The sequence below is a fragment of the Hypanus sabinus genome, chromosome 2 (genome assembly GCF_030144855.1).
Source record: "Hypanus sabinus isolate sHypSab1 chromosome 2, sHypSab1.hap1, whole genome shotgun sequence".
In the NCBI taxonomy this organism is placed as follows: domain Eukaryota; kingdom Metazoa; phylum Chordata; class Chondrichthyes; order Myliobatiformes; family Dasyatidae; genus Hypanus; species Hypanus sabinus.
In genome coordinates this window covers 67,450,081-67,738,438 of record NC_082707.1, presented here as the reverse complement: position 1 = coordinate 67,738,438, position 288,358 = coordinate 67,450,081, and the positions used below count along the sequence as shown (strand labels likewise).

The following is a 288,358-nucleotide window of genomic DNA, read 5'->3' as shown; positions in this document are numbered from 1 at the left end:
AAATTTATGCAATGCTAGCTTAGTGTTGAACATTATGCTGTAAAATATTATAAATAATGTATTCAGTACACTGTATGAGACATCTTTCATGCTTGTCAAAAAAGTTCTGTTCAAACAGAATTATCCTGGTGTAATAGCAGTTTCTTTTGTTACCACCAAATAATGGTTATTATTAACAAGCCAGTTATTAAAGCATTTGAAAGAATGCAACTGTTAATGTGTAAAGTTGCGTATCTTTGAATATGTTCCATTAAAATGCAAAAACGTTGAAATTTCCAGAGATCTTTCCTTCTAATTCACCATATTTAATTAAGACAGTATTTAAAATAAACCGTAAAGACCAATTCTAATTACAGTCGTACCTGCTCCAGGAAACCAGGCTTCCATCCACACTCTGGGTGTTGGGTGTTCAGATTAGTTCCACACCTCAAAGACATGCAGCTTGGTAGAGTGATTGGCTGGTGTAAATGACTGCTCAGTGGAGGTTCGTGGCAAAAAAGAATCAAATGAGAATTGATGGGCATGTGTGAGAGAGGGAAATAATGAGAGGGCAAAGGCACTAATGGGATTGCTTACCTAAGATGACCATTTTAAGTATAAGATAAAGAGATGTTACTTTACCTTGTCACTACACTCACACTGCTGGTACACTAATTCCAAAGAAACCCTCACCAACTGATGTAGTATCAGTCTCACAGTCTGTTAATCCTCACTAGAAACATTTGGACAGATTGGAAGCCAAGAGAACATAGGCTTCACTGGTTGGTATGACCAGAGAGAAGCCATCCAATCTGTCTGAGGGGGTTTAAGTAGCGACAAGAACAGCAAAGAGAAAGGAAAGGAAACAATAATGGAGATGTGAAATACAGAATATAGCCATTGTAAGCTGCATTGTTATTATTCTAATGAAATTTCATTGGTCTGAACTACTAGCTCTGTTTCTCTTAGAATAAATGCTGTCTGACCTACTGAGCTTTTTCAACATTTCCTGTGTTTATTATTTCCTGCAGGCAATAGAACAAAGAATTCCCGTCACAACTGCATAAGGAAACATTGATACTTTCCTGGTTCAACAACCTTGCACAGTAACCAAATCTGATACATCTGAGGGAATTTTCCTAAAGATCCCTGTTGTCAACTAATTTCTGAGTATATTCTACTCTCAGCCATGGCCTTTATGTTATTGTAAAAGAGGTATCCTTTGGCTCAGGTGACACACAGAAAAAAACTTACTGGCAGCAAACAAAACCACTAACTACTTTATTAATTACACTTTTTCTGAAAAATGACCACTGCCTGTCACATCCCTTTTGGAGATGAGCTTTTGAGTCGCCTGTATGACTCGAAATTTTTGTAGTGTGAACTGAAGTCTCAAAGGTACAGGATGGTTGCAGTTTGGTGTATACAGATCAAGTCAATGTGCCGGGACCCAGGTCCGAGAGTAAGGAACAAGCAAGTTAACGGCCATTGCTGGAGCAAACGTAGTTGTTTCAAAGTGGTGGATCCAAGGTGAGGCAAGGCAGCAGAGCCCATGCCTGAGAGTGAGAAACAAGCTGGTGTTTGATTGATTTAAGTGTTGAGTATGGGTGGAATTGAGTCAATGGTGCCTAGGCCTGAAAGTGTATCGAAGCAGCAAGACCTGGGTCTGAAGTGAGCAATGAACCGAGGTCTGGCTGCTTTAAGCACCAGGCCACAGTGGAAAGGTTAGGGTGTCAGGGTCAGTGGCAAGGGATGGGCCAGTGTTCAGCTCGCTGCTCGGCAAGTTTTACTCACCTCTATGCTGAACCGAGGCCTGCAACTAATGAGCTCCTGGAATGGGTGTGACTGGCTTCATGGCTTTTCTGAACGATATTTACTTACTTTTTAGTATTTGCAGGATTAGTGTTTTTTTGCACATTGGGTGCTTAACAGTGTTCTTTTGGGTTTCTTTGTTTTTGTGACTGCCTGTAAGGAGATCGATCTCAAGGTTGTATAAAGTATACATATTTGATCATAAATGCACTTTGAACATTGTACTTTGAATAATGATTCACCTGGTTAATGTGGCAGAAGTTTCACCCTGCGATTTAAGTTAGGTCTGCCTCTGATTCCATTAATCTTATCTTGTGGAAATATTGCTTCTACACTTCTCCTGCTTTGACGATAAGTGAATATTATATCCATTGTACGTCTGGATTTCACACTGCATATCTGGGAGCATCTTTGCAATCACATGGGGTGGGTGGTTGAGCAAGCTTCGATCTATGAAGGTCTGTAAGAAGCAACTGTGAATTTGTGACAAGCTCTTCATCATCAAGTACCAGAACGCCAAAAGGATCTTTTTCTGAGGCATTGTTGTTTTTTGTTTACGACGGAAACTTTTCTAATTCTCATTGACGAGGGGTGGTAAAGTGAACAAAATACTTTGTTGTGGGATTAGATGGAAGGAGACACTCAAAATAGAATTGCAGTTGTTGAGTTCCTCAAAGTGTACCTTCCTTGTGGAAGCCAACCGCCTCTCTGCTGTTAATAAATTCTCCGCTCAGTCGAGTAGGCCCTTGGAAGTTCAGGCAGTGCTAAAGAGTTCATGCATATCGTGGTTATCAATAAACTGCTGTATTTATTCCAGCCACTATTCATTCATTAGATCCCAGATGCTCTTCTGGACTTTGACCTTCAGGTGGCTCTTGGGTTGTTTCTTTTCCCTTGAGCCACGATGCAGTTTCCAAACTATGCACACTCTGTAGATTAACTCCTAGATCTTTTGATCACTCTCCTTCTGTCCCGGAATTTTCCTGTGTAAAGTCTCATCACAGGTGCTAATTATGGTAAACATCTGGGCAGTCCAGATACTGTGGATGATCTGCGGTTATTAACTAGGAGTTGGACAATGGTTTGCGAGTTATCCTTGTGGAGTCATTTAAGAATTTGAACATTGATTTTCTTGAGGCAATGGTTTCATCTCTACTATTGTCGGCGCTAGGCTGATGGAGGAGATGGTACGAAGATCTCTCACGTGGACCATGTCCTAATCTAACAGTTTGCAGTGAACAAATTGGGGTTGTTACAATGAGGCTATGAGGCCCTGTGCTGACCTCTTTGAGGAGACAGGATGATTGTTGCAACAAGACTGTAACGTAAGCATATGATCAGAAAGAAGTTTCCAATAAATTTAACCCTCCTTGTTAGAGTGAAGTAGAGGGCCTAGAGGAAGACATGTATCAAAGGGAAAGTCTGAGTTGTTAGAGCAATTAATGGATAGCAGTGAAGGCTAGTACAAAAGATGAACGTCCTCTTCCGTTTTATCTCTGGAAGACTGTGTGCCAAACATCTTTCTCTTTAATGCTTAAATATCTTACCCAGAAAGGCGATGTCATTCCCAAAATATCCAAGTCATAGGGCTATGACAGCTCAAGTTCAATTTTAATGTCATTTCACTGTGTGTGTGTGGAACCAAATGAAACCACGTTCCTCCGAAATATTGTGCACCCACACAACATATATCGAACACAGCATATAAACCAAAATATTATATTGTAAGTCAGTTAACAAAATATAATTCAAATGCATGTAGTAAAGTACAGCACAGGTAAACAGTAAAACAGCTTGCTGTCCTAGTGACGAGATCTCGGTGGTGGCTGGATAGTCATTAGTCTAACAGTCTGACAGAAGAAGCTGATAACCAGCCTGGCAGTCCTAGTCCTGATGCTTCTGTACCACCTTCCTGATAGTAGTGGGTCAGAGAGATTGTGGATGGGTGACAGGGATTGTCAGCAATGCATTGGGCCGTTCATCTGCAATTCTGGTAAATGTCACAAATAGGACGGAGGAAGACCCTAGTGAAACTCTTGGTTGTTTTTACTGTCATTCTGTAGGCTCTTCAGTCCAGTACCTTGCAGCTTCTATGCCACACAATGATGCAGCTAGACCGGATGTGCTCAATGGTTTTGCTGTAGGAAATTGTTAGAATGGGGCAGAGAGCCTTTGTACACCTCAATCTCTTCAGGAAGTGTAGATGCAGCTGTGCCTTCTTGACTAGTGAGGAGGTGTTGTGGAGCCAGCTTAGATCATCTGAAATGTGCACACCAAGGAACTGTGTGGTCTTCACTCTCTCCATGGCAGAGCTACTGATGTACAATAGAGAGTGGTCGACCTGGTCCTTTCTGAAGCCACAATTGTCTGTTCTGTCTTGTTCACAATAAGACTTGGGTTGTTATTCTCACACTACTTTACATGCCTCAATACACCCTCTCTGTATTCTGACTCCTCATCGTTGCTGATGAGGCCAGAGTGATTTTCAGGTTGTCCACTGTTGAAAATGTTCTTGAAGTTCTGATAGTCCAGGTCCCAAACCACACTAAGGACTTGATTTTGTCTATGGATACACAAGAGACTGCAGATACTGGAATGTGGAGCACCCCCGTCACCATTTTCATTCCTCTCTGCATTCCTTCCAACTGTCCACTGCACACACACAAAACGCAAGATTCATCACCTCACCATTTGGTTCTGGTTCCTACTGGCATTTTATCTCTCCCCTGACAAGGTGCCACACACGAGGCTGCTTAGCAAAATAAGAGCCCATGGAATTACAGAGGAGTTACTAGCATGGATGGAGCATTGGCTGGTCGGCAGAAAACAGAATGGGAATAAGGGCATCCTATTCTGGCTGGCTGCCAGTAACCAGTGGGGTTTCACAGGGGTCGGTGTTGGGACCGCTGCTTTTTTCGATGTATGTCAATGATTTGGACTACGGTATTAATAGATTTGTGGCTAAATTTGCCAATGATAGGTGGAGGAGTGAGTAGTGTTGAGGAAACAGAAAGGCTGCAAAGAAACTAGGGGACAAGATAGTTTAGAGGAATGGGCAAAGAAGTGGCAAATTAAATACAATGTTGGGAAGTGAATGGTCATGTACTTCGGTGGAAGAAATAAATGGGCAGACTATTATTTAGATGGGGAGAGAATTCAAAATGCAGAGATGCAAATAGACTTGGGAGTCCTTGTGCAGGATAATCTAAAGATTTACCTCCAGGTTGAGTCGTTGGTGCAGAAGGCAAATGCAATGTTGGCATTCATTTCTAGATGTATAGAATATAAGAACAGGGGTGGGATGTTGAGGCTTCATAAGACATCCGTGAGACCACACTTGGAGTATTGTGTGCAGTTTTGGGCTCCTTATTTTAGAAAGGATATATTGACATTGAAGAGGGTTCAGAGAAGATTCATGAGAATGATTCTAGGAATGAAAGGGTTACCGTATGAGGAACGTCTGGCAGCTCCAGGTCTGTATTCCCTGGAGTTCAGGAGAATGGGGTGGGGGATCTCATAGAAACATTCTGAATGTTAAAAGGCCTGAACAGATTAGATATAGCAAAGTTATTTCCCATGGTGGGGGAGACTAGGACAAGAGGGCACGACTTCAGGATTGAAGAATGTCCATTTAGAAGAGAGATGCAGAGAAATTACTTTAGTCAGAGGGTAGTAAATCTGTAGAACTTGTTTTCACGAGCAGCTGTGGAGGCCAAGTCATTAGGTGCATTTACAGCAGAGATAAATAGGTTCTTGCCTAGCTAGGGCATCAAAGGATATGGGGAGAAGGTAGGGGAGTGGGGATGACTGGAAGAATTGGATCAGCCATGATTGAATAGCAGAGCAGACTCAATGGGCCAAATGGCCTACTACTGCTCCTATATCTTATGGTATTTTGGTCTAATGATTCCCAATCTCACCTCCTTTACTTATCAAAGTTCAGCTCTGGTAACCCTTTTGTGTTACTGCATTTCTCTGATGTCTCTAGCCTTCACACTCCCTCTCACCACTTTCCTCCATCTGCCTCTCCATACATATACATCTTTTCCCTATCTTTGTTAGCCTCAATATATCATTCGCTTTCCACAATTTACCAACTCCATCCCCTCCCCTTCCCTACCTGCTACAATGTGTTACCTTACACCCATCCTCAGTCCACCAATCACCTTGAACTCCTTTCCCACCACTCCCTTCCCCTTATACCCACCAGCTTGCCTCTCCTCTGGTTGAGGCAGGTACAATAACAACATTTAAAAGACATTTGAACAATTACATGGATAGGAAATGTTTAGACGGATGTAGGCCAGTTATGAAGAAATGGTACTAGCTCAGGAGGCTGCAATGGATAAGTTGAGCTAAAAGGCCACGTTCCATCCTAACAGATTTTCAAATCCATGTCAAAGTGAGGTAATGATCCAGTGGCGTGAAGCTCCAACATGAGGAGAGAACAGGCTTTCAATATCGACAAGTAGATGCCTTTGCCAATAGCCTGCTCCTAACATCATCTCCACTAACCTTGACATTTTTCCTTTTGCTCTTGGTCCTTCCTATCTCTGCTTTAGTGTCCACTACTCTGTAATCCCACCTCAGATTGACCTCCTCACTCCCCCACAAGCTTTATTGAACCCAGCCACTTTTGCCCTCCTTCCTTGCTTGCACCAAGCACCATCACCCTCCCACCTGCCATCAGGTTTTCTCCTGTCCCCTGCTCTCCCGATCACTCCCCCTATCACAAGACTTCTCTTTAACCTACTGCTCTCTCTGGGCACAGAGTGATGTTCTCCTGGCAGGGGGTTGGACCTGTGCAAGGTGACTAATGTTGATGGTCTCAAATCAATTGGCAGACACTATGGCGAGCCCCAAAAATGTGGCTATGAAAAGAGGGGGAAAGAGAAGGCGTCTTGAAATTGGAATCCTCTCCCTCTCAGTGCCCTGCTCCTTCAATCACTCCCCTCCCTCTTTGACTCTTCCTCTATTTTTTTCCTTTCAGCACCCTAGGTCTTTCAATCATCCCAGCCTCTTCAGATGACAGTGGCCACATCCGGGCTCCTTGCCCCTTGCTCTGTAAGACCTCAAGGGAAAGCTTCCCACCCGGTGTTAGCAAATCATTGTTGCCCTGATCTCAGATCATCAACATACCGGTTGTCAGTTCAAAGACCACAATAGTTACCCCTAAACACATATGTGCCTGGTCCCTTTAAACCCACAGGGCCTCTGTTTCCCACACTCCCTTTAAATTCTCAGGCCTCTGGCTCCCATGTTCACAAAATCCCTAAACTCCACTCGTGGCTGTGGCATTTTTGTTTTGTTTTCCATCTCAAGTGCAGTGGTAACACTGAGGAATTTGAGGTCAACAAGGCAACAGCTGGTTAAGTGTTGACCTGTATCTAACTGTGCCTCACCCCAGTCTCAGAATAGAGCAGTTTCCTGCTGCAGCATTTAGCTGTTTCTACAACTCACGGTCTATACCTTCCTGAGTATGGACTGTTGAATCAATGCCAATCTGAGGCAGTTCCATGATCTCCATTACTAACAGCATGACTGAGGCCCTGATTTTCAGAGTGTTTGATCTTCTAAGTGCCTGGTTTTCTGCACCTTCTAATATTCCTACAGAGTGGCATGAGGGTTTGTAGATCTCCAAGAGATTTGTAGATAGCAAGAGCTTTTTCACTGATGTTCAGTTGTTTTCTTCCTAAGGGGAAAGTGATAAACTCACTGCTGGAGATTTGCAACTAACAATCACTCCATTTACACAACATCCTGCAGTGCAGATGGTGAAGTGGGTGATGCACATGACAGTGAAAGCGAGACTGTACTGACAAATTGGTAATTCTGCTTTAGCCAGTGAACACAATAACGTCTTGTGCTTCCCCCAATTGTTCTGCAAATTGAAAGGCCAAAAGATTTTTAAAGGGAATGTTCCTATCCTCATAAGTGTACTGTCGACCACAACTAATTCTCTCCATTAGTTGACACCTGCTCTTCAAGCAATAAATGCTGACCTCAGGTTCAGGCCGTGTAGGAAAGTATCAGTTCTCGGACTCCCAATTTTCTGACCAGCTAGAAGGAATCACTGGGAGGTCTGGTAAGTGTCTTCTAATGACTCCTATCCTAATAATGGTGGAGGTGGTCTCCATGGCATTTTGATTGAAACACCAGAAACATTGCTGAATTCTGTCAATTCCAATCATAAGTTATAAATTGCCACCCATGTCCATTTTATTTTGGTAACTGAATTAAAATGTCGGTAGATCAGGGGAGATTATTGCCTCTCTGTCCACCTACTAAGCATTCTCTTCTTCCTTGCCCAAGGACCTGCCTTTTGCTGAATCCATGCTGGATCTGCTTGATGGATCCATTTCTTTCCAGATGCCTTACTATTTCTTAATTAATGATAGCTCCAAGCATTTTCCAAACTACAGATGCTAAACTAACAGGCCTATAGTTACCTGCTTTTTATCTATATCCTTTTTTGAACAATGCTCCATATGGATGTGCTCAAAGGTGAGGAAGTCTGGTGACTATGATGGTCTGGACCATCTCCAGCACGTTTTGTAAGATTTTCCATTCAAGGGTAATGGTGTTTCCATACCAAGCCATGATGTAACCAGTCAATATGGTCTCCACCATCTATATATATGTATATATGGTCTCCATCTATAGAAGTTTGTCAAAATTTTTGATGCCATACTAAATCATCACAAACATATAAGGAAATAGATGTGCTGCGTACTTTCATCATAATTTCACTTACATGCCAGACCCAAGGCAGGTCCTCTGAAATGATAACACTGAGGAATTTAAAGTTGTTGACCCTCTCCACCACCAATCCCTCAATGAAGACTGGCTGATGGACCTACTGTTTTCTCCTCTTGAAGTCAATTATCTATGATGGGTTGCACCAATATACAGGAGGCCACACCGGAAGCACTGGATGCAGTAGATGAACCCAATAGACTAGCAGGTGAAGTGTCTGTCACCTAGAAGGACTGTTTTGGGCCCTGAATGGTAGTGAGGTTGGAGGCGTTGGGGCATGTGTGGCCCTTGTTACGCTTGCAAGGAGACCTGGCATAGACTGGGAGACTGCTTCGCCGAGCACCTTCACAACATATGCCACAAAAAGCAGGGTCTCCTGGTAGCCACCCATTTCGATTCTACTTCCCATTCCCATTCCAGCATGTCAGTCAATGTCCTCCTCTACCACCGCAATGAGGCCACACTCAGAATGGAGGAGATAAACCACCTGGGTAGCCTCCAATAACTGCCCCCTCCCCACCTCCTCTCCTTACTTATTCCCCATTCCTCTTATCTCCTTACCAGCCTATCACCTCCCTACAGTGTTCCTCCCCCTTCCCTTTTTTCAATGGTTCTTCTGTCCTCTCCTACCAGATTCTCCCTTCCCCCACCCTAACCTTTTTTCAGCAATCAACTTCACAGCTCTTTACTTCTCCTCCCCCTTCCCAGTTCCCTTGTACTCCTTCCTCCCCTCATCCCATCTTCTCTTTTTGACTTTTTTCCTTCATTTTCAGTCCCGAAGAAGAGTCTAATCCCGAAACAGCGACTGTTTACACTTTTCCGTAGATGCTGCCTGGCCTGCTGAGTTCCATGGGCATTCTATGTGTGTTTCTTTGGATTTCCGGCACCTGCAGATTTTCTTGTGTTTGTGTTACCTATGTCACTTGGTTTCACTTTGTAAGAGGTATCTAGATTCAAGTCCTGCCATAGCTGTCAAGCATCCTTCAGTGATTCAATTTTGGACCAGAATTGCCACTTTGCACGACAGATGGCTTTCCAGGTTGTCTTGTATTTTACTTTGTCACCAAACCTAAATGCTCTGATCTGACCCGCTGCAGATTGTGCATCTCATAGTTCATCAAGGCTTCTGATTGGGGAAGACTCTGAAAGATTTTGTGGGGACACACTCGTCCATGACTGTTGTTTATGAAGTCCATGACAACCGTGTTGCATTCATTCAGATCCTTTGATGAATCCTTGAACACAGCCCAATCCTCTGACTCAAAGCAATCCCATAGCTCCTACTGTGCCTCCAACAACCACCTCTTTGTTGTCCTTTTCTCTAGGGCCTTGCTCATTACCCTTGCCTGTGTTAACCCCCTTTACACCTGTATGCAGGTAGGAGAAGGACAGCCAAGTGATCAGATTTCACAAAATGTTTTCTGGGTATGTATTCAGTAGGCATTCCTTATTGTAATATAGTAGTGGACTAGTGTGTTGCAACCCCCTGGTTCTGTAGGTTATATGCTGATGGGATCTCTTTAAGCAAGCCTGATTGACTATGATTGGGATGCATTGTTTATTGTTTGATTTTGGCAATTCAGCGTCTTGAGTGCCTGATTGACATTTGATTTTGGCAGTATGTAAACTGCGATCAGGATCATGAAAGAGAGCTCACTTGGTAAGTAGAATGGTCAGCACTTAATCATCAGATATTCCACATTGGGAGGACAAGTATGCAACAAACTGCCTGATCACTGCAAGCGGTTTATCATGAAACACAGACTCCACCTTTTTCCTTCTCCAGATCCTGGGTATCAAAAAGCCTTTGGGTCTTACCTATGTATCCAGTATGTCTGGAGTGAGCCATGCCTCCATTAAACACAGAACGTAGCAACTCCTCATTTCCCTCCGACACACCAATCTTGCCCTTAAGTCTTCAATCTTGTACTCCAGCAACTGTACATTCATTAACAAGATGCTGGATAGAAGAACTTTCATTGCTTGGCATTTCAGTCTGGCTTGGAGACCTCCCCTCCTCTCGCTCTTCCAGCCATGGCAAAATACTTTTATTCTCTTAAAGGTGCCATACCTGTATGCTTGAGAGTTAAATCCACTGACTCCTATAGAAGATCATAGAATCATTAGTTCATTGAGACGGTTCAAAATTCTGATAAAGTTAACATTAGTCATTGAAATTTACTTTCTATCTATTTTGTGCAAATCATAAGTACTGGTCAACTTGCCAAGCAAATGAGAATTACACTATAAAAACTACATGTCAGTATATAAATTCTAACCAAGCGTACTGAAAACTTTTTATAATATGACTGAGCTCCCTGAATAATCTTGTTTTGATAAACAACACCATGCTCACTGTGCCATTTAATAACACTAGACCACCATTTCTATCCTCTGATATTATTGAATGTTCTCCATTCCAAAAGGCTGGCATTACCAGAACCCTAACAAATCAACATCAATATGTGGGTGGCAGAGAGGCATTGATCCATGTTGAATCCTGACTTCTGGTGCTGTCCTTGTGGAGCTTACGAGTTATCCCTTTAATTCCAGGAGCTCTGATTTCCTCTAACATCCCGAAAGCATGCATGCAATTCCAAGTACTGTAAGTACTCTGGTCTCGACTTCCATTACTTATTTCTGTAAAAGTGACACAGTACAGATATATGCCCTTTAGCCTACCAGGTTCACATCAACAACCAATTTATGTTAATCTTTCACTGATCCAATTTAAAAAAAATTTCTCACATTCTTATCAAGCCCCCCATCCCAAGTTGCTACCGTTCCCTTCACACAAAAGGCAAACAACATGTCTTTGGAGCGTGTGAGGAAACCCATACTGTCACATGAAGAATAAGCAAGTTCCACACAGATTGAAAACCCACAGTCAAGTTTGAACCCAGGTATCTGTGTCGCAGGCAGTTGAACCCTGACCCAAAGATGTCAACCAGTCCTTTGTCTTCACTGCTACTGTTTGATTCTGTGAGTTCCTCCAGCAGTTTTGTTCTTGCTCCAGTCTCCATGTTCTGCAGTCTCCTGTGCCTCACTTCTGCTAGTGGTGTCACTGTACCACCCATTTGTTTAAGGATGTGTCTTTCAATCTTTTCATTTCCATTTGTAAACTTTTAAGTTCTTGATTTGTTTATGCCAACATTCAATCTAATTGCCCTGTGCATCAGCAAAGCCATTAACTAATTCTTGTATATTCATCCACTCTGAGGTAATATTATTGAATTCATATTTGTGTATGAGACAGCATAGTGTGAATAATTCTCCCTAATAGTCAAATATTAATCTCACTTCCACACAACTGATGAATGATTTAACTCCCTCATGAAAGACCAGATGTATAGTTAAATATTCACCTTCCTCTCAGACTCAGTGGCAGATTATTACTGCAGAAATTTCTCATAAATGATCCTCAGCATCACCTTAATGAGTAAATTTCTACCATTTTTTTTGCTAATGTGTAATACATGTGTAGAAGATAGTAAATCCACTGAGAGAATCAGAAACGGTAAATTTCTTATATTTTATCAATGTTGAGCCAAGTTTTACTGAAAACTAATTTGGTAAAAGGAATTGAAGCAAGTATGGTCTGGGAATCATGGGAAGGCTCGATAAAATTTATCACTGTACTAATACTCTTTTTTTTGAAATTGATATGTGAGGTTACTCGCGGCATAGAGATGTGGCTGTCTGTGCCATTCGGATTTGCTGGAAGAGCAGACGTCAGCTTTATTTACAGAATCTTTTAATTCTTTTCCCTAAAGCCTGCTATTAATGTTGGCAAGCACCCTCTGCAATATTATAAGGTATGAAAGCTGCATAGAATTGAGCTGAGACATGTAAATTAATCTAACTATATTGCTTTCTGAAAACAAAATATTAGCCCCAGCTAGATTCAGAGTGTGAAAAGAAAAAAAAACGCTGTTGATCTCTTGTAATACAACATCAAGTAAAGATTCAATTAAATATATATATATATACTTTATTTCTTAATTCAGGTGCACTCATGTTTGACATAATTGCAAATTGCATGCTGAATCTTAACTTTACCCCTTGATATCAATCATAATTCTGTAAAATGCTGCTAATCCAAGGCAATTCTGGATAAAGCCTACCTAATAAAATTCTAGATGTGCTTAGAAGAAATTAGTCTTGGTGTAGTACGATAAACTTTATAAGTATTCCAAGGGTGAATGCTGGGACCACTTTCTCTCTTTGCATGTTTAATGGTTTGAACTTGCTTGTAGGAAAACAATCCCTAAAGTTGCCACAGGTGCAATAGTGGGAGAATTGACAGACAGCAAAAAGGTGATTTGAAAAAGATAGAAGGTGGAGATAGTTTAATGGAATGGGCAACAAGTGGTAGAGGTAATTTGATACAGATAAATGTGAAGCTAAAGAAAGAATGTCACTGTGCTCAAGGAAAGGGCACAGAAGGATATGAATAGGCAGCTAGCACCTTGGGATTTTAGTCCAGATTATTTTCTTTGTAGAGAAATTGGTGATTCAAAGAACTTCAAAAGGAGCTATTATTTCCATAGTATTTTTTTCAGAAGACTGTATTCAGGAAAACTGCATGCAATAGGTAAGGTAGCTAGTTGAGATTCCAGTTTAGCTATATATATTCATTTATATGAGGCTGTATTTTTTAATCATCTGAATTGCAAAATATTAATGTTTTTATCAGTGATAATGCACTTTTGTGTTCTCTGTAGCTCTAAGATTCTCCAGATGCCCTTCCAGCTATTTCACTTCCCACATTAAACACATCTACTCCGAGGGGAATTGGGCAGCGACCAGTCGACAAGAAGGTTTAGATAAAAAGAGCTAACCCTTAAATCAGGTACACAATCAAGATTTCAATGGCAGAGCTTCGGGGCAGTTTCTCTGAGTTGAGCTGTGACCAATCAACGAGAGGGATTTATTAGAATGGGCAAATAAAAATAACACATGTGCAAGCGGAGTGGCAATTCTTTTGAGTGTGCAGATTCAGAGTGGCTTTGGCTCACCAAGCTTGGGCCAGATAAATAATCTGGTAAGTGTCTTTCTTTTTGTTCTTATTTGTTCATTCCAAGTCCTTTAAGGTATAGTAGTACTGTACTGTGAGAATGGCTCCAGGGCAGTGTTTTTTACTGTGTGTGGGATGTTGCAAGTCTGGGAAACCTCCAGTCTCCCAGATAAACACATCTGCACCAGCTGCACCAAACTGCAGCTCCTGGGAGAATGTATTAAGGAACTAAGCTGCAGTTTGATGACCTATGACTTATATGGGAGACTGAGGAGATAATAGACAGGAGCAACAGGGAGATAGTCATCCCTAGCTTGCAGAATATAGGTAACTTGGTGACTGTCAAGACAAGGAGGGGACATGCACATTCCATTGTCTCTGTAGCCATCCTATCAATAGTAAGTATGCATCTTTAGATACTGTTGAGAGGGACAACCTACCGGGTGGGGGGGGGGGGGTAGAATCCACAGTGACCGGGTCTCTGGGACTGAGTCTGGTACTGTGGCTCAGAAGAGCAGAGAGGTGAAGAGAAAAGCAATGCTGATAGGGGATTTCATAGTCAGAGGAAAAGAATCAAGATTCTGTTGGCTCGATAGGGATACCCGGAAGGTGTGTTGCCTCCCTGGTGCTAGGGTCAGGGATGACTTGGATCAGGTCCATGGCATTCTCAGAGTCAAGGGTAAGCAGCCAGAAGACTCGTGTTTATTGACAACAGTGACATAGGTAGACAAGGTGAGGAGGTCCTGAAGAGAGATTTTAGGGATCTAGGTAGAAAGCTGAAAAACAGGACGTCGAAGGTAGTAATCTCTGGATTGCTGACAGTGCCAGGTGCCAGTGAGGGTAAGAACAGGAAGATTTGGCAGGTGAATGCATGGCTGAAAAATTGGTGTACAGGGCAAGGTTCAGATTTATCAATCATGGGGATCTCATCTGGGGGCGGTACACCCTCTACAGAAGGGATGGGTAACTCCTGAACCTGAGGAGGTCCATAATCTTCATGGGCAGGTTTGCTAGAGTTGTTCAAGAGGGATTATTCTAATTTGGCAGGGGTATGGGAATGGGAGTGATAGTGCTGAGTATGACATAGTTGCTTTACAAACTAAGTTAATGTGTAGTGAGACTCCTAGCAAGGAGAGGCTGATGATAGGGCAAAATTGCAGTCAACAGGATGAGTTGCAACGTAAAAGGTGGATAAAATTGAAAAAGGTGAATACAGGACTGAAGGTGTTATACTTGATTGCGCACATTATACAGAATAAGGTAGATGAACGTAGTACAGTTACAAATTGGCAGATATGATTTTGTATGCATCACTGAATCATGGCTGAAAGAAGATTATCACTGGGAGCTTAACTTCCAAGGATACATATTATATCAAAAGTACAGGGAGGTAGGCAGAGGGGGTGGCATGGCTCTACTGCAAAAAAAATGAAATCAAATCATTAGAAAGAAGTGAGATAGAGTCAGAAGTGTTAAATCATTGTGGGTAAAGCTCAGCAACTGTGAGGATGAAAATGACCCTGAAAGGAGTTACATACAGACCCCCAAACAGTTGTAAGGATGTGATCTCCAAATTGCAATGGAAGGTAGGAAATGCATGCCAAAAGGGCAATGCTACAATAGTAATGGGGGATTTCAATGTGCATGTAGATTTGGGAAATCAAGTTGGTGTTGGATTCCAAGAGAGGTAATTTCTAGAATGCCTACAAGATAGCTTTTTAGAACAGTCTGTGGTTGAGCCCACTAAGGGATCAGCTACTTTGGATTGGGTGTTGTGCGATGAACCAGAATTGAATTGAGAGCTTAAGGTAAAAGAACCATAAGGGGCAAATGAATTCACCCTGAAATTTGAGAAGAAGAAGATAAAATCAGAAGTATCAGTATTACAGTGGAGTAAAGGGAATTATAGAGGCCTGAGAGAGGAGTTGGCCAGAATTGATTGGAAAAGAACATTGGTAAAGATGATGGCAGAGCAACAATGACTGGAATTTCTGGAAGCAACTTGGAAAGGACAGCATATGTACATCCCAAAGAGGAATAAGTATTTTAAAGGCAAGATGACACAACAATGACTATCGAGGGAAGTCAAAGCCAAGATAAGAGCCAAAGAGAGGGCATACACTAGAGCAAAAATTACTGGGAAGTTGGAGGATTGGGAGCTTTTAAAAACCAACAGAAGGCTACTAAAAAAAAAAGACATTAAGAAGGAAAAGATTAAAAAGAATACTAAAAGTTTCTTCAGATAATTAAAGTGTAAAGGAGATGTGAGAATGGATATCGGACCACAGGAAAACAATGTTGGAGAGATAGAAGTGGGGGACAGACTAATAAAGTATTTTGCATAAGTCTTCACTGCTGAAGAGACTAGCAGTATGGTGAAAATTCCAATGAGTCAGGGGTCAGAAGCATGAGAAATTGTCATTAAATGGAAGTTTTTTGGAAAACCAAAAGGTCTGAAGGTAGATAATTCACCTGGACAGGATGGTGTACATCCTAGGGTTCCAAAAGAGATTGTGGAGGCATTAGTAATGATCTTTAAAGAACCACTAGATTCTGCAATGATTACAGTAGCCTGGAAAATTGAAAATGTCACTCCAAGAAGGGAGATCAGCAGAAGATAGGCAATTATAGACCAATCAGCCTGAACTCAATGGTTGAGAAGGTATTGGAGTTGATTGTTAAGGAAGTGGTTTTGGAGTACTTGGAGGCACATGATAATATAAGCCATAGTCAGGATAGTTTGCTCAAGGGAAAGTCTTGCCTGACAAATCTGTTGGAATTCCTGAAGAAATAACAAGCAGGATAGACAAAGGAAAGTTTGTTGATGTTGTATACTTGAATTTTTCAGAAGGCCTTTGACAAGGCACCACATATGAGGCTGCTTAACAAGTTACAAGGTGATAGTGTTACAGGAAAGATTCTAGCATGGATAAATCAGTAGCTGATTGACAGGAGGCAAAGAGTGGTAATAAAGGGAGCCTTTTCTGGTTGGCTGCCAGTGACTAGTGGTGTTCCACAGTGGTCTGTATTGGGACAGCTTGTTTTTACGTTATATGTCAATGACTTGGATGACAAAATTAATGGCTTTATTGCAAATTTTGCAGACAATATTAATATAGGTGCAGGTTGTTTTGAGGAAGTAGAGAGACTACAGAAAGAAAGATTAGGAGAATGGGCAAATAAGTGGCAGATGGAGTACAGTGTCAGGAAGTATATACATCATGCACTTTGGTAAAGGAAATGAAAGGGCAGACTATTTTCTAAATGGAGAGAAAATAGGAAAAAAAATTGAATTGAAAAGTGACTTGGGAGTCCTTGTGCAAGATTCCCTAAAGGTTAATTTGCAGCTTGAAGAAGACAAATTCAATGCTAGAATTCATTTCAAGAGGACTAGAATATAAAAGCAAAGATTAATGTTGAGACTTTATAAAGCACTGGTGAGGCCTCACTTGGAGTATTGTGAGCAGTTTTGGGTCCCTTATCTGAGAAAGGATATGCTGACACTGAGAGAGTTCAAAGGAGGTTCACAAAAAAAGATTCCATGGTTGAATGACTTGTCATATGAAGTTTGATAGCTCTGGGCCTGTTTTCACTCAGAATTCGGAAGGTGACCTCATTGAAACCTATCAAATGGTGAAAGGCCTTGATAGAGTGAATGTGGAGAGGATGTTTCCTATGGTGGGAGAGTCTAGGACCAGAGGGCACAGACACAGAATAGAGGCTTTTAGAATGGAAATGAACGGAAACCAGAGAGTGATGAATCTGTGTAATTTAATGCCTCAGGCAGCTGTGGAGGCCAAGCCTTTACAAATATTTAAGGCAGAAGTGGATAGATTTTTGATTGGTCAGGACATGAAGGGATATCGGGAGAAGGCAAGAGACTGGGGTTGAGAGAAAAAGTGGATCAGCCAAGATGAAATGGCGGAACAGACTCAATGGGCCAAATGGCCTAATTCTGTTCCTATACCCTGTGGTATTACGGTTTTATGTGACTCAATATGGGCCTACAACCCAGAGATGAACCAAACAAAACTGGCTGACATGTGGGAAAGGGAAGGGGGAGAAAATAAGCAAATAATATTTCAAAGCCTTTTCAGATAGATGTGCCTTTGGCCCCCTCCAATTACTGGCAAGGTGCCGGTCTGATGATCTAAGTATATCAAGTGGCTACCTCTAAAATGCTTGTATGGAATGGGCAGCAGTCCCAGTACTTAAAAGACCCTTTTCTCTAAAATCTGGAACAGGGCCATGTGGCAAAGAATTGTAGCATGCTTTTACTTCAGGTAATCAGACACCCAAGCATACAATTTTTTTTTTGTCAGCTTGTCTGCAGATGTGGCATTATATCCGAGGAGAGCAGAAGACTTCTTACTGGTATCGTGGCCAACAACTGTCTCTCAAAAAGTGCCCAGAATATCTGATCATTATCAATTTAGTGCTTATGAAATATTGCTGCATACAAATTGGGCATTGAGTTTCTGTCAATACAATGGTGCAATGCTCTTTATTTCAACATCGTTCAACAGGAAATATGTATGTATGTATTCAGAAAAACAATATGATTAATAACTGTTTCCAGGTCAGTTTTCATCCAGAAATCAAGCCTAGTACTTCTTGTGAGAAAATGTGCTTGTCATCTGATCTGATTCCTATGTCAGAATCTCTTAACTTTGCATTGTTACTAATGAAATACTCCTTTTGGAGCAAAACTGGAGCAATTAATCCATGCTGTCCTGTAAGTGACCATTGTTGCACTGGTCTTCACAGTTTGCCATCATGTCTCACTTCTAATTTTCATTGTTCCAGCATCTCTCCACTGTACTGACAAGGCCTCATCCAATATTCTATCCTTGAACAAAGACAGTGTTGTGCTTGTAGAGGCAGTACTTCGTAACACCATAGACAGGTTTCAGTCCTGACCTCGAGTGCTGACAGTGTGGAGTTTGCATGTTCTCCCTGTAAGACCATAAAATATAGGAGCAGAATTAGGCCACTGGGCCCATTGATTCTTCTCCACTATTTCATCACGGTTGATCCATTTTACCTTTCAACCCTAATCTCCTACCTTCTCCCTGCATCCTTTCATGCCCTAACTAATCAAGAATCTATCAATCTCTGTCTTAAATTAACCCAATGACTTGGCCTCCACAGCCACCTGTGGCATTGAATTCCACAGATTCACCACTCTCTGGCTAAAGAAAATCCTCTTCATCCCCATTCTAAAAGAACACCCCTCTATGCGAAGGCTGTGTCCTCTGGTTTTAGAGTCCCCCATCCTAGCAAACATGCCCTCCATATCCACTCTATCAAGATATTTCAACATTCGATAGGTTTCAATGAGGTCACCCCTCATTCTTCTGAAGTCCAGAGAGTGGAAGATTAGAACCATCAAACACACCTCAAATGACAAGCCTTTCAATCCTGGAATCATTTTTGTGAACCTCTTTTGAACCCTCTCCAATGTCAGCACATCTTTTCATAGATAAGGGGCTCACCAACACTTTATAAAGCTTCAACATTACATCCTTGCTTTTATACTCTAGTCTGCTAGGGTTATGTCCAGTTGGTAAAATATCCTCCACATCCCAAAGTTCCATGGGTTGATGAATTAATTTGCCACTGTAAATTGCCCCTGGTGCAAGAGAATGAAAGAGCTGAGGGAAACTGATGAGGATAGAGAAAGGGATTAATGTAGGGATAGTGCAGGCTCATTGAACCAAACATCTTCTTTCCATGCTGAGGCTCTGTATAAGTATCTGTGACTGCACAGCTCCTCCAGTCCAATTAGAGGGTCTTTTCTCCCAGCTCCCCTAAATCTCCAGCAGCCAAACTGTCTGCTGATCTCAATACCTGTCCTAGTTTCCACCCTTATTGCCAGATCATTCACACTGCTGGAGATAGCAAACCCCAGCCTGATTGGGGACTGCTGGTCCTCAGTCACTGCAGAATGATTTCAACTGCTTATAGGAGCCATAGAAGTCTTGGCTAAAATGATTGTGCTCTGCCTTCGGGGTGCCCCAGAATTTCTAAGCCTGTAGCTACATTGAGATATACTTCATGCTTATAACATGCTTGAAGATATCCATGTTGTTATGTGGGAATTTTTTATTTCTGATATTCAAGCTCCCAAATATGGATATTTTTGTCTACCTCCGTACAGTATGCAATAAGAATTTTTTTTTGTTAAAATTTTCAAAACTGGTGTACTGGAAAAATCAATGCATGGTCAATATCGTTTTTTACCTAAAGCAAATGATTTGAGGTTTTGATTATCAATTATCCAAGTTGATTATCAGTTGTCCATGTGCATGGGTATCAATGTTGCTAAAGTTTTGAGGAAAAGACTTTCGGTACATTCATACCAACTAATCAAAACTTCAATCTAAGACAAATAGCATGCAATGCTGTAATCTCTGAAGCATATTTGTTGCTGTAATGAGCAGAGAAAGCATCTTATGCACAACAGGGCTCTGTAAACAACAAACAATGACCAAACTTTATTTCTAAGTGTTTATTAAGAAGTACATTATGCCACAACTCAATTAAGAAATCCTCTGTTCTTCTTAAGCATATTGCTATGAGCTCTTTTATGCCCTTGTTTTTAAATAAGCTAAAGCCATGTAGTTTACCAAAACACAGAACAAGATACCTACCTTTCCTCCCCACTTCCCTCTTCTTCAGTTCCCACACTGTCCTCTTAACTCTTCTTCTCACCTGTCTATCACCTTTGTGGTGCCCCTCCTCCCACCCCTTTCTCCCATAGTCCATTCTCCTCTCCTATCAGATTCCTTCTCCTCTAGCCCTTTAACTATTCTACCTATCACCTCCCAGCTTCTTACTTCATCCCCCATTACGAACCCTGTAACTGGGTCACTTACCAGCAAAGATAGAGAGGTCCGTTGAAGTCTGATGATACAATTTTTAACAGTATTTATTAGTAAAAATACACAAAAATAATATCAATGCAAACATACAGATAATATACATCATCAATACTAAATCTAAAAATGTGGGTATAATAATAATCAATAAGAAATAAGCTCTATCGTTGTCTAGGGGATAATGTATTATCTGATGGAAATATAAAAGCCACTCAGTTCATGCAGGCTGCAGCCTTTGGGGACCGCTGGGTTTGCAATGGTTGGAGAGAGAGAGAGAGAGAGAGAGAGAGGGAGAGAGAGAGAGAGAGAGAGTTTTGGGAGAAAAACTTGCTGGCTTTCCTTTTATGATTTCGATCCGTCGGAGTCTCGTTGGTGTGGCCGTTCACTTGTGGCCTCTCCTTTAGCTAAAGCCATTCTTCCGTGGTGAGCCCGCGAATACCAGGCAAGGGAAGGACACACACGAGCCCCCCACCAGCTGTCGCTATTAAACGCTGTCACAGGATTTCTAGCGTTTCTCCTGGTGCGTCTAAAGAGGTTGATCCCCATACCCTCTTTTATCCTTACTCACGGGGTCTCAGATGTCAATCAGGTTGAGATGATACAAATCCTCAACCAGACCACTCTGGTTGTCCCCTGAGGGGCTTCAATGAATAGTACACTACTCAATACACAATTCTGTCTCCAAGAGACAATAGCCGTTATTAGGGGTTTTTGTTTCGCTGAGGCCAGGACACATTCCAAAACTTGTGGATTCTGCATGTCTCTCTCTCATTTCCTGGGTCCCAGACCCGAATTAATAGTGATCTTGCGATTCTAAAAAAGGAGGGGGCGACTTTGTACCCCTCAGAGTTGTGGCACATTCGTAACACCCCCTTCCTTCTAAGATTTTTACCATCGGTAAAAATGAATTAGTACAGAGTCTTACACGATTTCAGAATCTAACACACTATAAAAGAGTTTTTTTTTCACTACAGAGTAATACAGTTATACATTCAATTCAGCATCTAGATAGTTAGCGATTGCATTGTCAGTTCCTTTAATATCTTAACAGCTTGTACCTTAATAAATTCTTGTAGTATCAGACTCCAATTTACTAACCACCTATTTTTATTCCTTTTCTTCAGCAAAACAAAAACTAAAGAGTTGTGATCTTAGCTTATGTCTATATTACAAAAGTTCATGCAAATACTAATCTTTATGTTACTTTCAAACTTAACAGTAAATCTTCCATGGGGTTGTCTTTATATTCACATGCTTTGTCGAAATCCCTTAAAACCTGATCCTGTTATTTAAAATCGCATCCCGTCAACCCTCGCCCCTTTTCCAGTTAGCTCCCATGTGGTTAACTTGTATACCAGTGTGGAATAAGCTTTTGCATGCTCCTTTCATAGGAGTTATTTTATCAACAATGTGTTCCAAACTTAGACCATTTTCCGAATTTCTACACAATTCTTTAATTTTAAGCAAGTTGTTAGTTTTATCTTCGGGACCCTTCATTCTATTAGTTTTCAGTTTAAACTCTGCAAGCGATCCCTCTTTATCCAAACAGCATTTCAAATTCTGCCTCTTCACAGCACACTCTTGAATAACAATAGTGCGTGGGGCACCTTTACATTCCAAATCAACCTGTAATTGATTCGCAGGCACCGTGTTACCAAGCCATTGTCTCTGCAGCCTGGTAGCTGCTTCTGACATCAATCCAGACTTTAAATTTTCTTCATTCAATTTAAGAACTACACTTTTCCCTTTTCCTTCAATAATAATATTCACCTCACCACCTTTTATCTCCTCACTAACTTTTAACACACCTTCGAACACAAACAACTGGGAATTCTCACTTCCCACTATTACCAAGGTTAATCCTTTCTTCACTGAACCAAGTCCATCTGACCCACAAGGACTGCATTCCTTTTCAACAGAATCAAATACCTCAGACTTTTTCTGAGCTCCATTACTAGGTTCAGTACCACGTGCATCCACATCTTGAACACACTCAAACGGGACATCTGCCTCTTCCAGGCTTTCAATACCCATATCCTTTTCAAATTTTAAGTTCCCCTGATCCTCCCAGTTCCTCTCTGGGCAACTCGGAGTAAACTCAACCCAGCGGGCTGAAACAAGTTAATGGCATCCTTTTCATCTAGGACTGCCCTCATTTCATTATTGGGAACACATTTAAAATTTTCAACTTCTTCAAACAGTTCTGCCAAACCAGACAGATCATCCATGTCCAACCCTGGACCTTTTAACAGCCGAATCTGTTTCTCATCTTTACTCCGTGCCTCTATAAATTTCCTCCTGGCTAAGGGCAGGTCTACCTCCTCTCCCTTAATCTCTTTCACTTTCCTATCCTCCGTTTTACCACCCTCTAACTCCTCTTGGTACAGGGTCGGTAAAAACGTCTCGGCCAAATCAATACTGGCCTGATTTAAACTGGTCTCGTTCTCAGTTGCCTTTCTCGACATGCTGCGAGTGGTCGCGCATGCGGGATAGATCTTGGAATCTAGGGGCGGGTCCTCAACACTTACAGGCTGGCTCGTCAGCTCCATGGCCGACCAAACGTCACCACCAGCTAAATCATTGCTCAGAAGGATGTCTACATCAGTTCTCGGAAATTCTGATCGCACCCCTATTTCAACTGGTCCATATACCAGCTCACAATTTATAACAATCCTTTGCAAAGGCACCGCATCTGTCCCTTTTCCTATGCCTCTCAAAGCTACCTCTCCAGTCTGAGGACCAAAATCTAGTACCGTACTGCGAATCAATGACAGTTCAGCTCCCGTGTCTCTCCAGATTCGCATTGGAACTGGTGTGTCTCCCCCTCTCACAGACATAGTTCCTTCTGAAATACATTTCTCAGACCCTTCTCGTACACTGTCTACCTGGGGCTCTCTCGTCGATTTACTGATCACCACAACACATCCTGTAGGGACTGCTGGTTTCCATTTTCCTGTCTCCTTCCTCAAAGCAAGGCACTTAGATGTAATATGACCCACCTTTCCACAATTAAAACAGGTCAAGCCAGGACCTCTCCTGCCGTCTTGCCTTTCCTCCTCCTTAATTTTACCACTAGCTCCCGGCGGGACCTCTGCCTCAGCCGGCGGGCTTTCTCTACCGTTCCCATGGTCTCTCTGGTAACTTTTATTCGAGGAAAACTTTGTCTTGTGGGTTAGGGCATAGTCATCTGCAAACCTAGCAAATTCGGAGATGGACTTATTCGGCTTCTCATTCAAATACATCCGGATATCATCCGAAACACAATCTTTAAATTCCTCAATCAGAATTAATTCTCTGAGATGCCAACAATCTTCTTCCACTAATTCTGCTACACACCAATGATCCAAGAGTACACCCTTCTCATAGGCAAACTCTGCATACGTCTGATTCCACCCTTTCTTTAAATTTCTGAACTTTTGTCTATACACTTCAGGTACCAGTTCACAGGTCTGAAGAATCGCCTCCTTTACTTTCTCATAATTCTCAGAATCCTCCTCCTCCGTGGACAACGCCGCATATGCCCGTTGAGCCTTCCCTTTTAACACACTTTGTAACAACGCCACCCACTGTTCTTTGGGCCACTTCTGACTCACTGCCACCTTTTCAAAATGCAAGAAATAACTATCAACATCTGTCTCCTCGAACAGAGGTACTAACCTAAACTCCCAACTAACATTAAACTGCTCCTCTTGGTCTGACCCTTGAGCACTTTGCTCTTGCCTTAACTTCTCTATGTCCAAGTCATGTTGCCTCTGTTTCTCTTTCTCCTCATACTCCCTCTCCTTTTCGGCTCTCTCCTTCTCTTTCTCGGCCCTTTCCTTCTCCTTTTCAGCTGCTTCCAGCTGTTTTAGCTGAATTTCATGCTCCCTCTGCTTCTCAGCTCTTTCCTGCTCCCTCTGCTTCTTGGCTCTTTCTTTTTCCTTTTTGGCTGCTTCCAGCTGTTTTAACTTAATTTCATGCTCCAACCTTAATTTCTCCAACTCTAACTGAGCCATCCCACTAGCTGGTACCTTTTCAGGGATATTTTCCAATACCTCAGCTGAAAACACATTCTTCACAATATAATACTGAGTTATGGCCCACTGCACCTCCTGCTTTTTCATCGACAACCTCAACTCTGCGAGATTTAGTCCTTTAGCAATATTTATCAAGTCCGACTTTGTGGCAGACTCTAGCGCCTCCAGAGTCGGGTTTTCTCTAAATTAGTCAACGTCCATCTTTACTGGTTTCCCATCTGGTTACCCGCGCAACCAGATCCACGTTTGGATTTAAAAGCCCGATTCACTGGCCCTCCATTTTGGTATCAAATCTCGAGACAAGACCCCCACTTTGTTACGAACCCCGTAACTGGGTCACTTACCAGCAAAGATAGAGAGGTCCGTTGAAGTCTGATGATACGATTTTTAACCATATTTATTAGTAAAAATACACAAAAATAATATCAATGCAAACATACAGATAATATACGTCATCAATACTAAATCTAAAAGTGCGGGTATAATAATAATCAATAAGAAATAAGCTCTATCGTTGTCTAGGGGATAATGTATTGTCCGATGGAAATATAAAAGTCACTCAGTTCATGCAGGCTGCAGTCTTTGGGGACCGTTGGGTTTGCAATGGTTGGAGAGAGACAGAGCATTTTGGGAGAAAAACTTGCCGGCTTTCCTTTTATGATTTCGATCCGTCGGAGTCTCGTTGGTGTGGCCATTCACTTGTGGCCTCTCCTTTAGCTAAAGCCATTCTTCCGTGGTGAGCCCGCCAATCCCAGGAAAGGGAAGGACGCACAGGAGCCCCCCACCGGCTGTCGCTATTAAACGCTGTCACGGGATTTCTAGCATTTCTCCTGGTGCATCTAAACGTGTTGTTTCCCAGACCCTCTTTTATCCTTACTCACGGGGTCTCAGATGTCAATCAGGTTGAGATGATGCAATCCCTCAACCAGCCCACTCTGGTCGTCCCCTGAGGGGCTTCAATGAATAGTACACTACTCAATACACAATTCTGTCTCCAAGAGACAATAGCCGTTATCAGGGGGTTTTGTTTCGCTGAGGCCAGGACACATTCCAAACCTTGTGGATTCTGCATGTCTCTCTCTCATTTCTTGGGTCCCAGACCCAAATTAATAGCGATCTTACGATTCTCAAAAAGGAGGGGGCTACTTTGTACCCTTCGGCCCCTCAGAATTGTGGCACATTCGTAACACCCCTCCTCCACTCATCGTTCACCTAGCACCTTTAGGTCACACTCCTTTCTCTCCCTCCTTCTTCTTAATCTGGATTCTTCACCCTTCCTTTCCAGTGCTGACGAATGGTCTTGGCCTGAAATGTTGACTGCTTATTCCTGACCTGCTCAGTTCCTCCAGTTTTTATGTGTTGCTCTGGATTTGCAGCATCTGCAGAATCTCCTGTGTTTATGACACCTATTGTTTGTTCAGACAGGACCATTCTATTTATTAGTCGTCAAGAATAAGTAGTTCTACTTTGGAATATTCCCAGCACCAGCAGCGAATTCCTTAACCCCCATCAGGTCTCAATAATGAATCAATTGAGTAAACTATCATCAGTAAAGATCTGAGATTCAACAGAATTGGTTGGATCAAGTGTTGGTTTTAATACACTTGTCAAAGGGAGTTAATTGGCTTTTTGAATCTTATGTCACCAATTTGTCAATGTACAGACAAAAACTGCTCAGACAGCACTATCATTCCATAAGAGTTGGCTGTGTTTGTAATTCCACCCTAACACTAGGGAAAATTATAGGTTGCTCTGTTGAAAAGCACCCCAACCTGGCCTTCACCTGTCTCTGCAGAGGGCTTGAATTGCAGAAAAGAAGAGATGGAGCTTGTTGTTTGTTTAGTTGTTGAAGGGTGGGGTGGGTGATGGTTGTGAAGGGTCAGAGGGGAAAAACAATCGCACATCTTTTCCTGCATTAGATATACCTGGAAATGAGCTATCTCTGTACACAATTCAAACCGTTGTCTCTTAAATTAAATTAACAACCTCTTTCTCAATGTCAACAAGACAAAGGAGATGGTTATCGGCTTCAGTGGTTCTCACATCACTCACTCTTAACGTCAGTGCCAGCAGTGGAAACTTCAAACAGTTTGAACCTCCTGGCAGTACACATCTCACTCAATATCTTATGGTCACAGAATTCCTTGCTCATAGTCATAGAAAGCTCACCAAGGCCTTGACTTTCTGAGGAAGCTGAAGCAAGCCAGGTTATGCTCCTCAGTACCCATGACCTTCTACAGGTGTGTGGTAGAGAGCATTCCAACATCTAGAATCACTGCACAGTACAGAAGTTCTACTGCAGCGGACAGGAAGGCTCTACAATGGGTAGCCAAGATTGTCCAATGCATCACCTGCACCAGCCTACCTGCTATCAAGGCCATATACATTATACAAAAAGGTGCCTGAAAAAGGTCAGCAGTATTATACAGGATCCTACCCCCACCCCACAGCAACCTAACTATTTAACACTAGCCTAATCACAGAATGATTTACAATGACCAATTAACCTACTAAACAGTACATCATGGACTATGGGCGGAGACTTAGAGCATCTGGAAGAGATCCATGTGGCTCACAGGAAGAATTAACAGACCCCTTACAGGCAGTGTCGGAATTGAACTCTGAACTCCGACACCTGGAGCTGTAGTAGCATTGTGTTAACTTCCACACTGCTGCAGCGCCCTCAATAATAATAAATAATCATCTAATCCCCTACATGATTGTTCCATCATTGTCAGGTCTTGTTGACCTTTCAGTATATGAAAAGAGAATGTGCTCTAACAGAGGTGGAATGCATGAATACTTCCATAAAGTATCTCAGATAACAAGCAGCTGCTGAGGATAAGTGGATATTCAAGTCTTCAAAAGAATATTGTTTTTTTTAATTTAGAGATAGAGCACGGTTAACAGGCCCTTCCAGTCCAATGAGCCTGCGATGAATTATTTCCATCCATGTGCCCAGTTCACTTATCAACCCCATACGGCATTTGCAACATGGGAGAAAAACTTAGCAGTCATGGGGAGAGGAACTTCAATCTTACAAACAATAAATTTCCCTCATTCAGTTTGGATGGTCTGTTGAATAACGTCATTATTATTTAGCTCATCTTGAGGATATAGGAGAGGATTAGTTACTGTTTTACTGCTAGTTAAATTCATTAAGGAAAATAGGACTCCCTTAAACTGTTGCTTATAGGTATAGCTGTAATGCTGTTGCAGAATGCTAATTGTATCCATTGACAGTTTTCAGGTGGAGGTTGATGGGAAAAAGATCATGAATTGGTATCAATATGCCAATCAGTGTATAATTTAAAGGTAGATAAGCCATTCAAATGTTGAATTGTATGGGAATAATGTCACGGGAGAGTTTCTGCCGATACTTAAGATCTATAAATCCTCTCATGTAGCAGGGGAATAAATTTGTTTTCTCTTGCATTCAGTAAGATTGGAGCTGAAGATATAGCCCCCATCATACCATGAACCAATTACATTTTTCTAGACTGGAATTAATACCACAAATATCCTGGTGAGATTACCCCAATCAGGTGAACTTGTGAGCGGCTTTAAGGAAATTTAAGTTGTGTTCAGTACACTGTTGGTGAACAAATGGAAGACAACAATAAAAGGACATTTAACTTTGAACCCCATAACTGTTAGAGGGCAGTTGAAGCTACCACTATGCCCTTTTCTTATAATGATTAGGGTCATCATTGTTCTTTCCCTTCACCTGAACTTTTTGTCTTTCAGTCTTGTGATGAAGGATAATAAGGGACAGATGGGAAACAGTAAATTGGCCCTCACAATATTTCCATTGCAGATTGAAAAGGTGAGGAAGAGGTGAGCTGTAGAAGATATGAAATTATGATTGAGGAGGGAAAGTACACCGCAAAACCTGATCTCCATTTATTCCAAGTCAAGCCACCTTCCAGAATTGTCTAATTTTTAGAAGAAACTCCAGACCATATTTTCCCAATACATCTTGCTGCTAGGAGTCATGATAAAGTTATGTTCTTTTAAAATCATGATGAAGTAAAACATAGAAACTAAATCCTGAAGACTGAATTTGAATACCAGTCATTGTAATTGAATAAATTATGCAAATTAAAACATTAAATAACAAAATGTGAGTTGCTCATTGTTTGGAGGAGTATAAAGTCACCAAACCGTTATTATTTTCTGGTGTCACAATTTTAGTTTCAATATCATGTTTGATCAGTTTAATTGTAAGAATCCAGAGAAATAATGAAGCAGTTGAATACATCAATATAGAACAATACCTTAACCAGCCATTAGTTAGAGCATTTAATCACTAGTCACACCTTATTGAATTAAAAATACAGATGCTTACAGGCATTTTCATAATAAAACCAAATGAACTGTACACTGAGCTGTAGAATGAAGGCATCAAAAACCAATTATCCTTGCAAATTAACAATAGCATATATTTCTTTTGCATTTATTGCAATGAGGGAGATAAGTCAAAGTGTTCTTTGCACACAGAGAAGTCTCAAGGTACTCATTACATACAGATGTTTTCCAGAGCTCATTCTGTAGAAACACCTCACCACCCAGTGCATTAAAAGAGATGCCTCAAGTGCTTTTTTTTTGTGTATAGAAACATATCTCCAGATACTCATTACATAAAAGAGATATCTGAGTACTCATTGCATACAGAATGGTTGTTATATAAAATCTCAGCTCTCCCAGTATCTACAGAGTATTCAGAACATTTTGAGAAATATCTCCTGATATTCCATTCATGCAAAAATCTGTTTTGAATTACATGTTATACATAGAAGGAACACAGGGTTCTGCATATGCTGGAACTCCCAAAGTGCTGGAGGAACTCAGCAGGTCAGACAGCTAAGGAGGGAAAAATGGTCAATGGGGTATCTCAGAGCACAATATACAGAAAAAGATTTCTTCAAGAACTTGTTACAGGTAGCGACATCTCTAAGCACTTAATGCATGCAAAAAGTTCATGATCTCACGGCATTATTTGAAAATGAACAAGGAGATCCCCTGTTTCCTGACCGATATTCATGTCTTCTGAACCCTCAAGACAAAAGCAGCTAAATTGGACCATTTAATTACATTTGCTGTCATGGGACAGCGCTGTGTGTGAAGTGATTGTCAGCCTACTTTAGATAACACATTTCATAGCTAATTAATTGACCAGAGAAGGAGGTTAGGAAAACCAAATTTTTTTTTGCCTGCTCTATTTCACGACTTTGTCTTTTATAAGATTCCTCCAGGTTCTTTTATGCATTACCTGATTTTCAGATAACATTGCATAATTTGAGTACGAAAAACAAATTGGCAATGTGTCAAATGACAGGACTAGCTACAGAACAATATCTACCTAAAGCACTGCATTTTGTGAACTGAGATCATAATTCTTGCTTTTCGGATACCTAGAGTCAGGTAAAATCAAAGTGTATGTTTAATATCCTGGAGCCTGTGTACAGAATGCAGCAGTGTAAAAGCTTGTAGAATTATATACCATTACTTATCAACATCTAACTTCACAAATTAAATATTTCATTAAAGCTAATATTTATCTCAATGATATTATGTGAAGTGCATTGTGGCCACTTCTCTAAGAAGTACCAGCATTATACCCACATTCCTGCATCTGTAGACAAATACAAAAACACTTTATGTTGGCTGACATTTCGTTCCACCTACTTCCCAAAGCAAGTTGTAAAAATAGATCCAATAACATCACTGATACGAGCAAATGCCTGACTGCTACTTCAAAAATATTTACATTTCTTTACGCTATACATTCAATGCCATTGCATGGAAGGCATGTACAGTTAGGAATGGGTTCTAACTGATCAGATCTAAGAATTCCAGCAATAGTGTGTTAGCTTTAGGTCTTGGTTAGCAAAGGAGCAGATTCAAAGTCATGTCGTCTCCTCCAAGGACACTTGCTGTTCCCAGGCAACATAACACTTGGCATATTCAATTTCAGTAACAGTCAGCCAAATCCTTAAATCTGCTTTCATACCCTGCAGATTATGATCCAAAACTCATCTGTAAAAATGGCTCCATGCAACATTGCATAAAGAAATATTCTCACCATTCTTTCATACAATATTGCTCGTGTTTCATTAGCTGTTAAAATGGCATTTGTTTAGTTTCTCTATTGCAACTTGACTGACCCTGAAAATGTTTTCCTTCAATTATTCTCATCACCATAAAGTTACTCAATTAAATTTTCATCTTCCATTATTTGGAAGTTTTTTTTTATCTATCTGGCTTTCCATTTACAGTAATACTAATGAGCTGATCTTAGAAGGTTAGCTGTAAACAGCCTATTTTTGAACATTTTCCAATATCCAGTCTGGCAAATGTTAGTATACTTGGATTCTTCCAGTCATCGTGAGCATCACAAAGGTTAACTGCCTTGTTTTGAAGATTTATAGAAAACCTAGAAGGTGCAAGAACTAGATTGCAATTTCATTCTGGATTCCATAAGATATTGCAAGAAACCAAGTGATGAGATGAATATTTGGTAATCACCATCCCAACCATTGTTCTGGAAGTAGATTGCAGCTTCAGCGATAACTACCTGTATACACTAAAAGTTTTAACCACATTTTTAAGAAAATGTTCTTATCTTTTGTAACTCCAAAACAGAAAACAGATTGAAAGAAGACGCTGTGCTGGGAGATACACGTGCTTAGTTTTGTTTTTACTTTTAGTGAGGTGTGCACTTATGAGATGGTGACTGTTCACATACAACCCGTAATGCATTAAGTAAACAACAAAGAATGCATAATCAAACAATGTACTTACAATGTCACTCAAAAATTACAGAAAAATTAAATACATGAAACTCTTCCCTGCTTAGTTATAAAATCCAACTCAATATAGAATGCATACAGCATACTATACAATATAACTACTATACAGACATCCATAGCATAGTAATTTTTAAATTGTCCCATTCAGGAGTAAAGATTTAATCACTGTGGGGAATTTCTTACTCTTGTGGGACTATGTCTTTCCTGATAAGGAGGGTCAGTCGCTCTGCTTGGCAGGTGAGACATGTGGCTGTGGAACAATCTCAGGTTCCAGGGCCTTCCATGGTGGTTGTAGGAACTGATTCTGGCACTGCAGGATCTGACTCTGATAGCTCTGGTCACCTTTCTTCTGTCCGTGTTGGCATTCTGAATAGTTCATGGCAAGCTGCTCGATAAGCTGTTGACTTATCCCAAGCCACCAGTCATTGCTTCAAGCCAATGCTTTCATCGTGATCCTGCCTAGATGACTACCATATAGTTCCTCCAACTTTAGTACTCAGCTTGGATGTAGAGCAACTCTTAATTTCCACTTAAGGCAACCTCCATCAAGGGCAGATTCATCCTAGTGCTGGTAAAAATGTGGAACAGGAGTTTCTGCTGCACATTTCAGCAATTTTGAGCAGCCACATAGACTTAAGACAGTGTGATGTCTTTTCTGGTTTCCCTTTGGATCATTTCTGCCATAACGGGACACAATTACAAGATTGAATTCAAGATGATAACTAGTAATGGAAATGCTGACGGATTGTCCCATTCACACCTGGAAAAGGAAATGCCCAAAAAATTACAAAGGAACTCACTCCTCTTGACACATTCTCCCTAATGCAAGTCAAAAGTCTCCCGGTCCATCTCTGCACTTGTGCTGCTACTGTCAGTAGAACACCATCTGTGGATTCACCTATGCCAGAAAGCAAGGAATCCTGGACAATGTGGTTGAAAATGTAGGAGTTCTGTGTCTGTCATTACCCTTTCCTTTACCTTTTTGAAAGCCACTTCACATTGCTTTGTCCATTGCCATTTCTTCCCAATCTGTAGGAATGAGTTCAAGGGGTGGAGCACAGAGGCCTGGTTTGGCTGGAGCCTATTGACAAATCCTAAGTAGGACCACAGTTGTGACACATCCCTTAGCCTTGGGACATCCACCACTGTTTGAATTCTCTCAGCACATTAATGGAATTCTTGCGCATCAACAGTGTGACCACAGTAAGTGATGCTTGGTTTAAATAACTCAGTTTTGGTTTAGAAGTTGCAGTTTTGTTCACACTCCCTTTTGTTCCTGACTGCAACTCAATTGCATCTCTGACTGCCATTTCCATTGATACAGCGAATTCAACTCTTCTTTTAAATGTGAGTTGAGCTTCAGTTAGAAGCTGATTTTGAATGCCTTGTTGTAAGATTCCACAAACTAAATAATCTCTCGCTGCGTCAATAAGCCTGTCACTAAATGGAGCATTGCCCCCTGGACAGAAATATGGAAAAAGTTCACAGAATAATTCTTCAAGTCTCTCAGTCCCTTTGCTCAATCTACAGGAGTGCTTAAGGTGGTCTCCATTTGAATGCCAACAAGGACCTCAAATCATTGGCACAACCCCCAAATTATCATTTTGTTCTCTGGCCCAACTGCTGAAATGACCTAGCTCATTTGTGTTCTCTCTTATCCAGGCCTTCAGATGCTCTGTGCAATTTCTTCTCTCTTTCTCAGTCTGCCTTGGCATCAAACTTGTGGCACTTGATGTCTTTGCCATAACTTGGATCCCTTCCCATCTATTTTCTCAATGTATTTCAATTCTGTTCTATGTAGCTAATCAACTACCTCCCAGAACTAGCTTTCATTACGAAGTATAATTACCATTATACTTTAACACTTAATTCACAGCTTGCTGACATGCTCCCTTTCTCTCTCTCACTCTGTCATCTGCATTTGCAGTCACATTCCTTTTCTTTTGCAGACCTGCTTCCTTCAGGAGAGATCAGATTTGAAGCAGTCGGCTGGTGCTCATCACTTAGATACTCTGTAATTACGTTGTTACTGGGCGTACCTGGTCCCCTGATCTGCCTGTGAGGGCGATAAGAATCATGCTGCCTGAATTATGCGCCCCCTGTTGGCCCTGATGTCGGGTAAGGGCAAGGACATTACCTGGGAGTCCGCTGCCACTTTCATTAAAACCAAAGAAGCCTTGGCAAATGCCACGATGCTAGTGTACCCCAGAACGGACGTCCCTACCACCCTCACAATGGACGCATCCAACACGGCAGTCGGTGGAGTGCTGGAACAACTCATTGCGGGCCGCTGGCAACCCCTGGCGTTTTTCAGCAAACACCTGCGGCCACCCGAGCTCAAATACAGTGCTTTCGACCGGGAACTGTTGGCGCTATACCTGGCAATCCGGCATTTCAGGTACTTCTTAGAAAGTAGGCCCTTCACTGCGTTCACGGATCACAAACCGCTTACCTTTGCATTCACGAAAGCATCCGACCCCTGGTCATCCCGCCAGCAGTGACATCTGTCCTACATTTCCGAATACACGACGGATGTCCGGCATGTCTCGGGAAAGGACAATGTCGTGGCGGACGCCCTCTCCCGCCCTAATATCTAAGCCCTGTCCCAGGGGGTAGAATATGAAGCACTGGCGGAGGCGCAGCAGGCAGACGAGGAGATCCCTAGTTACAGGATTGCAGTCTCCGGTTTGCAACTCCAGGACCTCCCCGTAGGCCCAGGTGAGAGGACCCTACTCTGACGTCACCACCGGCCAACCTGCCCCATCATTCCGGCAGCCTGGCGGCGGCGCGTTTTCGACTCCATTCACAACTTAGCGCACCCCTCCATCAGGACAACCGTTTGGATGGTAGCCAACAGGTTCGTTTGGCACAGACTCTGCAAGCAGGTCAGTGAATGGGCCAAAACGTGCATGCACTGCCAAACAGCCAAGGTGCAGCGGCACACCAAAGCTCTGCCGCAGCAGTTCCACCTCACCCACCGGCGTTTCGACCACATTCATGTGGATATCGTGGGCCCCCTGCCAGTGTTGCGAGGAGTGCAGCACCTCCTGACTATCATGGACCGGTTCACAAGATGGCCAGAGGTAGTCTCGCTCGCCGACACCACCTCTGAATCTTGCACCCGGGCACGGATTGCAACATGGGTATCTCGCTTTGGTGTACCGGCCCACATTACCTCTGACAGAGGCGCCCAGTTCACCTCCAGCCTGTGGTCAGCTATGGCCAGCCTTTTGGGGACACAGCTACACCACACAACTGCCTACCACCCACAATCGAACGGACTAGTGGAGCGTTTCCACCGTCACCTGAAGTCGACTCTCATGGCCTGCCTCAAAGGGCCTAACTGGGTGGATGAGCTTCCCTGGGTCCTGCTCGGAATCCGCACGGCACCCAAAGAGGATCTACACACCTCGTCGGCCGAGTTGGTGTACGGCGCACCCCTGGTCGTCCCAGGAGAGTTCATACCAAACCCAAGGGGGCAAGAGGAAGAACCCGCAGCAGTCCTGGGCAGACTACACGAGAGGCTCGGTAACCTAGCCCCTATACCCACTTCAAAGCATGGGCAGAACCTGACCCGCGTACCCATAGACCTGCAAAACTGTAAGTTCGTTTTTGTATGACAGGGTGGACATCAAGCACCGCTACAGTGGCCCTACGAGGGGCCGTTTATGGTGATCAGAATCAACGGGTCCACATTTGTGCTGGACATTGGGAGGAAAGAGGAGGTTTTCACGGTGGACCGAATCAAACTGGCCCATGTGGATTTGGTGCAGCCGGTCGAGATTCAGGCACCGCAGTGCAGAGGCAGACCTCCCAAACAGAGTCCGACCCAGACTGTGGACATTGGGTGGGGGGGGTGTATTGCCGGTTCTGGGGAGGGGGGTTTATGTGACGACCCACTTCCCAGTGCACTCGAACTGGCTCACAACGCGGCGTGCGCCAGCATTGAGGCAGGTCCCAAAGAGGGCGCCAAGCCTGCTTCACCAGCAAGAGGAAAAGCCCGCGCGCGGGATGGGACTGTGAATACGCGCCCCCTACAGCATTCCCGCCAGGGGAGGACGGGATCAGGAAGGCTTTAAAGCGAGGCTGCGAAGTTTGAATAAACCTCTTTTGCAACTGCAGCTCACCGACTCCGTGTCATTAATGCAGCGCTGCGTGTAGCATACCGCTACATTAAGATGGTTACAATGGTCCTTCACATCTCCATATGTTTGTACTAAGTTGTCACATGATTTATTTCTCATCACTTTCAACTTCTGTAGTATCACACTTTGTTGTGGCTTTCTCTGCCCTGTGATTTGCATATTAATTCCCTTTCTGCTCCTTCTTCACCCCCTTCAAGTTTGCCTTTACTTTAATTTCTTCCACCTCGGCAGCCAGATCAACAGTCCTTGATGGTGTTTGGTCTCTACTCTTGCATCCAGAGCACTTACATCCACAGTGATGAAGTGGTTTGGTGTGAAACATATCGCTCCTGAGAAGCAACTTGGCTCAGCTCCAATTTGTCTACTGTCTCAACAGGTCTACAGTAGATGATATTTCATTGGCTCTACACTCAACTCTGGAACATCTGGACAGCAAAGATGCATACATCAGGATGTTCTTCATCAACTACTGCCTGGCATACGATATTGTCATCCTTCCAAAACCAATCAATAAGCTTCAAAATCTTGGCCTCAATACCACCTCGTGCAAATGGATTCTTGATTTCCTCACTTGCAGATTCTAGTCAGTTCAGTTTGGCAACAACATCTCTTCCACGATCTCCATCAACACACGTGCACCACAAGGCTGCGTGCATAACCCCCTGCTTTACTCGTTTTATACTTAGGACTGTGAGGCTAAGCACAGCTCCAGTGCCATATTTTAGTGTGCTGATGACACCCACTGTCATAGGCTGAATTAAATTTGGTGACTCATCAGCATATAGGAGGAAGATTGAAAATCCGGCTGAGTGCTGCCACAACAGCAACCTCTCACTCAATGTCAGCAAGAACAAGGAGCTGATTATTGACTTCGGGGGTGGGGAGGGTGGAAACCAGAGCTTTGTAAGCCAGTCCTCATCAGGGAATCAGAGGTGGAGAGGGTCTGCAACATTAAATTCCTTGGTGTTATGATTTAAGAGGATCTGTCCTGGATCCAGTGTGTAAATGCAATTATAAAGAAAGCATGGCAGCACTTCTATTTCCTTTAAAGTTTGCAAAAATTCAGCATGACACCTAAAACATTGATAAACTTCTATAGATATGTGGTAAGGAGTATACTGACTGGTTGCATCATGGACTGTTACAGAGACACCAATCTCTTTGAATGGAAAATCTGGCAGAGTAGTGGATATAGCCCAGTCCATCACAGCTAAACGCCCTTCCCACCACTGAGCGTATCTACACAGAGCGCTACCACAGGGAGACATCATCCATCTGCAAGAACCCTCACCATCTAGGCCATGGTCTCATCCCATTGCTGCCATCAGGAAATAGATATAAGAACCTTAGGACCCACACCACCAGGTTCAGGAACAGTTATTACCCCCAGTCATCAGGCTTTAGAACCTGGGGTTAACTTCACTCACCCTATCACTGAACTGCTCCCACAATCTATGGCTTCACTTTCGAGGACTATTCATCTTGTTTTCTCAACTTCTATTTGATTCTATTATGTTTCTTAGATTTAGCTGATTTACTTCAATAAAATGAATCTCAGGGTTGCACTGTATATGGTGACATACCATTTATAAACTTTGATAATAAACTTACTTTGAATTTTGCATCCTCCTGACATGGTTAAAAGATTATAAGGCAGAGTTAGGCCATTCAGCCCATTGAGTCTGCTCTGTCATTCCATTGTTATACGTCTCTGACGTATTTTCCTGCCTCTCTTCATAACTTTAGAAGTCCTGACTAATCAAGAATCTATCAACCTCAGCTTTAAGTATACTCAATAACGTGGTCTCCACAGCCATCCACGGCAATGAATTTTACTCTGCCTAACGAAATTCCACTTCATCACTGTTCTAAATCCTTGAATTCTGAAACTGTGCCTCTGGTCCTAGACTCCCCCACTATAGGACATACCCTCTCCACATCCACTCAGGATATACCCTCTCCACATCCACTCCATGTTTGATAGGTTTCAATTAGATCACACCTTCGAAACTCCTGCAAGTGCAGGCTCAGAGCCGTCAAATTTTCGCCAAATATTAGCCGTTTTCTTCCCAGAATCATTCTCATGAACACCTGCAGTGGCCTCCCCAATGCCAACACATCCTTTCTTAGGAAAGCAGCCCAAAACTGCTCACAATACTCCAAGTGCGGTCTTGACCAGTGCCTTACAAAGCCTCAGCATTACATCCTTGCTTTTATATTCGATGCTTTTTGAAATTAATTCCAACATTACATTTGTCTTCCTTACCACTGACTCGACCTACAAGTTAACCTTTCAGGAAGTCCAGCATGAGGACCCTCAAGTCCCTTTGCACCTCTGATTTCTGAATTTGCTCCCCATTTAGGAATTAGTCTACTCCTTAATTTCTTCTCCCAAAGTGCACGGCCATATACTGTATTCCACCTGCCACCTCTTTCCCCATTCTCCAATCTATCTAAATCCTTCTGCAGTCTCTCTAATTCTTCAACTCTACCTGACCCTCCTCAGACAGAGAGAGCACTACTGTGGTTTCTGCATGTTTCAGTGGATGACTCTCACATATTCCTCCCTTTGTAGGACACTGCCTCCAACCCTGGCCTGAGAGGCCACCATCATAACGGTAGACATAGACATTCCCCTCTATGTCTACTCCAATAGATCTTTGTTAGATGCCCCAGGTGCTGGTACACTAGGCAAATCTTCAGTATCTTTGATGCAGTTACATTCACTATGGACACCTTGCAACCTTTCTTCCCCCTCCTCTGGTCTATCTCCTAAGCCCACGATACCATTGGAGGATAGGTTGATTCCACTGCTATCCGCAAATCTGTACTGTGCCTTAAGTGGGAGGGTTATATATTTAACAATCTATTGTCTTTTCCAAGGAAACACACACAAAATGCTAGAGGAGCTCTGCGGGTTAGGCAGCATCTATGGAAATGAATAGATAGTCAACGTTTCGGGCCAAGGCCTTTCTTCAGGGCTCTTTCCCATTGTAGTTTCAGTGACACAGTATCAGAATGCCCCACATTCACTCATTACAAAGTTTTAATTGGAAGTCAAGTTGGATACAGGTTTTATTTCCTGGTTTTCATTTTAAATAATCCATAATTATGCTATCCGTAATTTCATAACTCCAGAATGATCCATAACACCCACAATCCTATAACAGTACACAACATTCACATCTAACGTTATCTTTACATAAGAAACCTTCAGCAGAATTATCAATTATCTCTTGGAAAAGGAGATTTTGTATTGGAGACCAAAATGTTAAGAGACACTGACAAAGCAGAGCTCTAGGGTCTCTTCAAATGAACTGACTGCTGTGCACAATATTGCAAAAATTGTTAATGTAAGTTCACTCCTCATATCTTGCCACTGTGAATAGTACTTTATTACAGTCATGCAATTGAGCAATTGTCTTTTAATTGTTTTTCCTAAAGATATTGATTAAATTTTCCTGAAGATATGACCATTGGAGTACAGTTCGAACAATGTGAGGTTTGACAAAGCGTATTTGTGCTATATTCAACCACAAGAGCCATTACATCAAAAAAGGATGGTGAAGCTAATTAAATAGAACGGGAGTTGTAACTGCTTTGTGTACAAAAGTTTATGAAGTTGCAAATAAAGAGGTTTCAGCATCACTTCAGTGGATCATATCGTTGCCTGGTAGAGTTCCCATGTGCCTATTTTCATCCATTTGCTTCATGTTCGTCTCAAAGATTTTAGCAGTTACCATAGCTTTCTGTGCTGTGAACTCTACAAAATCCATGGTAACTTCATAATGAGGAGAGCAGAACCTGCAGTAGTTAGGCATATGCAGAGAGAGCGGGTGAGAGGAAGCTGTTCAAAATGCAACACAAGATGCTGGAGGGACTCAACGTCTGCAGTCCCTTGTATCTCGATGAAAAACTACAATCTCACTTTAGGAAGCTTGTGTATCACATTGGAAATTGCAGCTTACAATTGGGCAAGCTGCCCAAATCTCTATTTGATCAGGAGGGCACATCTTTAATTATGCCCTGGAGGGAAAATGTTCTGTTCCTCAAGCTGGGGCCTTCCCATCCCCCACCCGTCTGCTTCAGGCCTGTGTTAAGATTAGATCTTTGGCAAGTCTTTTGATAATTATTTCATTTTGGCAGGACACTGTAAAATTAGATAGTTAGCAGTAAAGAGGTATATATGCATTGTGGATATTGTATGCCAGAATCTCCTTGTATGCGCTGTGAAACCAATTATTTCGATCTAGACAAACATTTCAAAGATTTGGAATTTTGATTATTGGATAACAATTTAAATATTTTTTGCAAATAAGAAGCATTTATAGTGATGCTAAAATAAAGTGGTTTGCTTTTGGTTGGATTTTATGTCTACCAGGTCACTCAGTAAACCTCAGACTGTTAAAACATTTTCTGTTTGAAGGTGTGGGTAGGAAAAATTGATTTATTTGTTTAATATATTTCAGTCCCTGAAGAGCACTCTAACAAGCTGGTAAGAAACAAGATTGAAAGTAGACAGATTTGAAGGCATTAAATCATATCCAAACCTCTTTGATTTAAATACATAAAAAGTAAAAGTTCTGCTACTCTGTGCCAATTATTTATCTCAATCCAATTTCAGGACCTCCCTCTCTCTCTTCCACCAATCTGATAGTTTTGTCTTTTAACAGCAGGTGTCCTTTAGTTTCTGGCCGAGATGGCTAATTTAATGCTAATTACTATTTTCCAATTGCTTGTCAACCATCAGATTCTGAATGAGTAAAAGTTTGCTTTCTCACAATCCTGGTAACCCCAGAACCATCATTTGTGGACCTGTGAGGATTTACATAGTTATGGCCCTGATTTAATCTACCTGCCCAACTGCCCCCATTGAGAAAAGTCCCATGATTTACTGCCTTGACATGGTTGTATTTTCTAACTTGTATTCAGTCAGCTGCTATTATCGTGCTTTTCCACCACTGGAACATTGCTTGTTTTTGCTTCTACACTTACTCCATCATCCAGCCACCTCTCCTCTCCCAAGCATTGATGAAATTCTACTCTAAACACAAACACTCATGATTACATCACCCTCCTCCTGGGCCACCATGTTACACCCTGCATAAATACCAGCTAAACTCTAGTCTGCCAGTCAGCATTCTCACAGGCCCATTTGCTTGCTTAACTTAAAATTCAACTTTGCCTTTTTGGAGTGCTGAAATGTCATTGTGTGTGGCTCTAGCTCCAATTCAGATCCCCCTCTTTTACTACCAGCCCCAACAAGGAAGACATCAAATTGGCTCTAAATGAATTTTGAACAACATTGGCATTGTTTCCTGCTGGAATGATGCAGTAAACCATGAATTGTGTGTGTGGATCCGTTCTTTCACAGTGGCAGACATTTAACTACATAATAGTTAGGAAGGATGTAATTTCTTAACATCCCATGGCTGCCAGACATTAACAGGCCACATTATGGCCAACGGGGAAAAGGGAGAAAAGGAGAGAGATTTGCAGAGGGAAATCTTATTCTCTCCCCTGCCATCCATCAGGATCTTTAAGAAAGAAGCTGAATGAAAGAGACGCCAGGCAGCAGAAATTAAGAATAATTAAGCAATCTATTTAAAAAATCATGCCCTCTTTATGGATGTCGTGGGGATCACTACTTAACTCCAAAATCAGCCCTTTAATGTACGTAAATGCACACCTTTGTGAATCTACCCCATCCCCATGATCCTTGACACTATGAGTGTCTCAAGTGATTTTATAACTAGACAGGCTAATTTTTTATGGAGTGCCAAATGATAGTCATTTTTATTTTCCACCAGGAACTCCAATTCTTTTGGGAAGGATTCAGACTCATGTTGCTCAACCATTGTTGTCATTAGGTGCTTAACTGGTGCTGGGAAAACCAGAGAAACAATACCTCAGATTCTGATGGCAATTGAATCATGCATTTTCCAATGGATGTGACTTCATCCAACACAATTTATTACAGATTGTTGTGCAATTGATTTTCTGGGAAACCTTTTCTACCTCTTGGCACCTCAAGGAATCCATTGGTAGATTTGTGTCTCAAAAAATCTCAAGTTACTCCTTAGTCTGTCTGAAAAGCTTGCTGAAATTTGGGCAGTACTTCCCACTGACTGTAAAAATTAACTTATATCTCCTCTCTCTCCTTCACCAGAAGAGCAATCATCAATCATCAACAATTAGAAATTTGTCACCCCAAATTCACAGTCCCAATGTTCCACGTCATCACCTTCCTTGCCTTAAATCTTCCTGAAACTCTCCTCTTATGATGTGTAATGGTGTCTTCTCCATCAGAAAAGTAAAAATAGTTGTTAAACTGGAGGCAGTTCCATTTTGTGAACTGAAACCTGCAAGAAAATGGATTACATAGAAGCAAAATTATTTCACTGAAACACTTTGCAAGCAGCATGTGAAATGAGAGAAGTAAAACCACATGTTTAACTATTGCAACACCCAGACTTCATGCTTAACTATATTTTCTGTTTCAGGGAGGCTTTCATTTTTATTGCTCTACAGACTGGTGAAAGGTTTTAAAGCTAAGTGAAGTGTAGCATTAATCATTGCTGCTTTAATGCTTTGCCTGGCAGCAACAGTGAATTACTTTTGTTGTTGGCAGTGATCAGTTACTGCTGAACTGCCAGAATTATGTGTGAAGATTGGCAGTAATACCTACCCAGCGACTAAACCAGACATCTGCTACATTTTGACAAAAGCAGCATCAGTAAAGCCTAAGTGAATTCTATCTTGGAATGAAGAAATACTGATTAAAGCCAAATTCATTTTTTAAGTTATCAACAATCACTCAACTAAGAATGAAACTTAAGTAACATAGAATGAATATTATGATTGCCTTCTTGTTGAATGTGGGTGAAAGTTTTTTTTCTGTTCATTAACTACAGTGAAACTCTAAACCTGTTTTTAAAACACATTTCTTGTGTTTTTATGTATAGTTGGGAGGAAATCTCTCCTATAATATTTCATCCTCTCATTCATTTGATTGTTTCAACAATTAATATAAAGCCAATTCCCCCAAGTAATAAAATTGGTAATACATTTCAATCCTTCCACATTTATGTAAATTGTTTACTATTAAGTTTGAATATATTTTCAAGAAATACAGATTATCTAACAAAATCAACAATGAAAGAAAAATGGTGCAAAATAATTAAAGAATTCAGATGGTGGAAGTAACATTAACCTTGTCATCTGACAAAAGAAAATGACAAGATTGAATAAATTGATAGTGTTAGATCTTGCACAAATTTGTTTCCACTGCAAAAGGCAGTTGCTTAAAACATAAACAATCAGCTAGATCGCATATAATTAAAGTCTAAAATTAAGTTTAACTTTTTCTCATGTTCTGTATGTCAATGCAATTTCAATTAGTTTGCTGTAAATCAAACAGGTAAAAGACATTTTACTCACACGTAGTCTTTCTGGTACTCTGGGATGTCTAAAACACTTTACAGCCAATAAAATATCTCTTAAAATGTGTTCATTTTGGTAAGGAGAAAATATGACAGCTGATTGGTACACAGCAAAATCCCTCTAACAACAATGCCTAAGTCTTGCTCCTCATGAACTAATCAAACAATATGGATCTCATAAGACCCCTGGCTTGATATATAAATACTCTCTTGAAGCACCAGATAATTTCAGGCAGGCCAGTGGTAGAATTGATTACTATAATTGACTTCAGTACCTTTAGACGAAATCTAAATTGATGATTTCTAATTATTTCTGGCAAACAGAATCCGGTGAAGTTGTGAGGCTGCCTGCTGGCACAGTCAAGAATAATGATTACCTGCAGTGTACTGGGACAAGCTTTGTGCTCTTTGAGCATCTTTCCAATAAATGAATGTTACCTCAGGAGAGGTGGAAGAGTGCAGGAAACTAATGGAAATATGACAACTCTTTGAAAAATTGTTTGGAATGAGTAAAAATGGAATTTGTTCTGAAGAAGCTGGTGGAACTTATTGCATGACCGGCCAAATCCCTATGGAAATCACATCGTATATGTTGGTGAAAGGAGAAGATGCTCTGACCATTGTTTCAATCACCTTTAGATGCACATTGTCAAAAGGGATTGGAAGTTAACTAATGTATTACTTGTAAGCAAAATAAAAATCAACTGACACTTCACAAATTGGTCTAATATCACATCTGAACAAACATTTGAGATCACACTAGTAAGTACATAGAAATTATGAAATCATGACATTGGTATAAATTTGTTAAAGACAGGATATGTTTGACTAAGTAAATGAAGTATAAAAGTTGTTATACAGTGAATAGCCATTCATAAATTATCTATTTAAATAATTCAAAACAGGCTTGTAATTAATAAAAAAAAAACCCAGACATTTGAGTTAAAAGGAAACCAAGTTACAGCAAAATGGTGAAGGGAAACAAATTGAGAACTGGCTATCAGCTCGAAGTGGTGCAACCCAGAAATCACCTTGGACGATTGTCAAGTACTTCCACTCCATCCAACACAAGGGGACTTCCAGATGGTCAAATATTTTAATTCTGATTCTCATTCCTGTACTGATGTCTATGGAGGAGGTCCATGGCCTCCTCTTGTTCCAAAATGATCCATTGAATGCCTTTTGAACATTTTACAATAAGAGATTCAGTCCTGCTTCTGTACTCATATGAAAAGCATGTCGGTCCATGTGCTTCCTCTTGTGTCAGGGTGGAACAGCAATTCCTTTATACTCCATCTAGGCAGCCTCCAACCAGATGGCATGAATATCGATATCTCCTTTCGGTAAACAAATTCTAACCCGATCTATTCCCCACTCTGAGCTTTTACCACTTCTCACCTGCCTATTACTTCCCCTGGGTTCCCTCCTCCCTTCTCTTTCTCCTATGGTCCACTTTCCTCCCTAATCTGATTCCTTCTTCTCCAGCCCTTGACCTTTCCCACCCACCTGGCTTCACCAATATCCTTCCATCTTCCATCCTTCCTTCTCAGTACTGAAGAATGGTCTTGGCCCAAAATGTTGACTATCTCGTCATTTCCATCGATGCTGCCTAACCTTCTGAGTTCCTCCAGCACCTTGTGTGATTAAAATTTCCTAATAATGAAAATGAGTCACTTAAGAATCAGCAGTATTGACTATAAAATACTTCAGAAAAACCTTCAAGGAGTTCAAGCAAAGTGGTACTTAATATCCAAAGTGTGAGTTAATCCACTTTGGTAGAAAAAACTGAAAAACAGGAGCATAAACTCCAGACAAATTTGCTGAAGAATGTGAGTGAACAGCTTTTGAGGTGGAGACTGATTACTTGTAACAAGAAATTGCATTCAAGTGGATACAATTGTGCTGCTTTATTTATTTCAGGCCTGAAAATGCAGTCACAGACACCATTTTTTAGGTGGCATGAAATTGTATCACAGGATAGAATTGATTGTGCATTCTGATTGATTGCTTATTGAGCATTTTGCAATGAGAGATTCAATCTTGCTTCTATGCTCATACGAAAAGCACGAAGCAGCAAACAGGAACGATGTCAGTCATCATTCAAGACATAATTGATGTTTCCCCCGCAATTAACTCAAAATATGGGCCACAGTCAGAAAATTGGTTCAGAACAGTAGGAACAAGCACTGCATCTGTGCTGTTTAAGGGAATACTCAGTTACTTCTAGTTTTGTTGGGGATTTTCTTGGAGTAACGCTCTCTGGTGTCACATTCCTACTTCAGATTTCTGACAACTTTGAATGCAGAGTGTTTTGTTTTAATTGTTTTAATGGTTTTACTGGGTCTCCAGAATGATAGGAGAGGGGTCAAAGGTGAAGTTTTGTAGAGGCCTGTAATGAAGCAAGAGAATCCGCGTCAGGTTTAATATCACCGGCATATGTTATGAAATTTGTTAACTTAGCAATGGCAGTACAATGCAATACATGATAATACAGGGGGAAAAAAGCAAATCAATTACAGTAAGTATATACAGTATCCTTATTAAATAGTTAAATTAAAAATAGTGCAAAACACAAATAATAAAAGTGAGGTGGCGTTTTTGGGTTAAATGTCCATTTAGGAATCAAATGGCAGAAGGGAAGAAGTTGTTTCTGAATCACTGAGTGTGTACATTTAGGCTTCTGTGCCTCCTTCCTGATTGTAACAAAGAGAACAGGGCATGTCCTGAGTGATGGAGGTCCTTAATGGTGGACGCAGCCTTTCTGTGACACTGCTCCTTGAAGATGTCTTGAATACAATGGAGGGTAGTATCCAAAGTGAGCTGATTATTTTGCAACTTTCTTTAGCTTCTTCTGATCCTGTGCAGTAGCAACTCCCACACCCCCCCCCCCCAAATACCAGACAGTGATGCAGCCTGACAGAATCCTCTCCACAGTACATCTGTAGAAGATTTCAAGAGTCATAGGTGACAAACCAAATCTCCTCCAATTTCTAATGAAATATAGCTGCTGTTTTTGCCTTCTTGATAGCTACATTAATATGTTGGGACCAGGTTAGATCCTCAGAGATCTTGACACTGTGGAGCTCAAAATTGCTCACTCTCTCCACTTCTGATCTTTCTATGAGGATTTGTTTGTGATTCCTCATCCTTCCCTTTCTAAAGTCTACAATCAGCTCTTTCATCTTACTGACGTTGAGTGCAAGGTTGTTGCTGCAACACCACTCAACTAGCCGGTATATCTCACTCTTGTACCGATTTTCATCTCCATCTGAGATTCTGTGAACAATGGTTGTATCATCAGCAAATTTATAGATTGCATTTGAGTTACGTCTAGCCTCACAGTCATAGGTATAGGGAGAGTAGAGCAGTGGGCTAAGCACACATTCCTGAGATGCGCCATTGTTGATTGTCAGTGAGGAGGAGTTATTAATACCAATCCATACAGAGGGGGGCTACAGAGACCCAAGTTCAACAACTTATTGATCAAGACTGTGGGAATAATGGTGTTAAATGTCAACAAACAGCATCCTGATATAGGTGTTTGTATTGTCCAGGTGATCTAGGGCCACATGAAGAGCCATTGAGATTGCATCTGCCATAGACCTATTGAGGGGATAGGCAAATTGCAGTGGGTCCAGGTCCTTGCTGAGGCAGGAGTTGATTCTGGCCATAACCAACCTCACAAAGCATTTCATCACGGTAGATGTGAGAACTACTGGATGATAGTCATTAAGGCAGCTCACATTACTCTTCTGGGAACTGTTATAATTGTTGCCCATTAAGTGGGAACTTCTAACCATCGCAATGAGACATTGAAAATGTCCTTTTCTGAGCCTTACCAGGTACTCCATCAGGGCCTGCCACTTTAGGAGGGTTCACCTTCCTGAAAGACAGCCTGACATCTGCCTCCAAGACAGAAACCAGGTGTGGAAAGGTTCTTCACAGCTGTAGTTATATTCTCCCTTTCAATGTGGGCATAAAAGGTGTTGAGCTTATCTGGTAGTGACGCATCGCTGCTGTTCACGCTATTGGGTTTCGCCTTATTGGAAGTCAATTCCTGCAAACCCTGCCACAGTTGTCGTGCATCCAATATTGCCTCCAACCTCACTCAGAATTGCTTCTTCGCTCTTGAAATAGCTCTTGAAACAAGTCATACCTGGTTTTCTTGTACAGGCTGCAGTTGTCAGATGTAAATGCCACAGATCTAGCCCACAGTAGACAACTAGCCTCCTGGTTCATCCATGGATATTGGTTTGGGAATGCACAGCAAGTTTTCAAGGCACACTCTCATCTACACAGGTTTTAATGAAGTTGGTAATAACTGCGGCATATTCGTCCAGAATCAAAGATGAATCCCTGAATACAGACTAGTCCACCGATTCAAAGCAGTCCTGCAAGCACTCTTGTGCTTCCCTTGTCTATACCTTCTTGGTCCTCATTTGGTGCTGAAGTCTTCAGTCTCTCCCTATACTCAGGGAGTACAAGTGCAGCCAGGTGGTCAGATGTCCCGAAGTGTGGGCGTGGAATAGCATGGTAAGCACTCTTTATGGTGGTGTAACAGTGGCCCAGTGCATTGTTTCCTGTGGTACTACAAGTGATTTGTTGATGCTAATTATTTAGTGATGTTCTCAAGCTGGCCTGATTAAAATCTGTTAAAATGATGGTGAAGACATCAGGGTATGCTTGCACTGATGCTGTTTCATGCATGTTGATCACAGTGCTCAGATCACCTAAAGCCTGTTTGTTATTGGTCTGAGGTGGGATGTACACTGCTACCAAAGAGATCACTGGAATCTCCTGCAGCAGGCAAAATGGACAAAACTTATTTGCGAGATATTCCAGGTCTGGTGAGCTGAACTGGGATGTCACTGGTACATTTGTGCATCAAGAGGAGTTGATCATAAGATCTGATCATGAGTAGATCAAGTCTTTGGGTATGACAGAGGCCCATTACAGTTTTCTGTTGTAGGCATTGCCTGTCTGTCCCACCTCCTGCAAGAGCATTTGAAGAGTTAATCGTTGTGTTGCAAAATGCTTTTCTGGCTAAACAGTGAAAAGTGTGGAAGTTTGAGATATGTATTTGTGTGATTGTAGCACTAATTGTGTGATTGTTAGGATTAAGATTATTGCTCTTTAAGTGATAGGTATTCAGCTGGTACTTGATACATGATTTTTGTTTTGCTGCGTCAACTGGTTTTGATCATTCATAAATTCCTTCAAGCACTGTGACCAAGTCCTCTAAATTACTGTTGACACTGACCTCCTGACCAATGCTTTCTTCTTTTGCCTCATCCTTGATGGGTTTCCTGTGTCCTTGTACCAATCTCCAGGTGTTCACCCTGATGTCATTGCTGAGAGTGTAGCCTGCTCTCAGGTCGATTTTACATTATTCTCCACAATCCTCCACCAATTGCAGCTGGATTTGGTAATCAATCCTCTGAGAAGTGCAGGTTTGGCATGAGTTCATTCTTACTACTTTCAGCTGGGGATCTGGATTCCTAACATCGCTTGTGGTTAACGTGTGTAAATCAAGAAAGCGTCACCAATAGCAGCTGATTGCAGAAATATCAAGTCAGACGGCATGTTGTGCCATTTTTAATGAATGAAATCAAGAGCTTAAATCTCTGCTAATATTTATTTTGAAGTTTCTGCATCTTCTCTAAACTAGTGCATTCAGACACTGAAATGAAACATTTTTTGTTCCATAATAAAATTTGATTTAATGAGGAACATTCAGTCTTTTAAACAGTTAAAAATAGGATAGATTTATAATTAAGTCATTTAATGCTTTCTGTAGAGTTCACTTTAGTGAGCTTGTACATTATCCATAACATTATTAATATGTACAATATTTTAGAACAGTTCTAACAGGCATGACTTAAGTTAATCTAAATTTTAAGTGATAACTTTTTTGGGTTTGAGTGATGTTAATCTTGAACTGACATAAGAAACTGTACATTTATTTGAATAAACATTAAGTATTATTAAATCTATGTTTGTTCTCTCCTTTTCAGTGATTGCATTTGTTTTTTTAAAATCAACCAATAAAAATGAGAGGAAGCAACATCTGTGTTGGTGGCCTAGTAATGCCACTGCCTCACATCTCCAGCAACCAGGCCTGACCTAGAAATGAGAGTAGAGGTTAGCGTAAATGCGTCCAAGACAATAATTAGACCAATTATAACACATGAATACTCAGTTATAGAAATGACACTGAAGCCTTGGAGAACAGAAGCACATTTGCAAATATTGCAGATTCACCAGGATGATGCTAGTACTACCAGCCTGCTATGAAAAGCAAGCTCAGAGGAAAATTAATGGAGGCTTTCAAAATTATGAAGGGTTTTGACAGTGATTAAGGAAAAGCCATTTCCTCTCATTGGGGAGCCAGTGACAAGAGGTCATCAATTTACAATTCTCATTGAGTAGAAAGAGAAGTTAGAAGAAACTTCTTCATTCAGAACACTGTGGAAATAAGTGTATAGTGCCACAACTTGAATAAGCTGTTCTATCTCTTCAGAGAAAAAAAACATAAACATTTAATTTGAATAAGTTTTGTAAGCTGCCTGCAAAGTATTGTCGAGTTTCACTAGCACCATCTTGGATCAAGGTTTCATTCCCAGATGAGCTCAATGCCTTTTATCCTCTCTTTGCCTGTCAAAACATCTTCACAAACTCAGACAATCCCTGATGACCCTGTGATTTCAGTTTCTGAGGCCAGTGTGAGACCTTCAGGAGGGAGAACCCATGGAAAGCATCTGGCCCAGATGGGGTATTTGGCCAAGTACTGAAGACCTGTGCTGAACAACTGGCTGGAGTGTTCACTGATATCTTTAACCTCTCTCTTTGGCAGACTACAATACACACCTGCTTCAAGCAGGTTTCAGTTATAGTGGTGTCTAAAGAGAGTGTGGTAACCTGCCTCAATGACTATCGTCCAGTAGCACTTACATCCACTGTGACAAAGTGTTTTGAGAGATTGGCGATGAAACATATCAATCCCAGCCTGAGACTCAACTTGCATCCATTCCAATTTGCCTACTGGCACAACAGGTCCGCAGAAGCTGCCATTTCACCAGCTCTTCACTCTACCCTGGAATATCCGGACAGTAAAGATGCAATCATCAGGAGTCTCTTCATTGACTATAGGTTGCCATTCAATACTATCATCCCCTCAAATCTCCAAGACACAGGCCTCATTACCTTCTTGTGCAACTGGATCCTTGATTTCCTCACTTGCTAACACCTGCTGTTTGGACTGGCAGCAACATCTCCACAATCACTGGGTATACCGTAAGGTTGTGTGCTTGGCCCCCTACTCTATACTTATGACTGTGAGGTTGTGCACAGCTCCAATGCCATATTTGAGTTTGCTGATGACATCACTGTCATTGGCCAAATCAAAGATGATGATGAATCAGCATACAGTATAGGAGGGAGATTGAAAATTTGACTGAGTGGTGTCACAACAACCTCTCACTTAATGACAACAAAGGCAGTTGATTATTGACTCCAGGAGGAGGAATTTGGAGGTCCATGAGTCAGTGCTCAGCGGGGGAGCAGAGATGAACAGGGTCAGCAATTTAAGTTCCTTGTTATCATGTCAGAGGATCTGTCTTGGGCCCAGCACATGAATGCCATTACAAAAAAAAAAGCACTGCAGCACATTTACTTCCTTGTAAGTTTGAAAATATTTGTCACCTAAAACTTTGACAAACTTCTATAGATGTGCGGTGGAGAGAGCATAGTGACTGGTTGCAACACGGTTTGATATGGAAACACCAAAGCCCCTGAACAGGAAAGCCTTCAAAAAGTAGTGGATACAGCCCAGCCCTTCATGGGTAAGGCACTCTCCATTGTTGAGCACATCTATGTGGAGCGCTGTCGCAGGAAAGCAGCATCTAACACCAGAGATCCTCACAATCCAGGCCATGTTCTCTTCTCACTGCTGACATCAGGGAGGTACAGGAGCCACCAGGTTCAGGAACAGTTATTACCCCTCAACCATCAAGCTGTTGAACCAGAGGGGATAATTTCATTCAACTTCACTCACCTCAACACTAAACTATGACCTGTGGACTCATTTTAAAAGACTCTTCATCTCATGTTCTTGATATTTATTGCTTATTTACTTATTATTGGTTGTATATGACAACACATATGTACTTCGATAATAAATATATTTTGAATTTTGATTTGAAGTGATATTTGGCTTAATGGAATGTCTACTTGTTTCATTAAAATACCAGCAGCTACAGTAAATTATGAGATTTTCAGTATTTTATGTTGTAGGTTTTAATGGCTCATTTGCTCTCATTTTATGTTTCTCTTTGCATTGTTCATCGATTAAGAAACAAGGCAGAAAGTTAGAAATAACTTTCAGTCCTTCTAATCAGATCTAGGTCAGTGGAAATCACGATTCCTCTGTGATTGGCTCCTCTGTGTTACATCAGCCAAAGGATGTGGAGGCAATAATATTTTTAATTCACTCTGCTTTACTTGTTTAACTTTCTATAGTCAAATGAAACTATTCAGAAGCCTTTGAAACAGGAAGCTGTTAGTAGGTCATAAATGTGGTCCGTGGATGAACCCAGGATATACTGCCTGCTTCTTGTCACTTCCTCAGTCACCGATTCTTAATCTGATTATGTGAGTTCTGACAGACACCTCAGGTAGCAGACTGCATCTGTTGTGACCAGACCAATGCGATTCCAATTTCAATTTGAATTAGCTTTTAATCATTGAAAATGATTGCTGTATGTGTATCTGACTATTCTCTAATAATCTCTGCTAATATACATGTTCCTCATTGTCTATCTAACTAATCCATCAATTGTTTTTTCTATAATCACTTTCTTGAGTTCAGCTAATCTCTTGTACTGATGTGTCCTCTCTCTCATTTTAATGAACAACATCCAGGCCTTTCTCATCCATTTGTGGCCCAGGTTAGAATAAGCACTCATATTGCAAGGTTTCAAAGAACCTTGAATAATAATTGAATAATTAATTGAACAATAACTGAAAACTAAAAACAATAACTGAGTATTAATCATTCTCCCAAACAAAGACTGTGCTATAACTACTTTATTTTGTATGCACTTTCTGTGCAGTTTTTGTTACTATTATTTTACAATGTACAAACGAGGTACAAAAGATTCTCAAGACCATAAATAAATGACATAAGTTACATGTACCTAAAATTCAAATAAAAAAAAATACAAAATAAAACAACAAAAAAATCTATGCCTAACTCATCAAAGGTATAAAGTAAAGTATTGGACTGTTAGAAGAATTCCAGTTTGAACTAAATTAAAATATGCTGTACACTTTTATTCAGAAGACCACACACAGTCTTGTATTTATCCAATCAGGTCCAAGCAGGAATACAAAAAATAGATCTGTGTCATTTGTTTAAAATTAGCATTTAAGAGAATTACGGCTTAAGACAGAAGAATGTGAAATGTAAATGAAAATATCAGTTACAGTTTACGATAACTTTGAAAGAATTATGTCATAATTGTCACACACTATAACAGAAATGTGCACCAAGCTGTTAAAATTTCTACCAAAATGTTCTGAAAGAAAAATGACCAGGTGTTGAATGAGAAATTTTTGACATGATCAAATGTATACCAAACAACAGTGGCACGATTTGAAAAAACTACTTCAATAAAACACACATGTACAGCTCAGTGAGAGGTCTGGGGATCTGGTCCTATATAACAAATTCCATACATTTTTAATAGCTAATAATAGTATTTTGAACAGGTTGTCACATTAGGCGTAGCAGTGACATGCAGAAGTCCACAATGTTTAGTTATCTTACACACTACATTCCACTTGTGATTTTCCAGAACAGATGCTGAACTTTGTACACTTGAGAGTTTTCTTTTTTTTGCTTTGAATTTGGGCTTGTCTGAAGCTGGTGTTTTTGAAGCTGAGTTCCTTCTTTGGATCTGATCTTCGTGGGAATAGCTACTGTGGGATTTTCCATGTTCATTGTTGTTCCTAGTTCCGAGTTCCCAGTGCTTACATGAGGTTATTAGGCAGTTCATTCAGTTCTAAAGCAAAGCAAGGGATAATTAATGCATTTTTTGCATAATGCAATAATGACGATTATACATTATATTTAAAGATTAAATCAATTTTGTTTGGCTAATCGTTGTTTCAAATCAATCTTTATAGAATATTGTTCATAAGAAACAATTTTATCAGCTACATTTAATCCCCAGTTTGTCATCAATCAATGTCACTACATTTAATCACAATGGGTTCATACCATGTGATGTACTTTTCCATTAAAAAATCTTAGCACTATTGTAATCAACTTTTAAAGGGAACTTATTTTACATAGTAACTCCTAGTTGTAGCCGCTAATACACCAGGTTTATGTATTTTGTTAAGGGCCCTGGTGGTGAAATAAGTCATCTCATTTGTTAAACATGATGTAGTCTATTTAGATCAGATGCATTAAGACTTTGAGAATGCTTAGTATCCAGCCTGGCATGGACAAATACATGGAGGATATAACTAGAGTCCTGGAACTTGAGGTAGGCTTCCCTTCTTCCTGGAAAAGATCTCCGTCCAATAAGCCTTGATTTAATTGGGGTTTGAGGATTGGCTGCGCCATGTGGAATTACAAATATTTAACCTAATAGTACCTATATTACACTTCCTGTGATAACTTGCTTTTAATTGAAATTCAACTCTTGCAACCAATTAAGCATGAATTAATCTGTTGTAAATAAGCCAAAATACTTGCTCCAATATTTTTGTCCTTAAACATAAGTAGTTGGCTTCAACAAAACCAAACAAACTAAACCAAATAAATGGGGGGGGGGGGGGCATGTGATTTACTTCAGCCCAAGGAGGCAATTAATTTATGCTTGCTTTAGTTGGAAAGCAGAAAATCCACCCATCTCTGATCATCATTTATTTGAAAAACACCCTCCTCCAGTGCCACCCCAAACTCTTATCAACCAACTGAAGAGCCTGTTGTTACTCAGTTAAGGAAAGGCTTATTAAATGTGATACTAGATGCCAAAGGAATATTCCAATGGGAGAAAAGCCCTGAAAGCAGGATTTGTTTGAACTACTTTACTTATTCAATGAATATGCACCAGTTTGCCTTGGCTTGAGTATGGACTGAATGTAGACAGCCAGACAGTAATATCCATGGTCAACCCTGACCAATGGAGGGGGCCTCTACGTGCCAGTTGTTTTGGATGATCTAATTTCTCTATTTTTTTGGTGGAGGGAAGGAGAGAAATTTTATAAATAGACAAAATTTCAAATGGAATGTCAAAATTCATTATCTAACAGTTACATAAAAGAACAAAAGGGAATTGATATGATTATTGCACAAAAAATTGTGTTCCATTCTGACCCATTTAATTTGCAAAAATATAATGGACTAAGTGCTCCAATGATTTTCATTAAATTAAGAATGACTGACTGTTTTCAGATGCTCTAGTGGTTTCTGAGAAGCTATTTACAAAGAACTTAGTTCAAGCTGGCCACCTTCACCTGCCAGCCTGGCCTGCTTTTCTTGATGAAGTTGAGCACCTCCTGCTGTAGGCAGCATATGGCTGGTGGGCCGCACATGTAATAACTTCATCAGAGGGAAGTTGGATGCGTTTCAAACTTCACACTAGATAGATAAATGGATCCAGAAAGATGTCACAGCAATAAGCTCACCTAGGAATTTTTATTTTATTATCTTATTTATTGAGATACAGCGTGGAATAGGCCCTTAGGACCTTCGAGCTGTGCAGCCCAACAATCCCCCAATTTAATCCTCCCTAAGCATGGATAATCATCAATTAACCTACCAGCCAGTATGTCTTTGGACAATGGGAGGGAACCTGAACACCTAGAGAAAACCCACATGGTCATGGGCAGAAGGTACAAACTCCTCACAGGCAGTGGCAGGAAATGCACATAAAAAGGGTGGTGTGTTTTATTTTCATAAGGACGTGCAACTGAAAATTCTACCCTGCATAAGACAAAAGGTGCTTTATATACAAGAATAGGTCTTGCATGATTATTAACCTCATAACTGTTCCCTCCATAGTGATTGTCACTGAGAAATAAGCAGAGGTTCTGGTTCTCATATAACTAAGGCATGAACAAGGGAGAGTGAGAGAATTTAAGTTGTTGGTACTAATTGGTTCCTTGAGGATCAGGCTTGAGCACTGAGGTCAACGATAGGATCAGTAAAAGTAGTAGTTGGAGCAGCTATGGAAGATACTTCTAAATGATAAACTACTTGAACTGGCTCCTAGCACATGACTTTGAGGGGTAGCACCTAATTGTACATATCCCTCAAGTCAGACCAAACACACCTAGTCTGCTCTGCAACAGCATGTATCATCAGATTGATATGTATGCACAAATGCAATGCATGGAAAAGGCACAACGTTGAAAGGAAAGGATGCCTAATGCGATTGGATGTTACTGTGCATGTTCAGGCACCTTCATGTGTTACCCTGTCCTTTAAGAATCCATGTAAGAATCAATGTTTAGAAATAAATTCACCAACAAGATTATGTTTGTGATGACTCAGTTGTCAAGGTAATTTTTACCTCATTATCTTTTGTAATTGGTTGCAATAAATTCACTTCATTGCTAATTGGTATTTCCTTAGTCAACATTTGATGGTCCTCCATTCCAAAAAGCTATTTAGACACTTCCTGATGGAAGAAAATGCCACTGTATTTCTGTTAGGCTCATTCTAAATTACATGACAGTTTAAATCACTATATTTCACAACTGTAATCCTCAGGTCTGCCTGCTCAATTCAGCAAAGTTTTGGAAGAACATAGTGGCAGCTTACAGAAATTTCCACATATGATGCAGTCATTGAAAGGGCATTGTTATTCATAATGCACTGCAAGTCAAGATTGTATCTGCAGGAATGTCTTGGAGAGCTTCAAATCAGCTTTTAAAATCCTTCATTAGCAAGCCACGTGGGAAAAGTAATCTTCAATCCAGTGATTATTCAAAAACCACTGAAATGTGGTATGAGTAATGGTATTAATAGATTTGCTCCTTTGTGATTGTTCATCCAAGAGAAACAGGAATTTAAAAACAAATATACTGTACATCTAATCCAGTTTCCTCTTATCAGGGCGAAGGTCTCTGTAAGTCATACGATGGTCATGAAGTTCAGCATTCTGTCCTCAAATCAGGCAAAATCACTGACAAAATATCCGTATATCAAAGGGCAACAATGAAGTAAAAAGTGCAGTTCTTTTCCTGTTAAAGTGCATGAATGAGGTAAACTAATTTCATTGAGTTTTTCAAATGGCTCAGACAGGAACCATTCTTCCCTGCATCTGTTGCACCTGGGCCCTCATTCCCTGGACGCTGCTCAGGATCTTGTTCTGGTGCACCATTGTTGTGATTCCAATGCGGACCAGGTCACTATAGAAACAAACAGTAAATGACAAGAGTCAATGTATTGTTCTTTGAAAAGCATTTTATATATTCCTTAATATAACAGAAGGTGCATGGAGATGGCAATTTTCTACAGGTCTGCCATTTATTTTCATTTAGATTTTCAGTAAAATTGTCCTCATGAAGGATTCTACCTTTAGGCAGTTTTTGCCATTTGCAGCAAACTTACAAGGCATTTTGCTAACAAGAGAAAATCTGCAGTTGCTGGAAATCCAAGCAATACACTTTTGTTTTTTAATCCCATAGTAATGAATTCCAGTCTTTTGGTTGGAAGTACTAAGTAAGTAGAAACTACAATCCATGTACTTGGATTCAACATGCTAAATGCCATTAACAACTGAAGACAGAATCTGTATTCCTTTTACCTTGGAAATGTAAGCACATGGCTCACAGGCTGAGCGAAAGGGGACTGGACAATACTCCAGCCATGATAATAGTAATGTAGTGAATAAGCTATGGAGTTTGAATTCCACTGTGGCAGATAGGGGATTTAAATTCAAATACTGAATTAAAGCCAGACTCAAATAGGTAACAATAAAACCACCAGATTGTCATTTAATACCAAAACATCTTTCTTTTAATCACTGCTTTTTATGGCAGGAAATCTCTCACTTTTACCTGCTATTGACCATAATACGAGTCTTAACCCTTGAATGTGGTTGACATTTAACTTGCTCCAGTTCAGGAGTCATCAAGCAAGGACAATCAATGCCTTCAATGTTGCTCCTTTCCCATGAAGGGGGTGGGGTCAGTGGCAAGGAGAAATTTGAGTCAGGGTGCTACAATTATCTTAGTAATAGTGCTAAGTCCTGATGAAGTGTCTAGGCCTGAAACGTTGACTGTTTATTTCTTTCCATTGATGCCGCCTGACCTGCTGAGCTCCTTCAGCATTTTGTATGTTACTCTGGATTTCCAGCAGCTGTAGAATACCGTGTTTACAATTAGCAGTAGTGCTTTGTCTTCTGAAGCCATCTGTGTACAGGGGGCCCCCGTTTTTCGAATGTTCGCTATACGATAGCTCGCTGTTATGAAAGACTTACATTAGTACCTGTTTTCACTAACCAAAGAGAATTTTCACGTTTACGAAAAAAGATCCCCGCTTTTTATGTGTGTTTACCCCGAGAAAGACTACCATGACTGTGAAGCCTTGTGTGAGCAGTTGTGTGCACATGCCTATATGTGCGTAAGCATGTATGTGCAAATGCATGTACTTGCCGATTTTTTTTCTCCACATCGATTTTAGCTCACTGTCTTCCCAATTTTGATAAATGAAACTACACCGTACATACAATATTTCTACTTTATATAGGTTGTATATTTATCAGATCATTTCTGCTTTTACTATATGTTAGTGTTATTTTAGGTTTTATGTGTAATTTGGTTTGATTTGGTAGGTTATTTTTTTGGGTCTGAGAAAGCTCAAAAATTTTTCCTATATAAACTAATGGTAATTGCTTCTTCGCTTTATGACATTTCGGCTTACAAAGAGTTTCATAGGAACGCTCTACCTTCGGATAGCAGGGGAATCCTATATTTGAACACTAATTTGAGCTGATACTTTGTGTTGTAATGGAGATGTACAACTGATAAATCATGTCTTTCAGATTTGATATTGAACAAAGCTCAACCTATCCTTCCAGGTAACAGATACCGTGAAAATAACCGAATACCATACTAGGTTTACAGTGGATGCAATCTTACTGGCTCTCCAATCGACCTTCAATCACCTGGACAATAGTAATACTTCTGTAATAGCTTCCCCAGCGCTGAGGACACCTTCAAAATGCGATGCCTCAAGATGTTGGCATCCATCACCCAGAACGTGCCCTCTTCTCATTGCTCCATCAATGAGGTACAGGAGCCTGAACACTTACACTTAATGTTTCAGGAATATCTTCCCCTCCACCATCAGATTTCTGAATGGACAATGAGCCCATGAACATTACCTCAGTAATATTTTTCCTCTCTTTTGCACCACTTACCCTCGGCCATTAGGCTCTATAATGAGTCAACCTGTTGCCAGGGAAGTGATGACCCCTCCTGTTAGATTGTTTGAGGTAACTTACTTTTTACTCTTTCTTACTTCTCTTCATATATTTGTATACTTGTCATCCTACTGTGACAATGTAATTTCCTTTGTGATCAATAACTATCTATTTATTTAATTTATATTTTATGTATACTTATTGTAATTTATAACTATCATTACATATTGCAATTTACTCCTGCTGCAAGACAACACATTTCATGACATATGCCAGTAAAATTAAACTTGATTCTGATAAGAGCCAAAGAAATCCTTTTGTTTCTTGGGCAAATATTTAACATTCAAGCTGCACCACATGAAGCAGACAAATTGGTCATGTATCTCACTGATGCTTGTGGAACCATGTATGTAAATTAGATGCCACATTTGCCTAGATTACAAGACTGTCAACAATTCAAAGAGTGTTTTTGGATGACTTAAGTTCATTTAAGATGTTATCCAAGTCCCTGTACTTTCTGATTAAGTTCAAGCAAATTACTGTTGAGGAATATGACTTCCCTTTCTATTATCAAGTTCAACTATAAACAGTTACATAGAGATCCTCCTGTGTATATTTTACTCCAGCAGAAACTCAGCAGCTTACTATATCAGTAACGATGCCCACCCACTATGAGAGCTACTCAAAAGTAGTTAGTGTGTGACTTCCTTTACAGCCATCCATCAGGTGGTGTAGTTCTTCTGTCTTCAAATATTTGGTGCAGCATTTAAAATGTATTGAAACTCTCATGGCAAATACACATTTCATTCCAATCACCATACAAGTGTTGGTACTTACTCTTGGTTCATGTGTACTACAGACTCTAGAGAGGTGTAGCCTGCTGCTGTAAAGTTATCTTTGTATCTATCCATCTTAATAACTTGAAGCCAGTCATCAACAGAATCCAAAGCAGAGAAGTCAGGTGTGCCTGGGTCTAACAAAGCAGTGGAGGGTCTATGGGGAAAGAAAATTAATATATTTTTAAAATAAATCATGATATATAATGGTTTGAGAAAGGACTTTACTACCCAATACGTCTACGTTATATACTATTGAGTGGAGAAGTTGTATTAATATGTAGGATTTGTTAAATTCTGAAGTAATTTGCCAATTTATGCAGACAGCGCTGATATGCTCTTTTATTTCCCAAAAAGCTGGCAAAGTGCTTGGTTCTGATAGCAATCATAGAATATAAAATTTATTTGGAATATTCAGTGAGCTCCATGTCACACTCACAGCCTGAGTCAAGCACCGGGAGCATACAGATCTCCTGCTTAACTAGCGAAGGAGTCCACCACCTTCCACGGAAGAGTCTACAGTTCCTCCATGAACCTCATCATTCACCTCAACCCACAAACCAAATCAACCTCAACCTCAACAAATAACCTGAAAAAGTGCAGACAGATTCCACAGGTTTGCTTTTTATAGATGGCAGTGCTAGGAATTCCAAAAACAGTCTCTAAAATTAACATCTATTTAGCTTCTCTGTTAAACATAATTCCCCTTTTTGTTACATTATGTCTTAAAACTTTAGTAACAGTAATCATCAGTATTATATTCTTTGATGTACTCTTGATTACAAAGAACTGGAAGTCAGGGCTTTCAACTAATAATACTGGAAAATAAATTATAGAAATCTTATTAAACTGAGCATTACAAGTTAATTTTATAATCTGCTAGCCCAACAGGCACCTTCCTTCCCATAACCTCTTTCAGAATGGCTTAATAATGATTAATGAGGAAAGAAAGCATAAAATTTGTGTTTATATTGATAACATCCTGCTCATTTATTGTTACGCAGAGTGTAGGGCCTCTGAGGCAAACAGTAATTTAGCTGAATACAGTACAGCAATTGTCTTAATGTTCACCTGAAGACCTCCTTCAGCCCTTTTGAATGATTAACCTGCATTGTATGGGTACATTGTGAGCCCCTAGTCTGACACATTTAAATCAATATGAAAAAAGATGTGCCAACTAATAGCCCCAAAGTAACCCACACAAAATGCTGAAAGAACTCAGCAAGTCAGGAAGCATCTATGAAAATGAATAAACCGTCGATGTTCTGGGCCAAGACCATTCATTGGGACGAGACAGCAAGGGGGAAGATGCCAGAATAGCCCCAAGGTAGTTATTACCAATTGAACTCATGCAAAGGTCAATCATATCTAGAAGTATCTGTAATAGCATCAGCAAAGAACCCTGTGGTATTTCTCTCAGTGAATTTATGATTTGTAAAGACATCCATTATGTTGGTAATCACCGCAATCATTTCATTGCGTATAAAATAATTAAATAATACTAAAACATTTGATATAGGACAACTGCCCCATACTACCGGTAATTAAATGTTGAATCTCATTTTTAATTGTTATATTCTTTAATTAAGGACTATTTTAAAGAATTAAATATTTAATCTGACAGATTTTGAAGGACTGAAATGTATTAAGCAGGGTGTTTCAATGTCCTTCATAATCAACGTACTTAAGTATTTTTCTCTGAAAATTGGAGAGAAATTCAGTCAATCTGCACATAGTAAGTTCACATGAACAGTAATGTCATTATGAAGACGACCTGTTTTAACAACATTGCCTAAGGTGTAACAATTGAATAATTTCCCTGGCCTTTTCCAAAGAATATCCTGGAATCCTTACATCTATTTCAGGGAGCAAACTGAATTTTCTGGGACTTAGGCCTCTGAAAAAGGACTAAATCCCACACGCTTCATTCAGAGTCAAGAGAAGAAGGCTAAACCAAAATGAGGTTTGAGGAGTTTGAGAGTGAAAACAAAGTTTGCATTCATTTTAATTTTGTGGCAGAAACAGTAAGAACTACCATCTTGGTTACCTTGATCAGAATCATCAGCTGAATATTTTAATTCATTAGATGTAGTATAATTAGAAATAAGCAATTGAAAGTGAAAATTACCAAATTGAAATTCAGTAAGTGATTTGCAGAGAAAAATCTTAAGATCTATCTTTACATGTAACACTTTATAACACTGACCTTGTATTCTCATTCACTGCTGTTCTTTTTAAGCTGCTTGGATTTCGAATCAGCTTGTCCAATATGTTGACAATCTGCACAAATTTGGGCCTGTCATTGCGTTCCTTTTGCCAGCAGTCCAGCATTAACTGATGAAGGGAGACTGGGCAATCCATGGGAGGTGGCAATCGGTAACCTTCCTCTATCGCTTTAATCACCTGCAATAGTAACAAATTTTTAATGAGTGGTTCAGACGTTCTGGCCCTTCAAGTCTGCTCCAAGATTCTGGCTGACCACCTGCCTTAGTTCTGATTTCCTGCAAAATCTCCATATCTTGATATCCAGAAAGTTTATTGATCTCTGTTTTGAATGAACCCAGCGACAAAACTTTGGGTATAACATTACAAAGCAGCACCACCTGCTGTATGAAGAAATCGCTCCCTGCCTCAATCTTAAAATACCTGTCCCTCATTCTGAGAGTGTAATCGCTGGTTCAAGACATTACAGCTAAGGAAGAATTGTTTCTGTATCTAGCCTGTCGGGTCCTGTAACAATTTTGTAACTCCCAGTGAGATCGTCTTTAATTCTTCGGAGTTCTCCAAAGAATACAGACAGGCCTGTCTATTCGGTGCTCCCTCAGATGGTAAACCCTCCGTCCCTTGAAACAGTCTGAGGAATATTTATTGCTCTCTATGGCAAACAAATTCATTTGGTTTAAATCATTTTTTCTGACCTTGTACTGACATTCTAACTTGCTTCCACACAAACTGGTTCATTTCAGATGTAAAGAAGTTATCAGTGTTAAATTGTCCACTCTAGGATGTGTTTGCTCTTCTTGTACCTATTTTTCTGAAGACTATACACGTGCAAAATGAGCACCAACAGATTAGTGCGGTATCTCACCTAATCACATGTAGCCACAGACCAGGACCCTTTCCCCACCATCGCCCACCGCCATGGTAACTAAAGGTAGCCGGATTTATGGAGGGCAATGAAGAAAGAGCAGGTTGACAGCCAAAAAGCTGAAGGAAACAATTCCAGAGGACTGATCCTTGCCGGCTTACATCAATTCACAAGCACAGCACACACCAGTGGATAACACGAAGCCTTTCCTGCTCTTGTGACTGAATCCCACACACTTACTGTTTTTGTCCATTCCGTGACTGAAATAAGAAGCATTTCCATTGAATAATTAACCAGAGAGCATAAATCTAACAATTTAGGAGAAAAAAAAGTTGTGAAACATGCTATTAGCATCTGACACACTCTACTAGTAACAGTAAAGAAAATCCATAATACCTTTTCAAATGATAACGAATACCTAGAAGTAACAAACAATCTGCTGGAGGAACTTAACGAGGTGAGCAATATTTTATTTGAGATGCAGCACAGTAACAGGCCCTTCCGGCCCAATGCACCCATGTTGCCTAGTTACATTCATGTGACCAATTAAGCTACTAACCCATCTTTGGAACATGGGAGCACCCGAGGTAATTCATACAGTCACAAGGAGAACTTATGGACAGCAGTGGGAATTGAACCTGACTTGTTGGTGCTGTAATAGTGTTACCCTTAGAACTATGCTACCTACTGTACTTTGGTGGGAGATTTTAAATTGTTGAGGTTTTGGGTTGAGTACATTATTTCAACCAAAAACATTGACAACTTGTTTTATTCCATAAATGCTACTTGACCTAACGAGTTCCTCTAGCCCAGGGGTTGGCAACCTGTGGCTCCGGAGCCGCATGCGCCTCTTTCATCTCTGTGCTGCGGCTCCCTGTGGCTTTGGAAAATAAATGATGAGTATTTAATTAAAATGTATTTTATGTTAGTTTGTTAGTTTATGAAATGTAATTCTAAATTTGAAGATTATGGTGAACTTGTACAATCTAAATAAAACGTGTTTTTTGTCGCTATTAATATACATCACCACTGCCAATGCCTGACACCCGCCAGTGCGCGATTTCTTTAATTTTTCGATCCAATGTAGGCTGAACATAGCTCTTCAGGGGAAAGGATGCACAGCCCTGCACATGTTGGAGGATGTTTTGGCATTCGAGCGAAAGTTGACAGTGCTTGCCAGAGATTTACAGAAAGGCACATTGTCTCACTTCCCCAATTTGAGAGAGTTCAAACAAGCTCACGACATGATAAATTCGGAGTGTTTACATTCTGCAATCATCGCAATGCAAACATTGTTTGGGAAACGCTTCTGTGAGTTCAGAGAGGGAAAAAACACATTATCCTTCCCGGTCACTCCCCTAAGCATCGATCCATCCCTACTGAATACGACTGCATTGGCAGGTGTGAGTCAATCTGATCTTGAGATGGAACTGGCCGACATAGCCGACAAAGACATATGAGTGTCCAAGTTTAGATGCTTGACAGCAGACCTTGAAGATGTTGCCCGTCAGAAGGCCGTTCTTGCTCAGAATCACAAATGGAGTGATATTGAAAACCTCCCCAAACCGGACAAACTTGTGTTCGAAACATGGAATGCTATCCCCGACATTTATATAAACATTAAAAAGTATGCGCTTGGAGTCCTGTCGATCTTTGGATCCACATATGTATGTGAGCAGGTGTTCTCCAACATGAACTTTATTAAAAACAAACATCGCGCTCGCCTCACAGATGACAGCTTGCGATCCTGTGTAAAGATGAAGGTGACATCATACAGCCCTGATGTGCAGATGCTGTGCGCTGAGGTCCAGGAGCAGAAATCCCATTAACCAAGTATGATAAATATTTTAATTGCCTATTATTTTACGTATATTCATATTTTTTCATTGTTCAGTGAAATAGTCCTTTTATTTTTCAGGTTGACAGTTGGCTGATGTTACTTTTGGTTTGCTGCTGGTGGACAATTCGGCGTTTTTCATAAGGACTCAAATAGACATTGAGTATTTTACTTAAAAGTTGCACGCAGAAATGTAATTTCGTTTTCTCTGCAGGAGTTCGTCGATTTCATAAATGCAACACATTATAGTTTGTTTATACATAGCATAAAGGCAAAAAAAACGTTGTATGCAGTGTTATTTCATTTTAAATGTCAAACGGGTTTTGTGACTCCCAGTGTTTTCTTTTCTGTGGCAAACGGGTCCAAATGGCTCTTTCAGTGGTAAAGGTTGCCGACTCCTGCTCTTGCCGATTGTTAGTGCCTCAGGTTTACGGCATCTGCGGTGTCTTATGTCTTGGAAGTAAATACCTGTTTGATTTAGGAAACTATTACATTAAACATTTTGAGGCACAGGTTAAGGAAACTGGCTGAAGTGAAAAGCTACCTCAGCCACACACACACACAAAATGCTGCAGGAACTCAACAGGCCAGGCAGCATCTATGGTAAAGAGTAAAGAGTTGACGTTGGGGGCTGAGGCCCTTCATCAGGACATTTTGCGTGCCTTGCTTGGATTTACTGCATCTACAGGTTTTCTCGTCGTTGAGCTACCTCAGCCAATGGGTGCATATCACCAGAATGTCTGCTTTTCCTTGCTGTTTAGTTGTCATGGAAAGGGTGTAGCTCCTTTAAAAAAAACACATCCAAAGGAACCAAATGATCACATTTTATTGGAGTGATTTCCTATGATGTTTTGTTGAAGAGTAGCAGGGGTAGAACAGATCAGGTATCACAACAAAATGCTGATTTTTTTTTGCTTATGTTTAGCATAAGTTACCAATTTAGTAAAGGAGTTGCAGCTTAAACACAAAGACGCCAGCTAAAGCATTGTTAGAGAGTTGTTTCTCATCACATTTTCTGGAAGCGCTTAAGGAAACGATTTTCATTTAGTGACCAGACTAGACCTGAGATGTGGAGAACATCCAACTGGTTGGTAGGAATATCTGTTTTAATGCCTCAATATGTTCAAGTTTTGAGGACCAACAGGCCATTAGAAAATGCTGAGTGTTACTTAAAAGCGTATAAGTCTTTTGCTATGGTGAGGGCTTTTGGAACAGACCCCAGGAGTTTCTGAGACACTTCGTTAGGACTTCAGTTATATACATTTAAGATTTGGTTGAACATTTTTTGATGGTTTGCCTAAAAAAGTGTGGTCTATGGTTTGGATCTTGTTTTAGGAGTCACCAGAAGAGTGGGAATGTTTGCTGGGGGCTAATCTTGCAAGGGGAAAGGGGAGAAAGCTCCTTGGACAGCACAGTAGCATAATGGTTAGCACAATGCTTTACAGAACAGGTGACTTGGGTTCAATTCCCACCACTGCCTGTAAGGAGCTTGTATGTTCTCCCCGTGACCGCGAGGGTTTCCTCCCACAGTCCAGAGATTGGTAGGTTAATTGGTCATTGTAAATTGTCCTGTGATTAGGCTAGGATTAAATCAGGGGATTGCTGGGCGACGCAGCTTGAATGGCCAGAAGGGCCTATTCCATGCTCTATTTCAATAAATAAATAAACACGAGGCATCTGCTATAGGAGAGAGGGATGGAAGGACAAAGTAAATTCCTACCCCCACAAGAACAGGACTTCCATTCTTTTCAGAAAGTCCTCCACCTGCTGCTTCTGAGTCATCCTGAAACTGCTGCTTTAGACGAGACATCAGTGAGGTGTGTTTGTGGAGATGGATATGCCACTCCACAATACTGCCTGGTCATCTGTATGTTATATTTGCAGGAATATCTGTTTTACTGTCTCAATATGTTCAACTTATGATGACCAACTGTTTGGAACAAAACAAATTTTCAAATCAGTATGTCTTATTAGTGCAGCACCAATGGGAGACAGCTTCCAACCTTTCATCCTAAAAAAAATAGTAGACTCAAATTAAGCAAACTTACATCTTGATTGGACATATCCCAATAAGGCCGCTCTCCATAGGACATAACTTCCCACATCACAATCCCATAACTCCAAACATCACTTGCTGAGGTAAACTTGCGATAAGCAATTGCTTCAGGTGCTGTCCACCTGATTGGGATCTTTCCGCCCTGTAAACAAGAATTTGATCATCAGTTAGAAGGCAAAAGTTTGTTGTGTTGCCTCTGGTTATTTGATCATCTTACCCTGGCTTCCAGCACAAAGATCCAATTGTTGAGTTAGGTGAGTGTGGCCTTACCCGTGTGGTGTACGCTGCCTCTGGATCATCTTCGAGAACTCGGGACATGCCAAAGTCAGAAACTTTGCAGACTAAATTACTGTTCACAAGAATATTCCGAGCAGCCAAATCTCGGTGCACATAGCTCATATCAGAGAGGTACTTCATTCCTGAGCCAATTCCTCGCAGCATTCCCACAAGCTGAATAACGGTGAACTGGCCGTCATTCTTCTGTAAACAACACAAATCATGTTCACTTCTACAATAGAGCAGGACTACATCTTAGAAAGAGTCTCTTTCCCAAAAAAAAATGCATTTTCTTCAGAGCCTGACAATGACTTACCCTGAGGAATGCATCCAAGGATCCATTTTCCATGTATTCAGTTATGATCATTACTGGTTTACCTAGAGTTTCAAACAAAACAGAATTATTTGCCAAACATTTCCATTAATGAGATGAAAATGAGATACAGAGAATTACATTGGCTGTACCTTCATTTATCATGATAGATCTAATTTAATTAAAAATGCCACAATCTATGCCCTAGATGCATAGAAGTCTGGATGATTTATTGAATAACATGTTGGACACCATCTGTCAGATTAACCCTTACTAGTTATATATTTGCAAGGTCTTGTGTAATTTAGAGAATGTCTCTAGAGTTTAGCTGCTTGAAAGAAGTTCGTCTTTCCTGACTCTCGGGATCATAATTGCACCTTTTTAGGACGTGACATGTTGCCACAAATTGAATTCACAGGTCCGTCTCCAAGCAGTATCTGTTCACAGGCTATTTTCCACTCTGGCACTCATAATAAAACATGGAAGAGAATCAGGTAAGAATGTACCGGGTTGCTGATCTCTGACTGTCAATTTAACAAGTGTACAAACAGTAAAAACTGTGCTACTACAATAGGGAATAAGGCATTAAAAATTTAGATGCCAGTGGTTGTTCACTGAAGTCACTAAGCAAAACCTGCTACATTCCAAATCAAATGGAGTTTAATTTTATACATGCAGTTCCTGATATATTACTGAAGTTAATTATTTTAAGATTCTATTTAATTGCACTGTAAGCTATCTCAACTCTAAATTGTTCACTTGGAATTTAGTTAGACGGACACCAGTAACCCCAAGCATAAACATCTATTCTTCATGTGCAGAAGTGGCCGGTGTCTGCTCGCTGACTATTTGACAATGAGAGGCATCACAATAAATGTAACCCTGTCTGTGGTGATATCACGTGTCACATGTAAGAACATGACTGGACGGAGTTCTGAGCATGCACAAAAATAACAGAATGTTCTAGAAACTTGTATGGTTAAAACATGGTTGCTGTTAAATAAAAGTTCTAGTCATGTTCTTCCAGAATATGGTTTGTTCTTAGTAACCCACAGTACGTATAAAGAACACAACATGGTGTCAGCAGTTGGTCTGGAAGAATAATACATTACATAAACATGGGCGAATCAAAGATAACCGAAAAAAAGTGCGAACTTTTTCATTGTTTGCTAACAGCTTTAAAAATGGAGGTGTTGCAACCCCCATCGATGCTTCAGCTGACTGGAAACATTGCTGAAAACTGGAAAAAATTTAAACTGCGTTTTGAAATATACGTAACGGCAATCAGAGCAGATAATAAAACGGAGAAAATTAAAGCTGCAATTCTACTCCACGTGATCGGGGACAACACGATTGAGGTACATAACCACTTTACTTTTGAAAATGGTGAGAATTTATATTTCAAAGCAATAATGGACAAATTTGACGCATTTTGTATACCAAAGTGCAATGTGATGTATGACAGATATAAATTCTTTACATGTCAGCAGAAAGCTGGTCAAATGATTAATTGATTTGTTACAGAATTGGGATACCACAGTAAAAGATGCGAGTTTTCAGAGCTTACAGACTCTCTCATTAAAGACAGAATTGTTTGCAGCATTCTGGATAATGGTCTGAGAGAAAGACTGTTGGAACAAGATTTGAATTTGGATAAAAGCTGTGGCACTGTAAAGCTTCTGAGACCGTGATGTCGCAGGCTAAAGAGCTTTTTATCGAGAACGGCAGTGAATACGCTGTAAAGTGTAAACATATTCAAAAAAATAATGAAGCGACAACAAACTGATGGAGAGCAAGACGTCATCTGAAAGAAAAAGAACTCTGTGATGGCTGTGGGCGGCAGCACCGACCTGAAATGTGTCCAGTGTACGGGAAAGTGTGCAACAACTATGGTAAGAGTAATCATTTTTCATGCTATTGCAGAAGTAGAAAGAAAATAAAATAAGTAAATGCAGTGCTGGAAAATGAATGTGAGAAGTTTTATATAGATGAGCTTTGTGAAAATAGACAAAATAAGAATGGCTGGACTATTCCATTGTGAGTGAACCAAAACAATATTCTGTTTAAACTGGATACTGGAGCACAAATAAATGTCCTTGCGGAATCTGAGTTTAATGCATTAAAGCCAAGACCAAAGTCACATCAGACAAATATAAAAGTGACTGGGTACTCAGGTGCAGACATTCCAGTTAAAGGAACACGTGTGGCAAAAGTATCACACAAAAATACTGTACACACGCTTTCGTTTGTGGTCGTGCCAAAAAATGTACAGTCAATACTGGGTCTATTTGCCTGTGAGAGACTGAATTTGGTGAAAAGAGTATTAGTCCTGGACAGTGACAGAGAGTCAGAATACAGTGACGATGAAAGAGCAAGAGAGAACAGAATTTGATTCCAACGCGGCAAAAGTAAAAGAAGTTATGAAGAAAGCTCCCAGACCCATCCCTTTGTTAACAGCATCTGACAATGCATTGCCACCAAAACCAGACTTGTCAGTACAGTACAATATTGATCTGAAGCCAAAGACTGACAAGAATCAGGATCCAATTGAAGAAGTGAAAGCACAAGTGAACGAATTGAGAAATTTTATTGAAATGATGAAGACTCAGCATAAAAAAGAGATCATACGATTAATGAATGAACTGCGATTTCTTCTCAAAGACCTCAAGAAAGAGCTAACTTCAGAGTTTCCAGTCTGATGCAGGCCAGACAAAACATGAAAATAACAATGAAAAACAAGAACAGTGTGAACCACTTAGAAGGTCTACTTGTGTACGTAAACCCCCAGAGAAACTGACAGAGGCATGTTAAATTATGCATTTGTTTTGATTAATGTTGCTAATTGTTTTCTTTCTGAGGAAAGTAAGATGCGGTGATACCACGTGTCATGTGTAAGAATGTGATTGGACATAGTTCTGAGCATGCACAGAAATGACAGAATATTCTAGAAACTTGTAGGGTTAAAACGTGGTTGTTGTTTACTGTTAAATAAAAATTCTAGTTATGTTCTTCCGGAATATAGTTTGTTCTTAGTAACCCACAGTACGTATAAAGAAAACAATATTGTCCGCACCTTATATTTACAAACTCAGTCACCGGATAGCAAGCGGATCCAGGAATGTGACTAATCTGGCTCTCCTTCTCTCCTCCCCCACATTCTCACTACCTCAGTTCTGGAGTGCCAAACTCCTGCTGGGTTACGCAGGTCTACCCAGCTCAATACCACAGCAGACTCTTATTCCCAATTACTAACTTTATCACAGTAAGTCTCAAGAGAAAATTTAACTTATTCATGCAATTAATCTGCTAATAGCAGCTTTTTTTCTTTCAGGACAGTGAGTAGAAAGATGGCTGTATGTTACAACATGGCACTGTCTCAGCTCTGCAGACCAGGTTCATATTCAAGTCAGAACATGAAGTGCTGAAGTGACAACTTAGAATCAATTCTGGAAATAAGGTTGGAGACTTGATTTGCATTTTTTATTTTTTGTTTACTAAATACTGTCATTTATCATACCTATCAAAATCTAGTTGAGATTAATGTTTTATTCAGGGACAGCCATTAGAGAAGCAGGAACAAGGGGAAATGTGCTCATTATGGTTCTGTACAGTCTGCTGGGCATCAAGCAATAGGATACAATAGGTCAGGTTACACATTCTCTAAATTTAAATAGCAATTTCTAAGAACTGCTTTTACAAAGAAATATTCTTCTGTTACTGCTATGCTTGCAGATGAATTGCAATGCTTAATTGTTGCACATTTATCTAGAGAAGCTCGGCTTATTAGTCACAAGGGAAGAAAGGAATTCTTGTGCACAAACATTTATAACATCTCATCCTTTCACAGGCAGGTAGCCTTAGATATGGTTTACGACAAAAAGGAATTGTTTTGCTGCTTAATATCGAATTCCTTGCCATCTGTTTTCACCTATCCCATGACACCCTGCCAAGTCTGTCACAGTTTCAGAAAATATCCTGGCCTAAATAGACCTAGATATTAATTTCACTGCAAATCTTAGTACAAGCTGTCTAAGGATAGAATGTCAATTTGCACCGTAAACTCATTTGAATCTGCCACAAAGATTAATGACTTGTGTTCCAGGGCTTCTCCCTTGTTATTTTTCAGAAAGTGTCCCATCTGTCATTTCTAGATGAACGTATACAGCATTTATGCACAGTCCGTTCACTGCACCTACATTTTGTAACAACTCCCTCCAAGTGGATGATGTTCGGGTGATCAAACTGGCCCATGATGCTTGCTTCACTCAGGAAATCTCGTCTCTGTTTATCAGTATAGCCAGCTTTTAGGGTCTTGATGGCAACACAGATCTCTCTCTTGCCTGGCATTTTCAATCGTCCACTACATACTTCACCAAATTCACCTGTGGAAAAGAATGAGGCATATGATCAAAAATGACATACTTAGTCCCTTGGGCCAATCCCACCATTCAACAAAGTCATTTCCCTTTGATCTAATGGCATATGCAAGCTTCCTTCCATAGTAACTCCTAATTCTAGTTGAAATCATAGAACCATACACAACAAAAACAATCCTTTGGCCCAACTCATCTATACCAACTGTCATTCTAACTGAGCTACTTCCACTGTCTGTGTTTACCCATATGCCTCTGAGCCTTTCCTATCTACATAACTGCTAAATTCCTTCTGAACCTTGGAACTGTACCCCCATTTGCCACTTCGCCAAGCAGCTTGTTCCACATACCTGCCACTTTTTTCCATGTAGAAAATGATGCCTGTCAGGACCTCCTTTCTCCCCACTCAGCTTAAATCTATGTCCTCTAGTTTTAAACTCCCCTAACCTGGAAAAGACTGACTATTCACTTTATCTACAGCCCACACTATTTTATAAACTACAATAAAGTTACCCCTCAGCCTCCTACACCCTAGAAAGTGCCCCAGCCTTTTCTTAGATCTCAAGCCCTCCAGTCCTGATAACATCCTTGTAAATATTTGATGCACCCCATTCAGATAATTGACATCCTTCCAACAGTTCAGTAATCAGAACAGAACACAATTCTCCAAGTGTGGTCTCGCGAACCATTGTTCAGTAAATCTTTCTCCCAAGATCACGCCATGATTTTGCTTGACAGTAAATTTATCAATGTAAGAATTGAATTAACAAAGTGTTTTGCATAGTTCTACTACTCCTTTGCTTGGAAGTATTTTCTAGCTTCAATGCTGACTGCTTTGGCCATAAATTTCAGATACACATTCTCCAGTCCTAGATTCTCAAACCAGCAAGAATATATGTTCTTAATTTACCCTATCTATTCTCCTTCTTATCTCAAACTTCAAACAGAACAACCCTTGCATAGAAACATAGAAAATAGGTGCAGGAGTAGGCCACTTGGCCCTTCGAGCCTGCACCGCCATTCAGTATGATCATGGCTGATCATCCAACTCAGAATCCTGTACCTGCTTTCTCTCCATACCCCCTGATCCCTTTAGCCACAAGGGCCATATCTAACTTCCTCTTAAATATAGCCAATGAGCCGGCCTCAACTGTTTCCTGTGGCAGAGAATTCCACAGAGTCACCACTCTCTGTTTGAAGAAGTTTTTCCTCATCTCGGTCCTAAAAGGCTTCCCCTTTATCGTTAAACTGTGACCCCTCATTCTGGACTTCCCCAACATCAGAAACAATCTTCCTGCATCTAGCCTGTCCAATCCCTTTAGAATTTTATACATTTCAATAAGATCCCCCCTCAATCTTCTAAATTCCAGTGAGTATAAGGTCGATCCAGTCTTTCTTCATATGAACGTGCTGCCATCCCAGGAATTAATCTGGTGAACCTTCTTTGTACTCCTTCTATGGCAAGAATGTCTTTCCTCAGAATAGGGGACCAAAACTGCACACAATACTCTAGGTGCAGTCTCACCAAGGCCTTGTACAACTGCAGTAGAACCTCCCTGCTCCTGTACTCAAATCCTTTTGCCTTTTGAAACACTAGGGAATTCCACCCTCCTGCATCTCTCCATGTAATTTAACCTGGGAATATAGGTGTTATTTTCATCCATCTGCACTGCCCCTCCTCCAAGGCCAAAATATTCTTCCGATGTTGTAGGTACTTCAAACCAAGAACTCCAGATGTAGTCTAGTTAATGTTTTGCAATGCTTATGCAATTACGTTTTTCTATTCAGTTGTAGAAAGCACTTATGCTAATAGCCTTAATTTCATCCCAATTAAAGATACGTGGATGAACATAGAATATAGAACAATACAGCACAGAAATAGGCCATCTGACCCACAATGTTGTGTCGAACCAGCTAAAAAGCAAATCAAAAACAATCCAGACACTAATTCCTCCTACCTACACCATGTCCATATTCCTCCATCTTCCTCATATCCATGTGCCTATCCAAGCATCTCTTAAAATTTTAAATGGTTTTCGTCATATACTAGATGGGCCAACAGGCCTGTGACCCTAAAACTCATGGTCACAATTCCCAACTATGGAACTACTTTTTACCATAATCTATTAGTTTTATTTTTGCCTGGAATAGTTTACAAAGCAGTGGTGGTTATCCTAATTAAATGCAGTATGCTGTTAAAGATGGACTGCTAAAGTGGCAAAGCTAAACTACCAACAACCTTTCCATTCCCTAAAGACTGAGCTAATCAATATTACACCCAATGGATCAGATCACAAAATCTCTTTTACCAGACAGTCACGAAAGTTGGAAGACAATTAAGCAAACAACAAGAGGAAGTTCCCTGACCATCTCTAACCTCTGGAGTTCAAAGGATATGACCAGAGAGAACCTAGCATAAATGTTAATGATTATATAATCTTCTGAGATTAGCCTTGATTTGCAGAAGAGCAAGCATCTAAATCCTTCTTAATCATGGTATGCAAAATAGTTTTTATTCCTTTGCATGGGCTGCCTCACTTCTATCACGCAATTTTCCAATAAGGAAGTTTAAAATATATTGTCCAACCAGAAAGCTGATCATAAATATACTCTGGTTCAATTTATAAATATATTGTCTCAATAACTTACCTACACCAATCACTCTTTCAATCTTAATACAAGAAGCATCAATTTCTTTGGCAAATTCGTGAACAGCTTGATTGGGATCCTCATATGTGAAGGGATCGACATATGTCCTCACCCCTTTAAAATGCACAAAATGTTTAAAAAATAGTTTTCAGTGTTTATGCAAATTGAAGGCAAATTGTAAAGGGAATATACTGTATCTTTATGTTCCTATTATAAACCAACAAAACATTGTTAATTCTGTACCATTATAATGTAGCAATATTTACATTTTACAGGGTGGAATCTCATCACCAATCTTTCTCTCCTGATCTCCAAGACACCAATGTTTGGCTTCAGAACAAACTTGTATATCTAATACTTGATTCCTGATGCATGTTTTTGGATGGCAATTGACTGACTGTCAGCCAGCCTTTCATCCACTGAAGGACTGTAAAAATTCGACATCTGACTTTACGTAACAGCTTGTAACATGAGTAACTGGATAAAGATCTGGAGATGGAATCTTAGTTCCTTCACGCTCCAAAGCCTGAGGCAAATTGTGCTTCCTAAAGTTGCTCAGCTAAATTACCACAGATCAAAATCCAGCTGAGATTCTAGAATGGTTAGTTTTTGTTTTAACTACATGCCAACATACTGTGAGGTATGAGTATAAGTTTTGTTATCCTTTTATCAACAACAACATTTGTGAATTCTTTGAAGTTTGTTGAACTGATGTTTAAAGGCACAAAGCAGATTTCTGTATTTGCCAAATCATGAGGGAAGGCTCTGAAGGAGATTTCCCTGATTTGAAATGGATATTAATAACAACATAAATTTGGCACCAACAATATTACAAAATGGAAACCACTTGTATTTGAAGTAACTTATGTACAGTCTTCTGTACAGTATTAGTTTGGTGTTAGTCTTGAAATAAGATAGCAGGACCTCCTGGCTCAAAACTTAAGACACTACCCGATCTCACAAACCCACTCACTCCAACTTTATCCTAATGTGAGAATGTCATTGAATAGAGATGAATATAGTATGGTGATGCAAATAGGGTGTCCGCATTTTTAACACTTCAAAAAAATGAATGCTCAAAAAACAGCCTTGAGAGTTTACAGAGCTGAGCCTGGATATCCACCCAAAGCTCTAAAAATAAATAACCACCAGGATAAAAGACTATTGTTAGCTAGTAGAGCCGAATTAGTACAAAGGGCTTGATAGGCAATCTTGAGCCCTGTAAATTCTTTAACACATTCTGTTTAGGTACAAAAGTGCAAATACCTTTCCGGCATAAATTGTTGCTTATTATCACATACCTTGCCCATTATGTAAATTTTTCTCCTCATCTGCATCCTGCTTGGCTTTACTGTATTTTCTGCGTCTGCATGAACAGAAAATAAAGCATTAAGATTAATGATAATAAGGTGGGGAGGTAGGGGGGAATTAAGAATTCAAGACCACCTGCTTAGCTGGGAATGTACCTCACCGGTCAAACATTCAATTGTACTCTTTTTGCTTTGTAATTACAGGTCTTGGTCTCCTCCCCCAGTCCCTACTTGCATGATTGTCACCTGCTGAACTTTGCCTGGGGTAAGACACTCATTAACCACTGAGAAAGCTGGAGAACTCATTAGCCACTCATTGAACAAGGGAAATGAATGTTAATAGCCAGTTGCAGACCTGGAAAATAAAATGACATTTGGAGATGGCTTACCTGACTAAGCCTAAATAGAATAAGGAAGCCTTTGTAACGGTTTGATTTATGTAATTAGAAAGGTTTAAGTGGAATCACAGGGCACAGGTAGAGAGTGCTTTGATAAGCAGCAGGGGTCAGAAGGGCCAGCAGGTTGTAGGTGAGACAGAGAGGACATTCTCTGCAGGCTGCCAAAGCACAACACAATACAGTATTAACATGGAATTTATGGACTCACTCAAAGTAGCAAAACAGTTGGGAGTCTCAAATGCCAATGCTTTGTTCTTGCTGCCAGTATTATTCAAAGATAGATAAAGAATAAAAGATATTGGCAATGGGTAAACATTTCACTGATAACATTGTCAAACCTCTGACTTCAATCTGCCATGCTAGTACAAGAGAAAAGGAGGTAAACCTTGATGACTTTTTCTTTGAATATGTAGAATGCTGATGACGGATTAATTACTGGGGTCTCTTTATATCATTGACCAGGATTCAGCGAAAGGTTTATGCAGGTAAAGAAGATACCAGAGAATGAAACCTTTGCTGTTAATTTTGTCAATTAAGAGTTTTTGTTCATTTGGAAAAATAAAAAAGTCATCAATGTTTTAAAATCCAAATACAAGATTAACTTAACATCTTTGTTTGTGATCTCAATTTAGTTTAACAAATACATGGGAAGGGGCGTTTGCTCTAACCTGTAGCAAGTTACTTACAGCTATCAGATGCTCCGTGTGCATCATTTAAAAATAACTTTGTTTCAGTGTAGATTAGCATTCTGTCAGTAGGTGGATAAACACAATGCTAGCAAAGAGGACATCCAAGCCCATAATCTTTTGATCAGAATTAATTCTCAGTGTGTACTCTCCCACTGTGATGGAGCAACATCGTTATTAGCTGTGATACAAATAAGTAGGCTTTGATAATTCGCTCAAATTGGGGTAAAGCCTTTTACAAAGAGACTTTCAATAGGAAACTGCATTGGACAACAATGTCGGCCATTCAGTCTTTATTATCTTATTTACTATTCAAAAAAGTCATGGCTGATCTTTTATCTCATCATCAGTTTCCCATACTAATCAAAACTCCATCTTTGTCTTGAATATAACTGATCATCCTCAGATCTCCTGGATAGAGAATTCCAAAGATTCACTACTCTTTGGAATTATAAAAAAAATTGTGTATGGCTAAACATTCCCTTGTTGTTAGATACTCCCTTCTGGTAGATAACTCCAGTCAGGGTAAACATCACTCCTATCCCATTTCTGCCAGGTCATGTAAAAAAGTTAGCAACAGACACAAAATGCTGGAGGAACTCAGCTGGCCAGGCAGCATCTATGGAACAGTAAACACGAGGGAATCTACAAATGCTGGAAGTTCAAGCAACACACACAAAATGCTGACTGAATGCAGCAGGCCAGGTAGCATCTATAGGAAGAAGTAAAGTCAACCTTTCAGGCCAAGACCCTTCGTCAGGACTAACTGAAAGAAGAGATAGGAAGAGATTTGAAAGTGGAAGGTGGAGGGGGAAATCCGAAATGATAGAAGACAGAGGGGGAGGGATGAAGCTAAGAGCTGGAAAGTTGATTGGCAAAAGGGACACACAGCTGGAGAAGGGAGAGAATCATGGGATGGGAGGCCTAGGGAGAAAAAAGGGGGGAGGGGAGCACCAGAGGGAGATGGAGAGCAGGCAAGGAATGATTGTGAGAGGAACAGAGAGAGGAAAAAAAGGGGAAAATAAATAAATAAATAAATAGATAGCTAGACAAGATAGATAAATAAGGAGGGAAGGAAGGAAGGAAGGTATGGGGTAAGAAGGGGAGGTGGAGTATTAATGGAAGTTAGAGAAATCAATGTTCATGCCATCAGATGGAATATAAGGTGTTGTTCCTCCAGCCTGTGTGTGGCTTCATCTTGACAGTAGAGGAGGCCATGGACAGACATATCAGAATGGGAATGGCCACAGACAGTCCTTCCAGGTGAGGCGACACTTCACCTGTGAGTCAGCTGGTGTGATATACTGTGTCCGGTGCTCACGGTGCGGCCTTCTATATATTGGTGAGACCCGACGCAGACTAGGAAATCATTTCGCTGAATACGTACACTCTGTCCACCAGAGAAAGCAGGCTCTCCCACTGGCCACACATTTTAATTCCACGTCCCATTCCCATTCTGATATGTCTGTCCATGGCCTCCTCTACTGTCAAGATGAAGCCACACTCAGGTTGGAGGAAGAACACCTTATATTCCGTCTAGGTAGCCTCCAACCTGATGGCATGAACATTGATTTCTCTAACTTCTGTTAATTCCCCGCACCCCTTCTTACTCCATCATTTATTTATTTATTTACCTACTTACTTACTTACTAGTTTTCACTTTTTTCCTTCTTTTCTCTTGCTTTTTTCTCTCTCCGTCTCTCTCACAATCACTTCTTGCTTGCTCTCCATCTCCCTCTGGTGCTCCCCTCCCCCTTTCTTTCTCTCTAGGCCTCCCATCCCATGATTCTCTCCATTCTCCAGTTGTGTATCCCTTTTGCCGATCACCTTTCCAGCTCTTAGCTTCATCCCTCCCCTTTCTGTCTTCTCCTATCATTTAGGATCTCCCCTCCCACTTTCAAATCTCTTACTATCACTTCTTTCAGTTAGTCCTGCCGAAGGGTCTCAGCCCGAAACGTCAACTGTACTTCTCCCTATAGATGCTGCCTGGCCTGCTGCATTCCACCGGCATTTTGTGTGTCGATGGAACAGTGTAAACTATCAACGCTTCAGCCTGAGCCCATTCATCAGGATGTGATGAAAATTTCAATAAAATCCTTACACATTCTTCTAAATTCAAAAGAGTACAGAGCCAGATTTTAATTTTTCCTGATAAAACAAACCTAGCTTCCTACAAATTAACTTTATGAACCACACTTTTGCAAATTTAAACTTTCTTTGGTAGGGAGACCAGACTTGCCTACAATATATTTGGAGCAATGGTATTAGAATCCATATAATTGGAACAAGACATTTCTACTCTTGTATTCAATATTCCTTCAATCAAAGGTCGACATACTGTTTGCTTTTCTAATTGCTTGCTATCTCTGTGTGTTATCATTGACTGATGCATTTACAAGCTCTGAGCTCTTCAATTCCTGAGGTAACAGATAATTTTAAAAATACTTTTATTTTTTTCATTACCAGAATGGATGATCTCACATATTTCCACACTGGATTTCATTTGCTTAGCTGATTGAGGTTATACTCCCACCTATCTTTGCTGCAAATTTGGATATATTACACTCTATCCTCTCACTCATAACATGGGTCGCTCCTCAGGATCCAGCAACATCCCACTGGTCTGAACTTCCTAGCCTGTAAATGACTGACTGCATTATTGTCTGGTATGGCATTTCAAATGTAAAGGGACATAAGAAACTGCAGAGTTGGGGACCCAGCCCAATGCATCACAGGCACATTCCTCCCCACCACTGGCAGTATCTACAAGAGGAACTGCCACCTTCTCAGAGCTGCCATCAAGAAGAAAGCACAGAAGCCTGAAGTTGCACCAAGTTGCAGAAAAGTTACTTTCCTTCAATCATTCGGTTCTTGAATCAACTGACACAACCCCAATTATTGCAGTTTAGCAATACCACAATCACTTTGCACTTGAGAAGAACTTTCGTTCTAATTTGTGTTCTTTCATGTAAAAATTCTGAATCAGTTATTTTTAATTTATGTTTTTTTCTTCAGAATGCTGTTCATACATTGCTATGTATCTTTGATATTACTGCATGTACATTTTTAATTGTACCTGTGCATACAGATGTAGATGACAATAAACTCGAATTTAACTTCAAATAACCATTTCGATACACACCAGTATACTATCTCTACTCTTGTTTAATATACTTTTGTGTGGCAGCTTATTCAAAGCTTTTTGAAATTGTTGCTGTATTACATCAGCTGGATTTGGATGTCACAGCAGTATTGAATCATTGAATGTTTAAGCAGAGGAAGAACCATTGTTCCCACTCAGTTATATAATTCCAAATGCCTGAAAATACTTCACCTTCAGGTATTTAAACAGCTTGCTTCTTAAAGTTGCTTATTAAATCTGCTTCTACCAATATTTCACATATTGCATTCTAAATTATTATAAGATGAAGGTGAAGTAATTTTAATCCCTACCTTTGCTCCCTTTCTCAAATACCTCCAAATCCTTAATTCATTAATATCCTTCTTAATTTCAGTACCTAATCGATACTTAACCTTTTCTGTATAAAGAAAAGACAATTAATTATTTCTGTTCTCTGTCAAAAGAAGCGGAACCAAACATAGTTCAACCTCAACTAAATCATCTACCCTGGAATAATAAGGTCATTTGAGTATTCAATGCTATGCTTGACTATCTAACATAAATCATGAAATAAGCTGGAATCTATATGGTCTATGTTGTCTACTATAACACCTCATAAATTTGTAGAAATTATTGGGCATTTCTGAAAGAGCATGAGATCATCCAAGACAGAAGGATAAATATTTTGTCAGGAGCACTGCGATAAGAAATTCTGTAACATACATGACTCAAGCTAATAAGTGTAACAACATGTGATCCAATTTCCAATACTGTGTAGTTTGCATACTGATTTAGCTAACAGAATCGAAAATTCACAAGCAAATTAAAATCATAGCTACATACTTAAGCATTCATACCTGATGTCTTTAGTTAATCATTTTATCTGCGTCCTTTCAGTAAACATCAGGAATTCACATTTTGCTTCAATTGCTTTCAAGTAAATATAAATCCTATATAATTATTCATACATCAAAAAAACCTGCTTACCTACTACATTCTCCTGAAATCCAAATACCAAATTAATTATGTACATAAACCAGAATTCCTAATTTTCAGTGATGCACGTACATTAGAACTGACATAAAGAATTGGAATAAGCTGAAACAATGTTGTTCCTGTTCCTCTTCCACGTTATCAACATCTACACAATGCCCGTCCACAGGACACCTGGCTGTAATTGTTTTTATATAAAAAGAATGTAGTTCCATAACATTCCTGTCCAAATCTATTACTTATTCCACTATTGACTTGTTCCATAGCCCAGCAAACATTCCCTATTTGCTGTTCCCCCAGTTTATTACAGATTAGTGCAGCTGTCAATTTTTGGGCTTTGACAGATTAGTTGGCTCACCCATAAGTAAACAGCGCTGAAGTACTCTAAATAAAAAGCAATCTTTAAAAGGCAAGGAGCAGAATTCAATTGATTTCTATCTGTGATTTATTGCGATCCACAAGCATGGCTGTTATCACCAGATTTACGGCTCCTTTGTAGTAATATAAACAGTAGTTCACCTTTGAACAGCAAATGCACAAGATTGCTCCCGACATGGCAAAACTGGTTACCCCACCAGTTTCCTTCTGACAATTTTCTGTCTGATACAAAAAAAATCAATGAGGCCAAAGGTGGACATTTTCATTTTCTAAGAGTGATCCGTGGACAGCCAATCACCAAATCCCTGTTTATCAAAGCCTGAGAATAACAGTATTTATAACACAGAATTCATCAGCTTCTACATTCAATGAATGTCAATGCTCTTAGGTGGCAAGTCATAATTAGAATTCCAATGAATAGTGCCATCAATCCTGTCTTAAGTAATAAAGCCATCAAAATAAATGGATGTGATATTAAACTATCATGCTTGTCATTACTACGTCCTATTACAGTGGCTTTTAATAAAGATTTCTCACCAAATTATGCTGTCTGTTACTTTTTGCTTTGTTTCCTAGAAACAGCTTCAGGTTAGAATATCTCTGTACAATTATTCATGATGCATTACTCAGAATAATATAACCTGACAGATGTTTCAAGGTTACCAGAGTTGGAGTTTGGCAAGAAATACAAGCGACCTGCAGAGTATTTTGGAAATTTTAATAGATCTGTGTAAAGTTATATTTTGCTATGGTATGCTTTCCCAGGTTAATGCAAACAAGAATATTTTTATTGTATCATAAGATGCCAAGCCAATATCATGATATTTAATGAGTACTGAAGATTTATAAAAATTGCTTTCAGTTATATTTTGAAATTTCTTTTAAAAATATTAGATAGATCAATCCACTGGAGGCATTTTGTTTTGCTTTTCAACTTCCTCCTTCTCAGTGGAAGTGTAATTTTATGGTACCATATCTAGTCTAATCAGTAGCAACATTGATCCTCACTGCAAAAGAAATCAAGTGCAGTTTTAAACTTGTGATCTGCCAGTTCCCATTTTTTCGGCTATTCAGGCTAAGAGCAATTTCAGCCCCTTGTAATCTAGACAAAGCTATGATCAATCTTAAGTAAAGATTGAAGCCAGGTTTGCTGAAGTGATCCCAATTTTAGTGGGATCGTTTTGTTAATAGTTAAGTGAGTTGAGGAGTGAGAGAGCAGAAACAAGATAAGGGACATGTGAAAGCTGTAAAATGCTGGTCAGAGCTGTTCTGGAAAATTGAACAAGAAAACTAGAAATGGCCAGCAAATCAGGTAGCATCCATGGAGAGAGTAAAGGTGAATTCATGCTATAGATGAATAACCTAGAGTAGAATGGGTCAGCACTGAGAAAAACTAGTCAGAGCAAGATATCTAAAATGTACCAAAGAGAAGATGAGGTGTCTTTCCTTAAAGGGCTTTGGTGGAACAATGTAGAAAGCCAGTTAGGAGTGGAAAGAACAACTAAAGTGACAGGCAACTGGAAGTGCTGAGTTGCCTATGCAGACTGAATAGTACTACCCAAACAATTGCCTAATTGGCATTTAGCTTCCCCAATATAGAGGACACCACATAGTGAGCACCAAGTGTGGTACATTTATTTGGAAGAATGCAAGTCAATTATTGAAACACCTGCGAAGGCTATTTGGATTCTGGATGGTGGAAGGGAAAAGGCAAAATGACAAGTGCTGCATCCCCTCCAGTTGTGCAGGAAAGGACCGTGAGAAAGGTTGGTGGAGATAGAAGAAAATACCAGGAAGTTATAAACAGAATGACTTATTAGGAATGCTGGTAATAGAAGGGAAAAATGCCTAGCAATGAAATTATCATTGAAGGTGGCAAAAATTGTGAAGAATGGAGGCCGGTGGGAGCAGAAGGGTCAGGGTTTCTCTATTCTTGGTCTATTTAGAATGAGATTAGATGAGAACAAAGAAGCAAGAAATTAGATGAGAAAAGTTCAAGGACTCTATCAAGATAACTCTGGGGCAATAATATGCAAACTTAATGTCCAAAAAGCAAAATTTAATTGGGAATACAAAGGGGAAATATCTGTACAGTGTATAATCATACCACGCACAAAGAAAGACGATTGTGGTTGTTCTAAGTTAGTTATCTCTGTTCTAGGATATTGGTGTAGGATTTCCTCGGGGTGTGTTCCTACAGCTGCTTCATCAATGACTTCCCTCAGCTATGCCAGATGTCAGCATAATCACAGCTGGTTTGATAGTATTCAGTTTTATTCGTAAGTCCTCGGATTTTGAACAGTCTTTTCTTGCCTGCACATTTGGGCTCGGGTGGATAAATGTCACGCAATGTTCTTGCAACATTATTGACAAGCAGTAACCCTATTCAACAAACAGTAGTCTAACTACCTGGCCACTGTTGCTGAACCTTTGACCATCTATAACCTAGAAACCAACATCACCATGAATCATAAATACATCAGTACTGATTACAACACCAGGATGTTTCGTGGCAAGTGTCACAGCTTTTTACACCCCCCCCCCCATTATCTCTCTTTTCATCATCTAAAATGAGCAATCAGAAATGCTATGGAATATTGTGTGCCTAAGTGAGTGTGGTTCCAAATCTTTCCAGCATCGGACACTGTCTAGGACAGAGGTCGGCAACCTGTGGCTCCGGAGCCGCATTCGGCTCTTTGATCTCTGTGCTGCGGCTCCCCGTGGTTTGTTAGCTTTTGAAATGTAATTCGAAATTTGAAGATTATGGTGATCTTGTACAATCTAAAAACTTTGTGGAGACCCCATTTCCTGGCACATCCGAACCGGCTCACAATTAGCCACCATTCCGGCTAAGGGAGAGAGCCTACGGGGGTTTGTGAGTACGTGTCTTTTTGAGCATCCGCGCCCACGGGGACGGGTTGAGGGAGGCTTTAAAGCAAGGCTGTTTAGTTCAAATAAAGTTACCTTTGACTGCAGTCTTTATTTTAGCGCTGCGTGTAACACACCGCTACAACGTGTTTTTTATCGCTATTAATATACATCACCACTGCCAATGCCTGACACCCGCCAGTGCACGCTTTCTTTTAATTCTTCGATCCAAGGTAGGCTAACTATGGAGTAACCTTCAACCCAACGTCTTTTTTTCGGAGTTCAAAATGTTTTTGTTGCATGCAGAAATGTAATTTCGTTTTCTCTGCAGGAGTTCATCAATTTCATAAATGCAACACATTATAGTTTGTTTATACATAGCATAAAGGCAAAAAAACCCGTTGTATGCAGTGTTATTTCATTTTAAATGTCAAATGGGTTTTGTGGCTCCCAGTGTTTTCTTTTCTGTGGGAAATGGGTCCATATTGGCTCTTTCAGTGGTAAAGGTTGCCGACCCCTGGTCTAGGACAAAACAGTCTACTCCCATCCTCCAGCTTAGATGCTCCTGCTCTTCACCACTCATGCATTCTGGCTGCAACGTGTAACAAGAAGAACTGCATCAGATCATCAACAACAGCACAACAGCATCACTTTAGTCCCTCACTTCTACAACCAAGCCGGCCGCCATACAAATAAAACAGCATCACTAGCAAAATGCACTTAATCTGAAGCAGCATCCCATCTTGGAAATAGATCACCCCATTGATTATCAATGAGTCCAAATTCTGTCGCTTCCTACTCAACCAACCAGGAAGCAGTTTATCCCAAAAATGTGTGGGGATTCATGAAGTCAATAAGTCAATTCACTAATAGTTACTCAAGTGAAATTACAGATGGACAGTAAGTACTCGCCTTGCTGAAAAAATATTCACAGCACATGCATGCAAAGAAATAAAAATGTCAAGTCAGTAGGGTGTCTTTCAGTTGTCAAGCAGCTGATGCATTGATTGAAAGAATCAGATCTTACCTCCTACTTATAACAAAGGCTGAGATGAGTATCACAAGTAGAACTGCACTTCCAGCCACGGATACGAGCAAAACTGTGGGGTTGGCACCGTCACCAATGATAGCTGAAGGAGCTAGAGATGAGCAGAATATTTGCATTGATCAATAGATTCAAATTTATTACCAGACACTTTGCTTTTATAGATGGAGATAGGGTTGGATTTAATGAAACATTAAAATTGGCTCAGTCAAGAAGAACATGATCACATCTTCTCGAGTTAATTATGGATCTTTACTGAATTCAGCTAGACTCAGCCAGAGTTCACCTACTGACAGTTACCCAGCCTGGAAATTGTAAGCTACCCCACTGGCTGAAGGGCAGTTGGAGCTTTAGCTGAAAAGCTGTTACATTTGAATAGCTTGTTGGCAGTCTCTGCCACACGAGGGTCACATACAAGGGACGCAAAGATGTTTCTGGGTGGATACTGCTTACAGATGCAGCTCAAAATAATATGATGTAAAGTGAGAAAATCAATGGGAACAGCATTGACTGAAACAATATCTGAATTCCTTAATACCTGAGTTGGTTATAAACTGAAATGGGGCACTGAACTCGCCATATCCTGCAGCTGTTCGTGCACGAACATGAAACATATAGGCTGTTAAGGGGTTCAAGCCTTTGATTTCTGTATTTCTGGAGAGAGTTTTAACAATCCTGTAACTGCGTTCATTTTGATCCTGTGAAAAAATAAATCATATGTTAGTAAGGAAATAGTTACATAATGAATTAGTGCATAGACTAAAAAAATGTTTGTTCTGTGTTTAGTATGTGCTCTACCCCAGAGAAGAAAGGAGGTTCTAAAAAGAGCTTACTGACATAACTTTTCAGTTCACTGTGGTAGAGAGATTAGATTTACTGTTGCAAGCTGCACACTTACGACCCTACGATCTGTCCATGTCTTAAGAAGAAACCAAAAGAAAAAATATGAGCAAATGAACAAGTGTGACCACTGTTTGAAAGAGCTGGTGAAGGCTCAATGCACCATGGTACTGTATATTTTGTAAATATTGTACATTTGGGTGCTACGGTAGCATAGCAGTTACTGTAATGCTACTACAGCACCTACGACCGGGGTTCAATTCTGCCAGTATCTGTAAGGAATTTGTACATTTTACCCATGACCACATGGGTTTCCTCCAAGAGTTCTGGTTTCCTCCCACGTTCTAAAGATATACTGGTTAGTACGTTAATTGGTTGCAAGGGTGTAACTGGGCAGTGTGGGCTTGTTGAGCAGAAAGGGCTTCTTACCGTGTTGTATCTCTAAATAACATAATAATAATAATTTATGTAACTTGACAGCTACAGATAACTAACCTTTTCATAGTACTTGATCTCATATTCCAAAATAACGCCGTTTGGTCTCTCAGGTTCTGGCCAGACCAAAGTGACACCATGTCTTGTTATCTCCTTAGCTTGAATTATGCCAACAGATGATGGAGCTGAATGGAATAAATACAGCAGATTACTTTTAGAAATTAATCCACTCACTAAATACAAGACTTCAATCAGAAATAATCTTTTGCAGGCATTGCAGGGACATTCTTTTTAATGATCTTCAGTGAAATTCAATATATTTCCCCATTAACCAAGACAATTTCCAACTTAACTGCTTTCTTGAAAAATTTATGCAATAAGTACAAATGTTGATTCTTTTCCCAATATTCCAGATGTGTAATCCATGAACCTTAGCACATTTTGCACCTGAAGTTTCTGGCATCAGATGTCAAAGAGTGAATGTGCCTTAAGAAGGAACAAATAAGCAAAATGTGCTATGTTTACGTTTTTAAGGATGTTGAGTCTTAAGGAAATCCATTTTCAGGTCAATTGAGAACATGGCCTTCTGTAGCCTGTGCAAATGATTTCACATTGATTGAAGATTGATCCCTGCTGTCACTAAAATCCATGCCCCTGCTGTTATTTGCCAATATCACTGGATGCAATGATGTACTCAAATTAAATTTGTCTCAGAGAGCCAGTCTTTTTTTTATCAAAAGTGTGCTGTCATTGATTCCAACTACTTTGACTAAAAAGTCCATCACTCCCAGACTGAACTAAACAAGACATCGCTAGTCACAGCTTTATGCCATAACTCAACTGACAGCACTGGAATCTCTGAGTTGGAAAGTTGTGAACTCAAGTCTCACTGTTAAATCTTAAGCTCAAAAATTAAGGTTGACACTCCAGTGCGATGCAGAAGGAGCGTTGTGCTGCACTGTCTTTATAATGAGCTGTCAAATTTAGGTCCTCGCTGCATCTCTCAGATTGACAGAAAATATTCCATTGCACTACTTTAAAAAAACAGCTGGGGGATTATCCACAATGCCTTGATCAGTATTCATCCCCCAATCAACATCATTTCAAAAGATTAACATTATGACAAATCCATTTCTGGAATCTTGCTCTGCACAAACTGATTGCTTCATTACATTTTGACAAATAGTTAATTGGGTGTATATTGTATGTATATGTCACAATATACCATCCTGAGATTCATTTTTTTCATTCAGGCATTCACAGTAGAACAAAGAAGTACAACAGAATCAATGAAGAACCACACAAAACAACCAGTGTGCAAATCGCTGGTTCAGAGGGAATACCATATTGCCTTCCAAATGCAGGCTTTCCTTTCTTTCAAATATACAGAGGGGACATTGACTATGGAGAATATTAAGCAAAAATAGTGACCTGAGGAAAGAAATGATAGAAACCAGCAGCTTTTGTGTTATTTTCTGCTATGATACGCAGACAGTATTTGTGCTTACTCTCTTCTACTTCCAAATACTTATAATCACCATCTGAACAGAATGTCAATTATTGCTTATGGTTGTGTAGATTATCTTTAAGCAAATTTTAAAACAAGACAAATGTCATGGTTTAGAAAAAGGAAAGCTCTATTTGGGTTTGTAATCCTGCTTGCCAGCTGCAGTTTTGCAGAAGTGTTGAGCTTGGCAGCAGAACCTCCATGTTTGAACAGTATCCTGAGGCTCACTGTCAAAAAATGGTCCTTGCTCAAGAAAATAAAATGCTTCATTCCAGATAAGAGCCACTGCCCAAACAAGGTTCAGAAAGAGAAACTAGCACTGATATTCCATATTTTACCTCTGCATACGGCAGATAGCCTAATTATTTCCCCTGCCTAGTTTTCCCCTGATGGCTGGCATCAATATTGCTCTTAAATTAGCTTGTGAGTTCTTGCTGGCAAATTCATGGGAAACACTGCTTTCACAGAACAGAAAATCTTGTAACTGCACATACCCAGGAATTCTGAACAAAATAAAAAATTCCAGAGTGAAACGGGACATTGACCACTTCAGCCTCATTTGAAAATTCAGCCACGTTCTTCTCAACATGAATCAATTTTTGATTTGTAGATTTTAAAATAATACAAATTAAGTATAAAGTAAAAAATGGACAGTTATCACAAAGTATCCAAAGATTGTTCAAAATGAGAGAAAGTCAACATGATTTGAGAGGAACAAGTATATTTCAAAAACAAAGGATAAGAACAAATGTAAAAAATCATTGTATTTCAGTCAGAGGGGTGAATTTAAGGAACAGTTGTAGTGAGAATTTAAAAACATGCATAACATTTAACAAGTTTTAAAAATTATTTTAAAATAATTTAATGAACAAATATAAAATACATGATTTAAAATGAATGGTCATAATATAAATAAATGAGACTTGTAAATGGATTTTGTGTTAAAAGATTATGAATTTTTTTTTGTTTTGATGTGATGATTGATGCCAAATATATTTTTGTATAAGAGGGGTAGGGATAATAAGCAGTAACTTCAGCCTACACCCTTTTGGTCTGTTTTAAAGATTTTTATTATTTAATTTTATTTTATGAAATGATAGTTGAAAATGATGCTTTTTGTTGTTTGTACTGACCAAAATAAAAGTTCATTCATTCAATTTTGTTCCTCTGATGTCATGTCTATGATAAGCAAACAGGATATAATTTCCTGTGCAACTTATATTTTACAGGGGACTTTGGGCTAAGGTGCAATCAGTTACTTCCAAGATGACCAGCACTGGGCTGGGACCCCTTCAGCTCACCCTGTCTTACTCTGTGTAAATATGACCACCACACAGTGCTCAGCCATCTTGATCTCAATTACTTGGGGCACAGCTTCAACCAACATAACCTCGTGAGGTCCAGGCTCTAGTGCCCTGTTCTTCCCATCCCATCACCCGCCTAGTTTTCCGGTGCAGCTATCAATTTGCAACTTCATTACCACCTTTTTCACTGACTGCCCTATCCTTAGCCTGATCCCTCTTCAAGAACCTGACTGAAGATCCAGACCTCCAATGCTTTTCCTACTCACTGACTGCAGAACATGTCCCTACCTTCCAACAACACAGTAACACCACAAGAGTCAATGCTCCATCTCCCACCACCACCGTAGAATGAGCAATGGAACCCCACACACAAAGGTAACACATTATAGGCTCTAATGCCCCATATCAGTTACAAAGCCAAAGTGAGAGTAGAAGGTCCTTAAACTTTACCTCAACTCTATGCACTGTATGGATCTAAGAATACCTATAATCAATGGCGTCCAGTTTGGTGAGTGAGGCACCTTCAATGGAAATGAGTCATTTCTTTCAACTCATTGAAGAATAGTAAGGGAAACCGATTCTAGAAAATTTCAAACTATTATTGAATGACATAAGATATGGAGAGTACCAAGCATTTCCCTTCAAGTAATTTATTTAAATAATATTTTGTGGTAAAGTATGACTGGTACACCTTGAAACAGCATTTGTGGAACTAACATTAAATATATGAGACATTGCAATCTGTATCCCTCTGTACTTAACTGGAAATAAAGAAGTGCTAAAAGTCAATTTTACTGTGACATTGGCTTTATAGTATGTATAGCAGCAATGTGCAAGGCAGAAAACGTACATTTGACACTATTCATTTCAGATATGAATCCGGGGGATTTTCATATTCATACATTAAAATATACTTCGACTTAACAAAACACAGTTGGGTTGTCTCCGCCAATTCAATCCATCAAATGTGTGTGTTTTCTTAAAATCTGGTAATGAAGACTTATGACCTGCCAAGAAAAACATAGCATGCTACTGCATATATTTCCTACAGAGTTGGCCTCAAATCTAAATATCAAAACAAAGCATTCAGCTTGAAAGCAATTTGTGAGTGATGTTTTAAAGAAAAATTAAATTCTCCCTATTAATTTTAAATATTTCATGAGTGCCTAATTTTTGCGAATTGATCAAAGGGCAAAGAAGGACAATTTTTTGCTGCTTAAAATCAAATCGAAAAATTGTTCGTGTTTCTAGATCTTTCATATAAGAAGTTACATTACTGAACAGAGTCCTTATATAAGCAAAAAGGTAAGTATTTAACCTATTACTGAACCCTTCCATCAAAAACACAACTCATTGATCATTTTGCTGGAACTGCTGTTCTATTCCAGTAAATAGATTTGGTCGAAATATGTCATCTGTACTTCTAATGTGTTATGGCTATCTTTTAACAATTAAGCATGTCCATTTGTGTTCTCAGATCAATCATGTCAAAACAAATCAACAAAAAATGAATTTGAGAACCTCCAGAGATTTGGAAAGTATGGACTAATTTAGACTTTTAGTATGAGTGATCAGCACAAGGCTAGTTTTAGCAATTTTCATGTTTCTTGACCATTGATCCTGTATGATGCCTTCCCCTGTATCTCACGTAATTCTAGTAATTCCGTGCACCACACATAATGCAGTGTCCACTTACAGCACTTTGTCAATACAGAGTTGCTGCTGTTGATTAAAGCGCACAGAATAATGGACAGATTCAGCGGGGCTTTAAATGGATGAAGCTTGGCCAAGACATTCAGAATTGTAACATATTATGTGAATTCAGAAGTTGTATCCAAACAGTTACTGAACCACTCATATTTTTCTCCTGCCTTCAACTCTGACTTGATTCATTAATTCATAAATGGCTAAGAATTTAATCGTTATTTATAAGGATTCACATCTTGAGGAAGGTGTCTCATTGAATGTATATCACAGATCCTTTTGACACAATTAAATAAGGAACTCAGCAAGTAAGCAGCATCTATAGATGGGAATACGCAGTTGACTTTTTGGGCCAAGACCCTTCATCAGGACTGAAACGTCAGCTGTTTATCCTCTCCGTACATGCTACCTGCCTTGCTGAGTTCTTGCAGCATTTTTACATTAAAGGAGTTCAACAGATGTCAATGTAGCCTAATCCATACGGTGCAACTGTTCAGTTCCACCTAGGCAGCTCATGAACACTAAAAGTATGGATGCTATCCATGCCAATATCACAAGAGTGTGGTGGAAATTTCCAAATGATTATAGCAGGGAAGGATAAACAACCCATGGGAAACAATTCCCATTTTCGAGAACAGTAAAAACTACTGTCAATATTATTGATGCAGGTGCACTGTTCCAGTATTTCATGAAGTGCTTGGTTATCTGTTGCTAGTTAAGATATTGAGTTTCCCTGTTAGTAACTTAGATAATGAATGCTGATTGATTATTCATTTTGCTATGGCACTACTTACATAAAGTCGGAAACTGAAGTCTGACAAATTTTGACAGGGAATTGACTCATTATTTTCCAGCAGCAGTTACTCCAACTCTGATGCTGTCCTTGCCTCCACTGTACTTAAAAACTTCCAAGTCAGTATCGATACAATGTGATCAAGAAGAGGAAAATTCGCCAGGCTGCTCAGTCCATGTAGGTTGAATACAGTGCTTCTAACACTACTCCTCTAAAATAAAGGACAGTACTTACCCACATTGGATTTGTCCTGCTTTTCGTAAGCAAAATTGTTAAGTTCAAGCTGTAACTAGAGATACAACGAGTTCTGGAGCATAAATTTCAGTACTATAGCCCAGATTATCATCTGGTCCCATAGTCTTTGCTGTATCCAGTTCTCTCAATTGCCTGTCAATATTACATGGGAGTGGGTTACAAATTGGAAGGAGCAGGCCATTCAGCCCCTCAAACTGACACCCATATTTAATAAAATCATGGGCGATTTGATTTGATTTGGCTGAAGAGAGGATTATGTCTTAGTGGGTGAAGCTGAGAGGGATCACTCATTTAGCATCTTTGGGGGAAATTATTGAGAATATTTTCACTCTGATTTTTGCACCCTCATGCTGGGCCACACCATGGCTGAGGACTGGGATTGTCTCAGAGCCTCTTCCTTCCATTCACTCTAATTGTCCACCCATTGTGCAAAAAAGGACAAACTGCACCTCAGAACAACCGGAAGTGTTTTCCACTGGGTGAAGTTTGCTCACGGTTGTAAAAGCGCAGATGCAGGAGCCAAAGTGTGTTCACCAATAAAACAAATGGCCACATCAATTGTCACCAAGAGCAACCCCCCCCCCCCCGCCTTCTGACCAAATCAAATGCTCGAAGCTCTGGTAGAAGCAAAAACAAAACTAATGGCAATTTTACTGGGAGAATATCCTGCTCTTTGAATATTATCAAAGTGCCTTTTACAACCATCTGAGACAGCTGACAAAACTTTGCTTTGCATTACATCTGAAAGCCCTCCAGCCACCAAGCATTCTTTCAGCTGTGTAGTGAGGCATCTGCCTGGAATATGCGCACAACTCTCAGGAGGGGACAAGACCCCCATCTTTCAAGACAGAGGTAAACCAGCAACAAATTACTTAGCAACTGAGCTGTATGGAGCACAATGGAATGTTTTGAAGGAAATGTTCCTGCTTCTTATCCCAAGTGCATCTGTAAATACTGAACTGCCTCAAGTGCCTTTATGCAAGTTGCTGTACTGCACATTGCAGAGCAAGAATTAGTTTTGAACGTGTCATTTATTCAAGTTAAAATGTCATGAAAATATCTCCAAAGATTCAAAGTACATTTATTGTTGAAAAAATGTATGCAGTACACAATCCTGAGATAAATTTTTCCACAGATAGTCACGAAACAAAGAAAACCATGGACCCCTTCAAGGAATAGACATTAAACCCCCATGTGCAAAAACAAATCACACAAACGGCAACAAAAAAAGAGCTAAAAACACAGAATTGAAAGAGTTCAGACACATTCAGTTCATTTCAGTGCTTGTTATCTGTGTGCTGCCCCGATTCAAAAATGCACAAAATAGCAACAACAGAAGGGCAACTGCATACTCTGATTCAAAATGAGAGATCATTTTAATCATATATGAAAACAAAACATAGTGCCTATTTTTTTAATTCACTGAAGAACAGTTGTTCTGACATTTATGGAAGTGAATGCTGCACAATGATTTTCCAATTAAATATCACATAATTATTGTTCTTCTACTGTATCATGAACAGTAACAGGGGGCTACAGTCATCAAGTAATTCTTTCAATGGTATGAGTTAAAAGTTCTCCATATATTTTGATAGAAATTACTTGGATCTTAAGGATGGACATTTCTTCCATGATTTGGTTAGACATTTTCCTTTCCTTGTTGCATTATCAGTTGTGTGGTTGTGAAAGACTACAAGATGAGAAGTTAGTTTAAAAGAAATAGACAAAACAAGTTATCGTCTAAAGGTGTATTGTTATCTGGATTTCTACTGATGTGTCTCATATTTACGAACTTATCCAAGCAAGACTTAATTGCCATTTTATTTTCACCAGCTAATAATTATCTGGAAGCCTAAGAAATTCAGCTGCTACAAATACATTTTTTGCTTGCAAGAGAAATGTTTTTTTCATTGAGAAAAATAAATTCTAAATATTATTAATTCTTACATTATGATATAACTTTAAAAATTCTGATTGACAGAGTTTTTAGAATACAGAGATTATCATTGATTTTTCTTCACTCTCAACCTTTCATAGGATATCGGAAATATCTTTACTGTTCTTCAGTCTCAGGAAATGAGTAAGGCAGTTGTATAGTCCCTCTCTTATATCAGGGGCAGTTGCTCAGTAGGATAGCAATCATAAAATTAAAATGTTTCCCTGTGGAATACTAATTCAAAGCTGGATCTGTTTTATAACTTAGTCAATCAACTGACAACGTCCAAAATTCTGACTGGCAGTTAATTAGTATTGGTTGCCTAAAAGAACATAACTCAAGGACCGAAAGCTAGAAAATAAATCATCTAATCATAGATTTTCTAAAATATACCAAAAAAGAAACACCTAGTTCACTTGCAAATCCATTACTTACAAGTCCATTGTTATCGTTCCTGGTCTTGCTAACAGCAGCTTTTTACTACTTCAATATATGTCTTAAAATGTAGGTTTTTATGAAAAGGAAGGATAGTCAAAGCAGTGTTAGAATAAAAGAATTTTTATCAATATATCTTCTGAGTAAAACATCAATTGGCATTGCAATTCAATGCGTGGTTTTTAATTCCTAAAATGAAAGAGTTCCTACATGTTATGCTGTCAGGGACATTCTGCTGCAATTAAACCACACAAAGGTAAAGTGGTTGTAATCTGATGCCCAGAGCCTGCTACATTTCTGAAGAAATGTATGATAGGAAGGGAAAGATAAAAGAATTTGGTCTATAACCTCCTCTTTAATGATGGCCTATGCACTTTGAGGAATGTGGTTACATTTTGCCTGAAACTATCTTACCATCTGTTCTGTTTATAGTTAAATGACACAAAGCTTTTTATGAGCAATAAAACTTCCATTACACACCAGGAAAATGAAGATATTTGGGACGACCGTGTATTGAGATAAACTTGACAGTGAACTAATGGACTGGCTCCAGCCGAACTTGATGTATTCATAGAAGAAATTGTTGGGGAAACTCTAAAGACATTAATGATATTGAACAGGACAAACAAGAGGCTTTTAGCTAAAATACTTTTTGAACCTCCAGTACAGCCAGTCAACCACAATAAAATGGGAGCAGAATTTGCTCATGATATTTCCTGGTTTAAAATTCACTGAATTCCCAGCTGAGCTCGTATTGAGGCAGGAAGAATATTTTCTGTGTGCTTGGTGCTCCCATATAGTCAAATATCCAGATAATTCTTGGAGGTGTAATAATAAAAAATGTGGGTTTTGGGCAAGATGGCATGGGAGGAGGGGAGACTGATAATTTAGCTGAAGTGCACTTTTATAAGGCAGGCTGAAGGAGGAGATGTCAATAAAGAAACTGGTGAAGTATTAGAAAGCATCGACTCCAGAATACAGGGTGGATATAAAGGTTAACAATGAATGCAGGGTGGTACCTGTTGTTAGCTGTAACAATTAACAATGTTCCAAGCTGTTCAGCAGCAGTAAGTAGAAGCAGTAAACTCTGCTTTAGCAATTGCTGTCAGTGCACTTTATTTTATGAAGTCATGTTGGATCTCACTAAGTTACTGTGGGTAACTATTCTACTTTGTGCAATACAAAAGATAATAATTTCAGGACTGAGCAGAGTTATGTGCTTATTGATTGTGAGGCTTACTGCAGTTGGTTTCAGTTTTCCTCTACTTGGAAGGAAGTGAGTAAAATTTCTGCTGTGATACCTATCCCATAACATCTGCTGAAAAATAGCCTATGAGGGTAGTGAATAAGGATAGGACTGTGCTCGGCTTTGATCTCCTACCACCATCAATTTGTTTCCTGACACTCACTGCCTGGCTTCTCACAGATGAAACCGACAGTTGAGCAAGGTCCTTGAGGGATTTTAGCACCTAACATCTGCATCTCAGCGTGAGTAACAGATTCCAAAGCTGGTTCAGTGCCTAAAGTACGAATGACTTTATCAGCACATCCACTGCTATTGTAGAAAACCACAGGACTGCCATCAAATGTTCATTTATTTTCATATTTTACAGGCTCAGGGTGGAGTTTGCAGGCACTTCTGGAGAGAGCTACTAGCTAAGAGGACTGCATGGGTCAGCGTCTTCCTAAGTTCTACATCTTAGAATTCCAGCATGAAACTATACAACATGCTGGTAGACCTGAGCTCTAGCTGTGACACTGGACTTGGTACTGAGTCATGCGTGGAGTTCATTTAACCCGTGCTGAAAGATCAGATGTGCTTTGTATTAGGATCCTCAGCCTAACATGAGTTAGCGCTGGAATTTCTAGCACAATCCCAACCATCAAAATGTGGTTGGCAATCTAGGGGGAAAACAGTATCTGGGGAGAGTATTAGTTTAATTTCAATAAATTAACACTTTTGATTGTTTTTTTGACAATTAAAAATTATTTTATTGTTTGAAATATTTAAAATGTTTTGAATTACATAAATCTATTTCAAATTGATTTTAAATGTATCTGATCAACAGATCTCCTTTTCAACCCCCTCTGCTCCAAGTTGAACATCCCCAGATTCAATAGTTCTATCTTCTTAACTGAAACATCTCATTCCAGCAATCCTTCGCTGCATCCTCTTGTGCCGTACATTCACATATTCCGAGGTTAAGATCCGATACACAAGAGGTGAAATAGTTGCTTTTATGAGTTTTACTATCCCAGAGCTTATAAAACTGATCGATTAAAACAGACTGATTTTTGCAGTCTGAATCATTAATGGCTTCATGCCAATTGTGTCTTTTGCTAATAAGAGTAGCATGGAAATAATTGGCCTGTCATGATACCAAGTACGTAGCACTTACATGTGTTGATACTAATGGAAAATAATATAGGGTAAGATGTGACCATAGCAACTTTGGCTACCTTTCAATCAATTCTCAGGCAGGCTGATAATGTTTAAGGAGGTGATGGGTGTCTTGATGTAATATTAAGGTAGATAAGCCTCCAGGGTCTGATGTGATCTATCCCAGAATACTAAGGAAAGCATGGGAAGTGATTGATCTTTTTTAGCCATGCTGATGTGCCAGAAGACAAGTGAATTGCCAGGTTCATTCCTTTGTTTAAGAGAGGCAACAGGATAGTACAGGCTGATGAGACTTGTAGCAGTGCAAGGGAAATTACTGATGACATTTCTTAGGGACAGGATTTATTTGCAATGGAAAACATGGACTTCTTAGGCTTGGGTGCATGGCTTTTGTGGGGAAGGTCTTGACTCACATGTTTGATTCTTTTAAGGAATTGACAAAGATGATCAATGAAGATGGGTAAATGTGCGCTGGCTGCATGAAGAAGAGCACTTAACCAATTCCTTCATGGCATGCTGGTCCAGTACATTAAGTCCAGTTGGCTGGTTAGTTGGATCCAGAACCGGTTTGATTATAGAAGGCAGAGGCGTGTTTTTCTGACTGCTTCTGATGCAAGTACAATCTTGCACTCAACGTCAGAAAGACAAAAAATAGGAAGAATATACACCAAATCTCTTCAAGGGTTCAGCTGTGGAAAAGGTGAGCAGTTTCACATTCCTGGGAGTCAACATCTCAGGCGATCAACCATGGGCTCAACATATTGATGCAATCATAATACTGAAGCTATACTTCATTAGGAATTTGAGGAGATTTGGTATGCCACCAAAGATTCTAACAAAATTCTACACATGTACAGAAGAGAGCATTCAACAGGTTGCATGTCACCTGGTTAGGAGGCTCCAATGCACATGGATCAACAATAAGATGACAAAGGACTGTAAACTCAGGCAGGACCATCATGGCACTTCCTAAACACGATTGAGAATATCTTTAAAAGGCACTGCCTCCAGAAAAGGCATCCATCACCAAGGACCTTCACCATTCAGGACAAGCACTCTTCTAACTTCTACAATCTGAGGTGAAAGAGGTGCTGTTGTGCTTTTTTCACCACACAGCCAGTACGTACAGACCAAGTGAGATCCTTGGTGATCTTTGTTGCAGAGGAGTTAAAGCTGTTTGCCCTCTCAACCCTAGATTCACTGATGTCAATAGGGGTTAGCCTGTCTCCATTCCTCCTGTACTTCACAACCAGCTCCTTTGTTTTTGCGTCACCTCAGATGGTTGAGGAAGTTTGGCATGAGTCCCCAAATCCTAAGGACTTTCTACAGGGGCAGAATTGAGAGCATCCTGACTGGCTGCATCACTGCCTGGTATGGGAACTGTACTTCCCTCAGTCGTAGGAGAGGGGTGCGGACATCTGTAGAAAGTGCCTGTGTGAATTGAATTTACCACATCAAGCTCAAATAGGTCACCAAGAAGGTAAGGCAGATAATGAGTATACATCACAGAGAGCAGTACACAAAGTTTGTAATGGTGGCAGCATTACCTCTAAAGGCACATTAAATACTTCCTTTCTGTGTTTGAGCTCTTTTGCTTTTTGCCATTGTATTTTATTTGCAAACATTTGTTGCTATATGTCATAATGCACAAAAGGCCAGTACTATTGTGTCAGGAATATTTCTGACAGTAAACAATTAACACAAAACAGCCCTCAGCAAATTCAATATACATAAAATAAAAACGTATAGTGTGTTAAAACAGGTATGTAAATGTTCTGACAGTGACAATGAATGATATCCTACTAAAAGGTAATTCACTTGTTCTTTCCATGACACTGACTAACTTTTCCTATATGTTTGTGGTCAACAATAGGTTTGCTTTGATATGATACTTATTAGCTTTTTAGCAATGATGTAGTGTATGCAAATGAACTCTTACTTCCTGTGTGTTCCTTAAATGGCTGAACTTTTGAAAGTTAATGAGACAATTATGGTAAACTTATGGAGCTAATTCAGTGGCTGTTGTAAATGATTGATGTTGCATTGCCTTCTTAAGCTATTACTCACAATGATGAAAAACTGGTGTGTTCATATTACAGACAACCAATCTACTTTGCATGTGTGTAGTTAACCCCAACCACATTTACTTCTGTTGCATTTAGTCACAGAATCAAACCACACAAAAGAAGGCCATTCAACTCATTTAGCCCATGAGGACTATTAAGAATTATCCAACAAGACTTGTTTCTTTGACCCTTTTCCCAGACACTAAAACATCAAGCAAATCTCCTATTGATAGTAAACTTGCTTTCACCAACACACAATTTGGAAAGCACCACTACTTTGATCAACATTGCCCCAGCTGTCTACCCACAAGTTTCAAGCTCCTGCATGTCAACATCCCTGAAGATCTATCCTGGGCCTAATATATTGATGCAATTATAAAGAAGGCATAACAGCGACTACAATTTCATTAGGTGTTTAAGGAGAATTGGTACATCACCAAAGGTACTTGCAAATTTCTACATATATACCGTGGAGATGATTCTAACTGGTTGCATCACCATCTGATATGGAGAGGCCATTGCACATGATCAGAAAAAGCTACAGAAAGTTGTAAACTCAACCAGCTTCATCATGGGCACTAGCCTCCGCACCATCGAGGACACCTTTCAAAAAATGATAGCTCAAAAAGGTGGCATCCATCATTAAGGACGCCCATTATCCAAGACATGCCCTCTTTTCATTGCGGAGGTAAAGGAGCCTGAAGACACACACTCCACATTTCAGGAACAGCTTGCACCCTTCCACCATCAGATTTCTGAATGGACAATGGATCCATGAACAATACCTCACAATTTTTTCCCTCTTTTTTTTGCCTACTAACTTAATTGATTGGTCCTATTCTCTGACATCTTATCCTTTTGCTCTTCACATACTTGTAGAATGCCCTGGGGTTTTCCTTAATCCTGTCCACCAAGGCCTTTTCATGGCCCCTTCTGGCTCCCCTAATTTCATTTTAAGCTCCTTCCTGCTAGCCTTATAATCTTCTAGATCTCTTTCATTGCCTAGTTTTTTTTAACCTTTTGTAAGTTTTTCTTTTCTTCTTGGCTAGATTTACAACAGCCTTTGTAAACCATGGTTCCTGTACTCTGCCACCCTTTCCTTGTCTCATTGGAATGTACCTATGCAGAACTCCATGCAAACATCCCCTGAACATTTGCTACATTTCTGCCATATGTTTCCCTGAGAACATCTGTTCCTAATTTATGCCTCCAAGTTCCTGCCTGATAGCCTCATATTTCCTCTTACTCAATGAAATGCTTTCCTAACTTGTCTGTTTCTATCCCTCTTCCAATGCTATGGTAAAGGAGATAGAATTGTATATACACATTTTATTGTAATTTATGGTTTTTTATTATTATATATTGTAATGTACTGCTGACACAAAACAGGAATTTTCATGACATATGCCAGTGATATTAAACTTCAGTCTGATTTAAGTTCAAGTTTAAATATTACTGAACCATACATGATTGCCCATCAATCAGCCAGATGAAAGAGAATTCTTCCAGGTTCAAGGTGCCTAACGCAGCACCAACAATAAGCATATGGCACATATAAGATAGCAGGAAACATACAGTCACATACAGTTAAGGTATCATACTATAGCCCAAATCCCTGCGTCCATGACCAAGCCCATAGCCGTCTGCAGTCGAAAGCAATCCAGCTCGTCTCCCAGTGAGTGAACACTGGAAAGCAGCACTGACACCAACATGAACATTGCATCACACTACCTCTGGAACCGACTCCAACGCCTAGTTCTCACTACAACCGAGGCCACGCAGTTCCCCTACCATCGGTCCCACCAATAAACCAATGAACCAGACTTGCAGCATTCCACATTACCAATGTCCAACAGTATCTTGTGATCACAAGAAAAGCGTCCAAAGCGGTCAGTCGCTGTCAGACTTCATACTGCCTCTGTGCACCAACTCCAGATCCTCCATCTCATCTGCCAATGAGCAACTCACTGATGGGGTAGACCTGCAGTACTTGAAGTTCCCAATATCCTGCAATACCTTGTGATCGTAAAAAGACATTTAGAAAAGACACTAACACCCTTGAGGCCACTGCATACGAGCACACCACTATCTTATTGGATAATGCCACATCAAATCTTAAATAAATGTACCTGTGTATGTATACATTTAGCATCTTTAGCACTTCTGAATCTGACTTCTGACTTTGACTTCCCTACTGGTTATAAAATGTTCATACAGAGCAGCCACAGGCCTGCAAAATGTTGGTACCAGTATTCAGATGACACAATTTATCACAGGAACATTTGTTTAAGATTTCTGTTTTCATTATCCAGTAAGGTGGCTACACATTTGGACACAGGCCTCTACAGGGTCAACCAAAGGTGTCTTTGTCTTTTCTAAACGTCATTTTTACGACTGCATGATACCACCGGACATTAAGAACATCAAGTACTACAGGTCTGCCCCATCATTGTGTATCCAGAAATTCATTTTCATTCATGATACTGTTAGAAATTCTGACAACCATCTGCAATTCATTGATTAATTACATGGCTAATTTGGTACTTAGAGCAATTCTGGGGTCTCTACAATAAGTAAGGTCTAGAAACACTGCAGCCAGATTTACCAGGTTCATGCCTGGACTCCAAAGGTTAAATTAGAAGGTAAACCCACACAAGCTAAGCCATGGTCCCTTAAATTTAGGAGATTGATTACTCTTTTAATCTAGTTTTCAAAATCATGAGGAAGCTATAAGGGTAAAGAGAGTAACTATTTCCTCTGGCCATGCAGTCTATTGAGGGGAACAAATTGTATCATAAGTATTTCTATCACAAAAACTAAATTTGTTCCTTTTTTTCACAATTTCTACAAAATGTTTGAGTAATATAAACTTTGAACAAAATCACTGAAAAACACAGTCTAGACTACAGTAGCATTTCTGGATTTATAATGACCTGAAATACAAGAAGAATAGGTTTGTATAAGCAAATAGATAGCAGCAGCTATTAGCATCAGTTGCAAGTACAAAAGTTTCTAGTTTAGTAACTCCAAAGGTAACAGCAAACCTTACTTTTGCAGAGATTTGTGACCAGCTGTCAGATAGTGATCTCACTACCACTGTGTTGGGAATTAAACCTGTGAAATAATTCCACTTTTGGTTTTCAATAGAATGCCACATGGACTTTGATTCTCACAAAATTAATTCTCTGCTAAAGTAGAATAGTGCGGAGAATTTTAGGTGTAAAATGTTCTCTCTGCATATCAACTACACGTCAACAATTTCAAATGGGAGAATTCACTATTATTCTGTCCTGTTGCAATTAACGTATGAGCAAAATCAATTTGGCAAAAAAACACTAAATATTCTCTTTGAATACCTGGATATAGGAATGGAAGACCCCTGTATTTATGATGGCTGGCACAAGGAACTATAAAGATAGCTCAGATAACAGTTCTGCTTCATTATAAACAAGTTAACACCAAAAGACAGAGGAGCAGAAATAGGCTATTTGGTCCATCAATTCTGCTCAGCCAGTCAATCACAGCTGATTTAATATCCCTCTTAACCCCATTCTCCTACCTTCTCCCGGTAACCTCTGATGCCCTTATTAAACAAAAACCCATCAAGCTCCACTTCCAGACCCAAGGACATGATGCTCACAAACACCCGTGGCAATGAATTCCATAGATTCACCACCTTCTGGCTAAATAAATTCCTCCTCATCTCTGTTCTATTCTGAGCTGTGCCCTTTGGTCCTAGACTCACCCACTATAGGAAACATCCTCTCCAAGGCTCTATCGGTGCCTTTCAGTATTTGATAGGTTTCAATGAGATCCTCCCTCATTCTTCTAAACTCCAGTTAGTACAAGCCCAGAGCTATCAAACACTCCTCATATGTTAACACTTTCACTCCCAGGATCATTCTCGTGAAAATCCTCTGGTCCCTCAGGAATGACAGCACAACCTTTCTTAGATAAGGGGCTTCAAAATTGCCGATGATACTCCACGTGTGGTCTGAACAATATCTTATAAAGTCTCAGCATTACATTCTTACTTTTATAATTTAGTCCTCTCAAAATGAATATTGTCATTGCATTTGCCTTCCTTACCACCGGCTCATCTTGCATGAGAAATTGTATGAGAGCTGCCAATCCTTCTAAGTTTACTCCTAGCTTTGAAAATAGTATATGCCTTTATTCTTTCTACCAAAGTACATGACTATACACTTCTGTATGCTATACTGTATTTCCACTCATTTGCCCATTCTCCTAACCTGTGCAAGTACTTCTGCAGACTCTCTGCTTCCTCTACACTATCTGCCCTTCCACTTATCTTTGTATCATCCAAAAACTTGACTACAAAGCCATCAGCTTCTTCATCCAAATTATTGACATACAACGTGAAAAGAAGCATTTCTGACTTTTACGGAATACCACTAGTCACCAGCAGCCAACCAGAAAAGGCCCCTTCTATTCTCACTTTTTTGCCTCCTACCAGTCAGCCAATCTTGTATCCGCGCTAGTATCTTTCCTGTAATGCCATGGGCTCTTATCTTGTTTAGCAGCCTCATATGTGGTACCTGTCAAAGGCCTTCTGAAATCCATGTAAGCAATATCCACTGACTCTCCCTTGTTTATCCTGTCTGTTATGTCCTCAAGGAATTCCAAAAAGATTTTTCAGGTAAGATTTCCCCTTAAGCAAACCACGTTAATCTCAACCTATTTTATCATGTGCCTCAAAGTACCCTGAAACTTCATCCTTAATAATAGATCCAACATCTTGCAAGATGGTGAAGTCAGGCCAACTGGCCTATAATTTGTTGTCTTTTGCCTCTCTTCCTTCTTAAAGGGTGGAGTGGCATTTGTGATCTTGCATTCTTCCGGAACTATTCCAAAATTAGTGATTCTTGAAAAATCACTTCTCATGCTTCTACAATCATTTCAGCCACTGCAACTCTTTCAGAACTCTAGGGTGTAGTCCATCTGGTCCAGGTGACTTAATCTTCAGACCTTTCAACTTCTCAAGCACCTTCTCTTTAGGGATAGCAACTACACTGGCATATTGCTGGAGTAATCCACAGTGAAATCTGACACAAAATACTTACTGAATTCATCCATCCTTTCTTCGTCCATCATTACTACCCCTCCAACTTCATTTTCAAATGGTCCAATATCCACTCTCACCTCTCTTTTTATTGTTTGTAAATTAGCCATGACTGAATTGTAGACCAGATCACTGTGTTGAATGACCTAATTCTGCTCCTATGTCTTAAGGTATTTGTATATCTGAAAAAAGTTTGTTATACTATTGGCTAATCTGTTAGTGATATCAAGTTTGGAATAAAAACAGGAAATGTGATTTGATTTCAAATATTTATGGCATTAGCATTATTTAAATTTTATGTTATTCCATATAATTTCTATCAACTTTGTTACAATACTTCAAATTCTGAAGTAAATCCTATGGTATGTGTGGATGGCCAACAGGTCTCACTCATGCAACTAAGCATATCTTTTGTACAAGACAAACTGTAAATGATCAACAGGAAACTGTAATGTGAATGGAACAATTGGGTCCCTTGGGCCTCAATCAATGATGTGAAATTGTCTCGCATGTGAATGAAAGTAATGGATGAGTCTGAGGCAAATCCAAATGTATTGTTAACTGCTGTGCACAACGTGACATTCAGCAAATCTTTATACACGGATTCTCCACAAGACCCTGTCAGGAGCCAGTTAACACTTCACACCCCATTTGCTGTGTAAATGGATGTCAACTGTGCTTCTGAAAAAAAACAGGAAAACTGCAATTTATACTAACAGAACCAGTGCTAGTGTGGAGCTTATAAAATCAAGATAGAAAACAATTACATGCTGTACAGATATTTTTGTTTCAGTATTATTTGGTGTAAACAATAATGTGTAGGGAATGGTATTGAGTTATAATTCCTGCTCCAATTTTGGGGCAAATGTATGCACTCACAGAACAACAAATTTGCAGTTGAAGAGTTCGAATTGCACTTATGCCATTGGGAAGGACAAGAGGTGTGAAACTGCTTCCTCCGGTACACAATGTTTTTATCTTGTATTACTTCACACTCAATTAAACGACAAATTCCAACACATTTGACAATTTCACATCTCACATAGAATGAACGGATCACAATTTAAAATATCCACCTAAATTGTAGTGAGAAAATAAGATTGTTGCATTTCATTGTATTCACAATTCAACAACTGATGGAAGGTATTGTTCCTGTCCATGTTATAGAATTACTCATTTAATTAAAGTGAGTTATTGATGATTATTGGAGTTACATAATATATGAACAACTTGTGATGCAGATGCTGGAATCTGGTGCAATTCAGTAGATCAGGTGGCATCAGAGGAGGCAAAGGGATAGTTGATGTTTCAGGTTATGACTCTGTAACAGGATGAAGAATATAATGGGAAGACAGCCAGTACATAGGGATGTGAGGGAAGGGTCAAACACGGGCTAGAGGGTGATAGGTGCTAAGTCAGGTAAGGGAATGATATAGACATATGGAGCCAGGTGGGGGAGAGCTAGGGTGGCATTCGGATACTGAAGTTGGTCAGTGATAGCTGGGAAATGAATGACAATGAAATAAAGTTGGCATATGGGGTCAGGTGGGAGAGGGGAGACGAGGGGAGAAGAAACCCAAGTGGATGATGAGCAGATGGAAATGGGGAAGATGAACAGCAGGAAACCTAAATGGGAAAAACACAGAAAGGGATGGAAAACTTGAAAGTGGAAAATTCTATGTTCTTACCATAGCGCTGTAAGCTGCCAATAAAGGAGACCATATCAACAGTACCAAATGTAATAGATAAGGTTGGAGAAGGTGCACATGAATCTCTGCTTCCCCAGAAGTGCTGTTTAGGTCCCTCAGATGTGGAGAGGAAGGTGGTATAGGGATAAGTATTGCACTTTCTATGGTTACGGGGAGAAAACATCAGGGAATGGAGAAGGGTAGGTAAGGAAGGATGAGGACCAGGGAGCAAACTACTGTCAACCTGAAGTAAACAGAGATTGATAGAAATACTCAACAGGTCAGACAGCACCTGGGGAGATAAAATAGAGATAATATTTCTGTTTTCCAACCTGGAATAACTTGGTTTTAAAGGAAGTACCAAGGCAGGGAGAGTGAGGAGGAAGGGAAAGTACAAAAGGGAAGGTGTATGAAGGATCGTGCATGATGATAAGAGTTAACTAAATGACAATGGCGATGGAAATACTTGTGGAAAGCAAACAGAGATAGCTGGAGCAGATGTGTATCAGGGCCAGCAGCAGCTGTCCAAAATATGGGATGTAATTTTGGTCTGTAGCACTGAATGCTTCTGAAGCATATTTCATTGAAACTGTGGAAAGTCAAGGACAAAGAGGTTAACTTGGGAGAGGGTGCAAAATTCAAATGGCAAGAGATCTGGACAACTAGTCAAGTTTATAGACTGAGAATAATTAAATTATACAATGGAACTTGTGTTATGTTTTCATATATATCCAAATAATTTGCACATTCAAATATACACTACTTTCAAATTGCTTGTGAAGCAAACTACAGTTGGCCCTCCTTATCCACGGGTTCTGCATGCGCGGATTCAACCAACAACAGATCGGGAAAACCCGGAAGTTCTCTCTCCAGCACTCATTGTTCGAGCATGTACAGATTATTTTTTTTCTTGTATTTATTCCCTAAACAATACAGTACACCAACTATTTACATAGCATTTACATTGTATTAGGTATTATAAGTAATCTAGACATGATTTAAAAGTACAGGCTGTCCCCGGGTTATGAATGAGTTCTGTTCCTGAGCCCGTCTTTAAAACGGATTTTAAGTCGGAACAGGTACATCTGGTATTATTTAGCATCAGTTAGTCAAACATCTGCCTTAGTATATAGTACATATTTTACCTTTCTATGCATATAAAACACTCAAGAAATGTAAGTATTTCAATAATCAAACCACTACGTTGCTTAGTAATATTGTAGCTTTCATCAGGGCAGGGCCTTTCACATTATCCATTAAAATTGTTCCGATCATTGACCGACGTAGCCTAACACTTTTCCAATGACCAATGGCGTTTCACCTCTTTCTGATCACTTTATTATTTCCACTTTATTTTCAATTGTGAGCGTGATTATTTTCGTGAACAGAAACACTGCAGATTGAGCTCACCGCTGGGTCCTAAAGACCACCGCACTGACACAGGTTAAATAAGGTCTGAGGTTCAGCTGGGTCCTAAGGTCCACCGCACAGAGACAGGTTAAATAAGGGAATTGAGCATCCACAATTTTTGGTATCCGTGGGGGGGTCCCGGAACCAATCCCCTGCGGATAAGGAGGGCCGACTGTATGAGGTATCAGCCTGGCTCAGGTGGTAGCACACACAGAATGTTATGCATTTAGGTACCTCTAAGACTTGAACACAGAATCTCAGTTGACCCTTTTTTTCAGTATTGAAAGGCTGCTAACTTTCCTGGAGGCATCATATTTTGAATCAGAGTAACACGCACAAAATGCTGAAGTAAAACAGATGAAACCAGGTGGTTGGGGAGGGCAGATGGTGAAGTGAGAAGCTGGGTATTGATCGGTGGTAAAGGTAAAGGGCTGAAGAAGAGAGAATCCATTAGGAGAGGAGATGGACCATGGGAGAAAGGGGAGGTGACAGGTGAGAAAGGAAGAGGTTAGAGGCTTCACCTATCACATTCTAGCTTGTACTCATACTCATCTCCCTCCACCGTTTTATTCTGGCATCTTCCTCCTTCCTTTCCCGTCTTCATGAAGGGTCTTGATCCAAAATGGCGATGTTTACTTATTTTCATAGACGCTTGCTGATCTGCTGAGTTCCTCCAGCATTTTGTGTGTGTTCCTCTGGATTTCCAGCATCTGAAGTATCTCTCGTGTTTCTCAATAAGATATTAAACTGATGCCCCAACTCCCTTCTCATGAACATAGATCCTGTGACATTTGTGTTAGCAATGGTGACCTGCCAAGATTTACCCCTCAGTCAACTCCTCACTAAAAAGCAAATTGACTGACCATGCTTCAAAGGTAAATATACAGTTTAAGGCAGTAAAATCCTTTGTAACAAACTTGAGATCATAAAGGACACTTTATAAACATAGCCTCATTTTTGTCTTAAATTCTGCAACTTAGTACATTAAGATAACCAACACCAAGAACATTTAAATCGGAGCTTTGTAATACAGAAATGCGCTCAACTGCCTGTTTCCATTATATAGATGCCTCACATTTTCTCTCTCCTAAGCTCTTCTTAAAAATATCCTAGTATGAATTCAGTTATCTATCCTTTTCTATTCATTATTCTTCTGGTTTGGTTAGATTTTAGAACCCAACCCCAGCCCATTAGCAAGTTTAAAGTTGTTCCTCTTAAAGACTACTGTAAGACGGAAGAAACGACTTCCTGTAGATGTAGTTATTAATCTGTTATGAAAGGTTAACAAAGTAATTCCCGTTATTTTGCAGAGTCCTTGTAACAGTATACAAGGGAACTTTATAGATCTTTTGATAAGAAAAAATAAGCCAGAAGCCAAATTCATCAGTAACTTAATTCAGTGCTGGTTTTTTTTGAGTATGTCTGGGTATACTTAATATTTCAATTGCACTATTTCCTTTAATAGTTATTGTGTGACATTATGTGGAAGTCAAAACAGCCAAATTTATGAGTTCCATTTTATCAAAAATCAACAGGAAGCAAACGTTGTAGAGAACACAATACTTATGTGAAACTGTTTCAGAAATTCAGTCTACACCATATTTCTGGAAGGCTGTTTTCTGTGGTTGTACTTCTCGGCTATAAGCAAAACCTTTCTCCTTGTTTCTTGCAGAAAGGTTGGAGGGGCGTTGAGGGAATTTTGATACAAATCATCAACTGTTTGATTTCTTTAATTCACTACTTACGTGGGAAGACAGCTGATTTTTAAAAAGTCTGAATTTCATTCCCAGAATGAGAGATGGACAGCCTTCTGTAGAGTTATACTTGATTCACTTTAAATACACAGCCAAAGGTTCAGTTATCAGCTAAACAGTTCCATTGTCTCAAAAATAAAACTGTTTTGTTGTATTAATCAAAATAATGTGTACCTCAAGTAGTAATTACTAGCTGTATTCTAGCCACATCTAGTGACTGCCGCAATCCAGCTAATAAAAGATATTAATGGTTGCTTAAGGAGCCACACTTGCAGGACATGCTGGCAAATGGAGTTTAATATAATTGCACTGGTTTGAATTTTCACAGTAAATTACATAGAGGATGGAAGATAATTGAAATGTTTTGTAAATACGCAGACTTATATTGTTATACTGTTTGTCCTGCTGGAAGAAAAGCATAAGGACAATTTTACCAACTTAAACTGTTATTTTGCTACTCAAATATGATTCAAGCAGAAAAATTCTGACGTCCACATACGCTATAGAAATAACCTACTTAATTCTAGCTACAGCCCTGTAATTGTATTGCCGCTTGGTGATTTTAAGTATGGGGCAAACAATTAGGATTCTAAATATAGCATAGATCATGAATTCTTCTTGTATGTTATAGGTCAAAGTTCACTTTATTGAATTGCCAAATACAACTTCTACAACTCGCTCACCCTGCGAGTCCACAGAGCCAAGTGAGTTCGGCATGGTCCTCAACCGCTCAAAACCAGTTTCATTTGTCTCTATTAAATGTCTCTGCTGGCTAATATGGTATAAGTTTTTGGAAATGACACTGAGATTAATGGTAGGAAGCTGCTTCTAGTTGACGATCTCACAAAGATACAAATTGTAAAAGTGTAACTGATGGAAATGAGACAAAAATATTCTGATGCTTAAGAGTACGATATCATGGGATTGAAACTGACCCACAAGAGCTGGACAACACAACAAGCCCCTAATCTTGCATCTAATCTGTGCTCTACAGGATATCAGGAAAACTGGTACTGTAAATGGTTGCTTGAAATGGGATGATATCCATGACGGCCACATAAACATTAAAGACAATAATTCAATTTGATTTGAATGTTTGTAAAGTGAGTTCTCACATCTCAGACTTAAATGTTTACATAAAAGGGCAATAACTGCTGCATTTATTGTGTCATTTCATCCTCTTACCTGCCTGATTGGTTTTGACAGTGACTGAGACAGACTGGTCATAATTTGAATTCTGTCTTGTGACTCCATTTACAGCAAAAACTTCGAAGGTGTAGTTAGTGTGAGCTTGAAGATCAGTGATGGAGACCTTGGTATTTTTCAAGCCTGTTTGCTGGGGGATGAAATGAATCCCACTTCCACATGGCCGGCAGCGGCTAAGATCACTGGTGCACTTCTTACAGACAACGTTGTACGTAACGTCGTGCCTGCCTCCGTTGTTCTGAGGGGGACTCCACTCCAGGATGACTGATGTCTCATTAATGTTTGAAATCAGGTTCAGTGGAGCAGAGGGTGGTCCTAGTTAGAAAGGAGAAATCCAGTGAATGACAACTTTATTGTGCTGAAAAAATTGAGTACAATGTTCAATCTACTTAATCCTTTCCAAGACATCTCTAGGGCATTTAATGAAAACAAATCACTATCAAAATAATTTAAAAGATAGACATGAACCATTTTTTGAAACCATCTTGGCTGCTATACTTCCTTCATATTAATTCATATTAATTCAGTTATCTAGGATTACTGATGTTTTATATAATAGCCATGGGCAAAAAAACAGGCCTTGAATGTAATCTGCTTCACCAGCATCAGCACTAACCGCTGGTTTTCTATATTGAAGATTTTTTGCAGAAATTATAGTTCTGTTGTACATGTCTTGTAGTATCACACACAATAAATTACTTCTTACATATTGAGGTCAAAGTTGATTTCATAGCATCCTGCACATTTATCTTGGTTCAGATGTAACAACTGATTGCCATTAGTAAACTCCATGCCTTTTTGATAGTAAGCAATAAACTTTCAAGATACTCAACACACCAGTTCAAGAATCACTTTTCAAAACATCAATTAAATGATCACACGGTTAATTACTTACAAGGAAATGGCTCTGACGGATTAGAAGTCTATTGTGTGCAATGGACTTCTGGGAGTGGATCATGACAACTCTGTGCTCATCTGAGAAAATGGCCCACATCGAACAAGAGTTGCTTGGAAGCAAAAGTCAGTAACTATTATGTGGGGCAGGGCTCGATGTTCATGTCTCTAAACAGGGAACCAGTGAGGCATAAAACCATGCAGTAGATGCTAGCAAGTGCTGAGGAGCAGTGTACTAAAGAGAGACATGGTTACACAACAAAATGGAAGCATGAAGCATGAAGGGCATTTTGCTTTCTCAGAAAGAGGCAACCATTTCCTTTCTAAATGAGCTAGAATAGTGTTCATTGCACATTACAAGTGCCTCATTATTAATTTGATATAGTTTTAAAATATGTAGCAAATAAATCCTCCCATTAGTTTTCTTCCATTGTTGGATGGTGTTAGATTAAGGAAATTAATCTTATTTACATTTCCTAAGAAAACTAGTCAGATTCTTTACTAAGCCCGTGAAATAGTACAGTTATATTCAAAACAACTTTGAAACACCATAACCAAGTCTCATTAGAAAACAGAAACCTGTTGGAATGGAATCATGCACTTAGACTGAGCATTTATTTGGAAAGGAAATACATACAGTGCAGCGATGAAGTAAAAGTTAGAATCCTAATTAGCTTGATTTTCTAGGGCTAATTTTGCTCTTGATGAGAATACAGTTAATTTCTCGGTGCATAATTACACTGCATCCCATTATTCAAATGCAAATCTCGCATTAGTGGTAAAAGGTTACATGGAACGGGTAGGTAAGTAGAATTGAGGCCATAATCTCATTGAATGGCAGAGCTTGTTCAAAGTGTCAAGATTTAACTTCTGCCCATAGCTCGTATGTTTACATGAAAACATGTCCTTTTAGTTAATATAATGTTTAACACTTTATTTACTGGGGAATAATGTGTGCTGAAGCTGTGCAATTTGTTTGCTCAGAATCATAATGCATTGGGAAAGACGGCATGAATGTCAATTTCTCTAACTTCCTGTTACTTCTGTCCCTCCTCCTTCCACTCCCCTTTTAACCTTATCATCTGCCTATCACCTCACCCAAGGGCCCCTCCTCCTTCCGTTTCTCCCATGGGCCACTCTCCTCTCATATCAGATTCCATCTTCTTCAGCCCTTTACCTTTTCAACCTATCACCTCCAAATTTCTCACTTCACCCCCTCCAACCCGGCTTCACCTTCCGCCTCGAACTCTTTGCTCTTCCCCCCAACCTTTTATTCTGGCTTCTTGCTCCTTCCTTTCCAGCCCTGGTGAAGGGTCCTGGCCCGAAACGTCCACAGATGCTGCTTGTCCTGCTGAATTCCTCCAGCATTCGGCATTAACCCTGTATTGCACATCAGTCAGAAAGGGCTCAGTGCCTCAAGGATCAAATCATCAGAGAGCAAGCTGAGGGATGGTAGACATTTCAGTGAGGTGGTTGGCTTCTACTTCTGGTGGTAGTGTTCGAGCTGCAGGTCAGGTGGGGTGGGAAGTTGAATTCTAGTTGTGGTGGTGTTGGAGTGGGGTCACAATCCAAGCCATTTTACTTTAGAATCCAAGAAAGACCTCACCAAGAAGTAATTTTTAACTAAAAGGGCACCCAACTGCTGCCGTTTGCAAGCATCAAGCAGAAAGTTGTGTTGGCAGATCCTCTTTAAATGTTGTTGAATTACATCTTTTGAGTGCAATGTGCACAAGTGAATTTCCCAGAAGAGTTGTTCAAAGATATACCCCATGCTGTAGATCAACACGCCATGATCAGTATGTTTAGTGTTGCTTGTCCATTAAAATCCCATTGTGAATTTGAATGTTATGTTACGATGTAGAATAGCTAGACTCTGGTTCCATATTAAAGATTAAAGATCAGTGAGAATAATGTGACTTTATTACTGGTATCAGATTTCATTGGGAAAGAAGGAAAGGTGATCAAAATGGAATGCTTTTATAAGGACACATTGCCTTCTTGCATTGGTGCTTTCAAACCTAAACACAAAGCAAGACAAACAGAAAAAAAATCTCTTCTTGCAGCAGCAATGTGCTGGAGGAACTCAGCGGGTTGTGCTGCATCTGTGGGAGAATGAGATTGTTGACATTTCTGGTAGAATTCCTGCATTAGGATTGAGGAGGGAGACAAAATGGCCAGTATAAAGCAGAGAAGGGGAGTCAAGTAAAAGGATTCCAAAGGAATTGGTGGATTAAGGAGGGCTGTAGGATAAGACCATAAGTTCATAAGACTTAGGAGCAGAATTGTCGACGTTTCGGGCCGAGACCCTTCATCAGGACTAACTGAAAGGAAAGATAGTAAGAGATTTGAAAGTGGGGGGGGGGGGGGGAATGCGAAATGATAGGAGAAGACCGGAGGGGGTGGGGTGAAGCTGAGAGCTGGAAAGGTGATTGGCAAAAGTGATACAGAGCTGGAGAAGGGAAAGGATTATGGGACAGGAGGCCTCAGGAGAAGGAAGGGGGGGGGGGGGTAAGCACCAGAGGGAGATGGCGAACAGGCAAACAACTAAATATGTCAGGGATGGGGTAAGAAGGGGAGGAGGGACATTAACGGAAGTTAGAGAAGTCAATGTTTATGCCATCAGGAGGAACATCGCTACATCGACAACTGCATTGGCGCTGCCTCCTGCACGCATGCTGAGCTCGTTGACTTCATTAACGTTGCCTCCAATTTTCACCCTGCCTTCAAATTTACCTGGTCCATTTCCGACACCTCCCTCCCCTTTCTTGATCTTTCTGTCTCCATCTCTGGAGATGGCTTATCTACTGATATCTACTTTAAGCCTATAAGTAGACTCTCACGGCTACCTGGACTATTCCTCTTCCCACCCTGTCTCTTGCAAAAATTCTATCCCCTTCTCACAATTCCTCCGTCTCCGCTGCATCTGCTCTCAGGGTGAGGCTTTTCATTCCAGGACGAAGGAGATGTCTTCCTTTTTTAAGCAAAGTGGCTTCCCTTCTTCCACCATCAACTCTGCTCTCAAACGCATCTCTCCCATTTCCCGCACATCTGTCCTCACCCCATCCGCCCGCTACCCCTCTCGAGATAGGGTTCCCCTTGTCCTCACCTACCACCCCACCAGCCTCCGGGTCCAATGTATAATTCTTCGTAACTTCCGCCACCTCCAACGGGATCCCACTAACAAGCAAATTTTTTCTGCTTTCCGCAGGGATCGCTCCCTACGCGACTCCCTTGTCCACTCATCTCCCCAGTCCCTTCCCACTGATCTCCCTCCTGGCACTTATCCTTGTAAATGGAACAAGTGCTACACCTGCCCTTACATTTCCTCCCTCACCACCATTCAGGGCCCCAGACAGTCCTTCCATGTGAGGCGACACTTCACCTGTGATTCGGCTGGTGTGCTGTACTGCTTCCGGTGCTCCCAGTGTGGCCTTTTATATATTGGTGAGACCCGACGCAGACTGGGAGACCGTTTCACTGAACACCTACGCTCGGTCCGCCAGAGAAAGCAGGATCTCCCAGTGGCCACACATTTTAATTCCACCTCCCATTCCCATTGAGATATGTCTATCCATGGCCTCCTCTACTGTCAAAATGAATCCAAACTCAGGTTGGAGGAACAACACCTTATATACCAGCTGGGTAGCCTCCAACCTGATGGCATGAACATTGACTTCTCTAACTTCAGTTAATGCCCCTCCTCCCCTTCTTACCCAATCCCTGACATACTCAGTTGTTTGCCTGTTCTCCATCTCCCTCTGGTGCTCCCCTCCCCCTTTCTTTCTCCCGAGGCCTCCCATCCCATGATCCTTTCCCTTCTCCAGCTCTGTATCACTTTCGCCAATCACCTTTCCAGCTCTTAGTTTCATTCCACCCCCTCCGGTCTTCTCCTATCATTTTGCATTCCCCCTCCCCCCACTGCTTTCAAATCTCTTACTATCTTTCCTTTCAGTTAGACCTGACGAAGGGTCTCGGCCTGAAACTTCAAAACTTCAACAGTGCTTCTCCTTATAGATGCTGTCTGGCCTGCTGTGTTCCACCAGCATTTTGTGTGTGTTATTTGAATTTCCAGCATCTGCAGATTTCCTTGTAGGAGCAGAATTAGTCATTTAGCTCATCTGCTCCACCATCCCATCCTGGATGATTTATTAACCCTCTCAACTCCATTCTCCTCCCTTCTCTCCATAACCTTTAATACCCTGACTAATCACAACCTCTCGAACTCTGCTTTAAATACACTCCATAACTTGGCTTTCACAGCTGTCTGTGGCAACGAATGCTACAGATTCACCACCCCGGCTAAAGAAATTCCTTTTAACCTCTGCTCTAAATGGACAGCTCTCTATTCTGAGTCTGTGTCTTCTGGTCCTTGACTCACACACTATAGGAAGCACCCTCTCGACATCCACTCTGTCTAGGCCTTTCAATATTCAGTAGGTTTCAATGAGATTTCCCCTCATCCTTCTAAATTCCAATAAGTACAGGCCTGGAGCCATCAAACACTCCTCATATGTTAACCTTTTCATTCCCAGTATTATTCTCGTGAATCTTCTCTGGACACTCTCCAATGCCACCACATCTTTTCTTAGAAAAGGGGACCAAAATTTATGATTGGTCAAGGCATGAAACGATATGGAGGGAAGGTGGGAGATTGGGACTGAGAGGAAAACTGGATCAGCCATGATGAAATGCGGCAGCAGACGTGATGGCCAATTGGCTTAATTCTGCTCCTGTATTTTATGGTCTTAAAATTGCTCACAATACTCCACCAATCCCTGATAAAGCTTTAGCATTACATTCTTGATCTTACTTTCTGGTCATCTCACAAATGAATGCCAACACTGCATTTGCAAGATGACAGGCAGCAAATGGGAGGTAAGCAGGAGTGGAACTGGAAGATAGTGACAAGTGAAAGATAGATGGAGGCAGACAAGAGAAGAACGGAAAAAAATAAATAAAAACAAATGGAGCTCAGTGGAGGAGAGGAGTGTGAAGATATGAGACAGCTGCTGGGAAAATGTACAAAGCAGTACCAGTGCTAAATTTAGCTAATTACTGTAAGGAGGTGAAAATGGTAATGACAGTTAGAACAAGATGCAGAATGGAGGGGGAGAGGTGGAGCTAGCATGTGGAGTGGGTGGATGACCACATTGGGAGCACCAAATGCAACAGACAAGGTTGAAGGAGATGCATGTGAACCTTTGCCTCATCTCACCCAGAAGGACTGTTTAGTACCCCCAATATTTTTGAGGGAGGAGGCGCAAGGACAAGAGTTCATCTACAGTGAGGGCAAGTGAGGGACGGATATTGATGGGTAAGCAGCCCACGTAATGTCAATCTGCCAGACCCCATTGCCCTGGTCTGTGGGTTTCATGACCATGTTGTGATTATTGCAAAATGAACGGAGGGCTGTGCATTTTGAGAAGGTGAGGTTGCAGTGGATGAGGGGAAAGGAAAAGTTGAGATAGCTGTTGTCATGGCAATAACTGGAGTCACTCCTTGCAGGCAGCAACAACTTGGGTTTATGATCTCCAATGCACGATTGCATCGCATGCTTCATTCTCATTTTAAGTGGTCTAATGAATGTGTTTAGAAGTCTAAACATAAATTTAGCAAAAATACATTAGCTTGTGTCATATAAATAGTACACAGTGGAACTAAAACCACTCTGATTTATTTTGAATGAATAGGGATATTGTTTGAAATGTTATCTTCCAGGAATCAATCCAATTTTAATGTGGTATAATATGCTTTAAAATAATGCTTTATTGGGCTCCAGATGGCTTAATGGGGAAAATTTGCATTTATATAGTGCCTTTCACAATCTTGAAATATCCCAAGGCCATTTGAAGCCAATTAGGTACTTTTGAAAATTAAGAACTGTGGAACAGTGCTGCCACTTTGAACAGTAAATAGTGAGTCATTAGGTGCAAGATTAACCCTCTAGCTGGTAATGAACCCCATATACTCTTGAGCCAGCTGCTTCCCACTGGCTCAAAGGTAAGATACAACTTGCTGTGCTAACTATAGGAGACAGACCATACGCGTACCGTACAGTAGTCCCAAATGGAAAATATATGATAATGATAGCATGTGACATGACCAACCAGGTTCACCTAGGAAAACTGCTCAGAATACAGCAGATGTGGGACATCTGGTTGGTGTGGAGGAAAAAAATGATACCAGGACAAGGCTGCAATCATTTTGTGCAAAAAAAAAAGTGTTCCCCCCCCCCATTAAAACATTTCTTCCTATCTATCACTCATCCCAATATTGGGGTTGACAGGTAGAAAGCTTGCTTTTGAGAGCAATTTTATGAATGGCTTCAGAACCTCATCACTTCTGGTTATTCTAACTTCTTATGGGGTTTTGGTGAGCAATTCAATCACATGATACATCTTTGTCAATATCAAAACTGAAAGGCATGTTTCCGTAAACATGAATGATACAAGCAATAGAAGTACCTTACTTTAATTCAAAGGATTGCTGAGGTTCTGTTTTGAGCAACGCACACAAAATGCGGGAAGAGCTCAGCAAGTCAGCCATCATCTATGGAGCAGAATAAATATTTGATGTTTCAGCTAAGACCCTTTATCAGGACTGGAATGGAAACCAGAATATGAGGGTGGGGGAGGGAATGGTGATAGGTAAGGAGGATGGGGCAAGGGAGAATGAAGTAATAAGGCTTTTTTTGTCGCTTTCCTGACAGATCCACAAATCACCCATGCTAACAGATTTCTTTCAACAGATATGGAAAGTGGTTAGTTTGCTGGAGGCCAGTTTACTCAAACACTGGTGCTCAAATTACATTACCTGTTAGCAACAGTTTCTCTGGCATTCTGCATCGCTTATCATTCTACATGAGACACAGACTTCCACTTAATGATTCAAGTTGGAGAGGAATAATAGATTCGTATCCAAACTTCAGAGACAAAAAAATGCATGCATGGATTCTGGCTATGAGCAGAAGCAGAAGGAAATCATTTCATCTAACATTGCTAGAGTCACTGTTGTAGGAAGTGAGCTACTGTGAGCACACTATGCAGCCAAGGGAAAGGTCACAGATGCTGAAAAGTTGAATACAAAGTAACCTGATGTTGGAATATACTTAAAAATGCTTACATTACCAAAATAACCGTATTTTAAGAACCAGTTTGTCTTTAAGAACAATAGAAACTAATGGCACACAAGGACGCTATTCAATGTATTAAGTCCATGCCAGCCAAAAATGTGCAATTTATATTAATCCCATGTACCAGCTTTGGCTCATAGTTTTGTATGTTATTATTCTTCATATATCCCTCCAGCTACTTTTTAAATGCAATGCAGGTTCCTGCCTTTTACATCCTTTTGGGAAGTGAATACAACCTCCTAATCTGAGAGGGAAAAAATATTCAAAACCTCCTTCTTTTGGGGAAAAAACCTTGTCTGCCCTCTAATCCCTCTACAAATTAATTTAAATCTATGCTTCCTGACTATTGAGCTCTTACTAAGGGAAATAAGCCCTTCCTGTTCACCCTGTCTAGGCCATGATAATTTTATACACCCCCACGAAATGTTTTCTAAATATTACCATCTCGTGTTAGCAACTTACTAGAGATTTATCTGATGGGTTCATACCAAGTTAATGTATTGGAATATGTTTATCAGACTGACACTTCATTTCTTGTCAAATAAATTCATGTTTGAATTTAATTACTGTGCAAACTATGGTTATTTTAGATCTTCTTTCTGTCTAGTGAGACAAAAAAGAAGCAGTGTGAATTCCAGACTAGAGTTCAGTTTAACATCTTGATGACTTTGGAGAATTATAAGGTTTTAGTCTCAACTTTCTTGGTGATCATACTGGCTTATTTTAGAAACCGGTTCCTTTGATTCAGCAGGTCCAGTGGCAATGAATTAACCTTCAGACACTTAATTTCCACACCCTGATTTAAAATTTCCAAGTCTGTAACATTTAAGCATTTTCTCTCACTCACTGGTATCTTTTGAGCCTCCAGAAGCTTCAACATACATTATAGGTACAGGGAATTCAATCAATGATACCCTTCAACAAGGGCTGGTTTATTGCTGCTTTCTTGGGAGACATTTGGGGCCCACCGAGTCAATGCTAGCCACCATAGCAATCCAATCAATTTCATTCCTCCACTTAATGCCACATTGACTACAACCCAGATTGACTCGATTGACCATTAACTCCTCCCCAGTTCTCTTACTAACCACCTCCACGAGGATATTTCATAAAGGCTATTAATCTACCAGCCCATCTTTGGGATTTTTGAGGAAACCACAGCACCCAGAGTCAAACCTAGGAGGGAATAGTTTCCTGTTGATGACTTTGTTTGCAAGCTACCCTGGAATCACTATTACGTGTTTTGTGGCCCAGGTACCTCTGACTGGCCTCTTGGCCACACTGAGTACTTTTATTTCTTTTATGTGCCGTTAAGTTTGCACCTTTTATACTTTTGTTTGATATTTTATTGTTGCAGTTTTTGGCATTTATATTTGTGTTATTAAGTGTTGTAATAAATATTAGATATTAAACTTCTTTTCTGATTTAATCTCCAAATCTTATCAAGACATTAACACGAGCTGCCATATTCTTGCTGATAAACTCGACGTCGGGGATCCAACTCGTGTCGACCTGATCAATAAGACAGTCGAGCCAGCCTAGGAAACTTCATTGCTGAAAATACTCGGGATTCTAGAGTCTCTATCCTAGGAACCTTAATGTTCACACATCTCCTGGAAACACGGCTCAGGTCTTAGTCATTGCCCAATATTTCCTGCAGGATTTATTCCACCCTAGTCTAGCCAATGCCCAGTTGCTCTTCATAGGCTCAAAATCTCAAAATCAATTCACAGGGGGAACACTTGAAATCCATACAGACACTACCAACGGTCAGAATCAAACCCAGGTCACTGGAGCTTTAAGGCACCACCTGCCATTCCTTTGCTTCACTACACAAGTTATAACACGTTCACTGTAGTTGTACAAGACATTGGTGAGGCTGCAGCTGGAGCTTTTAGTACAGTTGTGGTTACCCTGTTATAGGAAAGACATTATTACTAAACTGGAAAAGGTGCAAAGGACATCCAAGAGAATGTTGCCCTGAGGGCATGACTATGGGGAGAGATTGGGAGAGATTATTCCCTGCAACACAGGAGACCACATCGAGGTGTATAAAATCCTGAGAGACACAGACAGCACGGCTGTGCACAGTCTTTTTTGCCCCCGGGGAAAAGGAACCAAGAAATTGAGAACATGGGTTTAAGTTGAGAGGAGAAAAGATTTAAAAGGGACCCGAGGGGCAACTTGTTCACATAGAGGGTGGATTGTGCATGGAACGAGCTGCCACAGGAAGTGGTTGACGCAGGTACAATAACAACATTGATTTGAACAGGAACATGGAGAGGAAATGTTCAGAGGGATATGGGCCAAATGCAAGCAAATGGAACTACTTTTGATGGGCTTGGTCAACATGGGTGTTTTGCCAAAGGGCCTGTTTCCGTGCTGCATTACTCTATAAACGGATGATTTCTACATTAGCCATGAATGCAGCATAACTAAAGTATGAATAAGTCCCACTAAGAATGATTTCGAAAAACCACAAAAGCCTGAGAAATAGTTAACTTCTATGGTGGCCCTGAACTCTGAAGCGCCTATGTTTTGACAGTTCTGTCACACTTAAAAAAAATCTTCTTGTAAACCCTTGTATGACCATGTGATCTCTGTTATCTTCAGTGGTTCTTTATTCTATAACAAATCAGGGTTTTTTCTCATTACTTTATCCGACAATAGAGTGCTGACGTACAAACATACTACATTTACTGTAAAATTGAGTTAAATATATTGGTATTCATTTTGTTTTCCTGGTGGTGACAATCTTGTCAGATTTAAGTTTCATCAATATTAGCACGGTAATGCCCAAATCACTTTGTTCTGGGCAGAAAGGTGATCAACAAACATTTCAGAATACAAACACTTCGGGCAAATTGCAAATCAAACATGAAACTTACTTGTACAAGGCATGGATAAGGGATCATTTTCAGCTCTGAAGTAGCCCCTCTCACAGATGCAGTAGGTAGAAGCTTCATGAGTGGAATAGCTGTGTGGTGGACACTTTGTGCAGCCTGGATCTGTTGACAAGGCCTTGTAATATCCAATTTTACAAGCTGGAAGAAAGAATGGAAGTTTTATTGCGTTATTTATATAACTATGTGAACACTCCAGTGACATTTTTGAAGTTTTCACAGTAGGATAACACTTGATTTTTAATAGAAGAGAAATGGAGTGTTAGTGTAAATAACCAGGAGTGATGAGAAGGAATGCAAAACATTTACATGCCATCAGTTTTTATGTCTCAGATTTTATAGTTCTGCTGCTCTGAATACTACCAGTTTTTTGTAGCTAAGCAATATTTCTTTTTAACATTGGCAGAGAATTGAATATAAGTAAAAAAAGGAGAGTTAAAACACACGTCACGCAGACATTATAAACTCATTCTTTATGGTTGCTTATCCTCTGTGGTGGAGAAAGAAATTATCAAGTGTTTTAATTGATAGGATAAACTTCTTCTGATGGTACATGTATAGATTAACCAAACTATCAATCCACCTAAAGCCAGTTTCAAATCCCTAACTGAAGTGCCCAAGATTTATGGGGCCAGCATTATCGTACAAGGCTGGAAGATGCTTTTGACTGTAGTTTAGTTGGCAACTTCAAGATTTGCTGACACAAAATCATGAACCACAGCAGAGGATAATGTACAAGGGTCAAAGCGTCCCCTCAACATCAGACACAATCCCTAAAGCAAATATTATAGCTCAAGTGCATGAAGTGTCAGATTAAACAAATGGAAAGTGTGAAACACATTCTCTTATTAGCATTGACAGTTTCAAGCCTTAATTTTAACAGCTGTATTGCATTCCTATAGTCACATTTGCTCATGCATTCCCCATCACTCATTTGGTTGGTTCTCAAGAAAATAATTCAGACATGTAATTTGATACAATGTAACCTCTTTACTAATTGAATCCTACTGCCAAACTATTTTGACTAGACAAACTTCGTATGAATTTTAATAATTTCCTCCCATAGCCAAACTTAAACCAAAAATAAAAAGGAATGTTTTTATTAACCAAAGCCTTCAAATTCTAACTGAAACATTTCTTATATCATTGGAAAAGAGTGACCAGACTGCAAATGCTGGGAACTGGAATAGAAAATGCTGGAAATGCATCACAGATCAGAACGCGTCTGTGAACCGTGAGTGTTGAGGGTCTATTGGTTCCTCAGAGCTGTTCACAGGATGCAATGTATGCTTTACATTTTTTATTTTAAATACCAAGAAAGCTCGAAATCAAAGAAAAAAAATTAAGCTTCAAATTGTACATTTATTCAGCAATATTTATTTCATTTCCATTTCAAGTCAAAGGGGAAAATCCACACAGTTTGTCTTACTGCCAGTGTCTAGTAAAATGAGGGAAGTGACCAGTCAAGTTGCAAAGTAGCCAAATATTCCATAAACTGGGCAGTATTGGAAACAAAACATATTCTGCCTTCTATGGAGCAATAGAAGTGGGGAAAAATGGGGAGGCACTATTTTCATCATTAAAATTGCATGAAGAATTGCTGTAATATCTAAGTAGATGGGCTACATGATTATGAAAGCTGTAGGAGTAAAACTTGATCAGATATTTACACATGCCCTCTGTTTTAGAAAACTATCAGAATTGGGTGATAATTTGCATCAAAACCATTGAGACTAATTTGCCATGCAACAACAAAACCTAACCAGAATCAACTGCCTCAATACAATATGACCTTTTAACAAGGACCTCTCTGCACTAAATATGACAGTTACCAACCCGCCAAAATGTTTGAACAAACTTGCACTCCGTGGCCACTTTATTAGGGACACCCGCACAATTGCTCGTAAATGTAAGTATTATATCAACCAATCATATGGCAGTAATTCAAAGCATAAAAGAATGCAAACATGGCTAAAAGATTCAATTGTTGTTCAGACCAAACATCTGAAACAGGGAGGAAATATGATCTAACTGACTGAATGTGGAATGATTGTTGGTGCTAGATGGGGTGGTTTGAGTATCTCAGAAACTGCTGATCTCCTGGGATTTTCATCCAGATCTCTAGAGTTTACAGAGAATGTTGGGGAAGACAAAATAACATCCAATGAGTGGCAGCTTTGGGACAAAAACACCTTGATAATGAGAGAGGTCAGAGAATGACCAGACTGGTGCAAGCTGACAGGAAGGTGACAATAACTCAAATAACCTCATTTTACAACAGTGGTGTGCAAAAGAGCACCTCTGAACACACAGCACATTGAACCTTGAAGGGGATGGGCTACAGCAGCAGAAGACAGCAAACTTACAGAAATGCACAAATGGCTGCTAATAGTTACCTACTCTACCTAGTAAGGTGGTCACTAGAGATGGCATCTGAACCGGTCTGATGGCACTGGTAAGTTCAATGTGTAAAATCGCCAGGAACAAGTAGAATTAATAAAACTTAGGCATACACTTTAACACAGAATAACAACAGCAAACTTGTACTCATGACATAAATATGATAATGTCACCATATTACTTCCTTTTGTGCTCCATTTGCATATTTAATGTAAGAATACAAGGGATAGAAGCTGAAGGAATAGGCGATGATCTGCTATCTAAAGGCTGATCTTCTACCTCAGTGCCACTTTTCTGCACTAATACCATTTCTCTAGATCTTCTTGAATACCATCTTTTAGATATTTATTAATCTCTGCCTTGAAATGTACATAGAGACTGAGCCTCCTCAGCCTGCTTGAGAAGAGAATTGAAAAGATTTGTTAACCTCCAGGTAAAGAAATTTCTTTTTATTTTAATCCTGAATGACTAACCTCATATTTTGAGACTGTGACCCCCAGGTTATAGACATCCAAATAAGGGATCAATCAATAATCCCTTGTTAAACCAAGTAAGAAATGCATTTCTTTCCATAAGATTAACTGTCAACCCGCTGCATTTGAGTTTAAAGTAAAATTATTATCAAAATATGTATTCATGCCATTTACTACTTTGCAGTTAATTTTCTTGCTGGAATAATACCAAATCTCATACTTTGTTATCACAGGTCATCGTCTTCCACTTTCATTTTGCATTTGACTTCTAAAAATTACATTTCTTGGACAATTTGGTCACATTACTCTATATGAACCTATGAACACTACCTCACTTTTTTCAATATACAATTATTTCAGGGTTTTTTTCATGATTTTAATCTATTCTATATATATACACACACATACAAACCATAAATTGATTTACTTATTTATTTTTATTATTATTTTATTTTTTTCTTCTTCTATACTATGAATTTTCATTGTACTGCTGCTGCTAAGATAACAAATTTCACGACACTTGCCGGTGATAATAAACCTGATTCTGATTCTGATATGGCTTTTAGATCACAGCATTTACTTCTGTGTGTACCATTAATTCATCCATCTTGTTATTAATAATCTTTTACTCGGATAAAGAGGCATCACTCTTGTCATATTCTGTAGCCAATTGTACTTCAAAGGCTCAAAGGGAAGCCATGAAACCAAGAAAGAAAAGCAGCACGATCATAGCCCTGAAAATTCCCTCTCCCTGCACAAAAAACAAAGACGGAGCAAGGCACATCAACTCCCAAATCTCTCCTCCTCCCACACAAAAAATGAACAAAATAGAATGAGCACGTCGACCCCCAAATCCCCCTCACCGCATAATACAAACAAGAACTATTGGAGAAAAAACACAGATAAAAAACTATAAGACTGAAAAAAATAGTCTATTGTCTCAGTCCACATTCAAAATGTGGAAAACCTGGGCAACGCTCTCCAAGCCCAGCAGTAGATCTTTCCCTCTCCATAGCAGATCCATCAAAAGACAAGCAGCCAGCGCTCTTGAACATACAGTATACTTCTCCATTTGTATGCGCTGTTCCTTCATTGCAGATTCTGTTCATTATTACTCATTTTGGTCCCATGCACAATTACTCACTCTCCTATAAAGCAAAAGACTCAATCCAAAACAAACTTTAACATAAACTACAACTAATTGCAACATACTCAGGGAACTACACTCCCTTAGAAAGACGGTCTAAGGGTTATATTATAAGAGACAAGGTTAATTTGTTATCCACTACATTTAACGGCTTTTCATTTTGTGCAAGAACTAAAAGTGGGTCTTGAGCACGATGTGGCTCTTCAATCCATATTTTTAACTGTTTTAATCGTACATTAACTTAGTTTTGTTTTTTATTAGTTGACAATTATAATTGATAAACCTACTAATGAAGATTATTGCAAACATCAATTAAGCATTCCTCTTGTCATTATGTAACCGCCACCTGACCCGGTCAGCAAACACCATTTCACTATCCAGCTGCATTGAACACAGTACTGAGTCAAGAAGGCCACAAAGCTGTTCAAACTGCCTCTTTGTTATATGCTGTTAACTTATGCCATTCTTGGGATATAATGAGGAAATAAGTAGCACAGCTTTGTAAACATCGAGTGCTTTTCTCTCTCTCTCTCTCTCTCTCTCTCAGTCGTTTCACAGATAATGGGGAAATCTTAAAAGCTTTAGGGGAAGAGAGAATCTGGAAGCATCAATGCAACAAAAAGAATTTGCAAGGTAAATTTCTTCTCCCATTCTGCCAGATTATTCCTGAAATTCAAGCTGAGGTTTCATAGAAACATAAAAGATCTACAGCCCTCTCAGCCCTGGAAAAAAGCCTCTGACTATCCACATGATCAATGCCTCTCATCATCTTATACACATGTATCAGGTCACCTCTCATTCTCCGCTCCTCCAAGGAGAAAAGGCCAAGTTCACTCAGCCTATTCCCATAAAGCATGCTCTCCAATCCAGGCAACATCCTTGTAAATCTCCTCTGCACCCTTCTATAGTTTCCACATCCTACCTGTAGTGAGGCAACCAGAACTGTTTCAATAAAACACTGTGGAAGTAGCCAAGACCAGGGAACATACTAGCCTCAGAATTCCAGTGCACTCATCAGGGAATCATTGTATTAGACCGTAGTTGGACTTGGGTACCCTTTGGGTACATCATTTCTGGGTAGCACGGATGGAGTGGGGTGAGTGTTGGAACTGCGAGTGGGAAGGACTAAAATTAAGTTAGGGTTAATCGGGTTTATCTGGGGTTGTTGGGGCAGCGTGGTGAGAAGGGATGGAGGGGCCTACTCTGCAATGTATCGCTAAATAAAATACAGTAAGTAAGCAGTGTGCTACCAGATAATCTTTTTCTTTCAGAAGAAGGGAAAATAGGAAAGATTAAACTTGAAGACATATCTGAGTAGGCATTCTTTGTGTTAATGTGCAAAATGTTTGAAACAAATCTATGCTGCATGTATAGAAGCTGGCCGCCAGTGTTGTAGCCTCTCATTTAAAATTCAAAGTTCAAAGTAAATTCATTGTCGAAGTACATATACAAGGGGTGATTGATAAGTTCATGGCCTAAGGTTTTAGAAAACTAGCACATTTATTTTTCAACATAGCCTCTCCTACACTTACACCCTTAGTCCAGCCGTCGTGGAGCATATGGATCCCTTTGTAGAAGTCAGCATCTTGGACCTCCAGAAAGTGGTCCACAGCAGGGGTGATTGATAAGTTTGTGGCCTAATGTAGAAGGAGATGGGTTATACAGCTCTCGTTACGTGTACACGTAGTTCAACTCCTTGAGTGATTATGCAGAAAGTTTGAAGTCAATAACATTTGTGGCATTTCTGTTTTAGATAATTGAAAATTGCAAGTTAGCACTATCTGAGAAAATGAACAACATCAGCCTTCATGCAATTGTCCGCTACCTCGGTCTTAAGGGCTTATCACCCAAGGAGGTCCACGAGGATATGGTGGCAACACTACAGGAGGGTGAAAGATAAATGTGCTAGGTTTTCTAAAACTGACCCCTTTTACCTTAGGCCACAAACTTATCAATCGCCCCTTGTATGTCAGCATATACAACCTGAAATTTATTTTCTTGTGGGCATACTCAATACGTCCATAATAGAATCAATGAAAGGCTGCACCAGCCTGGGCATTTGACCTGTGTGCAAAAGAAATATACTGTCCAAATACAAAAAGAAATAAATAGTAATAATAATAATAATATATAAATACATATCAAGACATGAGATGAAGAGTCCTTGAGAGTGTGTCCATAGGTCGTTGGAACATTTTGATAATGAAGTGGGGTTGAGTGAAGTTATCCCTTTGCTTCAAGAGCCAGATGGTGTGAGTCCTGAGGCTCCTGTACCTTCTTCCAGATGGCAGTACTGAGAAGAGAGCATGTCCTGGGTGGTGGGGTCTCTGATGATGGATGCTGATTTCCTGCAACAACGCTCCATAGTGCTCACTGGTGGGGAGGGCTCTACCGGTGAAGGGATTGGGCTGTATTCACTACTTTTTGTAAGATTCGGTGTGATGCAGCCAGTTAATGTACTCTCCATCATACATCTATAGAAGTTTGTCACAAGTTTTAGATGACATGCCAAATCTTTGCAACTCCCAAGGAAGTAAAGGCACTGCTGTGCTTCCTTCATAATTGCACTTACATGCTGAGTTGAAGACTGGTCCTCTGAAAAGATAACTTGCTGACCATCTCCATCCCTGATCTTCTGATGAGGACTGGCTGATGTACCTCTGGTTACCTCCTCCTGAAGTCAATAATCAGTTCTTTCATTTTACTGACATTGATTAAGAGGTTGTTGTTATGGCTCCACTCAGCCAGATTTTCTCTTCCCAATATGCTGACTTGTCACCACCTTTGAATATGGCATTGGAGTGGTGCTTAGCCACACAGTCATAAGTGCAAAGCGAGCAGAGTAGAGGCCTAAGCAAAGGGCCCTGAGGTGCACCTGTCTGTAGAGCAAATGTTGTTGCCAATGCAAACTGACTGGGTCTACAAAAGAGGAGATTGAGGATCCAAATGCACAACGAGGTATTGAGGCCAAGGTCTTGAAGTTCATTGATTAGTTTTGAGGAGATATGGTATTGAATGCAGAACTGTAGTTGATAAAAGAGCATCCAAATGCATGCATCTTTGCTGTGTAGATGTTCCAGGGTTGACCAAAGAGCCAGTGAGATGGCATCTGCTCTGGACCTGTTGCTCTGGTAAGCAAATCAGAGCGGATCTAAGTCATTTCTCAGGCAGGTGTTGATGTGTTTCGTCACCAGTCTCTCAAAACCCTTCATCACAGCTCATCAAAACACTCATCAGGTTAAATTAAGAAGCAGGAATATCTTTTATTACTTAAACAGATCTCCTCCCTGCTTTGACACCTTTGCAAAACAAAAACTAACAGATATTCAACTGGTAACTGCTTCACAAAATACTACCCATTAGCAACACTGTGCAGTAACAAGTCACTCTCCTGAATCTCACACGTGACAGGAGAATCATTTACCTGTCTCCTGGAACAATGAGAAGTGTGATAAGCAAAGGAAGCATAGATACATATCTTAAAGAGCTGACTGAACTGTTTGGGATTAGCTCTGATCTTTTAAGCTTTAGTGATCTTTAAAAAGCTACTTAACTCCCAAATTCAGAAAACAGCTGCAAGCGACCCAAATAGCATAGCTGGATTATTAAAGTAAGAATAATTATTATTCAATGATGCAGTTGGCACTGCTATCAGTCTCTGCCCATAAATCCTTTAAAAAACTTGTGGGATTCATCACTGGAGTGCAGCAAATATAATTAAATTAGATTCACACATATGCACAGATACACTAACAGAACAGAACTGATGTTCAAGTACACACAAAGTGCAGGTCAGGCAGCACCTATGCAGAGGAATAAACAATCAAACTTTCGGGCTGAGATCCTTCATCAGAACTGGAAAGAAAGGGGCAAGAAGCCAGAATAAGAAAGCGGACGGGATGGGAAGCAGTACAAGCTGGCTGGTAATAGGTGAAAACAATATTGGGGGGGAGGGGTTATTGTAGGAGGGTGGGTAGGGTGAATGACATAAGAAGCTAGGAGGTGATAGGTGGAAGTGGTAAAGGGCCGAAGAAGAAGGAATCTGATAGGAGAAGACAGTAGACTACAGGAGAAAGGGAAGGAGGAGGGGCAGCAGAAGGGGCTGGGGGTGATAGGCCGATGACGAGAAGAAATGGGAGAGGGGAGCCAGTATAGGGAATGGGAAAGGAAAGAAATGTTCATGCCATCAGGCTGGAGACTGCCCAGATGAAACATAAGGTGTTGCTCCTCCAACCTGATTGGGGTCTCCTGGCAGTAGGACAAGGCCATGGACCAACATGGGAATGGGAAGTCAAAATGAAATGGGTGGACACCAGGAAATCCTGCCCTTTCTGCTGGTTGGAGCTTAGTAGCTCAGTGCATGACCTCTTCTACTGCCATAATGAGACCTCACTCAGGCTGGAGGAGCAACACCTCATACTCAATTATAAAGTCTCCATCAACTGAACATCAATTTCTTTAACATTTGGAAGTATTTCCCCTTTCCCTCTTCTTTTATTTTCCACTCCCCATTCTGGTACCCAACTTACCACTTTACTTCTCCTCACCTGTCAATTGCCCTCCTCTGGTGCCCCTCCCCTTTCACACTCTTCCATGGTCCACTGTCCTCACTTATCATCTGCCAGCTTTTCACTTCACCCCTCACTCCCATCCAGCCCCCTTCCCCCTTATCTGGTTTCACCCATCACCTGCCAGCTTATACTATATCCTCTCCCTCCTCACTTATTCCCCTTATTCTGGCCCTCTCCCCCTTCTGTTCCAAACCTGATGTTGAGTCTTGGCCTGAAACATTGACTGTTTATTCCTCTCCAAAGATGTTGTCTGTCCTGCTGAGTTTCTCCAGCATCTGCAGAATCTCTTGTGTTTATAATTTTAACTATGCCATTTTAAACTTTGAAAGGGTAAATGGTGAAAAGCTTAAAGCATAGGAAATAAGGCACTCTCTGAATATTTTTGGAATCAGTGTATTTCAACAGGAAGGTTAAATATGTTTTCATCCTCTATACTCACAAAAAAATTAAACACCAGAATAGTATTAGTTACTCATGGTGACTCTGCATTGCAACATATACTGTTTGATACTTGCATAATAGATTGTTGGGCATTTGATAACTTTTTGAATGAAATGGGCAATCATGAGGTAATAAATTAACATCCAACAAACAGTGGGAAACATTTAATTTAGGTAAATCAAAATGCTCACCTTATTTGCAATAAAATCACAATGTTTATATTTTCTGTTAAAAGTTGCAATTAATCATAGTGGGATTAATAAATCAGCTCTGTACCCATCCAGCATAGGTTTATTAACAGGAATGATTTTAAGTATGTGTAGATAGCAAAGTATGCAAGCAGATATCAATTGCATCCAAATTAGGAAAGCTTTGTGCATGTAAATTCTTAAGCAGAATCACTTAAAGAATGCTGCATCGAAAAGAAATTCCACCCCCCAAAAAATCAGGTGGAACTCAACTAACAAAAGCTCTTAAAATATTTTTTAGCAAACTCAATCATCTTAAAATTCCATCTGTTGTGACTAATCTAAACATGAATCATCAACGGTTGTGTTAAATATCGGACAATGTCTGTCTCTGCAGACTCAAGCACTGGGATTGTATTTTTTTCATTGGTATTCTCATTCTTAACTGTACTTGTAATCTCATTTTCAGCTCAAAAACACAAAACTATAGCTGGTGTGTGCAGTTACTGAAAGAAGGAATTTCATGTAATTCTGAACAGCTGCAATTCTGAAATAATTATAAGCTATATAGTAACTTGAGACTAATTTTTGATTAAACATAAGTTCAATGCAATGCTGCTTTCAATTTTATTCATTATAATTAACTTACATTAAATTAGTCATCCTTAAAAACATTTTCTATAAAATGCTGAGTGTAATCAAATTAAGCTGAAGATGCATTGCAGGAAAGCTGAATATAAGAAGATGACAGTATTAAGTTTCAATAAATACTTCATTCATTTACTAACAAAATGGAAGATATTTTAAATTAGTGGACATTTAAAGTTTCAAGGTGAAAAATTACCTCGAGTTTCTGTGAATGAAATTCATAACTATTAGTTGAGAAATGTCTGCATTGAGGAACTTTATTCAACAATTAGATAATCCTTCAGAATGTACATTAACTGCTAATCTACACAACAGCGCACATTGACACTAACTCCTGATATCCACCATCTTTTGCACTGTGTCTAGTTTCCAGTGGCATCCTTGGGTCATTTTTGAGCGAGACTAGTACCGACCTATGCCAAAAATATCATTTATATGGTGGTTACAGATCAATCACCACACTGAAATCAGATAAACTCAGTTCACTTACAGGAAAATGTCCACACACTTGCAAAGGCAAACAGGTGTTACATTCTCTCTTCAGAAGGTCACTTAGAGAAACTCCAGCATTGCAAAATGATGTAGTAGAACAGTTTAAGTGCTTTTAGGTTCCTGTTATAAGTTATTCATAACTGATAGCTGTGAAGTGTTTTGATTTTTCACTTTAAGGCTAAACATGGATATTGTATAGATAGTATTTTGCCAGGTTTGCATATTTCTAAAGAGACTCCCTGGGAATGGGCCTTTAGCCAACATTGCCAGCAGGTAAATTCCAATTCGATGATAATCTTTTGATTTATACTTGCCTGACTTTAACAACTCTATCTGCTTTTTAGAGTTCATTAATCTTCTCAGCACACTACCCCTCACATTATGCAACTAGCTGTTCTGCCTTATCCAAGATGTGAAATTGACATCTGCTTTGGAGATGATAAAATACCATGAAATCTACAAGTAAAATTCCTCCACACTTACATTTCTTCCATGTAAGGTACATCACAGAAGAATTTCAAAATGCTTGACTGGATTCCAGTAGATTATATTCAATTCCATTAAAGCACTTCTATTCGGATCTGCTTCAGTTGACACATCACCATTAACATTATTAACGTCTCCAGCTTGTTCCGCAACGACACATAGCTCCCTATTTTTGAATCCATTTATGCTATGTTTGTGCTTTTGTACCTAGCCCTTAGCTCCAAAAAGTTTCTGCCTTTCAAGTTCAAAGTACAAAGTACATATACAGTACGTTATACAACCTTGAGATTCTCTCCTTACAGGCAGCTACAAAACAAAGAAACCCAAAAGAACCCATGAAAAAAGACCATCAAATACCCAACGTGCAGCGAGAGAGAGAGAGAGAGAAAAAGATTGTGCAAACAATAAAAGCAAATATTGTTCAGAACTGATGTCAATGAAAGGCTGTCCATCCACTCACCCTCAGTTCAGCACAGAGCAGAGTAAATATCACGGAGCAGTGAGGGACACCAGCCCAGGATTCAACACCCTCACCGTCTCAATCTGGCCTGGTGCTTATGTCATCATCCAAACATCAGGTTCTATCAGTTTGATACATTCTGGGGCCTGGACCCCACCACCTCATTCTGGTCTGTATCCAACGTTTCCAATTTGGCCCAATGCTTAAATCATGATGCCAAACTAAACTAAATCTAGCTGCCTGCACACGATCCTTATCCTTCCATTCCCCACATTCATGTGCCTACTTAAATGCATCTGCAATGCCATTATCGTGTCAGTACTTAATCTGGAAATTCTACATGAATTTAATAGTACAGCTTCTTTGGGAAAAATCAGATCTTAAACAAAAATATACCTAAAGATATCTTAACATGAGAAAGGTATTAACGTTGTTAGTTCATGTGAATTCTCTATTGACTGCATGATTAATTTACTGAAACTATTTTGGCACTGTGTTACTAATGGCTTGATTGTAGCCAAAAACTTTGAAAGGGTAGTACAGTATGGCTTCAGTGTATCAATAACAGGATCATCTTACCAACTGAAAAATAAGTAAGAGTCTTTACACAAAAGAGGGAATCATAAAAGACTATCCATTCCACATTTAGCTACACAATTAATTACATGCCAAAATGAATTATAGGTTACATTCATTCTTACTGCTTGACAATTACTTATTCATAGGATGTGGCTATCACTGTCACATCCAGAATTTACTGCCTATCTTGATTGCCTTCAGAAAAGTTATAACACAAACGTATTCCCGCAGTGTAGTCAGGTAGGAAGTCCCATAAGTGTGGCCCAAATGTTCATAATTAAATGGTGATATATTTTCAAGCTAGGATGGTGTGTAAATTGAAGCAGAATTAGGAAGTGATGGTCCTCTGTATTACACACAAGTTCCTCATTCTTCTAGATCAGGAGGTTCTAGATGGTACAGTTCCAGGTATGGGAGGCCCTGTTGAAGAAACCTTGAGAAATCACAGTGTCACAATGTTGCCGGTGAACCACAGTGACATTCTATAGGCTGCAGGCAATACCCCTAAGTATAGTTTTAACTGTATCTCTTTTGAATTACTCTCACTGCAATTTGCAGCAAGTGATTTCCCTCTAAGCAACGTACTTTTAAACCATCTTAATGATTCACAGATTTCACGATTGTCTGAGAGTCTCAGCAGACCAGGCAGGTAGGGCACCCATAGGCGAATGATGGTTCGTCACATGGCCGAAGGTGAGGTGGTCGGGGTGGGGTGGGGGGAGCTCCAAGCCAGGCAACATCATGTTAGTAAACATGCAGTCACTGGAGAACAAAACTGAGGACTTGTGGACAAGATTGCTGTATCAGAGGGAAACGAGAGAATGCTGTATAAGCGACAGTAGGTTTTCTCCTAGCATGCCAGATGCAGCAAGCAAACCAGAATGCTTCTTGATTTTCCATGTGGACCGAATTGCTGATTTGGAAAAGGCAAAAGGTGGAGGTGGTGTGTGGTTCAATGGTGGTGGTTTTGTCGAACTTATATTCCCCTGAACTGAAACACATAATGGTCAAATGCCACCCGTTCTATTTACCTAAGGAGTTCTACTCCATAATCCTGACTACCACCAGTGGCCGGCAGTGATCAAGCGCTTGGAGATACTGCATCATCTCGTCTCCAAGCAAGAAATGTTCCAACCCAAAGCCTTTCAAATCATCGCTGGGGACTTCAACCAAACTTGTTTGAAGAAAGTCCTGCCCAATTGCCTTTAGCATATAACTTGTAGCATCAGAGGTCTCAGCAGACTAAACTAATGCTATACTATGATAAGGAATGCCTACTGAACCAGCCCCAGACTGCATTTTGTAATTTGGATCACTTGGCTCTCCCTCTCCTACCTCCACACAGGCAGAAACTAAAGAACAAAACTCCAGAGATTGGGACAACAAAGAGTGGTCGCAGGGGACAGAGGAATGGCTACAGGATTAGTTTGAATCAGTGGACTGGGCTGTGTTCAAGGACTCATCTGTGGATCTGAATGAATACACCGTGGCAACCCACTTTCTGTGCAGGCGAACCGGCTCACAAATAGCCAGCGCCGCGAAGTTTGAATAAACTAGACTCGAAACGACTTACCGACTTAACGGCGTGTCGTCTCTAGCTCTGTATGTAGTACATCGCTACATTGGTGACCCTGACGGTCCAAATGGGATTTGGACCAAAGATGACCAACTCTTCATCTGTTCATGCAGTTTCGCTAAAACTGCCGACTTTCTGGATGCTGCGACCAGGCGCGTGGTTTAGCCAAGCAGAAGCCCAGTTCCAGATTCGGCAGATATCCTCTGATTCCACGCGTTACTACCACGTGGTGAGCACCCTTGACCAGGAGATGGCCACTCAGGTTGCAGATTTCATACAGTCGCCCCCGGAAGAAGGCAAATATGAAGCATTCAAGGCGCTGCTCATTGAGATCTTTGGCCTCTCACAGCGTGAGTGGGGTGCCCGCCTGCTTCACCTGGACGGTTTGGGAGACAGACTGCCGTCAGCATTGATGAACGAGATGCTGTCCCTGGCTGTCAGACACAAGCCCTGCCTCATGTTCGAGCACCCAAGGACATACATCTGCTGCTGGCGACGCAGATTTCAGTGACCCCTGGAAGGTGGCGGCCTGGGCAGACGTGCTGTGGAAAGCGAAGAGGGAGAGCTTGGCGTCCGTCGGTCAGATTATCAGGCCACACGCCCAACAGGGGATCAGACCAGGCCCGGCAGGGGGGCACACACAACACAGAGGCAGGAGTGAGGAGGACAGTGAACAGTGGTGTTTCTACCACCAGCGGTGGAACACAAAAGCCCGCCGTTGTCGCCCGCCCTGCAAGGGCCAGGGCCAGCAACCGCTAATGGCTATGGCCGCTGGCCACCAGGACAGCCTCTTGTACGTCTGGGATAAACAGTCAGGACACCGCTTCTTGGTTGACACCGGAGCGGAAATCAGCGTCTTGCTCCTGACGGGGTACGACACCCGCAACAGGAAGCCAGGACCCACCCTGAGAGCCGCAAACGGCAGCATGATACGGACCTATGCACACCTGGACTCCTTCACGCTGTCGGACAATGAATTCACCAGAATGCTGATGGACTTTCCATCGATACTGGCACTGCAGTACGCTGCAGCCATGCCCAGACACAGGGTCCAGCATCACATCCTGACCAAGGGACCACCTCTCCATGCCCACGCACAAAGGCTCCCCCTGGAAAAGCTCCGCCTGGCAAATGAGGAATTCAAGAGGATGGAGGAATTGGGGATCAAATGGAGGTCCAACAGCCCATGGGCCTCCCTGCACATGGTGCCCAAAGCAGCCGGGGGTTGGAGACCATGCGGCAACTACCGCAGACTGAACGAGGCTACCACTCCAGACTGCTGCCCCATACTGCACATACAGGACTTTGCAGCAAACCTGCACGGGGCAAGGATCTTTTCCAAAGCAGACCTCGTCCGAGGATACCATCAAATCCCGGTACACTCTGAAGACATCCCCAAAACAGCACTTATCACCTCATTTGGCCTGTTCGAGTTCCTCTGAATGCCGTTCAGCCTGAAGAATGCCGTACAGATGTTCCAGCGGCTAATGGATGCGGTGGGACGCGACCTGGACTTTGTGTTCATCTATTTGGACGACATCCTTATAGCCAGCAGTAGTCGCCAGGAGCATCTGTCGCACCTCCACCAGCTCTACTCCCACCTGAGTGATTTCGGCCTCACGACAACCCGGCCAAATGCCAGTTCGGTCTCGATACCATCGTCTTCCTGGGCCACAGGATTACCAAAGACGAGGCAACACCTCTGCCCGCCAAGATAGACGCGATCCGCCACTTTGCCCAGCCCAACAAGGTCAAAGGCCTACAGGAGTTTGTTGGTATGGTGAACTTCTACCACCGTTTCCTCCCCTCAGCAGCCCGTATCATGCGCCCTTTGTACACCCTGATGTCGGGTTAAGGCAAGGACATTACTTGGGATGAGGAGACCACGGCCGCTTTCGTTAAAGCCAAGGAAGCCTTGGCAGATGCCGCGATGCTGGTGCACCCCAGAACGGACGTTCGAACCGCCCTCACGGTAGACGCATCTGACACAGCAGTCGGTGGGGTGCTGGAGCAGCTCATCGAGAGGCGCTGGCAACCCTTGGCTTTCTTCAGCAAGCATCTACGACCACCCGAACTCAAGTACAGTGCTTTTGACCGGGAGCTGTTGGCACTGTATCTGGCAATCCGGCATTTCAGGTACTTCTTAGAAGGCAGGCCGTTCACCACGTTCACGGACCACAAACCGTTCACAAAGGTGTCCGATCCCTGGTCGGCTCACCAGCAGCGACATCTGTCCTACATCGCCGAGTACATGATGAACATGCAGCAAGTCTCGGGAAAGGACAACGTCGTGGTGGACGCACGCTCCAGACCAGCTGTCCAGGCCCTGTCCCTGGGGGTGGACTATGCAGCACTGGCGGAGGCGCAGCAGGCAGACGACAAGATGCCCAGCTACAGGACCGCAGTCTCGGGTTTGCAGCTGCAGGACTTTCTCGTAGGCCCAGGTGAGAGGACCCTCCTGTGTGACGTGGCTACTGGCCAACCTCGTCCCATCGTCCCAGCAACCTGGAGGTGGCGGGTTTTCGACCCCATACACGGTTTGGCGCACCCATCTATCAGGACAACTGTCCGGCTGGTCTCCAGCAAGTTCGTGTGGCACAGACTTTGCAAGCAGGTCAGTGAATGGGCCAGAACGTGCACGTAGTACCAGACAGCCAAGGTGCAGCGGCCCACTAAAGCCCCACCGCAGCAGTTCGAACCCACCCACTGAAGGTTCGACCACATTCGTGTGGACATCGTGGGCCCCCTACCAGTGTCCCGAGGAGCGCGGTACCTCCTAACTATGGTAGACCGGTTCACGAGGTAGCCAGAGGCGGTCCCGCTCACCGACACATTTGTCGATTCCTGTGCCCAAGCACTGATCGCAACCTGGGTAGCACACTTCGGGGTACCGGCCCACATTACCTCCGACAGAGGTGCCCAGCTCACCTCCAGCCTGTGGTCGGCTGTGGCCAGCCTGTTGGGAACGCAGTTCCACCACACAACTGCCTACCACCCACAGTCGAATGGACTAGTGGAACACTTCCACCGTCACTTGAAGTCGGCTCTCATGGCCCGCCTGAGAGGACCTAACTGGGTGGACAAGCTTCCCTGGGTCCTGCTTGGGATTCACACAGTGCCCAAAGAGGACCTGCATGTCTCGTAGGCTGAGTTGGTGTACAGTGCACCCCTGGCTGTCCCGGGAGAGTTCATACCAGCCCCAAGGGGGCAAGAGGAAGAACCCGCAGCAGTCCTGGACAGACTACGCGAAAGGCTCAGCAACCTGGCCCCCGTATCAACTTCACAGCACGGACTGACCCTGACCCATGTACTCAAAGACCTGCAGAACTGTAAGTTTGTGTCTGTACAAAGGGGCAGACACCAGGCACCGCTACAGTGGCCGTTCAAGGTGATCAACAACGACTGGTCCACGAACGTTCTGGACATTGGGGGAAAGAGGAGGTTTTCACGGTGGACCGACTCAAACCAGCCCATGTGGACATGGCGCAGCTGGTTGAGGTTCAGGCACCGTGGCACAGAGGCAGACCTCCCAAACAGAGGCTGATCCAGACTGTGGACATTGGGGGGGTGTATCGCCGGTTCTTGGGGGGAGGTACGTGGCAACCCACTTTTTGTGCAGGCGAACCGGCTCACAAATAGCCAGCGCCGCGACGTTTAAATAAACTAGACTCGAAACAACTTACCGACTGCGTGTCGTCTCTAGCTCTGTATGTAGTACATCGCTACAATACCATGATTACCACGGACTTTATTAAAACAGTTGTAGATGAGTGTGTCCCCACAAAAATCATTCAGAGTCTTCCCTATTCAGAAGCCCTGGATGAACAATGAGATCCCCAATCTGCTGAGAGCTAGCTCAGAGGCATTCAAGTCTGCTGACCAAGAAAGTTATAAGAGGTCCAGGTATGGTCTCCAAAAAGCCTATCTCATGGGCAAAGTGCCAAGTCCGTAGTAAACTTGAAGCAATGAAGGATACTTGACAATTGAGGCAGGACTTGTATACTATCGCCTCTTATAAAGTTAAATCAAGCTTATTCTATGGATTTATTGAGTATGCCCACAAGAAAATGAACCTCAGGGATGTATATGGTGACATATATGTACTTTGATAATAAATAAATTTACTTTGATCTATGACTCCAATTTGAACTTAGAAAGTTAACCACTTTAGCTAAGTGCACTGTTTGTTTGATAGTGAGCTGTTTGCAGAGCTACTTCAAGTGTGCAATGGAGAGGTACACAGTTGGGGGGGGGGGGGAGGTTTCTCCTGGTTGGTGCTGATCTCTTTGAGTATTCTCTATTTTCATTCATCAAGGGAAAGTGACATTATTTCGTCATCCTTCTAACTTCAGCCTCAGAGATTGTATACTTCTAAATGGGTCATAAAATCATGGCTGGGTTGTCCTTCTGCTCCCTCCTCCGCAGCTCAATGAGTTTGTCCTCTAGCTATCAGCAGACTAAGGGACAGTCAGGTGAATGAGATTCCTGGGTTTGGAAGGTCAGAAATTTGGTAATAGTTGTCAAATTTCTACTAAATGTTGAAACTCTCTCATGGACATGGTTACTTTGCAAACCTGAATCAGTTTTCCTAATTTTTTAAATAAGTGAAATGTTAGTGTTATTGGATAGAATGAATGCAATGTCCTTCAAACAAGTGGAATTATCCTGGTAACAACACACACAAAATGCTGGTGGAACACAACAGGCCAGGCAGCATCGATAGGGAGAAGCGCTGTCGACGTTTCGGGCTGAGACCCTTCCTCAGGACTAACCGAAAGGATAGTACGATATTTGAAAATAATGGGGGGAGGGGGAAATGAGAAATGATAGGAGTAGACCGGAGGGGGTGGGATGAAGCTAAGAGCTGGAAAGGTGATTGGCGAAAGGGATACAGAGCTGGAGAAGGGAAAGGATCATGGGACGGGAGGCCTCGGGAGAAAGAAAGGAGGTGGGGGGGGAGCACCAGAGGGAGATGGAGAACAGGCAGACAACTAAATATGTCAGGGATGGTTTCAGAAGGGAAGGAGGGGCATTAACGGAAGTTAAAGAAGTCAATGTTCATGCCATCAGGTTGGAGGCTACCCAGCCGGTATATGTGCTGTTCCTCCAACCTGAGTTTGGATTCATTTTGACAGTAGAGGAGGCCATGGATAGACATATCTCAATGGGAATGGGACGTGGAATTAAAATGTCTGGCCACTGGGAGATCCTGCTTTTTCTGGCGGACCGAGCGTAGGTATTCAGTGAAACGGTCTCCCAGTCTGCGTCGGGTCTCACCAATATATAAAAGGCCACACCGGGAGCACCGGACACAGTATAGCACACCAGCCGACTCACAGGTGAAGTGTCGCCTCACCTGGAAGGACTGTCTGGGGCCCTGAATGGTGGTGAGGGAGGAAGTGTAAGGGCAGGTGTAGCACTTGTTCTGTTTACAATTATAAGTGCCAGGAGGGAGATCAGTGGGAAGGGATGGGGGGGGGAACGAATAGACAAGGGAGTCGCGTAGGGAGTGATCCCTGCGGAAAGCAGAAAAAATTTGCTTGGTAGTGGGATCCCGTTGGAGGTGGCGGAAGTTACGGAGAATTATACGTTGGACCTGGAGGCTGGTGGGGTGGTAGGTAAGGACAAGGGGAACCCTATCCCAAGTGGGGTGGCGGGTGGATGGGGTGAGGGCAGATGTGCGGGAAATGGGAGAGATGCGTTTGAGAGTAGAGTTGATGGTGGACGAAGGGAAGCCCCTTTGTTTAAAAAAGGAAGACATCTCCTTCGTCTTGGAATGAAAAGCCTCATCCTGAGAGCAGATGCGGCAGAGACGGAGGACTTGTGAGAAGGGGATAGCATTTTTATCCTGGAACTTACTGATCTTCTGAATATTAATGGAGCAGTCATTAAGCAGATAAATATTTGTGCTCTTTACATGGGAAGTCAGAAAGCCACATTTATATTTTGCTCAGCTGGTTAAGTTTCCAGTCAATGGTTACTACAATGATTTTGATAGTAAAGGTCTGGTGGCAGTGAGGTCAATAAACAGAACCTAGGCCAAACCATCCTGGCCATTCCCCGACACTTTTCATGTACATGATATGATCACTTTTTAGCTCATGTATCTCTTTTCCTTGGTCCTTCTGGCTGCAGGCATGGGAGGTTTCTGTTCTGATCGGGTCAAGTCTCCTCCACAGTTTGGTGTAAATGGTAAAGTTTTTTTACACTGTGATCTGCCACATTAAAAGTTATTTATAGGACCAAAAATATGATTTTTCCTTTTGCTGTTGGATAGCAGCAAACAGTTTTCATACATAACTTAAACTTAATCTGAAAAATCCTAAATTTAAACTTTCAGTTCTGTAATTCTGTATTCATAATTATTTGGTGGCTTTACAGAACTAGTACAAATCAGATTTGTTATCCCTGATGTATGATTTGAAATTTGTTGTTTTGCCCTAGCAGTATAGTGCAAAGAATTAAAAACCTATAAATTACAAAGTGAAATAAATAGTGAAAATAATGGACTAACAAGGGAGTGTTCAAGAACAATTCAGAAATTTGTTATCAGAGGGATAGAAACTGTTCCTAAATCAGTAATTGTGGGTCTTCAGGCTCCTTTACCTCTTCCTCAATGGCAATAACAAGAAGTCTAAACTGGATTGTGAACATCTTGAATGATGGATGCCACCTTCTGGAAGCATTGCGGTTTGAAGATGTCCTCGATTGTGTAAAGGGTTATGTATGCAGAGGCTACAACCCTCTGCAGCCTCCTGTGACCCTGTGATTTGGAATCGCCATACCACACATTGATGCAACCAGTCAGAATGTTCGCTACCATACATTTATAGAAATTTGCAAGAGGCATTTGTGATATACCAATTCTCCCCTGTGATTGCATCAATATGCTCTGCCCAAGATAAATCCTTTTTGAGATGTTGACGTTCAAAAACTTGAAGCAGTACACCTCTCCACCACTGATTCCCCAATGAGGGCTGGTGCGTGTTCTACTGACGTCCCTTTGCTAGTCCACAATCAGTTCCTTGGTCTTGTTGACATTGAGTGCAAGGTTGCTATTGTGACAGCACTCAACCAACTGATCTATCTCACTCTTGTAAGCCTTTTCATTGCCAACTGGGATTCTACCAACAGTGCTGTCATAGGCACAGTTATAGCCTATAATTGAACTCTACTTCATCACACAGCCATATATGTAGAGAGAGTAGAGTGGTGAGTGAAGCACACATCCTTGTGGTTATTTGTGTTGTTTTTCAGTGAGGAGAAAACATTTTTATCCATCTACAGTGACTGTGGTCTCCCAATAAGGAAGTTGAGGAACCAGTCGCAGAGTGAGGTACAGAGGCTCAGGTTTTGAAGTTTGATCCTGAGTGCTGAAGGATTGATGGTGTTGAAAACCAAGCTGTAGTTGATAAACAGCAGTCTAACTTATGTCTTGTGGTTGTCCAAAGCAGACTAGAGAGCCTTTGAGATAGCATCTGCTGTAGACCTTGTTTATGACAGTAGACAAATTGACAGTAGTCCAAGTCCTTGTGCAGACAGGAGTTAATTCTAGCCATAACCAAACTCTCAAAGCACTTCATTAGGTTAGATGTGAGTACAATCAGGTAATAGTCTTTGAGGCAGCATACCAAGCTCTTCTAGGGCACTGAAATGATTGCTCTTCTTTGCAAGTTGGTGGGAACCTCAGACACATAAGTAAGAAGTTGAAGATGTCCTTGAATACTCCAGCCACTTGATTGTCACAGAGCAAGTGCACCATCAGGCCCGCAAGGGTTCACCCTCTTGAAGAATGTTGGAACATTGACCTCCAAGACATTGTCACTGGATGCTGTGCAGATTCTCAGAGATATAGTGTTATTCTCCCTTTCAAAGTTTGCATAAAATGCATTGAGGTCATCTGGAAATGAAGCATCACAGCCATTTATGCTGTTCAGTTTTTGCCTTATAGGAAGTAATGGCATCAAGCCCTGCCACAGTTGACATGCATATGATTCTGTTTCTAACTTCACTCAGAATTGCCTTTCTGCTCTCAAAATGGTCTTCCTTAGATTTTTTTTGGACTTCTTGTAAGGTTCTTGATCACCAGTTTTGAACGCCGCAGATCTAGCCCTAAGCAGATTGCAAATCTCCTAGTTCATCCAGGGCTTCAGGTGTGGGAAGACACAATATGTTCTTGAGGCCCACATCCATTCACACAGGTTTTAGTGAAGTCAGTGATGGCTGTGGCACATTCAGATTTGAAGATGAATCTCTGATAATGGCTAGGCCACCAATTCAGAGCAGTCTTGACCATATGTTCACTGTCCTCACTACTTGTGCTGCGGTCCTCAGTCTGCGTTAGTTTGCTGGGAGCAGAAGTACAATCAGATGATTGGATTTGCCCAAGTGCAGACATGGAACGGCATGGTAAGCATTCTTGATGGTGGTGTAATTCTGATCGTGTGTGCTGACTTCTCTGTTTCTCTAGGTGAGACGTTGGTGGTAGTTGCAAACAAATCCCAAAACCAAGCAGCAGGAAGTATTAAAATACATAAAAGGAGGAAGTCAAATATCTGGTAACTCCAGGAGCGGAATTGCGTAGATTTTATCCTGGTGCCATGCAAATTAAAGCCAAGTTTGCATTATGCTTTGCATTCTTTATGTAACTCAAGCCAGCTATTAGCTAACAGGTAACCAAATACATTTCTTTTATCTCACATATCAGCAATGGTTTGGCCTTAAATTGAGAGTTGGTAATTTAGTAAAGTATAATTGGGTAAGATTTCTGTTGAAAAATCTTTTGAAGATACTCCAACAGTAAACAAATCTGACTCTAAAAATAAAGCACTTCTTCCAAAACAGGACAATAAGAAGCTTCTATTTTATTCCTCTTTTGAATATATATTTCAAAAATAAATTGAATTGAACCTTGGACTCTAGCTTAGCATTTCATTTGTTCTAATTAGTCTCATGCTAAAGGCTATACCAACAATTCAAATTTGTTGATATAAAAAAACTCAGATGCAAGTGGAAGTTGAAAAAGGGCTTTCATGTTAAACAACTAATAGTTTAAGCTGTTTATCATTCTCTGTAAGTTAAACAACTAATGGCTTAGCTGTTCACCAGACTCTAATTGGAAGACAAACTTCACTTGCTACTTCATTGTTCTGTAATTTGAATGACAACTTTGAAATGTGAGATAGAATCTGCAACAGTCTTCAATAATCTGAATTATAAAGCAATAATTCAACACTGTAATCAAGGATACAAAGGTGTGTGTGTGTAACAACTATGATAACAATTATGATTGGTTCATAGGTGGCAAGATACTGTTGTGATTCACAAACATGAGAAAATCTGCAGATGTTGGAAATCCAAGCAACACACCCAAAATGCTGGAAGTACACAGCAGTTCAGGCAGCATCTATGGAGAAGAGTAAACCAGAGTTCCAGACTACTGATTCAGAGAAATGAGTTTGAATCCCACCTTGGTGGCCATGAAAATCTAAATTTAAGTCAATAAAAAAATATTGATCTCAGTAATAGAAACCAGGGAATTAATGAATTGTTGGAAGAATCAATTTGCGCACCAACATCCTTCAGTGATCCGCCACCTTTAGTCAAAGTAAATTTATTATCAAATACATATATGTCACCATATACTGCCAAAAGACTCCTTTGTGCATTTTGCCTATGTATATCAGACCAATCCAGCTTGTCCACTCCTAATTTCCTTCTTACTTTGAGGTGAGGATAAAAAGAAATGGACAATGAAAGAAAAGTGTTTGCAGTGATATCCACATTCTGTAAACGTCTAAATAAAATCTAACATGTTTGGTTGAAACTGAGGTTGTACTATTCATTCTTCTGAAATGCTTAGAAACTCAAGAGGTTGCAGAAACTGGAATTTGGATTTTAAAAGAATGAACCACTAGATGAACTGCATCGGATCTGAGAGTGTAGAAGTAAGAGAGCCAGGGTGTAGCAGTGAGGGAGGGGTGAGATTGAGGTTGGTAGGTGATACATGGAACTAGATGAGGGGTTACTGGGCAGATGGAGAGGAGCGGTGGGGAGTGTTGAGAGAGAGGCAGACAGGTGATAGGCAGAAGCAGAGAGGACTGGGATGATAAGGTAGTAAGAACAAGGCAGGGAGAGGATAAAAATTGTGAATCATAGCAGAAGATACCCAGGTGTATAGATATGTCTAGATGCATAGATGGAAACTGTTGCTCTTCTCTGCAGTCTCAATTCAATGTAAGGGCCTAAACAGCTCTCCTACGCAAGGCAGAGATGCACATGCTCGTCTTCCACCCTTGTCTATTATACTCTGTGCACACAATGGAGGCTCTTATACACTGACAACAGCAAGCAAGACTAATTGAACATTTTGCTGAGCACCTGTGCTCTGGAGCAACTATCTTGAGCTTTTAATTACATGCTACTTCAACTTCCCCACCCAACCCCACACAAATATTAGCCTTCTTCTATGCCACAGTGATGCCAAATGCAAACTCAATAAACAACATCTGATCTTCCATTTAGGTGGTCCACAATCCAATGGATTTAATAGTGAATTTCCTAATTTCAATTAAGCTACACCTCCATTGCTCCTCTTCCACTCTTACCAGTCCAGCCAAGGACTTTCTAACTACATTCACCTTTTCCATCCCCTACTTAGTCTCAGTGTTCTCCTCACAAGTTTTCATCCCAAAAGAAAAAGAATTCTGTTGAGTTATATGATTTACCTATACTTTAGGATATTTTAATTATTGCAAAGGCTTCAAAACATATTTTATATAATTTTGCTTACTCCACCTTATGGGCACTTTAGTAGTATATCTTAAATATTTTGGAAATAGTGTTGTCCTTACCCTGCACTTCATAACATCTATCGTTCTTCATGCTTTAAAACGGCTGATATTCACGGTCTAATTCTTTCAGTTTTTCTCTGCCATTTTCTGTTATCACTAGACATGTACCAATGGCTCTATTTTAAAGTTAATGATTCAGGAATAGGCTAAAGAAGCTGACAGCTGCCCATTACCTATTTTGCAACTTTTTGAATTCTAGAAGATCATATGGGCATCTGTGAGCAGGCAAAAACTGTGATAAGGCTTGTTAATAAATCAAGTCCCAGTTTCCTGAGATGCAGCACTGCAAAGTTTAAACTGTAAAGTATAAGGCAAATTTAGATCAGGAAGAGAGAGGAGACAAAATCAACTAGGAAAGAAGAATTGGATTAAAAGATACAAATTATTTTTACATAGGTCAAACTATTAATTATACTACACAGGAATAAATTTCTACATTTTTTAAAGCCACATTTTTCATGCCAAAGTGATTCGTTATGAATAATTAAGCACTTATTACTCAGTTCAAATTTATGCTGAGTTTATCTACCTTTTCTTTGGTATGAACTTTAGATCTATACCAATGCATTTTCAATTTTATCAGTTTCTATTATATGCAGCTGTTCCATATTTCTGCATTTAACTCTGGACATACATAATCTGGCACTTGAACCACAGATTACTAACTGATTTATCAGAACAGTGAAAATGTTAGCCTTAGTATTCATCATAGTCAAAACCTCTGTTATTTACACACAAATCACCAAAATCCATGTACGCCTGCAAATCACAGATTAAAGCAGTTTTAAAACAGCCCACCTGCACACTAATCCATCTGATTTCTTCATCCTTGGTCCACCCGTCCTATCTCCTCTGCCACTTAAGTTACATCTACTCATCATCTCACCCTTATTAGGTTCTAGTTAGTACCTCTGGTCTTCATCTCCTGCTTCCTACACCCCTGCTCCTAACTGTCTCCATCAGTCTAACATCTCCCACCTCACCTGATTCTACCTATCACCCACCTCTCTCTCACTCTCACACCATTTTATACCGGCTTTCTTCCCTCCAGGGATGTAGGGTCTTGACCCAAAATCTCAATTATACCCTTGAGTCCATAAATGCTGTTTTACCTGCTGAGTTCACGCAGCAGTTTTTTTTGTTCCATATTCACACATCTGCAGTCTCGTGTCTCCATTACTGTTGTTTGAACGTGTTGGATCAAACAGCAACTAACACATATTGGCAGAAGCTAAAGTAATAAATCATAATGCAATATTAAAAGATAATTCTGAATAAATCTCATAAAACCTCATTTCAAGTAGCATGTTTTCATTAGTTTTAAAGAAAAATCTAATATACTTTAAGCACAATCGTTTCATCCTGTTAAAAGAATCAGCAGAATCTATTTATTCAGAGCACTTTCAGAATGAAGTACAGGTTTCCCCCGCTATCTGATGGTGGAGCATTCCTATGAAACCGTCTGTAAGCCAAAATATCGTAAAGCAAAGAAGCAATTTCCATTAATGTATATGGGAAAAATTTTTGAGCGTTCCCAGACCCAGAAAGTAACCTACCAAGTCATACCAAGTAATACATAAAACTTAAAATAACATGAAGATATAGCAAAAGCAGGAATGATATGATAAATATACAGCCTATATAAAACAGAAATATTGTATTACGGTGTAGTTTCACTTATCAAAATCCGGAAGACAGCGAGTGAAAATCGAATTGGAGAAAAAAAATTGGCACGTACATGCATATGCAAGTACACACATGCATACATACATACACACATACGCATGCACATGCACACGCACACAACTGCCCGCACAAGGCTTCACAATCATGGTAGTCTTTCTCGGGGTAAACACACATATAAAGCGGGGATCTTTTTTTGTAAAAGCGAAAATTCTCTTTGGTTAGTGAAAACAGGTACTAATGTAGGTCTTTCGTAACAGCGAGTTGTCGTAAAGTGAACATTCGAAAAACAAGGGCCACCTGTATCTGAAAAGTGTGTGGCAAATGCAAATTGCAACAGCCTTACTTACTGTGATTTTAAATTACAACTTTATCGCCTCTCCAAAATGATTATATTTATAGGTTTTATTTTATGCCAATATCTTTGCACATTAAAAACGAGATTGTTTTATTTTTTTTGTTAATTTATTTTTTTTATTGAAGTTCATCATCAAACAAACATTTCCAGAAGATGTATTTCAGACATTGTACATATACATTATATTATCATATATATCACAAATCTCCACAAAGTATTTGTCTGAGGTATACACTTATAGAAAAGAATGGAAAGAAAAAACAAGCAAAAGGAAAGAACTATGTACAAGTAGGGAGTGATCTTTTTTTTTACAACATATTCATTGATTTGTGAGAATAAAATCAGGCCTATGAGGCATTATGTAGTTAAACCATTTTTCCCAGTATGAATTAAATTGCGGGTCTACTCAATAAATCCAATAGCCATAATACAATGAATGAAAGACCACTCTAACAGGGCAGACAACCAGTGTGCAAGAGATAGCAAACTATGAAAATACAAAAAGAGAAAAAAAAAATCAAATAAATAAATAAGCTAGCAAGCATGCAATAAATATTGAAAACAAGAGTTGAAGAGCCCTTGAAAGTAGTCCGAGGTTGTGGGAACAGTTCAGTTTCTGGGCAAGTAAAATTGAGTGGTTATCCCCTCTGGTTTAGGAGCTTGATGGTGTGCCTGATGATGGATGCTACTTTCCTGCAACAATGCTCCGTGTAGATGTGCTCAATGGTGTGGAGGGCTTTACCCATGATGGACTGGGTCCTACCACTACCTTTTGTATTTCAATTAAGCTTCTTGATATATGGTGAACTAAGATGGCTTTTGGTTGTTTCAGTTTGAATTTAAATGGCAGCAGATAAAAACAGGGCAGAAGAGAGAGGAATGGGTGGCATGGAGTGGAGAGATAGAGTTCAAGTTGATGGGAGGGGACTTAGAAGAGAAAAGAATTAGGACAGGGAAGATTGGAGCTGAGGGATCAAAATGAGAGTGGATGGGTTGGGGGGGGGGGGGGGGAAGGGAAGGCAATGAGGAAGAGGCAACAGAAAAATTTGCCTTTGCTTAAGATGACCTGTCAGATATTTTTGATCACTGTATCATTGGATCACAAACACTTTCACTTTGTGTGAGCTCTTACAGTATAAAATAGCTATCCTTTGTTAAAAGGATTTACAGATCAGCCACACCACAATTTGAAGCGTGAGACCTGAAATGGAAGGACCCCTGTAGACATTCAGATCTGATTGGCATCTTGCCTTAAAAATCTGGGAATTCAAAAGATTTGGCATAGGAAACGGCCAAAGTACAAGGCAGTGGACACACTGCTTTCCAGCTCACTATAACATGGAACCAGCCACACAGTGATGATCCGTACACAAGCCCAGCCTTGTAGACCATTCATGTAGCTAAAAATAACTTTTACTCTGACCTATATAAAAAAAAACAATGGCTCACATTCCAGAGGGAGGCAAGCTGATGCTTGCAAGTGACTTCAATGACAGGTTTGGAAAGGCAGAATTCTTCAACAAGGTGTAGTTGGCACAAAGGAAGTAGACAAAGCTTACTCCAACAGATCTCTCCCCTGACAAAACACTTGGAGCACAGTCCTGGAATAACCGATGGCCTGTTTCATCAGAGGGACAGCACAGGATCTCACATTAACATCCCTATCAGCCACTGGTACCTATTATACTGTCATTATCTGAGATTACAAGGATATCCAAACCCCCAACCACATGATGTGTACTGGTGACTGGTGCACTACCTACTGCTTAGTTCAAACTGTTGTCTCCACCATCCACAATCCAAAACTATGCAGGCATTAGAACAAATGCCATGAAACAAAAGTGTTTCAAGAGTTCCACAAAGATAGATGATAACCCGACAAAGATAGAATTACAGCTCCGTAACAACATCTCACAGCTAGCTTGATGATCCTGAAATATTACAAGTGAGCACAGCGGTGAACTACCCAGAAGACTCCAATAAATTAACCTGCCAGAAAACAACAGGACCTTACAAAAACACCACTGACTCCATCACTCCTGGAATATCTTTCTCAAAACAACTGGCTGCATAAATTTGTCTTCATATTGCATCTGCTTTATAATGGCATGCATGTTATGATCTTTCCAATGTGTCATATTATCTGACCAAGTTGATGCCAGCCAAAGCTGCAACATTGTCCTAACACTTAGCTTAATCTACGGTACCTGATCTACCCCATCTCCTACAAACTTCCTGCTGGAGAGGAGCTGATTCACAGGATGAACTAGAAAGGATTGTCTACACTGCCTCCATTCTGGAACAGGGGTCACTTCAATTTCTGTCACTGAGTTGTGCTACACAGAAAAAGCCTGCGTACATACAGAGTTAGAGAAAGAAATCCAAGTCATTGTTGACTCCTTTACAGAAATGTGCAAGAGGATGGAGACTGTGTGGTATCATAGGCAAAATGTAGGTCCTCTACCAACCTGAGGTTGACTCTGTCTCAGAAGCAAGCGCCAGTTTGAGGCCATGACCTTCAAACAGTAAAGGCTGTACTGCTGTTTAGAAAGTGATAGTGAATTTCATCCCCAGGTTGATGTTCATTCAGATATATCGTGAGAAAATGTGGGGGACATCCATGTACTCCAGAGCCTCATCATATATTTTCAGTGTCAGAGATACCATCAACACTCTTCACAAAGTCCTTCAAATCCATTGCCAGGAAAAGCATACTGCTGTCAGTAATACCCTCACTACTAAGGCCTTTATTAAACTAAGTTGGTTGCAATAGACAAACCGTTCTTTTCATATGCCCAAAACAGTCACTCTGTCCTGAACTCACAAGGTAAACAGGGAAAAGACTTAAAGGATATTCTAAAAGTCTCTTTTGTTACGTACCCCGTAACTGGGTCACTTACCAGCAAAGATAGAGAGGTCCGTTGATGTCTGATGGTACTATTTTAACAGTATTTATTGATAAAAATACACAAAATAATATCAACGCAAACATACAGATAGTATACGTCGTCAATACTAAATCTAAAAGCGCGGGTTGAACAAGTTAGGTCTCTATTCATTGGAGCGTAGAAGGTTGAAGGAGGATTTGATCAAGGTATTTAAAATTTTGAGAGGGATAGAGTTGACGTGAATAGGCTGTTTCTATTGAGAGTAGGGGAGATTCAAACGAGAGGACATGATTTGCGAGTTAGGGGGCAGAAGTTTAAGGGAAACATGAGGGGGTATTTCTTTACTCAGAGAGTGATAGCTGTGTGGAATGAGCTTCCTGTAGAAGTAGTAGATGCCAGTTCAGTTGTGTCATTTAATGTAAAATTGGATAGGTATATGGACAGAAAGGAGTGGAGGGTTATGGGCTGAGTGCGGGTGTAGGTGGGACTAGGTGAGATTAAGAGTTTGGCATGGACTAGCAGGGCCGAGATGGCCTGTTTCCGTGCTGTGATTGTTATATGGCTATATGGTTATATGGGTATAATAATAATCAATAAGAGATAGCTCTATTGTTGGCTAGGGGATAATGTATTGTGCGATGGAAATATAAAAGTCACTGTTAGTTTGTTCAAGCTGCAGCGTTTTGGTTTGAGAGAAAGACAGGTTAAAACTTGCCCAGTCCTTTCATGATGTCAATCCTTCGAGAGCCGTTGGGAGTTGGTTTCCCCGTTGTTAGCTAAAAGCCGTTCTTTCATGGTAAAGGACACCGGTTCCGGGGCAAATGGAACCGAACGCACGTGGCCTCCCCACCGGCTTCCGCTTTTACGGGATGGCTAGCGTTTCTTCTGGTGCGTCTGAGGGGCTGTTCCCACAGACCCTCTTTTATCCTGACTCACAGGGTCTCAGATGTCAATCAGGTTGGGATGATGCAATCCCTCCACCAACCAGCCCACTTTGCCTGAGGGCTTCCACGTAGCACAGTATTTTAATACACAATCCCGTCTCCAAGTGACAATGGCCATTTCCCGTAGCTTTATTTCGCCGGGGGGGGGGGGGGGGGGGAGGTCAAGACATTCCAAACGTCTCTCTCTCATTTCCTGGGTCTCCTGACCCAAATCAATAGCGATCCTGCGATTCTCAAAAAGGAGGGGGCTGCAGGCGTAACAGTTTAAAACAACGTGACATCTCCAGATATTCATGGTAGAATATGGTCCACAGTCACTCAAAATGGAGAATGGGAATCGGCAGGACATTAAGAATCTCAAGTCCATTCATTGGTTGCACACAGAAACCTGGTGGAAGTGGTGGAAGGATTTTTTTTTATGTGTGCCATTCTTTGCCAGAGCCTCGGCAACCACTTTTTTTCCAAGTGGTTGTCTTGGAGGAAAGATTCTGTGAGTGGTCCCCCGCGTCCTTCTCACAGCACAGTGTTTTTTTTACTAGGCCAACACTCAACCCGGCACAGATGGAAAGTGTGTCGGGAAGCGGAAGGAATATACCATCTCGCAAATCATTACCCAAATACTACTAAGCCCCTTCTGCTCCATCTATAGAAGAGTCTATGGGTCTTACATCAGTCTTGACTGCTGCATCAGAACCCATGGAACTGCTGAAGAACAAATTATTCATGACCTCTGAGACTACCTAAAAGGAAGAAGGATTCAGAACATTGCTAGTAGATCATGTTGCCTGTTTAGCATGCGGTTGCCTCTTGTATTCAGGATGATTCTAACATTTGTCAGGCTTCAGGCTCTATCAATAACCACAAAGACCATTGCCCTTTATGACATGAAAATATATGTACAGCACAGTGCGAAAGTCTTAGGCACATATCCAGTATATAGATAGGGTCTAAGACTTTTGCACAGTACTGTAGTAATTTTATGTATTGCATTGTACTGTTGCTACAAAAAAATCAGAACATATGTAAGTGATGATAAACATCTTGCTTTGGGCTCCCTGAAAACAGTACATGAGAGATCTCATTTGCCACTGCCTTCAGTATGTAAATTTCTCACTGAGTGATATTTGGTGCATGTACTGATACTATGCCATCCACCATTCACTGACTTAGGAGTCTTTGTCTTTCTGAGGAAGAGGAATAAAGGAGTGCTTTAGACCACAAATTCACCCAGAAGTACAGCAAATTCTGGGAATTTTCAGAAATTACCTGGATCATAGAGTCAAATTTAGAGTTTCTAGGTACGCTCTACAAGCTATCCCAAAATTGTGAAGACGTTGAACCATAAGACATAGAAACAGAAATCATTCAGCTCATCGGGATGCTCTGGCATTCAATTTTGCCTGATTTATTATCCCTCTCAGCCCCATTCCCCTGCCTTCGTTCCTTAACTTTTGACACCCTTACTAATCAAGAACCTATCAACCTCCACTTTAAATATATCCAATAACTTCACCTCCACAGCCATCTGTGGCAAGAAATTCCTGCTTATCTCTATTCTAAGGGGACGTCCTAGTCACTTTATCATGCTGTTAATCACATTGCTCAAATGCTGCCTTTATTCAGTTTCCCCTGTAGGTTCCTTATACCAGAGTCAAATGCTATATTTAGTTGCATTAATAATGTCAGACTGCAAACAGCCTACTTCCATTTTGGATGTTCTAAAATTTGTCACAAGAAATTCTACCATAAACAGATCTAAAGGTAAATTCTTAAGGAAAAGAATACGGAGTTAAAGCAGTAACAATCACAAGAACCTAAATATCTCCTAATGAAACATCCTCCTTCCTCACCGTAGAAACACATTCAGAAACATATTCAGCATGTTGCCATGTCAGGGTGATAAACTTTCTCTAGTTCAGCATTACTATATTATATCAAAAACAATAAACATCTAGGGAATAGTTGAAGGCTGTAATCCATTCTCCATTCTCAGGGTTCAGAAGACATCCACAAACCAATCAAGTTGCATTTATATAATCTATGATGTATTTGAACCACTCTACTTGGATGTTTGCCAGGCCTCTGACTCCTCTTATTTCAACATGTACCTTAATTCAGCAAATGCAAGCTTGCTGTAAATTATACAATCATTTGATTTGTTACCATGGATGCACAATTACAATTGGAGACATGTTAAATTAAGCATACAATTTTAATTCTGATGTGGCTTAAATGACCAATGCATAGCTGAGAGTTTCAGGAACACCCTAATCACCACCATCCCCCACCACTTCCCCCCACCTCCCCAACCAACCTAAGTACTTGCTTCATTGCCAAATCAAATACGTTTTCAATAATCTTTTGGATTGGTTTATCAACAGCTGGAAACAATACTGTTCTTGGAAATCTGTATTGGGAATCAGCCAAATTAAAACCAGAAATAAATCTGATGTTGTTTAGCAAAAGGATGTGGTAATTAAATACTAAACTGAAGTTATTCACATTAATGCATACACCACAATTAGGATCTACTCTGCTGAGCATTGTCTTGGTAACTACTCCGTTTTGATGCTATCAGAGGCTGTTAACTATGTATTGATTTTCATTGCAACTAACACTTATAGTGTAAAACCTAATGGGAGATTATATATTTAGTCTGGGTCCCAATTCTCACTGGCTCAATATCTGGAATGTTTCACTTCTCACTGAAATCCATTTACAGCCAGTTTATTGATTCTTATGCAAGGACTCTGACTTAAACAAGGAAATGGTTGTATAAAGATATCTATGGATTGCCAGTCCCTAACCTTTTACAATGAGCAGACCACATGATATCATCAAGAAAAAAATTATAAGTTTTGAATGGATTTATTATCTAGGATGATGTCCTGAAAGAGTAAAGAGCATGAAAGTTATAAAATTTCACAAAGCAAAGTATTTTACTACCTACTAAATTTGGTAACACACCAGACTGGCTAATGATTTGTGCTCAGTTCAATGGTAAATGTAACCAGAACTTTCTGATGGATTGGTCTTTTTTTCCCAAATATCCTGTAACATGAGTATCTATCATTAAAGTTCACACTGAAATTGAAGGAAGGGAATTGAATTATTTTTCAGGTATGGATTTAATTACTGTTAGAGATTTTTTAAAAATTGAAACCGGTTTTAGTTTGAATTTTCTGTTTTTCATTTTTCTCTTAATCTTACTCAAAGGATTTGTAAAACACAGGTATAATTCCTATAAGCTAAAAAGAGATACCAACGAATTGCAGTTGAATGAGTTGCCTATCGCAGAAACCGAAGGCAGAAGAATGCATCCTAATCACCCAGTCTTTCTGTCATTCTTCTTGCTGTTCCTAGACCATTCCTAACAAGCCTGACTACTCATTTATATATATTTATATTGCTTTTCTGCCACTTGGGTGACTTCACACTCATGAGATTTTTTTTTAGATACCTGTTTATACAAACAGTTTAAAACAGGGGTTACCATCCTGGAGTCTATGGACCCCTTAGTTAATTGTAAGGATTCTTTGCATAAAAAAAGGTTGGGAACCCCCTGGTCTGAAAGCTTCTGGTGTAAGAGTGCCCGGAGACCCACAATTAATGCTATGAAGCTGACTCTTTGAGCACACAAACCTTCCAATTATTAATAGATCAGCTAACTGATTTGCTAAGTGATGGTGTCAATCTGGTCTGCAAGCTTCCTTGAACTAAATAATTTAGCCCCTGTTTTATGGCTTGAAACAGACCAATTAACATAAGCCTTCTGTCTTACACTGCAACCAGCCCCTTGCTCTGGGCCACCATCCTGTGCTCTCATACAGTGTTGTTTGTTTGCAAAGCTGTCCTTTTAACTTCAGACTGATTATTGCTTGCCTCTTATATTATGTAATTAAAACTGACTCCAGTTTACAACAAGTAGTTGAACAAAGAATATGGGTCAAGCTTATTCAAAAGCAATTCTTTGATATCTACAAATGTCAATTGCTATGTTAGAAAGCTGAGCTCAGCATAAACATGGCCCCATAGCCCTGGATTGTGAATACCCATCACAGATCAACTTCCTAGTTTATATTTTGCAAATGAATAAGCATTCTCATTCATTTAGAATTTAAGTACTGTGAGAGATTTTACAAAAACTAAAGCATCTTACACATTTTCTTTTGTCACTTTCACCTTTTAAAAATCCTTTTGTGCGTACATTTTTACTTGTTTTCTCATATCTGATTTTACATTTGTTTATATTTTCTCTCTTCTAACCACCAGTTAAGACTCTCTTTCCCCAATAATTCCTTGGCTGGGAGGGGTAGGAGAAAATAGAGACTGAGTTTGGGTCGATTTGTGAAGCATGGAAGAATGGATCTCCCTCTTCCACACCCTTCCCCCTTGAGTCCCCCTATTTAATTTAATAGCAGGATCTCAATTGTATGGCCTTTTTCCCCCCCAAGTACAGCAAACCATATGGGGAGACTGGCCTGCTGTTAGGAGACCAGCTTGCTGTTTGGCAGAAAGATCAAAACAAGGCCATGATGTAGAGTGTAATGATCACACATTCTGAGTGCAGGTTGTGGAAAAATTGAGAAAAGCTTTATACTCGTGGAGACAGGAGGCTTAGAAAAGAAAATAGTAGGGCTTCCAAGAGGAAATCATAAGAGTCAGTGGTGGAAGAATAACCTAAGGAGGGTGGATCAGAAGAGTCAATTGGTGATAGCCTCTGAGAAATGCAACACATTTAATCTAGCTGTTAATTGAATAGCTGTTTACTACCCACCCCCCTGGCCAATTCAGCAATCTACACCTCTCTATCGCTACGTGCTGGGAAATATATGTGTAGGACTGAATTAAAAATGTGAAATGTAGCTGAAGCACAGCACCGTACTAGAATATTTGAATTACAACCCTTGCCCTGGTTCCCTACCCCACTCGTGCACCCAGTTTGGAGGTGGTTGAGGCCCCCCACTGACCAGTGTTGACCATGGATGTGGTGCTCCAGATACACAAGTCAGATCTGTATGATATGGAGAGCAAGCTGTTGGAGACGGTTCGTGGAACTGATGTCAGATTTTTGTATTTTTCGATGCCATCAGACCCATACCTTCTAACTTACAGGAACTGAACCTTCCTCCTGTATGACCCAGAGGGGATGTTTCACTTGACTGGTTGCAAAACCACACAAATGCACGTTCTGCTGTCACGTACCACAGATCCCCGGCAAGGGACACCACTGTTGCTACTCAAAAGCCCACAACAGATCTGTGACCATTATTCAGTTCTGTGCAGTCCCTTCTTGCCAACCACAAAATCCAAGCAAATGTACAATACACCTGAGAAATCCAGAATACCTATCAAACAAAATAATTACCATTTTCATTGGGGAAAACATGATACTGTGGCATAGAATTACACAACAGATAAAATAAGATAATCTGATACTATTTGTGGACAATGTCACTAAAGGATCCATTAAACCGTCCTCACTGATCACTACTGTCATTGTAAGTGCATTATTGCTCTTACAAAAACCCATCTCAAAAATGCAGAATCACAAAGGTAAACAGAGTAACTCATTAAAGGAGAAACAATGGTAAACTCTTTGCTCTATTTTACGATATACACCAAATCTCTGTATTGATCAAATACTTTATTTTTTTGCATCTTAGAAGAAAGTGTACTATTTCAAATTCTCTTGACATAAGATTTATAAGTAACGGCAATATCTCAGTTACCAAAAAAACTACGGTTTATAATTAAGCTGTAAGAGTTGCAAGAACCTCTGTCACAACATATTAATAGCAAATAACAATTCTCCCTGTGCTGCTATTTTGTTGTTTATGCGGGACTATGATTGGCATAAATATTGTTCAAATTTCAGATGAAAAATTACAGTTCTGACAATAGATATTCTATTATAAGCAAACTTCTGTCTCTCCAAATCTGTTAGCAACTATACAAAAACAACTCCTTGAACGGTTTATAAATAATAATCAAGTATTTCTTCAAAACAGCCATGCTCTTAGAATTTTGTATGGCATAAAACATTAAATGTGCTTAATCATGGTTTCCTATTTTCATATGATTACAAACAGCACAGCCCTTGTAAAAGGATATTTGGTAAGCTTTCTTTCATTTGATGCAAATTTTATCAAAACACCTCATCTGAATATTTTCCAGTGCCACCACTTTGTCAGATCAATTTTGCTGCCAATTTTGACCCAGCTCTTAAATTTGCCTTCTCTTCCACTTCTGGATCTCTCTATCTCTATTTCAAACTATCCACCAATATACTATAAATCTCCTGACCTTGCACTCTGTCTCCCTTAAGGACACCACCTCCTTCTCCACATCTGCTGCATCTGCTGTCAAGTTGAAACTTCCTACTCCAGGACTTCTGAAATACCTTCTTTCTTTAGGAACTGTAGTTCCACCTTCTGTATTTGATGGAGATCACATACATGCATCTTCAATTTCCCACATGACTGCTTCCAACTCACACTCTCCAGTCAAAACAGAGCCTTTGGTCTTCATATGTTAAAAGGTTGGCACAGCTTGGACCGAGGGGCCTATTCTAAATGTCCCCCACTAACCGCCACAATACAACATACAATCCTTAGTCCCCTTCGCTAGTCATTTTCCCTCTCATTGTGATTTCACCCCTTCTCACCCCGACCTGCCTGTGCTCTGCAACTGCAGGACATGCAACATTTGTCCTTTCACCTCCTCCCTCACTATCAATCCAAAACAAAGTGTAGACCAGGCAACCATTTTGCAGAACACCTGTGCTCTTCAATTTCAAATCCCCTTCTGATTCGCACACCAACTGTCTGTCCTTGGCCTTTATCTACTGCCATGGCTTAACCAAGTGCAAACTAGATGAACAGAAGTTCATACTCTTCACTTGGGCAACCAAACCCAAATGGCATGAACCTTGAATTTTCTAATTTCATGTAAACTACACATCTCCTCCATTACCCCATGTTCCTTTCCCACTACCACTGGTCTACCAAGGTCTCTCTTCCTTTGTTCACCTTTTCCATTCCCTTCCCAACACATTATCTAGACTCACACCCTCCCCACCTGGCTCCATCTGTCACCTTTTTTTTAAACCAAGGATTCTTCTCCATTGGTTCACATTTTTTATCCATTTTCCTCTTCCCACCTGCTTTCATCTGCCCATCACCCCTCCCTTATCTGATCACACCTACTATCTCCCAACCTCTGTCCCAACAACTCTCCAGCCCTTACCTTACTCTATTTGTCCATTATTCCAACCATCACTGCCCATCCTCTCCCAGAATCTGTTTCCACCTATTACCAGTCAGCCTCTGCCTTCCTGCTTTATCTCTCTTCTATGTATCGGCTTTTTCCCCCTTCTAGGCCACCAGTCCTCATCCAGAGTCTTGACCCAAAACTTTGACCATGTATTTGCGTCCACAGATGCTCCACTAAGTATTTCCGGCAGTTTATTTTCACTCTAGATTCCAGCATCTGCAACTCTGTGTTCCAGCGTATTTTTTTCATCTCCTACTTTGGAAAGCAGAAATTAGGTGGCAAAACCCATTTTAATTCAACAATGTACCAATGAATTCCGGCATATTTTTCTCCGTAACCTAGTCATGTTGTTATACTGTCAAAAAGGAGGTATATTTTGATGAAGCCATTATTCAACTTTTAGTTTGTAAGCATGAACAGAAACAAAATCTTTCCCATCCAAAGCATGATATTACCTGTCTTGCACAGCAATCTTAAAAATATCAAAACTTGTGCAAATTTAAGCTATATTCTAGCAAAAGCAATACAGAGCACATTTTTTTAAATACACAAGTCGAATACAACAAATACAGGTGTAATGACAAGTCTAAGTTCAACCTCACACCTTCCACTTTGATATTCTATGGTACGATCATTATTGAATGTCAACATCCAGGGGGCTAAGAACAGGTCAGAGACAGGGTATTTTACAGTGAGTCATTAAACTTCTGACACCTAAAAAGATCATCTATCAGAAGGAAGATAGAATGCTTTCTACTTATCTGGACACTCAAACTCTTGACATCACAAAACATCTTTGACTGGCACATTCATCGTATAAACATTCTTACACTCCACCACCAGTACATCATGTATGCATTCACTGTATAACATCTACAAAAAGGACTGCAGCAACTCACTCAGAACTCTCCAAGACTTTCAAATCTTGTAAGCTCCACCACTGGAGGGAAATGGGCAATGGATATATGTAAGCACCACCAACACCATATCCCACCGGGGGGCCCCCAAGTCCCACAAAGATTTAGATATGTACTTAATTCTTTCATCTCTGCTGGAACTTTTACAGAACATTCAAGCCAACAGCAGATGGTTTGCTCCAGTTCAAGCAGCTGATTGCTTTACTCAAAATGGTATTTTGGGATGCAATACATGCCGACCTGGCCAAGAAAACCCATATAAACTGAATGAATAAGGATTGTTCTGATCTGTTAGAGCATCAAAAATCCAGTTTTTGATGTGTATTACATCTGATTTCATTTGACTTTGTTAAGGCAAATAATTTTCAAAAAGGTGCTGATTAGAAACATATTGCCAGTGACATTTACAGATTGAAAGAGGAATTTGTTTCTAGTCTAGGGTATGGTATATAGTGATTTCATTATTAGTTCTTTCCCTATTTAAAATGACAAATAACAATCTCTTCATGACTCAACACTGAGGTATAATTGATTAAGATATACAATAGTTTAAGTCAGGGCATTTGCTAACTATTGTGTATAATTCTTATCATGAAGTCAGCTATTGACAGGCAATTTGTTAAAAGAAGCCAGGTGTTGTTTCCAGCACTGCCTGCTTTATGCATTGATATTTATCTGTCAACCATTGTTCATCTCAGTTGTTTAAAAGGAAATAGACAAATTAAAATGCAGAGTTTTATTTTCTTATAGAGTACAGATAATGGATGGGTGGGGGGGATTATTACAACCCTGAATTGATCAGCCTTATGAGTTTCCAAATGTTGATAGAATCACAATCAGGTTTAACATCACTGACATATGAGTGTCCATTGATACCTTTGCAGTCAGTGAAGAGAACCTTTGCATTTAGCTTTGGCACTTTTGAAATTCCTTTCTGTGAACCATCAGCCACAGCAGAGAACAGGCTGAGATAAAAGCTGAAGGACTAATTATGCTCACCCACTAGGAATGATTCAGAATAATACTTCTCTTTCGCTTCAGTCAAAATGCAAAATATTGAAATTTTGCAAATATTTATAAAAGTACATTTATAAGCATTGTCATCTCAAATGCTAGCATCAATACGCTGTATAAGCACAGTGGATTCCAGTTAAGTGGGACATATTGGGACCACTATATAAACGCACAATTAAGTGGCTACCCCATTTAGCCAAAGCTTCATGGAAATAGTTATAGGAATAAAAAACACAAACTACCATTTAACTGAGTAACAATTTAAGGAATTAAATGAAATACAGAGTAAATTAGAACACCAGAGTACTATAATCTGTGTATTGGCTCCTAATAGTTATCAATGGAGGAATTCATCTGCCATGTTCTTTCGATTGTAATGACGGTAAATGAACAAAATCAGTGCAGACTCCTATTGTAAATAATGGACTGCTTTTAGAAGACTGCATCCTCCAAATCTTCTTTTCATTGTAACATTCAAGATGGTTGTCAATACCTTCGAATTCCTAACTCGCTGAAGTAGTGAAATCATTTCATTTTCACTCCCGGTCATTTCTGGCATCTCCAAGCCTGATTGCTTGAGACCATGGTTTCAAAACCAAAACAGTTCTGAATTGTCCTATTGCTTATTTCTCATCAACTATCAGTGACAAAGATCACTGCAGTTTGAACACAAACATGGATGCTAATTAAAAACTAGTCGCTCTAAGCACAGATCAGATTCTAACAGCCACATAAATGCACATGACTGACACCAGTTTGGAACTATTTAGCAACAGTTTCCTGTCCAAATTAAGCAGCATACTGTCCCAAATAAAAGAAGGGAAACCCAACTACTTTCTCAATTTAGTATTCGTTCTTTCAGAGTTGTCCCAAATGGCTGCCCCAATGAACCAGAATCCACCGTACTTCTTTATTCATGGCTATCAATGACTCTAAACATTATCACTGGCAATGGCAGTACTGTAACTATTATTAAATCTCAATACCTGGGCCAAATGAAAATGGAATGTATTACACAGCTGCTGCTACGTCTATGCTCTAGAAACAACCCAGAAGGGCAAAATGCTTAATTATATTCTCCACTCCTCAGAAGAACAAAATTGCATTACAATTTTACGTATTATCCATTGCAGTGGCAATGGCAACTTCACAAGTATATTTTAAAATATGATCTTTCTTTGTAATTCTAACCGAAGATTTTCTGGTTTGAGCTCTGTACGTTAGTCATTACTGAAGCTATTTTGTCTGGTCTGGTTCGTTGTCTACATCTAAATTGTCTTGAGCTAAGTCTGGACAATCAAACCTTGTAGAGAGTCACAAGAAATTAAGATCTATTCTGGATCCATGGAACTGTCAGAAATTTTAGATGATTAAGCTTAGTGACTGGTTCCATGTTGAAACCTTATGATATAAACTGGTTTTCTTTTCAACCTTGAAGATAGATTTTCATAAAATATAAATTTTAATAGAAATCACCCTGCAACATCTTAAGTCATTGGCATGGTCCTTATCCCAATAAATTGTCAAGACACATCATTTAGGTTTGCAGTATATAGTGACCACAATAACTTGAATTTACATAACATCTTTAATATGGCAAACCATGCCACAGCATTTCACAGAAGTGATTTCTGAACAGCAATTGACACTGAGCCAGACAGGGAGACCTAAAGTAGGTGATTCAAAGCAAAGGAATAGCTTTAAAGAAGCATTGAAAAGAAGGAGATGGAGAAGATTTGACAGGGAAGTTCAGAGCTTAGGGCCTACATGCCTGAATCCATGAATGGGAATAGTTGGAGGAACACATTGTTCTTGGAGGGTTCTTGGACCGAGACACTTTACACAGCCAGACAGAAATGAGACTATGCAGGAATCTCAACACAAGGCTGATTATTTTAAAACTGAGGTGTTGATAATCGGGAGTCAATGTAGGTCAATAAGCACAGGCCCTATGTGCACCATGTCCAAGTCACTTTGTTCAGGAGCACCGTCTGTAGTTCTTAGCGAAATATTCAGATCAAAAAATGTCTTTCAGAAGAGATGTTTTTGCAGTATTTAAATAAAACTACAATTAAAATTAGCTACTGCCAACTAAGCAGGGAATTTTAAATCCAAATGAGGTAAGAGTATGATATAAAAGAAAGGACTTTTTATACATATTTCAATAAATTACATTTGAAAGATAGATTAAAAATTTATTTACAATCTGACAGAAATGTCTAAACAGAACCTAAAAACCTAGATATTTGGATTAAGGTTCAGTCTGAAAGATATGAATTAAATATTTACCCATTAACACAAAGCCTAAAGGCATTAGGCTTCTTTGTCGGGGATTGGTTTTATTTAAATCTTTCCACTGAAAATACATGGGAGTAAATACTCAATATAAACTAGATCTGGTGGTAGTTATGCATACATCACTAATTTCTCTGCAATATTCTTAATTTCGTCACCTTTTTACAGTTGAAACAATTAGATACACTGAAGTAGTTTTCAACTAATCTGCTCTAGTCGTTTTTTGGGATTAGCGTCACTGAGATCAAGCTTTGCATGTCTGCATCAGCATCGACAGTCTCTTTTGCAGATTGCCACAGCTGTCAAGAGCTTCCTGGTGCTTCTCAAGCTTTCCCCATTCCATCCAGCTAGCACAAAAAGTACTGGTATTGATTCAAAGCTTTTGACATGCTAATTTGCTTAGCGACTGCATTAATCACTTTCCCATGCAGGCACGCTTCAAAATGAGACATTTTTCAAAGCTGGGATGTCTTTTTCAATATGACCGCATTTATTTTCAAACAATATTTTACTGTCAAATTCAATCTTTCGGATAATATGGTTACAAATCTTATTTTTATAATACTGCTCATGAAAAAGAGAGATTTTTATATAATTCTTTCATTTTGACCCAATAACCCTTTGAGAAAAGTTCAGAAGTAGTGATTGCAAATAGCAGCCTAATTACAATTTAATCACATAATGAGGAGCTATTTAATATTAACTACAATCAGGATTTAACTTATTTTTAAGGAAGTCTATGAGTGACAAGAAAATCATTAAAAATGACATACTAATTCGTTGGTCAAAGTTAGCAGGCACAATACAATAATCACCACAGCAAAAAAAAGCCTGTGTAAATTTTGTAAGTCGAGCTCCAATGCATTAAATATTCTATTTTGGAATTAAATCCAAGTTAAGCAAACACAATTTTGCTATAATTATAAAAATAAATTTGTATCCAAGACAAATATTTAAAATTTGAATTCTTACTCACTTTAATCCAAAATAAAAGAACTGAATAACTGAATATTTACCCACTTCCAGGATTGTCATTGGTGGAGGGAAAAAAAATGAGTTTTCAGTTAACCTCTGACCCTTTGAGCAGAAAGAAACAAAGAGTGGATCTGAAGCCATGTCAGAACACAGTCAAATGGCAAACAGCAGGGGATCAGACTGTCAAAATAACACTCGGCAGTTTACGGTGGACAGTACCTAAAATTCTCTGGCGATTCAAAGAATAAAAGCATGAAAAAATGGTCTGGAAACTCAGGAGAAAACAGCACTAGAAATTGACTTGTTTCTGAAGCTTCATCACTTACAAACTTTATTTGGGATATCAATATTTACCATATTTACAATAGAAACTGTTCACAGCAGGAGTGATCACGGTGTTAGTTCCTGCACCATGTATGGTTGATAAGTCCGATCTTCTATTGCTCATAAATTTAAGTAACTGTTCACAAGAAATCTTTATAATCCCCCAGAAGTTTTACTGTTAGTGATGCAATTAACTTGGATCCAGTGAAATAAATAGGATTGTCTACATCAGTAAGAAGCAATATCTCACTTTGGATAAGAGGTGATTAGCACAACAAAACTGTGATTAATTTGTTGTGTTATCAGGTGTTCCATGTCTCATTTTGGTCATAACTCTTAACAAAACCAACATAACAGGGATCAAAGCATGAGTATAGTTCTTCACAAATGAAAACCGCGAGGTTTATAATCAAGATTAATCATTGAATGAGCACATATGAAGCACTGTGTACCAGTCACATAGAGAGAGCCAAACATGTTGTACAAGGAGACTATGTAGAACAGTTGTAGTATGTAACACTGGCAACAGAGTGAATGAATATGTGCAGGGTCTCTGAAACAATGAGATCGAGTTAACTTGCCACAATCACCAACCTACCTCACTCCACCAAACAGAAGTGGCACACGGAAAGAGTTAACATGCTCAAAGTCTTTTGTGAAGCCATAATAAAGGCCACACGTAGCAGTTGATGCAGCTCTCTTCAGTTACCTTGGAGTAGCCATGAGATAATGATGACTACCGTGGTTCAAGATGGAGAAAATCCCCAAGTTTTGCAATTTCAGGAGAAGCGCAGTACCTGAGAGGTGGGAGTCATTAGAGGACCCTGGCGATGGCTTTTCCCTTGATCAAAAGTAGGGAGAACCCTCGGGAGTTACAGCAATGAAATCTGTTCTCTTCTATGAAAACATTGCTGTTATGACATTTTCAAGTTTCCCCAGAATGTCCTTTTCTTCCAAGAAGTAAGAGATGAGGATGTGAATTTATTCCTCTTTGCCAAGTTTTAGAACTTCATCAGGAATATTGTCTGTACCCTGGGCCTTGTTGTTTTCTAATTTAATTGGCCATTTCAATTTTGTGTCAATTGGGAAGCTGGACCATTTAGATTGCTGTGAATTGGAGTTAAGGACATTCATATCAGGGACAGAGATGAAGTGCAGTTCAAAGTGCATTGGGTGCTGGTTGATACATTGTCCATGATAACCTCCCTTCAATCAGGGTGGGTCTTGGATGTGTGGGTCTGAGATTCCTGAGAAAGCACGGGCCAATTAGAGCATGTCTAGTTTAAGTCAGTCTGAACCTGTTACATATGGAGAGACTATGGAACATTCTTCTCAAATTCAGCTCTCTGCAGAAATTCATTATGTTACCGAGCTCTGAAACTCAAATGATGTGTGTGTGACTATACATTCAGAGCATGAGTTCTAAATTGTCACTATCTCATTTAATAAAGCATAAAGCCTCCTTCTATGCAATCTCACTCTTCAACAATAACGATTCACAAGAGATACAAGAAACTGAGCCAGTTTTTATATACAGGAGTGACCCAATGAGGTCAAACATTGATGACAAAATCCCCCATTGCCTTCAGTGCTATCTAAGGAAAATTGTATTTGAAGGTCAAGATCTCAAACTTGGTACAAAACTTTCTGTCCAGCAGACATCACGGTTATCCTGCCAACCTGTAATCTTCGGAGACACAGGCTACCTTCAGCTGCACCTCAAAGCAGTTACCAATGCACACTCTGTCCTCCAAATCCACTGGCGGGCTAAGTGCATCAATGTTAGGCCTGGTTCCCCAATACTGACACCTTAATGCACTCAATTGGCTTCAAAGGGCACACCACATTGTTTTCACATGAGCCATCAGAGCTCCAGGCTTTATTCCAAGCTCTGAAAGATGACCAGGTAAACACAGGAAACAATTCAAGGATATTTTGAAAGCCTTCTCAGAAAATTCTAAAATCTCCAAAAATTCATGAGATTGCACAGTCCTTAATCACTGATAATAGAATAATAGTGAGGACTTCAGGTCCATGCATAACAGCAATGAAACCCAACATCGATGTGGGAAGGATGTATTATCTCCAAACTATGCAGCCAACCACCCTGTTAACCATCTGCCCTATCGGTGGCTATGGATCACATTGACCTCATCAGCTCTGTCACACCCACAGAACTGGAAGCAAGTCACCAACAACCGCAAATCACATAAGGTCCCTGCTAATTTACATTTCTGAGGCATCTCCACTGATACCTGATCATATTTTAGTTTCTCATGAGCCACCCACTGCAGGCAAACTTAGGCATCTCCTGTCCACTCTGTAACTCAGGGGTACTATAAAGCTACTGGAAATCATTGCCATTTTAGGTCAATAAGCAGGAACCCACTCCATCAGCCAGTCTCTTAGCAATATGTAGCTCCAGCATGCACTGGCTGCCAGACTGTAAATGGCTACAAATTACAGGAGTACAAAATAGTTGTCAAAGAACGGCCTATTTCTTGCTGTTAGCAACAAATGGATTATCACTGACACCAGAGAAAGCTGCCAGAAAGATTACAAGAGCTTGAGCCAAACGACTTAAATAATTCTCTTCAACTACAATTCAGGAAAGAAATAGTGATTTTGATGTAAAATTTTAATTATTTGACAAAATGCTAAAGACCGGAAAACACACCTATTAGATTTTGAAGCTGAAGTACCTGAAACTTCTTAAAAAGTATTTAAAATACTATTGATTTTTTTAATTTTAGGATATTTACAGCATAATTAAGGATTACATGGGACCATTTAGTTTGGGGTCAAATAATTTGATGATTAGTATTTAGACTCAGTTTACCACTGACAATTCATTTGGACCTCACGCAATGAAGCTAAACATTTTTAGGTAATTTTACACTAAAGCAAGTTTGTAAATAGTTTGTTTTTGCCAATGATTACCCTGGAAAAATCTACTAGGAGTAGAGCCTTGGGAGAAAAACTGAATCATTGGCCCTAATTGCAAAAATTACTCCATTAGGCAAGTGGTTGCTGGCAAGTTTACTGTGTAATGACAGTGAAATCTGGCAGTTTTGCCATCATTTGTAGTGTACAACCTGAGCCACTGCAATTAACCTTATTGGCTTTGGCACATTAAAGCAGTTGATTGATTGCTCATTTTCTGAATTAGTATACAGTTGAAGGGTTTTCTGAAAACTCTGCCTGGAAAAGAGGGAGGAAAGGTGGCTGTTGTTCTTGCTACATTGAACTGGGTGCAAAAAGTCTAGGAAGGGCATAAGTAGCAGTTAAATAGCAAATTGCAGACCCCACGAGAAGTTGCTGGTGTGAAAGGCATTACCCAACCAAAAGGATCTATAGACCAAGGATCACCCTTCTCAAACTTTCTGAAGAACAGTGCCAGAAGACCTGTCTCCTACAAGACCTGCTACTTTGAGGGCCACAATGCCTTGCAGTCACAACTACTACTATTATTATTATTATTATTATCATCAGCTCCCTATTTTCCACCTCCAGCTACAAGGAGCAGAAAAAAAACGTGCAGATCAGAAAACAAAATGGGCACTGAATTAAATTAAACTATACTTATCAGGTTGGATATGCACTGTAAATAATATTTCCTGATTCCCAATCTAATAGGAAGACTTATTACATGGCAATGATATGACCATCTAACTGACCTACCCCACCTCAAAATCATCACTGAGGCCCAGAAGTTGCAATGCTTATGCAAAACAAGCTTTCAGAATTCCAGATGAATGCTTCAAGAAAGTAACACTCTACATCCAGCATGCATGCTGCAAAAATCATTCTTGCATTGGGGAAATGTCAACAGCCATATTTGCATAAACAGTGATTAGTGCAAATGAGCGGCTGATACTTGCTGCCGGCTGAACTTCTGTTTCCATGCTATGGCATGAATGTGTCTACCTGCGGACAAAATTTGGACATTGTCCATCTTCTGGGCTCAATTTGATAGGAGACCTCCTTTCCTTTGTGAATTTGTAATGGGGCATACTATTTTGCATAATTTAGTGTAGAAGATTTGAAAACAAGGAAGCTCACCTAAGCAGAGATAAGAAGTCTGGCCATTTGACGATGCTCATTCATCATAACAGATGAATGGTGGAGCTCGGATTGTCAGTATAATGATGACATTGGGATATCATGTTGATCTTTCAGAATTCATTGACAGTAAAGCACAGATGCTGTACATGTAAGTACCACATACTGAGTTCAGGGACTTCTTTTCAAATTCAGACCTTCACAATTGTAGCCTGTCACAGCACAGGTGTGGTTATGAAATTTATGTGAATTTTTATTTTCTTTTTATTTTTATATGTTTTTTTTAAAGATATGGCATGGAACACGCTCTCTGGCTCAACCAACAGTGCTGCCAGGCAACCCACCCATTTAACCCCAGTTGAACAGAGGACAATTTACAATGACCAATTAACCTCGGAGGAGCAAAGCAAAGTCAGGATGGCGCTAAATGGCGAGTACTTTGCTTGCATCTTCGGAAACAGCTCCATTTCTATCTTTGATATCACTTTTATTTTCCTTTTCAAGGTTCTTTTGAAGATCCTGACTTGGAGTTACACTCTGGACTTCGGTTCTTTGTGGGAACAGGACCCCCTTCTCAGGGCCTCATGACCAGCTGCTTTTTGATATCCCAAAGACACAGCCTGGAACGTGAGTGTGCCTTCAGGTTTCCGGCTTTTCATGACTCTGGAGACATGCTGATTCTAGGCTGGTACCCCGACGATGCGTCGCAGAAAAACACGGAACACTGGGAGAAGCGGGTGAGCAGCCAGGGTTGTGTGTCCATTCTGTGGCCAACTCTCTGCGTGCAGAGCTCAGAAAAAGTGACACAACAGACTTTTAACATCGTATGTCAACAAGTTGTTAGTCATGTCACGCTTCTCGCTGTGAAACAGGGACACCTCTTTTTCCCTTATTAGGGGGAGAGAGTATGTCGAATTACTGGGTGGGTGAATGAGTAGTTTTTGGGGTACTGCAAGTCTGTGTCTTTATTGATGCTTTGCTGCATGCTTGAGTGCTCGGTGGAGGGTGCTGATGCTTTTAGCTGGTGAAAATGTGGGGCAAGTCTTGCTGTTGCTTGTGCGTGGGAGGGGGTAGCTAGGGGGGTGTTGGGGTTCTAATGTTTAACTGTCATTCATTGTTTGGGGAACTCCTGTTTTCATGGATGCTTGCAAAGAAGAAGAATTTCAGGATGTATATTGCATACATTTATCTGATATTAAATGGACTAATTGAAACTTACTAACTTGTAACCCATTAACCTACTAAACCGAAGTACCTGAAGGAAATCCACATGGTCACGTGCAGAATGTACAAATTCCTTACAGGTGCCGCCAGAATTGAACTCCGAACTCTGACCCCCCCCCCCCCCCCCGATGCAATAGTGTGCCAACCGTTATGCCACTATTGCACTCTAAATCTTACATCCTGCCTCAAAATTAGTGAAAAGACACCTCATTGAGCAACAATTTAAACTCAAAAGCACATTAATAATATAATTAGGATCTGATTATTTTTTCTTAATAAGCATCTCTATATCATGAAATAAAATGTAACTATATTCTGCTGCTCTTCTCTTAATTTTAAATTGCAAACAGAAATGTATTATTTCTAACTAAAGTGCCATGAAACAAGTCTTAGAGAGCTAGAAATATGTGAGTATAGTTACTAGATGGGAGTTGCCATTATACTATAATGGAATGTACAAATGGATTTAAAGAGTTCCCATGTTCATGAAACTGCAATTAAGCAGCTCTACTATATTAGTATATATAGTTGATAAGTAGCTGAGTCAAAGAACATTACAACTCCACTAAAGGAGGCACAAGAGATACTGAAGATGCTGGAAATCTGGATCAATACACAGAAGATGCCGCTAAAGGCTTATTTTGAGAGTTGCAGGTAATTTTTATCATCACATCGAAGGTTCTACCCAAACATGAGTTTGTAAATAAAGATACAGAATTTCTTAGCATTCGTCCACAAAAGTCAGTGCCTTTTTAAGCTCACTATAATAGGGAACTGAAGATTGCAAGCACCAGCTTCCTGTGCTTGTGATGGATGTAAAACCTGCTTATGTGACAAAAGCTGCATGCAGTAGTAGATTAGTACTATCGCTCACAATGACATTCTCATCCTCTACAAAACAGGCAAGAAATGTCCTTCCAAAACAGTTTCTTCCCCTCAAAAAGATAATATTTGGTTCCCTCTCAAAAAATTGAAATAATTTATCAGATTTTGCTTAATAAAATCCATTCAAGGCAGCACCATAATTAAGAGCTTGCCTTCAACATGAAGATTATCATAATGAGGCAATATTTAAAGATGGATCAATCAGAAGTTTCTACACTTAGCAGTAAATCAAAGAAAGTATTTCTCCACCAACTATGTTAAAATCAATTACAATGAAGTCCAGAAAATTCTTTCATTACAACAAAGTTACAAGAGCATGCTGAAAATAAGCAATTTGATTAGCTTTCACTATTACATAGTTAGTGATATATTGATATCACAAGGAAGTCCGTCAGACATCATTGGCCCTTTCAAATGAACTTGCAGGTGGTACAGACAATACCAATCTGTCAATTTGAAATCTCAGATCCATCCCTACCAATCTGTCAATTCTTTCAAGTATTCTGCTGAAGGTGACAACTGGAAGAGGAAATGTAAGTCTGTCCCTAGCAGTCCCAGGCCCCAGCAGATGACCAGCATTGGTGACTCCAATAACAATAAGCACCCACCACTGATTGCCAGGTCTTTGTCAGGCCATGAGATCTTAATCAATCTAACTCTGACCCCCAATGACAGGCGGAAGATGGATGAGGAAGTAAATGACCCTTGAACCCTGCTCTATAATTGTGCCGTCAGGGTTCTCCCTTGCAATTCTCCAATAGGGCAGTTCCTATTCACAAAATTTCAAACACATTCAATGTTACTTGAATCAAATGGCATGGTGGGGGCAGAAGATCTTGGCTCCCTGCAGTAAAACCTTCTCAGACCTGGCTCAGCAAAGGCTAGATATTTTATTTCAAAAGGTAATACTACTGATTTGTCCAACTGAATTCAACTGCAACATGATTAAAAATTATTATAATTTGAATGCTGTCATAACATACAGAACAATACCACCCATTATATCACTACCCAGTTATTTACTTTTACTTTGTAAGAACTGGAATGCCTGGCCACAAAATGGGGAATACTTTATTAAAAATACTTTCTTGATAAAAGATAATGTGTTTAAAAAAACGGCCCCATAGACTAATTCTGGTGACGTTGTTGCCTTCACTTTGTGGACTGGACTTGGTCACTGAGCAATGTCTTTTAGTCAGATTCAGGCTTTTGTTAAGGAGCTGTCCCATCATTTGTACTGTTTATCAGTCTAACTTATCAAAAGGCTCTTATTGAACAAAGCAATGTAATTAGCTGCACCAAACATGGGGCACAAAGCTCAAAACAAGAAAACTCTGTTATTCTCCCATTAATCAAGATAAACCAAGGAGGCTGCATTTTGAGCTCTTTGAATAACCTCGGTAAGAGTAAACCAAACAGATCACTTAAAGGTTATAGATATATAAATGATGGCTTACGTCGCTTCCATCACACTGAAAATTTGGAGGCATTAGCATAATACTGCCTTAAATGTAGAAATACTGAAATGCAATAACTAAATAAGAGAATCCAATACTTCTGGTTAAGACTGTAATTTAATTCAGTGTATTTTTAAATTCCCTATTCTTTCTATCTTTTTCTTACTGTGTAGTTTTGTTTTACACTTAAACGAATTATGTTCTGGCTAAGCACCTTCTGAAGTTCACATTAAAATAATACTGATTCTTAAATACATCTTGTACAAAGAAATTATATTTCATTCCATTTTTATTGATTTCAGTTTACATTCTGCATGTTTTATGTAATAAAAACAAGATTATGTTCAGCTGAATGAAATGTAACATACTTTCAATTTAAAGCCTCTATTAAAACTAAATCAGTACCACGTCCATTTTATTGTTTCCAATTGGAAGTCACTCTAGTTTTATGCTTTCATGTAAATGCATCAACTAAAATGAACACTCAATGAAACGTTTGCAGCTATAGCTCTTCCTCAATCTACCAGTACTTAGTCTTTGAGTAAACACATATGTTGAATAAAAATGGGCTCTAGTCTACTAGGAATCTGGCAATTTGTAAATTACTTGTAAAACTCTATTGCTTCGTCTGAGTTTGAAACCTGCTTTAACTTAAATTGTTCATTCTGCGATAATATCAACATACTAAAACCTCACTGTTAGATCTGTCATTACCAATACAACATTGGAGAAATTATCAGAGTATCACTGTCACCAATGAGGGACTATTTACAATTATGAAAGGTCTCCTCCTTCTTCTCCTCATTTTAACCCAACACAGATTTCTAATGATGAACACAATGCAGAGCTTTCAAATTAATCGTGGTGAAATCCCAAAGAATTCATGGCTCACATTTGAGTAGTAGTTAAGACAAGAAGGCTTGCATGGTCTGCCTCTTGTCATGATCACTGGTCTCTATTACTGCTGCAGTGGTCTTTCATTGTGGTGGTTCTTCTTCAGCTGGCTTAGGTATGATTAAGGGAATTTTAGTGGTTCATTTCTTCTCCACCTCAACAGAAGGCTGCTCAGTCATATCACATTGTCAGAATCTTCATGTTGCACCTGTCATAAATCTACTGCAGAACCACAGCAGAAGCAGCCATTAAATAATCCATATAGTCCCTTTGTCTGCAGATCCTGTTATCACATTCTCCAAGGAGCCACAGATCCATTGTAAGTGATAGGAATGGGATGTGAGCCTTGCAGCGACATCATTAGCACCGAGATAGGTACTCACTCCCAAATGCTAAATACAATGTACTATATTGACTGGTGTACTATTAGAAATGATCATAAACCAACTGATTCACATTTGAGTCATGTTCTTTTATGAGATACTTGAATACAAATTTTATAATTATTAACTTTTGACAGAAGTAGACTGATATGTTAGTTACTTGCAAATAACTCAATTGATGTGTGTATACTTGCTATGGAGCAAAGAGACATCACATTAAACAGACAGAATTGCTAATCACTCAGTTGTGGCCTTTAATCTCCCAATGGACAAGTTAATTATCTCGATTTACACCATACTAGGCAAACACTAATTAAATAGCTTATGTATAAAATCTAAAAGGAATTATATCAAAAATCCAATATTTTATCCTACCTTGGCATTCTCCAGACTGCTCTTCATAGCCAGTGTTGCACAGACAGTTGCCTATTGGCACCAACCATTCTCCATCCGCGCCGCAGTACATTTTTGGCTCATCTTTCTCCTCAGAGTTGTTCACACAGGAACCACGCACTTCCACAAGAGATGAGGTGTCAGCACCTGTAATGGTGTCAGGGAACTGTGCCAAGTTGTGCACTGTCAGGGGACATTTTTTGTAGAAAACACGGACAGATACCAAGGCAATGCAGGCACCTACATCTTGGAATGCCAAATAGAAGCCTTTCTTAGTCAGAGGGCCTACATCCCGAACTTCTGTGTTGAGTTTCATTACCCGGTCACCAATGTCCACTTGTGTAAAACTCTCATCAGCTGCAATGGTATCAATCTTTATGTACCGGTTCTCTGAAATATACCACTCTTTGTCATTATTTGATTCAAAGTAGAACAGATTAAAGGTTTCTTTACATGTTCCCATGACACCTGGCAGACTGTTGCAGTCTCTAAGGGTAAATTTAATTTCTATATAAACTCTCTGAGCTCCCTCATGAGGGATCCAGTCAGTCCGCAGCCAGTTATTCTGATTTGGTTCCATCACGTTGCAAACCTGGTAGGTTCGGATTGGAGTATTCTTCTCATCCATGATACTCACTTCCTCCCACTGTTAAAATAAACACACACAAAAAACACATCTTTTAATCTCTCAGTACACATTTCTGTGAAATGCTACTTAACATTAGAACTTTTGTTTTGCAGAAAGCCTGGACAGATCCCAAGGCAATGCAGCCATCTGCATCTTGAATTTTTTTTCAAGGCATGAATACACCAAAAAGTGCATTTACCTATCTTTCCCAAGGCTTGTCTAATTCTGCATTGCATGTATGCAAGTTAAAATGCATTCTAACTGGATATGGTTAAATAAACTAATTAAGTTGACAAAGATTTTCATTTGCATAATACCTTTAAATGAAATGGATATTCATTTTTAATAGTCACTTGATTCCTACGTCATGAAGGAGCACAAATGCCAAATGACAATTAAGATTACGGGAGATAATTGAGCTCAAACAGATTTAGACAGCTCTTGAAAATGGAGAGAGAATTACTAATGCAGGCGATTAGGAAGAAAGTTTCTGAGAGTCAAAAGTTAAGGTGTTTGCCGAAAGTGCGAGAAAACAGAGAGGATTTGATCTTGCATCCTAATCCTTATGGAGATTGCAGAGGTAGGATGGAAGTAAACAAGGGCTGGACAGATTATGGAATTTGGGAGAGCATGACCTGATTACATAAAAGTACAGATGCAAACAAATGTTGGTATTTAAGTAGGATGGAGCAAATCCAGTTTCAGATAATGTAATAAGCTGTGACTTGTTTCCAGCCCAAGCAGAGAGGATCTTTAATTATGAACGTGTTAAACTGATTTGCCTTTAAAAGGAATACTCAATTCCTGCAGTGTACAAAGTATTAGGGAAATACTCAACACTATGTTCACACTGAAATCACTCTGCAGATATTTATTTCAACAGTGACGGTGCATAGGAGATAAGGAAAGCACTCGCCGGATGGTGCTTAATTGTAAAATCTTTTATTCCACGAGTCGAATTAGAAAAGTAAAGGCTACAAACAGCACCTGCCGTATCCGAGATCGCCAGACGTGAATACTCGTGTCAGGCCCATACTGTCTCGATGATTACCTAGACTTGATTGCGAATTAATAAAGGTTCAATGACCATCATGACACCCTGATCTCCCAGGAGACTGTATTCCAGTGGTCAATTCATCCGCACAATGTGTTAAAACGGGTTAGTGACAAAAAAAGATAAACTCTTGTTGATGGTGGTTTAAGAGAAGCTAAAAAGCAGGTTAGTGTCGCTAACTCTTTCACTGTGCATAAGCTGCTCCGAATGAATCTGGTAAATTCAAGTCATTGACGCTCCCCGCACCTTAAACTGCACATTCCTAGTCCTTCCTCCCCCACGAGCAGAACGATTTTAATTTCAAGATGATTTTCGCTCACTGATGATAATCCTGTTCCCCCCAAGGCACACACAGTATTCCTTGTTGCAAAACTGAACATGTTTGTTGGAGTTAGTTGTATTTCAGAATTAAAGAAAATATTTCCCTGCATATCATTTTGTAATGAAACATTAACCACGAGTAATTTAAATGTTCCGACAGGACTTTGGGCGACTGGGAAGCAAGGGTTCAGAAAGGTTTATAAATTGAGCTCAATTGCATGCTATGAAAGCAACTACCTTTCAATGAAATAGAAACCGTTTTATCCGTTCTAGGGCTTTCCTCGTTACCAGTTGTGGCCTTACACCCTTCAATCAAACCTAACCATCCTCCGCCCAGTTCCTTTAAGGCTGTTAGCCATCATCTGCAGACTATCCCCACAATGACCTTCCTCGGGGTTAGATTTGAGGAGTAGTTGTACTGGAGGTGCTGAAGTTATTTCCCAATGGTCAGTGAAAGGGATCGAAGGGAGTGAGGTGGTGGCACCCGCGGTTTATCTGCAAACTCTGAGAGCTAACTGTTAATCCACATGAACTCAGGAAAATGACCCGGGAGTCAACGGCGTGTAAAGACATATATTGCAAAAGAACCGAGCATCTCAGGGTAATACAATCAACAAGCCATTAACAAAACTCCTCACATTTACTTAATCAAATTGTTATATATAATTTGTCAATGAATAACTTGATAATGCAGCCCCTGCTATAAATAGAAAGGTGTTACTTCAATTTACTTTTATTGACTGCTTCGTTGTATTTTTCCTTCGAAAAAATGCAAGTAGTGGTTTAATCTGTCTTCGTTTAAAAAACACGTTAGCAGGGAAATTGGAAATAAAACGTATTGGTGTTTCCAGGCGCCAGGATGAGGCCAGTGATTGTACAGAGCGAGTCTTGTTTAACTTCCAATTGCTGGTTAACGATGCTGGTCCAAAACCTTGTCACTGGCAGGAAACCTCAGCCGCGCGTTTCCCTGTGTTTTGACATTTTTAACTTATCTGGAAATGGAGAGTGCGTATACACTCGCACTCATCCCACCGAAATACCCAGCTCCAATTCCACCTCCTACAGCAGATCAGCTTTCGCGCTAATCTGGCGATGTCCGATCTCCCTCCCCAGACCGGCCGCGTCCAGTGGGATCGCCCAGTTTCTGTTAGGAGAAAAGACTCTCTTCCCACTCAGCCTGCCCCTGAGGCTTGGAACGCCTTTTGTAATTTGTAATCCAACTCAATCCGCTATTAAACTGTGGAAATATCAACTCTGAATTCTGTGAGAAAATGTTAATGATTTTGGTACAATTTCGACAATCTAGCCACTGCATCGTAATACTAGAGTTTCGGAACAATAGTTCCTTCATTAGTTTCCCTACAGTCAATGTAGATTTCTGAATCAAGTGACCAGCAAAAATGATCTTATCCGTTCTCTACTTAAGTATCTCCCCTCTACTCCTGCCCCTTTCGGTGTCCAATTCTTCAGCCTGCAGCTTTCCGAAGGGAGTATATGGTTACCCCGCACAAAGAATAATTCACTTCACGCGAGCCCTGCGGAAACCTGACCTCCCCGGCGCAATCTGCTGAAAATGCTCCCATTACCTCGCAATCGAATACTTCCCCACGCCATACCAAATTCTCATACTCACTCCGGCTTCAGATGGGAAGGCTTCCCAGCCCAGCTCGCCTTGAACAGACCGGGAATCCAACAAGATAACTGTGAAGAGTTAAAGCAGCCAATTACGAAGGTGGAAAAGAGCAGCGGCGTAAAATGCCGCTCTCTGCAGTTTTCAAACTTTTTTTGCTTAATGGCTATTAAACTTCTTCAGAAATTAAGCAACAGAAGAACGCGCTATGGCGTACTGAATTCAGTTTTATCGCCAATTGTTAGTATCATGACTGATATTGAAACAAGTATTTGCAAGCTCTGATGAATTTGGAAAGGTGTATTGCGTTTGAATTGGAATTTAGAATAATTAGTTCGCTCGTCCTCTATCAGAAAGTTACTCAAAAAGTGAAGTTAAGTGTGCGGGGATTATCCACTAAATATGTATTGATTAAAATGTTTTCGTGTAAACTGGACAATAAAACAGCAACCCAAGCTTATTGATTTATTTTAGTGGGAGTGAGAGAGCTGGTCATATTGAAGATGAAGCGGTTTTAGTGCTGTCTGCAGTGCTCCCTCGAACGCTCGCTCAGGTAAGCAAGCAGCTGCCGCCGCACTCACCCTGGAAGGATGAGAAGATATTTAAAGAGAATACCTCTCCCCGGCAAATGCTTCCTGCCAAACTCACGTCCTTTTGCCCGATTCGCTTGCAATAACTCAAAATGATGCAGGCATTTCTGGGGGAAGAGGGTCAACCGTGCAAATATATGCAAAGCCAGTCCGCTTTCCTAAGTTTAACTGTTCTCCGCGATGGCTATCAGTGAGCCCAAAACACTTTCAGTTTAGGATTTGTTGAAAACTGCCCACTAGCTTCTGATGGGTGGCATCTCCCTCCGATCTCCAGGAGAGATAAGGAGCCGGACGCCAGGCAAACCCCCGCCCCCACCCTCTGCAGTGAAGGCGTGTTCCGAATTGCACACCAGAAGCATTTGGATGAATCTACCGTGGATTACACTGCGGCAGGACAATGAGGACTCAATCGCAGACTCAGAAAGGAGAAACGACGTGGTTTGAATGTTAAGACACGCCGGCAATGGTCTGGACAGTTTCGGCCGTACAACCAATTCCCAGCGTTAAAACATGTATTCACGAAGTTTTTTGTAACGGATTTCAAAAAGTGCACGAAAATCACCAGCCCATTCCCATCCAGTTCTGGGTCTGTGCCTGACCCGGTTAAAATGCCACAACTCTGCACTAATTCCGACCCCTCCCCCTATTTCGATCCGAATTTCTCTTTTTTTGGACCGGTACATGTCTTCAATAAATGCTTTCACTGTTGAAGGGGGAGCTTTCAACGTGTGAGCTGCGGCGGCTGCAGGATCTCACCGGGCACAGGTCTGCGCTCCACTTGTGCTTGTCACACTGTGGGCACCGTGGCTAAGGTCCACGCACGAAGAAGGGGAAGCGATCTCCCACCGAAAGTGGACGGGAGGGACTTCTCGGTTGACGCTTGAAATAAAACTCCGCAGAATGTCCGGATACTCTAGCCATCGGCAGTAATCTACGTTTCTATACGTTGGTCTATCAGAAGCAAGCGAGGTTTGGGGAGGATCAGGTCTTGGCGGTGAACAGAACAGCCCCAGATATACTAACATGCAGACTGTCCCACCTGCCCGTCCCACAAAGTCCACCACCAGGCACTCCAGCAACGGGTCGCGCTGTTAGTTTAGTTAGCCTAGCAGCTACCGGGGTGCAGATTTCAAGTTCTGCTCGCTCACTCGGAGAGCCCCGCAACGCGATGTGATCGCCAATTTACCTTGGTTGGGCGGATGGCTCTTTGAATTATAAAATGCTGTCGCAATCCCGAGAACCAAAGCACAGACGCTTAACTGCACAGTCCTGGCCATTTCCCCCATTGTTTCCTTGTTATAACCCTGCCAATCGAGCTTCACTTTGGATCGCTCTTTCCCGGTGGAATAGAGACTGGATTTGGGGAGCAGCAGCTCGAAGACATTGCCGAAGGGGCGGTGCCATCGACTGACGTCAGGCGTCAATCAAAAAGAAGCAGTCAAAATATGTACCGGGACACAACCCCGCCAGCACTCTCGACCACCTCCTCCAGAGCGAGCAGTCCGTTTGAAGCAGTTTTCCCCCCAGTCTGAAACGAGACTTCTGTTGCAAGAGGGCCTCGTCTCCAACCCCCCATCATTAACCAGGGAAATCGAAATTGTCCCAGTAAACACAAGAGCCTTCAAGAAATCTACTTTCGTTTTGACAAGTAGATTTATTACAGATTCACAAGTGATTTCAGTGTAACCTGCGACATCTGTCTCGTCTCCCCAGAAGGTTTGAACGGTATAAACTGGAAGCACAGCTTCACAACTTTATGCGCTGCCGCCGTCTTTTTGTGCAGCTTGTGACACTCTTCCAAGATCCTATCTGGGGAAATCAAAGCCCCGGACTTGGTGCACCATATTTCGTGGGAGTGAAGTATGGCCTCTGGCATCCCACATTTCAGTACCCCCGATTTTTAACCTTCTTCATTGCCTGGTATTTTTATTTACAAACCTTAATGTATCAAAGAGTTGTAAAATGTTCTTTGAAACAGGGTTGAAAAAAACAAACTGTAATCTACTAAGGTATCCGAATCATGCCTATTGACCACAAGACTGCCTTGTTCTCAGTGAGCATTCAATGATAATCCTACATTTTGCAGACGTTGTTCAAACGCTTTATTAGTTTAACCGTTAACTTCCTTCACAGCGATCTGCAAAACAGATTCTGGCTCTATTATTCTTTTACGTGCGCCTTATAAATATTTCAACATAGTCTCTACCATGTAGCATCTGAATGCTAACTATAGACTCTCCGCCGTGATGCAAGAAACGTCTTGCTGTCTGGTGACATTCTGCGGGATCACAGGATCCGCACATATTTTATAGTGCTGATGACAGGGCACACCTTATTGTTTTATTTCGTTTAGAGTTGGGAACGGGGATGAAACAACCGTGCAGAACTCAACGCGGCTTTGGTGTAACTTCTGATACCTTTATAAATATTTATTAAACCAGGTCAGGGGGCGATCCTAATCCCCGTTTTTCCTCTCACTTATTTCATTCAGCTCTGCCTTCTCAGATTGCTTTTCGCACCCTTTCCCTGTCCAACGCGACGACTGATTTCGGGCCTCTGCGTTAAAGAACGATCTCACTTTAAACTGGAACCAAGAGGGTGAGCTGGTTTCCATTGCCTCACAGCTGACCCACCAGCACCATCCAGTGGACTGTTTCGGGTGATTCAGGCCGATTGTTTCACCTTTCTTTTGCTTCAGATTCCAGCATCTGCGGTCTCTTGCGTCTCCGGTTTCACCTTAATGTGGAGAAATGCAAAAACCATTAACAATCTTCAACGAAATTGGAACTTCAGAGATCTCTCCGTGAGTCTGTGGATAACAGTTTGACTCGATATGTTCTTTACAGTGCTGTGTAAAGTCATAAAGATGAAAAATATCTTTTATTGAACTGTAACCAGGAAGGTGTTAACGAGTGTCGTTACATTGCAAACATTAAATCTGCGTTACGTTTTTGTGTTCGGCACAACATTGTGGGCCAAAGGTCCTGTGATGTGTTGTAGACTTCTATGTTTTAGTGGTTATTATCGAAATACTTGTGGGATTCATTTCTATTTTGACTAAATCTTAGTGGGGAAATAATTACTGTATTTGCATGAAGATAACTTAAAATTAGGTCAGATGACACACAGGCCGAAGTTCTTGCCGAGGCGAGAAAACCTAGCTTCAGAAATTAAAGGAAGCAACATGGTGGTGTGATTTAAAAAAATCTTATGTTTATTGATACTGAAGGTAAAACAATGCATTCTTTCTCTGGTTTTTATTCAAAAGGGTCACTTTGAAGTCAAACTGGTAATTTTATATTAAGTTCACAGTGAGAATATTGCTTTGTAAAACAAAGTAAGTTGCATTGGACAGCTTGGAATAAGTAAATCATAACAAGTAGCCAAATTAAAAAAAACATTTGGGACTAAAGTGAGCGATACAAAGCTTCTAATTGTGCTAATTGTCCTGACACCGCATTTTGACCCAAAGTGTCCACAATTCTTCTTCCTCCCCCCCCCCCACCTCCCCACCTCCCCAACCCCCACTCACACACCCACATACCCACAGATGCTGCTGGGCCTGCTGAGGTTATCCACAGATTGTTTTGCTCCAGGTTCCAGTATCTGCAGTCTCTTGTGTCTCCATTTGTTCCAATTTGTGTTGTTTCCAACTTTTACTATAAATCAGCAGCACAGATGTTCAGCAGTACTGGGGCAGCTCTGCAAACTGAGAGGGTATTGCCTATGTCACATTCATGTCTTATAGGAATACAATTGATATTGAGCCTTTTGATATCTGTGATCCTTGGAGCATCACTCTAGTGGGGCTGAATTGTAGACCCCCTACCCCCAATAATCAACAGGAACTTGAGCAGGTGTATGGAGATGCTCTCTACAAGTTGCTCGTAGTTGTAATAATAGCAGGGCTTATTAGTGGGAGATCTTCATTTCACCAGTATTGACTGGGCCACACAGAGTGTTAAGGGCCTGGTTGGAGTGGAATTTTTAAAATATGTCCAGGAAAGTTTCCTGAGTCAATGTACATTCAGAGGCATCTACATGGTATGTGCAATACAGGGCCTCCTCTTGGAGAATGAGACAGGGCAAGTAACTGGGGTGGAAGTCAGAGAGCACTTTGGCTCTAGTGACCATAACTCTATTAATATAGTGATGGAAAAGGATAGGACAGGCCCACAGGTTAAGCAGGGTTAATTTTGAGGGAATTTAGCAGGATTGAGGAGAACCTGACTGAAGTGAAAGGAAGGAATGAAGGCAAGTGGGAGGCTTTTAAGAGTGAGATATAAAGAGTTCCTGCTAGGGTGAAGAGTAAACCCGGCAAATATAGAGAACCCTGGCTGATGAGAGATATTTAGGCTGTGGTCAAGAAATAGAAGGAAGTATACAATGGGCTTAGGGGGTCAGGCATGATTGAATCCCTTGATAACTATAAAATGATGAAGAATACATTTAAGAGAGAACTCAGGACGTTAAAGAGAGGGTATATGGTGGATCTGGGAGGTAAGGTTAAGGAAGGTCCTAAGTGAAAAACCAGCTAGGAAGAGTGCATTTGCTTTAGGGAATCATCAGGTCTGCCTTGTGTTGAGCCACTGGAGATGGGTAGGATTATCGATGAATATTTCTCCTTGATGTTTAATGAGCCAAAATGCTCTCTGAACTGCCACCTCAATTGCTTGTCCTGCCTCATTTCCCAACAGAAGGTCCAGTATTGCACACTACCATAGAGATACCTCTTTTCACCTTACAGGTTAGCGTCCAAAAGTAGCGACTCTTTGCTTGCACCTCCAAAGGGATCCTCAAATATTTCCTTTTAAGACTACTGCAGCTGAATTCCACCGTCACTGCCATGGGTACTTCAATAAGCAACAATTGTTTTAAAATGTTTTTAAAAAATCTATTGATCTTCAACATCGGTGGACCCCAGACTGCAGATTCAGATTGCAAATGCAGTTTCCCTTTAAGAAAATGGAAACTGGGTGAACGTGTAGTCTTTGGAGTACTGCAAGTCTGTGTCTTTGCTGTTGTTTTTGCTGCACGCTTGAGTGCTCGGTGACGGGTGCTGATGCTTTTTTTTGCCGGTGGGGGGAAAGGGATTGGTGCTTCCTGCCACTTACGCACGGGAGGGAGGGGAGCTGCGGAGGCCTTTGGGGTTCCAACATTTAACTGTAATTCATTCTTTGGGGCACTCTTCTGTTTTCATGGATGGTTGTGAAGTAAAAGCATTTCAGGATATATATTGTATACAGTTCTCTGGCATTAAATGTACCTTTGTAACCTTTGAAAGTATGCTGGGCTGCAAGTAAGAAAGAAAAACAGGGTCATGAGACCTTTACTCCCTACTAACCTGCTAGTGAATATACAGGCTTTGGGAAATAAAATTGAAGATGCCATAGCAAGAGGGATATCAGGAACTGCTATACACTTTGCTTCATTGAAACATGGCTCATCCCCACCATTTCAGACTCAGAGCTGCATCTTGGGGGCTTCACCATCCACTGAATAGCAGAATCTCTTAAAGGCCGAGTGTGCTTCATGATTAACACATCATGGTACACAAACGTGGTAGTTGTGTCCCAGTCCTACTCATCCAAACTGAAACATGTAGTGGTCAAATGTTGTCCATTTTCTATGCTGAGGCAGTTTTCCACTGTAATCCCTGTAGTAGTGTACATTTCAACTTTGGCACTAGAGGAGTTGAGCATCGTGATCAGCAGTCATCAAACAGCACCTTCCTAATCATTGTGAGGAATTTCAACCAGATCGGCTTAAAAAAGTGTCTGACCAACTGCCCCCGAACATAACACCTTGACCCCACTGTTTCACCACCATCAAGAACATTTGCTATGCCATCCTATGTCCACACTTTGGCAAGTTTGATCATCTGCCTGTACTTATACTCCCAGCATACGGGCGGAGACTGAGGACTACAGCATCAGTAGTGAGGACCATGAAGGTATGGTTAAGAGAGGTGGAGGAGCACTGACAGGACTGCTTCTAGTCGGTGGACTGGACAATATTCAAGGAATCATCTTTGAATCTGATTGAATATGTCACAGTTGTCACCGACTTCATAAAGACTTGTGTGGATATGTGTGCCATTGAGAATGTACTGGACATACCCAAACCAAAAGTCATGGATGAACTAGGAGATTTGCATTCTGCTGAGATCTAGAACTATAGCATTCAAGACTGGTGATCCAGAATTATACGAGCCCAGCTACAACCAATTGAAGGCTATTTTAAAAGTGAAGAAACAATTCCGATTGAAGATAGAGATGGAATTTGATGCATACAGCTCTGGCAGACTTTGCAAGCCATTATTTCCTGCAAGGCAAAACCTAACATCATGAATGGCTGTAATATTTCATTCTCAGATGAGTTTTATACATACATTGAAAGGGAGAATAAAACAAAACCTTTGCAAATCCCTGCACTATGGTGACACTATGATCTCAGGCCGACATCAAAACATCTTTCAGGACAGTGAACCTTCACAAGGCATCAGTCCCTGATAGTGTACGTGGTAGGGTATTGAAAACCTGGAGTGTTCAAGGATATCTTCAATCTCTCACTGCTGGAGCTGGAGTTTCTCAACAATGGCAAAAGGATATTATCTTAGCAGGGCCCAAGAAAAACAGGGTGAGCTGCCTCAATGACTATTGCCCAGTTGCACTCACATTGACAGTGACGAAGTGCTTTGAGAAGTTGGTCATGGTCAGAATCAATTCCTGTCTAACCAAGTACCTGGACCTGATGCAATTTGCCTACCACCATATCAAGTCCACAGCAGATACAAACTCACAGGCTATCCACTTGGCCTTGGACCACCTGGCCAACAGCAATACTTACATCAAGCTGCTGTTTATTGATTACAGCTTGGTGTTCAACACCATCATCCTCTCAGTACTAAACAACAAGCTTCAAATCCTGGACCTCTGTACCTTCCTCTGAAACTGGATCCTTGACATCCTCATCAGAATACAACAGTCAGTGCAGATTGGAAATAATAGCTCCTCTTCACTGATAATCAACACTGGCATGTCTCAAGGATGTGTGCTACTCCTTCAATACCCATGAATGTGTGGCTAGGAACAACTTGTATGCCATCTATTTATGCCATCTGTTATTTATGTAACAGATTTTCCCCTCCTGAAGGATGCTCGCACACTGAACTCAGAGACTGAAATCACAGGGTTATTAAAGGCTGTGGGAGCTTGTGAAGGGACATCCCATGTTTTGACAGAGAAAGTGAGCATGAAAGGCATTGAACTCATCTTGTAGTGAAGCCTTGTTATCACATATGTCGCTTGGTTTCATTTTTTGGGAGGTGATAGCATTGAACCCTGCCACAATTGTTGTGCATCCTTCAGTGATTCAAGTTCGGTCTGGAATTGCCACTTGTCACGTGAGATGGCTTTCCAGATGTCATACCTGGACCTCTTGTATTTTACTTGGTCACCCTGAACCCCGCTGATCAGGCCTTTCTGCAGATAGTGGATCTCACAGTTCATCTGGGGCCTTGGTTGGGGAGGTTCTGAATGATGTTGATCACTGATCTATGACTGGTTTATAAAGTCCATGACAACCATGTTGTATCCTTTGACAAGTCCTTGAACACGACCCCGTCCACTGACTCAAAGCAATCCCACAGCTGCCCCTCTGTCTCTTGTGACCACCTCTTTATTGTCCTCATCTCTGGAGATTTGCTCATAAGCCTCTGCCTGCATGCAGGTAAGCGGACAGCCAGATGGTCAGATTTCTCAAATGTGGCGATAGGCATCCTGTGTGTAGTGGTTGAGTGTGTTGGGACCCTTTGAGTTGCAGGTGATGATGATAATTGGACAAGAATTTCTTCAAACAAACCTTATTTAAATCCCAAACAATGACTTGAAAGGTGTTGGTGTAGGCTGTTTTTCATTTATTGATCGCAACACAAAATACCTCAAGTGCTTGATTAACATGAACCTTTGGTGGTACGATCCGGATCACTGTGGAAAACTCTCTTGGTTAGTCTGGCACTGAGTCTGACCCTGTGGTGCAGAAGGATGGGACAGAGAAGAGGAGAGCTGTCGTCATTGGAGACTCTATAGTCAGGGGAGCAGACAGGAGATCTTGTGGACGGGAGAAGGAAACCCGTATGGTTTGTTGCCTCCCGGGTGCCAGGGTCCAGGATATCTCTGACCGGGTGCATGACATCCTGGTACAAGAGGGAAGCAACCAGAAGTCATGTTACATGTTGGGACCAATGACATAGGCAGGAAGAGGGATGAGGTCCTGAAGTGTGAGTTTCGGGAACTAGGCAGAAAGCTGAAGAACAGGACATCAAGGGTGGCGTTCTCAGGATTGTTGCCAGTACTACGTGATAGTGATAGTAAGAATTAGAGGAGAATTAGAGGAGATGGCAGTTGAATGTGTGGCTGAGGAGTTGATGCAGGGGGCAGGGTTTTAGATTTTTGGACCATTGGGATCGCTTCTGAGGAAGGTGGGACCTGTACAGATTGGATGGGTTGCACCTGAACTCAAGGGGGAGCAATATCCTTGCTGGTAGGTTTGCTAGCATGGTTCGGGAGGGTTTAAACTCATTTGCAAGGGGGATGGGACCCTGATCGATAGAGCAGTGAAAGAAGTGCATGGAGTAAAGCCAGATCTAACATATAGAGAGGCTTTGAGGAAAGAGCAGCAGAATAAAGGGTATAAAGGTAGAAGGGCTAAAGTGTGTGTATTTCAATGCAAGAAGCGTCAGGAACAAAGGTGGTGAACTGAGAGCTTGGATACATACATGGAATTATTATGTAGTGGCAATTACAGAGAGTTGGCTGGCACCAGGGCAGGAATGGATTCTCAATATTCCTGGATTTCGGTGCTTTAAAGGGGATAGAGAGGGGGGAAAGGGGAGGAGGAGTGGCATTACTGGTCAGGGATACTATTACAGCTGCAGAAAGGGTGGGTAATGTAGCAGGATCCTATTTTGAGTCAGTTTAGGTGGAAGTCAGGAACAGGAAGGGAGTAGTTACTCTACTGGGGGTATTCTATAGGTCCCCTGGTAGCAGCAGAGATACCGAGGAGCAGATTCTGAGGCAGATTTTGGAAAGATGCAAAAATAACAGGGTTGTTATCAAGGGTGATTTTAACTTCCCTAATATTGATTGGCACTTGATTAGTTCCAAGGGTTTAGATGACGCAGAGTTTGTTAAGTGTGTCCAGGATGGATTCCTGTCACAGTATGTTGACAGGCCAACTAGAGGGAATGCCATACTAGATCTAGTATTAGGTAACGAACCAGGTCAGGTCACAGATCTGTCAGTAGGTGAGCATCTGGGGGACAGTGATCACCGCTTCCTGACCTTTAGCATTATCATGGAAAAGGATAGAATCAGAGAGGACAGGAAAATTTTTAATTGGGGAAGGGCAAATTATGAGGCTGTAAGGCTAGAACTTACGGGTGTGAATTGGGATGATGTTTTTGCAGGGAAATGTACTATGGATATGTGGTCGATGTTTGGGGATCTCTTGCAGGATGTTAGGGATAAATTTGTCCTGGTGAGGAAGATAAAGAATGGTAGGGTGAAGGAACCATGGGTGACGTGAAAAATCTAGTCAGGTGGAAGAAGGCAGCATACACGAGGTTTAGGAAGCAAGGATCAGATGGGTCAATTGAGGAACATAGGGTAGCAAGAAAGGAGCTTAAGAAGTGGCTGAGAAGAGCAAGAAGGAGGCATGAGAAGGCCTTGGCGAGTAGGGTAAAGGAAAACCCCAAGGCATTCTTCAATTATGTGAAGAACAAAAGGATGTCAGGAGTGAAGGTTGGACCGATTAGAGATAAAAGTGGGAAGATGTACCTGGAGGCTGTGGAAGTGAGTGAGGTCCTCAATGAATACTTCTCTTCGGTATTCACCAATGAAAGGGAACTTGATGATGGTGAGGACAATATGAGTGAGGTTGATGTTCTGGAGCATGTTGATATTAAGGGAGAGGAGGTGTTGGAGTTGTTAAAATACATTAGGACGGATAAGTCCCCAGGGCCTGACGGAATATTCCCCAGGCTGCTCCACGAGGTGAGGGAAGAGATTGCTGAGCCTCTGGCTGGGATCTTTATGTCCTCGTTGTCCGTGGGAATGGTACTGGAGGACTGGAGGGAGGCAAATGTTGTCCCCTTGTTCAAAAAGGGTAGTAGGGATAGCGCAGGTAATTATAGACCAGTAAGCCTTACGTCTGTGGTGTGAAAGCTGTTGGAAAAGATCCTTAGAGATGGAATCTATGGGTACTTAGAGAATCATGGTCTGATCAGGGACAGCCAGCATGGCTTTGTGAAGGGCAGATCGTGTCTAACAAGCCTGTTAGAGTTCTTCGAGGAGGTGACCAGGCATATAGATGAGGGTAGTGCAGTAGATGTGATCTACATAGATTTTAGTAAGGCATTTGACAAGGTTCCACATGGTAGGCTTATTCAGAAAGTCAGAAGGTATGGGATCCAGGGAAGTTTGGCCAGGTGATTCAGAATTGGCTTGCCTGCAGAAGGCAGAGGGTCATGGTGGAGGGAGTACATTCAGATTGGAGGGTTGTGACTAGTGGTGTCCCACAAGGATCTGTTCTGGCACCTCTACTTTTTGTGATTTTTATTAATGACCTGGATGTGGGGGTAGAAGGGTGGGTTGGCAAGTTTGCAGATGACACAAAGGTTGGTGGTGTTGTAGATAGTGTAGAGGATTGTTGAAGATTCCAGACAGACTTTGATAGGATGCAGAAGTGGGCTGAAAAGTGGCAGATGGAGTTCAACCCAGAGAAGTGTGAGGTGGTACACTTTGGAAGGACAAACTCCAAGGCAGAGTACAAAGTAAATGGCAGGATACTTGGTAGTGTGGAGGAGCAGAGGGATCTGAGGGTACATGTCCACAGATCCCTGAAAGTTGCCTCACGGGTAGATAGGGTAGTTAAGAAAGTTTATGGGGTGTTAGCTTTCACAAATTGAGGGATAGAGTTTAAGAGTCACAATGTAATGATGCAGCAGTATAAAACTCTAGTTAGGCCACACTTAGAGTACTGTGTCCAGTTCTGGTTGCCTCACTATAGGAAGGATGTAGAAGCATTGGAAAGGGTACAGAGGAGATTTAGCAGGATGCTGCCTGGTTTAGAGAGTATGGATTATGATCAGAGATTAAGGGAGCAAGGGCTTTACTCTTTGGAAAGTAGGAGGATGAGAGGAGACATGATAGAGGTGTACAAGATATTAAGAGGAATAGACAGAGTGGACAGCCAGCGCCTCTTCCCCAGGGCACCACTGCTCAGTACAAGAGGACATGGCTTTAAGGTAAGGGGATGGAAGTTCAAGGGGGATATTAGAGGAAGGTTTTTCACTCAGAGAGTGGCTGGTGTGTGGAATTCACTGCCTGAGTCAGTGGTGGAGGCAGATACACTAGTGAAATTTAAGAGACTACTAGACAGGTATATGGAGGAATTTAAGGTGGGGGGTTATATGGAAGGCAGGGTTTAAAGGACGGCGCAACATTATGGCCCGAAGGGCCTACAATGTGCTGTACTATTCTATGTTCTATGTTTTAGTGCAACAGTTAGCACTTAATCATTAGATCTTCCAGCATGGGAGACCAAGAGTATGACAAAACCGTTATGTCCTAGCACCAGAAGGATTTTACATGAAATACAGACCCCCACCTTCTGTCCTCTTCGAATCAGCAGTCCGGTCCTTCTGATGGACTGAGAAGCCCTTGGGTCTTACCGACATATCTGTCTTGTCCTGTGAGCTACATCTCCATGAAGCAGAGAATGCAGCAATCCCTCATTTCCCTCTGATGCAGCAATCTTGCCCTGCATCTCAAACGAGGGAATCCACATGAGTTCTCATTCAGGGGTCAGCTATGGAAAGGGTGGGCAGTTTCAAGTTCCTCAGAAGATCAGAAGGTGTTTGAAGGGGGGAGGATGCAGAGGGTGTTTGAAGGGGGGAGGATGGAGAGAGTGTTTGAAGGGGGAGGATGCAGAAGGTGTTTGAAGGGGGGAGGATGGAGAGGGTGTTTGAAGGGGGGAGGATGGAGAGAGTGTTTGAAGGGGGGAGGATGCAGAAGGTGTTTGAAGGGGGGAGGATGGAGAGGGTGTTTGAAGGGGGAGGATGCAGAGGGTGTTTGAAGGGGGGAGGATGGAGAGGGTGTTTGAAGGGGGGAGGATGGAGAGAGTGAAGGGGAGAGGATGCAGAAGGTTTGAAGGGGGGAGGATGGAGAGGGTGTTTGAAGGGGGGAGGATGCAGAGGGTGTTTGAAGGGGGGAGGATGCAGAGGGTGTTTGAAGGGGGGAGGATGGAGAGGGTGTTTGAAGGGGGGAGGATGCAGAGGGTGTTTGAAGGGGGTAGGATGGAGAGGAAGGGCCTGGAGGGATATGAGCTAGAAACAGAAAAGTGAGACTAGCTGGGTGGACAATGCGATTGGCATGAACTCATTGGGCATAAGGGCCTATGTCCACACTGTATTGCTCTATGACCCTATGTTGTATTGCAGTGAAGTCAAAGAGTGAACATCTCCTTCAGAGGTGGTGTCTGACCCAATAAGTTTCTCCCTCAACTTGTTTTTTTTTTCTGTTTCGGATTCCAGCATTTGCAGTCTCTTTATTACTATCTAATCACATGGTTTTAGGGAGAACCAGATTTGCAAAACCTGGCTGTTTCTACGGGTAAAAACTATCATTTTTTTTTCTGAGAGTAATTTTGAAGAAACTCTCTACAGGCAGATTTTGGATTTAACACAAGCGTTGATGTCATTTATGGGAGTTTCTACTGGATGAAATGTAGTAGGACAAAGGAAAATTCCACTGAAGAGTCAGGAGTCAGATTTCTCGATGGACACTCAAGCATTAGGATATAAAAATAAAACCTCTGAACTTTGGATTCATCTGATTTTCAGATGCAGCATTGTTTTTTTTAGATTACAAAGAAATTTCTAGAGCAAATGTATTTTCTCTTTACAATTGCCTACAGTCCTGCTGAGCGTCCCCAAAACTTTCACTTTTGTTATTTTCCTGATTAAAGTTGAGAGGCATGAGTGAGCGACCCTCCCCATCTTTTGTTGCTAAACAATTTTTCTTTCTATTCTTGTGGATTTAAATAACCATTTCAATCTGCTTGGATCACTTTGGCTAAACTGATATTAATGTTGTTCCAAATATGATGGTTTGGGATTTAAAAAGTGAGAAACTGGAGTTTTTCATTCTAACGTATGGGATGGCAGTCCAAAGAATTATTGGATCATCTGAGGAATTGTATGCCGGGGAAACTGAGGCCCTCTGTACTGGCTCAGATAGATATTATGAGTTTCATATTGCTGTTCAAGTAAAATATAGAAAATGGCCATGACAACATTCCCCTCGTTCTAGCAGTAGTGGTCACTATGGGATCCCGTTTTGCAGAATATGGCTGCTTGCCAATCATTGCAATTAAATGTAATTAACTGAACAGGCAAACTTTGAAATTAAAAAAAAAGGCTAAAACACATCATATATGCCAGATTTTATTTACCGTTCTCTTCAAGCAAATTCTGCTGCTGAAAGTTATGTTCAAATAACCACAGAATTGTAAATGCTGATGTGGTTAGATATCAATTTGTTTTTATATATTTCAGCTCTCTGACCAGATAGTTCAGGTTTCAAGTGATTGATTGAAGAAATACTACAGTTCTTCCTAAGATTCTATGTTACTGAAAGACTAATAAAGCTTAATGGTGATGTCTTTTGTTTTTTTTCTCTCTAGTAACTTGCTCTTCTAGATGTTGCTGAAGTCCTCCTGCTCACAGCTTTACATCTCCCCAGTAGATGTGTTGTCAGCCAATGACAGGCACCAGTCCAGTGGGAGGCTTTGTGTATCCACTGACCTCCCCCAGGCCTAATGTTGAATATGGATGAAAAGAAACACAGAAGTGTTTGCCTCAATATGCAATCTCACAAACTCCAATGCGTCAAAGCAGTCACTTTATTCACTCTGTGTTGTGCCCACTTGGCTATTTTACCACCTACACACATTGACCCTGCATTCCAATGTCTAATGAATGAAAGTGCAGCCATTCCGTTAGACAATAAGCTGTAATTGCATCTAATTTGTTGAAAAGTTGATTATATTTTGAGATGGTAACAGATTTCTTTCATGGTTTATTTCATTTTTAGATAAGTGATTGCAACAGGGGTTAGACAATATGTAGATTATAATAATACAGAAAGATAATAGTTATTAAGCTGGATTTATAAATGATTAGTGATTAAAAGCTTCACACTGTTAGTAATGTAGTATGTTGTGGCGACCCATTTCCTAGCGTATCTGAACCGACTCACAATTAGATAGCCTACGGGGGTTTGCGAGCACAGAGCTTTGGAGCCTCTGCGCCATGGGGGGCCGGTTGACAGAGGCTGAAAAGTGAGGCTGAAGTTTTCGAATAAAGTTTTTTCCTTCGACTGCAGTTACCGACTCCGTGTTGTAATTTTAGCGCTGCATGTAGCACACCGCTACAATGTACCCAATACAGAAGCAATCATGGAACCTGTATAGTAGATAATCATGCATTTTCACACTTTTTAGGCAATTTCTAGTTCAGTTCTACCTCATGTCACTCCCACTGCTTCCATAAAATAAAATGCAGTAGGTTTTCAAAATGAAAGTGTGACTTTTTGAACTAATTGATTTTTTAAAAAATCAAGCAAGAGCCACTAAACGGATTGCCTTTATTTCTTCATGATCATTCAACTGTGTTGTATTATAATGAGTCCATCAAAAATATTTCTGCATAATCATTTTCTCAACCAATTTCAGGCTCTTTATACCAATTTAGGAGATAGTTTATGTTTATTGGGCAAGAATATGTTGGATTCTACATGTCTCACTCTGGACTACATCCAAGAAATCAACCCTCTTAGGATTACCAGTTTAATAACCTGAACGTCTCAAATAAAGTAAAACTTGATTACAGCAATGAAAAATAAAAGACCATCAGCGGTTGGAATCCAAAGCTTTGTGATCTATTCACGATACCCTTTAATCTAACGGTAACACATGTCTAAGATGCAGTGTTAACACCATGTAGTTGCTTTTACTACATAATATTAATAGAATTTGCATGAGGACCACCAAAGTTTTTCTGGGTGTGACCCTTCAGAAGGCACAATCTGGGATGGGAATCTGTCTGAATATCTAGACATTGTTATTTGGCAGCTGGGTGGCTTTTATAAATGTGTATATTGTATTTAAATTTGAATCAACAGACTAGCAACTTCTATGTACCATTTTGAAAATATGCCTTTTGGTAGCCTTGTGTAAACTCCAAGATATTTAATCACGTTCTTCATTAAAGGGCAATTGTTTTGGAACTTCCCTCCAATTCACTCTGTCCCTCACCATCTGCTTCATATTCAGATATTTTTTCATTCAAACATATTATTCTGAAGTATTCTTCTTTATGAGAGGCTTATAAGCCAAAAGTGTGATCTTTTGAATTTTTCAGTTTCAGATAATACACATGCTGGTGATTTCCTCTGATACACATTTGCCAGTTCACCCAGGTTTCTTCTCCCTTTGTTCATCTTTCACACTTCTTGTTCCCCCAGCTGTTTCCATCTGCCCATCACTTCCACTGCTCTACCCCATGTGGTTCCATCTATCACCTTCCTACTGCCATACATTGGCAATCTTTCCTCCTTTCACTCAGTTCTTTTCTTGATCCTGAACATTACACCTTCTGCCTCACTGAAGCCGCTTGAACTATAGCAACATTTGTGTTTGGATATTATTCAATAATACAGAAAGAATTTCCTTCTCTCTCTCTTTCTCCCCCACCCACATCCCGCCCCTCTGTAAAACGCTCACACGTACATTCCTTAAATTTCTTTTCTGTTGGCTCACATTGGCCTGAGTGATATTGAAAATGCATTTATATTTCTATCTTCAAGTGTGATTTCCAAAATTCATTTTGAAATTTGAAAATCATTGATAGAAATTTTAATTTTAGTTGGTTAGTATTTTTAATTTTAAAATCACTATTAGTAATTGTGTTTTCATATAAATATCATGTGAAAGTTTTATAAATATTTAAAAATATGTAACAAAGAAGTAAAATTTTAAAAACATTTACAGCTTAAGATTTTCTTTATTTGCCTAACTACAGATTAACTAGTAGATATAGATACTGCTCTGTGTTTGTGTTAAATTTGTTGGCAGTGGATTTCTCAATCACATATTCAACGTGCAGCACACTGAAGTTAGTATTTTCAAAGAACTCTACTGTACAAAACATTGAATAAAAATATTTTACTTAATTGTGTTAAAATGTTGATTCGCAAGTAAAATGTACTGTCTTTTGTGCTTTGGCAGAAGATAAATGCACTAAAAGTGTTCTTTCATGAATTAACTTTTTGTTTAATTCAGCTATGCTCATAATCTACATTAGACTATTAATTTGACAAAAAAAGTGCATTAAGAAATAGAAACCATATGTTGGTTTGTTTGGTAAGGCAACACAGATAGGTTTGACATGCCGATTTGTTATTTCAGATAATCAGCTTGACATGTGTCCGGGGAAAATGAAGCTTTATTTATTTGTGATTCATTATATTCTAGCTCTTTGTGTTTTGCAATCACATAAAAATACTCCATAATGTATGATTATATTATAAACAGCATGAAAAATGTTAAATACCTTCTTAGATATTTTAAATTTCATGTAACATAACAACCCAGAATGTTACCTCTTTCACTGAAGCGGATTTTTGCCATTTTATCTCCTTTATCTCCAGCTGGCTGCTTAAGATCACACATAAAACCTCTTTCAATTATGTCACTTAAATTTTCTGACTATTTCTCCCTCACTTTGTTCTCCTTCATCTGCTGGTTTTATGATTCTGTAATTCACAGGTGTTCAGTGAAATAGCCATAGCATAACACTAGTAAAATAGTCTTTAGATTCAAACTACTGAGTTTTATGTTATGTCAAAAAAAATTACTGAAATTTCCAAAATCAATTTGTTTATATTTCTTAAATGTTCCATTGGAATCCATATTTGGAAGTTTTCAAATTAGTTATTCACATAAACTTTTCAGACTTATTACAGGCCACATGCCATACAGAAATAGTTAGCTTAATAATTAGTTTATTTTCATTTGCCAAAAAAAAAGTAGAAATAATTGTGTGAGCTGGGCCCAAGAGTTTCTGCAGTTTACATTTAAAAATATGTAGGTTGCATATAGTAGGTGGAACAACCTAGGAATTGTGCTTTCAGGAAAGCTGTAGCAGGACAAGGAAATGTCACTCTGGCTCAATAATGGTTATTTCTGATAAGTTTATAATCATGATCTCTGCTGGGATAATGTATGGAAAGTTCATGCAGCATGCTGTTAACAAGTACTTAAGATGGATAGTGTTGGTAATAGAATTAAAAATTATTTGAGCTGACAGAGAAATTCAGTAAAAAGAAAATCTATTTACCCACTTTTAGGAAAATTGAAACCAATTTTAAACAAAGTTTTCATAGTTGTTTGGGGGTAGAGTTTAAAATTAATCATATCCTTGACACCATGGAAGATATTCTGAGTACTTGAAGAAATTTTCCACTGAGATTCACAGGAAACTGTTGTTTTCTGTTTGGCATTATTGCCTGCTACACCTCCAACTTTTCCCTTAGGTCAGCTGCACAGTCATCAGCCAGGGACCATCACTCATTGATGTTTTGCTCCCTTAGCCCTGGTACAGCTCCTGGTGGTGGTCTAGTGACAGGGATGTCTACCTGTCACCCCCTGCAGCTTTCAATGGAATTAGTCAGTCCCCCAATTTCTGTCCTTCCTCCTCAGCCACAGCCAAAAGCTGCCCTTTTCTGCCTCTTCAGCCAACTATCCGGTGGACCTCCTGAGCCTCACTCCAGTCACTGCCATATCACAGAGTAACCTTCTCATTGATGCACCTCCACAGTGTAGATGACTGCCTCCAGCCAGCTTCCTTACACTCAGCTGCCAGGTCCGAGTACTTCAGCCTCCACTCCTCCCTCCCATGGGACAGTTAACTCAATAAGAAGGATTGTCCTGGCAGCTGTGGACCACAGTACTATGTCTGGGTGGAGAGGTGTGGTGGTGAAGTCTGTGGGGAACTGTGGCTATCTGCTGAGATCTGTCCTCATGTTCCACTCCTTGCCTGTGGAGAAGAGTCCTGAAGGAGCTCCCAGGCGGGTGCATTCAGCCATCTTACCCACCTTAACAAATGGAATGAGTTGTCATCCTGCCGGGGAGAGGCTGCTTCTCGCATCCCACCTGCAGGTCTCTAAGATGTCCTCCGGCTTCTTTAGGACCTTTCGTGCCACCATCTGTAGCGCCCCTGCAACAGTGCCTTCTTACATCCTGCCAGGAAGTCTTGGAGGTTGACGTTGGTGGTATCACATAGGGGGCATCTGTCTTCACCGCTGAACCATTGGTGAAGATTTCAGGAGCAGGGCAAGATTGCCCTGAAGAGGAGGCTGAGTCTGGCTTGTGGGATCTTTCACAAATCAGATCAGCTGAATGACCTGTTGATGATGCCCTCCCATGGTGTCCATCTTCGCTGGTGGCCCAGCATCACTGCCTTCATCCTGCAATGCTCCAGTGTGTCTGTGTCACCTCCTCCACTATCATGGCTTTCCTCTCTTTTTTTGAGCCCTTGGACCAAAAACATTCTGCCTTCCCCCAGCCAAGTCCTGCAGCCAGGACTCTACCGACAGCCTCTTGGTGCTGCAGACTGCTGATGTCCTGGTCTGAGCTCTCCATTCATGGCTGGAATGGATTGGGGCATTGGCATTCCTCACCAGCGGGTCAGGGGACTCCCTCAGCTCAATGACCATTCATGTTTTCTCCTGCTTGTGCCCCAGGCTGATGGATCTCAGTGGCAGCTGCAGCACGTTCTTCCCAAAGAGGCCAATGTCTGAGAAACACTGAGGCAGCCCCAGCCATTTCTGAAAGTACAAGTTGGCGATCCCATCCATCCTACTGGCTGTCGATGAGGGAATTATATGCATTTTCAGGGGCCACATCACCCTTTGGCACTGTGTGAACTGGTAGCAATGCAGGTGATATTTTCTGGGTAACTGGCTTTGGTCGATTCTGGCCAGGCCCTCTGTAAGCTGATTCTCTGCTATTTGCCTGCTGGAACACTCTGCAGCGTACTGCCTCCCAAGGCCTTGGACAAGCAGCCTGGCCAACAATGGGATTTTCTCACCCCCTACAACAATGGTGATATCATCGCTGATAACCCCTTTTCAGAGGGTTTGATCTTTATCCTTGCCCAGGTCACTAGCTCACCAGCCTCTTCAGCAGCCTTCTTGTGCCTGCAGCCATCTGAAGGATGCTTGTGACGTCATCCACGTAGCTGCTCAGTGGAGGAAGCCTCTGTCCTGGCTCCAACCACCTGCCTTGCTCCAGTAAGGATGGTTTTGAAAACTGCCACAAACAGGATGGGAGAGATGGAACACCCTATTGTAATGCCTGCTTCAAGCTGCTGCCACCCCATTGAAAAGAGAACCCCATTGGAAAGGCACTGAATGCAGTGGGAAACGTAAAAGTACTCAGTCGCCGAGTTGATGAGCTGGTGAGGCACAGATCCACAGGCATTCGCAAGGTCCAGCCTCATGACGTGTAGGTCACCTTTCTCACATTGGATCAGATCCCACGTCAATGATACATGCTCTGCTCATCCTGGGAAGACTGGAACACCTGCCTTCTGGCAGCTGGTGTCAATGTATCCATTGCCCATGAGATAGTAAGATAGCTGGTCATCCTCTTAGTCACGATAGAGAAGATGAATTTCCCTTCGATGTTCAGCACTGCAATGCTCCTGAACTGGTTGATCGAACTGGAGTTCTGCTCTTTGGGGGTGAACCCTGCTACAGGTTCTTTGCCACTCTAATTTGATGTACTGCTTTTTCCAGGCAGTTCTCATTAGTTCCACAGGATCTTTAACACATGAGGGCAATTTTTGTAGCACTTATAAAGGATTCAGTTTGGACTTGGCCCTGATGCTGATGACTTTTTGATGACTTCTCCGACTTCACTTAGCTTGGGAGGTGCGGGAGGTGTCAAACTGGACGATTGGAGAAGCAGGATGTGGAACATACCCTAGTGGTCCAAGGGAAGTTTTCCTTGCTGGATCACTGTACTTCCCCTGATGTACTACTCCAGTCCCTCCCTGGTGCTTCCAGCTTCCCACTCTTGACTTGAAGGGATTCATGAAGAAATTGGCTCTCTCTCCCCTTTCTGCTGCACTTACAAATGCACTCTACCCTTCTCAGCCTGGACAGCTTCCGCTTCAAGCCCACCTTCTCCTCCTGTGTTGCTTTCTTCTAGTTCTTCCACAGCTGGTGCCGCCTTCTTACTAACTGCTCCATGTCCTTCTCTCTTCTTCCCCTTTCTTTTAGAGCAGTGACTAGCTCGGTGTCAACTTTGCCAAATCTACCTCTACACATCTCATAGAGGACTGCTCACAACCTTGTTGTCAGATTTCCCACTAAATATAACTTAAGATCATATATCTGTGCTATTAATAAGTTTATTTTCCCCATAGTTATACCACAAGGCTTTTCCTTTCTGTCAGCTTATTTGGCAACAAAATGCTCCTTCAAGCATTAGTTAAGTTTTGACAATTATTCTAGCCCTTCTCTTTATTCTACCCTCTACTAAAATTAAAGTCATCCAAATGGTTTGTTTTCCAATGTGCACCCAATTTCATCACACCAACATTAACACCTTGCTTTTAAAGTCTCTCCATTCTTTTCAAATTATCCCAGAATATTTCCCTCACTCTTTACCTGTAATTTTCAACAACACTCTGAAGAATTCTGTACTCCTCAGTTTTGACTTCTTGGTCATTCCTGAAATTGATTCTGATATCCCTCAGAAAGAAACATTTTTTAATTTAATGTATATAGCTGGCTGATATTTTTAGCTAGAAAAGTGTAGAATTGCCATTGTTCGCACACTCAATTCACTGCCACTTTGCTGCTCTCACTGCGCCATTCATTGCTCCTTCAATGCACTGGGTACCCCTTGCCCACACCACTTCACCACTACCCAAAAACTATCGTGAATGGGATGATGGATGAATGCCTCAAAGTCATAAGCCCACCTAAATGTAATTGCCTTGACAGGTCCTAAAGGACCTGAGATGTGAGTGCAGCATCAGGTGGGCTGTGAGGGTGGTAAGTACGGACTATGGGATGATCCACTGAGTTCCTCCAACAGTTTGTTTGCAGCTCCAGATTTTAGCATCAGCAGTCTCTTGTGTCTCCAGCCCTCTTTCATAGCGTGGAAGTAGCCCATGAGCCTTATGTTAGACAAGATAGTTTTACCCTAATCATTGCTATATAGTGACAGGGCATGTTGCTCACTGACTAGCTAACACCTAAGTACTTTGCAAGTTTTGACTAAAAATGTTTGTTTCAGTGATCTGCATGATTTATTTAATGTTTTTAAATTTTACTACATTCATCTGTTTGCTAGCTTTTCCACAATTGGAGTACAGAACAATCAAAGGTGTCTTCTTAAGTTTATAAAAAGTTGTATCAACTAGTATGTGATGCTTTCAAGACATAGTGCCATATTAAAAGGTTTTTGAGTCTAGAAGCTGTTGACAAATGCCGGGCATCCAAAATTAGATTAGAATTTGCACTCATGAAATACTCATATTCCACTATTTGACACTGTGAAATATAAGATGCCAGAGTTTAGTATTTAATACCTCATGTTTCTTGCCTTTGTAAGAAGTGCCTGATATTATTTTGTTTTGAATGCTGGGCATGGAAAATGCTTAATCCATTTACTTGTCAGTGGTCATGTTCCGTGATTTGAAAACAAGAAGAGATATCAAGGGTATTTCTCTTCCTCTAGACCTTATCAGATTATTTTATATTAAAGATAAATCTGTAGAAGAATGGAAATCTTCAAGATAAAGAGCACATTCTGAAGTGGGTGATAGCTAAGCAGTATGGTATAACAAAATCACTTTGAGTACTCTTTGCATTGCAGATTTTTTGAATTGTTTTGGTGCAAAATATATTGTGAAAGTAACCATGAATGTATTTTCTTTGGAAAGAACGTAAGAAATAAAAACTTTAGTCAAGGAGAAGAAATTTAGGCAAATTTGTGGAAAAAACGTATTGTGCGAGTTGCTGAGTATTTTGATGTTCCATTGTACGTAGGATTCTTCAGTATTGTCAAGGATTTGTTGCTCCGCTGAAATAATCCCTACGTAATTGTGGGACTGCACAACATCTGGTGGATCCAGAATCTTCCTTACAAATGACTGTCAAGATCGGTCAAAAGATAAATGTAGTCAAACACATAAGGCTGCGCAATGATAAAGATCGTGTTAGGAGGCGCAAGAGAAAGCAGCATTGCTCAGTGGTATGGGCCAATGGAAGTGAACTTTGCTTAATATCAGGCATACAATACATAAAGCCAAGGTATCCCGGGGATTGACACGCTGCGGGTGATACTGACATCTGGGACTCTTGTCGCGTAGACACTGTTGTAGTTCACCATTTATGTCACTGTTCTGATTGATGACTTTCAGTCTTTCACTATTATAATTTATCTCTGAGAATTTCCCTTCTTCCACCAACTTTTTGTTCAATGTGCCTCTGTGCTGAAGATGGCATCAACCCACACACACATCTGCATTGTTTGCATCCTACATAGCCGATAGTCAGTCCCCAAGCTCCAATTGGTGTCAGCAAGTTTTCTAATATCCTTAACTCTTTTCTGCTGTTCAAATTAGCAGAAAGTATAGAATCAAAACCACCCTTAGTCAGTTGTGTGCATTGGCTTTTAGGGAGAATTAAATGATCTTTTCCTACTTGATCAATATTCTACTTGCAAACCTCTGTTTACAAATGGCAGTCTTGCAGTTTTAATACTTCGGATACATTGAAACTGGTGCATAATGTTACCAGAAGGTGCTATTGAAAGGTTAAATAAAGGTGAAAAATCTTTAAAATTAAAATCATTAGATGCAGTTTTGTGATGAGTCTATAGATTAAAGTACATATATTCAATACACAATATATATTTCTGGTGTAACTAACTTTTAAAGTTAACTTGTAATTCAGTAAAACCTCCCCGTATATTTGTTTTCTGACCAATATTAATTAAGATAACTGAAAGACTGCATTATTGTTTTTTTGCAACCCAAATGTTACCTTCACTAATAATTCATTTTTCCTTTGATTGCATTTCTTACATGAATCAATGAATTACTGTAACATTAGTTAGTTCTTCAAACATGCTTTAGATAAATTTTGAGATAAGATCAAGACTAACATTATGCTTGTCTACAAAACAGACATATACATTGCCTTTTAAATTAAAAGTATTAAAACAATAAGCACTTAAGAAAGACATTTATGGAAACAGGGGATGCATGCTTGTCCAACCTTAAAAGATTAGACACAGAGTATTAACTGGATGAACAAGCAGAGTCAATATATAGTGGTTTTGGAATGTCACTATATTTCAGAATTTAATTGAATTGGAATTGAAGGGAAGCAGTTAAGTAAGACAACAAAAAATATGTATGTCCTTCCATGATTCTGCTTGGTATTGATTTGCTCAGATTATGATTTGAATGTGAAATTTTGGAGTGATGTTGTGGTTCTGTAAGTACTACATTAACCTCTGGAAATCACACCAGTAAAGGGACACCAGAGACCGTCCAGTCCTTGTTGTTATATTCTACATTCTATTGTGCTCTTGGAAGTAGACGTTCATCATTTAGAAGTAGCACTTTTAAATGTAAGGGAGCCTGCCTATTTAATGAGTTTATTTTGGAATGGACTCCTTCCAGGAGACAGAGTGAGAGGAAGTGAAAATAAGAAAACCTTGGGTTTTTAATGGATCCTTGTGACTATCCTCTCCTCTGAGGTGGAGATTGGAAGATCAGGGAAGCATCAGAAATGGACCATAATAAGGAGGGTAGAAATTGGCAGCAAAAGTAATTACATTTTTGAGTTCTGTAAGAAAGCAGGAAGTCAAATAATGGTAGATCCCCAAAATGGACAGTTATCTGTTTCCCTTTCTACAGGTTCTACCTGATTTGCTGTATGTTTCCAGAATTTTCAGTCAGTTGTATTTCAGATTTCCATCATTTGCAGCATTTTTAATGTGCATTTATTTAATGTGGCTGTGGAAATTCATGTTACTTTGGAAATCCAGACAAGTCTGCCTGTGATCCAGCAAACATGCTGTGTTAAAGACAATGATAGATGTATTCCCTGGTAAAGAACGTTTTATGATACAAATGCGTTGACACTTGGTACTTACTGGTTTAGCATCAATAGTGGTAATGGTTGGAAAACTTACCTGATTTGGAAAACTTTTATTAAAACCTCTGTTCAGTAAAAGCAAACTCATTACTGTGGTGAAGTACAAATACCTGTCTGGACACGCCCCCTGCTGACTGCTCCTGTGGCTCCTCCCACATACCCCTGTATAAAGGCGATTGAGGTCTGAGCCCGGCCTATCTGTCCCCAGGATGTAGTATGGTGGTCAACCACTGCTTGTTCCTTCTTCCAGTCAATAAAAGCCGATATCTCACCTTTACGTCTCAGAGAGTTATTGATGGTGCATCAATTACAAATGTGGAATGGAAAATAAAGATAATATTAAAATGTATATACTCCTGAATTTATGGAAAATATAAAAATTGTGAGCTCTTAATGTGTGCATGTTGGGAAAGATCAGCAACCATTTGATGTCCAATAGGTCTCATGGAGATTGACAATATATTTCAAATATAGAAAGGACAAGCATGCACAGTGTGGATCTATTGGGAGCCAAACCTGCAGCAAAATGCAGTGTTAAAGGACTTTACTTTCAGGACAGAAAGCAACACAATCTGTGTTGGCATCAGTCCAGATTTTTCTTGTCCATCTGTTTCAGTGAAGAGGCACTGATTGAAAGCTGCTTTTGCACAGATCACAAGAGCCAATTCATTTTAATTTTTGTAGAGATTAAGAATAGAAGACCAAGCTGATAGGTTGTGACATGTAAAGAGATGAAGGCATATAATAGAAAGTTACAGGAAATTAAGATTAAAGAAAGTACTCCTCTTGCTAAGGAATTGCCAGTACTATAACATACAGTAGCGATGTGCTACACACAGTGCTGAAATAACGACACGCAGTCAGTAAGTCGTTTCAAGACAAGTTTATTCAAACTTCACGGCACTGGTATTTAAATCCCTAGCGCCCACCCTCTCTGGGCGGAAATGACGTCAGAGGTGCATTATCAAAGACTCCCCCCCGTGCGCTGGCTATTTGTGAGCTGGTTCGCCTGCACAGAAAGAGGGTCGCCACATAACCCCCCCCCCCCCCCAATGTCCACAGTCTGGATCAGCCTCTGTTTGGGAGGTCTGCCTCTGTGCCGCGGTGCCTGAACCTCGACCGGCTGCGCCATGTCCACATGGGCAGGTTTGAGTCGGTCCTCCATGAAAACCTCCTCTCTCCCCCCAATGTCCAGAACGTACATGGACCCATTGTTGTTGATCACCTTGAATGGCCCCTCGTATGGCCGCTGTAACGGTGCCCAGTGTCTGCCCCTTCGTACAAACACAAACTTACAGTTCTGCAGTTCTTTGGGTACATGGGTCGGGGTCAATCCGTGTTGTGAAGTTGGTACGGGGGCCAGGTTGCCAAGCCTTTCATGTAGCCTGTCCAGGACTGCTGCGGGTTCTTCCTCTTGCCCCCTTGGGGCTGGTATGAACTCTCCTGGGACGGCCAGGGGTGCTCCGTACACCAACTCAGCCGATGAGGCGTGCAGATCCTCTTTGGGCACTGTACGAATTCCAAGCAGGACCCAGGGAAGCTCGTCCACCCAGTTAGGTCCTCTCAGGCGGGCCATGAGAGCCGACTTCAAGTGACAGTGGAAGCGTTCCACTAGTCCATTCGACTGTGGGTGGTAGGCAGTAGTGTGGTGTAGCTGCATTCCCAACAGGCTGGAGGTGAGCTGGGCACCTCTGTCGGAGGTAATGTGGGCCGGTACCCCGAAGTGTGCTACCCAGGTTGCGATCAGTGCTCGGGCACTGGAATCGGCAGATGTGTCGGTGAGCAGGACCGCCTCTGGCCACCTCGTGAACTAGTCTACCATAGTTAGGAGGTACCGCGCTCCTCGGGACACTGGTAGGGGGCCCAGAATATCCACATGAATGTGGTCGAACCTCCGGCGGGTGGGTTCGAACTTTAGTGGGGCTATAGTGTGCCGCTGAAGCGGGGCTTTAGTGTGCCGCTGCACCTTAGCTGTTTGGTACTACGTGCACGTTCTGGCCCATTCACTGACCTGCTTGTGAAGTCCATGCCACGCGAACTTGCTGGAGACCAGCCGGACGGATGTCCTGATAGATGAGTGCGCCAAACCGTGTATGGAGTCGAAAACTCTCCGCCTCCAGGCTGCCGGGACGATGGGGCGAGGTTGGCCGGTAGCCATGTCGCACAGGAGGGTCCTCTCACCTGGGCCTACAAGAAAGTCCTGCAGCTGCAAACCCGAGACTGCAGTCCTGTAGATGGGCATCTTGTTGTCTGCCTGCTGTGCCTCCACCAGTGCTGCATAGTCCACCCCCAGGAACAGGGCCTGGACAGCCGGTCTGGAGGGTGCGTCCGCCACAATGTTGTCCTTTCTCGAGACATGCTAGATGTCCGTTGTGTACTTGGAGATGTAGGACAGATGTCGCTGCTGACGAGCCGACCAGGGATCAGACCCCTTTGTAAACGCGAAGGTCAATGTTTTGTGGTCCGTGAAAGCAGTGAACGGCCTGCCTTCTAAGAAGTACCTGAAATGCCGGATTGCCAGATACAGTGGCAACAACTCCCAGTTGAAAGCACTGTACTTGAGTTCGGGTAGTCGTAGGTGCTAGCTGAAGAATGCCAGGGGTTGCCAGCGCCCCTCGGTGAGCTGCTCCAGCACCCCACCGACTGATGTGTCGGATATGTCCACCGTGAGGGTGGTTGGAACGTCCGTTCTGGGGTGCACCAGCATCGCGGCATCTGCCAAGGCTTCCTTGGCTTTAATGAAAGTGGCCGTGGCCTCCTCGTCCCAAGTAATGTCCTTGCCTTTACCCGACATCAGGGTGTACAAAGGGCACATGATACGGGCTGCTGAGGGGGGGAAACGGTGGTAGAAGTTCACCATACCGACAAACTCCTGCAGGCTTTTGACCGTGTTGGGCTGGGTAAAGTGGTGGATCGCGTCTACCTTGGCGGGCAGAGGTGTTGCCCCATCTTTGTTAATCCTGTGGCCCAGGAAGTCGATGGTAACGAGACCGAACTGGCATTTGGCGGGTTTGATCGTGAGGCCGAAATCACTCAGGCGGGTGTAGAGCTGGCAGAGGTGCGACAGATGCTCCTGACGACAACTGCTAGGTATAAGGATGTCGTCCAAATAGATGAACACAAAGTCCAGGCCGCGAACCACCGCGTCCATTAGCCGCTGGAACATCTGTGTGGCATACTTCAGGCCGAACGGCATTCGGAGGAACTCGAACAGGCCAAACGGGGTGACAAGTGCTGTTTTGGGGATGTCTTCAGGGTGCACCGGGATTTGATGGTATCCTGGACGAGGTCTACTTTGGAAAATATTCTTGCCCCATGCAGGTTTGCTGCAAAGTCCTGTATGTGCGGCACAGGGTAGCAGTCTAGAGTTGTAGCCTCATTCAGTCTGTGGTAGTCGCCGCATGGTTTCCAACCCCCGGCTGCTTTGGGCACCATGTGCAGGGGGGAGGCCCATGGACTGTCTGACCTCCGTACGATCCTCAATTTCTCCATCCTCTTGAACTCCTCCTTCACCAGGCGGAGCTTTTCTGGGGGGAGCCTTCGTGCGCAGGCATGGAGGGACGGTCCTTGGGTCGGAATGTGGTGCTGAACCCCATGTCTGGGCGTGGCTGCTGTGAACTATGGTGCCAGAATCGATGGAAAGTCCGCCAGGATTCTGGTGAATTCATTGTCCGACAGCATGATGGAGTCCAGGTGTGGGGCCGGCAACTTGGCTTCACCCAGGGAAAACGTCTGGGAAGTCTCGGCATGTACCAGTCTTTTCTCTTGCAAGTCGACCAGCAGGCTGTGAGCATGCAAGAAGTCCACCCCCAGGAGTGGTTGGGCCATGGCGGCCAGTGCGAAGTCCCACGTGAACCGGCTGGCGCCGAACTGCAGCGGCACTGTGCGGGTGCCGTAGGTCCGTATCATGCCGCTGTTTGCGGCCCTCCTGTTGCGAGTGTCGTACCCCGTCGGGGGCAAGGCGCTGATCTCCACTCTGGTGTTGACTAAGAAGCGGCGTCCCGACTGTTTGTCCCAGACGTACAAGAGGCTGTCCTGGTGGCCAGCCACCATAGTCATTAGTGGCAGCTGTCCCTGGCCCTGGCCCTTGCAGGGCGGGCGACAACAGCGGGCTTTTGTGCCCCACCGCTGGTGGTAGAAACACCACTGTTCACTGGCCTCCTCACTCCTGCCTCTGTGTTGTGTGTGTCCCCCTGCCGGGCCTGGTCTAGTCTGCTGTTGGGCGCGTGGCCTGGTAATCTGACCGATGGACGCCACACTCTCCCTCTTGTCTTTCCACAGCACATCTGCCTGGGCCGCCACCTTCCGGGGGTCGCTGAAATCTGCATCGGCCAGCGGCTAATGTATGTCCTCGGGCAGTCACTCTAGGAACGCTTGCTTGAACATGAGGCACGGCTCGTGTCTGACAGCCAGGGACAGCATCTCATTCATCAATGCTGACGGCAGACTGTCTCCCAAACCGTTTAGGTGAAGCCGGCGGGCACCTCGCTCACGCCGTGAGAGGCCAAAAGTCCCAATGAGCAGCGCTTTGAATGCTTCATATTTGCCTTCTTCTGGGGGCAAATGTATGAAATCCGCAGCCTGGTCGGCCGTCTCCTGGTCAAGGGCGCTCACCACATGGTAGTAACGCATGGAATCAGAAGATATCTGCCAAATCTGGAACTGGGCTTCTGCTTGGCTAAACCACACGCATGGTCGCAGCGTCCAGAAAGTCTGCAGTTTTAGCAAAACTGCGTGAACAGATGAAGAGTCGGTCATCTTTGGTCCAAATCCCGTTTGGACCGTTGGGGTCACCAATGAAGGGATGTACTACACACAGCACTGAAATAACGACACACAGTCAGTAAGTCGTTTCAAGACTAGTTTATTCAAACTTCGCAGCGCTTACATTTAAATCCCTAGCGCACACCCTCTCCCAGAGAGAAATGACGTCAGAGGTGCATTACCAAAGTCTCCCCCCGCACGCTGGCTACTTGTGAGCCGGTTCGCCTGCACAGAAAGGGGGTCGCCACAGTACCATGGAAATTAGCCTTCTGGTATTCCAACCTGTGAACGTCAGTAGACTGTCCAGCCACATCTCAGATTTACCTGGTCCTCATCTCTGATCCGTTGACATGCAATTTTCAGGACAGGTAATTTCATAATGATGAAGAGATTTGGCCCAATATCTTGGAAAGGATATGTTGTCATTGGACGGAGTCCCGAGGAGGTTCATGAGGATGATTCCAGAAATGAAGGTGTTACCATATGAGGAGCATTTGGCATTTTGGGCCAGTAGTGTTGTAATTTATAAGAATCTCATGATAACCTACCAAATGTTGAAAGGCAAGATAGCGTGGATGTGGAGAGGATGTTTCCTATAGTGGAGGTATCCAGAACTAGAGGGCACAGCCTCAAAATTGAGGGGTGACCCTTTAGAACAGAAGTAAGGAGAATTTTATTTTAGCCAGAGAGTAGTAAATATATGAAATGCTCTGCCATAGACTGTGGTGGAGGCAACCTCTATGTATATATTTAAGTTGATAGTTTCTGATTGGTAGGTAGGTGTATGGAGTCGAGTGGGATCTGGGACCAGCCATGATGGAATGGCGGAGCAGACTTAATGGACGGAAAGGCCTGATTCTGCTCCTTTGCCTTATGGTCTAAGAAGAGAGAAAAACATTTGAACTTTACTATCTTTATTTAGCTCAGGATGGCCATGGATGCCCAACTGTAAACTTAGCTGTGAGTGTGTGGTTCAGCACGCAGCAAGCAATGACGTTAAAACTGCTAATCACACACTGAATAAATTGAACAAGACCTTTGGTAAAGTGTAGGAAAATCATAGTGTAATTGCAGCACAGTCAGCAATATGAGGCAATTGATAGAGGGGAAATGTCGATGGCTCCCTTCATCACTGTTTTCTTTTATTTTGCATGATAAAAAAAATCAAACTAATGCAAGTGAATGTATACTATGCTGGTTGCTTTTTGACATCAGCTTATCTCCCTTATTTATAATATGTGATGTATTATTCCTGTATACGGTGGCAAGCAGATGATCTGCTCCCAGTCTTTACTGATCCTCCGATACATCAGCTGCTCAAAGTTGTGTGACAGTGCCCTGAGCCTATGTGATTATCATTATTTCCTGTGATAAGATCTCTCTTAACTCATTCTTAAACATTGTAAGTAGCTTTGGAAAATCACACCAATGAAGATTTGTAATTTTGTGTTTTCATTCTGTTCCTTCATGCACAAACATTGGGTTAATCTGTTTCAAACTGAGCAGAGTTTCAGCTGAATATTCTGGATTGTTTTATAAACTAAATAAAATTTCATGTGTCCATTCAGTCATATATCACATACTAAATATGTGAATTAACTTTCCACAGAAAGTAGCATTGTAAATATATTTGAAATATTTCATAATACAAACATTGAAATACATGAATTTGGAAAATATTCATCTATATACAGGGTCATATTGGCATTCCCAATGATATTATAACTAATGCATTCTTTCCATTAGTGAATAACAACAATAATAATTAGCAATTATCACTGTGTTGATCACTTTTGCTTATCTTCTATTGACTTGAGGTCTTCGGTGGTCTCTGCAAAGATTACATGCTAGGCCCCACACATAAATCCAGCCTGTTTATACTTATAGTAACAGGTCCAAGTGGATTCAGAAAATGAATAAACTGTCCATTTCTTTAGGTTCTATTGCCTGACTACTGGAATGTACTAGTTTATGACACTGTGAGAGAAATTGCATCAGATTTGTGTTTGTGTTTGTGTTTACACTGTGTCAGAAACCAAAGATCCCCATGCAAATGCTGGCCAAACTTCACTGGTGATCTCACTGTAATGCTGGAGCTTGGCCCAGTATTAGAGCCTGAACTTGATGTAGTTCCACAGGACTTTGGCGGTGAGCTTTACCAGCACAGGAATAGCGAGCCCGATCATTCAAATAGCAAAGAAAAGCTGTGAAGGACAAGGATGTGTGAAAGATAATTTGCATGTTTTAATTAGCTGAGTTTGCTTAATGCTTTTAGCATTTAACAGTACTTTTAATTCTTGACTACATATTTTCATGATTTTTAAGCATTTTAATTATTCCATTGACCTTTTTATTCTTACTTTTCAAAGTCTTTTCAGGGACATTTCAAAATATTCTTGGTCCTTAATGTTGACATTTGGCTAACACTGGAGGTGTGGTTTGGCAAACCGTCAATACATTTTTAACAGTTGTGTATCTGGGACATGTTCTGGCCCACCCACACAATGGAATTACATCACACCCAGACTTGCTGCCACATACTATCTCGCCATTTTGAATCAGGATGGCTTCCAGAAGCAAGTTCACAAATACAGATCTGCCGCTTGTAATTTCATACTTATCGGGTTTCTCAGTGCTGAGTGCAGACAACAAGCACGGGCCAAGTATTAATTGGGAATGCTGCTTCCGGCTTGCATAGGAAAGTAGCAGAAGAAAGTATCACATTGAGGCAAGCTGAATATAACCACACAAAATTCACAAGAATGGAGAGACCAGCTGGTCCATCAGTCCTGCTGTACACTGTTAGAATTTGATTATATACTGTAAAAGGATATTTTATTAGCAATGCCCCACTCCATTCTATACCTACACCACACAAGCTCTTGTGAGTGATAAAAGCAATATATTGGAAAATTTGGTATTAACCATCACAAGTAATTTTGACCTTAAGTTCTGTATAAATGATGTGGTCATATTTGCTTTAGCGACCCTGGATAGAAAAACTTTTCAGTCCAGTATTATAAATCTATTGTTCAGCTAGTGAACTGAAAAAAAAGCAGTTCCAATATATTCACAAAGGACATGTTAATAGGGCCTATGCACATAAATAATTCTCCTGACACTGAAAAGGAAAACCGGGCTTAACGGGAATGTTGTTAAATAGGACAATTTGCACAAGCTAAAATTAATATTAAAAGACAAAGTGCCACATTTTGCCAAATTTCTGCACTCTTTTATCAATTTTCTCCAGAAATTAGCCAGTTGCCCTTTAAGAGATCGTAATGACAACTGTTTAATGAATAGCTAAAAATGTACAAATTTTAAACAGCACAAAAAAAGTCCTGAAAATATATGTTTATTTTCCAGCTAGGGCTAAATAACCTGATTAAAATGTTGGTGGCATAGCAAAGGTGTCCCTGTGCTCCCTGACAGCTGTCAGAACTATTGAACAACACTGTGCAGCTGAGGAAATCTTTATTGGTAAACTGCTCTGTTGTGTCATGGAGGCAATTTTTCTCTTTCACCCAAGCATCTGTTGCCACATTTCTGACTCTTATTCTTTCAGATTTGACAGCAGCAAAAGCCTTGTGACACGGGCAATAGTTTTTCTTAAAATATAAATAAGAACATGTGGTCCCTGATTATTTCTCTCAGTTAAATGGCTGCTTTTGTTTCAAACAAAATGAAGTAGAAAATGCATTATTCAATGCAGCTAAGACTGGTTGGGACTTATCCCTGTAGTATTACGATCCTCAAACAGCTAATTTCATATGCAGTTTACAATAAGAACAGCATATGAGTAGATTTTTCTCCACAGAAAGACACAGTTTTAATCTAGTTTTTGTTTGCTTTGCTAAATGCTTTCCTGCATTCATTAGATAAGTGATAGACTTCTGATTCTAAAGCTTAGAGAAAGCATCCGGCGAGCATATTTTTCCTTGAAAAAGAGGTCATCAAATTGAAGTATTTTTGCAGTGTAGTAAACCAATGGCTCATTGAACATCTATTCTATGCTATAAAAGGGATATGGTAGCATTGGATGTGTCCAAAGAAGATTCACTAGCTAATTCCTGGGATGCTGTGGTTGATCTATCAAGAGAGGCTAGGCAGTTTGAGTCTGCATTCTTGGAAGCTTAGAAGAATGAGCGATGTCCTTATTAAAATATATAAGATCCTGATAGGGCACAACAGGGTAGAATCAAAATATTTTCACTAGTGGGAACATCTTGAATGAGGGGACATTGTTACAAGATAAGGGTCAGGTTTTACAGCAGCTGTGGGGAAATTTTTTATTTCTCAAACGGTGATGAACCTATAGAATTCTCAGACCAAGAGGGTTGTGGAGGCTTGATTGTTAGAAGTTCTTAAAGTCGAGGTTAATAAATTGTTAAAAGACTGGAGATCTGTTACAGGAGAGTTCAGGACAGTGTAGATCAGCCATGATCATTTGAATAGCAAAACAGGGCAGATACATTTGCACATCGTCTCAAAGTCTCTCCTGAAAAGATAATGCTAAAAATGAATTGCTTTATTAATTGCATGCACATTGAAACATCAAAACATACAGTGTAATGTATCGTTTGTGGTAAAACAAATCAGCGAGGATTGTGCTGGGCTCCAATCAGTGATCACTGGTGCTGTAAAGGGTTGCACTCACCACTATTTGAACAATGATGAAATGAACAGTAAGTCCTGGTACTCCTGCTGAAAGAAAAGCTTCTGCATTTGAGCCAGGGCTTCTGCTAGTTTAATAAAACTAGTAGAAAGGAATCCTGAATGTCCAGCTGCAATGTCAGAACAGATGTTTTGGCCTTGATTTAATGTCTGATCTATTGTGTGAGACTTCCAACAATGCAATGAGCTCTAAATTTAGATGCAATGATAAAAGGAACATTAGGATCTGGTATACTGAGGGGGCACACAACTGAAGTGACTAAAAACCAGCCCATTACAATAGGTAATTGCGTGAGAACCAGAGTCAAGCTTACCATCACTGACATATTGTATGCAGTGAACTTTGTTCTTCTATGGCAGCAGTAAAGTACAATACATAAACATTACTATAAATTATAATAAGAATATAATATAATCATACATAAGTAATACAAAAACAGAAAGAAATGATGAAGTGGTGTTCAAGGGTTCATGGACCATTCAGAAATCTGAAGACAGAGGGGAAAAAAGCTGTTCCTAAATCACAGAGTGGGTTTCTTCAGGCTCCTGTACCTTCTCCCTAATGGTAGTAATGAAAAGAGGGAATATCCTGGATGGTAGGAATCCTTAATGATGGATGCCACTTTACTGAAGAATTGCTTTTTGAAGATGTCCTCAAAGGCGCCACATACCAGATGGTGATGCAACCAGTCAGAATGCTTTCTATGGTACATCTGTACAAATTTGCTAGAATCTTTGGTGACATGCCAAATCTCCTCAAACTTCTAATGAATTTTAGCTGTTGGTGTGTCTTCTTCATAATTGCTTCAAGATGCTGGGCCCAGGGTAGATCTTCAGAGATGTTGACACTTGGGGTTTTTGAAACTGCTCACCCTTTCCACTGCTGACTCCCTTAATGTCACCTATAATGAGTTCTCTTGATTTCCCCTTCCTGAAGTTTATAATCAATACCTTGGTCTTACTGCAGATCTCCTTTAAAATTTCTCTCTCTTACGTTAAATGTGGGTTCTCCTGTTCTTGGTATTGCTCACAGTGCATTCCTTTTATATTCCAGACAAACCTTACTGCCAGGCCATTTGTAGCTGTGTGGTACCTACTTTTACAAGCTGCTCTTTGCCTCCCACTTGGTTCATACAATAACCTTAATGCACACAGAGTAAACCCCTGTTTTCTTTATACAAAAGCTGAATGCTTGCAACTTTCCTGGAGCTCCTTGAATTCTCTTCCAGCTAAAAACCAAGCCAATATTCACAAGTAACTGCCTAATTGGCAGCAAGGTATTTTTAAACTGAACCTGACGTGTCTGCTGGCCTATTAAAGTGCAGTGATACATTCGGACTAAAACGTAAACACAGGCCAGCACATGCTGAGTTGGACTTCAGAAGGGAAGACGAAATCAAATTTAAAAAGTCTTTATACAGAAGAATTCTATGCTCATGAGGAGTAAGTACTGAGTGATAATAATCATTAAAAATAAGCAGAATTGGCTGGCTACATCGGAAGGATTGACAAATTTGATTATATGATGGGTAATTGGTTCATGTATACTAAGGTATTGCAACAGTCTTTTGAAGCAAATGAAATAGCCAATGAGAAGTGAGTGCCAGTTTTGCTGAGTGCATTGTGTTTAAGGGCATACAGTTTACTTCAAAGTTTCACTGCTCCAACTAAACCAGCAGACATAAACTTGGCAGTTATTGTAAAAGTAATGCAGGAACACTTAGAACCGAAGCCCTTATTGATTGCAGAATGCTTCAGGTTTCAAAAGGATGGAGCAAACACGAGGAAATCTACAGATGCTAGAAATTCAAACAACACACACAAAATGCTGGTGGAACACAGCAGGCCAGGCAGTATCTATTAAATTTAAAGAGCAAACACGAGGAGATCTGCAGGTGCTGGAAATTCAAACAACACACACAAAATGTACCAGCATTTTGTGTGTGTTGATCAAAAGGATGGGAAGTCCATTTCAGTGTACAGTAAGTGGCTGAATTGAAGAGATTGTCTGAACATTGTTAGTTTGCTAATTGGCCTAATGATACAGTAAAAGATAACTTAATTTGTGAGATCTTACAAGAACGCATTCAAAACAGCTAACAGAAGCATGGCTTACATTTAAAAGAGCAGGGGAAATGACTGTTTCAATAGAAACTGCAGACAGAGATGCAATTGAATTGCAGTCAGGAATGAAAGTGCTGGTGAATAAAATTGAAGAATGTAAACGGAAACGAGACTGTCCGAACAAATTGTGTTACCATTGTGGCAGGGGCTCACATATACCAAAACAAATGCAGATTTAAAAGCAAAACCTATAGGACACATACACAGAGCATGTTGGGTAGACAAGAGTACATGGACTGCACAGGCAAGAGAAAATGCTAAAAAGTCAAATTGCAATTTCAAAAAGAGCACTAATCTTCATGCTGTTGATGAAAAATCTGATACTGATGAGTGTGATGCAGGATTGTGTAGCCTCATGACTTGCAATGTGAAAACTAACAAGCAATATGGCTTACACCAGAAGTGAATGGCAAAATAATTAAAATGGAATCGGATACTGAGTCACCTGTTTCAGTTATTCTGCAAAATGAGTTTGAAAGACATTTCAGAGATACTAAACGGAAGCCTGCAGATATCCAACCAAGAATTTATGCTATTAGGAATGCTAATATACCTCTATGTTGAAGCAACTTTTCACCAGGTCCTAATTTGTATATTAAGGGAAAAAGCTGAAAACAAGCAGAGTAACTAGAGAGAAGAAGTAATGTACAACAGCTCTCTGATAAATTTAGGAGTACAAGCATAAATGGTGACATTATAGGTATGTTTATTCTGTGTGATAAACTTGCAGTTGGACAATTCATTCTCTAAACCTTATTGAACTGTCAGATCCACACTTGTTGAAGGAGATCATCCTTATTAATATTCAGTTCACTTTCAGTGAAGTCGGAGGATGGATTTAGACACATCACTCAGTTACCTGCAAATGTTTAATAATATGCAGGAAACCAAGCATTTGCAATCAGATGTCTTCCTCCTTTCAAACTGATGTCTTTGTCAATTTACAAAGAAACATTAAATGTTCAAAAAATCTGACACTTCACAAGACTAGGTAGAGTTTTCCTAGCCCATCTGTCAAAAGTCACTGGCTGGGTTTGCATTTTAATATATATATATATACATACATACACACAAAATAAATTATTATTGAGCAATATTTTATATATATATATAATTGCTCAATAATAAAGCTTTAAGTACAGTAACATTGCAAGTAACTACAGATGTTTTAAGCCTTTCTGGCTGTATTAATCAGTATTTTATGAATGTTCAATAGTACTTTTGTTTGAATTTGAACTGATCCAGAGAGTTTATATTATCAATATTGTTATGAACCCCGTAATTGGCTCACTTACCAGCAAAGATAGAGAAGTCTGATGGTAAATTTTTTAACTGTATTTATTAGTAAAAATACACAAAAATAATATCAATGCAACCATACAGATAGTATACGTCGTCAATACTAAATCTAAAAGTGCAGGTATAATAATAATCTATAAGAAATAAGCTCTATCGTTGTCTAGGGGATAATGTATTGTCCGATGGAAATATAAAAGTCACTCAATTCATTCAGGCTGCAGCCTTTTGTTGGAGTCAAGAGAGAGATTTTTAGAAACTTGCCGGCTTTTCCTTTTATGATTTCGATCCATCAGAGTCTCGTTGTCATGGCCGTTCACTTGTGGCCTCTCCTTTAGCTAAGCCGTTCTTCCATGGTAAGCCCGCTACCCTGGCAAGGGAGGACACACACGGGCCCCAACGGCTTTGGCTATCAAACGCTGTCACTGGATTTCCAGTGTTTCTCCTGGTGCATCTAAAGGGGTTGTTCCCCATACCCTCTTTTATCCTTACTCACAGGGTCTCAGACGTCAATCAGGTTGAGATGATGCAATCCCTCAACCAGCCCACTCTGGTCATCCCCTGAGGGTTTCAATGAATAGTACAGTACTCAATACACAATTCCGTATCCAAGAGACAATGGCCGTTATCAGTGGCTTTGTTTCGCTGAGGCCAGGACACGTTCCAAAACCTTGAGGATTCTCTCTCATTTCCTGGGTCCCAGACCCGAGTTAATAGCGAACTTGCAATTCTCAAAAAGGAGGGGGCTACTTTGTACCCTTCGGCCCCTCAGAGTTGTGGCACATTCATAACAATATGAAGTTGCATTATATTTCACCTTTAATTCAGTAAAGCATCTTAGAGACAGATTTTAAAGAAGTGATTTAAATAAAATAAATACAGAGGCAGAAACTTTGACGAAGAGTTTAGGATATTCGCAACTAATGAAATACTTACCAACGATGGAACAAAGGAAACTGTGAGTTTCGAGGGAGTCAGAACTATTCATGGGATATCAGTAGTAGGAAAGGGGAAAATGAGGATGAAAGTTTAATCACGTTTGCCTCTACTTCCCCAGGAGGCTAAAGAAATTTGGCAGGCCTGGTTTAACCCTCACCAATTGTTATCAATGCACCATAGAAAGCATCCTATCCTGGTGCATTGCAGCTCAGTATGGCAACTGCTCTGCCTGTGACCCCAATAAACTGCAGGGAGTTATGGACACAGCTCAGCACATCACAGAAGTCAGTCTCCCCTGCATGGATTCTGTCTACACTTCTCACTGCCTCAGTAAATTGGGCAACATAATCAAAGACCCACCACCCTGGACATTCTCTCAATGGGCAGCAGATACAAAAGAGAGTAAGTACCTCCAGGTAGAAGGACTACTTCTTTTCTGCCTTTATAAGATTTTTCAGCGGTTGCCTAGTTTGATAAAAATGGACTCTTCTTGTCACAATCTACCTCATTACAGCATAGCAGTTTCTTGCCTGCCTTTTCTGCACTTTCTCTGTAACTAACATTTGCATACGGTTATTATCTCACAGCATCTTCCACTATTCCAAAGCACTGTTGAAAAGAAATTATGTGCATACATGTCATGCAAAACAAGTTTTTCACCTTAGTGCGTGTGACAGTACTACATCATTTAACAATCTATGTAAAGAACACAATTTAAGATATTATGGGATTGCAGAAATGGGTTTCAAATAGAAAATACTTCTATATCACATCTTTGGTGTAACACAAGAGGGTATAATTTTTTGTCACAATGTGTTGTTCCTTTGAGAACCAGATAAGGCACCAAATGTGAAAGTGATGTGATTATTTTTCGATCTAACCATAACCCATTTATTTAGTTATTTATCTGGATAGTGGAGGATAGGCCCTTCCAGGCCCACCACCCAACAAACCCTGATGTCAGAGCCTCCATCGGTTAGAGTTGACCATGGAGAGAGATACACACACACACACACACACACACACACACACACACACACACACACACACACACACACACACACACACACACACACACACACACACACACACACACACACACACACACACACACACACACACACACACCCCAATATGGAGAGCAAGCTGTTGCCCATGTAGCAAGCTCCTCCTCTCCACGCATCTGATGAATCCAAAGGAACGACAGAGACCGATAGCATTTGGTGCCAGCAGCAACGCAGAAGTTGCCAGTGAGTATTGACTGCCTTAGGGACTCCAGCTCTGGATTTTTTTCTCAGGGGTTACTCCCAAAGCCTTCTCTGTGAGTGGGTATAGCTGCATGGCAGCAGAGGTTTGGGATCAGAGTTTTCCTTCTCCTAGATGAGCTGCCAACCACGGCTGGTGAGCCCCATCTTTCTGAAGAGACTGGTTTAAGGTGCCAGTAACCTTCCTTTGCCCCTTTTCATGTCAGTAGAAATGTTTCCACCGGGCTTTGTAGCTAAGCCACAAATGAAGGCCAGGAGCTGGACTTGGTTGTCATAGGCCACTTAAGGTGCACATCATTGGGAGCATTTAATAGGTAGTGGGAGTTTGTCCCCATTACTGCCTCTGGCTATAACAACCTTAAGGAACTCCTGATTTAACCCTGGCCTAATCATGGAACAATTTACAATTATCAATTAATCTACCAATCAGTATGCCTTTGGATTGTGGGAGGGAACTGGAGCTCCCGGAGGAAACCCACAGGGTTACAGAGAGAAAGTACAAAATCCGTACAGGCAGTGATAGGAATTGAACCTGGGTCGCTGGTACCGTAGAATGTTGCACTCACTACTACAAGCAGATAAAGGCACGGTGTTCCTGATGTGTTCAATTTTACAGATGGTGCATTGTGGGAAAACCACTCAAGATATTATTAGAATAACCAAGCTTAGAGAAGTCAAAAACTAACATAAGATCTTTAGCTGCAGATGAACTGAAACAGGGCAAAGGTAGATGATGAAGAAGATATTGTGTTAGAAGCTCAACTTATGATGAAATAAATTGCTAAGCTTCCAAACTGTCTGATTCATCCTTTGATTTGACTGCAGAATACATTGATGTGAGCACCTCTCAGGCAGGCTGTCTCATGCAGTCAGGCTTGATGCTGCATGGTGTATAACCCTTGTGCAGAATCAAAAATGCCTTAAAAACATGCCGGACTTGCTTGGCACATTTTAAGTAGAATCTATTTTTCTAATCTGTGCAAAAGCCAGATGGTCCCACCTGCAGTCTTGAAATATTTAAAAATTACCCCTCAGGGGTGAATTCTACACAAGCAGAGTTTTGTTTCCTGAAAACCAGAACAGAATTCACAGTAATGTCTGCGCAGTATAAGACAAGTGTTGTTGGTTCTGACTGGAACTGCAGGAAGAAGTACATAAAATCACCATAAAAATATACTGCCCCTATTTACTTCTGTGCGTCCTTCTCAAAGATATTTCAATATCAGTCTGGAATATTCTTCAAGGAGGTGTGTAATCTTCTTTGTTTGATAGATTATGAATACTACAGAATCTTGCTATACATACAGTCTTGTAAATTTGCAAAGAATGCTCTCTTTGATTTCTGAAAACTTATAAACAATCCAATTATTTCTCAGTTAAGTTTGCAATTATTATATAACACTTTAATTTTCCCAACTGCAATTTTCTTGGCCCAAATAATAAAAGTCATCTACGTTCCTTATTAACATACAGAAATCTGGACTTTTGTGGATCCCATGAAAAAACCTACTGCCAAGTGCTGGGCCAGACCACAAAGCCTTGACTGTGTAAATACCACCAAATCAAAACTGAATATCTAACCAGATCCAGTTGTCAAGCCTGTCAACATTTGAATTTTTCTGAATGACATTTAAGAAATTCTGAAGTAATTAAAAATAATAAAACTATTAAGGAATATAACTTATTATAGATAAAACATCAAAACAAATTAAGAATGTAAACAATTTAGTAAACTAATTAATTGGAAGTATATATATTATCTGATCCTTTTTCCCTCAAAGCGATTTCTCTTTAGTCAAATGAGTGGACTCGCTTATCTGGAAATTGAGCAGTTAGCGCTGGCTTATAATGTTTACTGAGCAGGAAGCACTTGCTTTTAATATTAATTGTGCATTATGATTTAACACAATAATGACCATATTTGTGGTAGACCTTCCAGTTATGAAATTGGACCAATGACCCAGAACAACTGACATTCTTCAAGGGACATTCCTGCTGGTGATGACATCATAGAGTCTTAGAGTCATAGAAAACAACAACACAGGAAGAGGCCTTTCTGTCCTTCCAGTCCTTGCCAAACCATTGAATTTGCCCAGTCCCATCGACCTACACCCAGACCATTGCCCTCCCTCTCTCTGTCATCCATATACCTATCCAAACTTCTCTTGAATATTGAAATTGAAATCACATCCACCACTTTCATTGATAGCTTTTTGCATATTCTCATCACCCACTGAATGAAGAAGTTTCCCCTCATGTTCCCCTTAGATATTTCACCCTTCCCACTTAACCCCTGATCTCTGGTTGTAGTATCAGTCAGCCTCAGTGGAAAAAGCCTGCTTGCACATACCCTACCTATACCCTTCCTAATTTGGTAAGCTGTACCTCTATCAAATCTCCCTTCAATCTTCTACATTCTCGGGAATAAAGTTCTAACCTATTCAATCTTTCCTTATAATTCAGGTCCTGTAGTCCCGACACAATTCTTGTAAATTTTCTCTGTACTCTTTCAATCTTACATATATCTTTCCTGTAGGTAGGTAATCAAAACTGCACACAATTCTCCAAATCAAACTTTGATCTATATTTCTTAACAACCTATCTACCTGTGATGCCACTTTCAATGAATTATGGACCTGAATTCCCAGATTCATTTGTTCTACAACACTCCTCTGTGCCCCACCATTCACTATGTAAGACCTACCCTAGTTGGTCTTCCCAAAGTGCAACACCTCACACTTGTCTACATTAAATTCCATCTGCCATTTTCCAGCCTATTTTTCCAGCTGCAAACTTTCATAGTCATCCTCGCTGACCACTACACCCCCATCTTTGGTGTCATCTGTAAATTTGCTGATCCAGTTTAACACATTATCACCCAGATCATTGATATAGATGGCAAACGACAACAGCACTCCACTAGTCACAGGCCTCCAGTCAGAGAGGCAACCATCTATTACCACTCTATGGCTTCTTAGCCAAAGTTTAATCCAATTTACTACCTCATCTTGAATGCCAAGTGACTGAACCTTCTTGACCAACCTCCCACGTGGGACCTTGTCAAACTCCTTGCTGAACTCCCTGCCACATCTTATTCAAAGTGTCACTGATTAATATGTTCTGTACCTTACAATATTTAATATTAATGTACTTTGGTTATTTATGTGTGACTCATCTGTAGATTTTATCCTTGTCTTCATAAGTTATCATGTGTTATGTGTACTACTGTGCTTTACACCCTGGTTCAGAAAAACGTTGTCTCCTTCCTATATACATGTAACAGGTAAGTACATTATATACATGTATATAGTTAAATGACAATAAACTTGACTTTACTTGATGTAGACATAAGAACATAAGAAATAGGAGCTGGAGTAGGCCATCTGCCCCATCGAGCCTGCCCCACCATTCAATAAGATCATAGCTGATTTGTCTGTAAACTCAGCTCCATCTACCTGACTTTTCCCCATAACCCTTAATTCCCTTACTATGTAAAAACCTATCTAAATGTATCTTAAATATATTTAGTGAAGAAGCCTCAACTGCTTCCCTGGGCAGAACATTCCACAGATTCACCACTCTCTGGGAAAAACAGTTTCTCCTCATCTCCATCCTAAATCTTCTCCCGTGAATCTTGAGACAATGTCTCCTAGTTCTAGTCTCACTTACCAATGGAAACAACTTTCCTACTTCTATCTTATTTATCCCTTTCAAAATTTTGTGTTTTTCTATAAGATCCCCTCTCATTCTTCTGAATTTCAGAGAGTATAGACCCAGGTGACTCAATGTCCCCTCATAAGTTAACCGCTTCATCTCTGGAATCAACCTGGTTAACCTCCTCTGCACTGCCTCCAAAGCCAGTATATCCTTCCTCAACTATGGAGACCAGAACTGCACACAGTACTCCAGGTGTGGCCTCACCAGTATCCTGTATAGTTGCAGCATGACCTCCCTGCTCTTGAATTCAATCCCTCTAGCAATACAGGCCAACATTCTGTTTGCCTTCTTAATAACTTGTTGTAACTGCAAGCCAATTTTTTGCGATTCATGAACAAGCACTCCCAAGTCCCGCTGCACAACAGCATGCTGAAATATTTCACCATTTAAATAATAATCTGCTCTTTTATTATTCTTTCCAAAGTGGATGATCTCGCATTCATCAATGTTGCATTCCATCTGCAAGACCTTGGCCCACTCACTTAACCTATCTGTATCACCCTCCACATCCTCTGTACAATTTGCTTTTCCACTCAGTTTAGTGTCATTAGCAAATTTTGTTATGCTACACTCAGTCCTCTCTTCCAAATCATGAATGTAAATAGTAAACAGCTGTGGGCCCAGCACCAACCCCTGTGGTATCCCACTCACCACCAACTGCCAATTGGAGAAACACCCATTTATTCTAACTCTCTGCCTTCTATTGGTTAACCCATCCACTATTCATGCCAATACACTTCCTCTGACTCCATGCATCCGTATCTCATTTATAAGTCTCTTGTGCGGCACCTTATCAAATGCCTTCTGGAAATTAAGTACACGACATCCACCTGTTCCCCTCTATCCACTGCACTCATTATGTCCTAAAGGAGCTCCAGTAAGTTTGTCATACAGGGCCTGCCCTTTCTGAATCCATGCTGTGTCTGTCTAAAGGAACCACTCCTTTCTAACTGTTTTGTTATTTCTTCCTTAGTGACTGCTTCAGGCATTTTCCCAATTACAGATATTAAGCTAACTGGCCTATAGTTGCCCATCTTTTGCCTACATCCCTTTTTAAAAAGTGGTGTGATATTTGCTGTCTTCCTATCCACCAGGACCTGCCCAGAGTCTAAAGAATTTTGGTAAATGATTACCAATGCACCTACTATAACCTCTGCCAATTCCCTCAGCACTCTGGGATGCATCCCATCAGGACTAGGGGACTACTTTCAGGCCCTCTAGTTTGCTCATCACTATCTCCTTAGTAGCAGTGATTTTATCGAGGTCCTCACCTCCCATTTCATCCATAACATCATTCTTTGGCATATTAGACGTGTCCTCCACCGTGAAGACCGACACAAAATAGTCGTAATGGCCTCAGCCACTTCCTTATCACCCAATATCTATTTCCCCTTCTTGTCTTCCAAGGGACCTACGTTGACTTTAGCCACCCTCTTCCACTTTATATATTTATAAAAATTTTAGCTATTTTGTGCTAATTTACTTTCATATTCTATCTTCCCTTTCCTTATTGCTTGTTTAGTTGTTTTTTGTTGCTATTTAAAGTTTTCCCAATCCTCCAGTCTCCCACTACTCTTTGCAAATTTGTACACATGAGCTTTCAATTTGATACTATTTTTTATCTCCTTAGTATCCAAGGCTGGCTCGCCCCACATTTACTGTCCTTACTTTTGACTGGAATATACTTCTGTTGAGCACTGTGAAAAAAAATCTCTTTGAAAGTATTCCACTGTTTCTCAACTGTCCTACCAAATAGCCTGTGCTCCCAATCCACATTAGCCAACTCCTCCCTCATCCGGTTATAGTCTTCCTTGTTCAAGCATAATACACTAGTTATATCTAACTATTTCATCGTCCATTTGGATGCGAAATTCAATCGTACTATGATCACTCTTTCCAAGAGGACCCTGACTACAAGATCGTTAATCTTACCCATCTCATTGCACAGGACTAGATCTAGCAATTTCCCTTGTAGATTCACTAACATGCTGCTCAAGATAGCCATCATGGATGCATTCTACGAAGTTCTCCTCAAGACTTCCTTGACCAACCTGATTCACCCAATCTATGTGGAAGTTAAAATCTGCCATGACAACTGCTGTTCCATTCTTACAAGCCTGTTATTTCTTGGTTAATTGCCTCTGCCACTGCAATATTTTTATTAGGTGGCTTATAGACAACTCCAACCAGTGATTTTTTTTTCCATTTTCTGTTCTTAATCTCTACCCAGATGGACTCAACATTCTACTCCATATATTTTATATCGTCTCTCATAATCACCCTGATCTCATCCTTAATCAAGAGCGCCAGCCCATCTTCTTTGCCTTCCTGCCTATCTTTCTGTATTACTTGATACCCTTGGATATTTAATTCCCAGTCATCTCCACCTTGCCATCAGGGTTCTGTAATGGCCACTAACTCATATGCCTTGGTACTCATCTGTGCCACAAGTTCACTAACCTTGTTTCTAATACTATGGGCATTTAGATAAAGTGCCCTCATACTCATTGTCCTTTTAGAATCTAATGACATATGCAATTTTTGCTTTTTACTTTTATGCACTCTACTGTTTTTTTCTTCACTAACCCTAGTTTTGGTCTCTGCATCACTTCCCTCTTCTTTTCTGTGTGGGTTCCCATCCCCCTGCCATATTAGTTTAAAGCCTCCCCAACAGCACTCGCAAACAATCTCCCTGGGACATTGATCCTGGCCCTGCCCAGATGTAGACCGTCCGGATGGTACTGGTCCCACCTCCCCCAGGAGTAGTTCCAATGCCCCAAGAATCTGAAACCCTCCCTCCTGCACCAACGCTCAAGCCACATATTCATTCTAGCTATCCTGCTATTCCAACTCTGGCTAGCATGTGGCACCAGTAATATTCCCGAGATTATTACCTTTGAGGTCCTACTCTTTAATTTATCTCCTAGCTCCCTAAATTCATCTTGTAGGACCTCATCCTGCTTTCTTCCTATTTCGTTAGTACCTACACGCCCCATGACAGCTGGCTGCCCACCCTCCCCTTTCAGAATGCCCTGCAGCCTCTCTGAGACATCTCTGACCCTTGCACTTGGGCGGCAACACATCATACGGGAGTCCCTTTGGCGGCCACAGAAGCTCCTCTCTATTCCCCTTGCCATGGAATTCCCTACCAGAATAGCTCCGCCACTCTTTTTTTTTGCCCTCTTGTGCAACAGAGCCACCCATGGTGCCATGATCCTGGCTACTGCTGCCTTCACCTGATGAGCCATCTCCCCCAACGGACTCCAAAGCGGTATGTCTGCTTTTGAGGGAGATGACCACAGGAGACTCCTGTACTACCTTCCTGCTCCTACTCTTCCTTTTGGTCACCCATTCCCTGTCTTTCCTTAGATCCTTCACCTGTGGTGTGACCAACTCACTAAATGTGCTATCCACAACATTCTCAGCATCTCGGATGCTCCAAAGTGAGTCCGTGTGCAGCTCCAGTCCCACCAGCCTATGATTTCCTGGTTTTTTCCTAGAGCCTTTCTTAAATAGCAGAACATTAGCTATCTTCGATCCTCCAGTACCTCGCCTGTCGCTAAAGATGATTTAAATATGTCTGCTACAGCCCCTGTAATTTCTGCACTTACCCCCACTTGTTTGGCTCGAGGGATCTGTCCGCCCTGAATTGCCTCAAGACAACAAACACCTCCCCCTCTGTAATCTGTATAGGGTCTGTGACCTCACTGCTGCTTTGCCTCACTTCTATAGACTCTGTGTCCATCTCCTAAGTAAACTCAAAGGGAAAAAAATCTATTTAAGATCTCCCTCATCTCTTTGGGCACTATGCAGAGATTAGCATCCTGATCTTCCAGAGAACCAATGTTGGCCTTGCCCTTTTGCTCTTAGAAGCCCTTAGGTTTTTCCTTCACTTTGTCTATTAGAGCAAACTCATGCCTTCTTTTAGCCCACCTGATTTAATTCGCAAGTGTTCTCTTGCATTTCTTACACTCCTCAAGTACCTCATTTGTTCCTATCTGCCTATACCTGCTATGCACCTCCTTTTTATTTTTAGCCTGGGACTCAATATCTCTCAAAAACCAAAATTCCCTAAAGCTGTTATCCGTGCCTTTTATTCTAACAGGCACATACATGCTTTGTACTCTGAAAATTTAATTTTGAAGGACTCACACTTAGCAAATACACCTTTGCCAGAAAATAGCCAGTTGCCAGATCCTTTCTGATACCATCAAAATTGGCTTTTCTCAAATTTAGAATCTCAACCTGAGGATCAGACCTATCCTTTCCCACAATTACCTTGAAACTAATGGCATTATGATCTCTAGGTGCAAAGAGTTCCCCTACACAAATGTCTGTCACCTGCTCTGTCTCATTCCCTAATAGGAGACCAAGTATTGCACTACTGCACGCTCTCTCTTTGGGACTTCCATGTCCCTCTAAGTATCACCAATGTGCACAATGCTCCTCTTTGTTAAGCCAACAAAAATTGATACCCTAACATGCAACCTTTGTTTTAAGGTAATTTGATTATTATGTTTTAATAACCTCTGTTTATATCTCTTGGTTAAATAAAGAGGAAGATGCACAGCAAGTTGTCTAAAAAATGTAAGTTAAAGTGTTCTGATTTGGACAATATAGTGTAGCTGCCTGCACATGCTTGAGTTTCCAGCATTGCGTATATTTGTTAAATATCACTATGTTTCCTGCAGATTTACAAACTCTTGTGCATGACTGATTTTTCTGTAGTCACTACCTGAATAGTGAGTCTATTTTTAAAAGCAGCATGGAGCCATTTGCAGCTCGGGAATGGGTTGTCTAAAGGATTTGGGGCTGGCTGCTCTGGCCATGAGCAAACCACTATTCCCCACAGTCCCCCCCACACCCAACACCAGAATGGCAGTGCAATGGAGAAACATAAAAAGCTGCCATAGAGAGTACAGTTTAAGTTTGGGACCCACTTCCCATACTGTGTCAGTTGTGATCTCGTTGTTGTTCCTGTTGAGGACTGGGCAGGTTGAATGTTAACAAAATGGTCAGAATGAAAAACCCTGTAATAATTCTTCATGGGTAAATTTTCCAAATTTTGTCATTTTTATTTGGTTCCACGATTAGCAAGTACTGCGGGAATTTGTTTGTTTAAAGATACAGTGTGGAACAGACCCTTCTGGGCCAACAAGCCACACTACCCAGCAACCCACCTATTTAGCACCAGCCTATCCACAGAACAATTTACAATGATCAATTAGCCTGCTAACCAGTACATCCTTGGACTGTGGGAGGAAACCGGAGCACCCAGAGGAAACCCATACAGTTCACAGCAAGAATGTACAAACTCCTTACAGACGGTGCCAGAATTGAACCTCAAACTCTAAACACCCTGAGCTGTAATACTGTCATGCTAATCGCTGTGCTACCACATTAGGAAAGATAGCATGAATGTTTTTTTTTGTTGTGACGGGAACTGAACACAAGGGTTTGAGGGTTTTTTCCAGTTATATATGGACATTGGTGTTGGTGCATGGCCTAGTGGGCAAGGCATCAGACTAGTAACCTGAAGGTCACTGGTTCAAGCCTCAGCTGAGGCAGCGTGTTTGTGTCCTTGAGCAAGGCACTTAACAACACATTGCTCTCGACGTCACCGGTGCCAAGCTGCATGGGTCCTAGTGCCCTTCCCTTGGACAACGTCGGTGGCGTGGAGAGGGGAAGGCCTGCAGCTTGGGCAACTGCCGGTCTCCCATACAACCCTGCCCAGGCCTGCGCCCTGGAAACTCCAGGCGCAGATCCATGGTCTCTCGAGACCGAAAGATGCCACCACCATATGGACATTAGCAAAACCAACTCTGGAATACTATGTACAGTGTTGATATCCTTATTTAAGAGAATGCTAATACATTGGGAACAGTTCAGAGAAGATTTACTAAACTCAGCCTGAAATAGATGGGTTGACTCATGAGAATAGGTTGGACAGGTTTGATTTGTATGTGTTGGAGTTTGAGAAAGCAGGAAAAAATTTGATTGAGATGTATATGATCCTGAAGGATTTTGACAGGTTGGATGTGGAACAGATATTTTACCTTGTGAGTGGATCTAGAACTATAGAATCACCTAGAATAAAACAAGAGATGCCATTTAAGATCGAAATGACGAATTATTTTTCCTCTTAGAGGATAGTGAGTCTTCGGACTCTTGTCCTCCAGGAGTAGTAAAAACAGAGTCTTCAGATATTTGTAAGATAGCAATAACTAGCTTGTCAATGAGTAAAGAGGTGAAAGATTATAACAGGTCAATAAGAACATGCATCTGAGATTACAAACAGATCAATGATGATCTTATTAAATAGGAGGGCAAACTTGAGGGGTTCAATGGCCTCTTGATGTATAGTGCACCAATAATCATGAATTCCAATTTTTATCCTGAACAAGGTTTGTCTTTACATGCATTTTCAGACAGGTTCCCTGGCACATGTGCTGAGGAATTCCTGCAATTTCATCCAGCTACTGTTAAAGAATGCAACATTAGACTGGGATAGGAAATTACCTCAAAGAAATTATCAGTATATTTAGGACTTCAATATTATGCAGATATGAAAATCTTTGGAATTGGTTAATTATTCTCACATATAACAAGGTACAGTAAAAGCTTGTATTGCATATTGTTCTTACGGATTAGATCATTAAACAGTGCATTGAGATAGAGCAATGTAAAACAATAGCAATGAGAGTAAAGTTTACCAGTTACAGTAAAAAAAAAATGAAGTACTGTACAGGGAAATATGATGCAAGTTCATGGCGAGGTAGATTGTGAGATCAAGAATCTAACTTATTGTACTCGGGAACCAATTAACTATAGGGCACTGCCTGGAAGCCTTGAGCCTGGTAGTACGTGTTCTTACACATTCGTATATTTTGCCTTATGGAAGAGGGTAGAATGTAGAATATCCAGGGCAGATGAACTCTTCGATTGTGCTTGCTGCGCTACTGAGGCAGCAAGAAGTACATAGTCTCCAGAGCGTAGGCTGGTTTCTGTGATGTGCTGATCTATCTCCACAACTCTCTGCAGTCTTGTGGTCACGTGCAGAGTAGTTGCTATAACAAGCCATCATGCATCCAGATAGGATGCTTTTATTGTACATCAATAAAAACTAGTAAGGGTTGATGGGGTTATGCCAGATTTCTTCAGCCTCATGAGGAAGTAGAGACTTTGTTGTGCTTTCCTACTCATGACAACGACTTGTGTTGGACGAGGACAGGCTGTTGATGATGTTCACTCTTCGAGGGAACTTGAATCCCTCGATCCTCTCAACCTCAAAACTGTTGATATACACGGGAGTGTGTACACTGCACCCTCCCTGAAGTCAATCACCAGCTCTTTTGTTTTACTGAATTCAGCAGTACTTATGTAAGGACATCCAAGCAATTCCCTGAAAAATCTGAACTCTTATCTGCTCCAAAATGACTGCTTTTTGCGATGAGCCATGATATTACTGTCACTTGAATATTTCTTGTGCATGGTGACTCAGTGGAATATTAGCAGAAGATATCAAAACATAGAACTGGGCCAGCTACATCTGGAGTTCATTGGTTGGAAAAATACAACTCTACGTAGGAGTCAACAATCTCATGAAAAATAAATAGCAATATTTATAGTTATATAGTGCATTTGACACAATTATGATGATCCAAAGGTGTGCCGCAGACAATTAAATAATGACTATATTATTCGTTTGAGAGACAACTGTTGGCTTTGATTTTGAGTAGCATTCCTCTGTCATTCCTCCGAAGAGGGGCTTGGAATGTTTCATATTGACCTGAGGGGAAGAAGCAACTTAATTTGACATTTTAGCTGGATGACTGTACTTCTGAGATGCAGTAGTGTATTCAGTTTAACCGTCTCAGTGCTGCAGTGTCAGCCTAAATTTTACATTGATATCTCTGGAGGGAAAAAAAACCAAAGCCTTAAAAGCATGAGCTCGAAGCCATGACCCTTGCCTGAAGTATAGGCTGAAAGAAAAGTGAGAAATCGGAAGTGGAGTTACAATGGCCTATTATTTAGCAGCCACCACCTCTCACAGTTAATGGAGAGCTGGTCAGCTGCAACCTTCTCACCATGCACATACCTGGACAGCTGGATTCAGGGAAGAGTGCAATTCGCCACTTAGTTCTGATATCACAGTGTTAAGGAAAATGGGAATAAAAACGGAAGAAAAAACGTACATATAAACAATCTACTAGAAGCTATGTGATTGAAGCATTCAGCAATATTGGACTGAAAGACTCTTATGCGTTGAACATCACAAATGTGAACTGTCTAGCAGTCGTTGTTATGTCTGAATTAGGAACTGTATATGATGAGGGGAATGGGAGTGATTTGATGTTGCAATGCTGTACTTGGATCAGGTTATGTTTCAGTCAGATAATTGTGCATCTGGAGTCAGCGCTGCTTGCAGAATCAATTAGTTGCCAAGCCCCTGAACTTCATGGGGCCTACTTAGCAACAATTTCTGTTTGGTTTATACCCTTAATCTGAAACATTTTGACATTTCACTTTCTGTGTTGCCAGTTTGTTAGGCTGCTATGACTATTTTTTTTTTAAATACAGATGCAGTTCACATTCTTTTTTAGCTCAGCAAACTTTAATAAAACTGCCTATAGGGCACCACTAATATGGTGTAATATGTGAGGTAGACAACCTTTGAATTTATTTTGTTTTAAGACTCAAACACCCGGAATTCACATGTTCTTAATCTAAAGGCTGCAGATAAAATGACCACAAGCTAAGGCATAGCAGCATGTTCTTCATAACACAATGATGTTTGAACACTAAGGGCTTCGAATGTGCAGTTCGTTCACTTAGATAACCCAGATTTCTTTCTAGCCAACATACTTGTGCATATGAATTGCTGAAAAAGTTGGGTGTAGCCTGTCTCACCTCCCTAATTTTTGCATGAAATATATTAATAAAAAATAAAAACAATTTGTAAACACTTGATTCACTTCCACTTCTGGAGCAACCTGTCGCTTATTGCAGACTGAAGGAGTTTCTCTGTACAGGTTGGAATATAGAAAAAGACTTCAAACAGCAAACATTTCTTCTGGATTGCCAGCAAGCTTGGAAATGGATTGTCTAAGATTGGATTTGAAGAACACTCTGGGAGCTGGAATGATGATATTCTAGCCTATCGTTGACAATATTTTTTATGTCATAATAGTGCCGTAAAGTTCAAAGCTCAAAGCAAGTTTCTTATCAAAGTGCATATATGTTACCATACACAACTTTAGAATACATTTTCTTGCAGTCATTTACATGGGGAAAAAGAAATACAACAGCAGTTGTATACAAGGCAAACACTGACAAAACACCAACGTGGAAAAGAAGGCAAACTGCAACTACAAATAACACTGAGAACATGAGGTGTAAAGAATCCTTGAAAGTGAGTGTAATTCATAGAAAAATTTCAGAGTAGTGGTGGATAAAGATATCCATGCCTATTCAAGAGCCTGATACTCATAGGGTAACAGTTATTTCTGAACATGTTGGCAAGGATCTAAGGACTCTGTTCTCTGGTAAGAGCAGGAAAAGGGCAATGCCTGTCTGGGGAGGGGAGTGGTCCTCTGATGATGGATGCCGCTTTGCTGTGGCAGTACTCCATGTAAATTTACTCAGTAGTCAGGAGGCTTTGCCTATGATGGACTGGGCTGTATCCACTACTTCCTGTAACCTTTTCTCTTCTTGGGCATTCACTATGTATTCTGCTGACATTCAATTTTATCTCTGCACAATTTCATCGCATCCTTCCCTTGTTGATGTCAAACTGCTTGTCACTTATCATATAATATCTTATCGTATCAGATAAGCTGCAGTTCCCTCCGGTAAAATGTGAGGAAAGCCAACACAGCTATCACCATTGCACCCACAGTTCTTCTTAAACAAGGTCTATTGCCTTGCACATTACTGCCAACTGCATTCAGAATAATTGACAGAGACAACTCCGCTTTGAATCTGAATCACAGCTGTTGTATAATAATGTAATCAATCCTAACTACCCACTCATTTCCCTATATTTCCGCAAATGTTATCCCTCTAATTCTCTTCTGAAATTCAACAATGAATCTATATTCACCACCTTATCAGTCAATACCTTTCACATTCTAATCTTTCATTGCACTGAAGCATTTTTTTTTCTAACATCACTTTTCAGTTCTTTAGCCAATCAATTTTAATCTCTATCCCCTGGTCAGCTACAGTTTACTCATTGGAAACACTTTAGCTCTATATTATTCAGTTTGACTTTAAACACCTTTATCATTACTACTCAGAGCTTTCCTTACATGTTTGAAGATCAAATGCCCCTTCCCTAGTTTATTCATGTGACTAGAATTCCTTATCCCTAGAATTACTCTTGTAAGTCATCTTTGTACCTTCTACGAATACTTTATGACATTGTTAAGGTGTGCTGCCCAGAATTGGACATGGTATTCCAGTTGAGGTTGAATGCAAAGGTACACCGTTCTGATACTTGTTTCAAGAGACAGTATCTTAAGCTGAATCAATATGTTCAAAAAATTATCTAACGATTAGGTGACAGATTAAGTGTCCAATTTCAAAATCTGATTAAAAGATTGCAAACCACCATCCTAAAATACCATTCAGCTCTAAACCCACCCCAGTCCTCTAAACTCTCTATATGTTTACAACATTGTTAGATACTATACACCAGTGTTCACAGAAGGATTATAAATGATACCTTTCTACCTTGTATTATATAGGGAGAGTGAAATGGTGGAACACTGAGGCCTTGGGCCGGTAATACTCAGAAGACAGTGGAGTCTTGTATTATCAGTTTGTATTCAGATTGCTAGTATTATTCGCCTAGATATCATGGTCCAAGGAGCATTGACAGTGTTCCCGAGCCTTTCATATTTCTAAGTCCAAAGTTAAAGAGCCAGATACAGAGACTCTGTTGGAATTATTATACAGCAGCAGATGTGGTTGAAGTTTCTGGAAGATCTATGTATGTGAAGAGTACCTTGAAGAAACAGTGTCCTTGAGTGTTATTTATCAACCAACCTGAAGAAGTGTTTCTAGAAAGCCTGTTATGTTGGGAAGTCCTGCTGAGAATCTTTGTTACCTTCTCTTCCTTCTAGTACAATGTTCTGATCTGTGGCCCTTTCTTCCTCCTTCTGATCATTCTGTGAACCCAGAAGTATGGACAGTAAAGCCTTCATGCTTAATGTAAGCTTATTAAACACATCCTGACTGGGAGAAGTCTTACAAGTTATGAACCAACCTGCTCAAGCAAGCAATCAACTACTACAAATAATCTGAATCCTTTTAAGTGATACAGACGGGAATCTGTTTTGCCTGATGCTAAACACTGGTCCTCTGGGTGAACAGAGGGATTTTAATTCTAACATGGGACAGAAACTGGTATTACTCTCCTTAAAGTAAAGAACATTGAGAGGAGAATTGATTGAATGTGATTGATTAGGATTGGGTAAATAGAAGAAAGTCATGCACATTAGCAAATACTTCAAGAATTGGGGCACCAATCAGACAGATTAAGCAAAAGATGCAAGGAGAACATGAGAAAAACTGTTTTACACAGGCAACAAACTGGAAATCATCAACTGTTGGGAGCTGGAAATAAAATCCATTAAAGCTCTCAAAAGAGAATTGGATTATCATTTGAGGGACAATATCTTATGGTGCTGTGGGGAATTGGGAGTATTCTCTTAAGACCAGCATAGATGTGTTGGCCTGCGTTGCCTTTTCCTGTACCCTGGCAAATCTATGAATCTGTAATATTAGCTGGATCATTGAGGTCCAACTTAACAACATTGCCATAAAATCAATGTTGCATAAGGACTAACGTAACAAGCCTTATGGCATATCTTTCCTTGTCAATTTAGCGGATGGACTGAATCATATTAACAACAAAAAGACAAACCATTTGAGCCAAAATTTGCTCAAAAAATTAAATGCCACAATACGTCTGTTACTTTTTCCCATTCTCTGGAAATGAGCGTGAAAAAGAAATAATACTTGACTAAGTAAAAGGATAAGAAAACTTATCATGTTCCTTTATTGATCTTTTTCATCTGGTAATGAATTTACTATGAACAGGATATCAAAATTCTTTTTCACAACTCTAAAACTAGTGAAGTAACAAATCAGCAAGATACACTGTTTTAACAGACCTTGTTAGAAAGTACCATAATGTTCAGATCAAGTTGCTCTAAGCAAAGCAAAAACATATATTCTTATAAAATAGAAGGAAACAGTTAGCTTATCAAGTGAATGCTGGCTCTCAAAGCATTTGTATCAATCATTTTCCTCAATTCTTTAATCGGCTTTACATTCTCTTTCACTTGTCCATCAACTCCCCCTATTCTGCTGCCATTCATCCATATAAAAGGAAATTTACTGTAGCCAATTAGCATACCAGCACACCTTTGGGGTACAGGATGAAAGCAGAACACTGGGAAATTTCATGAGGTTTACAGGGAGAAAGCATATCCTCCACTCAGTCAGCATCTTGGGTACGGGTCAAAACTGAGTCATTGGAGCTGTGGAGTAACAATTTCAACTGCTGTGCCAGTGTGTTACACTCAAAGCCAAAGCACTGTGGTTGTAAGGGCAGATTGATCAAGTAACACATTGAAGGCATCATACTCGACATAAATGGATCAATTTCTGGTAGAAGGCTAGAACTAGAGGTCGGGGGTTAAGGGAAGAAGGTGAAATGTTTAAAGGGAATATGAGGGGAAACTTTTTCACTCAGAGTGGTGAGAGTATGGAATGTGCTGCCATCGGGAGTGGTGGATGCTGGCTCAATCTCAACATTTAAGAGAAATTTGGATAGGGACATAGATCTGAGGGGTATGGAGGACTATTGTTTTGGTGCAGGTCGGTGGGTCTAGGCAGATTAATAGTTTGGTACAGGCTAGATGGGAAAAGGCCAGTTTCTGTTCTATAATGTTCCATGACTTTATGATTCCAAGAGAGAACAGTGAATAATAACAGCTAATATGTAGTCCAAATGAAATATTTCAACCTGAAACATCAATTGTCTATTTCCCTCACCGGCTCACCCTCTGAGTTCCTCAAGTTCTTTGTGTAATTCTCCAGATTCCAGCATCTGCAGTCTCCTATGTCTCCAGTAAGTAATGTGGACCAGGGTTATCACTTGGCTAATGGAAATAGGCATGACGCAGCAAGAAGGCTCATGGACAAGATGACCTCAGTCAGGGTATGAAGAGAATTGCAAGAAAAAAGAAGAAGATGTGAGTTTATGTTCAGGGGTGAAAGAATTTTAGTAATTTGGTCTATTGGAAAAAGGAGGGAATTGATGAGGTAGTTATCAGACGACTTAAGTTTTATTGAAAAAGTAACCTATGTTGTCCTTACAATGTTGAAATCAGTTTATTTATCCTGCGTTTTTTGTTTCAATTATTCTTTCATACTCAGTGATTAAATGGCTCAAGTAATTTCAATGCTTGATGAGCTGAGTTAGAACTCAGAAGTGGAGTTAGCCAAGAGATTTTAGGTTAAATTGAACAGGGTTTTTTTTTCCAATATCCAAGACAGTTTTTCAATGTGAGGTTGATGTAAACCAACTCTTTAATGAGAATTATTCTGTGTTGCTTTCTCCCACTGCCTGCCCACTAATTGCATCAATTTTTTGCCCATTAAACAAACCAATTGCACTGATGGAAGATAACACCAATTCAGCTGTATAGTTTGTATAGGAATAAATGAGTGAATAATGACTGTTTGTAATACACAACCCTATGCAATACACAACTCTATTATTATATCAGAGATTTGATCTTTCTTGTTGCTTACCCTCAAAGGTAAAGTTGTTCAGTATGGTAGTTTTGCTTTACTCTCATACTGCCTGCTATGGGATTATTTTCAGATCAGCCATGATGTTACTAAATGGCAGAGCAGGCTTAAGGAGCTGAGTGGCCCACTCCTGCTCTTAATTTATATGTTTGCATGTTGAATTCGCTGACAGGTTTCTGATTTCTTGCTCTGTAAAACCCAAGGGCTGATTTGCACTTCATTTTACCAAGCAGCTCCTTTTAGTATCTAGCCTGTGCTTTGTCAGACCTAATCCTTCTTCTTGGCCAGCTCACTGTACCAGGACTGATTGCAGTGTCAGATATCCTGTTTCATTGTGCTCTGGCCCATTACATACCATATGCCAGCAAGTGCAATTCTGCAGACATGTGTGACAATTTAAAAGAGTCGGATTCCCATTGGCTCCAAGTGCACCTACAAATGTCACTTCTTCAATTCTGTGGTTGATCTGTTATGAAGATAAAAGCAAAGATCCAATGCTCCTCAGGTTCAATGTAAAATTAAATCTGTAATCTATATACATTGTATAGGACAGGACAAATGACCCTGACTCTTGTTAACACAAGAGATCCTGCAAATGCTGAAAATCCAGAGCAACACACAAAAAATGCTGGAGGAACACAACAAGTCAAGCAGCATCTAATAAACAGTTGATATTTCAGGCTGAGATCTGACCTCAGGACTGGAAAGCAAGGGGGAAGATGCCAGAATAAAAAGGTGGGGGGAGGGGAAGGAGGACAAGCAAGAAGATGATAAGTGAAACCAGGTAGGTGGGTTAGGGGGAAGGGGATAAAGTAAGCTTGGAGCTGATAAGTGGAAAAGTCAAAGGCTGGAAAAGAAGGAATTTGACAGGAGAAGACAGTGAATCATGGGAGAAAGGGAAGGACAAGGGGACCAGAGGGAGTGGATAGGCTGGCGAGGAGTACAGGTACAAAGCCAGAGTGGAGAACTAAAGAATAGGGAAGGAGGGTGGAAAAATTACCAGATATTGGAGAAATCAATATTTATGCCATCAGGTTGGAGGCTACCTTGACAGAATATGAGGTGTTGCTCCTTCAATCTGATATTGGCCTCATCATGGCAGAAGAGGAAGCCATGGACTGACATGTTGGAAGAGGAATGGGGATATGAGTTGAAATGGTTGGCCACCCAGAAATTCCGCTTTTTGAAGATGGAGCTGATGTGCTTGAGAAAGAGATCTCCCAGTCTATGTCAGGTCTCACAAATGTAGAGGAAGATGCCTTGGGAGTACAGAATCCAGAAGATGACCCCAACAAATAAAGTGTCACCTTACCTGTGAGGACTGTTTGGGGCCCCAAATGAAGTTGAGGGAGGAGGTGAATGGACAGGTGTAGCACTTAAGACCATAAGACATAGGAGCAGAATTAGGCCATTTGGCTCAACAAGTTTGCTCCACCATTCCATCATAGCTGATTTAAAATCCTTCTCAACCACATTCTTCTGCCTTCTTCCCATAACCTTTGATACCCTGACTAATCAGGAAACTATCAGCCTCTGCTTTCAATAGACTCTTTGACTTGTCCTCCACAGTCATCTGTGGTAATGAATTCCATAGATTCATCACATTCTGGTTAAAAAAAATTACTCCTCATCTGTGTTCTAAATGAATATCCCTCTATTTTGAGGCTTTGTCCTCCAGTCCGAGAATTACCCACTACAGGAAGCATCCTCTCCACATCCACTCAATCAATGCCTTTCAATATCTGATAGGATCCAATGAGATCCACACCCATTCTTCTGAACTTCAGTGAGGATAGTCCTGGAGCCATCAAATGCTCCTCATACGTTAAACTCATTCCCGGAATAATTCTTGTGAACCATTTCTTGACTCTCTCTAATGCCAGCCCATCTTTTCTCAGATAAGGAACCCAAAGTAGCTCACAATACACCAAGTGCAGTCTGACCAATGCCTTATGAAGCTTCAGCATTACATATTTGCTGTTATTTGCTTCACCATTACATTCTAATCCTCTCAAACTGAATGCTAGCATTGCAGTTGCCTTCCGTACCACCAATTCAGTGTTATTTGCTTCACCATTACATTCTAATCCTCTCAAACTGAATGCTAGCATTGCAGTTGCCTTCCGTACCACCAATTCAGCTGCACGTTAACCTGTAAGAAACATGCACAAATAATCTCAAGTTCCTTTGAGCCTCAAATTTTTGAACTACCTCTCCATTTAAAAAATTAGCCTGTGTCTTTATTCCTTCTATCAAAGTACATGACCATACACTTCCCTACACTATATTCTATTGCACTTCTTTTCCCTTTCTCCCAATCTGTCTTTGTCCTTCTCGGATTCCCTGCTTCCTCAACACTGCCAGCCCCTCCACCCATGATTGTATCGAGCACAAGCTTCGCCACAAAGCCATCAATTTCATCATGCAAATCATGGACATATAATGTGAAAAGAAGCAATCCCAATACTGACTCTGCGGAATACCACTAGCCATCTGCAGCAAAACACAAATGCCCCCCATTATTCACACGCAATGCATCCTCCCATTCAGCCAATCTTCTATCTGTATCAGTATCTTTCATGCAATACCATGGCTTTTACCTTGGCACATTGTCAGAGGCCTTCTGAAAATCCAAGTAAACAACATGCACTTACTCTCCTGTTACTTTCTCAAAGAATTCTTAGATATTTATCAAGTAAGATTTTTTCAGAAGGAAACAATGCTGACTTTGCTCTATTTTATCATGTGCCTCACAGTACCCCGAAACCTCATTCTTAATAATGAACTCCCAACATCTTCACAACCAGTGAAGTCAGGCTAACTGGCCTGTAACAACTTCTGTTCTGCCTCCCTTCCTTCATAAAGAATGGAGTGATATATGCATTTTTCTAGTCCTCTGGAACCATTCCAGAATCTAATGATTCTTCAAAGACCATTATGAATGCCTCCGTAATCTCTTCAACCACCTCTTTCAAAATCCAGAGATGTAGTCCATCTGGTCCAGGTGACTTACCTACTTTCTGACCTTTCAGCTTCCTAAGCACATTCTCCTTAATAGCAACTACACTCACTCATACCCCTTGACACTCTTGAATTTCTGGCATGTAACTGGTGACTTCCATAGTGATTACTGATACAAACAATTACTAAGTTTATCTAGCATTTCTTCTTTTCCCATTCCTATCCTTCCAGTATCATTTTCCAGTGGTCTAATATCCACTCACCTCTCTTTTACTCTTTATATATCTGAAAACACTTCTGGTATCTTGTCACTCAAAGTTAGCAAGACCAAGGAGCTGATATTGACTTCAGGAAGTGGAAACCAGAGGCCATGAGCCTGCCATCTTCAGGGGGTCAGAGGTGAAGGGGCTCAGCAACATTAAATTCTCAGTGTTATTCTTTCAGATGGCTTGTCCTGGGCCCAACAAATAAGTGCAATTACGAAGAAAGCACAGCCGTGCCTCTACTTCATTAGAGTTTATGAAGATTCAGCATAACATTTAAAACTTCGACAAATTTCTATAGATGTATGGGGGAGAGTATATTGACTGGCTGCATCAGAGCCTGGTATGTAAACACTAATGCCCTTGAATGGAAAATCCTACAAAAAGTAAAGGATATAGTACTCACCACCCCCCCCCCCCCCCCCATCTACATGGAGTACTGTCACAGGAAAGCAGCTTTACATCATCAGGGGCTCCTGCCTCTCTCCTCACAACTTCCATCAGGCAATAGGTACGGGAGCCTCAGGACTCACACCACCAGGTTCAGGAACAGTTATTACCCCTCAATCATGGTGCTCTTGAACTAGAGAGGATAACTTAACTTCACTTGCCCCATCTCTGAACTGTTCCCACATCCTATGCAATCACATGCAAGGACTCTTCATCTCATGCTCCCAATATGATTATTTATTATTATTATTATTACTTATTTTCTTTTAGCACAGTTTGTCATCTTTTGCATATTAGTTGTCTGCACTGTTGGGTGCAGTCTTTCACCAACTCGGTTAGGGTTGTTGGATTCATTGAGTATGTCTGCAAGAAAAAGAATCTCAGGGTTGTATATGGTGACATGCATATACTTAGATAATAAATTTACTTTGATTTTTGAGCTTTGAATTTTTATGTTGAGCTCATCAATTTGATCAACTTTGCCTCCAACTTCCATCCTTCCCTTAAATTCACTTGTTCCATTTCTGCTACCTCCCTCCTCTTTCCTGATCTCCCTGTTTCCATTTATGGAGGCAGGCCGTTTCCTGATATCCTTCATAAACCCACTGAATCCCTATCTTGACCACACCTCTTCCCACCCTGTCTGCTATAAAAACGCCATTCCCTTTATTCACTTCCTTCATCTCCAATGCATACCTCACCCACATCTCTTCTGTTTCCTGGACATCCACACTAACACCATTTTCCTACCATCTTAACAGGGATTGAGTTCCTCTTGTCCTTACCTACAACCCCATGAGTCTCTACATCCAACACATCGTTCTCTGCAACTTCCACCATCTTCAACAGGACCCTACCATTAAACACATCTTTACCTCCCCCGACTCTCCACTTTCTACAGAGATCGGTGCCTACGTGATTCCCTTCTCCATTGACCCATTACACCAATCTCCCTCCTGGCACATATCACTGCAAGCAACAGAAAAGTCTATGTTTGAAGTAGAGAGTAGCATCCACATTTTGAAGGGTGGGAGCCATTGGAAGGTTGTAAGTCTCATTGGGAGTGTGTCTTACTTGGACCAATAAGAAGAAAGGAGATGTATGCAGAGTGGCCATTGAGGATGCAGGCAGTGTTAGAGTGTTTAGGCTTTGGCTTAACAAGCTTCAGCAAGAACACTCAGAGGTTAAAGGTGATGGGTATTTGGTGTCATTTAATTGATGGTAGAACTTAAGCTTGAGAAGTTAGAGCCAAAGGTATAACACATGTTAGCAGGATGGTGGTTAAGGCAGTGAAATGCTGCTCTTGGAAGGTGTGGGATTGCAAGGTATCTAATGCTCTCCCTGGTGACTGAATCTGCAAGAAGTGCAGTCAGCGTCAGCTCATGACTGGCAAAGTCAAGGAAGTGGAAATAGAGCTGAACGTGCTCAGGACCATTCAAGAGGCTGAAACCCACACAGATGAGACTTTCCTAAGGTGATCTCACCTAGAGTGCAGGTTCCAGATAGTAGATAGGTGACCACCAGGAGAAGAAGTAACCAGTTAGTGCAGGGTTCCCTTTGGCCAATCCCCTTCAGCATCAAGTATAACCCTTTGGATATTGGGGGGTAGGGGTGCAGCAGCAACTAGGCCAGTGGCATTGTGGTGGATCTGAGGCTCAGCAGGGATTGGTAAAGTCAGGCAGTGATAGGAGACTCAGTAGTTAGGAGGGCAAACAGGAGATTCTATGGCTGCAAAAATGACCCCAGATGTTGTGGTGCACATTAGCACCAATGATACCGGTAGAAAAGTGGAAGAGGGAAGAGGTCCTGTGTGCTGAGTATAGGGAGTTAGGGAAAAAGATGAAAAGCAGGACCTCCATGGTAATAAACTCTAGACTACTTCCAGTGCAATGTGCTAGTCAGGGCAGGGATAGGATGATAGTATAGATGAATGAGTGGCTGAGGATCTGGTGCAACGGGCAGAGTTTCAGATTTCTGGATCATTGGTATCTCTTCTGGGGAATGTATAACCTGTGCAAAAAGTATGGGTTACAGCTGAACCTGAGGGTGACCAATATCCTTGTGGGCAGGGACACTAGAGTTGTTGAGGAATAGGAACTGGAGTGATAGGATTGAAGATGGGCAGTTGGTTTGCAAGTAGATACATATGTAGTGACACTGTGAGGAAGGGCAGGCAGATGACAGGGCAAAATTGCAGTCTGTAAGATGGGTTGCAGAGTAACGGGAACAAAATCAGAAAGGGGGATGAATACAGGATGGAAGGTGCTATTTTTGAATGCACTCAGTAAATTGAATAAGGTAGATGATCTTATAGCGCTGATGAAAAATTGGCAGGTATGATATTTCGGACATCACTGAGTCACGCTTGAAAGAAGATCATAGTTGGGAGCTTCAGTCAAGGATACAGATTGTAAGCAAAGGACAAGCAAGTAGCACACGGGTGTGGGGTAGCTCTGTTTGGAAAAAATTAAATTGAATGCTTAGAAAGAGGTGGTGTAGGATCGGAAGGTATTGAACCCCTTATGAGTAGCATTAAGAAACTGTAAAGGTATAAAGACCCTGATAGGAATTATGTGCAGGCCTCTGAACAGTAGCCAGGATGTGGGATATAAATTACAACAAGAAATAGAAAAGGCATGTAAAAAGACCTTAAGACCATAAGATACAGGAGAAGAATTAGGCCATTTGGCCCATCGAGCCTGGTCTGCTATTTCATCATAGCTAATCCAATTTTCCTCTCAGCCCCAATCTTCTGCCTTCTCCTCGTATCCCTTCATGCCTTGAACAATCAAGAATCTATCAACCTTTACCTTAAAGTCTTGACCTCCACATTTGCCTGTGGTAATGAATTCCACAGATTCACAACTCTCAGCTGAAAGAAGTTCCTTCTCATTTCCATTCTAAAAAGATGCCCCTCTATTCTGGTTCTAGACTCTCCCAAAATAGGAAACATGCTTTCCACATTCACAGTATCAATAGGTTTCAATTAGGTCATCCTGCTTCTTCTGAATTTCAGGGAATACAGGCCCAGAGCCATCAAACACTCTTAATATGACAAGCCGTTCCATCTTGGAATCATTTTTGTGAACCTCCTTTGAACTCTCTCCAGCTTCAGCACATGCTTTCGAAGATAAGGGGCCTAAAACTGCTCACAATACTCCAAGTGAGGCCTCACCGGTGCTTTATGATGTCTCAATATTACATCCATGTTTTTATATTCTAGTCCTCTTCCTCTCCATTGACTTACATACATATTGTTATATTCTAATCCTCTCAAAATTAATGCTAACATTGTATTTGCAATTACCACTGACCTGTAAATTAACCTTAGGGAATTATGTGCAAGGACTCCCAAGTCCCTTTGCACCTCAGTGTTTTGTATTTTCTCTCCATTTAGAAAACAGCCAACCCTTTAATTTCTTCTATCAAAGTGCATGACCGTACAATTCCCAACACTGTATTCCATCTGCCACTTCTTTGCCCACTCTCCTAATCTGTCTGAGTCCTTCTGTAGCCACTCTGCTTCCTCAAAACTACCTGCCCCTGCACCTATTTTTGTATTGTCTGCAAACTTGGCAATAAAGCCATCAATTCTATCATCCAAATTACTGACATATATCATAAGAGACCCCTGTGGAACCCCACTAGTAACCGGCAACCAACCAGAAAAGGCTCCTTTTATTCCCAGTCTTTGCCTCCTGCCACTCAGCTACTGCTTTATCTATACTGGAATCTTTCCTGTAATACCATGAGCTTGTAACTCGTTAAGCAGCCCCATGGGTGGCACCTTTTCAAAGGCCTTCAGAAAGTCCAGCTACACAACATCAACTGATTCTGCTTTGTTTATCCTGCTTATTATTTCTTCAAAGAATTTTAACGGATTTGTCAGGCAAGATTTTCCCTTGAGGAAACCTTGCTGACTCTGGCCTATTTTCTCATGTGCCTCCAAGTACCCCAAAGCTACATCCTTAACAATCAACTCGAACATCTTCCCGACCATCGAGGTCCATTATTTCCTTTCTTCTGCCTCCCTCCCTTCTTGAAGAGTGAAGTGACATTTACAATTTTCCAGTCTTCCGGAACCATTCGAGAATTTAGTGAATCTTGAAAGATCATTACTAATGTCTCTACAATCACTTCAAGCCCCCTCTTTCAGAACCCTGGGGTGTACACCATCTGGTCCAGGTGACTTATCTACCTTCAGACGTTTCAGTTTCCTAAGAACCTTCTCTTTAGTAATGGCAGACGCTTCATGACTCCTGACACCTGGAACCTCTACCATACTGCTCGTGTCTTCCACAGTGAAAACCAATGCAAAACATTTATCCAAGTCATCTGCCACTTCCTTGTCCACCATTAGTTCCTTTCCAGCATCATTTCCCAGTAGTCTGATATCCACTCTCGCCTCTCTTTTATGCTTTATGTAGCTGAAGAAACTTCTGGCATTTAATATTATTGGCTAGCTTACATTTGTATTCATCTTTACCTTAATTACTTTTTTGGTAGCCTTTTGTTGGTTTTAAAAAGCTTCCCAATCCTCTAATTTCCCACTAAGTTTTGCCCTATTATATGCCCTCTCTTTGGCTTTTACATTGGGTTTAACTTCCCTTGTTAGCCACGGTTGTGTCATCTTGTCTTTAGAATACTTTGTTCTCTTTGGGATGTATATATCCCATGCCTTCTGAATTGCTTCCAGAAATTCTAGCCACTGCTGCTTTGCTATCATCCCTGGATAAGGGTTCTTTTCCAATCAATTCTGGTCAACTGCCCTCTCATGCCTTTGTAATTCCCTTTATTGCACTGTAATACTGAGACATTTGACTAAAATGGCCATCTAAAAGGGCAATATGAGGACAGTTGTGTGGGATTTCAATATGTAGGTAGACTGAGAAAATCAAATTGGTGTTGGATACCAAAAGAGGGAATTCGTAGAATGGATATGAGATAGCTTTTAGAGCAATTTGAGGTTGAGCCCACTAGGGGAAAGGCAATTCTGAACTGGGTGATGTGTAATGAACCAGATTTGATCGGCGAGTTTAAGGTCAAAGAACCGCTAGGAGCCAGTCATCAACATATGATGAGATACACCCTGCAGTTTGAGTTGGTCAGATACCTGCAGTTTGAAGGTTTCAGAGAACACTGATACATCTGATAAATTCAGATGTATCAGTGTTATAGAAGAGTAAAGGGAATTTCAGAGGCATGAGAGAGGAGATGGCCAAAGTTGATTAGAAGTGGAAACTAACAGGGATGATAAGAGAACACCGATGGCTGGTTTTTCTGAGGCCTATTGGAAGATGCAGAATAGAGCGCATTCTAAAGATTGTAAAGCGAGGTTGAGATAACTGTGTCTGATAAGGGAAGTCAAAGATAGCATGAAAGGAAAAGAGAGGGCATATGATAAAGTAAAATTAGTGGGAACTCGAGGATTGGGAAGGTATTAAAACCAACAGAAGGCAAAGTGCCGTTAGGAGGGAAAAGATTAAATATGAAGGGAAGCTGGCACCAATGTAGTTCGCAGCACCAATGTAGTCGTTAATGTAGCACAAAAAGAGTTGGGGAGCATTACCAGGAAGGGCTTGGAAACTGGACTGTTCCTCATAGCCAAAGGAAAGGCAGGCATATCTGGGGCCCTTGAAGGTGCCCATGACTAAACTTTGAGTTTGGAGAAAGAGGGAGGGGCCAAAAGAGAAATTGTTGAGGGTGAGGGCCAGTTCCACCAGTGGAGGAGGGTGATGGTGGAGGAGAACTGGTTGGGTCTGTTGACAAGAAACAAATGGAAAGCTTTAAGGCCTTCTTGATGGGGTATTGAAGTGTGTAGGGACATCCATGGTGAAAATTAGGTAATCAGGTACAAGGAATTGAAAGTCGTTGAGGAGATCGAGAGCACATGAGGTGTTACAGATGGAGGTGGGAAGGGACTGAACCAAGGAGGATAAAGCAGAGTTAAGGTATGTGAACACAAGTTCAGTGGGGCAGCAGCAGGCAGAAACAATAGGCCTACCTGGACAGCTTGAGTCTTTTGTTTTGGAGCTAGAAACGAATTGTGCAGGGGAAGGAAACTATGAGGCTGTTGGCTGTGGATGGGAGATCTCCAGAACTGATGAGGCTGGTGGTAGTGTCAAAGACAATACCCTGATGGTCCCAAGTGGGGTCGCTTTCAAGGGGTAAATAAGAGGAGGTGTCTGAGAGTTGCCGCCTGGCCTCTACAATGTAGAGATCGGTCTGCCACATAACCACAGCAACCCCTTTGCAGGTTTGATACTGAGGTTGGGATTGGTCCAGAGTGAGTGGAGGGCAGTTAATTCAGAGGAGGTAAGGTTCAAAGAGGAGAAAGAAGTGCTGTTGTTTAAAACCATATTTTGTGAACTGATGCCCTTTATTACAATCTAACTCGCTGTGGGTTGGAGACTCTGGCTTGAGATTTAGAACAAAAAAAAACTACTCTATTATGATTTTAATTAAATACTTTGATTGATAATTATTTCCTCCAAAAGCAATTACCTTGCATCGGTGTCCAATTTTGTTGAAAGGTTTTGTTGAAAACTAAGTAATTTACATTTTATAAAATGGTCTAATTCGTTCTCATCATCTCTTGAAGAGAATCATTCATCTGGTACACTGGTTCAGTGAGTCATGAGATTAAATGACAAATTTCAGCCTTTCAGCTGTCAAGCAAAATTGAGTCGAAAGAAAGAACTTGAAAATAATTCAGTAGGGGAATCAGATCAGAATTTAATCTAGAATTTGCATCCATGTTTACAGTATTGTGTCCTTACTATGTAAAGGTACAGTAGTGTTTAGTTTGGTGATAAATAAACAGCAATATTTGAGCCACTGCTGGAGATCATGAAAGGAAGCGCAGAAGAATATGGCCTCATTCTTTATTACACAAAGCAGAACATAGGTTTTCCATTTCTTTGGAAACATACCACCTCTTCAGAGGATTGGAATGTCTCTCCATCATCAATATGAATCTCTTGTCCCATCCTAACTAACGTTGTGAAAGCTTTGCTTCCATTGCCAGGGAGTCCATTCAGAGTACAGCAGATCATAGAACTTTAGCAATCCCAGCAACTTCAAATTTGCCGGAGAGCTTGCATTGTAGGCAACAAATGCTAAGATTATAACTGTTATTTAGCTTTCACGAAGATGGTCATCAAACTTTTGTCCAGCTGAATTGAATGTTTTTTTGAAAAATTACTGAGGACTGCTGTGAGAAGTACATTTCTATTCAACATAATTCATGTTTCAGTTCTATAGATCAACTAAAAATTACATGTGTTTAATCTAGTGCCAGGTTGTCATTCTGAAATGGTAGTTCATGGTAGTTGGTAACAATTTCAATAGCTTACATTCAATCAACAAAAACTGAAAATGAATTCTTCAAAGCAGGGGAGTTAATTGGAATACATATCAGAGATCTGCACAATGGTGAAACATAGATTTCTAGCTGCACCAAACAAGTGTTTTCAAGTTTCTTGTGCCTTAATGGCCTTTCATTGGAGGTTGTGCCTACTTACCCTTTAACTGAGGGTGATTACATAAACAACAAAAAGAGAGGCTAAGGTGATAATTGGGGCCGAGGAGAATAAAATCTTTAATGTTGCTATTATTAGGGGAGCTGATCTAGATCAGCAAGTTATAATTGAGGGGCCTTTGGAACTTGGTGTGAGTTAAGAGATGAATGTCAGAATTTGGAGAGAGCTTGGGGGGTGAGAAAGGAAAAGTTAGTGAGAAATTCATGAAATAAGAGTATTCAATGTTGACTTCAAAGTGATAAGGTGGCAGAACACAGTGAGATTACCAGAAACGTCACAGTGTGTTGATAATGTCTGAGCTGTTGGTAATACACTGTTAAAGCAAACGACTTGATTTAAGTGGCATCATAGATACTCCATAGCTTGAAGTTCACACATCTAGACATTTTATGGGGTTACTGGAAGGCAATTAGGATTGAAAAGTTTGATGTTGAAGTCTATTATAACATTCCAATGGCAAACTTCACTAAGGCAGCAGCCAGCACAGATGAACACACAAACCTAAGATTTTCTGATCTAATGATAATAAAAGCCTCAACAGTAGTTGCCTCTGCTTATCAGGCAACCAATCTTTGAGGAATGTATATACATAAATCACAGTGATGTTGCAAATTATTTCACTGACCTTCATATGCACAGTAAGGCAGTGACAGAGGGAATATCGGATCAGAAAGCTGGTGGTGGTAGTAGGTATGTAGGTTATAGAACATAGAATAGTACAGCACATTATAGGCCCTTCGGCCCACAATGTTGTGCCGACCCTCAAACCCTGCCTCCCATATAACCCCCCACCTTAAATTCCTCCATATACCTGTCTAGTAGTCTCTTAAATTTCACTAGTGTATCAGCCCCCACCACTGACTCAGGCAGTGCATTCCACGCACCAACCACTCTCTGAGTGAAAAACCTTCCTCTAATATTCCTCTTGAACTTCCTTCCCCTTACCTTAAAGCCATGTCCTCTTGTACTGAGCAGTGGTGCCCTGGGGAAGAGGCACTGGCTGTCCACTCTATCTATTCCTCTTAATATCTTGTACACCTCTATCATCTCTCCTCTCATCCTTCTTCTCTCCAAAGAGTAAAGCCCTAGCTCCCTTAATCTCTGATCATAATCCATACTCTCTGAACCAGGCAGCATCCTGATAAATCTCCTCTGTACCCTTTCCAATGCTTCCACATCCTTCCTAAAGTGAGGCGACCAGAACTGGACACAATACTCCAAGTGTGGCCTAACCAGTGTTTTATAGAGCTGCATCATTACATTGCGTCTCTTAAACTCTATCCCTTGATTTACGTATGTATGAAAGCTAACATCCCATAAGCTTTCTTAACTACCCTATCTACCTGTGAGGCAACTTTCAGGGATCTGTGGACATATACCCTCAGATCCCTCTGCTCCTCCACACTACCAAGTATCCCTGCCATTTACTTTATACTCTGCCTTGGAGTTTGTCCTTCCAAAGTGTACCACCTCACACTTCTCTGGGTTGAATTCCATCTGCCACTTCTCAGCCCACTTCTGAATCCTACCAATGTCTCTCTGTGATCTTTGACAATTCCCTACACTATCTACAACACCACCAACCTTTGTATCATCTGCAAACTTGCCAAACCACCCTTCTACCCCCACATCCAGGTCGTTAATAAAAATCGCAAAAAGTAGAGGTCCCAGAACAGTTCCTTGTGGGACACCACTAGACACAACCCTCCAATCTGAATGTACACCCTCCACCACAACCCTCTGCGTTCTGCAGGCGAGCCAATTCTGAATCCACTTAGCCAAACTTCCCTGGATCCCATGCCTTCTGACTTTCTGAATAAGCCTATGGTGTGGAACTTTGTCAAATGCCTTACTAAAATCTATGTAGATCACATCTACTGCACTACCCTCATCTATATGCGTGGTCACCTCCTCGAAGAACTCTAACAGGCTTGTTAGACACGATCTGCCCTTCACAAAGCCATGCTGGCTGTCCCTGATCAGACCATGATTCTCTAAGTACCCATAGATTCCATCTCTAAGGATCTTTTCCAACAGCTTTCACACCACAGACGTAAGGCTTATTGGTCTATAATTACCTGCGCTATCCCTACTACCCTTTTTGAACAAGGGGACAACATTTGCCTCCCTCCAGTCCTCCAGTACCATTCCCATGGACAACGAGGACATAAAGATCCTAGCCAGAGGCTCAGCAATCTCTTCCCTCACCTCATGGATCAGCCTGGGGAATATTCCGTCAGGCCCTAGGGACTTATCCATCCTAATGTATTTTAACAACTCCAACACCTCCTCTCCCTTAATATCAACATGCTCCAGAACATCAACCTCACTCATATTGTCCTCACCATCATCAAGTTCCCTTTCATTGGTGAATACCGAAGAGAAGTATTCATTGAGGACCTCGCTCACTTCCACAGCCTCCAGGCACATCTTCCCACTTTTATCTCTAATCGGTCCTACCTTCACTCCTGTCATCCTTTTGTTCTTCACATAATTGAAGAATGCCTTGGGGTTTTCCTTTACCCTACTCACCAAGGCCTTCTCATGCCCCCTTCTTGCTCTTATCAGTCCCTTCTTAAACTCCTTTCTTGCTACCCTATATTCCTCAATAGACCCATCTGATCCTTGCTTCCTAAACCTCATGTATGCTGCTTTCTTCCACCTGACTAGATTTTCCACCTCACTTGTCACCCATGGTTCCTTCACCCTACCACTCATTATCTTCCTCACTGGGGCAAATTTATCCCTAACATCTTGCAAGAGATCCTTAAACATCGATCTCATGTCCATAGTACATTTCCCTGCAAAAACGTCATTTCAATTCACACCTGCAAGTTTTAGCCTTATAGCCTCATAATTTGCCCTTCCCCAATTAAAAATTTTCCTGTCCTCTCTGATCCTTTCCTTTTCCATGATAATGCTAAAGGTCAGGAAGCGGTGATCACTGTCCCCCAGATGCTCACCCACTGACAGATCTGTGACCTCCCGATTCGTTACCTAGTTACCTAATACTAGTTCTAGTATGGCATTCCCCCTAGACGGCCTGTCAACATACTGTGACAGGAATCCATCCTGGACACACTTAACAAACTCTGCCCCATCTAAACCCTCTGAACTAATCAAGTGCCAATCAATATTAGGGAAGTTAAAGTCACCCATGATAACAACCCTGTTATTTTTGCACCTTTCCAAAATCTGCCTCCCAATCTGCTCCTTGGTATCTCTGCTGCTACCAGGGGGCCTATAGAATACCCCCAGTAGAGTAACTGCTCCCTTCCTGTTCCTGACTTCCACCCATACTGACTCAAAGAGGATCCTGCTACATTACCCAACTTTTCTGTAGCTGTAATAGTATCCCTGACCAGTAATGCCACCCCTCCTCCCCTCTTTCCACCCTCTCTATCCCTTTTAAAGCAGTGAAATCCAGGAATATTGAAAATCCATTCCTGCCCTGGTGCCCCAGTAAAACTAGAAAGAAGATGTTCCTGCACTTCAGCAAAGGAGAGGTTAGACGAATATTTCCATCCACCTTTTCACATGACTAACCAGCATTTTTGAGAGGTAAAGTGATGGTATATCAAACTGGGGGTAAGTGAAGGAAGAAAGGAGTGATAGTATGGTTAGTTATAAAGATGGTGAGCAATTAGGAAAAGTATTGTTAGGCTTAAGGCATTCATTTGGAAGGTGAAAATTCCACCCCACACCTCCGACTTACCCCAAAATCTCTGCATTTTTGAACCAGATGAAGTAGTTTAAAATAACATCATAATTTGTTCCTCATAAGTGGGAATTATTTGGCACTGGGCAACAAAGTCTTCAGTTAATGATGTACCTTGGCAAGAATTCAAACAGGAATCTGAGCCAAATCCTGAAATAATGATGTACTTTAATTATAGTTTTAGTTATCATTTTGAACTTGAAGTAGCACTGCCTTTCTTCATTTATTCATAAACAAGCTGGAGGGATATAACTTGCACTGAATTGTGTCAATGAATTTATTTCTTGCACTTAACACTGTTTTGGCAGTTGGCTCTTCTGACTTCTACACAAAACAGTTACTTGTTCCGAAAGATGGCTTATTCATTCAAGAGTCTAAGCTTGGAATGTGGTTCAATATGGGACAAATGAAATAATTTTAAAAGTAAACTAAATAAAAAGTATAAATCACAAAAGCATTTTGCACTGATGTAATTATAAGTCTTACTAGATAAATCACCTGATTAAAATTTTATGTTATCCGTGTTTCTTTTCCAATATCTTAAATAAGAACACATTCTGTTTTTATATTTATGCTCCACATTCTCTGACTGTGAGTCAGTATAATCATCGCATGGAAAGCAGTCAGGACCTTATGCTTACTTATTTTTTAATTAATCATCTGAAGAAATTTTCCTTGGATGAGATCCTTAAGAATATTGTTGTGCTAAACAGTCAAATATAAAGGTAAATTGACTGGGTCTGCTCCGTTACAGAATCTATTTATTTACAATGAAAGCAGAAAATGCTGGAAACATACAGCCAAACAGGCAGCATCTGTAGACAGAAAAACAGGGTTAGCATGTCAGGACTAATGGCTGATTTATACTTGTGTGTATGGGCTACGCCATAGGCCTGATTTGGCTCAATGTCGTAGCGAGCATGCGTTGGTGTGCGCCAAAACGCTAGTTGGCGGTGGGGTTTCCATGCCACTGTGTTGAGTTTCTTCATGAGAGACATAGACAAGGAAATGCATTTCAAACATTTTCTCATGTCAGCAGGTAGATTTGACAATTTGGTTCATCTATTTCACATCTATGTACAGACATAGCAGAGAAGAAGCAACTGGAAATGCGTAGGAGGAAATACGATGCTACCTTGCGGACCAATCACAGTTGTTGCAGTCTACATCGCCGCAACGCGTGAGTTACTGTTCTGGGGAGGTGCACATCACCCTACGGCATAGCGTATAGTGTAGGTACGGCGACACAGAAGTATAAATCAAGCTTAAGGCCACTTATCAGACATTCCAGTTCTGTTAAAGGGTTTATTAATTATAGTACGTTATCTCCAATCCCAAATACACAGATTTTGCTTGCTAACCACCATTGTATCAAAGTCTTTCTGAAAATCAAATCCACAACATCCAATGATATTTTCTTATCCATTCCAATACTTACACCCTCAAAAACCCCATCCAGGCTTGCCAAAGATCATCTCACTTTCTTAAATCCAGCTTCAGTTTGTCTAGTCCTGAACAATCCTCTTGATAGTCTTGAAATGTCCAATAATCACATCTGTTGCAACAGGCTAACACTTTCCCTGCTATTAATGTTAGGTGGTATGAAGTTCTCTATTTCTTTTCTCTCCCTCCATTTTAAAATAGTGGGATTACATTTACAACCTGTCAATCTGTAGGAACTGATCCTAAATACAAAGAAGATGAAAATCAATACACTCGCTGGCACTGTGGAATGCAGATCATCAGCTCTTGGTATAAATTGCCTTTCAGTTAATTTTTCTCTCACTTTGTTACTGAAATTAATTTCCAACAATTCACCTTTTTCTTTAGAGTTTTGGTTCCTAGAAGTTTCTAGGAATTAATTTGTGTCATCTTCTATGAAGACAAAACCAACATGTTTGCTTAGGTTGTTCTGCTATTTCTTTGTTTCCCATTATGTTTTCCATTTTCATACTATAACCTATAATGAGTATTTAGTTAAATGTAGATTATTGGACCGGGCTAACATAAGATAGTAGAATTTGTTCACTTGATGACAACTTCTAATCATAGTCAAGCTGTCAGAGTAAAATGCAGAACAAATCTTGGCTCATCTCCAGAATGATCAATGATGAATTAGGAACAAGTGAACTCAAGACATTTTGGCAAGCTGTTTATACTTTGAGTAGTACAGACAGAAATTTGGGATTACATTCCAAATTCAGCCTTCCTGACCACAAAATAATGTGCAGTTCATGGACATCTAATGAATGGAAATACATAAATATAATTTTAATAGTAATAAATGCCACTAAGCATTGACAAAATATGTTTTGTTCCAATGTACTGTAATCCAGACACAAAAAAATTTTCTTGTTTATGTAGAGTTAGCATCACTGTTTTGTGTTTCCTTCTTTTAAATAATGTGAAGGTATTTTCCCATAATTTAATTTTCACCACAGAGTGATGCATTTCAGAAACCTCGCAATAAAGTATCTGTTTTATTATATATTTAGTTCTTACCAATAAACTTAGAGGTTAGATTAGGCATCTGAGCAAGCCCACAATTTGTTTTGTTACTTGATACATACTGAGATGGTTAAAGATGCAAGAAACTCTTGGCCTCATTGCTGTAACTGGCAGTTCAGTGTTGTAATTCCTTAGAAATGTTGGCAAGAAAAAGCTACAGAAGATAACATCATTTTCAAAATCATTTGCTGGTTCTAAGGTAACTAATATTAAGTCCAAAAAATTGTAAATCAAAGTTTGCAAAGGCAAGTACAATTGAAACTAAGATTGTCTCGGTAATGACAGCAGAGACTTCCAGTTCAGACACTGAAAATGTATTAGTAACAACAGAATTTAACCTTCCTACTCTAAGGGATGGCAGTGATGGCTCCAGCGAAAAAGTACAAGAATGTCAGTGAGTACTACGTAAAAATTCAAAACCAAGAATTTGACATCTGCATGAAGTAGAGCAAACATAGCAGCTTATCTGTTCCATTCACCAGTTGAGGCTCAAGCTGAATTTGGACTTTGCTTCTCTTTTCATTTACTATCAGTTCATCCTAATCTACTATCTCTTTCTAACTGCCATCAATTCATAAATGTTAAGAGAACACTGAATTCATGACATTTGGCTGTATTTGGTCTGTCTTTCTCATAATTGCTGCATTCCATTTTCCTGGTTTAAATCCCAGCTTAAAAATATCCCGCTGCACATATTTCATCCTACATCAGTCCCACTCACCCATCCCCATGACCTACAATAATTCCTCATTTTTAGTCATTCTAGTTTCATATCCTTTTCCATGAATATGTTTGTTGAATTTATCTTCCTATCTCCACTGCTTCAATTTCCCCAATTGAATGTTCCATTTTTCCATCTTCCCCTTTTCTCAATTTTGCACTCTTTATCCTTTGGTGCTAATGCAGTGTTCAGCTGATGTAAACCTTCCAGACACCTTTGAAACCTATGCTTTCCAATTACAAAGCTTTATGAGAACCAGATTTTGTTTGGACATCTCTTTTACCTGTCCTTCCATGACTTAATGGAAAGCTCTACACATTTAAGGAAACATGTAAATGTAGAGTATTGGAAACTTGTTTCCAATCACAGTATAACTGTAGTGGCTCCATCAAGAGAGAACTGTGCAATATTGCACTACCATTTTTACAGTTCATAATGGATTTAAGCAAATATAAACACCATATTTCAGGAATTATTTTATTTACTTACATATAGTGATTCATATTAAACTCCATTAGGTTCAGAACAATTAAACAACTACAGTGCCTACATTTACTACTTCCTTTTAAATTCACCTGAGCGCTAAAGTAATAATTTAGAGGGGAACCTATATCAAATTTATTTGAAAATATTCCAGGCACTGTGTGATCTGCCATTTCTATGTTCTGCATTATAACTTTTTGACTTTGTGTTTTATAATTGGTATTAAATGTGATTACACTTGCTGTTAATGACACAAGATGATTCTGGTGATTAAATTCATGACTCGATGTATCATTTTGATTTGACAGATCTAACCCAAGGTGTGAAGGAGGAAATAATTCAAAAAGGGTATTTGAGGGAGAGAGAAAATCAAACATTACAGTCTAATTAGCTTGACATCAACAATTGACAAGATGAACTACTAAGAACTATTCTTAAGGAAGTGATACCAAAGCACCTGAGAAGTAATGGAAAGACTGAGTCAAATCATAGTGATATATAAAAGGGAAATAACTTTTGATGAATCTCTTGCTCTATTTAAGACTGTATCTGGAAAGAAAGATGCAGCCAGTGGGGAGGTGAGAGTGACATCCCTGATGTCATAGCAAAGTTGACAAGAAGTGGCATCCGTGTGACATGATAAAACTGAAATCAATGGAGTCCTCAGTAAATCACTCCAACTAGACTCACATGCGGCATGACTCAGGCAGTATGTTGACAGGCAATTACACCGAAAACAACAGTGAATCTAACCACCTTCCTTTGACATTAACTGCTTTACTTTCACTGATTTGCTCATCATCAATATCTGTGCCAACTGTTGACCGGGATCTCAGCCAGAGCACCCACCTCAGTGCTCTGCATTTAAGAGCATGAAAGAAGCTGGTTACTCTGCACTGGATCTGCAGACACATTTCCTCATTTCAAACGCAGACAAAGCTAGATCATAGGTTTAGTTCAAGTTCAATGTACATATCCTGCCACTTTCCTCACATTCATATGCCTACCTGAATGTTTCTTAAAAGCTCATAAAGTACCTGTCTCTAACGCCACCCCAGGCAGTGCACTCCAGGCACCCACCATGCACTGTGTAAAAAGCTTGCCTTTCACATTTCCTTTGAAATTACCCTCTCTTACCTTAAATGCACGCCCTCTGGTAGTAGACATTTTGACGCTGAGAAAAAGAGTACTCTATCTATGCCTCTTATAATTTTATAAGCCTCTGATGAGTCTGCCCTCAGTCTCCACCGTTTCAGAGAAAACAAGCCAACTTTGTCCATCCTCTCATTACAGCAAATGCTCATGTACAGGCAGAGAATAAAGACCACAGCACCGGTGGTGAGGATAAGAAAGTACTGTACGGTCTAAGGAAGTGGAGGAGTGCTTACAGGACTGCTTTGAGCCAGTGGACTGGACAATACTTAGGGATTCATCTTCAAGTCTGAATGAACATGCCACTGTTGTCACCGACTTCATCAAGACCTGTGTGGATGAGTGTGTGCCTTCGAGAACATACCGGACATACCCAAACCTAAAGTCATGGATGAACCAAGGGAATCAACGAATGCTGAGGGCTACGTTTGTGGCATTCAAGACCAGTGGTCCACAATTATTCAAGATGGATAGGTACAACCTAGGGAGGGCTATCATAAGGGTGAATAAACAATTCTGACTGAGGTTCAAGATGGAATTTGATGCATGTCTACTCTGGGAGGATTTTCAGGCCATAACTTCCTACAAAATGAAACCTAACATCATGAATGGGTGTGATGTTGCACTCCCAGATGTGCTCAATACATTTTATGCTCGCTTTGAATGGGAGAATAAAGCAGCTCCTGTGCAAATCCCTGAAGCATCAGTTATCCCTGTGATCTTTGCTTTGGAGGCTGATGTCAGAACATCTTTCAAGAGGGTAAACACTTGCAAGGTGCCAGGCTCTGATGCATACCTAGTAGGGATCTGAGAAACTGTGCTAACAACTGGTGGGAGTTTTCAAGGACATCTTTTATCTTTGACTACTGCAGTCAGAGTTTCATATTTACTTCAAAAGGGCAACAATTGTACCAGTGCCCAAGAAGAGCAGGGTGAGCTGCCTCAATGGCTATTGCCCAGCTGCAGTCATATCTACTGTAATGAAGTGCTTTGAGAAGTTGGTCATGGCTAGAACCAATTCCTGCCTAAGCAAGGACCTGGACCCACTACAATTTGCCTATCACCACAATAGGTCTACAGCAGATACAATTTCACTGTCTCTCCACTCAGCCTTGGATCACCTGTACATGCCTACATAAGACTGCTGTTTATTGATGACAGCTCGGCATTCAACACAATCATGCCCCCAGATCTACTCTATAACCTGCAAAACCTGGGCCTCTGTATCAGCTTCTACAACTGGATCCTTGACTTCCTCACCTGATGACCATAGTCTGTGTATATTGGAAATAACGTCTGCTCGTTGACAATCAATACTGGCACACCTCATATATGTGCCCACTGAATGTGTGGCTAGGCACAGTTTAAATGACATCTATAAATTTGTCGATGACACAACTATTATTGTCAGAATTTCAGATGGTGATGAGGAGGCATACAGGATCAAGAAAGATCAGCTGGTTGAGTGGTGTCACAGCAACAACCTTGTACTCAATGTCATTAAGACCAAGGGATTGATTGTGGACTTCAGGAAGGGGATGTCAGGGGACACACACCAGTCCTCATCGAGGAATCAGAAGTGGAAAGGGTGATTTGTTTCATGTTCTTGGGTATCAACAGCTCTGAAGATCTCTCATGGGTCCAATATATTGATGCAATTTCAAAGAAGGCATTGCATTGGCCAATTCTCATTCCATCATTAAGGTCTCGATCACCCAGGACGTGTCCTCTTTTCACTGCTACCATCAAGGAGGAGGTATAGGAGTCTGAAGGGTAGATGCAAAATTGATTATTTTCCTGGCTTGAATGTCTTGAATCAAGGGTCTTAAAGCCTTGTCAAGGCAGTGAAGAGGAGAAATTTCTTCACAAAAGGGGCAGTGAATCTTTTGAAAACTACAGCCCAAAAGGACTTTGGAATTCCAGTCACTGAATATATTCAATATACAAACTAGATTGATGCATCTGAGATATTTTAGAGCTGCAAATTGTACGTAGAGAAGTTCTGCTCAGATAAAAGTGACTCATAATCTTACTGAATAGCAGAGCAGGGGCTGAATGGCTTTCTCCCACTTTTTTCCTCTTAGACTCAGCTGGATGTATGACAGGGAAAGCAGGATTAACAAATGTATTAGTTTTTGAGTTGGTAACTAGTGGAATAGATAAGGGGAAGATAAATGGATATGGTGTACTTGTGATTGTTGGAAGACATTAAATATAAGGGTCCACATGAAGAGGATTTTACAGTAAAATTAAAATACTGTTAGTATACTGACTCGGGTTGAGGTATTGTTACCGATCAGCAATTAAAGAGTAGGGAATAAACATGCTACTTTCAGATTGATGACAGTGAAGCAGTGATTGCTGCAGGTTCCCCAGCTGTCCACAATCTATATAAATAAATCAGAGGAAGGTTACGTATAGTGATGATTTTGGATGAAGGAACCAAATGTAATTTTTCCGGTTTTGCTAGTCGTAAAAAGGCAGTTGGCAATGTGGGTCTTGAGGAATTGTAAACAATCACTGAGGAGGTAGACAAAGGCTATATGACTGGGCAAGGACAAGGCAGCGAGAATATAATACCAAAAACATGAGGTATTTTTGATAAACTAAAAGAACAGAGCATTTTTTCACGGTGAGTGCTTAAAAAGTATTGGTGTTCAAAATGCTCTGGGTGTCCTTGTACATGTCATTGAAAGTTAACACGCAGGGAATTGGATAGGCAAATTGTATTTTAGATTTTAATATAGGAGTATCTGAGTATAAGGCAAAAGACTTCTTACTGCAATTATATCGAGTTCTCGCGAGACCAGACTTGAAACATTGTCTACAGGTTTGGTCTCTACAAAAGGAGATACTTGCAATAAAGGAAGTAGAGGAAGTGTTCACTAGATTGTTTTTTGAGACTGTGGTGTTTGCTGTCTGAGAAAATAGAAAAAAATATCGAACCTGTACGCTGAAATGAAAACAGCAAGTGCTTCAAATGCACAGCAGGTCAAGCAGCATCCATGAAAGGAGAAGCAGAATTTAAAGTTCAGGTCAGAGAATGGATATCTGAAGAAGTGAGAAAATTATTTAGTTTCAAATTGCAGGGAACATGGGGAAGAATATATAGGGCAATGGAAATATCTGTGATTGGATGAGAGCAGGATTTCCATCTTGATACACTGCAAAGCAATTTAGTTGATGGTTTAATGAGGGAAGAAGTATAAAAAAGAAGAAAATGTGAAAACTATAAAATTCAGATTAAAAGATCATAAGAATGTAAGAAATAGTAGCAGAATGTGGTCATTCATTCAGGGCATGTTTGATTATCTACCTCAACACTATTTTCCAAATCTATTTCCATGACCCTTGCTTCTCCAAGTATCAAACTGTGGTTTGAAAGGGCACAGTAAATGAACCTTGAGAGCTTTCCAGTGCAGAGAATTCCAATGTTCGGCAATCTTTGAGCGAAGAAATTTCTCCCCTTCCAGGTTCTAAGTGCCCTTAGCCATATTTCAAAACTTTATTTTGGAACTGTATCACTTGCTTTTAGAGTTCTCATCTGGGGAAAATCTGGTTATTTTCAGAAAAGGAAAAGAGAATGTTGGATGTCTGTTAATGTTTGTAGAGAGAGAATAAACGAGTTATGCAGACAAATAGTCCTACTGCAGAACACATCATTTCTGATATAGAGAAAACAAGTCATCAGACATTGTTGAATTCAATATTGAGTCACAAAGCCTGCAATATTGTCAGATGGAAGATGAAATTCTTTTGGGCCTCATTGAAATTGACCACAGATTGATAAACCAGAGTGAGAATGGGGTGGAGATTTAATCAAACAAGTTAAAACCTTAGGCTCACCTCCATGCGATGATGCCCTGTGAAGTTGGCACCCGGTTTATATTTAGATTTTCCAGTGTAGTGCAGCCCATATTTCATGTTCAAGTTCAAGCTTATAATCATCTGACTGTTCATGCAAGCAAAGGGAAAAAGGTTTCCCCAGACCACAGTGCACCTACAAAACATTTATCACACATAGCACATAAACCAAAATATTACCATAAATAAGTGTACAATGTCCTGTGTATGTTACTCAAAATGTTTTTTTTTGGTTTGTTAAGAGTAGGAATGCTTCTTTGTCTGCTAAGTGTTTCTCTCTCAGTTGTTTTGCTTTATACTTGCTGATATGGTAATTCTATTCATTTGTTAACCAATGGGGAATGTTATTTTGTCTTGTAAGGCTGGGAACTTGGGGGAAGGGTTTTCACGGGCTTTTGGTGGAGAGTCGGGAGGAAGACGCCAAGGAAGGTGGACGTGCGCTGCACTGCTCAGAAGACCACCGGGGATGGTTCTAGGTGCGAAGATGTGGAGGTCGGAGGCAAGCGACGAGCGGTCGGATGGTTGAGCTCCAACGATGTGCACTAAACTGACTGAACTTTGATAGGTTGGCGCCTTTTTGTTTTTTTCCCTTGCATATATATTGTATTGCCTAATACTCTGTTAACGTAAGTAAACTCTTTAAAGTGTATTTCATAACGGTATTTGTTGTGGGTTTGATACTGTGGGCGGGCGTGAGGCATAAACTTGATTCTCAAAGCACCTGCGTGTATGGGAGGTGGGGTTGGTGTGTGGCTGGATCTCCTTTTCCCTGAGACATATACCAGCCTGTTGGGCAAGTGTTACATAAGTTAATAGAATATACTTCAAAATGCAATGTGTGCAGCATAGGTAAACAGTAAACAGTACAGTAAAGAGTAAACAACTCGCTGTCCTAGTGATGGCAGGGTATTCATTAGTCTCACAGCCTGAAGGAAGAAGCTGTTACCCAGTCTGGCAGTCCTAGACCTGATGCTCCTGTACCACCTTCCTGAGTGTAGTGGGCCAACGAGACTGTGGGATGGGTGGTACGGATCAACAACAATGCTTTGATCCCTTCATTTGTAATGTTTCCAGTAAACATCACAAGTAGGGGGAGGACAGAGATCCAGATGCTTCTCTTGGTAGTTTTTACTATTCTGCTGTTTGAGCACTGAATGCAGTATGTTGGACTGGAAGAAGTGCAGCAAATGGTTGCTTCATCTGAAGGGAATGTTTACATCTCTGCATTGTGAGAAAGGATGAGGTAAAAGAAAAGATATTGCACTTTCATTTGCAGGGGAAAACGTAAGTAATTGATAAAGGTGGAAAAAGCGATGAGGTGAGTAAGGAAGGAATTATTCATTTTGGAATGTCGATTCAGGTGGAGTGGAAAGTGTGGACCGGGGAACTCAGTCTTAGTTTTGACTGGGAGCAGCAAGGGGGCAGTAAGTAGATGAGACAGAAAGTTCTGTTGTCTAAAATCGAGAGAAGGACATGTCCAAACTAAGAAATTCCAGAAGCATTTATGTGCTTCTCAGTATCATTTAGGCCTATAAGCTTTCATGTTTAGAGGTTTTCAGAGGTAATCTCATTGATAGATATAAAATTCTGACACGGTTTGGCTAACTAGATGCAAGGAATGTATTTCCTTGGTTAGAAAATCTAGAACCAGTGTTAGGGTAAGTCATTCAGTACTGAGATGCAGGAACATATCTTTATCTAGTAGGCAATGGATGAAGTTTGAAATATTCTAATCAAGGTAGCTATGGAGGCTTAGTTATTGAGTTTATTCAAAACAGAGATCAATACATTGTTAGATGCCAAGGATATCAAGGTCTCTTGGGTTAGCAGCGCTGAGGTAAAAGATCAGCCAGGATTTTATTGAATAGTTGAGTAAGTTCAATGGGTCAAATGATCTACTCTCATTACACTCCCATTACAATAATATATTGCTTCAGCTCATTTAGTTTCATACACATTGATTGCCCTTTTCTTTGTAACTAAATGCAAAGGTAAACAAGATAACTCTTTAATGGTTAAATCAAGTTTAATAAAAAAACATGCTTTGTATTATCAGAATGTATGAAGGCTAGGAATGACCTAACACTGCTGAGTTCCTTCAATTCACTTCTGTTATTTAGACCTCACCCATACAGATCATTTTCGTCTGCCTCCTGCTGTTTCCATCTGAGAAGTCCAAAGCAGTCATTTTAATAAGGTATGTACATTTTCTGTTTTAAATTTATTTTCATTATCCCATATAACTAAAAAATTGTTCTTGCTAAAAGGGTTACAATGGACAACCAATGAAAACTATATGTAATTCAGATTCATTATCAGGCACGGAAAACATCAAGGCAAAAGTGAATATAACCCCAGCGTAAATACTTGGTGTGGATTGCTCAGAGTAAATTAGGTTTTGTCTATGTGTTGGAGGTGGGTGTGATTTAATTATACCGTCCAGCAAGTTCATCACATGCTGTCAAAATAGAACCTATCGTTAAATGCATAAAATGAAAACAGAAGAATGTCTCCACAAAGACAAGTCTGCAAGGTATTTTTAATGTGAATGGTTTATATAAAAATATGGGATGATCAAAAATTCTTTTACCACTTAAAAGAAAATGGATTAATCTGCAGTAAATAGCTTCATATTTACACTCAGTAGCATTTTATTAGGAACCTCCTGTACTTAATAAAGTCATTGAGTGTATGTTTGTGATCTGTTGCGATAGTCCATACACTTCATGGTTTGAGGTGTGTGTTCAAGATACTCCACTGTCACAAAACATGGTTATTTGAGTTACCGTCTCCTTCCTTTTGGCTTCAACCAGTCTGGTCATTCTCCTCTGACCTCTCACATTAACAAGGCCTTTTTGGCACAGAACTGTGGCTCGCTGGATGGTTTCTCTACCATTCTCTGTAAACTCCAGAGACTGTTGTGCATGAAAATCCCAGGTGATTAACAGTATCTGAGACTGCCCCATCTGGCATCAGCAATCATTCCACAGTCAAATGTGCCTAGGTAACATATTCTCCCCCATTTTGATTTTTGGTGTGTCCTCTCGACCATGTCTGTCACATGATTGACTGATTAGATATCAGAGAAGCAGGTGTACAGGTTACCTAATAAAGTGGCCACAGAGTGTGTTTTGGAAAACAAAACTGTCAGCGTTGAGATGCTTTATGTGTTATAAAGTAGATTATTTGAGAATCAAGAGGTTATAAATACATAGAAAATGGAGTAATACAGCACAGGAGCAGGTCCTTTGGCCAACTCTGTCTTCCCAGACACAATGCTGAATTCAATTAAATATTTATGATTTGATTTATTTATATAAGGATATAAAGTGCAACAGGCTGTTCTGTCCCTTTGAGCTGCACCACCCAGCAACTCACTTATTTAACCCTAGCTTAACCAGGGGAGAATTTACAAGAACCAATTAACCTTCTAACGAGTAAGTCTTTGGACTGTGGGAGGAAAGGTATGCGTACAAAGGGAGAAACACGTGACCTCGCTCACAGCAGGTGCAGCAATTGAATTCCAAACTCTGACACCCAGAGATATTACTAGCCATTACACTACCGTGGCACCCATGGCTGCCTGTACATGATCCGTATCCCACCATTCCCTGCATATTATGTACCTTTCTATGGTATATCAATAAAAATTGGTGAGGCTCTAAGGTAACATGTCAAATTTAATAAGTGAGCTTATTATTATTATTATTATTATTATTATTATTATTATTATTATTATTATTATTCCTCCATAATAAGTGAGCTTCCTTGACTAAATCACATAGTTTATGTGATTGATCCAGGACAGGCAAAGCTCACTGCTCAGGACTTGAAGCTCACAACCCCCTCGACCTTAGCACTGTTGATGTAAACAGGAACATGTGTATTGTATCCCTTCTTGAAATTAAAGACTGACTTTTTTGTTTTGCTCTCACTGAGGCAAAAGCTTATTCATGACAAAATGTGACTGAGTTCCCTATCTTCCTGTTGTACACTGAGTTGTTACAGCCCATAACAGTGGTTTCATCTGCCAACTGGTAGATGGAGTTAAGGGAGAGCTAGAGTTAAACATACTGATTCACCTCTGCCCCCTGCACCTTCTGCCTCATTTTTTTTTGCCATTAATTTACATTAAGGGGGGAGCTTACAGTTACCATGCAACCTCCCAGCATATCTTTGGGATACAGCAAGAAGCTAATCTGGTTATGGCAAACTCTCTACTCCCAGCATGTGAGATCAGGATCAAGCCCCTGTCCCTAGAGCTGTAAGACAGCAGCACTACCTGCTGCACCATCATGGAATCAGTCGTTATATCTAATTTATCCATTTAGAAGACTAGATTCCAGTTGAACTCTGCTGTAAAATAAGGAGAGCAAACTATAATTTCAGTGTTAATGCTTTAATATCTTCAATTAATTTCAATTTGTAAAGCAGAAAGAATTTATGTTTCACCATTGAACTGTAGTTATTTTAACAATGTTAGGATTGTGAATTAACATTGAAGAAGGGCTTGGATATTTCACTAAATCTATGTGCACATGACAATAGTAATAACAATAACAATACCAATGTCACACTTAAACAGCTATGTAATAATTATTTAATCTGTTGATGTCACTATTCTGGATTTTTAGAGGTGTTTATAAGACAGCATCTTGTAGGAGATTAACATACAAACAGTACTGCTGAGTAGTCTACTTATGATGCTGGAACCAATTAAAAACTTGTAAATATATGAATTATGCAATACTAATCTATTTGGCTCAAGTGACAAGTCTACAGGATGACATATCTGTGCCAGAATCTCTGATGAGTATCAACACTACTATGGAATAAACTGATGACTACTTCTGGGGAATACTTTATATATGGAATAATATGGAAATCACTAACTTATTTTCTGAGCAATGCCCTTCTCCTTCCGAGTGAGTCCTGATGCAGTCAATTTGGGAGTAATCCTCCCTTGAACATGGGTTGATTTCTTTAATATATTGTGCTGAGGTGGCCAGTTTTGGGATACAGTATGCAGTTTTAGTCTCTCTATGCTATACATTTGCATTGGAGTCAGTGTAGTGTTGATTCCCTAAATTGATTCCTGAGATGGAGGTTGTCTATTCAAGAGAGATTGGATAAGATTGGCTGCACTCAATAAAAGTGAACATTGATGTTCTTGAAGATAGGATGTGTAACAAGAAACACGTACAAAATGCTAGAGGAACTCATCAAGCCAGGCAGCATCTATGGAAAAAAGTACAGTCGACATTTTGGGCTGAAACCCCTCTGGCAGAACTGGAAAAAAAAGCTGAGTAGATTTGAAAGGTGGGGGGAGGGGAAAGAGAAATGCCAGGTGATAGGTGAAACTTGGAGGGGGAGAGAAATAACAAAGAGCTAGGAAATTGATTGGTAAAACAGACAGAAGGCCATGGAAGAAAGAAGAAAGGGGTGGGGAAGAACACCAGAGGGAGGTGATAGGCGGAAAAAAATATAGCATGAGAGAGGATCCATCTCCCCTTCATCATTTCCCATCCACTTGTCTCTCTGTCCCCTCCCCCATCTTTCAAAAGCGCTCCTCAGAAGGATCCAAAGGGCCTGAAACGCTGACTGTACTTTTTTCCATAGATGCTGCCTGGCCTGCTGAGTTCCTCCAGCATTTTGTGTGTGTTGCTCTGACTTCCAGCATCTGTAGACTTTCTCTTGTTTGTGATGTGTAACAAGAAGCTGTTTTCTCTAGGTGAGAGGTTAGAATTCGTGAAAATAGTTTCACCATAGGAAATGATGCTTCAGTATTGAATAGAACAGGACCTTCATTGGGTTGAGGTCTGTAAACCTTCCAAATCTCTTACTTTTGTGGATTATAGATATTCATTTATTGAGGGTAATCTATGCTGAGACTGATAGAGTTATATTTACCTAAGGATTTAGAAAAATTGAAAATCATGCAGCAAAGTTGACCTAAGTCATGATATCAGATCAAGGAACCTTAAGCCTGTTTCTATTTCTTCTGTTCTTGCAGAGGGTGTAACTAATTTTTAACACCATGGTAAATTGTAATTATTGCATTGCAACCTTTGTGACCTAACAATCTAGTTGTATGTTTGCAGACTGTCATTCTTTCAGTCAACTATTTTAAGATTGCATAGTTATTTAAAATTATACAAATTATTTACAGTTTATTGTTTTATATCCTAACATTACAGCTTTAACCTTAGCTTCATGTGTATAGCTCTGATTTTATTTCTCTTCTATAAAATGTTAAAGAAGAGCTAACAGTGAATACGTGGTTTGTTGCTTACAAGAATTCTTCAGACCAATTGGCTATTTAATCTGCTTGATGACATCACTGTTAATGGACAGGAGAACTGATGCAGGGCAGAGCTGATGTCAGGTAAAGTAAATCTGCAGTGCACACGTCACGGAATATTTTCAGGCAGATTTCTTCAAGGTCAGTGAAATATCCCATCACTTCATCACTGACTGAAAAATCTGGGACATAGGATGTACTTTCAATGTACAATTTCCCCATGAGGACAGCTCTGAATGAAAAAAGATTCTGTGTGCAATGAACTGTTTACCATAAAATTTACCATAATTGGAGCCACATACTTATTTTCTGGTGACTGCATATGGTTCACTAGTTTCATTTTCATGACCTCTCGTTTGGTGGCAAACTGATGAGAACCACATGTGCATGCTTGAACGCACAGCATAACCGGGGCAGTAATGTATGAATCTATCCTGCACTACATGGACAAAGATTTATTACCCAACGTGTAAGACGGTCAGTTCCTGAAGCAATCTCTATCTGGTTTACAAGTGTTGCAAAGAAAGCCTTAAATGCTGTATTTAAAAAGTTACTAATTAACAGGGGAAAGAAATCAAATGCACTGTTAAATTTCAGCCTTTGTTGCCTCCTACAGAGTGATGTTTACTGTTACAGCCGCATGCTATGAAACAGCAAGGACTCTAGATTTGAAAATAAAACAGCCACTATTTTAAGATTGAACAGCAAACTGGATAAAGTAATAAAAGCAAATTATCTGTGTGTGAGAAGATATATGTATTTCGCTACTCCTAATACAATATAATTTGATTTTATTCTGGAGCTCCCTCTATTGACTTAACTTATGCTGAATTTAAAATGTAAATTACTGTGCTCTCACAGCCTGATTTTGATATAAATTATTTATTCACACACTCCCTTGAACAGAAAATTCTATGTCACACAGGAAGAGAGTACAGTGCCTGGAAATGTTCATTCTCAAGTGTTTTACAAACAAGTGCTTCTTCAGCATTAAACATGCAGGACTTTTCTGGCAGTCTATTGTTATTGTAGACCAGAAATCTAAAAAGTGGCCTTTGTACAATGGCCCCATGGTGAACAATCATTTTAAAATTCTATTTTGTCGATTTTCCTGGATCAGCATTCATTCTGTATTCTCAGTATTAAAATCACCTTCTGTTCATTGATCTATTCCTGTCAGGTTGGAGATCTACTGATTTGGATTATAAACTGTTTAATTGTGATGCTCAGAATATAAATCTCCTGGAAGGAAGGATAATGAAGGGAGTCAACCAGAGATTTTATTCATGACCCAGGGCAAAAGTGTTTAGATATGTTAGGCCAAAGAAATTCCAGGGCAATCAACTTTGAACAAATAATTTCTTGAAAACAAAATATAAAAGCAAACTATTATTCACTTCTGTTATTTACTTGTGACCTGATCTGACATCAGAATGGATGATCTGCTACATTTGGTCCTTAATTATGAATAGTATGTGTATAAAATTGTGATATTTTTAGAAATTACTATTTCCACAATATTTAACCTCTGTTGTAAAAACACAAAATGCTGGCAGAACTCAGCAGGCCAGACAGCATCTATGGGAGGAGGTAGTGACGATGTTTCGGGCCGAAACCCTTCATCAGGAGTGAAGTAACATGGGATGGTCGAGGGGGGATAAGAAGTGGGGGGAGGGATAAAGTAGAGAGCTGGGAAGTGATAGGTTGGAGGGAAATGGACTAAGGGGAAGGTGGAGAATTATGGGAAATAAAAGACAAAGAAAGGTAGGGCTGGGGGGGGGGAGATTATAGTGGGGGGGGGGAAGAGAGAGAAAGAGAACCAGACTGAAATAATAGATAGTGATGGGGGGGCAGGGGTATCAACGGAGGTCTGTGAGTTGAATGTTCATGCCGGCAGGTAGGAGGCTACCTAGGTGGGAGATAGGGTATTGCTCCATCGACCTGCGCGCGGCCTCATCTTGACGGTAGAGGAGGCCATGGACAGACATGTCGGAGTGGGAGTGGTCTGTGGAATTGAAGTGTGTGGCCACAGGGAGATCCCGCCACTGCTGGAGGACTGAGCGCCAGTGTTGGGCGAAACGGTCTCCCAGTCTGCGGCAGGTCTCTTCAATGTATAAATGGCCTCATCGGGAGCATTGGATACAGTATATCACCCCAGTTGACTTGCAGGTGAAGTGGTGCCTCACCTGAAAGGACTGTCGGGTGGAAGTTACGGAGGATTATCCAATGTATCCAACATATAATCCCGCGTAACTTCCGCCACCTCCTACGTGATCCCACAACCAGCCACATCTTCCCCTCCCCCCATTCTCGGCTTTCCGCAGGGATCGCTCCCTACGTGACTCCCTTGTCCATTCATCCCCTCCATCCCTCCCCACAGACCTCCCTCCAGGCACTCATCCCTGCAATGGGAAGAAGTGCTACACCTGCCCCCGCACTTCTTCTCTCACCACCATCCCAGGCCCCCGACAGTCCTTTCAGGTGAGGCACCACTTCACCTGCGAGTCAACTGGGGTGATATACTGTATCTGGTGCTCCCGATGTGGCCATTTATACATTGGGGAGACCCGCCGCAGACTGGGAGACCGTTTCGCCGAACACCGGCATTCGGTCCTCCAGCAGTGGCGGGATCTCCCTGTGGCCACACACTTCAATTCCACAGACCACTCCCACTCCGACATGTCTGTCCATGGTCTCCTCTACTGTCAAGATGAGGCCGCGCGCAGGTCGATGGAGCAACACCTTATCTCCCACCTGGGTAGCCTCCTACCTGCCGGCATGAACATCCAACTCACAGACCTCCATTGACACCCCTGCCCCCCCATCCCTATCTATTATTTCAGTCTGGTTCTCTTTCTCTCTCTTCCCCCCCTCACTATCATCTCCCCCAACCCCCCAGCCCTACCTTTCTTTCTCTTTTATTTCCCATAATTCTCCACCTTCCCCCTAGTCCATTTCCCTCCAACCTATCACTTCCTAGCTCTGTACTTTATCCCTCCCCCCACTTCTTATCCCCCCCTGACCATCCCATGTTACTTCACTCCTGATGAAGGGTTTCAGCCCAAAACGTTGTCACTGCCTCCTCCCATAGATGCTGTCTGGCCTGCTGAGTTCTGCCAGCATTTTGTGTTTTTATTTATTTCCAGCAGCTGCAGATCCACTCGTGTTACCTCTGTTGTAATGTTTTGCCTCTTTGCTCACTCTCTTGCACACTGATACTAAAGTCACCTCTTCCAGGTACCCAGTATGAAAAGAAGAAGCAGCTATACCTCTCCCAGCCCTGGTGTGAAAAGCCATCCGCTTCTCTTGAAAATCAGAACCAACAGCCAACCTGCTCGCCCCTGATCTTCGCTGGAGAAAGATAACTGATGGCTGTGGAAATGCAGCAGCTGGTTCCTTGCAGGTGTCACAAGGCAAGATTGCTCACACCTATGGATTGGCTTTACTAGCATAAAACTTGCTTGTTTTTGTAATATAACCTGTTTTAGCTCTAAAAAAATATATGCCCACTGACTTTTGCAAATTATTCCAATTAATAAAAAAGTTACTATACTGTCATTAGACTGTCCTGTCTGTAACTAACTACAGTGCTTTGAAGTTGGTCATTCAATTTAGGGAGAAGCATAGTGATCAAATAACATCCACAAAATAATGATTTATGGAGCATTCAATATGAAATGATGTTAAGAATATATATTTTGAAAGTGTACTAAGTATAAGGATTTGGCTTTATTTTTCAATTATAAATAAATAATAAATGTTAAGTTGCAGGTTTTGCTTATCATAGAAAATAAATGTACTATAAATATTATTTATTAGTCCATTGAACTAGTAAAAGATAAATTGTAAGAAGCTAATTTGCTTCCACTACATTGCCACATTGTGTGTGAGTGAGTGTTAGAATCTACGAGGAGTTGATGACATGCTGGATCTTTGCAAACTTCGAAGAAAGTAAAACTTTCTAAACATCGAAAACCTTCGTCAAGCTTCTGTAGATGTGCAGTGGAGAGTATAATGAATGGTTGCATCACAGCCAAACATGGAGATATCAACGCCTTTGAATGGAAAATTCTACTAAAAGTAGCTGTTATGGCCCTGTCCGTCATGGGTAAAGCTCTCCCCACCAATCAGCACATCAACATGGAGTGCTGTTGCAAGAATGCAGCATCCATCATCAGGAGCCCCACCATCCAGGCCATGCTCTCTTCTTGCTGTTGCCATCAGGAGGGTGGTTTAAGAGCCTCAGGACCCACACCACTAGGTTTTAGGAACAATTATCAGCCTTAAACCATCAGTTTCTTGAACCAGAGGGATAACTTCACCCGACTTCACTCACCCCATCACTGAACTGTTCCCACAACCCATGTAGTCACTTTCAAGAACTCTTCACCTCATGTTCTCAATATTTATTGCCCATTTATTATTATTATTATTATTATTATTTTGTATTTTCACAGCTCATTTGCTTTTGCATATTGGTTGTATATCTGTCTTGTTATGTACAGCATTTCATTGATTCTATTGTGTTTCTTTGTATTTGCTGGGAATGCCCACAAGAAAATGAATCTCAGAGTTGTTTGCCGTGACATATATGTACTTTCATAATAAACTTACTTTGAACTTTGAACTTTGGTAGCTATGTGGGGAAAATAGGTTACAGAGTATTGAATTGCTCTGTGGGCCAGCATGGACTTGATAATACTTCCTCTGTGCCCTGAACATTCCCCTCATCCAATACCATTTCTTCTACATTGTAATACTATGAAAATATAAATCATTGGACAGCAAATTTGTGAACCTTTTCAACTGTTGTAATGTGGAATTTATTAATTAAAAAGAAATACAGCACTTAAACAGGCCATTCAGCCTGCTAAGTCCACACCAATCATCATGCACCTTTTACACTAATCCGACATAAATTCCCTTGTACCACAGGGTGAAATTTACATTGGCCATTTGATATACCAACCTACACATCTTTGGTATGTGGGAGGGAACCTGAGCTTTCAGAGCAAACACATGCATTCGCAGGGAGCGTGTGCAAACTCTACAGAGACAGCACCCGAGAGCAGGATTGAACCAAGCCTCTCATGCTGTGAGGCAGCAGCTCTGCTAGCAATATTACTGTGGTCCCCCAACCCATTATCAACTATACAATGAAAGAGAATGACACACAAAGAACTCTCACTTCAATAAAACTGCAGATGCTAGAAATCTGAAGTAGAAACAGCAATAGCTAGACTGATGAAGGATCATTTATTGATTTAACTAACTTAAATCTGTTTTTCTCTCCACTGATTGTCTTGCTGATCATTTCAATTAATTTCTGTTCTTATTAGAGGAAATACCTTGATTGATTCGTCTAGCCCTCATTGCCAATACCAATAAATAAAGAGCAAAAGCACCTTGATGTCAAATGTGGTCTGAGGAGCTGCAAAATCAGATTTACATTTTAATCAAGAAATGCAAATGAAGTTTAAGAAGCCTGTCATAGGTAGCAGGAAATGAACATCTATAAACAATGTGCTTTCGACTACTGGAACTTTTTTGTTAGCTAATTAAGATGTTTGGTAATTAACTATTGCATTCTACAAGACAGAAATGTTAACTCAATCCTGTGGTATTTTAATGGTGAAATATATACCTTTAAAGCAGAAAATTATAGGATGAAGAAAGCTGAGAAAAAATGAATTTAATTTAAGTGGAAATCTCCTAAAATATACTGTACTTCCCTTTTTTTTCTTGTTAATAAATTCCTCAAAGCTATTACCTCCAGGGAAGATGACATAAGGAAAACATTTGAAGAATGGAAAATATCCTTCACCCCTTGAAAGGTGAGACCTAACATGTAACTTTACCCTAAATCAACCACATGTCATCTTTTGATGAATGGCACTGTCACCAAAATTGAGAGGTATTTGCAGTACATTCAGCACTGCTCCAGTTGAAGAGGAGTGAGAAAATGTAAGAGAAAAGGAGCTAAAGTGAGCTAAATCATGATTTCTCATGATCTTTCATCATGCATCATTCTTTAACTGCAGCACATGATAATATGTATTGACTGTAGGCTCTCTTTAGCCGTGGTAAATGCCATAAATCTCATTCATCAGGATAATCCTGATGATGTCAACTGTCAAGTAAAATACGGCCTCCCCTAACCACCTCTCTCCAACACCAGCCCATCCTCCTGAGATAAAATCCATCATCCAGTGGCCTGCTTGACATATAGCATACATCTAAATGAAGTGCAGTTGAGTAATGGGTAGGTCTGGAATTCAAGCTCAGAAATCTGTAGGCAAGGAGCCAAACTCTAAAATGTTTCTAAATCTCCTTAGCCACCTTACATTTTACATGTAATCAAAATAACTCATAAATAAAACGGACTCTGAAATCATTAACTTGAAGTAAATATTATACAGAAAATTAGGCTTGTCTCATTGCCTTCACTGTCAATTATTTAAACAGTTTTAAACAACGTCTATTGCTATAGAAAGCTAGGCTAATGTTCATTATGAAATACTCAGCCAAAGGCAGTTAAGCTTACAGCTGCTCTCTTTCAAAGGCAGTAGCTACTTACGGGTGATATGGCAAAGAGTACCCGCAATACAGTACTGCAGAATTGTTGAATGGAAATTGGCAATATTCAGAGGGTTTTACAACATTTAACAAATGGATAAGTGTTAGTATATAAATTTAACTATATTTTAATTCATGTTTATACACATTGAAGCAATAAACCAGAAAAACACAGAGTATGAAAGAATCTTATTGTCAACAGGACTGTCTATCACGGCACAATCAGGTGAGCAGTTGAAGGTGTAAAAAATTATGAACGGTGCTCAAGTAAGTTACAGCTGGATGTGTCCAGTCTATCCATCAGAAAGACATGGTATAGAAGCAGGATAAACCATTTTGTCCTCGTGCTCCTCTGACACATAATAAGCTTGTAGATGATTATTGACCTCAGTGCAACTTTCCTCCAGATCTCTTGATTGACCATAGGACCATAAGATTTAGGAGCAGAATTAGGCCATTTGGCCCATCAAGTCTGCTCCACTATTTCAACATGGCTGATCCAATTTTCGTCTCAACCTCAAACTCCTGCTTTCTCCCCGTATCCTTTCATGCCCTGACCAATCAAGAATCTATCAACTTCTGCCTTAAATATACACAAAGACTTGGGCTCCACAGCTGTCTGTGACAAAGATTTCCACAGATTCACCACTCTCTGGCTAAATAAATCCCTCCTCAACTCCATTCTAGAAGGATGTTCCATACTGAGGCTGTCTCCTCTGGCCTTATACGCTCCCAGAATAGGAAACATCCTCTCCACATCCACGCTGTCAAGGTCTTTCACCATTTGATAGGTTTCAATTAGGTTACTGCTTATCCTTTTGGATCCTGGTGAATACAGGGTCACATGCTTTTCATATGACAAACCATTTAATCTGGAATCATTTTCATGAACCTGCTTTGAACCCTCTCCAGTTTCAGCACATTCTCTCTAAGATAAGGGACGCAAAACTGCTCACAATACTCCAAGTGAGACCTCACCAGAGCTTTATAAAGTCTCAACATTACATCCTTGTTTTTATATTCTAGTCCTCTTGAAATAATGCTAACATTGCATTTGCCTTCCTCACCACTGATTCAAACTGCAAATGAACCTTTAAGGAATCTTGCACAAGGACTCCCAAGTCCTTTTGCACCTCAGTTTTTTTTATATATTTTCTCTCAATTTAGAAAATAGTTAACACTTTCATTTCTTCTACAAATGTACATGACCATATACTTCCAGTCACTGTTTTCCATCTGCCATTTTTTTGCCTGTTCTCCGAATTTATCTAAGACCTTCTGTAGTCTCTCTACTACCTCAAAACTACCTCCCCTCCACCTATCTTTTTATAGTATGCAAATTTTACAACAAAGCCATAAATTCCAACATGCAAATCATTGACATATAAAGTAAAAAGAACTGGTCCCAAAACAGATTCCTGTGGAATACCACTAGTCTCCAGCAGGCAACTAGAAAAGGCTCTCTTTATTCCCGCTCTCTGCCTCCTGCCAATCAGCCACTGCTATATCCATGCTAGAATCTTTCATGTAATACCATGGGCTTGTAGATGTTAAACAGCCTCATGTGTGGTCTGTTGTTATAGGTCTTCTGAAAATCCAAGTACACAACGTCAACTGATTCTCCTTTGTCTATTTTGCTTGTTATTTCTTCAAATAATTCCAACAGATTTGTTAGGCAAGATTTTCCCTTGAGGAAGCCTTGCTGACAACGGCCTATTTTATCATGTGCCTCCAGTACTCTGCGACTTCATCCTTAACAATCAACTCCAACATCTTCCCAACCACTGAGGTCAGACTAACTGGGCTATAGTTTCCTTTCTTCTGCCTTTCTCCCTTCTTGAAGAGTGGAGTGATATTTGCAAATTACCCATTTTCCAGAACCATTCAAGAATCTAGTGATTCTTGAAATATCATTACTAATGCCTCCACAATCACTTCAGCCAGCTCTTTCAGAACCCTGTGGTGTATACCATCTACCTTCAGTCCTTTCAGTTTCCCAAGGTCTTTATCTCTGGTTATGGTATCTTCACCCACTTCATGACCGCTGATATCTGAAACTTTCACCATACTTCTAGTGTCTTTCACAGTAAAGATTGATAATCCTTGTCCCCCATTACTACCTCTCCAGCATCGTTTACCAGCGATCCGATATCCACTCTCACCTCTCTTTTACACTTCATATATCTGAAGAAACTTTTTTTTTATCCTCTTTTATATCATTGGCCAAATACTTTAGGATTTGAATGCCCTAACATCTAAAGATCTATCAGTCACTTTCTTAGATATTCTCTGTGACTGAATCACCCTAGTCTTCTTTGGTTGAGAATTCCAAAGATTCATTACACTTTGGGTGAAGAAATATTTTCCCATTTCTGTTCTAAACCACGACATCAGGAGCAATGTCAATCCCTCAACCATGTCAAACTTTATAAGAATTTTATGCACTTCACTGAGGTTACTTCTCATTCTTACACACTCAGCTGATCATCCCAGGAAACAATCTGGTGAACTTACACTGCACTTCCTCTATTAAAACTACATCTTTTCTCAGGTGGGAAGATCAGACCGATAAAGAGCATTTCAGATGCAGATACAACGGCACTCAACATAATTTTGTAATCTAGTCTCGGACTCAAATTTTAAACTTGTAATGAAGGCAAATGTATAATTTATTGTCCTAATTGCTTGCTGTACCTGGGATGTTGATTTTCAGTGACATTCTATAAATGTTAATACCTTTCAATCTTATGACATTTGAAATATGCTCTGCCTTTCTATATTTTTTCTATCGAAGTAGATGATTCCATATTCCTCCCATTATATTCCGTCTACCATTCAATTAATCAGTCTAGATCTCCCTTAAGGCCCTCTGCAGCTTCTTCCCAGCTCACACTGCCACCTAGCTATGCATCATTAGCAAACTTGGAAATATTACGGTTAACCCCTTGTCCAAATTACTTATGAGGATTAAACATCCTCGGCACCAATTACTGCAGGGTCTCACAGTTTGTAGCCTCCCAACTTCAAAATGACTCTTGTAATCTTGTTCTAGTTTCTACCTTTAAATAAATCCTCACAGCAAACGCTGTCATTCAGCTTTGTAATAACAGCAAACTTGAAAATATTATTCTTCATCTCCAAATTACAGATATAGATTGTGAACAGTTGGCTGCTATAAATAACACCACTCCAAGAGCATACTTAGCCATCTCGTCATCTCACTCTGCCTTACTGATCTTTGTTTAATCAAATTTTGTTCATGCAACTGTACTCTACGTGTGTCTCTAACCATCAGCTTCCATAAGCACATGGTACCTTGTAACATAGTTTGTTTAGCAGACTTGGATATAAGTATCAGCATTCCGGGAGTTATCTTCTGAATCACAATGTACGTGGTGAATAGCTAATAACCCATTATAGAGACTTGGAGAAAGCCTGTTATAGATAGCAATCAGAAACTATTCCCCGTGCCATCACCTTTTTCATATTCCCTCAGGCAGAACCTTATCAATTGTCTTTTGGAAGCTCAGGTATGTAACAACAATAGACACTTCTGTGTCTACTAAGTTAAAAGTCTCCTCAAAATAAGAATCAACACTGGAAGTCAGATATGTGCTCTTCTTCTAAAATTCATGCATAATCTCTTAGTAGGTGTTAGTTTACAAGATCTCAGTTATTCTGTCTCTTATGATAGATCCAAACAGCTTTCCACAAAATAGCATTAAACTGACAGGGTGTCACTTGCTTTTTCCCCCTGTCGTATTTGCATTTTTGCAATCACAAAAATCAAAAACTCCAGAACTGAAGAGTGTTTTGGAAAATTATGACAAATGCATAAGCAATTTCTTCACCAATTACTTTGCTGTCAAGAAGTGACTATTTGCTTTAGCTGCTTTAACTCTGGAGTTCTTTTTCAAAGGATTAAATCCATTAAGTTCCTCCCTTACATTAAGTGTCCTTGCTTTCCTTTTGCAGCATGAAAATGAATACAACAAATGCTTCATGAAGCAGAGATAATTGCCAAATCACAATTCTATTAATTTATTTGCAAGTGGTATTTATGTACCTCCCCAGATTTATCCAGAGTTTAGGTTGTTAAAAAAATGCTAACACCAAATTCTAAGTTATGTGCAGTACTGATACTATCAACATGGGTTTTGAAGCATTGAGATCAATTGGTAATTGGTAACCACAGAACTTGGTTATTGATCTGGAAAGACTATCTAAGAAATTTAAATTCCAGTAATTATGTCATTTATAATAATAAAAAAAGTTTGTATACAATAGCAAATTTTAAGGAGCATTTTGACAAGCATGTGAACAGGCAGTGAGAAAAGAGATCTGGATCACATGCATATGGATAGTATCAATGAGGACAGTTTATACAGACATTATGGTTTGTATTGACAATGTGGACTGTAGGACCAGTTCTTGTGCAGCATTTTTTTATACTCTGTGATTTATACATTAGCAATGTAAGCATAAAATCCCCACCAAGTTCACTATGTCCTTCAGGAAATAAGACCTGTCATCCTACAGGGTTCAGCCTACACAGTATGTGACTCACCACAATGTTGTTGATTCATAGTTGCCATCTGAATGGACTAGAATACTATGTAGAAAGTTAGAAATCAATAACAATAGAGTGTGAACCTTCATTGTTAAAGGATTACCTTGATAGAGATACTTACTATAGAGAGTGCAATGAAAACTCACTTGACTAGATCCTGGATAGCAGGTTCATTACTCAGAAGAGAGTAAGTAGGCTAGTCTTCCATTCTTAAACACTTAGAAGAGAAAGAAACATATAAAATTCTTACAACACACACAAAATGCTGGTGGAACACAGCAGGCCAGGCAGCATCTAAAGGGAGAAGCACTGTCGACGTTTCGGGCCGAGACCCTTCGCCAGGACTAACTGAAAGGAAAGATAGTAAGAGACTTGAAAGTAGTGGGGGAGGGGGAAATGCAAAATGATAGGAGAAGTCCGGAGGGGGTGGGATGAAGCTAAGAGCTGGAAAGGTGATTGGCGAAAGTGATACAGAGCTGGAGAAGGGAAAGGATCATGGGACGGGAGGCCTCGGGAGAAAGAAAGGGGGAGGGAGGGGAGCACCAGAGGGAGATGGAGAACAGGCAAACAACTAAATATGTCAGGGATGGGGTAAGAAGGGGAGGAGGGGCATTAACGGAAGTTAGAGAAATCAATGTTCCTGCCATCAGGTTGGAGGCTACCCAGCCAGTATATAAGGTCTTGTTCCTCCAACCTGAGTTTGGCTTCATTTTGACAGTAGAGGAGGCCATGGATAGACATATCCATTTCTGCATACCTTGACATTGTCTTATCCCCCCTTGTTTAATCTCTTCCCACCTATGTTCGTGACACTTCTCATGCTTTGAATTTTTTCAATGATTTTAAGTTCCCTGGCCCCCACCGCCTTATTTTCACCATGGACGTACAGTCCCTATATACCTCCATCCTCCACTCGGACTGTCTTGAAGCTCTTCGCTTCTTTTTGGATTCCAGACCTAACCAATTCCCCTCTACCACCGCTCTCCTCCGTCTAGTGGAATTAGTTCTTACTCTCAATAATTTCTCCTTTGATTCCTCCCACTTCCTCCAAACCAAGGGTGTAGCCATGGGCACCCGCATGGGTCCCAGTTATGTCTGCCTTTTTGTTGGCTTTGTGGAACAGTCCATGTTCCAAGTCTATACAGGTATCCATCCCCCTCTTTTCCTTTGCTACATCGACGACTGCATTGGCGCTGCCTCCTGAATGCATGCTGAGATCGTTGACTTCATTAACTTTACCTCCAACTTTCACCCTGTCCTCAAATTTACCTGGTCCATTTCTGACATCTCCCTCCCCTTTTTTGATCTTTCTGTCTCCATCTCTGGAGACGGTTTATCTACTGAAATCTACTATAAGCCTACAGACTCTCACAGCTACCTGGACTATTCCTCTTCCCACCCTGTCTCTTGCAAAAATGCTATCCCCTTCTCACAATTCCTCCTTCTCCACCGCATCTGCTCTCAGCATGAGGTTTTTCTTTCCAGGACGAAGGAGATGTCTTTCTTTTTTAAACAAAGGGGCTTCCCTTCTTCCAGCATCAACTCTGCTATAAAACGCATCTCTCCCATTTCCCGCACATCTGCCCTCACCCCATCCGCCCGCCACCCCACTTGGGATAGGGTTCCCCTTGTCCTCACCTTCTACCCCACCAGCCTCCAGGTCCGACATATAATTCTCTGTAACTTCCGCCACCTCCAACGGGATCCCACTACCAAGCACATCTTTCCCTCTCCCCAACTCTTTCTGCTTTCCGCAGGGATCGCTCCCTACATGACTCCGTTGTCCACTCGTCCCCCCCCATCCCTTCCCACTGAGCTCCCTCCTGGCACTTATCTTTGCAAGCGGAACAAGTGCTACACCTGCCCTTACACTTCCTCCCTCACCACCATTCAGGGCCCCAGACAGTCCTTCCAGGTGAGGTGACACTTCACCTGTGAGTCGGCTGGTGTGGTATACTGCGTCCGGTGCTCCCGGGTGTGGTCTTTTATATATTGGTGAGACCCGATGCTGACTAGGAAACCATTTCGCTGAACACCTACGCTCGGTCCGCCAGAAAAAGCAGGATCTCCCAGTGGCCACACATTTTAATTCCACGTCCCATTCCCATTCTGATATGTCTATCCATGGCCTCCTCTACTGTCAAAATGAATCCAAATTCAGGTTGGAGGAACAACACCTTATATACCGGCTGGGTAGCCTCCAACCTAATGGCATGAACATTGACTTCTATAACATCCGTTAATGCCCCTCCTCCCCTTCTTACCCCATCCCTGACATATATAGTTGTTTGCCAGTTGTCCCTCTGGTGCTCCCCCCTCTCCTTTCTTTCTCCCGAAGCCTCCCGTCCCATGATCCTTTCCCTTCTCCAGCTCTGTATCACTTTCACCAATCACCTTTCCAGCCCTTAGCTTCATCCCACCCCCTCCGGTCTTCACCTATTATTTCACATTTCCCCCTCCCCCCACTACTTTCAAATCTCTTACTGTCTTTCCTTTTGGTTAGTCCTGACGAAGGGTCTCGTCCCAAGACGCCGACAGTACTTCTCCTCATAGATGCTGCCTGGCCTGCTGTGTTCCACCAGCATTTTGTGTGTGTTGTATGAATTTTCAGCTTCTGCAGATTTCCTCGTGTTTGCTATACAAATTCCTTAGAGGGTTCATCAGGATAGGTGGGGAAGGATATTTCATTGAGTAAGAAATCTAGAACAAGGGGATTACTGTCTCAACATACAGGGTAGGCAATTTAGGACTGAAATGAGGGCTGATTTCTTGATGTAGAACCTTTGGAATTCTCAAAGTCAAAGAGAGAGTGGAGTTTATTGTCAAATGCGCAAGTACATGTACTGTATGTTGACAAATTTACCTGCAGCAGCATCACAGGCACATCGCTTTAGGTGCACAACAGTCAGAACCAAAAACTTAAACATTCTCTGAAGATAATGGAGGACCAGTCATCGACTCTATTCAAAACTAAGACCCATAGCTTTTTAGATATTAGAAAGGTCAAGGAATATGAGGATAGAATAGAAAAAGAATGCTCAGATAGAAGGTCAGCAGTGATGGTATTGAGTGATGAAACAGGCTTAAGGGGCCAATTGGCCTTCACCTGCTCCATTTCTTATGTTCATTGACATGTATCATTGGGTTTGCTGACAGCTCAAATGCTACATTCTGCCTGAATTGCACACAATATTCAGAAGTATTATGCATTCCTATACCTCAGGCAAAGCCCTTTACTCATATTGCCCACAGTTCAGGTAATGTCCAGACTTATTCCCCTACTTGTACAATGTAATGTCACTAAAAGATGTTTATTTTATTGTTTTATGTAGCATGTATATATCTTGACATTTCCTCCAAAAGCAGTATATCTGAATTTTAACAAAGAGCAACTCTCAGAAGTCAGATTAAGCAGCATCAATGGAGGGAAATGTTCTGCAACATTTCAGGCCGACACCTTTCATCAGGATTGGAAATAAAGAGGAGAGATGGTCAGTATTGAATGTTAAGGGAGAGGTAGGTGAATCCAGGTGAGTAGGCAGGGAAGGGGGGGGGGGGAGTGGGAATCATGTAAGAAGTCAGGAAGTGATAGGTGGAAGAAGATGCAATTTGATAGGACTGTGGAATAAAGGTCAGGAGGTGAAGAGGCAGATCAAGAGAGCGGTAGAGGAGAAAGAAAGGTGATGTGACCTGTTGGGTAAGAGAAAACAAAGCAGACAGAAGGGAGTGGGTATCAGAAGGTGGAGACATCAATGTTTGTGCTCTCAGATTAGAGACTAGCAAGGTGGAATTTGATGCACTATTCTAATCTACGAGGGGTGACTGATAAATTTGTGGCCTAAGGTAGGAGATAAGTTACTAACTTCACACTTTCTCCATGATGACTCAAAGTGTTGAACTGCATGTGCATGTAACGAGAGCTGTATAACTCATCTCCTTCTACCTTAGGCCACAAACTTATCAATCACCCCTGCTGTGGACACTTTCTGGAGGTCCAAGATCCGTATGCTCCACGACCGCTGGACTAAGTGTGTAAATGTAGGAAGGGACTATGTTGAAAAATAAATGTGCTAGGTTTTCTAAAATTGACTCCTTCTACCTTAGACCACAAACTTATCAATCACCCCTTGTATTTCCAGCCTTAACTTTGCAGAAAAACAGACTGTGAGTGGGAAGTGGAATTAAAATGGTTGACATCTGGGAGATACTGACTGACAAAGCAGCTGGAGTGAAGGTGCTCAACAAAGTGATCTGTGAGTCTGCATCAGGTCTCAGCAATCTAGAGGAGGATGTGCCAGGAGCACTGGATACAATAAATAACACCAAATGATTCACAGACGAAGGACTGCCTCACTTGGAAGAATTGTTTGGGACCTTGAATGGTGGTGAGGGAGGAAGCGTAGGAGCAGGTGTAACAGTTTGTGTGATTTTATTCATTTAGAGATGCAGTGCAGAGTAGGCCCCTCCTGGCTCTTTGAGCCACACCACCGCAGCACCATAGCAACCCCCAACAACTGCGATTTAACCCTAACACAATCATGGGACAATCTACTATGAGCAATTAACCTACCCGATACATCTTCGGGCAGTGGGAGAATCTAGATGACCCAGAAAAAACCCCACACATTCCATGGGGAGGTCGTACTGAGATCACTTACAGAGAAAACTAATATTGAACCCTGAAATCCAACGTCCTGAGCTACCATAGCATCACTCTAACCACTACGCTACTGTGGCGCTAAGTGTCTGGAAGACAGACAGACAGACAGACATACTTTATTGATCCCGAGGGAAATGGGGTTTTGTTACAGTCGCACCAACCAAGAATAATGTAGAAATATAGCAATATAAAACCACAAATAATTAAATAATAATAAGTAAATTATTCCAAGTAGAAATAAGTCTAGGACCAGTCTATTGGCTCAGGGTGTCTGACACTCCAAAGGAGGAGTTGTAAAGTTTGATAGCCACAGGCAGGAATGATTTCCTATGACGCTCAGTGTTACATCTCGGTGGAATGAGTCTCTGATGAATGTACTCCTGTGCCTAACCAGTACATTATGGAGTGGATGGGAGACATTGTCCAAGATGGCATGCAACTTGGACAGCATCCTCTTTTCAGACACCACCTTCAGAGAGTCCAGTGAATATTGGATTCTTAAGGGAATAGTGGGGAGGGAGGAGTGGACAAAAGACTCATAAAATGAGAGAACAACTCTGCAGAAAGCAAAGCGGGAGGAGAGGGAAAGATGTTTCTGGAGTGGGATCCCAATGGAGATAGTAAAAATTTTGGAGAATTACATGTTAGATGTCGATGCTTGTGGGGTCATAGGTAAGTACAGGGATAATCTGTTATGTCTGAGGGGGAATAGGGTGAGGGCAGATGTGCAGGAAATAGAAGAGATGCAGGTGAGGATGTCCAGTATTGCAGTGGGGAGGGGGAGGGAAACCCCTTTTTCTGAATAAAGAGGATATCTTGAATATTCAGGAATAGCAAGTCTTATGAGAACTGATGTGATGAATTATGAGGAACTGAGAGAAGGGAATAGCATTATTGGAAGGAAGGAAGGAAGGAAGGAAGGAAGGAAGTGTAGTCTTGGTAACTATAGGAATCAATGGCTTTGTAAAAGATGTCAGTGGATATTCTGTCTTCCAAGATGAAGAATCTGAGGAGAAGAGTTCTAAAACACTACCCAAATCCTTTTATTTCTTGCTTACCGGACTAGTTCATGTGCATTATCCATAAAGGTAAAATATAGGCTTTTTTGCACCAATAGTTCTAAGTCATCACTGTAGTTCCCTTCTTAATGCCCAAGAATGGAAAAGGCTATAGAAAGTTGTGGATATAGACTAGTCAATCACAGGCAAAGCTGTTCCCACCAGTGTGTCTACTTACTGTACATGAAGCTCTGCCTCAAGGAAGCAGCATCCATCATCAATGACACCCACCATCCAACCCATGTCTTCTTCTCACTATTCGGGGAGGAGATAGACACCACCAGGTTCAGGAACACTGATTATCCTCCAACCATCCAGCTCCTGGACTGGTATGGCTAATTTCATTCACCACTGCTCTGAACTGATTCTACGATCTATAGACTCACTCTCAAGGACTCTTTACAACTCATATTCTCAGTATTATTTTTATCTGCAGTTTTCTTTCTTTTATACATTGGTGTTTGTCAGTCTTCGTTTGTGTAGACTTTCGTAAAATTCTATTTTTTTCCTGTAAATGCCTGCAAGAAATTGAATCTCAGGGTAATACGTGTTAATATATACTGTATACACTTTGAGAATAAATTTACTTTGAACTTCGAATTAAAATGCTGGGAATTTACATCCAGTTCCAGAGATTTGAGCAAATAAAAACTAACCTGATAACCAGTGCACTGGTTAGGGAATAGGCAACTTGGGTAGAAATATTAAACCCAGGTACCACCTCTCAGGAAGTACAATATTCTGAAGCACAGTACAAAAAAATATCCTGTTGCCTAGCCCTCATCAACTAACATTAAAAGTTGCCCTCTTCTCATGGCTACCATCAAGGAGGAAGTACAGGAGCCTGAAGACACACACTCAACGTTTCAGGAACAGCTTCTGCACCTCCACCATCACATATCTGAATGAACGATGAACCCTTGAACACTACCTCAGCATTTTCCACTATTTATTTAATTTAATTTTTATATATACAGTACTTATTGTACTTCATAGTTTTATTATTATGTTGCAATATACTGCTACCACAAAGCAACAAATTTCATAACATATGCCAATGATAGTAAACCAATTCTGATTTTGACTACCTAGCCACGTTGCCTTCAGAGGTTTACCATCCTACAATTCCTACATTACACCAGGAAGGAAAATTCATCTGCATTTCTTTCATTTTGTAAGTTTATAGAAATCATTATATGAATCCAAATGTTTACTTTCTTAAAAAAATTAGTTTGTTCATGAAGTCAAATCATTTTCTGAGAGAATGGAAAAAAAATCAAACTAGGGTAATTTTTGGAAAGCTTATATTGAAATTTTAAGTATATGGTAGGGAGATGATCAGGATCCAGATGTTTTCTGAATTGCTTTGTAAAAGATACATAATGTGGATTGCATAATGAATAAATTAAGGAAGCCATTGAGAATATGTAACAAAGAGAAAAGATACAGGCTTTAATTTTGCATTTTTTAATTGATTTTTACTGCATTTTCTTCAACACTACAAACAAAAAAAAACCCAAAAAAGAAAATAGGAAATTAATACAGTGCAAGATAAACATACAATAGTAATATAAAACAAAATAAAATAATTGGAAAAGCACTCAAGTTGAAGTCGTGTAAAGTTAGTGTCCACCCCCAACCCCACAAAAAAACTCCACACCAACCAAAACAAAATGTAAAAAATATAAATCAGAACATTCAAACCCCCAAAACTATAAATACAATTGAAAACAGAAGATAATAATGCCCACTACCAAAAAAAAGCTGAAAGCAAGGGACTGAAAAAAAAACTTAATTAGAAGGAAAGTTATGAAGATACTCAAACCTTCTGAAACTTTATATCCGAATTAAGAATTGAATAATGAATTTTTGAAGGTCTAAACAGGACATGATATCGTTAAGCCATTGAGCATGCGTGGATGGGGCAACATCTCTCCATCTAAGAAGAATTAGACGACTAGCCAGGAGAGAAGCAAAAGATAATATTTGACATTTAGTCGAACTCAAGCATATATCTGTCTCAGCCAAGAAACCAAACAGAGCAATTAAAGTGTTAGGTTCTAAGTGGCGATTCAGAATACAGGATAAGGTTCTAAAAACATCTCTCCAAAATTTCTCTAGAGTAGGACAGGTCCAATACATATGATATGATATACATATGATATATATATCACCAGTTTTGCATTTATCACAAAGTGGACTAATATTAGAATAAAATCGAGATAGTTTAGATTTGGAGATATGGGCCCTATGAACAATCTTAAACTGTAAAAGACAGTGGCGAGCACAAAGAGAAGTTGAATAAACCAATTTGAGAATCAAGTCCCAAACCTCATCAGATAAAGGGATATTTAAGTCATGCTCCCAAGCCATTCAGATTTTATCTACAGGGGCACACCGTGAGGATACTAATTTATCATGAATAAAAGATATTAAGCCTTTACCCAATGGACTAATAGAAAAAAAATAAGTCCATAGCATTTTTCTCGGGCATTTCAGGGAAGTTGGGAAATAAAGGATTGATAAAAGGTCTAAATTGGAGATATCTAAAGAAATGGGCATTAGGTAGATTGAACTTAGCAGAGAGCTGTTGAAAGGATGTGAAGCGATTATCGATAAAAAGATCTTCAAAATACCTAATGCCCTTTCTATACCAATCATAAAATGTTGAATCATACATAGTAGGTAGAAAAAGATGATTATGTAAAATAGGACTAGAAAGGGAAAAACCATAAACACCATAAAATTTCCTAAACTGGGCCCATATTCGCAAAGTATATCTAACAAGAAGATTAACAATTAGTCTAGACAAACTACTAGGGATTGCAGAACCAAGAAGTGCAGAAATAGATAGATCTTTAGTGGAATTCAGCTCCATTGCAACCCAATTTAGGCGATCAGTCTGGCTATGAAAAAAAGACCAGATGATAAGACAACAAATGTTAGCTGCCCAGTAGTATAGACGAATAATTTTGCATTTTAATGAGACCCAATCATTTGGATGTTCATTGATATTACATTGGTAAAATAGACAATAATTTTGGGATTTCCATGTGAAATCCAGCATGATTCAGCTATCCTCCACAGGCTGGGCTGTCCACTACCCTCTCTAATACAATCAAGCAAAGGCAGTTGAACTGACACCAACCTGTGATATTTATACTCTGTAAAATGGGGTGGCACAGAGGAACAGCAAGTTGGGATGCTGCTTCACAGCTCCAGGAATTCGAGTTCAAACCCGACCTCTGATGTTGTCTGTTTGGAGCTTACATATTTCCACTTTATCTCTGTGGATTTCTTCCCATTTCAAACATAGAGTCATATATCTAGTCCATGCCAAACCACTTAAATGCCTATTCCCGTCGATCTGCACTGGGACCACAGCCCTCCATCCCCCTATTATCCACGTACGTTGAAATTGAGCTTGCATGCACCACTTGTGCTGGCAACTTGTTCCACACACTCACAACCCTCTGACTGAAGAGGCTTCTCCTCATGCTCCCCTTAAACTTTTTTTCCTTTCTCCATTAACCCATGACCTCTGATTATAGTCCTAACCTACCTCAGTGGAAACAGCCTGCTTGTTTTACCCTATCTATGCCCCTCATAATTTTGTATACCTCTATCAAATCTGCTCTCAATCTTTCCATGTTCCCAGGAATAAAGTCCTAAACTATTCAATCTTTCCTTATAACTCAGATCCTCCATAACTGGCAACATCCTTGTAAATTTCCTCTGTATTCTTTCAACATTATTTATGTGGGTTGGTAAGTTAACTGGCCAATTTAAATTGCCCCAGGTGTGTAGGTGAGTCGGGCTTCTGGGAGTTTTGAAGATAAAATAAAATGAGATCAGTGTAGCTGACTGCTCAATGAATGATGTGGACTAAATGCACTGAAGAACCTATTCCTCATTGTATAACTTCATGACTATAATATCTTTAAAATGGAATTGTTTGTTGGATCAGGTCAAATACTAAGCCATAGTTACTGGTCAGCAAATTATCTACACCTAAAAAATAGACATAGGTTTCTTCAGATAAATATTAGCAATATATTGAATGCTTGGTTTTATAGTGACTAGTAGGGTACCGCAAGGCTCAGTGCTGGGACCCCAGTTGTTTACAATATATATTAATGATTTAGACGAGGGAATTAAATGCAGCATCTCCAAGTTTGCGGATGACACGAAGCTGGGCGGCAGTGTTAGCTGTGAGGAGGATGCTAAGAGGATGCAGGGTGACTTGGATAGGTTAGGTGAGTGGGCAAATTCATGGCAGATGCAATTTAATGTGGATAAATGTGAGGTTATCCACTTTGGTTGCAAGACAGGAAAACAGATTATTATCTGAACAGTGGCTGATTAGGAAAAGGGGAGGTGCAACGAGACCTGGGTGTCATTGTACACCAGTCCTTGAAGGTGGGCATGCAGGTACAGCAGGCGGTGAAAAAGGCAAATGGTATGTTGGCATTCATAGCAAAAGGATTTGAGTACAGGAGCAGGGAGGTTCTACTGCAGTTGTACAAGGCCTTGGTGAGACTGCACCTAGAGTATTGTGTGCAGTTTTGGTCCCCTAATCTGAGGAAAGACATTCTTGCCATAGAGGGAGTACAGAGAAGGTTCACCAGATTGATTCCTGGGATAGCAGGACATTCATATGAAGAAAGACTGGATCGACTAGGCTTATACTTACTGGAATTTAGAAGACTCAGGGGGGATCTTATTGAAACGTATAAAATTCTAAAGGGATTGGACAGGCTAGATGTAGGAAGATTGCTTCCGATGTTGGGGAAGTCCAGAACGAGGGGTCACAGTTTAAGGATAAAGGGAAAGCCTTTTAGGACCGAGATGAGGAAAAACTTCTTCACACAGGGAGTGGTGAATCTGTGGAATTCTCTACCACAGGAATCAGGTGAGGCCGGTTCATTGGCTATATCTAAGAGGAAGTTAGATATGGCCCTTGTGGCTAAAGGGATCGGGGGTATGAAGAGAAAGCAGGTACAGGGTTCTGAGTTGGATGATCAGCCATGATCATACTGAATGGCGGTGCAGGCTCGAAGGGCCGAATGTCCTACTCCTGCAACTATTTTCTATGTTTCTATAGCACGTACTGTACTTGCCAGGTAATCAAATACTGTTTGCCACGTTAAGTGGGGAATGGAGCCACAGTGTTTTGGTGGTGCATCTCTCTACCATCCCTGGCATTCCTTTGTATTGTCCAATGGTGGCTTGCCATTTCTTCAGTTCTGCCCCAGGACCAGTTTAAGTTTTTTCTCAACGTTGCGTTCCCTCATTGTTGACACAGGTTATCCTCTGCTGCTCTTCCCCTATCAGCCTGCCTGCTTCCTTGGTACCGCCATTCATCGGCTTCCCGTTCTAATGTGATGGTTATTAAGTGCATTGATACATAAAGTATCAGATATTATATTATAGAATGAAAACAAATAATAAATGTTTCAACTTCCCCTTCATACGTGCGCCACATTTTTTATTTATTTTAAAATAGGAAATGCAGATTGTGTATTTTCCTTCCTTGTTTGCTCTCTTTCTGATTGGCTACTCAGCCAGCTTGATGACATCATCACTGTTGGCCATCCAGAACTTCTTTTTTACTGATAGATGGTAGCAAAAGACAATGGAAGAATTAAGTTTTCAACATAGAAGCTGTTAGATTTTCATGGGCTGCTTTTTCATGTTCAGAAGGGATCACTGTCTTAACCATAAAAAATGAACCATTTTAGTTTATCTGTGCAAAGTTGTACATTAGTATTGTTGTCACTATTGCTTGTCACCTTTTAGAAGCATTGCTAACAATGATCCAGTGTATCCCTGTTGCCTTCACATTTTGTTTTATCAGTGCTTGGTAATAAGAAGAAGGCAGTAATGGACTTCTCATTCATTGGTGTTAGGTTTCAATTGGAGCCTCTTGCTGGAGAACAGCAGAAAACAAGTGTAAATTAGTTTAAGACCATTATAGATTTGTATTCAATTGATTGTGCTTTACAGCTCCCAAATGACCTCCATCTATCTTCCTAAGCTGCAGAGGTGCGTAATTGAACCGATGAAAGGATTGAATAATGAGGTTCCAAATGGCAGTTCCACTGCATTTGCTAATTGAATTACACTATTCTACATTCAGAATACCAAACAAATCATGCAGAACCCAGTTGCTTAATGTGATGCCTGTAAATAACCCAGGTTTAAAAGCCCAAGCAGAATGAAGATTTTCTTTTCTGAGACACCAGCATATACTTTGGGTCTGATCTAAGATGAAACAAGAATAATGTCCCTGGAGCACTGAGCAAATTTTAAAGGTTAAGTTTTGAGAATAGATTAACTAAACATGATTTGCATCCAACAGATTCTGATATTTGCACTCTGCAATTTCCTGGTCAAAACTCAGTTCTCCAGTAATCTTGATCAGTTCCTTATTGTGGTCATCTGGGCATTTGTAACAAAACGTCCTTAATCCAGCAAACAGCATATAAGGGAAGGCAATGACAATGCCATACAGTACTATGGAGACGGTATTCATTGGTCTTAGTAATGATATGGGTTCTTGGTCAGAGTGATGCAGTTTTGAGAAGAATTCACAGGATCGGATGTGACACCGTTTATCGAATTGTTCAATATGATTTGCTTGTCTTCACTTGGTGAGTGGCCATGATACTGGTATTATAATGTAGCCTTCTACATAAAGGGAAAAGAAGAACAAAAATCTGTACACATGGCGAGAGGAGAAAGTTAGAGGCATTAGAACAGACAGGTAGTCAGGAACAGATCGTCCAATCAGAACTAGCAAAAGCATTTGTTTTTAAGACTGCTCTAATTCCAGCATTGGGACTGTAAGTTGCCCAGACCATCTGCCGGAGTGTAACTTGGAGCCTATGAAGGTCACATTGGCTATAAATTCTTCTGTCAGTGCATCCTTACAAAATTGCTGTGGGCATCATAAACAACTTCAGTTTACTATGCACACAGCCAATACATCATTTGTGGAGCATCAATAGTTTGTTAGCTTCCTCGAAGGGGAAAGTGAGCAGAGAGAAAGAGCTGTAAGATTTACAAGCCTCATTCCCACAGGTATAGGGCATTTGGCTTCACAAAGTCGGCGTCACATCCCTATACTATTTCTGAGATGTGATAGATACTTTGAAATCAAGAGGAGCCAATGTAAACCTGTAAACAAAGATTGGTGAATGGGACTTGGTGTGATTCAAGACATTGTAACCAAGAGGAGGAGGAAGAGTGGCTGGGGATTCAAATGAGAAGGCCCATGTAGTGTTACATTTTACTGTTCATTCTAGTTTTAATGTGATCCACTAAAGGGTAGTTTAGATGTCACTTGTTATTTTTGATCCTGCACCACCCCTTGCCCCCTTCCCCATTCTAATCGATAGCCTGATTATGATGCCATAGCTGGGCTGGTGGCTGATGTATCCATTCATTAAATGTTGGTGGAGAGCCCTCTTGACAACATCGCCTTCTTCTGTGTCCTGCCTTAAAACAGACAACAACTTGGAGCTCAGGATTTAAAAAGACTTTGTCCTTAAATTTTGTCACTGACAGGCATGAATGAACCCACCAAAGCAGTTTATCACTGTGAGTGCTTTAGTCCCATTGCTTAATGCTCTTAGGGCAGCCAGAGGACTCTGAGCAGGATCTTTGGGAGGTAACTGTGCAATCCTTTATAGAGAATAGAGATAGAGAACCTAACATGACAGAAAAATATAACTTAAAAAGCACTTCATGGATGTAAAGTTCTGGTAAAAGTTAAAGTCCAGTGCTGTTCATTTGACTGAATCTTTTAGTATTGCACTCGCCCCAGGGTAGT

General features: G+C 40.6%; 1 protein-coding gene and 1 long non-coding RNA gene across 4 annotated transcripts; one reads left to right on the top strand and one right to left on the bottom strand.

Moving 5' to 3' along the window:
• Positions 1–51,938: 51,938 nt before the first annotated feature.
• LOC132379622 (ephrin type-A receptor 4) lies at positions 51,939–178,170 on the bottom strand. 2 transcript variants are annotated; one of them, XM_059947758.1, is made up of 18 exons: positions 177,971–178,170; positions 176,198–176,265; positions 172,544–173,207; positions 120,262–120,417; positions 109,327–109,662; positions 85,866–85,990; positions 85,069–85,228; positions 84,513–84,624; positions 75,033–75,097; positions 73,732–73,845; positions 70,906–71,091; positions 66,713–66,774; positions 66,391–66,600; positions 66,113–66,262; positions 61,346–61,542; positions 59,141–59,296; positions 55,445–56,285; positions 51,939–52,921 (listed from the first exon to the last, which is right to left on the bottom strand). In XM_059947758.1, the coding sequence occupies exons 1-17, from the start codon at positions 178,068–178,070 to the stop codon at positions 56,171–56,173; spliced, it is 2,976 nt and encodes a 991-aa protein (XP_059803741.1). In that variant the 5' UTR covers positions 178,071–178,170; the 3' UTR covers positions 51,939–52,921; positions 55,445–56,170. The 2 variants fall into 2 exon arrangements, with proteins under 2 accessions (XP_059803741.1, XP_059803749.1); XM_059947766.1 differs by lacking the exons at positions 51,939–52,921; positions 55,445–56,285; positions 59,141–59,296; ... (5 more) ...; positions 73,732–73,845; positions 75,033–75,097 and adding an exon at positions 83,786–84,077.
• A 432-nt stretch (positions 178,171–178,602) lies between these two features.
• LOC132379633 (uncharacterized) lies at positions 178,603–268,329 on the top strand. Of its 2 annotated transcripts, none has more exons than XR_009507496.1 (4): positions 178,603–179,587; positions 257,721–257,924; positions 259,480–259,556; positions 266,898–268,329. It is a non-coding gene; the product is annotated as an uncharacterized LOC132379633 (long non-coding RNA). The 2 variants fall into 2 exon arrangements; XR_009507497.1 differs by lacking the exon at positions 178,603–179,587 and adding an exon at positions 249,752–249,811.
• Positions 268,330–288,358: the final 20,029 nt, after the last annotated feature.

What these genes read in the sequence shown, in the direction of transcription:
- LOC132379622 (XM_059947758.1), bottom strand. Translation starts at nt 178,070, where the DNA reads ATGGGGGAAATGGCCAGGACTGTGCAGTTAAGCGTCTGTGCTTTGGTT. An exon ending in GCAGTCTGGAGAATGCCAAG is followed by an intron (nt 120,418 to 172,543) that starts GTAGGATAAAAT and finishes TCTTTCTTCCAG; the next exon opens with CTTGTAAAATTGGATATTAC. An exon ending in AAATTTACATAATGGGCAAG is followed by an intron (nt 73,846 to 75,032) that starts GTATGTGATAAT and finishes TGCATTTTAAAG; the next exon opens with GGGTGAGGACATATGTCGAT.